The sequence below is a fragment of the Ambystoma mexicanum genome, chromosome 1p (genome assembly GCF_040938575.1).
Source record: "Ambystoma mexicanum isolate Mex_15411 chromosome 1p, UKY_AmexF1_1, whole genome shotgun sequence".
NCBI classification, from domain to species: Eukaryota; Metazoa; Chordata; class Amphibia; order Caudata; family Ambystomatidae; genus Ambystoma; species Ambystoma mexicanum.
In genome coordinates this window covers 45,557,523-45,845,880 of record NC_090921.1, presented here as the reverse complement: position 1 = coordinate 45,845,880, position 288,358 = coordinate 45,557,523, and the positions used below count along the sequence as shown (strand labels likewise).

The following is a 288,358-nucleotide window of genomic DNA, read 5'->3' as shown; positions in this document are numbered from 1 at the left end:
GCAGTAATGGCAGGTCCAAATGTCATCTTAATAATACATGCTAGCAGTAATGGCGGGTCCAACTGTCATCATAATAATACATGCTAGCAGTAACGGTAGGTACACATGTCATCATAATAATACATGCTGGCAGTAATGGCAGGTCCAAATGTCATCTTAATAATACATGCTGGCAGTAATGGCCGGTCCAAATGTCATCCTAATAATACATGCTGGCAGTAATGGCAGGTCCAAATGCCATCATAATAATACATGCTGGCAGTAATGGCAGGTCCAAATGTCATCATAATAATACATGCTGGCAGTAATGGCAGGTCCAAATGCCATCATAATAATACATGCTGGCAGTAATGGCAGGTCCAGATGTCATCATAATGATACATGCTGGCAGTAATGGCAGGTCCAGATGTCATCCTAATAATACATGCTGGCAGTAATGGCAGGTCCAGATGTCATCATAATGATACATGCTGGCAGTAATGGCAGGTCCAGATGTCATCATAATAATACATGCTAGCAGTAATGGCAGGTCCAAATGTCACCATAATAAAACATGCAGGCAGTAATGGCAGGTCCAAATGCCATCTTAATAATACATGCTGGCAGTAATGGCAGGTCCAGATGTCATCATAATGATACATGCTGGCAGTAATGGCAGGTCCAGATGTCATCATAATAATACATGCTAGCAGTAATGGCAGGTCTAAATGTCTTCATAATAATACATGCTGGCAGTAATGGCAGGTCAAAATGTCATCCTAATAATACATGCTGGCAGTAATGGCAGGTCCAAACGCCATCATAATAATACATGCTGGCAGTAATGGCAGGTCCAAATGCCATCATAATAATACCTGCTGGCAGTAATGGCAGGTCCAAATGCCATCATAATAATACATGCTGGCAGTAATGGCAGGTCCAAATGCCATCATAATAATACATGCTGGCAGTAATGGCAGGTCCAAATGCCATCATAATAATACATGCTGGCAGTAATGGCAGGTCCAGATGTCATCATAATAATACATGCTGGCAGTAATGGCAGGTCCAGATGTCATCTTAATAATACATGCTGGCAGTAATGGCAGGTCCAGATGTCATCATAATAATACATGCTGGCAGTAATGGCAGGTCCAGATGTCATCTTAATAATACATGCTGGCAGTAATGGCAGGTCCAGATGTCATCTTAATAATACATGCTGGCAGTAATGACAGGTCCAAATGTCATCATAATAATACATGCTGGCAGTAATGGCAGGTCCAGATGTCATCATAATAATACATGCTGGCAGTAATGGCAGGTCCAGATGTCATCATAATAATACATGCTGGCAGTAATGGCAGGTCCAGATGTCATCATAATAATACATGCTGGCAGTAATGGCAGGTCCAGATGTCATCTTAATAATACATGCTGGCAGTAATGACAGGTCCAAATGTCATCATAATAATACATGCAGGCAGTAATGGCAGGTCTAAATGTCTTCATAATGATACATGCTGGCAGTAATGGCAGGTCCAAATGTCATCATAATAATACATGCTGGCAGTAATGGTCGGTCCAAATGCCATCATAATAATACATGCTGGCAGTAATGGCAGGTCCAAATGTCATCATAATAATACATGCTGGCAGTAATGGCAGGTCCAGATGTCATCATAATGATACATGCTGGCAGTAATGGCAGGTCCAGATGTCATCATAATAATACATGCTAGCAGTAATGGCAGGTCTAAATGTCTTCATAATAATACATGCTGGCAGTAATGGCAGGTCAAAATGTCATCCTAATAATACATGCTGGCAGTAATGGCAGGTCCAGATGTCATCATAATAATACATGCTGGCAGTAATGGCAGGTCAAAATGTCATCATAATACATGCTGGCAGTAATGGCAGGTCCAACTGTCATCATAATAATACATGCTGGCAGTAATGGCAGGTCCAAATGTCATCATAATAAGACATGCTGGCACTAATGGCAGGTCCAAATGTCACCATAATAAAACATGCTGGCAGTAATGGCAGGTCCAAATGCCATCTTAATAATACATGCTGGCAGTAATGGCAGGTCCAGATGTCATCATAATGATACATGCTGGCAGTAATGGCAGGTCCAGATGTCATCATAATAATACATGCTGGCAGTAATGGCAGGTCTAAATGTCTTCATAATAATACATGCTGGCAGTAATGGCAGGTCAAAATGTCATCCTAATAATACATGCTGGCAGTAATGGCAGGTCCAGATGTCATCATAATAATACATGCTGGCAGTAATGGCAGGTCCAAATGTCATCATAATAATACATGCTGGCAGTAATGGCAGGTCCAAATGCCATCATAATAATACTTGCTGGCAGTAATGGCAGGTCCAAACGCCATCATAATAATACATGCTGGCAGTAATGGCAGGTCCAAATGCCATCATAATAATACATGCTGGCAGTAATGGCAGGTCCAAATGTCATCATAATAATACATGCTGGCAGTAATGGCAGGTCCAGATGTCATCATAATAATACATGTAGCAGTAATGGCAGGTCTAAATGTCTTCATAATAATACATGCTGGCAGTAATGGCAGGTCCAAATGTCATCATAATAATACATGCTGGCAGTAATGGCAGGTCCAAATGTCATCATAATATTACATGCAGGCAGTAATGGCAGGTCCAAATGTCATCTTAATAATACATGCTGGCAGTAATGGCAGGTCCAAATGTCATCATAATAATACATGCTGGCAGTAATGGCAGGTCCAAATGTCATCATAATAATACATGCTGGCAGTAATGGCCGGTCCTAATGTCATAATAATAATACATGCTGGCACTAATGGCAGGTCAAAATGTCACCATAATAATACATGCTGGCAGTAATGGCAGGTTCAGATGTCATCATAATAATACATGCTGGCAGTAATGGCAGGTCCAAATGTCGCCATAATAATACATGCTGGCAGGAATGGCAGGTCCAAATGTCATCATAATAATACATGCTGGCAGTAATGGCAGGTCCAAATGTCATCTTAATAATACATGCTGGCAGGAATGGCAGGTCCAAATGTCATCATAATAATACATGCTGGCAGTAATGGCAGGTCCAAATGTCATCTTAATAATACATGCTGGCAGTAATGGCAGGTCCAAATGTCATCTTAATAATACATGCTGGCACTAATGGAAGGTCCTAATGTCACCATAATAATACATGCTGGCAGTAATGGAAGGTCAAGATGTCATCATAATAATACATGCTGGCAGTAATGGCAGATCCAAATGTCATCTTAATAATACATGCTAGCAGTAATGGCAGGTCTAAATGTCTTCATAATAATATATGCTGGCAGTAATGGCAGGTCCAACTGTCATCATAATAATACATGCTGGCAGTAATGGCAGGTTCAGATGTCATCATAATAATACACGCTGGCAGTAATGGCAGGTCCACATGTCATCATAATAATACATGCTGGCAGTAATGGCAGGTCCAAATGTCATCATAATAATACATGCTGGCAGTAATGGCAGGTCCACATGTCATCATAATAATACATGCTGGCAGTAATGGCAGGTCCAAATGTCACCATAATAATACATGCTGGCAGTAATGGCAGGTCTAAATGTCATCATAATAACACATGCTGGCAGTAATGGCAGGTCCAAATGTCATCTTAATAATACATGCTGGCACTAATGGAAGGTCCTAATGTCACCATAATAATACATGCTGGCAGTAATGGAAGGTCAAGATGTCATCATAATAATACATGCTGGCAGTAATGGCAGATCCAAATGTCATCTTAATAATACATGCTGGCAGTAATGGCAGGTCCAACTGTCATCATAATAATACATGCTGGCAGTAATGGCAGGTTCAGATGTCATCATAATAATACACGCTGGCAGTAATGGCAGGTCCACATGTCATCATAATAATATATGCTGGCAGTAATGGCAGGTCAAAATGTCATCCTAATAATACATGCTGGCAGTAATGGCAGGTCAAAATGTCATCATAATAATACATGCTGGCAGTAATGGCAGGTCCAGATGTCATCATAATAATACATGCTGGCAGTAATGGCAGGTCCAAATGCCATCATAATAATACATGCTGGCAGTAATGGCAGGTCCAAATGTCATCACAATAATACATGCTGGCAGTAATGACAGGTACACATGTCATCATAATAATACATGCTGGCAGTAATGGCAGGTTCAGATGTCATCATAATAATACACGCTGGCAGTAATGGCAGGTCCACATGTCATCATAATAATATATGCTGGCAGTAATGGCAGGTCAAAATGTCATCATAATAATACACGCTGGCAGTAATGGCAGGTCCACATGTCATCATAATAATATATGCTGGCAGTAATGGCAGGTCAAAATGTCATCATAATAATACACGCTGGCAGTAATGGCAGGTCCACATGTCATCATAATAATATATGCTGGCAGTAATGGCAGGTCAAAATGTCATCCTAATAATACATGCTGGCAGTAATGGCAGGTCCAAACGCCATCATAATAATACATGCTGGCAGTAATGGCAGGTCCAAATGCCATCATAATAATACATGCTGGCAGTAATGGCAGGTCCAAATGTCATCACAATAATACATGCTGGCAGTAATGACAGGTACACATGTCATCATAATAATACATGCTGGCAGTAATGACAGGTACACATGCCATCATAATAATACATGCTGGTAGTAATGACATGTCCTAATGTCATCTTAATAAGACATGCTGGCAGTAATGGCAGGTCCAAATGCCATCATAATAATACATGCTGGCAGTAATGGCAGGTCCAGATGTCATCTTAATAATACATGCTGGCACTAATGGAAGGTCCAGATGTCATCATAATAATACATGCTGGCTGTAATGACAGGCCAAATGTCATCATAATAATGCATGCTGGCAGTAATGGCAGGTCCAAATGTCATCTTAATAATACATGCAGGCAGTAATGGCAGGTGCAAATGCCATCATAATAATACATGCTGGCAGTAATGGCAGGTCCAAATGCCATCATAATAATACATGCTGGCAGTAATGGCAGGTCCAAATGTAATCATAATAATACATGCTGGCAGTAATGGCAGGTCCAAATGCCATCATAATAAGACATGCTGGCAGTAATGGCAGGTCCAAATGTCACCATAATAATACATGCTGGCAGTAATGGCAGGTCCAAATGTCACCATAATAATACATGCTGGCAGTAATGGCAGGTCTAAATGTCTTCATAATAATACATGCAGGCAGTAATGGCAGGTCCACATGTCATCATAATATTACATGCTGGCAGTAATGGGAGGTCAAAATGTCATCATAATAATACATGCAGGCAGTAATGGCAGGTCCAAATGCTTCACACCTATGCTGGGGTCTTAAAGGTACACATGTTGTCTATTGTATCAGGTGCAATAAAACCTCTGAACTTGTTTTGGGAATTAAGTGGAAGTCTGGAAGTAAACCCCACATGTTACAGAATGACAAGCCATGTACAGAGCATGACAAGGAAGGCTAACCTATGTGTGTCTGTCCTCTTCTAGGTGTCACGGGCAGACCACAGCTTTTAGGTAAGTGTCAATTTTATTCACTCTGAATGCTCACTTTAAATGCTTCCCTCTGTATAAACACGCGGGTAATTTGCTCGTCTCTTGGTGTGGGCAGATCTCACAGGTCAATGTACACATCCTGACTGGCCTCTTATTCTTCTTAGACATCTGTGTCGCCTGCACTCTGGGGATCAGAACCAGGTTCTCTCCCCAGTTCTGGGTCACAAGGAAAGACCACAGCCAGCAGGACTGCTTAGTTTACTTGTGAAATGAAAAATAATTGAGAAAACGTCACTGCATTACCAAACCCCTGGAGAGACCTGTGCCCCCAAAGCATGACCACGTGTGACTGACCTCACCTGACACCATCAATCATATCTATATACACCACTCCCAAGAGAGAAAGAGTGAGTGAGGGAGTGACAGAGCAAGCAGGTGTTAACTGATGACAAAATGCACCATTCCTCTTCACATTTGGCAAGACACATGATACTGAGCTCAATCCTCTTGCCTAAATAATACAATGAGGATATTTGCATTGTATATGTGTGTGGGTGTAAGTGATGAGTGTGGTGTGTGTGAGTAAGTGTGTGTGTGATGTAGCAGTTCTTTAGACTGTGTATTTAGGTGATAGGTCCCTACTTTGCGGGTGTATGTATGCCAGCTTTGTCGTTGGTTCCTGAGTGTGTGTGATGCCTGTACTGTATGTGTGGGGGCAACATTTCTACTAGCTGTGTGTGGGGGGTGGGGAGGTGGCAAATGTGTGCGTGTGTGTGATGCCTTCACTGTGCTGTGTATGTGGGGCAGAATTTCTACTGGTGGTGTGTGGGGGGGTCTACCTGCTGTGCGTGTGTGTGTGATGCCTTCACTTGGCTGTATGTGTGGGGGCAGAATTTCTACTAGCGCTGTGTGGGTGGAGTGCCAAGTGTGTGTGTGTGTGTTTCTGATGCCTTCACTGTGCTGTGTGTGTGGTAGCAGAATGCATACTGGCAGTGTGTGGGGGTGCCTGCTGTGCGTGTTTGTGTGTGTCTGATGCCTTCACTGTGCTGTATGTTTGGGGTCAGAATTTCTACTGGTGGTGTGTGGGGGGGTACCTGCTGTGTGTGTGTGGCTGTGTGTGATGCCTTCACTGGGCTGTATTTGTGGGCGAAGAATTTCTACTAGCGCTGTGGGGGGAGTGCCAAGTCTGTGTGTGTGTGCATTTTAATTTGTCAGATCTATGGTTGGTGTCTATGTGGGTTTGTCCTTTGGAGGAGGGTTTGACTGTAGTCTATGGGTGATGAGTGCCGGGAGAGAGGTGCCTACTTTGTGAGTGTGTGTGTGCACCTATATGTGTGAGCTGCATGAGTGGTGCCTATGTTTGTGGATAGCTGCAGCCAAGTATTACCCTAAAGCAAGAGTGGCACACAGACATGCTGTGATGATGGGGGCGCGGGGGCAGTGGTCAGGGAGTGTGCACGCATAGAGCCCTACCCATCCATCTTGCGAGAGCCCTAAAGCAGATGAGGGGGTGCATGTGCATGCATACCTGCACCCACCTGTGCATGTTACCTGTCACCAGGTAAGTGCCTCGGATTTAAAGCTGGGGGGTGGGGTGGGGGGTGCGGCCTGTACTTGGGTTCTGCGCCTCTGTAGAACTTCAGAAAAAAATGACTCCCCCGCTAGAGCCCACCCCCTGCTATCCTTTATCAATCCTGATTGACCTATGCTCTTCTGAAATAAATATAAATGTAACTTATTTTCCCCTCCTCCCTGTGAACTTTGTAAAGCGCTCTGAGGAGTTCTTTATATGGCCAGCACTAAATAAAGTTTCACATACAGAAAATATACATCGCCAAGATGTTGGGTCTGAACCGTAAGAACGCAGACCTCCAATATTCATTAGGAAACTTGCAGGGATGCGTCGGAATAGCCGCCAGCTTCTTGCCTACCTTGGATAATAACCTTGCATCTCCTCAATGGTGGCTAACCAATCTGCTTGGAGCTCTAGCAATATCCCCCTAGTTTGATTGCTATCGCATCCCCTCTATGGTGGCCATCCAATCGGCTCGGAGCTCCATCAATGTCCCCCTAGTCTGATTGCTATTGCATCCCCTCTATGGTGAGCATTCAATCAACTCGGAGCTCCATCAATATTACCCTAGTCTGATTGCTATCGCACCCCCTCTATGGTGGACATCCAATCAAATCAGAGCTCCATCAATATCACCCTAGTCTGATTGCTATTGCATCCCCTCTACGGTGGCCATCCAATCAGCTCGGACCTCCAGCATTATCCCCCTAGTGTGATTGCTATTGCATCCCCTCTATGGCGGCCATCCAATCAGCTTGGAGATCCATCAATAACCCCCTAGTCTGATTGCTATTGCATCCCCTCTATGGTGGCCATCCAATCAGCTCGGAGCTCCAGCAATATCACTCTAGTCTGCTTGCTATTGCATACCCTCTACGGTGGCCATCCAATCAGCTCGGAGCTCCATCAGTATCACCCTAGTCTGATTGCTATTGCATTTCATCTATGGTGGCCATCCAATCAGCTTGGAGCTCCAGCAATATCACCCTAGTCTGATTGCTATTGCATCTCATCTATGGTGGCCATCCAATCAGCTCGGACCTCCAGCAATATCACCCTAGTATGATTGTTATTGGCTAAGATTCCATCAGCAAAGGATCTCAATTCCATTAGCACATGTGATCAGGTGGGCTGTATAAAGGTGGCTGATTACTCCAGTAGACCGTGGACGTTTACTGAAGCACTAGTCTACACATGACATATCACCCCAATGAGCTGACTGGAGGGGTAAAGAGGAGGGTAGGCATGTGCGGGCCAGGGCATCTAGGGTTAGGGTGCATCACTGGCAAGAGGGGTACAGCATCACCACGTATATTTCCTCAAAAGAACTGATGTACATAAGGGTGGAGGGCAGCATCAAAAGGTGTAACGGACACATCCCTCCTATCTAAGACACGCACACAGCACAGGTGTATCATGCTAAGATAATGCATGCCTCAGGTGTGGATCCCAGAGATGCCAGGGACTTGTGCTCACTTGTGGGGAGTGGGGGGTCCAGCACCCCTTGTGATGTGAATGCAGCCACAATGCAGCTAGTTATTGACCTGCATCAGCCATCATCAGGGATGGATGGTTCCATTGGGACACAGCAGTTTGCAGCCTGCATTTGCTACAGAGAAGTAAAAGGTGGGAGGTGCAGCAGCTGTTCTACATACCAGTGGGCGTATGCCTCTGCCAGCCACCCTCAGATTAATTACACTGCCCCATGCCTACAGTATGTTCCCCCACTGCCCAGCCACACAACAGATGCTGCAATAATGACAATTCCTGCTACTATCAGCTGAGTTCCCATTCACTGCACTGCCTCAGTAGCTGTTCCCCGTCTCAGCCGCTCAATCCACCCACAGATGCAGCACTTATGATCCTGTCTGCTAATGCCGCCAAGCTTTAATTCAAACTGCCCCTGATCTACATCATCTATTCCCTCTCTCAGCAGCTCAATCCACCCACAGATGCAGCACTTAGGATCATGTCCCCTAATGCCAGCAAAGCTTCTATTTATTACGCTGAGCTTTCATTCATTACACTGCCTCAGGTGTACAATTAATTTCCTTCTCTCAGCAGCACAATCAACTAATCCACAATCCTCAGAGTCTTCAGGGCGCCAGGCCCCCACATTCAAGTCTGCCCCTGCACTTCGGTGCTCTGGACCCACCTTGTTCAGCACTTTTTTTTTTTTTGCGGACCCCTTTCCCCCACTTGGCTGGCTGGGCCTGAACCCTTGTAGCCCTTCCAGCCCCTTACCTCGCACATTAACTCGTGGAGCTTCCCTCTCCTGCACTCTTTGCTTTCCCCTGGGTCTGTCCTCTTGGCCTCCCCTGGCACTCGCTTTTTCTAAAGGTTCCTTCCGCCCTGACCGGCAATTCCACCCTCTCCCCTGCACTTTCCTTACTGCACTTGCACGTTCCGAATGTCAAAAGGCCAAGTAGGATTGTTTTGTTTTTGTCCTCCCTGTTCCCCCATCCTCTTGCCTTGTTGAGCCTCGAAGCCCACTGTGTATAGGCGCATTATAAATACCCAATACATATTAATAAAATAATGTAGAGATGTCTCTAAGTATGGTCAGGTCTGGGGCTCCATAATGAGCCACACATGTGATAGTTGCCATGTGTTTGTGTCCTTCTTTGTCTGTTGCCCTCTCCAATGTGTTCTTTATCACAAAAAATGAAAGCATTGCAACCCTTTCTGAAAGTCATTGACAGATCCAAGTTGAAGTCTATGGTTGGAGTCATTACATTGCAAATGCAGCCGTAATTGCAAATTGTTTTATAATATGTTACTATTGTTTACAATCTGCTGTGTGTTGCACCAATAAAAAATGAAGCTTTAAAAAATAATGAGTTTCAAAAGTTTAAGTTTGAAAATCTGAATGAGCTGCTGGTAGAGCGATGCCCAAACCACACAGAGAAAGACTAACCCGTGTCTCTTCTCTTCTAATTGCAGCTCCCCTCCCTGGTAAGTTGCCAGTTTCATTAACCCTTTCAAGGTTGTGATGAGAACATTAGCTTCATGTCTCTGCATTTGTCATAGACCTTCGGACAGAATGCCACCGTGCTTATTCCTGGGCATGTGCCCCCTGTAACCGCACCGTGTGGAGCTCTTGATGCTGGTAGACATGGACCAGTTGCCAACCTTCCTTATTCTTCCAACTGATGTGGCAGCGTGTAGGAGTGGCTCTGCGAAATGGCACTATAAGAGGTGAAATAGTGAAGGCCCACCTCTTGCTTCGCTGCAAATGTGTGCCGCCCCACTCAGCCGCCGTCACTGCCGCCACCCCCACCTCTGGTTTATCCTTTCTCCAGTCGGCTGCTGCCCTCTCCCTGGCAGATCCATCTTGCTGCTTGGGGCCCGCTGTCGGCTGGAGGGCAGGTCATCCGCCTGTGTCTGAGGGGTAGGGGCAGTGCCAGTGCTCTTGCTGCCTCGCCCCTTGTGGGTGCTTCTCAGGAATGCTAAGGCCCTCCCAATCACGGCGCATGTAAAATGCAGCTGTCGGGCCTTGCAGGCCAGCAAGGAAATCACTGCCGTGGGCCATGTATTGGGGCGGGGGTAAGAGGGAGGAGTGGCAAGGCTGACCCACAGAGTGCCTTTGTTTGCCGTGCTTGTGCAGTGAAATATGATATTTGCAACACGGCGAGGCTGGAGGGGTTGGGCTGTGGTCAGTCCTTTCTACTTTTCCTGCCTCTGGCGATCGGCGGGGGATGCAGTGTGGTCGCCTTCTCCCTCTGTACTTTGTTCAGCTCTGGTTAGAGGGCAACAGGGCAAAGTGCCGCTGCCTGAGGGGTTTAGCGAGGTCAATACCCTCGGCTGTCATTCCCTCTAGCAGCAAAGGCAGCTGCAAGGTTCTGTCATGTGCTTTCCTTCTGCGCCCTGCTGAAGCCGGATGGGCTGGGGCGATGTCAGCTCCTTGGCGGACCCCGCTTCTGGTGATTGCGGCTGCTTGCTCGGTGCCTGCCCCCTTGCTTGACCTGCCTTTCTCGTATTGTTGGACGTCCGTCGTCATTAGCCACACTGTCCTCGGCTGTTCACATCATCTTGCTTACTGCTTCACCGGCGCGCAGTCTTGCAGCTCCGGTCTCTGCCAGGACAGGGGGCACAGATGGCTGGGGGCTGCCTTGCCCGCCTTAGTTACAGGCCAAAAACTGGCCTGAGCGCAAGGTAGCCCCCTTTCATGCATCAAAGGCCCTTGTCTCCGCGTCCCTTCGGTTGCATGGGGGGGGGCATTTAATGTGAGGTGTCAGGGGCAGAGGCTGCCTGTTGTCCCCTGCACCTGACACCCCCTTGCTGCTTTGGGCACCCAGGAGTCTGGGTCCCTTTTGTGCTGGGACCAGGGGCGTAGGATACCCATGAAATCTGGGGGGACAGGGGACACCTTAGAGACTTCGCTTTTTTAATTTATTTATTGTGTTTAATTCAAAGAACTCGACTTTTCACACAGTTAAAATAGCAGTACGTATTAAATTACAAATATCATCACTGTATAAAACAAGGGAAAAGAAGAAAAGAAAACAAAATAAAATTAAGAAAAAGAAAAGCAGTTCAGGGTATAAAATTCTTCAATTTGGCGACTCACTTCAGAAGGCTCAGATCACGAAAAAATGTTACCACTTCCCAGGTCGAAAGGCTTTCCAGGTCAAAACAAAATGCCACAAGCACAGCTCGCTAACGATATGAACTCAAGGGCAGAACCGCTAGATACAGTAATACACAAGAGAGAGAGTGATAATGCTCCGAGCCCCGCGGGAGGGCCTTTCATTATAAGTATTCTTAGCAGGGAGTGGGGCATAAGGACGGCCTCCCACATTCACCTGCGCAACAGGAACTTCCTCCTGTGAGAAAACTAAGCCCAACTCCCTTGTCTCCACCAACTAGCCATTCTCTTATTAAAAAGAATACGTGCATTCATGATACCATCAAAGGATAACTGTAAAGTTTTAATTGCACGCTGCACGCACCAAAGAAATAGATGTAAAAGTACTAATCATTTGGCCTGAAGTGAGATTGGAGCCCGGCCTTCCGCCACCATTCCCTTGTGCGGCCCTTAAGACCATTCCCTTGGGTGTACTACCATAAGACCAGCCCCCAACACAAATGTTAAACTTGGTACCCTTGCCTTGCATACCCAACACCACACAAGCAGCGCTGTGTGCAGCCACCCCCAGGGTGCAGACTCACTTTAAATGGTCTGCGGGTGTATATTTATAAGTATATTGATGGAACTAGTACTAGGGAACCGTTCGTGTGCACATTGGCTAGAGGAGTTTGTTAGTTCCAGAACCTAGATGCCCTTAAAAGGCCAAGCGTGTCATTTAACACAGGAGCGGCCACTGGCAGTCTTCTTCCCCCTCCAGGTGCTGTTTCTCAGGCTGGGTTCTGTACTAACAGGAGCTTATTACAGAAACGAACACAGGTCATGGTCACCTGGGGTTCGGCATGAAAGCTGTGGCAGGCTGACAGCACCCCTGTCAGACACACAATGTATTATTACCCAAGCTTTAAAAATGTGATGTTAAGCAAACTTTAAGCAGGTTTTTGTCACGACCGGGACCTTGCTCCTCCAAACGCCTTGATTGTTGAGAGCTGCCATTTAAGATGTAAAGTTAGGTATTCCCCAAAATCTGAGAATATATGTCTCAAACTTCAAGGTTCGGTGGGTAAACCGTCAGGACCAAGTTGGGCCAGAGTGAGGGGGCGGGTGCCAAGAGCATATAAACCTGACCATTAATGACTCTTAGGGCTGAGAGAGGACTGCCCTCAATCGCACTCAGATTCAGCCTCAAGCAAATAAACACTCGGCGTGGCCCAGATGGCGGACCTTACACATTAGAGCTGGTCCCTGCCAGGAGAGCGAGGTCTGGAGAGTTCCCAACGAGCATGTGCCCACATCTGGAAGGATGGGACGGGAGGGCTCAGGAGGGGTCAGTCACACCCTCCATGAGCAGCGGGCAGAGTCAGCCGCATGCCAGGTTTACCTGGGAGAGAGTCAGGCTCTAAAGGTGGGTAGGTTTTACCTGAATCCTACTCCAACAGCACTCCGGACACTGCACGCAACGAAGCACGAAAGAACATCTGCCTCGTTAGCAGAAAATAACAGAAAAACTGCCGCCAGAGCCCCGCATTCACAAGACACAAAATGCCACAGTCCAGATAGCCTTCCCCTGCTGCGTTTACCGTAAACTCGTAAACAGTTTACGAGTTACCTGATTACAGAAACCAGAATTGCACTTCACTTTATGTCAATCACTTACCTTAGATACGTAGCTGGACGTGGTAGCTGAGGAGGTCGACTCGAGTCGCTGTCGGAGTCTCACTCTGTCGCTCTCCCTCGATCAGCACGAGCACGCGTTGCTTCTTTGCTTCTCCTTCGTCTGGAAAAATGAAGGCTGATGCTCAGGCTGCGCAGCAGTGCACTGCGCAGGGGCACGTACAGTTTGTTCCTCGGTCTTGGCATATTCCAAATGAACAGGCGCGGGGCACGCATGAGTGAGCAGCAGAAGTACTTAGTTATAACTTGTACTTTTGCTTTTGCACACGCTCTTGTATCAAGTGGATGATCGGTACGATCCGGACTCTCTGTGCCTGAAGATCGTCTTTTTGTTCTCCCTTGTCCCCACCCCATGCACTGGTATTATCTGCAGAATCACAGTCAGGCCTATTTGCAGTATCTCAAACTGTTAAATGTATTTTATGCACTTACTCTGCCTGTGCAGACTATTAGCGTCTCTGAATTTCAAGGGCTTGGAGCGACTGTTGTTTTTTCCCCATGTTCCTACCCTCCTTGAGCGCTTTGAAACACTTGCATGTGTATAGGCGCTTTATAAATAAACAATACCATACCATACCATACCATACCAAGTAAAACGGGGATTTGTGTGCCATTCTGCCTGCAAATCACCATTCATCAAACAGTGATTTGCAGGCAGAATGGCACGCATATCCCCATTTTACATGCAAATAATTCCATGAATCAGGGAGTTCATTGTGTTAAATAGCACAGTAACAGTGATTTTAATTACAATCTGCTGGTGCAATGTTTAAAACTGGGGTAATTTGTTGGTGTCATAGGATTGATGAACGCCATTCATCGACCACCCACCACTTGCCCCAAAGTAGTGATCAGACCACGGGCATGGGAGGTCGACAAGTCTTTTATGAGCACATTGGTTTCCGCTAGCCAGTCGAGAGTATGTCCAAGTTGATGTGAGGGATAACGGTTGTGTTGGGTGATGCCCAGGGTATCCAAGGGGGACTCCAGGTCTGACCCTCTGTGGTCGTCCTGGTGCCCAAGCCAATAGTTGAAGTCACCAAAAACAATGAAGCTAGAAAGAAGTTTCAGGCAAGCAACCAAATGGTTGGATAAGGCAGTGGAAAAATTGGCAGGGTCTGAAGTGGGCCTGTATATTAGTAAGAGATTGATGCCAATCTTGACCTGCAAAGATTCGATAACTTCCATGATATTGACTGTTTTCCCCCAAATAGTGATATGGGATTTGAATATAAGTCCACTCCACCCCCTCTTCCGGTGGTCCTATCTGCTCTCAACATAGAGTTTCCCTCAGGGACCTCCAGGTTGAGAGACGGGCCCGCGGCACTATGTGACCAAGTTTCCGTGAGGGCACAGATATCAATGTCATCCTCCTCTATATAAGCTGCTACGTCCACAGCATGTTTTATCAGGAAGCGGGTATTTGGTAAGAAGTAAGATAAGTGGTATTGGGCTAAAATGATAAGTGAATTGCCAACTGTTACTTTCTTGTCGTCCTGACCCATAGGGTCCTTAGAAGTCTCCTGCAGGACAAGCACAACATTAATCTGTGGAGATTGTAGGGAGAGAAGACCAGAGCCCATACTATGTGTGATAGAAGGAGTGGTATGAAGGGCATTGGGTGATGACTGAAGTGGGCATTCACCTCCTTCAGAATGCGCGTCTGGTATGCCAGTGGCAGTACTCTCATGAATGTTTTGCATAATGAGAGTCGATGGTGGAAGTGCACCATCAGTGGATAAGGGTACAGGGCTCTTACTGTCATTTCTCAGGGACTGCAATCCACAAGAGCGCTCGCGTGCCATTGAGTTAGATCTTGCAACTTCAATTGCCATGAGAGCCTCAGGCACGCCCATACTGGGTATATGCGGTGACGGTAACAGAGAGGAAGCAAGCCCTTAGTCCAGCCTAGTCCATCATCCTAGCCAGGTCCTCTCTTGGATCAGTCCTCAGCAGACTTGACAGCTTTTATATTGGGTCAAAGGAAAACAGCAGTAAGCCTTCTTGTTCCAACTGGGCTTCAAGGATAAGCAGCTTCAAGTTTCAACTTCAGCTTCTGAACAAATTGATATGTGAGAGGTCCCCAGATATACACATCTGTACCTTACTCACACTGCTGAGCCAAGCTCAGTCAGCCAGTCAGTCAAAAATGCATTCATGCAGGCAGGCAGCCAATCAGGCTCACTTTGCATTCAGGCCATTCACTTTCACCCAGACACCCATAAAAAGCTATGTGGATTCGCGCAGGCACCCAGTCTTTCAGCACACAACACTGCATTCATGTCAGTTTCGGACAGGGCTGTTTCATTCTGTGTGCCACACACACAGATACCAGACACCCATAACATGGAGTGCATATTGGTCACACCCTCCATTCACACAGTCCCACCCCAAAGTTGTACCCACAACATACAGTCACTGGGAAGGCTCCTGCCACTCTGACCTGGACTTCCTCACAATACCAAATATGGTTCTTCCACCCAACAAGAGACAGAGTCAGGGCTAACAGGACTTTGGGAAAACAAGGTAACAGGTAATAGAAACCAAGATGCCACAGGGGGCCATCTTGCTTCTATCAGTAATTCACTGATTCCAAAAGCAGGGGCTGGGTATCCCAAAATGGAGGATACTCAGTACATCCTGAAAAATTCAGCAGTTATGTGAGCCACATCCAGGTGCCCGCAAACATACACTATGGGCACAGGGCTGTACCCCCACCCATGGGTGCCATAAGGGTATCCCAAGGGTCTCTGTTTACCACAAAAAAAGAGGAAGAGCTGCACTAACTGCCAGGAGTCCCTCATGGACTCCTGTTCAGAAAACAACACAGAACAAACATTATAAGGGAGTACAGGAGAAGGACATTAGGCCCTGTCCCTCCAATGCATTTCCAGCATCACAACTACATCCAACACCTGTGAGCTCTTCAGAATATTTGCAACCTTCTTTACCTCTGGTATCAAGCTCTCCTCAAATCTCCTAGGCACTATATTGGGCCATCCCTCCAAGAATTCTATAGGAACACCTACAGATCTCTTCTCTACTGCTGACCAATACACCTTGAACTGTCTGGCTCTGTTTGGATAACAAAATACGAATCAGTCGTAGACACCAAGACTAACTTCACACCCTTATTTGCGCTCAATAAATACAGTAATAATAATAATAATAATAATAATAATAATAATAATAATAATAATAATAACTTATCGTCACCATGCAATGACATCCTGCCATTCAATGACATCCCAGTTGCCATGCCATCCTAGCTAGCAAATCCTGTCACGCGCAAACAACCTGACCCTCTCTAGATGATTAAGGCATTGCAGCTGAGATGGCTAAAAATGCCAAACCTTTGAAGTTGAGTGAATTCCAAGCCACTGGCCAGGGGTTATCCATGTGGCAGAGGTAACCCATGTGGCTGGACTGCCTGGCAGCAACACTTCTCTGTGTGTGAGCCAGTCTCAGTTGCATCCTGCCCATGTGCCTGGTGCTATTTTGCTGCTGGTGGCTTTGATTGACAGCTTGACGGAGAAGGTACATTCTCATCGTCCACAGGTCCTTCCACTGTGCTGCCAGACGTCTCTGCAGGACCACAGATATTCTGGAACACTGGAACAGAGTAGTATTTCCCAAGGATTCAAGTCCAGCTGTTGTGCTGCATGTCTTGCCAGACTTGTGAGGACCACATTCAGATAGTCCTGAACCTCTTCACAGGTGATGTCCTATTGTATTTTCTGCCCTGCTGTCATCATATCATGGATCCGTTGGATTAGGGAGTCTCGTGTAAGCTTGCTGGGTGTCCCAATAAGGTGGAACTCATCAATGTTTGTATTTGCATCGGTGAACTATGCCACAGAGGTAAGCACTGTAGCTCGTTCGAGACATCATAAAGGGTCATCTAATTGATTCCCCCAATCTGCAAGGGCTGTATTGACCCCATCCCAGGTTCGACCTGCTACTTCCCTTTCTATCTTCCTCTGTGTAACTCCTCTTTCCTCTATTGAGGACAAATGGCGGCCCCCCTCACTGTATTTGGGAAACTGAGTAGTGACCTTAAAGGCAGGCAAAGGAATGATGAATATCAACATAGGTAAAGTGGTGTTCAGAATAAGATATCAAAATCCAGATCTATCCAGCTTGCTTACTGTATAATACCAGGGAGACAGACTAAAAAAATATCTTATTAAGGACCACGTTCCATTGTGTGAGTCTTCATTAAACTGACATATTGCAAGCGTGGCATTGGGACACGCCCTGGTCACTTCAGTGCTGTGCCTAGGATTCAAAGTGCTCAGTAAAAAGCAGTACAGCTCCATTATCATAGTACTTCCCTAACACTACACTCTCATCTTCTTTACTGCCTCCCTGGTACTTCAGTGCTGTGCCTAGGATTCAAAGTGCTCAGTAAAAAGCAATACAGCTCCATTATCATAGTCCTTCCCTAACACTACACTCTCACCTTCTTTACTGCCGCCCTGGTCACTTCAGTGCTGTGCCTAGGATTCAAAGTGCTCAGTAAAAAGCAATACCGCTCCATTATCATAGTCCTTCCCTAACACTACACTCTCAGCTTCTTTACTGCCATCCTGGTCACTTCAGTGCTGTGCCTAGGATTCAAAGTGCTCAGTAAGAAGCAGTACAGCTCCATTATCATAGTCCTTCCCTAACACTACACTCTCATTTTCTTTACTGCCGCCCTGGTACTTCAGTGCTGTGCCTAGGATTCAAAGTGCTCAGTAAAAAGCAGTACAGCTCCATTATCATAGTCCTTCCCTAACACTACACTCTCATCTTCTTTACTGCCGCCCTGGTCACTTCAGTGCTGTGCCTAGGATTCAAAGTGCTCAGTAAGAAGCAATACAGCTCCATTATCATAGTCCTTCCCTAACACTACACTCTCATCTTCTTTACTGCCACCCTGGTCACTTCAGTGCTGTGCCTAGGATTCAAAGTGCTCAGTAAAAAGCAATACAGCTCCATTATCATAGTCCTTCCCTAACAATACACTCTCATCTTCTTTACTGCCTCCCTGGTACTTCAGTGCTGTGCCTAGGATTCAAAGTGCTCAGTAAAAAGCAATACAGCTCCATTATCATAGTCCTTCCCTAACACTACACTCTCATTTTCTTTACTGCCGCCCTGGTACTTCAGTGCTGTGCCTAGGATTCAAAGTGCTCAGTAAAAAGCAGTACAGCTCCATTATCATAGTCCTTCCCTAACACTACACTCTCATCTTCTTTACTGCCGCCCTGGTCACTTCAGTGCTGTGCCTGGGATTCAAAGTGCTCAGTAAAAAGCAATACAGCTCCATTATCATAGTCCTTCCCTGACACTACACTCTCATCCTCTTTACTGCCGCCCTGGTCACTTCAGTGCTGTGCCTAGGATTCAAAGTGCTTAGCAAAAAGCAATACAGCTCCATTACCATAGTCCTTCCCTAACACTACACTCTCATCTTCTTTACTGCCACCCTGGTCACTTCAGTGCTGTGCCTAGGATTCAAAGTGCTCAGTAAAAAGCAATACAGCTCCATTATCATAGTCCTTCCCTAACACTACACTCTCATCTTCTTTACTGCCACCCTGGTCACTTCAGTGCTGTGCCTAGGATTCAAAGTGCTCAGTAAAAAGCAATAAATCTCCATTATCATAGTCCTTCCCTAACACTACACTCTCATCTTCTTTACTGCCGTCTTCTCGCACAATCAGTAAGTGGTAACTGAGAGGCCGGGGCACTACATTAGTAGTCCTTTCTCTCAACACCACCTTTGTGTTGGTTAGGAAACGGTACCAATAGATTAGCACCATGGCTGCCTCCAAACTCGTGTCCGGGTTTCTTGAATGGGGACTTACCGGGTCATTCCAACCTTGGAGGACCCGGTAAGTCTGAATTCAAAATACCCATCCCCATTGCCAATTAGAGCCCCCATAGGCGGCCGTTATTAGCTCCCTGGTCTCTTAGGGTCTCCCGCTAAGCACAGCTGGTAAAACCAGTCGTCCTTAGCGGGACCCGCTAAGGGACCTCGTAATCCGACGGTAAGGGTTTAAGGGCACCGGCACCATTACCGTCGACGTTAAACCCTTACTTCCGCACTCGTAATGACCCCCATTGTCTTCAGGACTTCTTTTCATCTCAGTATAGACTGCAGCACAGAATGACAATAGTGAGTTTAATCAGCGATATGGGATGGTTCAGGGTAAACGTCAGTAGCTCGGTAAGGTTTTTTAGCACAGGTTTCCTCCCTGGGTTGTTGCTCAATTTGGAGGGACGTGAGTCAACAATGAAAGCCCAGATGAAGTCGACACCTGAAAATGACATTTGGATGGGCCTTGCATGGATAGGGAACAACTGCTTGAAGGGACTTGGCAGGTTTCAGAGGCGTCCCAACCTTATTTCTATACCACATTCCCATGCCCCGTTCATATCACATGTGCCCCAGTGGACTTCAAGCATCTTTTTATACCAGGGCCAGGCCTGGACAGCTGAGGGAGTCACTACACTGGTAAGATTATAACTCTGTCTCAGGTCAGTGGAAGTACACGTTATATCACACATCAGAATAGAGGCTAGAACAATGAAAGAGCAAAGAGCTGGCATTTTACCAATTTCCTCTCACAGACAGTGCATCCTGCTTATACCAGGGACATTCTCTGGGTTGCAGAGAGTGGCTGGGCACAAGCGGTTCTTTACGCAAAGCCGCCTTGACCTGGTTGTGAATAAAACTGACCGAAGTGATTAGGGACTTCACATACCCGAGTAATATGTCATCATTTAAGTGCAAATCCTTGTCAACAGCTTTTACAGGTTGGTACAAAGGAAAGTGCATAGGCTGGCCACCCCACACCTCCAATTGGTGGAGACCAGTTTTTTGTTTGGGGTACTTTGCATGCTAAACAACACAAGTGGAAGGAATAATTCTTAATAAATCATTACGTTTCGCTCCCACATTTGCGGATTGCGGTGTTGTTGCAATGCAAGTTGTGCTACAGGTTTCAAGTGGACAGAAGGGATTTCAGTACACTTGTTACAATGCAGGAAACCTGATCACTGTTCATGCTAACAGGCACTTCAAATCTGGGCACAATGTGCCTCACACGTATTTTCACAACTGTTACAGCATCGACCATCTGGCATGGGCGAGCACCCACCAACCCAGAGAAAATGTCTTGAATAACTTCTAGGTACTGACAATGATTGCAGTGATGGAGTTGGAGAAAATCAATTTGAAGCCCCATAAGCGGTTCATATAAGGGGCAGGATGTGTTCCCAGGGGGGCTGGAACAGCTCATATAAGGGGCAGGATGTGCTCCCATGGTGGCTGGAACGGGCCATATAAGGGGCAGGATGGGCTCCTAGGACGGCTTGAACGGGCCATATAAGGGGCAGGATGGGCTCCTAGGACGGCTTGAACGGGCCATATAAGGGGCAGGATGTGTTCCCAGGGGGGCTGCAACAGCCCGTATAAGGGGCAGGATGTGCTCCCATGGTGGCTGCAACGGGCCATATAAGGGGCAGGATGGGCTCCTAGGACGGCTTGAACGGGCCATATAAGGGGCAGGATGGGCTCCCAGGGTGGCTGCAACAGCCCATATAAGGGGCAGGATGTGCTCCCATGGTGGCTGGAACGGGCCATATAAGGGGCAGGATGGGCTCCTAGGACGGCTTGAACGGGCCATATAAGGGGCAGGATGGGCTCCCAGGGTGGCTTGAACAGCCCATATAAGGGGCAGGATGTGCTCCCAGGGTGGCTGGAACGGCCCATATAAGGGGCAGAATGGGCTCTCAGGGTGGATGGAACGGGCCATATAAGGGGCAGGATGTGCTCACAGGGTGGCTGGAACGGCCCATATAAGGGGCAGGATGTGCTCCCCGGGTGGCAGGAGCAGCCCATATAAGGGCAGGATGGGCTCCCAGGGGAGCTGGAACGGGCCATATAAGGGGCAGGATGTGCTCCCAGGGGGGCTGGAACGGCCCATATAAGGGGCAGGATGGGCTCCCTGGGGGGCTGGAACGGGCCATATAAGTGGCAGGTATGCTTCCAGGGGGGCTGGAACGGCCCATATAAGGGGCAGGATGGGCTCCCTGGGGGGCTGGAATGGCATTTCACACATTGTTTTGGAGGCAGATGGGGTAACGTTTACAGTATTCATGGTTCATTTTAGAACCATGACTTGTTCAGTGACATCACCATCCCTTTTCTACCCACGTGAGCCTGGCCATGGATGGGGCAATTTCTTGGATAATGGCAAAATCCTCTTGGGTCTGGAATGGGGATAGGTCAGGATTGGTCCTCACAGAGACACACCGAGTCGGACACTGCAGCCAGCTTAGCGGTTTAATCTATACATCATCGCTGCAGCTGATGTCATCATCCAGGGCTGATGGGTGGCACATTTGGTAATTACTGTCCTTTCTGGAATTGCCTATTTTTAATAGTGGATCCTGTCCATGTCAGAACCCTCTCTGCTTCCAGAGATTATCAAAGTTGCGCGCTATCCTAAATGCATAGCAAGAGTCAGTGTATTTTTTTAAAAAAAGCTTTTATTGCACATTTAGTTTAATGCAAAACTTTTAGTAAATCATCAAATTTAAACAAAAGCCACCATAGAGGAAGTCCATCATCACAGCCTGCCTACGGCCAGGTCGAAGTTGGTTATTTTAGTTCATCTTGACCATCAGAACACAAAAAGTCCATTATAGATTTCACTTCAGCGATTGTGAGGCTGATTTTCTCGCATCTCAATAGTATTGCCCACCAGTCTTTCGCTGTCATTGATGGCGCAGCCTCCACGAAGGTGTTTTTTCGGTCAGTGCGGGCCAGCGCGCGAATAGGTGTTGTAGGCTTTCCAAAGTTCCCTCACCATTGCAGAACCTACACACTGCAGTCTTTTTGCTTGACCCCCTTCGCAACAAAATGATCTCCATAGTGCAGACAAGGTTAAATCTGATCCTCAGGGATTATGATCTGGGTAAGCGTCCGGGAATTTCTTTATGTCTGCTGGCGTCTGACCAAAAGCTCTGATCTTCTTAGCTGCCGAAACAGTTTGCATTTATTGGCTGCCTCGCAGGTCGCTATCCAATCTATTTCCCGGAGTTTTTTTTTTAACCCTGGACTGGTTTACCAGGATGTCATCAGGTGCCAAATCAAAGTATTTCAATAGGGATTTGCAATGTCGGTCCCATGATGTCCCGGTTACATTTGACTCACTGTCTACCTCATATTTGATCATACCAAGGGTTGGAGCTGGACAGAGTTTAGAGTATTTACCCAGGAAGCACAGCGTCAGGGTATATATTGACAGATTGCTGAGCAGCTGGACTGCACGCTCTTGCCAACAATATCAACTATGCACTATGCGTGGAGGTTTCCTAGGGAAGCCTTTCACTCTCTTATCCCTTCCCAGGCACACCTACCATATACTCTGCAATCAATATACCATTCTGGTCTCGGTAACAAGCTCCATCAGCGATGCAAGTCAGGTCTGCTTCTGGTAAGGGTGCACCAGGCAGGTGCCACTGAATGGTGTACAGCAACCTCTAGGAGAGAGCCCAGCACAATCTGTGTGCACTGTTCCGTTGCTACTGCAGCGGCTGCAACAGATCTCAGGCAAGGTGTGATTCCAGCAGCAACAGGGACCAGTTCTTTCCTGTCATAGATTATTGGTTTAGGATGCATGGCATGGTGCTCGGTCAGGAAAGCTCATGCCAAGATGTTTCTTTCATGACAGTATAGGGTAAACCTTTTCTTGCAGTGCATTGGTCATTCTATTCTTTATCTTAGCAAAGGCTTCTTCAGCCTCTGGAGTCCAGTTTAGGGGCTCTATAGTGTTCACTCAGGCTTAATGCTGCAAGGGCTTGATGGTTCCAGAGTAACCTAACATCCATTGCCGGCAGTACTAGACCACACTGTGACGATTCTTCCAATGGCATCACTTCTCAACAATGGTGCCTGGAAACAATTGTGTTTAGCCGCCTTACAAATGTCCAATCAATAAAATAGAAACCTCTCCTGTAAGGCTAGGAGGGTGCGGTCGTTACCCAATATTCCCAATAGTGGGGGCGTTAGAACATGGCAGAGCTTCTCGGGGATGGGGACGTACATTCTGGGCCACAACACCCCTCCCTTCCTATCGCACCACACAAACCTCCGCACAGTACTAATAACAACACATCCACTAAGATGTTGTATTGCGACTCTTTGACACTTGATAGCATTGGGATGAGGAGTAGCCGAGGAGGCAGGAAGATCGTGTCATTTCAACCACAAAAGACTCTGCCATACATTCAAAGGGATATTTACCTTTAAAAACAGAGGACTAACCTGGGAGTCAAGCTGGTCCCGCCAGCCCTGGAGTAGCATCCAGGGAGGAAGAGGTAAAACATGGGGTCGGGCCATGTGGCAGGACCATTTGAAGCTAGACCTAGGTGAGGTAGTGGCATGACCTTATCAGGGAGCTGGACCAGGCGACCTATACCTAGCACCAACACTTCAAGGAGTCAGAGTCTTTGGAGAAGTCATGAAGCCAGCAAAGCCACTGGAGGCCTTGGAAAGTAGGATGAAGACCTGGACCCCTGGGAGAGTCAACACTGTACAAGAAGGTCCCAGAAGGTAACAAGTAGCACAGACGGATCAGCAGGGGTGGGGCAAGTAGTGAGAGGTTCGCAGCTTCTCAGCGCGGGTTTGCAGTGGGAGTCATACGACCACTGACCAAAGGTCCATTTACGAGTGGATCCATGGAAGATGTCTCCATCGCAGTGACAGTCATAAGACCCAAAGTCCAGTGAAGTGTACATCGGGGGAAGATTTCCTCGTCACAGTGGCAGTCAAAAGACCACTAACCCAAAACCCAGTGAAGAGTGTATCAGAGGAAGAGTTCCTCGTCACAGTGGCAGTCATAAGAATACTGACTCACAAGCCAGAGACGAATGCATCCAAGGAAGAATTCTTCATTGCAGTGTCAGTCATAAGACCACTGACCTGAAGCTAAGTGGAGTGTTTGTCGATGGAGCTATTCCTCAACACAGTGGCCATCATAAACCCAATGGCTTGAACCAAGTTGAGTGTTGTGTTACCAAGAAATGTGCTCAGTGAGCTGGTAATCAAAAGGAAACGGTCTTGGGTTAGGATGAAAATGTCAAACCCCTTTACTGTGAACCCAAAAATGGAGGGGTTCTTTTTCTTTTATGTTTGCTCTTTTTCACACAAATATAGATGGTAAGTGCGGTAGGGGTATTAATTTGGAATTTGGGGTGGGGATTCTACAGGGGGTCTCCTCTGCATTTATTTGTGTGAAAAAAGTGCAAAAGACCCACATGAATACCAGGATTTCCGGGATTAGAATTAAGGGATTCAGTATTTTCACATAAATCCCACAGTCTTGATATCCGAGGTAAAGCGTCTGCACAGAGAATCTGAACGGAAAATACCTTTAAGAGAACTGTGTCAGGAACTTTGGCTGAAAAATACCCTCCAGTCGGACCAGGAGAAGGGTGGTATTCTCCTGGCCCCAACCTTGGCAAAGAAGTGGCGAGCCAAGACTAAACCAGGAGAAGGGAGGTATTCTCTTGGCCCCATCCTTGGCAAGGAAGTAGCACCCCGAGACTAAACCAGTAGAAGGGAGGCATTTTCCTGGCCCCAACCCTGGCAAGGAAGTAGCACCCTGAGACTAAACCAGGAGAAGGGAGGTATTCTCCTGGCCCCAACCTTGGCAAAGAACTGGTGAGCCGAGACTAAACAAGGAGAAGGGAGGTATTCTCCTGGCCCCAACCCTGACAAAGAAGTGGCGAGCCGAGAACAAACCAGGAGAAGAGAGGCATTCTCCTGGGCCCAACCTTGAAAAGAAGTAGCGAGCCGAGACTAAACAAGGAGAAGGGAGGCATTCTCCTGGCCCCAACCTTGGCAAAGAAGTGGCAACCCAAGACTAAACCAGGAGAAGGGAGGTGTTCTCCTGGCCCCAACCTTTGCAAAGAAGTGGCAACCCAAGACTAAACCAGGAGAAGGGAGGTTTTCTCCTGGCCCAAGCTTTGCAAAGAAGTGGCGAGTCAAGACTAAACAAGGAGAAGGGAGGTATTCTCCTGGCCCAAAACCTTGGCAAAGAAGTGGTGAGCCGAGACTAAACCAGGAGAAGGGAGACATTCTCCTGGCCCAAACCCCAAAAAAACCAAAGACAATTTGCCTGTAGTGAACTCACACTCGACAGGAAGTCTGCTTGACTGCACAGACCAGTTATCATCTTACGCGGCAGAGGCGGAAATTCTAGAATACAATTTGCAGCACTGCCGGGACTTTTTGCATTCAGAGTGTGAAGTCGCAACCCCCGACGTACACGTGAGTAAGACTGTGAAGGAACTACATGCTGATGAAAACATGATTGCACCCAGACTGCATCCGCAAGCAGTGCCGACCAGTGCACCCCTGAGGCCCAATATTGACTCTGAAACTGAAAAACCATGTTAAAAGGTCAGCAACAGCGTAAAATGAGCCTAAACCTGAATGTGGAATCAGACTCTGCATATAACAATGCAGAGTCCCAGTGAAGTGCAAGGCACTTAACCCATGAGCTGAAGGGAGCATGTCCTAAAGGTCATCTATTCACGTCACCCAAAGGGGAGTGCCAGGATGAACACAGCACATGGAGTTGAGTCTGTAAAAGAGGTGCCAAATGAATCCAGATTATCTGCTTCTCCAATTCTGAATCCTGGAGATATAAACCAAACGATGAACTCCTCTGCTTCCTCAGATGAGTCGGCCCTCAGACCCACCCCGACAGCCAAACATACCGGCTGACGAGATTACCCTTGCAGCTATGAACACTGGGTATATAGTTTAACAAACATATACGAGCATATTGAGTCCAAAATTGAGCGAAATTCCACAACACTCATAAACATAAATGCACATTTTGAACAAGTATTTTGAGAACTTAATCAGATCAATCTGAGAATGCAAGAAATGAAAAGCGAAATGATTACTTGGAAATGAAGATGGTTTGGATCAGGAGGCGAATATTGTGAATGATGGTTGTATATTGCCGACTCCTGAAGAAGACGCAGATCAAGAACAGGGAGACACCATCTCTCCCATTAATCCTCCAGTATGTGAGGTAGAGATTCTTGCAGAGGAGAATATGCCCCCACCACCAAACATGAATAAATGGCGCCACCAGCTCCAAAAGAAAATTAACTGGTTTATGAATTATTTCAACCTCAAAAGGTCTCTAATAAAAAAAATTAAAGTAAACAGACCAAAATAAACTAAGATCCAGAGCATTCCCAATACACTAATTGAACTTACGGGAAACGAACATACATAAAAGCACTTACCACCTCTACAAATACAAAGAAAACTAAGGCAGGCAAACAAAAAAAAACAAAAAAAAGAACTGGACTGCATGATAGAAATAGAGCAGGAACCAGAGCTAAGACAAAATATTGACAAAAAACAAGACAGAGCCCTTCCTCTGGAACCTGAACCAGAGATGGATATGAGTGGATTAATGAATTGGACTAAAGCATTCCATAATGTCAGAAACATCAGTGGCAGAGGTGGAAATGCGCAAACCAGTATTTGTGCAGTGGCTTGAATTAATAAACCCTAATAATGGTACATATGAGAAAAACATTTGTACCACAGTTTTGTTGCAGTTTTGTTGCAGAAGGTTGCAGTTTTGTAATAAAGAGAAAGGGAGAGCCCAAATTGATAGCCAACATACATAATGCACCACGTAAACCCAAGAAACTAACAACAAAAACAAAAGCGGGAAGCTCAAAAACGATTGATGATCAACTGGGAGAGGGTAAAGAAACACATGAAGTGGACCTACATACAGATAAGAACCTACGCATAATAATGACTGACAGGACGCAAAGAGATCTACACTCAGAGCAGCATTTCACACCATTCCAACAGTCCAAGCGGTTCCATCCAGAGACATTGATTCGGTAACGATAACCAGGAATAGACGAATGGACACAGCTACGATAAAGGTCCCTTCATAAAAGTGAGGCAATGACTCTGGGCGGAAATACAAAGTATTTATGAAAAAGGGTTGGACATACAAATGAAAAGAGCCCAGAAAGAGAAATATCGCCCGGATAGACAGGATTAACCCTTTCCCCAAAGAGAAGAGCGACAGCCCTCAGGTGCCCCACACAGACCCCTGATGATTAATTGCCAATGCCCCATAGGAAACATGAAACGAGATGTGCATTTTGAGAATACTGCACCCACGACCCCGGTTGGAGAGACCACTAAATGGGCGTGGCTAACAGAGGCAATGATAGAAACCAATCACGAGATGCACGAATAGCTCCCAAGCAATGAACAACCAAGCACCTGGACAACTGCCACCTGGAACACGAGAGGGCACATGCATTAAGGCAATTGGAAAGCGCGAACATGTTAAGTAGCTATGACCCAATACTCTGGGAGACGTGGATGACTTCTCCTCCGGTATGGGCGAATCACCACGTCTGATGTGTTCCTGCTTTAAAAGCTGCTAAAGGCAGACACATGACGGGCCTAATAGATGCTCTGAAAATGGCAGCACCAGGGAAACTAACACAGTGGGAAAATCCTGCTCCGGGTTTACAGTTGTTAAAATGTGAAATCGGCAATCTCAGCCACCCTATGGCCCCTGCTGTGGCAATTACAAACGCATATTGGAATCCCACTCACATCTCAGAGGACGATTTCTTGAATCTTGGTATCGGTACGCTAGAAAAAATAGACGCTGATCATTCTATAAATATGATTTTGATTGCAGGAGATCTAAACACGCACTGTGTTTCGAGAGGAAAGAAAGATAGATCAGAACGAGCACACACATGGCTAAGGCTGAGAGTGACAGGAATATGACCATGCTTAATATCTAAAAGATATCTAGATATAATAACCAATTTTGCCATGGTTCCCACAGATTTGAGCGACCATAATATCTTACCTGCGAAACTAGTAAGAGCCCTGTTAGAAGCATGTATAATCATTACATTCATCTGAATCAAGGCCTTAATCGAATCAAATGGACAGACAGTAAGCTAGATAGATTATTGGCAAAATGGACACAGCCTAAAGAGAGAGACTATAGTAATGCGCTGTGCCAATTTCAAACAGCAAAAAATTATAATAATATTCGGGTAAGAGAACAAATAATTAAACCCTATGACCCTGTCATCGAAGCTAAAAAAATGGAAACGAGAAGGGCAATTCGAAAAGTTATAGCTAAAGACAGAGAAGAATTGAATAAAGAGAGTGCAAACATACAGACGAGATATAAGAATTTTATAAACAACATACATTTCAGAAAATACAAAATGAAAACGAATGCACGTTACAAACTATTCCTACCAAATCAAGTGCTCAGATCTTAAAGATGGTGCAGGAACAGATACAACTTCTCACGCCATAAACGGTATTGGTGAAGAAGGCTGGGTCGAACACTTCACTACCCTCTTCTACAATAAATTGCAGAAAACTGAAACATGTTAAAAAAAACACTCCAACAGAATGCAAACTGATGATGGACCTAATTGATATTTAAATTGCTATACAGAAATTGAGTACATCCAGGGCCCCAGGGCCTGATGGCATCTCCAACGCCAGCAGGTGGCAAGTGCAAGGGTAAGTGCAGTCATCAGGAGTCAAGTGCTGGTAATGGGACTGTAGGGATACAGAAAACAGTCCCCAAGTGCAAGTGTTGCAAGGAAGGCAGTGCAGGTGTGCGACTGGTGGGGAGGGGACCGGAGCCTGCGATCAGAGGGTGGGCAGGTAACCAGTGCAGTTTCAGTTTCAGCCAGGAAGTCAGCAGGGGAGAGGAGGAGAAAAGGCAAAAGCAAAGAGAAAGGGTTTGAGGTGCTTCCGGAACCGGAGAAGGTTCTCCTCAAGTTTCAGGGAGGCAGGGAGGCTGTTCCAGAGGGAGACCCCAGCTGAAGACAGAAATCTACCACCAACTCGTTGCTTGGAGAAGCGACTGACCCTGAGGAAGTTGGAGGAGGATGAGCGAAGAGCTCGAGAAGGAAGATATTTAGGAAGAGAGAGTTGGAGGTATTGAGGCCCCAGGGCCTAAGAAGGCCTTGTGGACAATGAAAAGGGTCTTTATCTTGATCCTTGCCGCCACTGGGAGAAAAAGTAGAGATTTCAGTGCAGGAGAGAAATGATCCAGGGGCTTGAGGACAAGGACAAGTCTTGCAGTCCTGTTCTGGATGAGTTGCAGAAGACAGAGTGTTGAGGAGGGTAGATTTAGAAAGAGGCTGTTACAATAGTCGAGCCTAGACAGAACCATAGCTTTAGAGACAGTGAGCTTCTGTGGGAAGGAGAGGAAGGGAAGAATACCTCTGATGAGGTGCAGTTGGTAGTTTGACTTCATAGAGACTTCAGAGATGGAGGAGAGAAGGAGATTCTGGAGTCCAAGATAACCCTGAGGTTCTTAGCCTCACAGGTGGGAGCAGGAGGAGGGCCAACGGAGGCTGACTTGAGAGTGAAGGGAAAGAGGGGTGCCGATGTGCCAATGAGGAGGATCTCCATCTTGCTGGCATTCAACAGAGATCATTGGCTGTGCACCAGTCTTGGATTGCAGACAGACAAACCTACAGGAGGAGGGAGTCATCCTCCTAGTTATTTATTTTCTGTTCTTTTATAGTTGTGTCAGGGCGAGAGCAGGAGCTTGGGCAAAGGATGGTCAGATTATTTTTGGATATTCTGAGGACGTGCAATGGAGTATTATTTCTTCTGTAGGGTTATACCATAGAAGTAGGAATAGGTAGGTCTTTTTCACTTTATTTAATAAAACATTGGTGAACATAGCACTACTGTCTCCGTCTCCTACTTCTGATGCCTTGTCACAACACCCAAATAAAGCACTTATTTGTATTATAGTCTGAGGTTTGGGAATCTTGTGCACTGGCTCTTCTCTGGAGGGAGCCAGTAGTCTGAGACCCAGGTATTGTTGTGTAGTAATTAAGGGACAGTCCACCTAAATAGCTGCAATTTAGTCTTAGATGCCTTGTGTCCTTTCCCAGCAAGAGAGGTCATTACGACCTGTTTGTCCTCCATGGAAGCCTTGTATGATGATGATGCGATTAACACATTGTCCACATACTGGACCAAATCCGAGCCTCCATGTAGCCCTGGGGTAAATGAGTCCAGGTGAAATGCATTGCTCTGTGTGAAAATGCAAACAAGTATTGGGGACAGAGGAAAATGCTGAGCATGAATCCACTGCTGTGAATTGTGTTGCATGCAGTGGAATGCATGAACATATCATTGACGGGATCAGCACTGCAGGAAATGCAGGGATGGCCCCCACATTGACTGCTCTCAGCTTGTGTATGAAATGATAGGCGGTCTCCCCTGGCTTTTCAACCAGCAATATCGGGTGTTACATAGGCTAGTAGTGGTGACAATTATCTCTTGGCTTAGGAGTGCTTCCATACCAGAAGCAATTCCCTGCTCCGCTACTGGCTTCAGGTGGCACTGAGGAATATGGGGCAGCGTCTTAAATGGAAAGACGGGCTCAGCTCTGTGGCTGTATCCTAGCTCATTATCCTGAGTTGACCTTAAAATGGCAGGTATGGGGTTAATGAAGTCTGTTAAGTCATCTGCCCATTTTCCCTCACATGGCTCTTCTTCATCTGGGTCTATTTGGAGTGCTGCTAGGATTGCTTCAACATTAACGTGAGGGGCACTTAAGAATACCCCCTTCCTGGGTACAATAAAAGGCTCACCTGAGCCTGCATCAGAAATCTCTGTCTAACAGGTAAACTGGTGCTTAGAGGCTAAACTAAAACACGTGAGTATCAGTGATAGGTCCTAGTGTAATTGTGAGAGGTTCTGTAACTGGATGTATGAATGGAGTGTTAGAGATGCCTACTACTTTTACAGTTTCGGTGGATACTGGTGCATTCCAGACACTATCCATGTGCAGCACTGATTTACCTGCACCAGTGTCTACTAGGGAGGATAGCAATGTTCACTATAAACTGCACTGTAGATATGGGCCGTCTTGATCAGTCGGGAGTAGCGGGTCCATTGGAACGTCATCATCCTAACTTAGCCAGAATGGATCTTGGTCACCCTGGGGAATGGGAGGCGGTCCAGGGGCAAATGATGGGGCATTTAGAGTCAGGAAGGTAATTGGGGCTCCTTGGTTTTTATTAAGGAAATGGGCAACCTTGTTGGTATGTGTACCTGGAGCATTACCTTGCCCCTGATTGCCCTGGACATATGGTCCCTGGGGCTTGTAGTGGCTCTTGCTCTTCCAATGTCTCATCTGCTTCCCGTAATTACAAAGTAATGGGTTTGTCTGTGGTCATTGCAGGCCTGAAGATCCCTATGATCCCTGTTGACTACATTGCCCTTTGCACCCACCTGACCCCATTGCATCTGCTGATTCTGCTGATTCTGCTTATTCCATTGTATAGCTGGATCTTGCTGCCCTGAGTAGCCCCCCTCTGGCCCTCCCCGTACCCTCTATCCTGGGAAGGACCTTCTCTTCCTCTGTTTTCTCAGTTTCTTCCCCTCCCATTTGGACAGCATTCTGTGCATTTTGAATCTCTCCCTGCATCTGTCCATGTAAATCTTGCCTCTGGAGGGTTATTCATGTACCCTCAAAGCTCTCCTTCTTTGGTTATTGTGAGGATTGCCAGGGATTCACAACCACCAGTATCGCCACTAAGTGTTTAATATGCCACTCTATGAACACATTCTTTAGCTGCGTTTGCACCTTGGGCAGCAGCCAGTACACAATAGACTCTTGTGCGGTTTCATTGAGCTGAAATACATTCGAACGAAGATTAGTTTATATCTATCAGTTACCTATCTTTACCCAATCATTCTTTTGGTGGCAGATCCCAGGGATAGCAGTAAATATTAGATCTCTAGCCTGAGCAAAGGCATCCCCTTTGTGTGGTTTGGCATCCATTCATGAAGACCCCTCAACCAATTGCTGTCTCACTGTGGATGGCATGACCACCCTCATGAGCTGATTCATATCTGCCCTCAAGGGATTTTTGCACTGAATGGGAGTGCGTAGCTCTTCTATTAATCACTTTGGTTCCACCTAACAGTTGGAATTCTTTAGCCAGGCGACAATCTTACATGTACGAAAACAAGATGGGACGCTTATTGCCCTACGCCACGCACCGCTTCGTCGGCATTTGCTTGAGGGGTGCTTGGAAGACCTGAGCGTGTCTTCCATACACTGTGATTCCCTTTGTAGTGAACAGGGTGTAAGAGTGGGTGTCAGGCAGCAGAACTCCCCTTGGGCTCATAAGTTGCTCACGCCAGGCAGAGACAGAACAGTGGGCACATCAGATTGGGTTGGTATCGCTACAACATTTTCATGATACATGTTTCCTCAACATATGCCAGCATTACCAATGTAATTCACTTTTCTGTAGCTGCCACCATAATATGTTCCTGCCTTCCCATTGGAAATTACTTTCATGAAGCTGTGGCCATATTCGCTGCCACTATGTCATTATAAATCAATTTCATGAAGCTAGGCTACATGTATTTGCTCAAGCAGCCTCATGAAAACGCTGAAAACATCACAACAATAAACCAAACCACATTTCCCAAAAAGCCCAGGAATATGTAGTTCCAGTGAAAACCTAGAAAAACGTGTCTATTTTAACACCTTCAATCGGGTGACCTCATTCTTCGCAGCCAAGCATTCAGGTCCACCAGAAAGAGTCCCATCTCCATTTTGTAGCGGAGTGGTGGCCCCAGAGGTCTTCCCGCAGAGGTCTTTACCAGGACCCCTATGCGAAAAACCATCAATAAACTATCAGGCAGGCCCAAGCACAATATTCTTCTTACAAAAGATAGAACATAACTGTACATTCAAGAAGTCACGAGAATCACCTCTATTTGCCATTCTCATGAACATAAATAGCTAACTGCAAGCATTTGAAAAAACTGCGTTGCTTAGCGTGAGCAACCCTTGGCTACTTCTCATGGCTCACTGTCACCGAGCACACCAAATTGGAGTGGGATAGTGCTTGCCTCCATGTTTTAAATAGACTCAAGACTTTCCAGCACATTATCTGGGAAAATCGTCATTACATGTCAAAACCGGAAGTGAGCATCTTGCTTGTTCAAAGCTTACTTACCTCCATTAATGCTGGTCGATCAATTAGTTTCAGAAAGTCTCTGAACATAGACTACCAGACCAGTCACAGGCTTCCATGATATCCTCACGCCTTGCACCCACTTGGAAGGCCTTGAACGCCATCGCTCCTCGAGCAGAGTGTGCTCTGAAGTGTGATATGTCGATTCCCTCTTGTACCAAAACCTAGAAGACCCACCTAGCCAGGTTCAGGAAAGACACTGGGTTATGTAGCTTTGTTACCTCGATGAGCAACTGCCCCCTTAAATCTCTTCTAGACTCTGCAGTAACCTCCTTACACGTCTTTAGACATCACACCACCCACAGCTTAGGACACTCTGGGAAGCTATGATTTGAGACTGACCTTGAACAGCACTTTGTCTTTCTAGAAATCAGAAGTCGACCCTGTAAGGAGACTATGACTCCCAGGCTAGCTCTAGAGATTGTGCGTCTGACACCCTTCAACAGGTTATCAAACAAAGGGGAGGAAGGATTGCTGAGGGTCAATGTGTTCCTCTTGAAAGCAAGACAATGCAGTGCAACACAGGTTCGAAACTCGATCCCGTGCTTAGAAACCACTTGCTGTTATTAAACAAATTATGAAAGAACAATAATAATTATAATTATAATAAAGAAGGGTAGTCACCTTCACCAATATCGGTATTGAAAAGAGGTTCTTATTATTTGGCCACTTCAAGAAGAGATTCACAGCACGATTCATGTCCCATTAGGACGAATACTTCAGTCCCAGTGGAATCATCATCCAAAATCCTCTCAATAGTTTGCAAACTAAGGGGTGTTCCTATATAGGCACTCCATCCACTTGTACGTGCCCCGATAAAATAGCTGAGTGTTAAAATTGACCTTCCTGTGCGCTCTTCCTTCCTCTAATAGCTTTACTAGAAACCTGTGCACGGTTAAATATAGAGGCTGAAACCAGATATCCTACCTGTTCCAGACACCAGCTACTCTGGTCTTCCAGTGTCGCTCTGTAATGTCTAAGAGTGAACGAGGGCAGCTGTCCCTGATAAAGCTCTGTGCTTTCCTTAAAGACCTGGGATTACCCATCGTGCTCTGACCACTTCCAGGCCGTGAATGTCAGTGGTCCACTCCCGACCAATGGATGTTGGAGATGTAGGTGATTCCTCAGAAGAAGAGGACACCGAGGTAGTCGTACTGGAAAGTAGTTGGTCCAGTAGAGTTGGATGCAGACTTGAAATGTCCAGAAAGTGCCCACTAGAACTAGGACTGCTCGATCTCCCGTTCTCTCGATCTCCCGTCACCTTCACTAGGGTCCTTGCCATCATCATGAAGAGAAGGGGGGCATAGTCCGTCCCTGCTCCCAACGCTGAAGAAAGTCATCCAAAGCAAGGGCTGATGGATCCAGCATCCAACTGAAGAACTGTGGTAACTGCTTGTTGATCCTGTTAGGTCTATTTCAAGTGTGGGCCCCACTTGTCATTCAACTTCTGAAAAACCTCATTGTTCAGTTTCCAACTGCTGCTTTCCACCAGATATAAAGAACATTTTCCCTCTACATTGGACAGTCCAGGAATGCATCCTACCATAACTGCAATCTACCTCTGCAGACAGCAGTGTCAGAAATCTTTTACAAGATCGGCTAATAGCTTGGACCACGTCCCTCCTAGGTTGTTGATGTATCAGACTGCCAACACTTTATCCACCCGTAGGAGAGTACAACAGTTTACTTTGTCCTTGGCTAGCGAGCGAATGGTGAATTACCCCACCAAGTGCAATAAGCAGTTAATATACATGTGAAGTTCTCCTGGCGTCCACTGGCCGCCCATACACAAGTTTCTGCACTGGGATCCCAAGCCTGACCTATTGGCATCTGATTCAATAATAAAGTCCAGGATTGCCCCAATAATGGCCCAGACATTTCAGGCTTCCATGTGGGCAAGCCACCACTGCAACTCTACTTGAGCTTTCTCTGAGAGTGTGACCTTTTGCAAGTAGGACACTCCCTTGCTGTGATGCCTGTTCTTCAACATCTGTAGGTCCCTGTACTTAAGGGGCCCATGGAATACTGCATGAAAGGGCACAGATAGCAGGCCTATAAATCTCGCTAGCTCTCTGAGTCTGAGTGTTAAACGTTCCTTGCGTAAGAGAGCCGGATCTCCCTTCTTATCGGTCTCACCTTCTCTGCTGTGAGCTTGAGCACGCCCCTGATAGAATGTATCTGGAAACCGAACAAGTCTATCAAATGAACGGGTTTCACCTCTGATGCTTCCCAGATCTCTAAACACCCCAGATCCAGCAGGAGGCCAACCACTTCCATCTTTTCCCTGTGCTCCCAGCACTGCTTTGTTCTGGGACATGAAGATCATGTCATCCAAGTAGACTTGATTTCATCCTTTGGAGGTCCTGAGCAGACCATTTCCTCCTCTTCTCGCCACCCTTGTGGTGAGCCATACCCTTGCTGTGGCGGGTCAGGGAACTCTTTTTTGGTTACTTCACTGGGGTTCTCTGATTTGTACCCTTTCCACGTCCTGCTCGCCTTTCTCTTCTTCTGTCCCATCCCCTTTTTCTACTAATTCCAGGCAGCAGGGTCCTGCGCAGGCGGCATCCTCTCGCTTTCTCAGAAAGTCCTCTATCAAACGTGAGAAGGCATCCTTCATCTGATTAGCAGATCCGCTGCTGGCATCCTGGGGGGTCGGTGAGGGCCTTGCCTTCCTGTGGGCGGGCACACACATCCCATTATCATCGCTCCTCTTTCTCACCTGCCCGGCTGGACAGTTGTCCCTGCAATGGGCCTCAATATCATCCAGTCGTTGCTGGATTGGGAGCAGCATCTCGGCCACCCCCATCTTTATGGTGTTTTCCAGTAAGTTACCCAAGACTCTTTATAAACTCTCCACCAGGCTGATTTCCTTGTGCCTCTGCTCCTCTTTCATATTCATTCTGCTAACGCTCCCTCACTCACACTGAAAATGTGCAGGAAGCTAATCCGCGTGTTCCCGGGCATCAGTGCAACAAACGGCAGTCATCTGGGTCCTGGTTTTCATGCCCCTGAAGTCAGCTTCCCATGCAGGTGTTCCCTCTGATGCGGTACCCTCCAGCTTCCAGGCAGGAAGATGTGACGGGGGATTGGGTCACCATAGCACCAGCTAGCGGTGCAAATTCACCAGAGCAAAAGCCTGCTTTCTAGCCGCTTTGCTCTGATGGCCCAGCTCCGCTTGCCGCTGTTGCTGCGGCAAATCCAGAGTCCGGATGCACTCTCGTCCGACCATGTATGGAGGTCTGGCGGGGGGGGAGGCGATGAGCACTGCCCGACCATGCCACTTAACCAGAGAGCGGTGTCTCCATGTCTCTGGGTTGCGCAGCCCTGGGAAAGCTACCAGAAAAAAGCTGAGAGTTAAGGACCACACCAGCATCTGCACACCTCGTCGCCAGCGGTATCTGACAACGCCTCGTGCTAAGTTTGCGCTCATATAAAAAATAGAAATGGAAGATAACTGCTTGAGCAGCGAAGAAAGAGGGCAAAGAAGGTGACCATTCAACGTAAGGACTGGAAAGGAGACCTGTGCTTGGTATTGAAAGTCACGTGTATTACTGAGATTTCACTGGCACTACATGTGCCTGGGTTGTTTGGGAAGTTAATTTAGGGTGATTATTATGTTGTTTTCAGCATTTCCATACGGCTGCGTGAGCATATAGACAGGAAGAGAAGCATATTGCTCGCCTCCGGCCTTGACATAGAGTCAATACATTTCAGTGAATCTCACAATCTCTGGCAAGCCAATCATTCTGGCTTCTGACCCCAGTGAAGGAAGCGCAAAATCAATAACTTTCTGCAAATCACATGAGGTGGTGCTTGATTTCTTGGAATTGGCCCATTTCCTTGCAGGCCAGTTTGTTCAGGGCTAATTTGTTTTTAATTTTATTTTATATCACATTTCACTGCAAATGTAGCTTGTAGTTGGGTTTAGGTATTTAGAAAGCTGTAGAGTATGTTGGGGTTTGCAGGGGTCTCCCTCTGAATTTCTGGCAGACAGACACGAAGACGTTTATGGATGTCGAGTGTTTGTGCAACTGTAATTCCAGGTTTCATCTATAAGCATTCTCGGGGTGACAGCAGGTGAGATTCCGGGGGCACCGGGGTTGGGTATATTAGAATAGTGGTGGCACATTGCCTGTTGCAAGAGAATATAGTGAGGGGGTTCCCAGTGAGGGGGGTTCTGCAGGATGTGGGAGAATTGTCAGTGCCCTGAGCCTCGAGCGTGAATGAGATCCTCCGGTGGAAGCTAATCTCTGAGAGTAGATGGAACCTCACCTTTAATTGTATTTATAATAATGTATTTCATGTGATACAGTTTATAAATAAACTTTACATATAACTTTATACACATCATAATCCTAATCGTAATTCATTTAGCTAAATATAGTACAAATACAAATAATGAAAACTAGATCCTAAAATATAAAATATTTAAAACAAAGAATAAAAAAAAAAAGAAAAAGCCAGGCTTCATATTAGTACTTTAACAAAGTCCTCGTATCACATGAGTGCCATCCAGGAACAACTTTAATTGCCACGGTCATTGTTCATAACCATTCAGTAATTGAATTTAAATTTCAAACGCAGTATAATCTTTTGATGCAGCATAATGTACAATTAACCGCAGTCACGACAGAATCACAACCTCAACCAGATCCTGCGCAGAGCCAAATAGAGTAGTATTCGATCTTCTTATATCGATATTCCCAAGAGCTTCTCTATCACCAGACAGACATTATATATTGACATCAGGATCCTAATATTTTTGAATTAACACGACGAAAACAAAAAATAAACTTGCTTATAAATTCAAAATCATGCAAATATCTGCCATAGTGAATCTGGTAGATTTTTGTCATGATGGGACATTCAGTCAACAAATGCTTAGCTGTCTCTGTAATTTCTCAATTTTTGCATATTCGACAATAACATTCCAATGGGGACAACTGACTTTTGGATCCTATGAATGCTAAAACACGGAGATGGTCAATTCTAATGAAATAAGTGTATTTAACTGAAGATAGTGTTTGAAATCCACCGGACACGGGTTAGTGAGCCATACTGCTATTGCCAGGGGGGCACTGAGCACTAAAAAATAAATATGGAAAGTCTGAAGGACTGGAAACAGGTGCCTGAATCTTACACTAGACTTCTCGAGCTACATGCAAAAGGGGAAAATGTTCCTTAAGGCACTCTGCACTTCTCTGGCCTCTCACTTCATTTCTAAATCTCAGGACATCTTGCCCTCACACTCCTCTACTCCGCACACTTCTCCCGTACCCACTCTCAGGCCTCCTTTGCCCCCCCTCTCCTCTGCGCTCCTTTTCCCCTCTTTTTCTCCCATAACACATGATAAGGCTTCTAGACAAGTCCACTCTATGAAGGTTTCATCCAAAATGGTGCTCCCATGCGCCTCCAGAACTATCAAGGACAACATTGTCTCCCTTGCTCCAGCCTTGGCTGATTTCTGCAATCACTCCTTTGCCACTGGATACTTCCCCTCACTCCTCAAGCCCTCCCTTGTGCACCCTCCCTTCAAAAAGCCTTCTGCCGACTCTTCCTTTCCGGCAAACTACTGCCCTCAATCACCCCCTTCCTGGGCAAGCTCTTGGAGAAGCTGGCCAACTCCCAGCATATCCACCACACTGAATCTCTTGGTTGTCTACATAATCACCAGTCTAGCTTCAGAGCTGCGAGAGGCATGGAAACCGCTCTCCTGAACACCTGCGAAGACTTAATCTCTAATCGTGATTACAGCTGTCCTTCCGTTCTCATCCTTCTTGACCTTTCCTCTGCCTTTGATACAGTAAATCATGAAAACCTGATTCATCGGCTCTTTGATAACTTTGGCATCATGGTCCTGGCTCTGGACTGGTTGACCTTCCTCATGGAACAACATTCTTCCTCTTGGACCGACCTTCCCAGGTTCAACTGGGCCTTTTTTCTTTCATCATCTCACTCTCCACTCGCGGATTCTCAGGGTTCTATCCTCTTGTCTTGGCTGTTCAACATCTTCCTGGCTCCTCTGGCCCACTTGATCTCCACCTTCTCTTCCAACTTCCAGTGTTAAACGGATGACACGCAGCTCTCCTTCAAGCTTCCCTCTGCCTCCTCCTCTTCCTCTCTCATTCCTGACTGCCTCTCAGCTATTCAGGCATTGTGCTCTGCTAACAATCTCTGCCTTATTTCCAGTAAGACAGAGATCCATTTCATTGGGACCCCCTGCTACCTCCTTCCCTCGCACACTCTGGCTACCCTCCTTGGGCCCCCTCCCCATACCCTTCTGAGAAGAAATAACCTTGGTGTCATCTTCGACTCCTCTCTTTCCTTCTTTGCCCACATAATGGACCTCGCCAAGAAGGCCCACTTTCGTTTGCAGCTCCTTCAGAGGCATTCTCCCTTTCCTCACCTTCACCCAGAAACTCAATGTCTCCAGAGTGATGGTCCACTCCAGGCTGGACTACTGCAACAGCCTCTTCCTTCATCTGCCTAACTCCTCCCTTCGCCTTCAACGAATCCAAAATTGGACTGCAAGACTTATCCTTGGCCTGAAGTCCAATGACCGCATCTCTCCAGCGCTAAAATCTCCCCACTGGCTCCTGGTTGCTGCAAGGATCACGTTCAAGAACCTCTGCATCATACATTAGTCATTCTCTGGCCGGGGACCCCTCTACATCCAACTCTTTCTCCCTAAATACATCCCTGCTAGATCCCTTCAGTCGTCTAGCTCTAACTCACTGCAGATCAGACGCTCAGAGAGTGGTGTGTAGATCTCACTCCTCTGCAAGTGCCTCCCTCTGGAATGGCCTCCCTGCAGAGATTAAGAAAGTGCAAGTAATGAGGAATCTTAAACAACTCACCCCTGAAGCAATGAAGCAGTGGTTATTATCATTGGCTGAGAAGACGTCTAAGCTTACCATGGTGGATGACATTTCATGTACCTATAAGCAAACCTTAACTGAGGCAACTAATATGTTAGCGCCCCTCAAAACCAAGCAGATAGTGGAGAGAAGGGGACGTTCTTGGTACTCCATGGGGTTGCAAAAACCTAAGGCTAGTAAAACAAAGTGCTTCTACGCCTAGAAATCCTCTCAGGATGCTCTGGAAGAGGAGGACTATAAAAAAGGCTTCAAAACAGTGTAAAGAAGCTGTCATAGCTGCAAAACAGTTCTTTGATGGTAGAATTGCTAGAGCGCAATTCACACTAAGGAACACTTCAATATGTTGAAAGAGTGAGAGTACTCTGGCTCTAGTAAGCCTGATATCATTAATAAAGACGCCGCCTTGTGGACCTCCATCCATTCCATAAAAATCAATCATAGGACACATAGGAAATCTGCTATACTTTCCATAAATGACTTTCATCTGCAAAGGGAGAGAATTTTCTTTCTGATTCAAAGCAAGCCTCCACATGTTGCCCGACGTGGAGACACATAGATCATATCCCAAATATCTTGCATGTTCAGCCAAGAGTTGGAGTTTAGCCAGAAGAACAAAAACGGCGTTCTATCAAATATGAGAATATCATCTGCAAATGTGAGCCAGTGCAGCTGAAGAGTGCCCAGTTTCACTGGAACGCTAACCATGCAGCCATAAGCCATCCAAGTCGCATAGATAGAGGCTGAATAAGGTGGAGGCAAGATTGCAGCCTTGCTTAACTCCCACAAACGTTGGAATAGACTTAGTGGTCACACCCTATTCATTCATTCTAACTCGGTAACTAGTATTTGTATGCAACTTGGATACTAAATGGATTAGCTGAGATGGAAATCCAAATCCGACCAGTTTGTTCCATAGCGTGTTACGGATTACGCAGTCGAAGGCTGCCAACATGTCTAGAGACGCCATGCATACAGCACAGTGTTAAGTTGTTTGGTCCTCGCAAGTATGTGAGCTACAATTGTGACATTCAAGGCTGTTCCCATATATTTCCGGAACCCAACCTGAAACGCAATAAGATGTTATGGTGTTTTATATATATATATATATCCATTTCTCTTAGAATCAGAATGGAAAAAAAAACCTTTCCTGACCCATTTAAGAGGGTACTGGGCTGAAAGTTCCCTGGATCGGCCGGGTTGCCCTTTTTAAAGATCGGAATGATGATTGCTACAAGCCATGATTCTGGCAACTGGTTACTTTTAAATATGTTATCAAATTAGATTTTCAGGAGGGATGCCCACAATTGGGGGTCATGTCTGATTACACGTGTCGGGATGCCGTCTGGCCCTGGAGCTTTGGAGTATTTTAATCTGTATAATTGGCCATTACACATCAGCCTCTGTCCACATACAGGGACCCCATTTTATTTCATGATACTTTTGGAACTCAACATGACTCTGGCATGACGGTATTTTGAATTTTCAGCAATATAAGCGGTTCACGTTTCCGCAGAGATGGAAGATGCTAGTTGGTCAGAGGAAGAAGTATTTCTTATGGTTGCCCATACCAATCTCTGATTATTAAGGCAGGCATGGGAGATCATTTTGTGATTATCTGTTATGTGATTGAGTTGTTTAATAGATTTAATCTTATTGATATAGAAGTGATAAAACCTTTTTTTATTTTGTGCATTGCTATCACGCGATAAGTTGAGCAACTTTAATTCTCTCAATTGCCTGTTTCTTTGATGTTTGAGTAACCGCACTGTTAAATGCGTGGGTGTGACGTTTGGGATTCTTGGAGTATTTTCTGGTCAATTTGGCAAGTAAACGAGTGATGGTACATGTGTTATGCTCTTCAATTTGTGCATTGTTTAGACTGTAAATCCGCCCATTGCTGCCCCATATAGTGTCTTATTTGATCATACCAGTGAGTTTATGACATAACTGAGGGTTCTACTGAAAGGAGAGCAATGGGCGATCTACCTCTATAAAGGAGGCATTAGAGACAGTTTCATGAATTTGACTCACTGCGTTAATGCACATAGAAATGATTAAATGGTCACCATAGGCTGGCAAGATAGCAGATACCGGGTCAGACAGATTAAACAAGTTTGCAGACACTGCAAAGTAATCTATGTACGATGTTAAAGTTCCCCCATGCCATGTAAATTTATGGTTGCCTAAATCGATGCTTGCAAAATTGATATCCTATTGGGAAAAGAAAGAAATCCATCTGTTGCCTCTTCTACTGGCAAGGGAAGAGGCACCCCTAGAAGTCCTGGAGCCTAGGTCACCTATCCTAGAATTACAGAGTCTCCCCAAATATAAGTCTGTATTCTGAGTTATGAAGAATAGCGTCTTCAAGAAACATATCTAGGGTCGCCAACATATGATCTAGACAATGTCCAGCAAGATTACAGTAGATACATATTATTAAGTAAGACACCGACTTGTCACCCGGAATCATCAAGTCAACAGCCAATATGCCCTCAGTGGCTTTTATCACCCTGGAAGAAGCCCTCATATAATTATCAACAAGAACTGCAAGTCCTCCAGAAGGCCTCCCAGAGCTGCCGGCATTAGCTTGCATGCAATAAGAGGAATATACATTTATATGTAATGGCTGTAACATCATTGTTCCTTGTAAGGGAATGTGGGAAAAGTGGAAGAATTCATCCAAGAAAATAAACGCTGGTACCCACAGGAGTTCCAAGAAGCAATTCCCACTGCCTGCTGCCACGGTTCTGATTTATTGCTTTAGTTAGAAGAGAGACTTTTCACTAAGGGTTCCAACCGTGGCCAATCCTTTATCACAGATGATAGGGATGCAGGTTGTGACTAGACAGTTTCATTGGGAAGGTTGGAGGAGGTATGAGATGTGGAAACCCCTCTGCCCACCTCTTCCACTTTGTCGTGCCTCTCTAGAAATGTGTGGGCATCTTCCTTTGAAGTAAATAAATATGGAGTAAGCCCTATTCGGATAAGATCAGAGCGATGATCCCAAACCTCGTTGCCAATGATAGCTGAGTGGAATTCGCATATCAGGTGGTTATTGTTGGTTGTTGGTTGTTATGTGTAGCAGACCCTCAAGGCTGCTCGGTAGTTGGTGCAATCCCTGCTCCTTTGACAGTGAGCAACATGTTGCTATCAGTTGTGTTGGAAGTAGCAGTGGATGAGTGTCCTCCTGTTTGTGGTGTTATATGTGAGTGGGTAGTCGAGCCTCCTAAGGGAGCTGAGGGATCATTAAGTGTTTTTTTGTTTGATAACTGGATAAACATCGGATAATTGAGTTTGCTTGGTGGCAACACCACCTGACGGCAAAATAGGAAATGAATGGATCTCCTCACAGCGTTTAAGAGTAGCCATGCTCGCTCTTACAGGGCTGGGAGTATGAGAATCATGTTTAATGTTTTTTGTATTTTTTGCGTCTTTGTGCAGCTCTGGTGTATTGGTAAATGACAAAGACCTCGGTGCTTGCAATTGAAGTGCTTGCTACTTTCTTCCTTAAGCTGGTTTAAATCCAGCATACCATCTTCATGTGATAGAGTACATACATTTTTAATGTTGGAATTGTGACCTTTGATTTTTGGCATGGTTAGATTGTGTTTCTTTTTTGGGCAACACATCTTGCTGGAGTTCTCGATTCACCCTTCGCTTATGGCGAGATACAATGCTCGGAAGTATTGCCTTCTGCAAGCTCGCCGGACCCCTCCCCTCATTAGTAACAGAGGGGCATGCACTCCTTTTGCTTCGTGCCCACTTATGCCAGTCAAGCGGAAGGACTCTCATGATCCGTGATGGCAGAGGCTGACTCTGTGTCTTTGTTCTGCGCCAATGCACAGCAGTTGGCACAAGACAAACTATGGGGCAACTGTAGGTTTGTAATCTCGGTTTCCATATTTGCATTTTGTTCTGTGTTGGACTTAACACTAGGCCATGGGTCCTGAACTAACGGGTCATTCCAGCCTGTTTTCAGGATTGGCCCTTGGCTGACAGCCTGAGGTACGAAATGAGTGTTTATGCAGTAATTAACATGGAAACATGTGACATGGATGTGTTAGGACGGCCCGGTGAGTTAGACATTGGGCACATACCAATAGCCTTCCTCTCTCCTTTGAAAAGGCTCTTATTCAGAGAGCCATGTATATCACAAGGCCCTGGCAGGGCGGCAGAATGCGCCTCTTGTGCTGCCGCCATTGGGATTGCGTATTTGCGCATCGTGTCATTGCGCAGTTCCTCTTCAGTATTAGTGTGACCGGATGCCACCGCCACCGCTTGATCCTGCGGTGCTGACACTCCGGTGCAGCGTTCTGCAGAGGGCGCTTTGGCCATGTCCTCTATTGCCAGTTGGATGGGCGGCACGGTGATGTCTGTTTTATGTCCAGGCGTACAGGCACGACCCCTTCTAAGGCCAAGGACCAGAATGGTCATTTACTGGCTTGCACATCACAGTGGTCGCTTACTGAACCAATATGAATGATTCCTGTGTGATGAAGAGTGAGTGGCACGGGTGCATTGTTGGCAATAGTGGGCGAGAGTTATCCTCACTGCACAGGCAGGAGAACAGAGGCCTATGCCTTCCTAGCTCCAACTGTGATGCAGAGCGCTACTGTTGTCAAGTGCAGGTGTGGAGTGAAACAGTTTAAGGCACACTCCTGGCCCACACACAGAGCAGATCATAAGATTTGCCTGATGACAGATCGGACCTCAAACCGTTAGCAAATCATCTCCATACTTGGGCAGAGTCACTACGTAACTTCCCGTTTACAATTCCTTCCCAACTGTTAGCAAATTACACAGGACGACAATGGCATCGTGCAGCGCCGTCTTCTATAGTTTCACGTGTAAATCAGTGCAGGCGTTTCAGCAGCTTGCAGCTATGCTATAAGCATGAAGTGTTTTAGTGAGGGGGGAGCCATGCAGGGAGTGACAGGTGACATTAATGACAGTGACATAATGAGGAGGCCGACCAAAAGGTAAGGTGGAAAAACTTTGGCCACAGCTTTATTGTACATGAGCTATGGTGCGAAAGAAAATCAACCAACCGTAATAAAACCTAATGAAAAAACATTACACAAATATTTTGGGGATCAGGTGAGCAGGGACCCTACTCCCACGCAGGACCCACTCGAGGCTGATCACTGCCGCCCTTCATATAAAAGCTTGTGACGTTCTGTGGACCCAGCGTGTGAGCTGTGTCCCGTTTATCTTCTTTGCCTTTAAAACTGATCTTAATGCTGCGTACTTCTTACACAAGGTGTTTCCCTTACTTCGCCAATGGCATTCCTCCTCTCCAAAGTGTCTTGCCATAACGCAGTTTTCTTCGCTATAGCGTGGACTCCTTATTTGTCTTTCTCCTATCCATGAGACCTGGAGAGGCATTTGCTTTTCCCCCACTGCTGGGCGCCTTATTCCATGTTTTGGTGGATACGTGGACCTTCCTTTAGCTCTTCTGACCCACTTGTGATGTGGCCCCTTGAGAGGCACTATTCATTTTATCCTCAGAGGTGGGTTCTGGAGGTTTGGCTTGCCTTGAACAGGCTTTCAGTTTTGGGGTGTTTTGAGGCATATGTAGACATTCCATTAGCTCTTCTGACCCTCTTGTGATATGACCCTTTGAGGGGCGCTATTAATTTCATCCTCAAAGGTGGGTTCTGGAACTTTGGCTGCCTTGAACAGGCTTTCAGTTTTGGGGACTGTCCTTTCCTTGCACCCCTTGTGGGAGGCGTTTTGCCTTTTCCCACTGTATGTAGGCATTTCTATTGCTCTCTGATCCATTTGGATATGGCCCCTTGTGAGGCGCTATTAATGGTTATCCTCAGAGGTGGTTATCGAGCTTCCGTTTGCATCAAAATTGATTTGAGATTTTGGGCTTGCCCTTCCCATGCACCCTGGAGAGGCATTTTTCCTTTCTCCACAGTCGTGCGCCTTTATTCCTCGTCTGAGGCATGTGTGGGCATTTCTTATGCTCCAGGATCCACTTGGGATTTGGCCCCATGTGAGGCGTTATTGGTTCTTATCCTCAGTGGTGGTTTCTTGAGATCCACCTTTCATCAACTTACTTCTCTGTATTTTCCCAAGTGCATTTTTGTATAATCCAGTGCTTCAAGGTGCTTTCATATTGGGTTAAAGACCTTGGAGCAGGAGAAAGAGCAGCTTTGGAATAGTTGTGTTTTAACGGAGAGAAGCCTGTTTTGCCTTTACCTGGGAAGGGGTGTCTCAGCCTCTGCAAGGTCCTAGCCTTTACAGGGCACCAGCGTCTACGATACGTCTGTGTGGCCATACTAGAGACTGTAGGGACTGGAGGGTCACCTACTGTTTTTCATCTGCTCTCCCGCTGCTTATATCCCTGTATTAATGGCACACGAGTTTCAAGTTATTCTCCAGGCAGAAAATTACTGCATATTCATTTAACTAACCATCCAACACAATGGTTCAAGCTAAAAGCACCCCCATAAATTGAACCCCATGTTCCCTCGCATCATTGATAACATTTCTAGGCATCCCATGGTCCCCGTTACTCCAGGAGCAATCCAGCGATGCTCAGTGGGTATAAGCCCATGGTGAAACCTACATGGAATAAGCCCAGTAGTGAGAGGTCCCTGGATAATGCATCTGCCCAGTGCAGAGGTCATGTAGAGCTATCCACTGCCTACAACCCACAGGTAGTAAATCTAACCAGACTTAACTCTCAACTACACATCCACGCTGAGCAGGCAGAGCACAGCCACAGCCACCATCACCCTAAATAGTCAGCCTGCCAATGTGGGGTACCTCCCAGTAGGTCTTAGTGAACTCGCTCCAGACACCTGACTAAAAACCTCAGGGGCATCTTCGACTCCACACTCTCCTTCTCTCATCACACCTCTGATGTCTCTAAGAAGTCACACTATCAGCTGCACCTCCTCAGAGGTATTCTTTCTTTCCTCTCCTACCCCCAGAAGCTCACCGTCTCTAGAGCTGCGGTTATCTCTATGCTGGACTACTTCAACAGCCTCTTTCTAAATCTGCCTGCTTCTACTCTCTGCCCTCTACAACTCATCCAGAACAGGACTGTGAGACTTGTCCTTGTCCTCAAGCCCAGGGACCGTATCTCTCCAGGACTCAAATCTCTGCACTGGCTTCCAGTGGCTGCGAAGATTAAGTTAAAAACCCTATGCATTGTCCACAAAGCCTTCTGGGGCCTCAATACCTTCAACTCTCTCTTCGTAATATCTTCCTTCTCGAGCTCTTTGTTCATCCGCCGCCAACTCCTTCAGGGTCAGTCACTTCTCCAAACAACAAGTTGGTTGTAGATCTCTTTCTTCGGCAGGAGCCTCCCTCCCTCCCTGAAACTTGAGGAGAACCATATCCGGTTCTGGAAGCACCTCAAGACCTTCCTCTTTGCTTCTGCTTTCTCTCCTCCTCTCCCCTGCTGAACTCCTGACGAAACTGCACTGGTCACCTGGCTACCCTCTGATCTCGGGCCCAGGTACCCTCCCCCACCAGTTGCACACCTGCACTGCCTCCCAGGCAGCACCTGCACTTGGGTGCTGTTTCTGTATCCCTACAGTCCCCTACCAGCGCTAGTCACTTGATGACTGCACTTACCCCTGCACTTGCCACAAAATGGCTGCACTTTTTACCTATTGTTTTTATTTAGTTTATTTATATTTTTTACTGTCGATCCTATGTATTGTACTGTCCCCTACCCTCTTCCCCCCGCACTTTACACTTTCCCCCTCCCCTGCACTTACGTGATCTCTCTGGTACCTTTATGAATGCCATACCATATATCACGTGCACCAGATGGTCATCTACAAAACATCAGACTCACCCCATTTACTTGACGTTTGACATTAACCTACTGAGCATCACTGACACTTGCTTCTGGGATCTTGGAAAGAGAGACTGCATATATATGCCCTAATCTTAGATCCATCCAAAAGGCCCCACCTGCATAGGTAACGTCCCTCCCACTAGATGCAAAGAGAGGCTTTGGATTCACGTTACGCTGCAATCATGATTCAAATTAAGTTAAATCGATCATAGAGTCATTTGTTAATTATAAGGCGCTTAATATCCAGAGGTTTCTAAGCACGACCCAGGGATCGCACCTGTGTTGCTCTGCATGGTCTTTCTTCCAAGGTGAGCGTGTTGCCCCTGAGCTATCCTCCCGAGATTACACAGGTTGGGTTGTGCCAGGTATTGTGAAAGGATTTGGGTGTAGAGCTTGCTGTTTGATTTTGAGTTTCTGCAGGACACATCAGAGTTCTTGTGGTACCGAAGTTTCAGCTTTCATCTATAAACACCCCAAGGTAGAATAGCGTGTGAGAACCGTGGGGCCCAGGGCTGTGGGAATGAGTGTGGGGAAGCCTTTTATAGTCCATTATAGGACTAAGTGAGGTGGATCCCCAGTGAGTGGGGATTCTGAGGGATGGGGGACAATGCTCAGGGTCCCTAATGTCTGACCTCAGAGGGCAGCCCTGGAGGAAAGCGTGCAAGCACATCTATAAGGGAAGAGGGGACCTTAACCTGAGGGATGTGGGCTCCTGCGGCATTCCCAGACTGCTATATTTTTGGAATGGCCATAAGTTGAAAAGAAATCTAGGTGACCGACTCTTGGCTTTGCTATCCACAGAGAATGGAGAGTAATCACAATGAAAGAGTGGGATCAGTCCTGGGCCTCCATTCATGATCTGCACATTTAATAATTGAGGTTAGACATGTTGGCACCTGTGTTCCGTTGCCCGCTTTGATGGGTTCTCTTTCATTTCAATCATCAATGAGAGTCATTGCCAGGCGTCTGCTTTAGAAATTGAATGCTGAAGGCTATGGTTTTTGGAGGCATTGTAGCCAATACTGCCTTGATAAGACAATATTTTACTATGTTACCTCTGTGTACAATCAGTCATGTGTTAAGCAAATACAAGTTTACAGTTCAAAATATATATGAGCTGATGGTATTAAAGTCCACTTAATGGAAGCCGAGTAAAGCTGTGTTGAAATCATACGGACAAAGACTCACACTTTTCTGTTCTCGTGCATTTCCAGTTAGTGGTGACAAGTATCCCTTTTGATTACTCAAGAGGTTTCCTTGATTTCCTCTTGGACTGGGATCCAGTTAAAGGTTTACGTTCTGATGAGGACATTATCTTCATGTCTCTGGATTTTGTAAAGCACATTTTTGCAAAGCCGCGTGCTTCTAGGCGCTTTCGTATGAGGGTTAAAGTCTGTACACCTGGAGTAATTACAGCCTCGCAGTTGGTGTGTTAACACAGACTTGGGAAGGTGTGTCTCAGACTCCCACAGATTTCTAACCTTTACAGCACAATGGCCGGGATGGATAGTAATTGAAAGTGCTGTATGACTATTTTAGGGGCTGCTAGGCACTACAGGGATCATCTACTCGTTTTCTTCTGCTATTCTGCCTCTTACACCCGTGAAATTCTGGTTATGCTCTTGATAGATGATTGCTTCTTGTAATAAGCAGAGGAGAGCAGGACACAGTGCTCCTAACTGTTCCTTAAGGTACAGTTAGATATGTAGACAAGTTATTTTAGTAAAAGTTTCCCATAACGCATGCAATCAATCATACATTGTTTGCCAGTAATACGGTGCAGTAGATTTGGCGCAACCATTTGAATCATATTAGATGGTGTGCTTATATAAACAGGCGGTATCATTTAGTTCACCTTTAGCTATATCAGCATAGAATATTTGCCACAGGTACGGTACAGTATTTTGGCGCAATCTTATGGATAAGAAATAGTTTGCTGCGATGCAGAATGAGTTAGTTTAGTACATTATGATAGTCTAGTCGATCTAAGTCCGTAATGGGGAAGAGTAGTATATAACCGAAAATAGAGCGTGGGTCGATGCAATATTAAATCGATAGAATCGGGCGCAGTGTCGAGCATAATGGGAGCTGCAGAAGGCTGGAAGGATAAGGAAGTGGCGGCAGGCCAGGCAAGAATATATGGGGTATTAATGAAACCTTTAGGATTACCTAGTGGTTGACAATCTCGCGCTTGCTTACATAGAGGAGAGTACATTAGGTCAGTGGCTAAGGGTACGGTGGTCATGTTTCCGTTCGGTAAAAAGCGGTATTTAATAATGCTATCTAAAGGTTTTAACAAGAGGCATGAAGGCTTTGGATAAAGGCAAACATAAAAGACGGCGGGATTCTCGTGAGTGACACACAGTTCTGCTTCTTCAAGCTGAGTTATGCAGCGCTTTGCTCACGGTATACATTACAGTAAAAAAGAGCGAATGTATTTAAAGGCCTTACCGCACCGTGGTAGGGAGAGCCAAGGATCAGTTTGGTGTAAAGTTCAGCATACCATGTGTCCACAGTGTAATAGAGGCAGAGTCGCCAGAGTTTGGGCATTGGTGTTCTGCAGGGGGAGGATGGCCGGGGTTATGGCGTTGGAGTCTGGCTGTCCCTAGACAGGCCCAGGACAGGGGCCTTGTTTGAGGTGCCTTAGGGGAGGGTGCTGGCTTCCGCCTGCCGGTCCACCTTGTGGGAAGAAATAGATGCTGGCACTTGATTGGGTCACACATAAACACATTAATCACTCTCGCTTCCTTCTTGCCACACCTCAACTGCCATCACATTGTCCTCAGCAAGGGTGCCCACCCGCTGACGGGAGTAGAAGCAGTGATTTATTCCACTTATAAGACCCCCAAATGGCTTACCCTTAACACCTTTTGTTGCCGTAGTTTGTTAGATGTAATATCCCTCCACTTGCAGGAAACTAGTAAGCCAGGTTTCCTGTTACATGAATAGGGCAGCCATAGAGCCTTTCTTACATAGTAAGTGGCTAAAACTTTCAGTATTCCAAATAGCAATATCAATTGGTCAGTGATCCCTGTCGCTTAAACGCTCGGGGGTCACCTCCACAGTATGCCCGCCCCATATAATAGCTTCAAACTCAGGGTTCATGTCCCAACTACCCCTAATGGTTGGTTGCACCTCTGTAGGTGGAACCTTCCACAAAACCCCCTCATTATTTGTGGAACCGAACCTGTGGGCCAATGCCAGTGTTTGGCCAGCATGGGAATTGGGTGACCTCTTCTGGTGACAAACTGTGAGTTTCAGACCCAGTGTAAGTAATACATTTGCATAAGCACATAATAGCAATACTGCAGAGGTGTTAGAAAATTCAATCAACAACCAGTTTGTCGTGCTCCCCCACTTCGGGAGCTCTATTTTCAACATATCTTCAGAAGTAATAGCAGTCAGCCAAGGCACAGCCACCCAGAGTCTCAACAAAGCAGATCTGTTGACAAATGGGCTTGTGTCAGAGGTATTAATCTCGTCAAGCCTTGCCGAGGCACCCAGTCTAAGTTGAGTCACTGTTCTGCTGCCTGGTAGTGCGCTAGAACCACCCGGCTCATGTTCATTCTTAATGCTTCCAGTATTATTAGTCAAAGGGCCAACCAATGCCACCCAATTAGAGGCCGATAGTGGAGTTGCAGTCCCGGGACCAACAGACCCCAGTGATTTCATTCGAGTATCCATATTTCAATACCCTCCCCTCTTCTCTTTGCATGGCGTGGGCCAAGACACGGCAACAATGGTATTAATCATAAGCTGCCTAGTTGCAATTTCGCCATGGACACCCCGCTTTTGCACCTGGACTGAGGTGGATATCAGGGACTCGACAGAGAAGACAGAATTGGGTTTAGCGGCTCCAGGTCGGGCTCACTTATCAAGCGGAACATGTAATGCCACTGTGTGCCTTGAGCCATCACCCTGCATTCTCCCATTATATCAAACTGCTGGCTCAGCTCCTCCCGTAAATTTCTCAACCCGATTGTGAAATCATAGCAAGAGCTATTATAGGGTCAGAAATGGACCACTGTAGCAGCCTATTGTTTGGTATTTCGAAATCGGAATGTGCTAGATTACAAACCTTGCATAATACTGTGGTCAGAGTTGTCATGGGCCTCAAGAGAAGAGACCATGTGCCCGAGGCAAGACGCAGTCTACACTGGCTGCCAATAGAATCAAGAATGGAATTTTGACTTCTACTGATCACGCCTAAGTGACTTACGGGCCAAAGCCTGTCATACTATAGTGAAGCTTTGATCAACAAATTCAGCACCAAGTGTCTGAGATCCAACAATACGAACCAGCTCAAAATCCCAGCCTGTCAATTGACTGTAGCTATGAATGGCGATTTTTCATTGGCCGCCCGAGAGCCTGATATGCAATTCCACCGTATCTGAGGGAAATAAGGTCTACTGCTATGTTTAAAAAAAATGAAAAACATTCCTGTTTAGATAGTTCTCGTGTTTGACCTCGGGATGCTTCACTCCTAACCGCTCCATATATGTCCCATGTATTTCTTGCTGTCTATACTGTGTATGTTTGTCGGCACCCATAAGCCTCAGGGTCTGTTGGTGCGCCTTATAAATATATTAAAGTAAAGTCTCAAACTTGAGCTGAATCTCCTTAAGTTCTGGAACCTTCTCAAGGCCTTCCTTTTCTCTTTGTCCTTCCCTCTCCCCCTCCCCTGCTAATGTCCCAGTCTGCTTCTTGACTGGCTGCCCGGTTCCTGAGAGTCTTCAGGGCCCCAGGCCTGACCCATCCCAGTCTGCCCCTGCACTTGGGCACTCCGGACAGCCCTCGTTCAGCACTGGCCGCCCCGGGGTCCTTTCCCTGCACTGGGCTGGCTGGGCCTGCACCCTTGTAGCCCTTCCAGCCCCCTATCTCGCACATACCTCGTGGTCCTTCCCTCTCCTGCACGCTATGCTTTCCCCTGGCTCTATCCACTTGGCCTCCCCTGGCACTCGCTTTTTCTCACGGGTCCTTCCGCCCTGACAGGCACTTTGCTCCTCTCCCCTGCACTTCGCTTACTGCACTTGCATGTTCCGAATCTCACAAGGCCAAGTAGCATCATTTGTTTTTTGTCTTCCCTGTTCCCCCAACCTATTGTCTTATTGAACCTCGAAGCACATTGTGTATAGGCGCATTATAAATACCCAATACATACAAATACAATAATGCAGATATGTGTCTTAGTATGATCAGGTCTGGGGCTCCATTAATGAGCCACTCATGTGATAATTGGAATGTGTGTGTGCCCTTCTTTGTCTGTTGCCCTCGCCAATGTGTTGTTTATCACAAAAAGGAATGCATTGCAACCTTTTCTGAAAGCCATTGCTGGATTAAAGTTGAAGTCTATGGTTGGAATCATTACATTGTACATGCAGCTGTAATTGCACAGTGTTTTATAATATGTCACTATTGTGTACAATCTGCTGTGTGTTACACCAATAAAAAATGAAGCTTCAAAAAATAAATGAGTTTCAAAAGTTTAAGTTTGAAAATCTGAATGAGCTGCTGGTAGAGCGGTGCCCAAACCACACAGAGAAAGACTAACCTGTGCCTCTCCTCTTCTAATTGCAGATGTCCCCGCTGGTAAGTTGCCAGTTTCATTAACCCTTTCAAGGTTGTGAAGAGAACATTAGCTTCATGTCTCTGCATTTTCTCAAGCGCATTTCTGCAAAATCCAGTGCTTCGAGGTGCTTTCATATTGGGGTTAAAGACCTTATACCAGGAGAAAGGGCAGCTTTGGAATAAGTGTGTTTAATGAGGGAAGCCTGTGTCACCTTTACCTGGGGAGGGGATTCTCAGCCTCTGTAGGGTATTCGCCTTTACAGGGCATCAGCGTCAATGATACGTCTGTGTGGCCCTACTAGAGACTGTTAGGGACACGAGTGGCATCTACTGTTTTTCATCTGCTCTCCTGCCCCTTGTATCCCTGTGTTAATGGCACACGTTAGTTTCTAGTTATGCTCTAAGCAGACATTACTGCTTATTCATTTAAATAACCATCCAACACAATGCTTCAAGCTAAAAGCACCCCCATGTATTGATCTCCATGTTCACTCACCTGCTTGATAACATGCCTAGGTGTCCCATGGTCCCCGTTACTCCAGGAGCGGTCCAGCGATGCTCAGTGGGTATAAGCCCATGGTGTGATCTACATGGAATAAGCCTAGTAGTGAGGTACCTGGATAATGCATCTGCCCAGTGTAGAGGTAATGTAGAGCTAGACACTGCCTACAACCCACAGGTAGTAAATCTAACCAGACTTACCTCTCAACTATACATCCTCTCTGAGCAGGCAGAGCACAGCCACAGCCACCATCACCCTAAATAGTCAGCCTGCCAATGTGAGAGTTCCTTCCAGTAGGTCTTAGTGAACTCGCTCCAGACACCTGGCTAAACACCTCAGGGTCATCTTTGACTCCACACTCTCCTTCTCTCATTATACCTCTGATGTCTCAAAGAAGTCACACTATCAGCTGCACCTCCTCAGAGGTATTCTTCCTTTCCTCTCCTACCCTCAGAAGCTCACCGTCTCTAGAGCTGTGGTTCTCTCTAGGCTGGACTACTGCAAAAGCCTCTTTCTAAATCTGTCTTCCTCTACTCTCCACCCTCTGCAACTCACCCAGAACAGGACTGTGAGACTTTTCCTTGGCTTCAAGCCCAGGGATCGTATCTCTCCAGGACTCAAATATCTGCACTGGCTCCCACTGGCGGCGAGGATTAAGTTCAAAACCCTCTGCATTTTCCACAAAGCCTTCTGGAGCCTTGCTCCTCAATACATTCAACTCTCTATTCCAAAATAACTTCCTTCTCGAGCTCTTCGTTCATCCGCCTCCAACTCCTTCATGGTCAGTCGCTTCTCTAAGCAAGAAGTTGGGGGCAGATCTCTTTCTTCGGCTGTGGCCTCCCTCTGGAACAGCCTTCCTGCCTCCCTGAAACTTGAGGAGAACCATCTCCTGTTCCGGAAGCACCTCAAGACCTTCCTCTTTGCTTCTGCTTTCTCTCCTCCTCTCCCCTGCTGAACTCCTGACTCAAACTGCACTGGTCACCTGGCTACCCTCTGATCTCTGGCCCAAGTCCCCTCCCCCGCCAGTTGCACGCCTGCACTGCCTCCCAGGCAGCACCTGCACTTGGGTGCTGTTTCTGTATCCCTACAGTCCCCTACCAGCTCTAGTCACTTGATGTCTGCACTTACCCCTGCACTTGCCACAAGATGGCTGCACTTTTTACCTATTGTTTTTATATGTTTTATTTATATTTTTTACTGTCGACCCTATGTATTGTACTGCCCCCTCACCCCTTCCCCCCGCACTTTTCCCTTTCCACCTGCCCTGCACTTGCGTGATCTCTCTGTCACCTGGCCTAGTAAGATCACTGTCTTTGTTCTTCCTTCTGCCCCCTCACCCCTTCCCCCGCACTTTTCCCTTTCCCCCTCCCCTGCACTTGCGCGATCTCACTGTCACCTGGCCTAGTAAGATCACTGTCTTTGTTCTTCCTTCTGTTCCCCCTCCATTGCCTCATCGCGCCTTGAAACACATGTGTATAGGCGCATTATAAATGCCTTATCATATCATATCACCTGCACCAGAAGGTCATCTACAAAGCATCAGACTCACCCCCATTTACTTGACGTTTGACATTAACCTACTGAGCATCACTGACACTTGCTTCTGGGATCTTGGAAAGAGAGACTGCATGTATGTGCCCTAATCTTCGATCCAGCCAAAAGGCCCCACCTGCATAGGTAACATCCCTCCCACTAGATGCAGAGAGAGGCTTTGGGTTCACGTTACGCTGCAATCATGATTCATATTAAGATAAATCGATCATAGAGTAATTGGTTAATTATAAGGCGCTTAACACCCAGAGCCTTCTAAGCATGAATGAGGGATCAAACCTGTGTTGCTCTGCATGGTCTTGCAGCCAAGGCAAGTGCGCTGCCCCTGAGCTATCTTCCCGAGATTACACAGGTTGGTTTGTGCCAGGTAATGAGAAAGGATTTGGGTTCCATAGCTTGCTGTTTGATTTTGTGCTTCTGCAGGACACATCGAAGTTTAAGGATGTGGTGTCCTTGTTGTACTGAAGTTTCAGCTTTCATCTATAAACACCCCCAGGCAGAACAGTGTGTGAGAACCGTGGGGCCGAGGGCTGTGGGAATGAGTGCGGGGAGGCCTTTTATAGTCCATTATAGGACACAGTGAGGTGGGTCCCCAGTGAGTAGGGATTCTGAGAGATGGGGGACAATGCTCAGGGTCCCTAAAGTCTGACCTCAGAGGAAAGCCCTGGGGGAAAGCGTGCAAGCACATCTCTAAGGGAACAGAAGACCTTAATCTGTGGGATGTGGGATCCAGCAACGTTGCCAGACTACTATAGTTTTGGAATGGCCATAAGCTGAAAAGAGAACTAGGGGACTGACTCTTGACTTTACTCTCCACAGGGAATGGTAGTAATCACAATGTAAGAGTGGGATCAGTCCTGGGCCTCCATTCATGATCAGCACATTTAATAATTGAGGTTACACATGTTTGCACCTGTGTCCCGGTGCCCTCTTTGATGGGTTCTTCTTCATTTCAATCATCAATGAGAGTCATTGCCAGTAATTTAGAAATGGAATGTTGAAGGCTATGGTTTTTAGACATTGTAGCCAATACTGCCGCGAACCCGAGGGTGTCACGGTGTAGTTACAGACATCTTGGTTATAGAGACAGTAATATTCACGGTACATTTAAAAAATAAATTACAATATTTACATCAAACTACAAGTGAGATGGCCAATGATATCTCACACACCATATACTCTGCAGACAATATACCATTCCGGTCTCGGTAACAAGCCCCATCAGCGATGTAAGTGAGGTCTGCTTCAGGTAAGGGTGTAGCAGGTAGGAATAACTGAATAGGGTACAGCAACCTGTAGGAGAGAGCCCAGCACAGTGTGCTTGCACTGTTCCCAGCACAGCGTGCTTGCACTGTTCCATTGCTACTCCAGCTGCTGCAACTGATCTCAGGCCAGGTGTGATTCCAACACAGCTCCCTGCAGGGGAGAACCCAGCACAGTGTGCTTGCACTGTTCCATTGCTACTACAGCGGCTGCAACTGATCTCAGGCAAGGTGTGATGCCAGCACAGCTACCTGTAGGGGAGTGCCCAGCACAGCGTGCTTGCACTGTTCCATTGCTACTGCAGCGACTGCAACTGATCGCAGCCAAGGTGTGATTCCAGCACAGCTAACTGTAGGGGCGAGTCCAGCACAGTGTGCTTGCACTGTTCCATTGCTACTGCAGCGGCTGCAACTGATCACAGCCAAGGTGTGATTCCAGCACAGCTACCTGTAGGGGAGAGCCCAGCACAGTGTTCTTGCATTGTTCCATTGCTACTACAGCGGCTGCAACTGATCTCAGGCAAGGTGTGATGCCAGCACAGCTACCTGTAGGGGAGAGCCCAGCACAGTGTTCTTGCATTGTTCCATTGCTACTACAGCGGCTGCAACTAACTGCAGGCGAAGTATGATTCCAGCACAGCTACCTGTGGGGGGGAGCCCAGCACAGCGTGCTTGCACTGTTCCATTGCTACTACAGCTGCTGCAACTGATCTCAGGCAAGGTGGGATTCCAGCAGCAACATGGACCGGTTCTTTCCTGTCATAGGTTATTGGGTTAGGATGCACGCCATGGTTCTCGGTCAGGAAAGCTCATGCAAAGATGTTTCTTTCATGACAGTATAGGGTAAACCTTTTCATGCAGTGCATTGGTCATTCTATTCTTTATCTTAGCAAAGGCTTCTTCAGCCACTAGAGTCCACTTTAGGGGCTCTATAGTGTTCACTCAGGTTTAATGCTGCAAGGGCCCGATGGATCCAGAGTATCCTACCATTCATTGCCACCAGTACTAGACCACACTGTGACGATTCTTCCAATGTGATCACTTCTCCCCAGTGGTGTCTGAAAACAATTGTGTTTAGGCGCCTTACAAATGTCCAATAAATAAAATATAGAACCTCTCCTGTAAGGCGAGGAGCGTGCGGCCGCGCATAGCCAATATTCCCAACGGGGGGGGGGGGTTAAACATGGCAGGAGCTTCTTGGGTATAGGGACGTACATTCTGAGCCACAACACCCCTCCTTTCCTATCTCACCACACAAACCTACACACAGTACTAATAACAACACATCCACTAAGATGTTGTATTGCGACTCTTTGACACGTGATAGCACAGGGATGAGGAGTAGTCGAGGAGGCAGGAAGATCGCCTCATTGAAACCACAAAAGACTCTGCCATACATTCAAAGGGATCTTTTCCTATAAAAACAGAGGACTAGCCTTGGAGTCAAGCTGGTCCCGCCAGCCCCGGAGTAGCATCCAGGGAGGAAGCTGTAAAACATGGGAAGCTGGTAGCAGAGCAGAGCAGAGGGCAGATGACATGGGCAGAAGGCCGGGAGCATTTCCGTCGGGTCCTGTGGCGGGTCCATTTGAAGCTGGACGTAGGCGAGGCAGTGGCATTACCTTCTCGAGGAGGTGAACCGCGCTGCCTATACCTAGCGCCAACACTGCAAGGAGTCCGAGTCCGTGGAGATGTCATGGAGCCAGCAAAGCCACTGGAAGCCTTGGAAAGTAGGATAAAGACCTGGACCCCTGGAAGAGTCAACACCGTACAAGAAGGTCCCAGAAGATAACAAAAGCACAGGCGTATAAGCAGGGGTGGGGGAAGTAGTGAGAGGTTTGCAGCTTCTCGGCCACGGGTTGCAGTTACAGTCATACGACCACTGACCAAAGATCTATTAAAGAGTCCATCCACGGAAGATTTCCCCATCGCAGTGGCAGTCATAAGACCACTGACCTCAAGCTAGTTGAGTGTTTGTCGAGGGAGCTATTCCTCAGCCCAGTGGCAATCATAAGCCCAATGGCTTGAACCAAGTTGAATCTTGTGTTACCAAGAAATGTGCTGAGTGAGCTGGCAGCCAAAAGGAAACGGTCTTGGGATAGGACGAAAATGTCGAACCCCTTCACTATGAACCCAAAAATGGAGGGGTTCTTTTTCTTTTATGTTTGCTCTTTTTCACACAAAAAGTAGGGTAGGGGTATTAATTTGGAATTTGGCATAGGGGGCTACAGGGAGTCTCCTCTGCATTTATTTGTATGAAAAAAAGTGCATAAAACCCACAAGAAGGTCAGGATTTTCGGGATTCAAATTAAAGGATTCAGTATTTTCACATGAATCCCACAGTCTTGACACCCGAGGTAAAGAGTCTGTACAGAGAATCTGAACGCAGAATACCTTTAAGAGAACTGTGTCAGGAACTTTGGCTCAAAAATACCATCCGGTCGGACCAGGAGAAGGGAGGTATGTCCCTGGCCCCAACCTTGGCAAAGAAGTGGCGAGCCGAGACTAAACCAGGAGAAGGGAGGTATGTCCCTGGCCCCAACCTTGGCAAAGAAGTGGCGAGCCGAGAATAAACCAGGAGAAGAGAGGCATTCTCCTGGCCCCAACCTTGGCAAAGAAGTGGTGAGCCGAGACTAAACAAGGAGAAGGGAGGTATTCTCCTGGCCCCAACCTTGGCAAAGAAGTGGCGAGCCGAGACTGAACCAGGAGAAGAGAGGTATTCTCCTGGCCCCAACCTTGGCAAAGAAGTGGCGAGCTGAGACTAAACCAGGAGAATGGAGGTATTCTCCTGGCCCCAACCTTGGTAAAGAAGTGGCGAGCCGAGACTAAACCAGGAGAAGGGAGGTATGTCCCTGGCCATAACCTTGGCAAAGAAGTGGTGAGCCGAGACTAAACAAGAAGAAGGGAGCCTTTTCCCTGGCCCCAACCTTGCCAAAGAAGTGGTGAGCCGAGACTGAACCAGGAGAAGGGAGGTGTTCTCCTGGCCCCAACCTTGGTAAAGAAGTGGCAAGCTGAGACTAAACCAGGAGAAGAGAGGTATTCTCCTGGCCCCAACCTTGGCAAAGAAGTGGTGAGCCGAGACTAAACCAGGAGAAGGGAGGTATTCTCCTGGCCCCAACATTGGTAAAGAAGTGGCGAGCCGAGACTAAACCAGGAGAAGGGAGGTATTCTCCTGGCCCCAACCTTGGTAAAGAAGTGGTGAGCCGTGACTAAACAAGGAGAAGGGAGGCATTTCCCTGGCCCCAACCTTGGCAAAGAAGTGGTGAGCCGAGACTGAACCAGGAGAAGAGAGGTATTCTCCTGGCCCCAACCTTGGTAAAGAAGTGGCGAGCCGAGACTAAACCAGGAGAAGGGAGGTATGTCCCTGGCCATAACCTTGGCAAAGAAGTGGTGAGCCGAGACTAAACAAGAAGAAGGGAGGCATTTCCCTGGCCCCAACCTTGGCAAAGAAGTGGCGAGCCGAGACTAAACAAGGAGAAGGGAGGTATTCTCCTGGCCCCAACCTTGACAAAGAAGTGGTGAGCCGAGAATAAACCAGGAGAAGAGAGGCATTCTCCTGGCCCCAACCTTGCCAAAGAAGTGGTGGGCCGAGACTAAACAAGGAGAAGGGAGGTATTCTCCTGGCCCCAACCTTGGCAAAGAAGTGGCGAGCCGAGACTAAACCAGGAGAAGGGAGGTATTCTCCTGACCCCAACCTTGGCAAAGAAGTTGCGAGCCGAGACTAAACCAGGAAAAGGGAGGTGTTCTCCTGGCTGCAACCTTGGCAAAGAATTGGCGACCCTAGACTAAACCAGGATAAGGGAGGTAGTCCTCTTGGTACCAGAAAGGATGAGGACTGAAAGGTGTCTTCGTGAGTGCTTATTGCGAGTGCTGTTTGGCTGCAATCTATCTTCTTTGGATCAATTCTTCAACTTTGACTACAACTGCCATTACGCTGCAAGATTGGCCACTCCCACTTTTCCTAGAAGCCCATAAAATCACAGCCGATCAGCCCTCGCAATCCCTGCATCTCGTGATTTACACCCAGTGGGCTGAATAAGGGAGGCACGCATTCTTTTATAAATGTTTCTAATTTTTCTCTGTGTGAAGTTTTTGACCCACATGTACACGCTCAAAACTATGGATGAATCGGTTCTTCTGAACAATGGAAACCCACATTCACCTCAGGTGGGGAAAGAGGGTGTGGTTTCCATGCTGCCAAAAACGGCTACAAAAACAAAGATCCGATATCAGACCACTCTGGTATCATGGCCGTAAAAATCTTTTTGCAACCGCAAAAAACCCAAAGCCATTTTGCCTGCAGTGAACTCACACTCGACAGGAAGTCTGCTTGACTGCACAGACCAGTCATCATCTCATGTGGCAGAGACGGAAATTCTAGAATACAATTTGCAGCGCTGCCGGGACTCTTTGCATTCAGATTGTGCAGTCGCAACCCCCCCGACGGACACATGAGTAAGACTGTGAAGGAAATACATGCTGATGAAAACATGATTGCACGCAGACTGCATCCGCAAGCAGTGCCCACCAGTGCACCCCTGAGGCCCAATACTGACTCTGAAACTGAAAAACTGTGCGGAAAAGGTCAGCGACAGCGTCAAATTAGCTGCAAGCCTAAGCTAATGGAAGCATGTCCTAAAGGTCATCTATTCAGGTCACCCAAAGGGGAGTGCAAGGATGAACACAGCACATGGAGTAGAGTCTGTAAAAGAGGTGCCAAATGAATCCAGATTATCTGCTTCTCCAATTCTGAATCCTGGAGATATAAACCAAACGATGAACTCCTCTGCTTCCTCAGATGAGTCGGCCCTCAGACCCACCCCGACAGCCAAACATACCGGCTGACGAGATTACCCTTGCAGCTATGAACACTGGGTATATAGTTTAACAAACATATACAAGCATATTGAGTCCAAAATATGTCTTATCCACCTGAATCTGCCCCCACCACTGAACCGGACGAAATGGCGCCACCAGCTCCAAAAGAAAATGAACTGGTTTATGAATTATTTCAACCTCAAAAGGTCTCTAATAAAAAAAATTAAAGTAAACAGACCAACATAAACTAAGAACCAGAGCATTCCCAATACACTAATTGAACTTCCGGGAACCGAAAATTCATAAAAGCACTTTCCACCTCTACAAATACAAAGAAAACTAAGGCAGGCAAACAAAAAAAAACAAAAAAAAGAACTGGACTGCATGATAGAAACAGAGCAGGAACTAGAGACCTTCCTCTGGAACCTGAACCAGAGATGGATATGAGTGGATTAATGAATTTGACTATGCATTCCATAATGTCAGAAACATCAGTGCCGTAGGTGGAAATGCGCAAACCAGTATTTGTGCAGTGGCTTGAATTAGTAAACCCTAATAATGGTACATATGAGAAAAACATTTGTACCACAGTTTTGTTGCAGTTTTGTTGCAGAAGGTTGCAGTTTTGTAATAAAGAGAAAGAGAGAGCCCAAATTGATAGCCAACATAATACACCACGTAAACCCAAGAAACTAACAACAAAAACAAAAGCGGGTAGCTCAAAAACGATTGATGATCAACTGAGAGAGAGTAAACAAACACATGAAGGGGACCTACATACAGATAAGAACCTACTCATAATAATGACTGACAGGACGCAAAGAGATCTACACTCAGAGCAGCATTTCACACCATTCCAACACTCCAAGCGATTCCATCCAGAGACATTGATTCGGTAACGATAACCAGGAATAGACGAATGGACACAGCTACGATAAAGGTCCCTTCGCTAATAGTGAGGCAATGACTCTGGGCGGAAATACAAAGTATTTGTGACAAAGGGTTGGACATACAAATGAAAAGAGCACAGAAAGAGAAATATCGCCCAGGATAGACACTTTCCCCAAAGAGAAGAGCGACAGCCCTCAGGTGCCCCACACAGACCCCTGATGATTAATTGCCAATGCCCCATAGGAAACATGAAACGAGATGTGCATTTTGAGAATACTGCACCAACGACCCCGGTTAGAGAGACCACTAAATGGGCGTGGCTAACAGAGGCAATGATAGAAACCAATCACGAGATGCACGAATAGCTTCCAATGCACAACCAAGCACCTGGACAACTGCCACCTGGAACACGAGAGGGCACATGCATTAAGGCAATTGGAAAGCGCAAACATGTTAATTAGCTATGACCCAATACTCTTAGAGGAGGCGTGGATGACTTCTCCTCCGGTATGGGCGAATCACCAAGTCTGATGTGTCCCTGCTTTAAAAGCTGCTAAAGGCAGACACATGACGGGACTAATAGATGCTCTGAAAATGACGGCACCAGGGAAACTAACACAGTGGGAAAATCCTGCTCCGGGTTTACAGTTGTTAAAATGTGAAATCGGCAATCTCAGCCACCCTATGGCCCCTGCTGTGGCAATTACAAACGCATATTGGAATCCCACTCACATCTCAGAGGACGATTTCTTGAATCTTGGTATTGGTACGCTAGAAAAAATAGACGCTGATCATTCTATAAATATGATTTTGATTGCAGGAGATCTAAACACGCACTGTGTTTCGAGAGGAAAGAAAGATAGGTCAGAACGAGCAGACACATGGCTAAGGCTGAGAGTGACAGGAATATGACCATGCTTAATGTCTAAAAGATATCTAGATATAATAACCAATTTTGCCATGGTTCCCACTGATTTGAGCGACCATAATATCTTACCTGCGAAACTAGTAAGAGCCCTATTAGAAGCACGTATAATCATTACATTCATCTGAATCAAGGCCTTAATCGAATCAAATGGACAGACAGTAGCTAGATAGATTATTGGCAAAATGGACACAGCCTAAAGAGAGAGAATATAGTAATGCGCTGTGCCAATTTCAAATAGGAAAAAATTATAATAATATTCGGATAAGAGAACAAATAATTAAACCCTATGACCCTGTCATCGAAGCTAAAAAAAATGGAAACGAGAAGGGCAATTCGAAAAGTTATAGCGAAAGACAGAGAAGAATTGAATAAAGAGAGTGCAAAAATACAGACGAGATATAAGAATTTTATAAACAACATACATTTCAGAAAATACAAAATGAAAACGAATGCATGTCACAAACTATTCCTACCAAATCAAGTGCTCAGATCTTAAAGATGGTGCAGGAACAGATACAACTTCTCACGCCATAAACGGTATTGGTGAAGAAGGCTGAGTCTAACACTTCACTACCCTCTTCTACAATAAATTGCAGAAAACTGAAACATGTTAAAAAAACACTCCAACAGAATGCAAACTGACGATGGACCTAATTGATATTTAAATTGCTATACAGAAATTGAGTACATCCAGGGCCCCAGGGCCTGATGGCATCTCCAACGCCAGCAGGTGGCAAGTGCAAGGGTAAGTGCAGTCATCAGGAGTCAAGTGCTGGTAATGGGACTGTAGGGATACAGAAAACAGTCCCCAAGTGCAGGTGTTGCAAGGAAGGCAGTGCAGGTGTGCGACTGGCGGGGAGGGGACCGGGGCCTGAGATCAGACAATGGGCAGGTAACCAGTGCAGTTTCAGTTTCAGCCAGGAAGTCAGCAGGGGAGAGGAGGAGAAAAGGCAAAAGCAAAGAGAAAGGGTTTGAGGTGCTTCCGGAACCGGAGAAGGTTCTCCTCAAGTTTCAGGGAGGCAGGGAGGGTGTTCCAGAGGGAGACACCAGCTGAAGACAGAAATCTACCACCAACTCGCTACTTGGAGAAGCGACTGACCCTGAGGAAGTTGGAGGCGGATGAGCGAAGAGCTCAAGAAGGAAGATATTTAGGAAGAGAGAGTTGGAGGTATTGAGGCCCCAAGCCCAAGAAGGCCTTGTGGACAATGAAAAGGGTCTTTATCTTGATCATTGCCGCCACTGGGAGAAAAAGTAGAGATTTCAGTGCAGGAGAGAAATGATCCAAGGGCTTGAGGCCAAGGACAAGTCTTGCAGTCCTGTTCTGGATGAGTTGCAGAGGACAGAGTGTGGAGGAGGGTAGATTTAGAAAGAGGCTGTTACAGTAGTCGAGCCTAGACAGAACCATAGCTTTAGAGACAGTGAGCTTCTGTGGGAAGGAGAGGAAGGGAAGAATACCTCTGATGAGGTGCAGTTGGTAGTTTGACTTCATAGAGACTTCAGAGATGGAGGAGAGAAGGAGATTCTGGAGTCCAAGATAACCTTGAGGTTCTTAGCCTCACAGGTGGGAGCAGGAGGAGGGCCAAGGGAGGCCGACTTGAGAGTGAAGGGAAAGAGGGGTGCCGAAGTGCCAATGAGGAGGATCTCCATCTTGCTGGCATTCAACAGAGATCATTGGCTGTGCACCAGTCTTGGATTGTAGACAGACAAACCTATAGGAGGAGGGAGTCATCCTCCTAGTTATTTCTTTTCTGTTCTTTTATAGTTGTGTCAGAGCGAGAGCAGGAGCTTGGGCAAAGGATGGTCAGATTATTTTTGGAAATTCTGAGGACGTGCAATGGAGTATTATTTCTTCTGTAGGGTTATACCATAGAAGTAGGAATAGGTAGGCCTTTTTCACTTTATTTAATAAAACATTGGTGAACATAGCACTACTGTCTCCGTCTCCTACTTCTGATGCCTTGTCACAACACTAATTAATTTGTGTTATAGTCTGAGGTTTGGGAATCTTGTGCACTGGCTCTTCTCTGGAGGGAGCCAGTAGTCTGAGACCCAGGTATTGTTGTGTAGTAATTAAGGGACAGTCCACCTAAATAGCTGCAATTTAGTCTTAGATGTTGTGTCCTTTCTCAGCAAGAGAGGTCATTATGACCTGTTTGTCCTCCATGGAAGCCTTGTATGATGCTGAGGCGATTAACACATTGTCCACATAGTGGAACAAATCTGAGCCTCCATGTACCCCTGGGTAAATGAGTACAGGTGAAATGCTTTGCTCTGTGTGAAAATGCAAACAAGTATTGGGGACAGAGGAAAATGCTGAACATGAATCCACTGCTGTGAATTGTGTTGCATGCAGTGGAATGCATGAACATATCATTGACAGGATCAGCACTGCAGGAAATGCAGGGATGGCCACCACATTGACTGCTCTCAGCTTGTGTATGAAATGATAGGCGGTCTCCCCTGGCTTTTCAACCAGCAATATCGGGGTGTTACATGGGCTAGTAGTGGGGACAATTATCCCTTGGCTTAGGAGTGCTTCCATACCAGAAGCAATTCCCTGCTCCGGTACTGGATTCAGGTGGCACTGAGGAATCTGGGGCAGCTTCTTAAAGGGAATGACTTTTGTCCTGACGGCTTGCGCTCTGTGGCTGTATCCTAGCTCCTTATCCTGGGTTGACCATAAAATGGCAGGTATGGGGTTAATCAAGTCCGTTAACTCATCTGCCCATTTTCCCCTCACATGGCTCTTCTTCATCTGGGTCTATTTGGAGTGCTGCTAGGAATGCTTCAACATTAACGCGAGGGGCACTTAAGAGACCCCTGTCCTGGGTACAATAAATGGCTCACCTGAGCTTGCATCAGAAATCTCTCCCTCGCAGGTAAACAGGTGCTTAGAGGCTAAACTAAAACACGTGAGTATCAGTGATGGGTCCTAGTGTAAGTGTGAGAGGTTCTGTAACTGGATGTATGACTAGAGTGTTAGAGTTGCCTGCTATGTTTACAGTTTCGGTGGATATTGGTACTTTCCCGACACTATCCTTGTGCAGCACTGATTTACCTGCCCCCTTGTCTACCAGGGAAGATAGCAATGTTCCGTATAAAATGCACTGTAGATATGGGATGTCTTGATCAGTCGGGAGTAGCGGGTCCATTGGAATGTCATCATCCTGAGATAGTCAGAATGGATCTTGGTCACCCTGGGGAATGGGAGGCAGTCCAGGGGCAAATGACGGGGCATTTAGTGTCAGGAAGGTAATTGGGGCTCCTTGGTTTTTATTAAGGAAATGGGCAAACTTGTTGGTACGTGTACCTGGAGCATTACTTCGCCCCTGATTGCCCTGGAAATATCGTCCCTGGGGCTTGTAGTGGCTCTTGCTCTTCCAATGTCTCATCTGCTTCCCGTAATTACAAAGTAATGGGTTTGTCTGTGGTCATTGCAGGCCTGAAGATCCCTATGATCCCTATTGACTACATTGCCCTTTGCACCCACCTGACCCCATTGCATCTGCTGATTCTGCTGATTCTGCTTATTCCATTGTATAGCTGGATCTTGCTGCCCTGAGTAGCCCTCCTCTGGCCCTCCCCGTACCCTCTATCCTGGGAAGGACCTTCTCTTCCTCTGTTTTCTCGGTTTCTTCCCCTCCCATTTGGACAGCATTCTGTGCATTTTGAATCTCTCCCTGCATCTGTCCATGTAAATCTTGCCTCTGGAGGGTTATTCATGTACCCTCAAAGCTCTCCTTCTTTGGTTATTGTGAGGATTGCCAGGGATTCACAACCACCAGTATCGCCACTAAGTGTTTAATATGCCACTCTATGAACACATTCTTTAGCTGCGTTTGCACCTTGGGCAGCAGCCAGTACACAATAGACTCTTGTGCGGTTTCATTGAGCTGAAATACATTTGAACGAAGATTAGTTTATATCTATCAGTTACCTATCTTTACCCAATCATTCTTTTGGTGGCAGATCCCAGGGATAGCAGTAAATATTAGATCTCTAGCCTGAGCAAAGGCATCCCCTTTGTGTGGTTTGGCATCCATTCATGAAGACCCCTCAACCAATCGTTGGCTCACTGTGGGCGGCATGACCACCCTCATGAGCTGATTCATATCTGCCCTCAATGGATTTTTGCACTGAATGGGAGTGCGTAGCTCTTCTATTAATCACTTTGGTTCCACCTAACAGTTGGAATTCTTTAGCCAGGCGACAATCTTACATGTACGAAAACAAGATGGGACGCTTATTGCCCTATGCCACGCACCGCTCCCTGTCGGCATTTGCTTGAGGGGTGCTTGGAAGACCTGAGCGTGTCTTCCATACACTGCGATTCCCTTTGTAGTGAACAGGGTGTAAGAGTGGGTGTCAGGCAGCAGAACCTCCCCTTGGGCTCATAAGTTGCTCACGCCAGGCAGAGACAGAACAGTGGGCACATCAGATTGGGTTGGTATCACTACAACATTTTCATGATACATGTTTCCTCAACATATGCCAGCATTACCAATGTAATTCACTTTTCTGTAGCTGCCACCATAATATGTTCCTGCCTTCCCATTGGAAATTACTTTCATGAAGCTGTGGCCATATTCGCTGCCATTATGTCATTATAAATCAATTTCATGAAGCTAGGCTGCATGTATTTGGTCAAGCAGCCTCATGAAAACGCTGAAAACATCACAGCAATAAACCAAACCACATTTCCCAAAAAGCCCAGGAATATGTAGTTCCAGTGAAAACCTAGAAAAACGTGTCTATTTTAACACCTTCAATCGGGTGACCTCATTCTTCGCAGCCAAGCATTCAGGTCCACCAGAAAGAGTCCCATCTCCATTTTATAGCGGAGTGGTGGCCCAGAGGTCTTCCCGCAGAGGTCTTTACCTGGACCCCTATGCGAAAAACCATCAATAAACTATCAGGCAGGCCCAAGCACAATATTATTCTTACAAAAGATATAACATAACTGTACATTCAAGAAATCACGAGAATCACCTCTATTTGCCATTCTCATGAACATAAATAGCTAACTGCAAGCATTTGAAAAAACTGTGTTGCTTAGCGTGAGCAACCCTTGGCTACTTCTCATGGCTCACTGTCACTGAGCACACCAAATTGGAGTGGGATAGTGCTTGCCTCCATGTTTTAAATAGACTCAAGACTTTCCTGCACATTATCTGGGAAAATCGTCATTACATGTCAAAACCGGAAGTGAGCATCTTGCTTGTTCAAAGCTTAGTTACCACCATTAATGCTGGTCGATCAATTAGTTTCAGAAAGTCTCTGAACATAGACTACCAGACCAGTCACAGGCTTCCATGATATCCTCACGCCTTGCACCCAGTTTGAAGGCCTTTTACGCCATCGCTCCTCGAGCAGAGTGTGCTCTGAAGTATGATATGTCAATTCATGCTTGCACCAAAACCTAGCGGACCCTCCTAGCCAGGTTCGGGAAAGACACTGGGTTATGTAGCTTTGTTACCTCGATGAGAAATTGCCCCCCTAGATCTCTTCTAAACTCTGTAGTAACCTCCTTACACGTCTTTAGACATCACACCACCCACAGCTTAGGACACTCTGGGAAGCTGGGATTTGAGACTGACCTTGAACAGCACTTTGTCTTTCTAGAAATCAGAAAGTCGACCCTGTAAGGAGAATATGTCTCCCAGGCTAGCTCTAGAGATTGTGCGTCTGACACCCTTCAACAGGTTATCAAATAAAGGGGAGGAAGGATTGCTGAGGGTCAATGCGTTCCTCTTGAAAGCAAGACAATGCAGTGCAACACAGGTTCGAAACTCGATCCCGTGCTTAGAAACCACTTGCTGTTATTAAACAAATTATGAAAGAACAATAATAATTATAATTATAATAAAGAAGGGTAGTCACCTTCCCCAATATCGGTATTGAAAAGAGGTTCTTATTATTTGGCCACTTCAAGAAGAGATTCACAGCACGATTCATGTCCCATTAGGACGAATACTTCAGTCCCAGTGGAATCATCATCCAAAATCCTCTCAATAGTTTGCAAACTAAGGGCTGTTCCTATATAGGCGATCCATCCACTTGTACCTGCCCCGATAAAATAGCTGAGTGATAAAATTGACCTTCCTGTGCGCTCTTCCTTCCTCTAATAGCTTTACTAGAAACCTGTGCACGGTTAAATATAGAGGCTGAAACCAGATATCCTACCTGTTCCAGACACCAGCTACTCTGGTCTTCCAGTGTCGCTCTGTAATGTCTAAGAGTGAACGAGGGCAGCTGTCCCTGATAAAGCTCTGTGCTTTCCTGAAAGACCTGGGATTACCCATCGTGCTCTGACCACTTCCAGGCCGTGAATGTCAGTGGTCCACTCCCGACCAATGGATGTTGGAGATGTAGGTGATTCCTCAGAAGAAGAGGACACCGAGGTAGTCGTACTGGAAAGTAGTTGGTCCAGTAGAGTTGGATGCAGACTTGAAATGTCCAGAAAGTGCCCACTAGAACTAGGACTGCTCGATCTCCCGTTCTCTCGATCTCCCGTCACCTTCACTAGGGTCCTTGCCATCATCATGAAGAGAAGGGGGGCATAGTCCGTCCCTGCTCCCAACGCTGAAGAAAGTCATCCAAAGCAAGGGCTGATGGATCCAGCATCCAACTGAAGAACTGTGGTAACTGCTTGTTGATCCTGTTAGGTCTATTTCAAGTGTGGGCCCCACTTGTCATTCAACTTCTGAAAAACCTCATTGTTCAGTTTCCAACTGCTGCTTTCCACCAGATATAAAGAACATTTTCCCTCTACATTGGACAGTCCAGGAATGCATCCTACCATAACTGCAATCTACCTCTGCAGACAGCAGTGTCAGAAATCTTTTACAAGATCGGCTAATAGCTTGGACCACGTCCCTCCTAGGTGGTTGATGTATCAGACTGCCAACACTTTATCCACCCGTAGGAGAGTACAACAGTTTACTTTGTCCTTGGCTAGCGAGCGAATGGTGAATTACCCCACCAAGTGCAATAAGCAGTTAATATACATGTGAAGTTCTCCTGGCGTCCACTGGCTGCCCATGGACAAGCTTCCACACTGGCTCTCAACCCTGACCTATTGGCATCTGATTTAATAATAAAGTCCAGGATTGCCCCAATAATGGCCCAGACATTTCAGGCTTCCATGTGGGCAAGCGACCACTGCAATTCTACTTGAGCTTTCTCTGAGAGTGTGACCTTTTGCAAGTAGGACACTCCCTTGCTGTGATGCCTGTTCTTCAACATCTGTAGGTCCCTGTACTTAAGGGGCCCATGGAACACTGCATGAAAGGGCACAGATAGCAGGCCTATAAATCTCGCTAGCTCTCTGAGTCTGAGTGTTAAACGTTCCTTGCGTAAGAGAGCCGGATCTTCCTTCTTATCGGTCTCACCTTCTCTGCTGTGAGCTTGAGCACGCCCCTGATAGAATGTATCTGGAAACCAAACAAGTCTATCAAATGAACGGGTTTCACCTCTGATGCTTCCCAGATCTCTAAATAACCTAGATCCAGCAGGAGGCCCACCACTTCCATCTTTTTCCTGTGCTCCCAACACTGCTTTGTTCTGGGACATGAAGATCATGTCGTCCAAGTAGGCTTGAATTCATCCTTTGGAGCTACTGAGGTACTGAGCGGACCATTTCCTCCTCATCTCGCCACCCTTGCGTTGAGCTACACCTCTGCTGTGGCGGGTTAGGGAACTCTTTTTTGGTTACTTCACTGGGGTTCTCTGATTTGTACCCTTTCCACTTCCTGCTCGCCTTTCTCTTCTTCTGTCCCATCCCCTTTTTCTACTACTTTCAGGCAGCAGGATCCTGCGCAGGCTGTGCAGAAAGTCCTCTATAAAACGTGACAAGGCATCCTACATCTGATTAGCTGATCCCCTGCTAACGCCCTGGGGTCGGTGAGGGCCTTGTCTTCCTGTGGGCGGGCACACACATCCCATTATCATCTCTCCTCTTCTCACCTGCCCGGCTGGACAGTTGTCCCTGCAATGGGCCTCAATATCATCCAGTCGTTGCTGGATTGAGAGCAGCATCTCGGCCACCCCCATCTTTATGGTGTTTTCCAGTAAGTTACCCAAGACTCTTTATAAACTCTCCACCAGGCTTATTTCCTTGTGCCTCTGCTCCTCTTTCATATTCATTCTGCTAACGCTCCCTCACTCACACTGAAAATGTGCAGGAAGCTAATCCGCGTGTTCCCAGGCATCAGTGCAACAAACGGCAGTCATCTGGGTCCTGGTTTTCATGCCCCTGAAGTCAGCTTCCCATGCGGGTGTTCCCTCTGATGCGGTATCCTCCAGCTTCCAGGCAGGAAGATGTGACGGGGGATTGGGTCACCATAGCACCACATAGTGGTGCAAATTCACCAGAGCAAAAGCCTGCTTTCTAGCCGCTTTGCTCTGATGGCCCAGCTCCGCTTGCCGCTGTTGCTGCGGCAAATCCAGAGTCCGGATGCACTCTCGTCCGACCATGTATGGAGGTCTGGCGGGGGGGGGGGCGATGAGCACTGCCCGACCATGCCACTTAACCAGAGAGCGGTGTCTCCATGTCTCTGGGTTGCGCAGCCCTGGGAAAGCTACCAGAAAAAAGCTGAGAGTTAAGGACCACCCCAGCATCTGCACACCTCGTCGCCAGCGGTCCCTGACAACGCCTCGTGCTAAGTTTGCGCTCATATAAAAAATAGAAATGGAAGATAACTGCTTGAGCAGCGAAGAAAGAGGGCAAAGAAGGTGACCATTCGATGTAAGGACTGGAAAGGAGACCTGTGCTTGGTATTGAAAGTCACGTGTATTACTGAGATTTCACTGGCACTACATGTGCCTGGGTTGTTTGGGAAGTTAATTTAGGGTGATTATCATGTTGTTTTCAGCATTTTCACACGGCTGCTTGACCAAATAGATAAGGAAGAGAAGCATATTGCTCGCCTCCGGTCTTGACATAGAGTCCATGCATTTCAGTGAATCTCACAATCTCTGGCAAGCCAATCATTCTGGCTTCTGACCCCAGTGAAGGAAGCCCAAAATCAATAACTTTCTGCAAATCACATGAGGTGGTGCCTGATTTCTTGCAATTGGCCCATTTCCTTGCAGGCCAGTTTGTTCAAGGCTAATTTGTTTTTAATTTTATTTTATATCACATTTCACTGCAAATGTAGCTTGTAGTTGGGTTTAGGTATTTGAAAGCTGTAGAGTATGTTGGGGTTTGCAGGGGTCTCCCTCTGAATTTCTGGCAGACAGACACGAAGACGTTTATGGATGTCGAGTGTTTGTGCAACTGTAAATCCGGGTTTCATCTATAAGCATTCTCGGGGGTGACAGTAGGTGAGATTCCGGGGGCACCGGGGTTGGGTATATTAGAATAGTGGTGGCACATTGCATGTTGCAAGAGAATATAGTGAGGGGGTTCCCAGTGAGGGGGGTGCTGCAGGATGTGGGAGAATTGTCAATGCCCCGAGCATCGAGTATGAATGAGATCCTCTGGTGGAAGATAATCTCTGAGAGTAGATGGAACCTCACCTTTAATTGTATTTATAATAATGTATTTCATGTGATACAGTTTATAAATAAACTTTACATATAATTTTATACACATCATAATCCTAATCGTAATTCATTTAGCTAAATATAGTACAAATACAAATAATGAAAACTGGATCCTAAAATATAAAATATTTAAAACAAAGAAAAAAAAAGAAGAAAAAGCCAGGCTTCATATTAGTACATTAACAAAGTCCTCGCATCACATGAGTGCCATCCAGGAACAACTTTAATTGCCACGGTCATTGTTCATAACCATTGAGTAATTGAATTTAAATTTTAAACACAGTATAATCTTTCGATGCAGCATAATGTACAATTAACCGCAGTCACGACAGAATCACAACCTCAACCAGATCCTGCGCAGAGCCAAATAGAGTAGTATTCGATCTTCTTATATCGATATTCCCAAGAGCTTTTCTATCACCAGCCAGACATTATATATTGACATCAGGATCCTAATATTTTTGAATTAACACGACGAAAACAAAAAATAATCTTGCTTATAAATTCAAAATCATGCAAATATCTGCCATAGTGAATCTGGTAGATTTTTGTCATGATGGGACATTCAGTCAACAAATGCTTAGCTGTCTCTTTAATTTCTCAATTTTTGCATATTCGACAATAACATTCCAATGGGGACAACTGACTTTTGGATCCTATGACTGCTAAAACACGGAGATGGTCAATTCTAATGAAATAAGTGTATTTAACTGAAGATAGTCTTTGAAATCCACTGGACACGGGTTAGTGAGCCATACTGCTATTGCCAGGGGTGCACTGAGCACTAAAAAATAAATATGGAAAGTCTGAAGGACTGGAAACAGGTGCCTGAATCTTACACTAGACTTCTCGAGCTACATGCAAAAGGGGAAAATGTTCCTTAAGGCACTCTGCACTTTCTGGCCTCTCACTTCATTTCTAAATCTCAGGACATCTTGCCCTCACACTCCTCTACTCCTCACACTTCTCCCGTACCCACTCTCAGGCCTACTTTGCCCCCCGCTCTCCTCTACTCTCCTTTTCCTCTCTTTTTCTCCCATAACACCTGATAAGGCTTCTAGACAAGTCCACTCTATGAAGTTTTCATCCAAAATGGTGCTCCCATACGCCTCCAGAACTATCAAGGACAAAATTGTCTCCCTTGCTCCAGCCTTGGCTGATTTCTGCAATAACTCCTTTGCCACTGGATACTTCCCCTCACTCCTCAAGCCCTCCCTTGTGCACCCTCCCTTCAAAAAGCCTTCTGACGACCCTTCCTTTCTGGCAAACTACCGCCCTCAATCACCCCCTTCCTGGGCAAACTCTTGGAGAAGCTGGCCAACACCCAGCATATCCACCACACTGAATCTGTTGGTTGTCTACATGATCACCAGTCTAGCTTCAGAGCTGCGAGAGGCATGGAAACCGCTCTCCTGAACACCTGTGAAGACTTAATCTCTAATCGTGATTACAGCTGTCCTTCCGTTCTCATCCTTCTTGACCTTTCCTCTGCCTTTGATACAGTAAATCATGAAAACCTGATTCATCGGCTCTTTGGTAACTTTGGCATCATGGACCTGGCTCTGGACTGGTTGACCTTCCTCATGGAACAACATTCTTCCTCTTGGACCGACCTTCCCAGGTTCAACTGGCCCTTTTCCCCTCCATCATCTGCCTCTCCACCTGCGAATTCTCAGGATTCTATCCTCTTGCCTTGGCTATTCAACATCTTCCTGGCTCCTCTAGCCCACTTGATCTCCACCTTCTCTCCCAACTTCCAGTGTTAAACGGATGACATGCAGCTCTCCTTCAAGCTTCCCTCCTCTGCCTCATCCTCTTCCTCTCTCATTCCTGACTGCCTGTCTGCTATTCAGTCATGGTGCTCTGCTAACAATCTCTGCCTTATTTCCAGTAAGACAGAGATCCTTCTCATTGGGACCCCTTGCTACCTCCTTCCCTCGCACACTCTGGCCACCCTCCATGGGCCGCCTCCCCTCACCCTTCTGTGAGGAAGAAAGCTCAGTGTCATGTTCGACTCCTCTCTTTCCTTCTCTTCCCACATCACAGACCTCGCCAAGAAGGCCAATTTTCTGTTGGACCTCCTCAGAGGCATTCTCCCTTTCCTCACCTTCGCCCAGAAACTCAATGTCTCCAGAGTGATGGTCCACTCCAGGCTGGACTACTGTAACAGCATCTTCCTTCATCTGCCTAACTCCTCCCTTCGCCTTCAACGAATCCAAAATTGGACTGCAAGACCTATCCTTGGCCTGAAGTCCAATGACCGCATCTCTCCAGTGCTAAAATCTCCCCTCTGGCTCCTGGTTGCTGCAAGGATCAAGTTCAAGAACCTCTGCATCATACATAAGGCATTCTCTGGCCTGGGACCCCTCTACATCCAACTCGTTCTCCCTAAATACATCCCTGCTAGATCCCTTCAGTCGCCTAGCTCTAACTCACTGCAGATTAGACGCTCAGAGAGTGGGGTGTAGATCTCTCTCCTCTGCAAGTGCCTCCCTCTGGAATGGCCTCCCTGCCGAGATTAAGAAAGTAACAGTTACTCTGAGGAATCTTAACCAACTCACCCCTGAAGCAATGAAGCTGTGGTTATTATTATTGGCTGAGAAGACGTCTAAGCTTGTCATGGTGGATGACATTGCATGCACCTATCAGCAAACCCTAACGGAGGCCACTAATATGTCAGCTCCCCCTCATAACCAAGCAGATAATGGAGAGAAGGGGACATTGTTGGTACTCCATGGAGCTGCAAAAATTTAAGGCTAGTAAAACGAAGTGCTTCTACACCTGAAATCCTGTCAGGATGCCCAGGAAGAGGAGAACTATAAAAAGGCTGCAGAAAAGTTTAAAGAAGCTGTCATAGCTGCAAATAAAGTTCTTTGGTGGTAGAATTGCTGAAGCGCAATTCAAAACTAAGGAACTCTTGAAAATGTTGAAAGAGTTAGAGTATTCTGGCTCTAGTAAGCCTGATATCATTAATAAAGACCACAACTGGTGCACTTCCATCCAGAATGCTATGCTAGGGAGGCTCAGGCAAATTAAAGACAAGAAACAAATGCATCCATTGGAGATCCTCCAGGGGCAGCTATCTGCATGGCCAAGATGATAAAAGAACAATTCAATGTCAGGTCTATCACAGAAAATGACCTGGCTCTGCTCATGGATTAACTTACACCCGCCAGGTGCAGGGGGATTTAGGTCTAGCTATGGTAATAAAAGCATACACCCCCATGTTCATAAATTCACTTTGCAAGTTTGTAAATGCATCATTTAAAGACAACTCCGTGCTAACCATTCTCAAAAGAGAATGGTTGGCACATTCTCTTTAAAAGAAACCAGTCCTGTGCCACACAATGCCGCGTAATTATCGGCTCATAACCAGTACATTATTTTGATTTGGATCATATACACAAGTTGTGACCCTTTTGAATGATCAGGGCATCTTCAATAAATGGAAGTCCAGCTTCAGACAAGGCTATGGGACAGAGATGGCCATGACTGATCTCAAGTCTAGGCTTCTACGGATTATGGAAAGGGGGCAGGATGCAATGATCATGTTTCTGGACTTGTCCGCTGCCTTTGACCTGGTGGACCATCAGCTGATGGTTGCCAGGTTAAGAGATGTGGCATTTTTTTCAGAGAACACTGCCCTATGGATAGGCTCTTTTCTGAGTAATTGTTGGTGCAGTGTATGCAGTAGGATGCCGAAGCACAACCCACTTTATTGGCATATGGCGAGACCCAGGGTGCTGGCTTATCGCCAGCCCTATACAACAACTTCACAGTACCCTTTATCCATTTATTGGAAGAACATGGGGTCGGCTTTATGAATTATGCAGATGACACTCAACGTGTCATCCCACTATCTGGTGTTCATCAAGATGATGAAAAAACGACCAATAACATCTACGACCTCATTCAAGACTGGATGATAAACAATGGTCTAGCCTTGAACAAGGAACAAACAGAATTAATGGTGAGTGGCAAAAAATGACGATTTTTCATTGGCTGCCGAGAGCCTGATTTGCAATTCCACCGGACCTCAGGGAAATATGCTCTACTGCAGTCTTTCGAAAAAAGTTAAGGACATTCCTGTTTAGATAGTTATTTGGTTTGACCTAGGGATGATTCAATCCTAACCGGTCCCTATATGTCCCATGTATTTGTTGCTGTCTATACTTTGTATGTTTCTCGGCACCCGTATGGCTCAGGGTCGGTGGTGCATCTACGATTGGAGTCATTACATTGTACATGCAGCTGTAATTGCAGAGTGTTTTATAATATGTTACTCGTGTGTAATATATGTAGTGTGTTACACCAATAAAAAATGAAGCTTCAAAAAATAAATGAGTTTTAAAGGTTTAAGTTTCTAAATTGGAATGAGCTGCTGGTAGAGCGGTGCCCAAACCATACAGAGAAAGACTAACCCGTGTCTCTCCTCTTCTAATTGCAGCTCCCTTAGGCAATACCGGTGTTAAGTGCCAGTTTCATTAACCCTTTCAAGGTTGTGATGAGAACATTAGCTTCATGTCTCTGCATTTTCTCAATCGCATGTCCGTAATATCCAGTGCTTCAAGGTGCTTTCATATTGGGGTTAAAGACCTTTGACCAGGAGGAAGGGCAGCTTTGGAATAAGTGTGTTTAATGCAGGGAAGCCTGTGTCACCTTTACCTGGGAAGGGGTGTCTCAGCCTCTGCAGGGTCCTAGGCTTTACAGGGCCCCAGCGGCTATGATACGTCTCTGTGGCCCTACTAGAGACTGTGAGGGTCTGGGGGGGCATCTACTTTCTATTTTATTTTTCATTGTGTATTTGTTTGTAAACCAACTTTTACAACATCAAACTTCATCCATTATTACAAGAAAATAGAATCGCCAACATTTTGTTAAAATACACACAATACATGAAAGGCCTTCGGCAGCCGCACAAAGTTCACAGATATAGGATTACACATCAAATACATGTTGTAAACATGTAAACATGTCAGAGTTGCCTGGTCAAACAGCTTACGTGCAAAAAATAATTAGAGTGTAAATCACTTACAAGCTATACTTTTTTTAAATATAAAATGTTTTAGGCGGGTCAACCACGATTTAAAACAACAACGGTGCAACTTCACAGAGTAATGAACTGTCATGGTGTCTTCAAGATGATTTAATTCAATACATTAGCATAAATAACTCCTTTTATCCAAGGTTCTGAGATAGGTCCCCAGTGTGATGTCAGCCTGTATATAAGGATGACACTTGCATAATGCCTAATGCTGTGTTTGCAGCCTAGCTGTGACTACAATCTTGTGAAAGACAGAATCAATGAAGTGTTGGCTCCCCACATGCACCTGTTCCATAGCCATTCCCTCGGGAATACAGTGTTTCCAATATTGCGTGCGCCAACAGCTACAACTCTTATTGTTTCAAAATAAGGGAAAAATATAACTCATGTTTAAGGCTTTCTGTCTGCGTGGAACATACACAGAATCACATGAACCATTCATACGACCTTCCCCAGTCGAGGGCCAATTCTTTGTTCTTTCGTTGGTCGAGAATTGATTGAGTTTAAATCTGAAATAAGTATTGCGGGCCTTCTCGCAGGGAGAGCGAGTGCGATAGGCCATGACTAGGCAATATTCTTTGTAACTCGAGTATGTGCTGATGCGATCTATAGTGCAACACCAATTGTGTTAATACCATTTTTCTTTTACATAGTCACGCCTCATGATCAAATCCTGAGTGTTAGCATCAATCAGGTTCAATAAATTCTTCATTTTATTGCCAAATTTCCAGATGGAAGCTGGCGGAGCTGCTTTGAGCGTAGCATGCAAGTCTTTGTACAGAGAGTTTGGGGGCAGAGCCAAGAGTCTCCAGCTATATCTGGCAGAGAGAGTCACGAGACCCAGTTCATGACACAAAGTAGAGTTGGGGAGGGAGGGCGCAAGTATTAACGTCTTCTTCCAAATACAGCCCTGGATCTGGTCACGAGCATCGTCCTGTTAATGAGACACACGTCCAGTCCATATAGGAGGATGGCCTCTACCTTTAAAACATAAAAATCCATCATAGGACTAATAGGAAATCTGCTATATTTTCTATAAATGACTTTCATGTGCGAAGGGAGAGAATTTGCTTTCTGATTCAAAGGGAGCCTCCACATGTTGCCCGACGTGGAGTCACATAGACCATATCCCAAATATCTTGCATGTTCAGCCAAGAGTTGGAGTATAACATCACACCGGATGGGTAACCCCTATACCATGGAACTGGGGAACAACAAAGTAACACAAAAAGATCCCAAAGGGAAAAAGGGAGTTCACATGGAGGAGTACTGTAATAATTTAAGTACTCAATTATGGAGATAGAGGCGAGGAAAAGAAGGGGAGCCCAGTCATAAATATTCACATTTTCGTTTTTAATTTATCACAATTATAGAATTGCATAATATATAAACATCAAATCAACAATAAAATAGATGAATTAATTTTAATATAAAATACTCGTCAAATCTAATGCCTCAAACCATTCAATAGCAGTGTAATTGCCACAATTCGTAACCTCGTATTACTCAAGGTAAAGCATCACTATCTCATTTTGAATTTCATTCAAATAGTGGAAATGCTGTGGAGAGAGCGAATAGTTAACAATTGGATAAAGTGCTAAATGCAACCAAGTACTAAGTGCCAAATTGTTAACAATGAAATAAAGAAAACAAGTGCTAGATGCAAAAAAGTGCTAAGTGCCCAGTAGTTCTCACAGGTAAAACTTTGTACAATTCATCAGGGCTTTGATTGTAGATCTGGAGGTCTGTGAAAGACGTTGACCCTAAGTTATTCCAGAAATGGTGCCGAAAAATATATTTGTTTCGATCCGCCACCCAAGCAGGACTGGTGATGCAAGTAATTTTACATCTTGGAATGTGGAATATTTTACCCTCCAATCATAGCCGCAATGGACTCTATAGTGGATGAGGATGGGGAATATTCCAATTCTTCGAGTCTTAAACGGTATGGGGTCAAGTCGGAAGGAGCCAGCAAGTGCAAACCCGTAGGTGAAAAGACCCCAATACAAGCCTTCTCTCTCGTCTCTAAGCGCAGCCACCTGAAGTGTTGGAGTATAGCCAGAAGACCAAAAACGGTGTTCTATCAAATATGAGAATATGAGAATATGCAGCTGAAGATTGCCCAGTTTCACTGGAACGCTAACCATGCAGCCATAAGCCATCCAAGTCGCATAGATAGAGGCTGAATAAGGTGGAGGCAAGATTGCAGCCTTGCTTAACTCCCACAAACGTTGGAATAGACTTAGTGGTCACACCGTATTCATTCATTCTAACTCGGTAACTAGTATTTGTATGCAACTTGGATACTAAATGGATTAGCTGAGATGGAATTCCACATCCAACCAGTTTGTTCCATAGCGTGTTATGGATTACGCAGTTGAAGGCTGCCAACATGTCTAGAGACGCCATGCATGCGGTACAGTGTTACGATGTTTGATCCTCGCAAGTATGTGAGTTACTATTGTGGCATTCAAGGCTGTTTCCAAATATTTCCGGAACCCAACCTGAAACGCAATAAGATGTTATGGTGTTTTATTTATATATATATCCATTTCTCTTAGACTCAGAATGGGAAAAACCTTTGCTGACACATCTAAGAGGGTAATGGCTGAAAGTTCCCTGGATCGGCCGGGTTTCCCTTTTTAAAGATCGGAATGATGATTGCTACAAGCTATGATTCTGGCAACTGGTTACTTTTAAATATGTTATTGAATTTGATTTTCAGGATGGATGCCGACAATTGGGGGTCATGTTTGATTACACGTGCCGGGATGCCGTCTGGCCCTGGAGGTTTGGAGTGATTTAATCTGTAAATTGCCCATTCTCCATCAGCCTCTGTCCACATACAGGGACCCCATTTTATTTCATGATACCTTTGGAACTCCACATGACTCTGGCATGACAGCATTTTGAATTTTTCAGCAATATAAGCGGTTCATATTTCCGCATAGATCGGAGATGCCAGTGGTCAGAGGAAGAAGTATTTCTCATGGTTGCCCGCACCAATCTCTGATTATTAAGGCAGGCATGGGAGAGAATGTTGTGATTATCTGTTATGAGTTGTTTGATAGATTTCATCTTATTGATCTAGAAGTGATGACACTTTTTTTATTTTGTGCATAGATATCACTCGATAGGTTGAGCAACTTTAATTCTCTCATTTGCCTGTTTCTTTGAGGTTTGAGTAACCCCACTTCTATGTTAAATGCGTGGGTGTGACGTTTGGGATTCATGGAGTATTTTCTGGTCAATTTGGCAAGTAAACATAACTGAACGGGAACCAATGGGCGATCTACCTCTATAAAGGAGGCATTAGAGACAGTTTCATGAACTTGACTCACTGCGTTAAAGCACATAGAAATGATGAACTGCTCACCATAGGCTGGCAAGATGGCAGATACCGGGTCACACAGATTAAACAAGTTTGCAGACACTGCAAAGTAATCTATGTACGATGTTAAAGTCACCCGATGCCATGTAAATGTATGGTTGCCTAAATCGATGCTTGCAAAACTGATATCCCATTGGGAAAAATTGGGAAAAGAAAGAAATCCATCTGTTGCCTCTTCTACCGGCGAGGGAAGAGGCACCCCTAGAAGTCCTGGAGCCTAGGTCACCTATCCTAGAATTACAGAGTCTCCCCCAAATATAAGTCTGTATTCTGAGTTATGAAGAATAGCGTCTTCAAGAAACATATCTAGGGTTGCCAACATATGATCTAGACAATGTCCAGCAAGATTACAGTAGATACATATTATTAAGTAAGACACCGACTTGTCACCCGGAATCATCGAGTCAATAGCCAATATGCCCTCAGTGGCTTTTATCACCCTGGAAGAAGCCCTCATATAATTATCAACAAGAACTGCAAGTCCTCCAGAAGGCCTCCCAGAGCTGCCGGCATTAGCTTGCATGCAATAAGAGGAATATCCATTTATATGTAATGGCTATAACATCATTGTTCCTTGTAAAGGCATGTGGGAAAAGTGGAAGAATTCATCCAAGAAAATAAACGATAGTACCCGCAGGGGTTCCAAGAAGCAATTCCCACTGCCTGCTGCCACGGTTCTGATTTATTGCTTTAGTTAGAAGAGAGACTTTTCACTAAGGGTTCCAACCGTGACCAATACTTTATCACAGATGACAGGGATGCAGGTTGTGACTAGACAGTTTCATTGGGAAGGTTGGATGAGGTATGAGATGTGGAAACACATCCCAGCCTCCCCTGGCACTCGTTTTTTTCTCACTGGGCCTTCCACCCTGACAAGCACTTCCCCGCTCCACCCTGCACTTCGCTTACTGCACTTGCATGTTCTGAATCTCACAGGGCCACCTAGGATCGTTTTATCTTTGACCTCCCTGTTCCCCCACCCCATTATAAATACCCAATACATACAAATAAAATAATGTAGATATGTGTCTAAGTATGATGAGGTCTTGGGCTCCATTAATGAGCAGCATATGTGATAGTTGGCATGTGTTTGTGTCCTTCTTTGTCTGTTGCCCTCTCCAATGTGTTCTTTAACACAAAAAAGGAAAGCATTGCAACCCTTTCTGAAAGTCATTGCCGGAGAAATGTTGAAGTCTATGGTTGGAGTCATTATATTGCTCAGTGTTTTATAATATGTTACAATTGTGTAAAATCCGTAGTGTGTTACACCAATAAAAAATGAAGCTTCAAAAAATAAATGAGTTTCAAAAGTTTAAGTTTCAAAATCTGAATGAGCTGCTGGTAGAGCGGTGCCCAAAACACTATACAGAGAAAGACTAACCCGTGTCTCTCCTCTTCTAATTGCAGCTCCCCTCCCTGGTAAGTTGCCAGTTTCATTAACCCTTTCAAGGTTGTGATGAGAACATTAGCTTCATGTCTCTGCATTTTGTCAAGCACATGTTTAGGAAGGAAAGCTTTGGAATAGGTGTGTTTTAATGGAGGGAAGCCCTTGTCACCTTTACCTGGGAAGGGGTGTCTCAGCCTCTGCAGGGTCCTAGCCTTTACAAGGCCCCAGCGTCTATGATACATCTGTATGACCCTACTAGAGACTGTTAGGGATGGGGGCGGGGGATCTACTGTTTTTCATCTGCTATCCTGCCTCTTATATCCCTGTGTTAATGGCACATGAGAGTTTCCAGTTACGCTCTAGGCAGTTAACACAATGGTTCAAGCAAAACCTAGCACACACGGTTCCATGTGACATTTTCGCCGCAAAAATATCGCGATACAAAAATATCGCCATATTTATGTGGTGAAAATGACACATGGACCCTGCAGGGGACACCCCCGCAACCCCGCATCATTTTTCTATGTGCGGGGGACACCCCCGCAACCCCCCACCTAATATTTTTGCCACCAAAAATATCGCCTATGGCCGTTCCCGATGACCATATGTTCGGCGATATTTTTGCTGGTGAAAATATGACCTGATACTGCACACACACCTAGCCAGGTTCGGGAAAGACACTGGCCTATGCAACTTTTTTACTTTGATGAGCAATTGACCCCCTAGATCTCTTCTAGACTCTGCAGTAGCCTCCTTACAAGTCTTTAGACATCTCAACAACCACAGCTTAGGACACCCTGGGAAGCTGGGATGTGAGCTTGACCTTGAACAGCACTTTGTCCTCCTAGAAATTAGAAAGTCGACCCTTTAAGGGGAATATTGCTTCCCGGCTAGCTCTAGAGATTGTAAGCCTAACACCCTTCGACAGGATTTCAAACAAAGGCGAGGAAGGATTGCTCAGGGGCAACGCGTTCCTCTTGAAAGTAAGACAATGCAGTGCAAAACAGGTTTGATTCCCGATCCCGTGCTTAGAAACCACTCAATGTTATTAAGCACATTATGAAAGAACAATAATAATTATAGTTATAATAAAGAAGGGTAGTCACCTACCTCAATAGCGGTATTAGGCAGAATCATATGCAATACCCTTTGGGAACACCACACACAATTAAGGCTACAAGTGTGAATACAAATTCACCTTTGGTACAAGCCTGTACTACACAGTAAAGTGGTAGCGATGGCTGAGCAGCCAGACTTATCTCAAGAGCAAGTGAGCAGTATCAGAAGTTACACAAAGGACAGCAATTACTATGGTTCAAACAAACACTGAATCAAGGTTTCTGAGTAAAATATTATACATTTATTTATACATCAATTGTAAAACAGATCACTAAAGCAAAGCAGCAGAAAATCACACTCTTAATACACTACACACCACCCAATAGATTCTGGACAAGTTAAACTCAAAATGAAGTGTGAGCAAAATGGCACTCCAGTAATTCAAAAGGGAGGGAAAGACACGGTTATTCACAATGAATCAGCACCAACAAGTAAGTAAGCAGGGCAATCTAGAAAAGGCAACTACGGTGAGGAAAGCAAATCAAGGGGCCTGAACCAAAGTCAATGGACCAGAGTCTTTGTAGAGGATCACACAGTTCAGTTTGTGGTTAAGTCTTTGCAAGAGTTTGAAACGAAGTTGGTCTAAAGAAAAGTTACTTTAAAGAGTAGAGAAGGACAAGCCCTCGGATTGGCAAAAGATTTCAAACACTTTCACCGCGGTCGGACGGAACATAAAACTGGGTTAGCACAGTACCTTTAGAGCAAAAGAATGCAGAGGCAGACGTTCCTGGCAGATCCTGCAGGCTCACGGTTCCTGAAGCGACTGTCGGACTGACAAGAAGGAGGAAGACTGGAGGGACCTGAACTGCCCAGGGAAGAAACCAGCAGCAGAGCAAAGCGACGAATAAAAGGTGCGCTCCTTAAAACCCAAGCAGGGTCCGGTCCTCCTGGCTATCCGGTTTACTGTAGCTTTGTACAGCAAATTCGACCAGAGGAGGGAGGCCTGGCTTGCAGTTTGGCGAACTGGTTGGTCCCACCAGCTCAAGGGAAGACTATTCCTTGCAGATCTTCCCTGTCATCGAAGTTTGGAGATTCGAACCCGCAGGAGGGCTTCACTGGGAGGTTCAGTCGTGGTAGAGGTCCTCTTCTGTCAGCTTCTCTTCAGTTCTCTTGATCCAGTGGCGACTCTGCCTTCCAAGTCCCAGAGACCTGCTTTTATATGCAGTTTTCCCCCATTCACACAGCCTGGCTGTCAATCACACAGCAGGGTGACTGTCCTGGTGGGACAGGCACCACAGGAAATCAAAAAGAGTGCGACATGGAGTCTCAAACCCCTCCCTCACACCCTGTCCCCCTCAGACATTCAGGCGCCTTATGAGGGCTTCTGAGAAGAAGCCCGCCAAAGGACGGCAAACAAAGGAACCAAACCTGCATTGGCGCTCAGAGTAAAACACAAGAAAGACCTTTACAAAAAGAAATGTCAAATAAACCCAGCCGGAACCAAAATAAAATAAAAGGGGTTCAGCGGGTTTAAAGTTCGAAGCTACAAACTTAGCCTAAAACAGTACCAGGGCTATTTTCATAGTCTGCGGTAAGGAAGAAATTATAGATACCACTGCCACCAACCAAATCTTAATGAAAGGGAAACAAAATAATGTTCCATGAGAGACAGACAAAAAGGGGTATCTATTAAACCTTTCCAGTACTCTGTTGTACTGGGTCTGTGAATTTAAAAAGACTGAATAATGTCAATGGGAACTTTACATGTTCTGAGAGACAGTAGTCAGTCCCAGAAAATGGAGTCTGAGTTGGGAAGTCTGAAAAAGACAACCCTGTGTCACTGCACTAAAGGTGCTGTGTAACACACAGTAAAAAGATGATGCCTATGGAGTAGGTGAGGCTCCACAGCCCAGGAACACATACAAATGTACAACACATAGCCAAAAACACATGGGTATTCAAAAGAGGTTCTCATTATTTGGCCACTTCAAGAAGAGATTCACAACCAGATTCATGTCCCATTAGGGCGAATACTTCAGTCCCAGTGGAATCATCATTCAAAATCCTCTCAATAGTTTGCAAACTAAGGGGTGTTCCTATATAGGCGCTCCATCCACTTGTACCTGCCCCGATAAAATAGCTGAGTGATAAAATTGACCTTCCTGTGCGCTCTTCCTTCCTCTAATAGCTTTACTAGAAACCTGTGCACGGTTAAATATAGAGGCTGAAACCAGATATCCTACCTGTTCCAGACACCAGCTACTCTGGTCTTCCAGTGTCGCTCTGTAATGTCTAAGAGTGAACGAGGGCAGCTGTCCCTGATAAAGCTCTGTGCTTTCCTGAAAGACCTGGGATTACCCATCGTGCTCTGACCACTTCCAGGCCGTGAATGTCAGTGGTCCACTCCCGACCAATGGATGTTGGAGATGTAGGTGATTCCTCAGAAGAAGAGGACACTGAGGTAGTCGTACTGGAAAGTAGTTGGTCCAGTAGAGTTGGATGCAGACTTGAAATGTCCAGAAAGTGCCCACTAGAACTAGGACTGCTCGATCTCCCGTTCTCTCGATCTCCCGTCACCTTCACTAGGGTCCTTGCCATCATCATGAAGAGAAGGGGCGCATAGTTCCTGCCCCGCTACCAACTCTGAAGAAAGTCATCCAAAGCAAGGGCCGATGGATCCGGCCTCCATCTGAAGAACTGTGGTGACTGATTATTGATCCTGTTGGTCTATTTCAAGTGTGGGCCCCACTTGTCATTCAACTTCTGAAAAATCTCATTGTTCAGTTTCCAACTGCTGCTTTCCACCAGATATAGAATATATGTGCTCTACATTGGACAGTCCCGGATTGTACCCTACCATTACTGCAATCTTCCTCTGCAGACAGTTGTGTCAGAAATCCTTTGCAAGATCTCCTAATAGCTTGGACTACGTCCCTCCTAGGTAGTTGATGTATCGGACTGTAAACACATTGTCCACCCGTAGGAGAATCCAACAGTTTACTTTGTCCTTGGCTAGCGAGCGAATGGTGAATTACACCACCAAGTGCAATAAACAGTTAATATACATGTGAAGTTCTTCTGGTGTCCACTGGCCGCCCATGGACAAGCTTCCACACTGGACTCCAAGTCCTGACCTATTGGCATCGGATTCAATAATAACGTCCAGGATTACCCCAAGAATGGCCGAGACATTTCAGGCTTCCATGTGGGCAAGCGACCACTGCAACTCTACTTGAGCTTTCTCTAAGAGGGTGATCAATGCAAGTATGACACTCCATTGCTGAGATGCCTGTTCTTCAACCCCTGTAGAGCCCTGTAGTGAAGGGGTCCATGGAATATCACCTGAAAGGGCAAAGATAGCAGGCCCTTAACTCTTGCTAGTTCTCTGAGTGTAAAACCTTCCTCATGTAAGAGAGCCCGGATCTCTTCTTATCGCTCTCACCTTCTCTGCTGTGAGCTTGTGCACGGGCCTGATAGAATCTATCTGTAAACCAAGCAAGTCTATGAAATGAACAGGTTTCATCTCTGATGTTTTCCAGATCTCTAAACACCCCAGATCCAGCAGGAGGCCCACTGCCATCTCTACCTGTGCTCTCAGCACTTCTTTGTGCTTTGTTGACATGAAGATCATAGACTTGATTGCATCCTTTGGAGGTACTGAGCGGACCATTTCCACCTCTTCTAGCCACAGGGTCCTGCGCAGGCAGAATCCTCTCGCTTTCTCAGATAGGCCTCTTTAAAATGTGAGAAGGCATCCTTCATCTGCTTAGCTGATTCCCTGCTGTCGCCCTGGGGGATGGTGAAGGCCTTGCCTTCCTGTGGGTGGGCACACACCCCCCATTATCATCGCTCCTCTTTCTCACATGCCAGTCTGGACTGTTTGCCCTGCAATGGGCCTCAATATCATCGAGTCGTTGCTGGATTGGGAGCAGCATCTTGGCCACTGCCATCTTTATGGTGGTTTCCAATAAGTCACCCTAGCCTCTTTTAAAGCTCACCATCAGGCTTATTTCCTGGTGCATCTGCTCCCTGTCTGGCAGATCCTGCTCGGCTCTCCTTGCCTCCAGATGGGAACCTTCTATTATGTTTCTTTTTTTGTATTCAGTACCATTTTGTAATCGTTCTGCTAACGCTCCCTCTTTCCCATTGAAAATGTGCAGGACTCTAATCTGCGTGTTCCCAGACATCACTGCGTCAAACCGTAGCCATGTGGGACCTGGTTTTCATGCCCCGATGTCTGCTTCCCATGCAGTTGCACCCTCTGATGCGATACCCTGCAGCTTCCGGGTAAGAAGATGTGGGTGAGGGGGGATTGGGTCGCCATAGCGCCAGGGAGCAGTGCAAATTCACCTGAGCAAAAGCCTGCTTTCTAGTGGTTTGATCTGATGGTGCAGCCCTGCTTGAAGCTGTTGCCGCAGCAAATCCAGAGTCCGGATGCACTCTCGCCCGACCCCATATGGAGGTCTGGGGGGATGAGCACCGCCCGACCATGCCACTTAACCAGAGAGCGGTGTCTCCATGACTCCGCGTTGCGCAGCCCTGCCTGAGCTAAGAGATAGGGACCACACCAGCATCTGCACACCTCGTCGCCAGCGGTCCCTGACAACGCCTCGGGCTAATTCTGCACTCATATAAAAAATAGAAATGGAAGATAACTGCTTGAGCAGCGAAGAAAGAGGGCAAAGAAGGTGACCACTCGATATAAGGACCGGAAAGGAGACCTGTGCTTGGTATTGAAAGTCACGTGTATTACTGAGATTTCACTGGCACTACATGTGCCTGGGTTGTTTGGGAAGTTAATTTAGGGTGATTATCATGTTGTTTTCAGCATTTTCATACGGCTGCGTGAGCATATAGATAGGAAGAGAAGCATATTGCTCGCCTCCGGCCTTGACATAGAGTCCATACATTTCAGTGAATCTCACAATCTCTGGCAAGCCAATCATTCTGGCTTCTGACCCCAGTGAAGGAAGCGCAAAATCAATAACTTTCTGCAAATCACATGAGGTGGTGCCTGATTTCTTGCAATTGGCCCATTTCCTTGCAGGCCAGTTTGTTCAAGGCTAATTTGTTTTTAATTTTATTTTATATCACATTTCACTGCAAATGTAGCTTGTAGTTGGGTTTAGGTATTTGAAAGCTGTAGAGTATGTTGGGGTTTGCAGGGGTCTCCCTCTGAATTTATGGCAGACACATACATAGACGTTTATGGATGTGGAGTGTTTGTGCAACTGTAATTCTAGGTTTCATTTATAAGCATTCTCGGGGGTGACAGCAGGTGAGATTCGGGGGGCACTGGGGTGGAGTATATTAGTATAGCAGTGGCCATTGCCTGTTGCAAGAGAATATAGTGAGGGGGGTTCCCAGTGAGGGGGGGGGGTGCTGCAGGATGTGGGAGAATTGTCAGTGCCTGAGCATCAAGCGTGAATGAGATCCTCCGATGGAAGCTAATCGCTGAGAGTAGATGGGACCTCACCTTTAAGTGTATTTCACTACAGACAGTGTTTGGAATCCACTGGACATTGGTTAGTGAGCCAGACTGCTATTGCCAGGGGTGCACTGAGCACTGAAAACCAAATATGGAAGTCTGAAGGACTGGAGGCAAGGGCTTCAATCTTACACTGGACTTCTCGAGCTACATGCAAAAGGGGACAGTGTTTCTAATGGCACTATGCATTTCTTTGGCATCTCATTCAATAAACTCAGGACAACTTGACCTCACTCTCCTCTACTCCTCACGATTCTCCCTCACCCATTCGCAGGCCTCCTTTGTCCACCTCTTACCTTCCCTCCTTTTACCCTCTTTTTCTCCCGTAACACCTGATAAGGCTTCTAGACAAGTCCGCTCTATGAAGTTCTCATCCAAACAGGTGCAGCCCTGTTCCTCTAGAACTATCAAGAACAACATTGTCTCCCTTGCTCTTGCCTTGGCTGATTTCTGAAATCAATCCTTGGCCACTGGATCCTTCCCCATCACTCCTCAAGCCCTCCCTTGTGCATCCTCTCCTCAAAAAGTCTTCTGCCGATCCTTCCTGTATGGCAAACTACCACCCTATCTCCATCACCCCGTTCCTGGGCAAACTCTTATAGAAGCTGGCCAACTCCCAGCTTATCCACCACACTGAATCTGTTGACTGTCTACAAGACCACCAGTCTGGCTTCAGAGCTCCCAGAGGCATGGAAACTGCTCTCCTGAACACCCGTGAAGACTTGCTCTCTAATGTCGATTCCAGCTCTCCTTCTGTTCTCATCCTTCTTGACAGTTCCACTGCCTTTGATACGGTCAATCATGAAAACCTGATTAGTCGTCTCTGTGATATCCTTGCCATCATGGACCTGGCTATGGTCTGGTTGACCTCCTTCCTCTCAGACCGACCTCCCCAGGTTCAACTGGGCCCTTTTCTCTGCACCATATCACTCTCCACCTGCAGATGCACCTCCTCAGAGGTAATCTCCCTTTCCTCACCTTCCCCCAGAAACTCAATGTCTCCAGAGCTCTTGTCCTGATCGCCTTAAATTCCGGAACCTTCTCAAGACCTTCCTTTTTTATTCTTCCTTCCCTCCCCCCCTCCCCGGCTAATGTCCCTGTCTGCTTGCTGACTGGCTGCCTGGTTCCTCAGAGTCTTCAGGGCACCAGGCTCCCCACATTCCAGTCTGCCCATGCACTTGGGTGGTCTGGAGCACCCCCTTGTTTAGCACTTGCCTTTCTGGGCCACTCCCCGCACACTTGGATGGCTCGGCCTGCACCCTTTTAGCACTTCCAGCCACTTACATCACACTTCTCGTGGACCTCCCACCCAGTCCTTTTTCACATATAGGGTTTACTAAGTATTTACTTCTGTCCCCCTTGCCTTTGCTAGCATATCCCATATGTTCCTATGATCAGCACTACTAAGAGCAGCAAACATGTCTTTCCAACTGGCATTAAGGACAGAGCACTTCCACCTCCTAAGCCATCCATAATACTGTTGCCTAATTGCATTTACACGCCTGGCCAGCGGCTGGACTGGCAAGCCAGAGCTCCGTACCAGGTGTATTTTTTTTCCGAATGGCTCTCATTGCGCCTCCAATTGCAAAATCAAATGTGTGTGAGGGTTTACCACAAATGATAACCTGGGTTTTATTGCCAACTCCAGCGATTGAAATAGAGAGTCTGCTAGTCCACTTCTCTATTTCGCCGCTTTGCATATGTCCCGGAGCAATAAGATCATTGTCCCTTAGCTGAGACAGCCAAGAGCCCATTTCTTGTAGGTTCTTTGCTGTCCAATGAATGTGATTACCCGCATGGTTAGTCTGGACGTCAATGCACCTACTTCTCATTAATCTAGCATGTTGGAGGTTATTAGACAGTGATACAATATTCTGGTCACTATGCTCTATAGGGGTGACCCTTCATTCTTTTGTCACCAGTAGATAAGCATGTTTGTGTGTAGCTCCCCGGTATATCTCTGTCAGATCTGCCATTTAACAAGAACAGATCCCACTGTCGCCCGAATGCGACCCATTCTCTACCCTTGCGATTACCAGTACCATGAATCATTGTACACTTTTTAAAACTTTAGAATAAGCTGCACAGGTATTTTCACCGGTACACTTTGCCTTCAAATCTCCACCCGCTATGATGATATATTCAGCATGTTCCCTTCACCAGTTAACTGGAGCTCCTCAAGAGCTATTTGGACATCATAGGGGGTATATACACATTAATCATCAATTTGACTCATGTCTACCTCATATTTGATAATACTGAGGATCAGAGCTGGACAGGGTTTAGAGTATGTATCCAGGAAGCACAGGGTCAGTGTATATATTGACAGATTGCTGAGCAGCTGGACTGCACCCTCTTGTCTAGGATATCAACTCTGCAACATGGGTGGAGGTTTCCTAGGGAAGCCTTTCACTCTCTACCCCTTCCCAGGCACACATACCATATACTCTGCAGTCAATATACCATTCTGGTCTCTGTATCAAGCCCCATCAATGATGTGAGTCAGGTCTGCTTCTGGTAAGGGTGCATCAGGCAGGTGCCACTGAATGGGGTACATCAACCTCTAGGAGAGAGCCCAGCACAATCTGTGTGCACTGTTCCATTGCTTCTACAGCAGCAGCAACTGATCTCAGGCAAGGTGTGATTCCAGCAGCAACAGGGACCAGTTATTTCCTGTCATAGGTTATTGGTTTAGGATGCATGCCATGGTTCTCAGGCAGGAAAGTTCATGCAAAGATGTTTCTTTCATGATAGTATAGGGTAAACCTTTTATGCAGTGCATTGGTCATTCTATTCTTTATCGTAGCAAAGGCTTCTTCAGCCTCTGGAGTCCACTTTAGGGGCTCTATAGTGTTCACTCAGGTTTAATGCTGCAAGGGCTTGATGGTTCCAGAGTAACCTAACATCCATTGTCGGCAGTACTAGACCACACTGTGACGATTCTTCCAATGGCATCACTTCTCCCCAATGGCCCCTGGAAACCTTTGTGTTTAGGCGCCATAAAAATGTCCAATAAACACATGTCCAATAAATAAAATATAGAACCTCGCCTGTAAGGCTAAGGGGGTGGAGCCGCTACCCAATATTCCCAATAGGGGTGTGGGTGTGGGGGGTAAAACATGGGAGGAGCTTCTAGGAGAGGAGTCCCCCCTTGGGGATAGGGACGCACATTCTGGGCCACAACACCCCTTTCCTATCTCACCACACAACCCTACACACAGTACTAACAACAGCAATTCACTCAGATGTTGTATTGTGACTCTTTGACACTTGACAGCACTGGGATGAGGAGGCGCCGAGGACCCAGGAAGATCACCTCATTGAAACCACAAAAGACTCTGCCATACATTCAAAGGGATCTTTTCCTATAAAAACAGAGAACTGACCTGGGAGTCACGCAGGTCCAGCCAGCCCCAGAGTAGCATCCAGGGAGGAAGCTGTAAAATGTGGGAAGCTGGTAGCAGAGCAGACCAGAGGGTAGATGACATGGGCAGAAGGCCTGGAGCATTTGCGTTGGGTCCTGTGGCAGGACCATTCCGAGCTGGACGTAGGCGAGGCAGTGTCATGACCTCCTAGAGGAGATCGACAGTGCGGCCTGCACCTAGACCCAAAACTGCAAGGAGTCTGAGTCCGCCTAGACATTGTGGAGCCAGCGAAGCCATTGGAGGCCTTGGAAAGTAGGTTGAATACCTGGACCCCTGGAAGAGTCAACACCGTACAAGAAGGTCCCAGAAGGTAACAGGTAGCAAGGGCAGATCAGCAGGGGTGGGGAAGTAGTGAGAGGGTCCCAGCTTCGTACCAGGGGTTGCAGTGGCAGTCATAGGACCACTGACCCAATGTCCAGTAAAGAGTGCATCCGGGGAAGATTTCCACCTCACAGTGGAAGTCATAAGACCATTGACCTAAAGTCCATTAAAGAGTGCATCTGGGCAAGATTTCCTACTCATAGTGGCAGTCATATGACCATTGACCTAAAGTCCAGTGAAGTGTTCATCCGGGGAAGATTTCCTCGTACAGTGGCAGTCAAAAGACCACTAACCCAAAACCCAGTGAAGAGAGTATCAGTGGAAGAGATCCTCGTCACAGTGGCAGAGTTCCTCACCGCAGCAGCAGGCATAATTCCACTTAATCACAAGCCAGAGAAGAGTGCATCAGAGGAAGAGTAGTGTTTGTCGAGGGAGCTATTCCTCAACCCACTGGCCATCCAAAGCCCAATGGCTTGAACCAAGTTGACTGTTGTGTTACCAAGAAATGTGCTCAGTGAGCTGGCAGCCAAAAGGAAACAGTCTTGGGATAGGACGAAAATGTCAAACCCCTTTACTGCGAACCCAAAAATGGAGAGGTTTTATTTCTTTTATGTTTGCTCTTTTTCACACAAATATATATGGTAAGTGGGGTAGGGTATTAAATTGGAATGAAGGGTGAGGGGGGAGGGCAACGGGGGGTCTTCCCTGCATTTATTTGAAAGGAAAGTCAGGATTTCCAGGATTCGAATAAAAGAATTCAGTATTTTCACATAAATCCTCCAGTCTTGACACCTGAGGTAAAGAGTCTGTACAGAGAATCTGAACGAAGAATACCTTTAAGATAACTTTGTCAGGAACTTTCTTGGCTTAAAAATACCATCCAGTCAGACCAGGAGAAGGGAGGTATTCCCCTGGCCCCAACCTTGGCAAAGAAGTGGCGAGCTGAGACTAAACCAGGAGAAGGAAGGTATTCTCCTGGCCCCAACCTTGGCAAAGAAGTGGTGAGCAGGGACTATACCAGGAGAAGGGAGGTATTCTCCTGGCCCCAACCTTGGAAAAGAAGTGGCGAGCCAAGACTAAACCAGGAGAAGGGAGGTGTTCTTCTTGGTACCAGAGTAGTCTGAGAACTGAAAGAACTTTAAAGTAATTTTAATTTAATTACTAGGAGGAGGGAGTAATCCTCCTAGTTATTTATTTTCTGTTCTTTTATAGTTGTGACAGGGTGAGAGCAGGACCTTGGACAGAGGACGGTGAGATTATTTTTGGATATTCTGAGGACAGGCACCAGAGTATTATTTCTTTTGTAGGGTTTTACCATAGAGGTAGGGATAGGTAGGGCTGTTTCACTTTATTTAATAAAACATTAGTGAACATATCACTATTGTCTCCATCTCCTACTTCTGATGCCTTGTCACAACACCCAAATAAAGCACTTATTTGTATTATAGTCTGAGGTTTGGGAATCTTGTGCACTGGCTCTTCTCTGGAGGGAGCCAGTAGTCTGTGACTCAGGTACTGTGGCATAGTAATTAAGGGACTGTCCATCTAAATAGCTGAAATTTAGTCTTCAATGCCTTGTGTCCTTTCTCAGCAAGAGAGGTCATTAGGACCTGTTTGTCCTCCATGGAAGCCTTAACACATTGTCCACATACTGGACCAACTCTGAGACTCCATGCACCCCTGGGATAAATGAGTCCAGGTGAAATGCATTGCTCTGTGTGAAAATGCAATCAAGTATTGGGGAGAGAGGAAAATGCTGAACATGAATCCACTGCTGTGAATTGTGTGGCATCCAGTGGAAAGCATGAACATATCATTATCAGGATCAGCACTGCAGGAAATGCAGGGATGGCCACCACATGGACTGCTCTCAGATCGTGCATGAAATGATAGGCGGTCTCCCCTGGCTCTTCAACCAGCAATATCGGGGTGTTACATAGGCTAGTAGTGGGGACAATTATGCCTTGGCTTAGGAGTGCTTCCATACCAGAAGCAATTCCCTGCTCCGCTACTGGCTTCAGGTGGCACTAAGGAATATGGGGCAGCTTCTTAAAGGGAATGACTTTTGTCCTGACAGGTTCCGCTCTGTGGCTGTATCCCAGCTCATTATCCTGGGTTGACCATAAAATGGCAGGTGTGGGGTTAATCAAGTCTGTTAACTCATCTGCCCATTTTCCCCTCACATGGCTCTTCTTCATCTGGGTCTATTTGGAGTGCTGCTAGGAATGCTTCAACATTAACGTGAGGGGCACTCAAGAAGACCCCGATCCTGGGTACAATAAATGGTTCACCTGAGCCTGCACCAGAAATCTCTGCCTAACAGGTGAACTGGTACTTAGAGGCTAAACTAAAACACATGATGTCAGTGATGGGTCCTAGTGTAATTGTGAGAGGTTCTCTAACTGGATGTATGAATGGAGTGTTAGAGATGCCTACTACTTGTACAGTTTCGGTGGATACTGGTGCATTCCAGACACTATCCATGTGCAGCACTGATTTACCTGTCCCAGTGTCCACTAGGGAAGACAGCAATGTTCCCTATACACTGCACTGTAGATATGGGCCGTCTTGATCAGTCAGGAGTAGCAGGTCCAGTGGAATGTCATCCTGAGATAGTCAGAATGGATCCTGGTCACCCTGGAGAATGGGAGGCGGTCCGGGGGCAAATGGCGGGGCATTTAGAGTCAGGAAGGTAATTGGGGCTCCTTGGTTTTTATTAAGGAAATGGGCAACCTTGTTGGTACGTGTACCTGGAGCATTACGTTGCCCCTAATTGCCCTGGAAATATGGTCCCTGAGCTTGTAGTGGCTCTTGTTCGTCCAATGTCTCATCTGCTTCCCGTAATTACAAAGTAATGGGTTTGTCTGTGGTCTTTGCAGGCCTGAAGATCCCTATGATCCCTGTTGACTACATTGCCCTTTGCACCCACCTGACCCCATTGCATCTGCTGATTCTGCTGATTCTGCTGATTCCATTGTGTAGCTGGATCTTGCTGTCCTGAGTAGCCCCCCTCTGGTTCTCCCCGTATCATCTATTCATGGGAAGGACCTCCTCTTCCTCTATTTCATGGTTTCTATCCCTCCCATTTGGACAGCATTCTGTGCATTTTGAATCTGTCCCTGCACCTGTCCCTATAAACCTTGCATCTGGAGGGTCATTCATTTACCCTCAAAGCTCTCCTTATTAGGTTATTGTGAGGGTAAACAAGGATTAACAACCAGCAATATCTCCACTAAGCATTTAATATGCCACCCCATGAACACGTTCTTTAGCTGTGCGTGTACCTCAGGCAGCAGCCAGTACACTATAGCAGCTAACAAAAGGTCACATGGTAAAACATGGCAGTGCCCTTGCTCAAAGCAGGTTATTGTTGACCTAATAGAAGGGTCATTCCTATATTCCAGATGCATGGGGATGACATTAAACTGAGCGCCTCTCACCCAACTGTAGTGCGACTACCTGCCTGCAGTGTGACTGACACTGAGCCATGCCTCCATACACCTTGCAACAGCATTCATACCAGCCACACTGCAGTTGACACCACGCCACATCTCCATACACCATGCATCAGCATCCAGGATACCTGCTGTGCGACTGCAACTGAGCCATGCTTCCATACACCTTGCAACAGCATTCATACCACCCGCAGTGCAGTTGACACCAAGCCACATCTCCATACACCATGCATCAGCATCCAGGATACCTGCTGTGCGACTGACACTGAACCACACCTCATTACACCATGTAACAGCTTTCAGCCTACTGGCAGTGCAACTGACACTAAGCCACACCTCCACGCACCCTGCAACTGCTAAGCCATAAAGACCGCATATGGAAACTAAGGCACAATAACCATATACACTAGTGACACGACAGACACGAGGTTCAATTTCCAAACAAGTCTGGTTTATTTCAAAGTATCTCAGTCGGCCGACTGGGTCTCAACGTCTCGCAACATGTGTTCCCAGACCTCGTGAGACGCAAGAGAGCGAGCAATGCTCAAGCAGCAATATATATACATAACATACAATCAATTCGATCCGCCTATAAAAGTATCATTCAGGCTAGGCTTCGGTAGTTGACAGTCATGACAATTATGACACGTTATCAGAAGTCTTCATTCAGTCTAAACATGGTTATTCTAGCAATGGTAGCAGAGCCATCTTTCTGTTATGGGGAACATAGAGCTCTTAGCTCGGCAAAGATATCATGTTTGTAGCAGAGAAACATTCCTTAGCACGTTATCTGTGTGTTTCGGTTCATGGGCTAAGGGTCAGACAGTTCTGAAGCTGAAGCTGAAAATACCACTCTCCGTGAAGAAGCACCTCTAGAAGAATATAATTTATGCTTTAACTTCCTTTTACTACAGCGTTTGCAAGACAGGGCGGCACCTGGACTACTGATTAGATGCAGCTTCTGCTCAACTTCAAGGACTTAGTGAGAGAGAAATACAATGTATGACGTTCCTGTCTGTGTTAGTATTTCAGCATTCAGGCCATGGCCTCGCACTGTGTGGGAGTTCGAAGCATAGATTACATTTTGCAAAGGCGTTTTGACAGAAAAGGAAAAAGCAAATGCCCGACATTTCACAAAATGGACGCCCTCTGGTTACATTGACGATTCTGCGATTGCAATGTTTTTCACATGATGCGATTGGTTTCTGGCCAACATACTTTACATACTATACAAACTATAGGGTCGTTTCTGGTCTAACAGCAACAGCATTCAGCCTACCTGCAGTAAGACTGACACTGAGCCACTCCTACATACACCATGCATCAGTATTCAGTCTACCTGATGAGTGACTGACACAGAGCCACATCTCCATACACCATGCATCAGCATCCAGCCTACCTGCTGTGCAATTGACTCTTAACCAGGTCTCCATACACCATGCATCAGCATTCAGGCTTCCTGCTCTGAGACTGACACTGAGCCAGGCTTCCATACACTGAGCCTCAGCATTCAGCCTACCTGCAGTGCAGTTGACACCAAACCACATCTCAATACACCATGCATCAGCATCCAGGATAACTTCTGTGCGACTGACACCGAACCACGCCTCCATACACCATGCATCAGCATCCAGGATACCTGCTATGCAACTGACACTAAGCCACACCTCCATGCACCCTACAACAACATTCAGTCAACCTGCAGTAAGACTGACACTGAACCACGCCTCCATGCACCATGCAACAGCATTAAGCCTACCTGCAGTGCGACTGACACTGAGCCAGGTCTCCAAACATCATGCAACACCATTCAGCCTACCTGCAGTTCAACTGACACGGAACCAGGCTTCCATACACCATGCATCAGCATTCAGCGTACCTGCAGTGCGACTGACACTGAACCACACCTCCACACACCATGCTTCAGCATTCTGCCTACCTGCAGTGCAGTTGACACCAAGCCATACCTTTATAAACAATGCAACAGCATTTATCCTACCTGCAGTGTGACTGACACTGAACTAGGACTCTATACTACACACATCAGTATTCAGCCTACCTGCAGTGCTACTGATACTGAGTCAGGCCTACACACTCTATACATCAGCAGCCGAAATACCTGCAGTGGAATGACACTGAACAAGGCCTCCATATCACTAACATCTGCATTCAGCCTACCTGCAGTGCGACAGACACTGAGCTGTTAGGCAGAATCATATGCAGTCCCCTTTGGGAACACCACAAACAATTAAGACTACAAGTGTAAGTACAATTTCACCTTTTGTACAAGCCAGTACTACACAGTAAAGTAGTAGTGATGGCTGAGCAGCCAGACTTATCTCAAGTGTAAAGTGAGCAGTACAAGACGTTGCACAAAGGACAGCAATTACTATGGTTCAAACAAACACTGATTCAAGGTTTCTGGGTAAAAGAATATACATTTATTTACACCATCAGTTATAAAACAGTTCACTATTATAAAGCAGCAGAAAATCACAATTTTATTACACCACAACAAACACCCAATCAATTCTGGATAAGTTAAGCTCAAAATGAAGTGTGAGCAAAATGGCACTCCGGTATTTTTAAAGGGAGAAAAGACAAGGTTATCCAAAATCAATAACACCAACGAGTTATAAGCAGAGTAATCCAGAAAAGGCTACTACAACTAGGATTCAAGTCAATAGATCTGGGCCAATGTTAATGGTTCAGCGTCTTTGCAGAGGATCACACAGTACAAAGTAGTTCGCGGTTAAGTCTTTGCCAAGAGTTCAAAACGAAGTTGGTCGGAGGAAAAGTTATTCAAAAGAATAGAGAAAGACAAGCCTTTCAGAGAGGCAAAAGATTTCAAACACTTTCACCGCGGTCGGACGGAACGAACGACCAAATTTGCACAGTACCTTAAAAGAAGAAGAATGCTGTAGCTGAGGCAGTTGTTCCTGGCAGGTCCTGCAGGCTCACGGTTCCTGAAGTGACTGTTGCGGTGATAAGGAGGAGGAGGACGGCTGGAGGGTCCTGTACTGCCCAGGGAAGAAGCCAGCAGCGAAGCAAAATGTTGAATAAAAGGTGCGCTCCTTAAAACCCAGACTGGTGCTCTTCCCACTGGCTATCCGATCCACTGCAGCGATGCACAGTAAATTCGAGCAGGATGAGGACCAGTGTCTGGCATTTGGCAAGCTGGTTGTTACCACCAGGCTCAAGGGAAGAAGATTCCTTTCAGATCTTCTCTGTCGTCGAAGTTTCAGGCGATTCAGACCTGCAGCAGGGCTTCACCGCGTGTCCAGTAGTTGCAGCAGTCGTCTTCCTTCAGCTTCTCGTTGGCTCTCTTTATCCAGTGGCAACTCTGTTTTTCACTCCCAGAGACTGGCTTTTTGTGCACCAAATCCCTCTTTCTCACAGCCTGGCTGTCAATCACACAGCAGGGTGGCTTTCCTGGCAGGACAGCCACCTAGCCAATCAAACTATAGTGCGACTTGGGTCTCCAAGTAGACACTGTTAGGGGGCATCAAACCCCTCACTCACATCCTGTCCACCCAGACACTCAGGCGCCTGAGGAGGGCTTCTGTGCAGAAGGACAGCGAACCAAGGAACCAAACGTGGCTTAGCGCGCAGACAAAAACACAAGAAATATCTTTACAAAATGAAATGGCGAATAAACCCGGCCGGAACCAAATAAAAGGGGTCCAGCGGGTTAGAGTTTGAGGCTACCACCATGGCCTCTAACGTTACCGAGGCTATTTTCATATCTCGCGGTAGAATAAAAATGGTAGATACCACTGCCACCAGCCAAATGTTAGAGAAAGGTGAACATAAACATTTTGCATGAGAATTAGACAAAAAGAGATGACTTAACCCTTCCAGTACTCTATTGGTTGTACTGGGTCTATACATTTAAAAAGACTAGTAAAGTCAATGGCAACTTTGCATGTTCTGGGAGACAGTAGTCAGTCCCAGAAAGTGTAGTTTAAAGAGGGAAGTCTGGATGACAACGATGTGTCACTGCACTAAAGGTGCAGGGTGACACACAGTAAAAAGAGGGGTGGGTGAGACTAGACAAAAACAAATTGAACATGCTGCCAAAGTTTTAAGGTGCTATTAGTATCAATGAGTGATTTGACACCAGGGACAACGTTCAGGATGTTTGAATCGACAACAATATTACTTGCACTTGGTGGGATATCTGTGCAAGTTTGACAAGATTTATGTGGACTCGGAACACAGATTTACCAGGGCTATGTGACAGGCAAATCTCCGGAGGTAATGATTTACATGTTTCCCTGGTGATCATAAAACCCTCTATTCTATTCAGTTTAGCAAGAATTACTGACATCGTAAATTTAATATCTCTGATTTCTAAATGTGTCACCTCGTGAACTTTGTCAAGGAGGTTTAATATGCAAGTAATGACGGGGAGTGATTGCATGTCAGGAGCACCAGGATCAATTGCAAAGTTGGTGGGCAAACTTGGAGCCTCATTACGTTTCCCAGGCATCTCAAATTGTGCGTAAGTTTTCCAATGAGCGAGTATTCGGACCATCATTGCTATAAATAGGTACGCGTGAGGAATAAGCTGACAAACTAGGATCACGATTCTCATGTTTGTTCATTTTCAGTGTTGAGGGAGGTTTAACATAGGGATTCTGTTTGGAGAACAAACCAACTTCTTCCATGTCCCTAGAGTGCAATAGTGTAGAAGTCCAAAACCTAGGGAAAGCCTGAGTTGTTTCCCAAGTTCAGCCATTGCTGCCAGTGCAATCAGAGGCAGGCCTACCGCATCAAGGGACAAAGATCTTCTCATGCAGGGACCCACATTGCTATTATGACTCTGTATAACTGATCTGTCCAGATAGTATAGTTCCTGTAAGGAGTAGAGGTTTGCGTCCTGATTTGAATTCAATGACTGATGTACTATGATGGACAAGCAAAGGAGTTGGACTTTTGGGTCATTCTAAAGGTTGAATTGAGGTAGTTTCCAAGTTAAGCTCTTCACTAGGACATTCGTCTTTAGGGACGGGTGCGTTCATATCAGAGGGATGTGAGATAGTTATTGGTGGATTCGTGGTACCCTCCATGTTTACAGTACGGTGGTTACGGGCTCGGTGAAGCATCTACCATTTTTGAAGTTCTTTAACCATGCTGAGAACAGCTTAGTATAGGAAGGTGTCCAGTCAACTGGTCGACAACAAACTGGTCGACTGCAATTTGGTCGACACCATTTGGTCGAATGCCAAATGGTCGAATTTTTTTTTTTTATATATATATATATATATGTGTGTTTTGTGGGTTTTCGTGTGGGGAAAAAAAATTAAAAAGAAAAAAAGGGGGTTGGGGGGGGGAACCCCCCAAAAAAAAAAAAAAATGGGTAAAAAAAAACAAAAAAAAAATTCGACCATTTGGCATTCGACCAAATGGTGTCGACCAAATTGTCTGTCGACCAAATGTTTTCGACCATTTGACTGGTAACCGTATAGGAACAGATACAAGATGGAGGATTCAGAAGATAGAAAATTGTACCCAAAACAAGACCAGCGTGTTAGGTGGAGATAACTGTACTAAAAACAGGGTACTTAAAGGGACAGAACGCTTAAGCGAAGGTTGCTAGAAACCTCAAGTAAGTCACACATCGATGATAAAAATATTAGCGAGAACACAGAAACATCAACATTAAGTTTACTTGGTATAAGTACGCGTGTAAGTTACCATGACTCTAGGAGCAGCGCGACGTACACACCTTCCTCCGTTGAGATAGTGCGCAATTGGAACAAAGAACAGGAATTGTTTTCTAAATGCGTCTCAAACCTTAGTGAGGGCTTAAGCTTCACATTCACAAAAGGATGAAAATAAATGTGAGCTTCAAGTTCCTAGTTGCGCTAGTGCATAAAGGAAAGGGTGGACAAAGACCAAAGTTGCGTAGTACCCTGTCAAGGAGTCCCAGGCAGCAATAGAAATAAGACACTACTTTCTACAGATTGACATGTTCTAAGGTCATGTGATCCACACTGGGAGAGAACTAGCGCTAACAGAAAAGCACACACAGTGGCTTCTAATGCTTGCTGTGAGTGAGACTAAAGGAACGGTTGGGTTAGTAGGCGGTCTAAGGATTGCCACAAACTTAAATACGGAAACATGTAGAATGAATTACCCCAATACAGCGAAGGTTTTGAGACTGCCTATAGTGGCAGTAAGTGGCAGTATTCTTTACCCTTTCATGCCTCTCAAGCCTGTCAGGATTAACAGCCACTTACGAAGGCACTTCCGCTGGGTGCGCGCTAGTGCGCGCGCTCGTGTCTGTAAGAAGGGAGGTGCTAGCAGGGGGGCGTGGCCTCTAATGAAAATATAAGAAAGAGCATTTAGATATGCTATATGCTATAATAATATACTAACTCAGCTTATGAAGTAAATAACTAATGCTATAACATTAGTGAACAGTTAGTATAGTCCATAGGTTTCAACACACCATTGAAGATAAATTAGGCACGTGGATTACACAGCAGAAAATCCTGGTCTTGCAGGGTGTCCAGGCTTATCAGCCACTTACGAAGGCACTTTCGCTGGCCACTGCAGGTAGCATTTAGCCTATCTGCAGTGCGACTGACACTGAGCCTTGGCTCCATACACCATGCATCAGCATTCAGCCTACCTGCAGTGCAACTGAAACTGAGCCTTGGCTCCATACACCATGCATCAGCATTCAGCCTACCTGCAGTACGACTGACACTGAGACACGCCTCCATACACCATGCATCAGCATTCAGCCTACCTGCAGTGCGACTGACACTGAGCCTTGGCTCCATACACCATGCATCAGCATTCAGCCTACCTGCAGTGCAACTGAACCTGAGCCTTGGCTCCATACACCATGCATCAGCATTCAGCCTACCTGCAGTACGACTGACACTGAGACACGCCTCCATACACCATGCATCAGCATTCAGCCTACCTGCAGTGCGACTGACACTGAGCCTTGGCTCCATACACCATGCATCAGCATTCAGCCTACCTGCAGTGCGACTGACACTGAGACACGCCTCCATACACCATGCATCAGCATTCAGCCTACCTGCAGTACGACTGACACTGAGACACACCTCCATACACCATGCATCAGCATTCAGCCTACCTGCAGTGCGACTGACACTGAGCCTTGGCTCCATACACCATGCATCAGCATTCAGCCTACCTGCAGTGCGACTGACACTGAGACACGCATCCATACACCATGCATCAGCATTCAGCCTACCTGCAGCGCGACTGGCACAAGGCCAGTCCTCCATACACCATGCATCAGCACTCAGCCTACCTGCAGCGCGACTGGCACGAGGCCAGTCCTCCATACACCATGCATCAGCATTCAGCCTACCTGCAGTACGACTGACACTGAGCCGGTCTCCTCTCTCTTAACACATGAGCCGCCGGCCTAAATGCAGTGCTTTTTTCCACACCATATGTTCCAAATACAGCCACAATGTATAATATTATACACTCACACACATAATTTACTATTCATATTAGAACATGGCATAAGTCATACAAAGATTTGCAAAATGTGCTGTTTATAACATGTGGGCATTAATTCAAGGCTCTTATTCAGCCAATCAGCGTCTTCCATTTCATGAATCACACAGCTATTCCAAAGGGGGAATATGTACATTTACCTATCACTATCATTCAGGGATATTGTGAACATACACAAGCAAGAGTTTGTGAATGTAATCCAAGTGACTTGTGCGCCTTAAGTCTAGAACTTACAAACACACCCAGCTACAGTCCAAGGGTCTATGTTGGAGGTATTCTTGCATTTATAGTACGCCTCAGTTAAAGTGGAGGACTCCAAACCTGAAAAACAAACCTAAAATGTGTGTGATGAACAGTACTGGACAATATGAATATGATAAAGCATAATGAGGCCGAGGGACAGGAAAACCAACTCCACTGAACTTGCTCATGCAAAAAGAACAGGACATTCAGTCCTAAGTCATGACCCTGGAAAATCCTCACCAGACATGATAATATTGTACCTCTGTTTATAGCCTGCAGTGTGTTAACCCAATTCAAGTTTCAGTTTAATGTTAAATGTAATGAGCTGTCGGTATGAAAGTAAACTTAGATGAAGATGAGGAGCACTGCGGACACATGATACAGAGGAAGCCTCACCTGTTTCTATTGCCTTTTAATTGCAGCTGATTCCGCCCAGGCTCCTGGTAAGAGCTGGCTCTTGCACACCACTAGAGATCACCTATACACAGGGAGCTGGATCTTGCACTCTACTAGAGTTCACCAACACCCAGGGAGCTGGAGCCTGCACTCCACTAGAGTTCACCTCTACGCAGGTAGCTGGATCTTGCACTCCACTAGAGTTCATCTATCCCCAGGAAACTGAATCTTGCACACCACTAGAGTTACCCTACACCCAGGGAGTTGGATCCTGGACTCCACTAGAGTTCACTTATACACAAGTTCATCTGTACCCAGAGAGCTGGATCTTGCACTCCACTAGAGTTCATCTCTACCCAGGGAGCTGTATATTGCACACCACTAGAGTTCACCTGTACCCAGAGAGCTGGATCTTGCACTCCACTAGAGTTCACCTACACGCAGTGAGCTGAATCTTGCACTCCACTAGAGTTCACCTGTATCCAGAGAGCTGGATCCTGCATTCCCCTAGAGTTCACCTATTTGTTTTAATTATTTTTTTTAGTTTATTTCAAACTTTTAAAAATCTTACATATGTATATATTTTTTTATTGATTTGGCTGAAACTTTCAACCTTTTCAACATAGAAATACTAAATTATTTACTATAAAAACTTTGTTTCATTCATAAACATCACATTTCCACATTATAAAAATCATCATTAAAATAACAAAATATAATTCAAAAAGTTTTAAAAAATGCACAAAAGAAAATGAGGTAAAAAGAAAATCAGATATTGCATTCATTTTCTTCATAACAAAAACAAACAATCTCTTCTTAATCAATCAATTATTATAATGCTTTGGGCTGCACATATGTCGCCTGCACCTTCTGTTTCTAGATGCAATTCAAACAGAAAATGTACAGTCGCATAACCAATTGATTTTGAGTGTATATGGAAAACATATCTCCATAATTCCTTGGCATCCATAGATATCAATGAATCAAATAAATCTTATAATATTAGTTTTCCATATGTTAAATCGAAAACGCAGGCGCCCCCGAGCGAAGCTGAGGATTGGGGGGTTTCATAAGATATGGTTCTAGTGATCCATAACTTTTTACAGCAAATGCTTTGTATTTACCACAATGGTTGAATGGTACATTTACAAAATCTTCCATTTATAATGCGTGCCTGGGATATAAGGGTATTTACTTTCATTTGCAAGCTTGTTTCGTAAGGTAAATCCTTTGTATCATTATTAATATTTACACCAAGATAGATGTAGCTTCTGTGGCTTCTGTACCTCTGATCTTTTTTTTATCTATCAACCAGGTCTTGGAGGTTTTACAATCTTTCCTTTTACCAAATTGGATAATTTGAGCCTTTTTCACGTTAATTGTAATTTGATTATCACATGCATACTTTCCCAAAGATTGTAGCATGTTTTGCAAGTCCATTGGTGATTATGAAATCAGAAGGCGATCATCCACATAAAGCAGCCATCTTATGACTTGGTTGCCTAATTTAGGTGCTTCAGTTTTGCAATTAAAAAATCCCATTCCAATATCCGATATGAAAAAATTAAAGAGGGCTGAAGCAAGTATACACCCTTGCTTTAGCCCTCTTGATGACAGAATTGAGTTGCATAATAAGCCATCTCCATCGAGTCTTATCTGGATAGAGGTTCCATTGTGAAATTCAATCAGCCACTTCAAAATATGCTACAAAAGCTCCTCAAGGGAAGGCTGGGACAGCAGCGTTCCTGGCTAACACCCAGTGTAAGACATCCCCAAGGTAGAAACCTGGAGGGTATTCTGCGAGGTGTATTACCTGAACAAGGAGCCCAGATCCAACACTCTGCTGGGCCACGTCATCCCTAAAAAGCATTTATAGCACGCCTCAGTCCCAAAAATGCTAATATTTACTACAACTGGTATCAACAATCTCCCACACACCCCAACCCAAGTGAGAGGGGCGGAGGTTAAAGTGGGGTACTCCAAACCTGAAAAACAAAACTAAAATGTGTGAGATGGAAAGTACTGGACAATATGAATATGGTAAAGCATGTTTAAATACTAATTGCGCTTCTCTGCGACTTCCGGTCACTGGTTGAGTAACAGAGAAGGAGAAACACCTGACTGTTATGGCCGGGATGGAGGTGATCTGGGCTTCATTACAAGTTGGGTGCCAAGAGAACAGGCCGACCTTGCTATTGTCATGCATGCCCCAACCCCTGCCTAATGTTCCCAAATGTTTTCAGGGCCGGATGTAACCATGACCAGTCCTGGACATTGCCAAAGAGATTAGAGATCAGAGAAACCACCTCCCCCTGATCCCTTAAGGCCCGCTCTAAAGGTGCCCTAGAAGCCTCTTGAGCAATTAGATCAATTATTTTATGTGCCAGGAAAGTCTTGGCCTCCATGTTGTCCTTCAAACCCACTGCATCGTACCCCAAAAACTCCACATTTTCCCCCTTTCCCCACACCAAATTGGCACAGGTAGAGGCCGCAGCTTAAACAATCTTTGATATGGAGACAGCAGATCCCCACACGTTTTGTTAAATACAAACACGTTCTGTGCACTTGAGGAAGTGGCGGGGGGGACTGGTGTGAGAGGGGTGCAAATGGTTCTTTTAACAGACTGCAGGATTCCTTGTTTACCGATAGGTGCAGGTGATAGCTAGCACCTATAGGAGCCGTAGCTTTTTTAGTAGGGCCAGGATGTTGCAGAGCAGAAGCATGGAATCTCCCCACCTTTCTGGAGACCCATCTGGGGGTGCTGACAGACATCCACTCAAACATTCCACATCCGTCAATTCCATCAAGGTCCTCTCCCCAGGAGCTGTTCCTATAATAGATTGGTGTAAATCTCTGGTTACCTCCTCGACCCCATTAATTGATGGAATATTAATTGAGGATAGAACAACTTCCCCCTTTCGGCAGACGCTGCCCTGACCAAAGCCCCTCCTCAAAGTCGGCATAGTCAGAAAGTGCAGCTAATAACCCAGAAAGAAACAGGCAGCACAATTCACTATATAGTGCAGTGCCAATTATCCCCAAATAACTGATAATAAAGGCCGGAACAGTTCAAAGGCTAAAAGCCCGCAGTCATTGCCCAGCTCTCCAAAGAAGATTCTGCAGTCCACAGAGAGAAAAAAGGAAAAAAAACTCCTATATAGCAGGAAAGTAAGAGTGAAAGCCTTCACTTATTCCAAGTGCGATGGCCTCTACCAAGTCAAGACACAAGGCCGGTGTTTCTTCTTATGGACCAATTCAGAGCGGCTCAAAGGCCCACAGCCCACAGTTGCTGCCCGCTTTAGACACAGCTAAATGATTGCCAGTCAAGACGGCACACAGCCGTTAACTGCTAGGTGAAAATAGTAGCAATCCCCAGTGCGGGTGAAAGGCCCTGGGCCCACAGTCCCCGCCGGGTATAGTGAGTATTCAGTATATTGACTGCAAAGCAGTCTATGATCCAGAACAACATAACTTGTGACCTAAGAGTCCCAGACCACCAGCAATTATGCAATAGCACAATGCATTGGCAGGCCACCAGCCTGCACAGCACAAGCACACACACTCAATGGCGGGCCGCAAGCCCGCAAAACACAAGCACAAGCACACACACTCAATGGCAGGCCGCAAGCCCGCACAACGCAAGCACAAGCACACACACTCAATGGCAGGCCAGCAGCCCCCACAACGCAAGCACAAACACACACACTCAATGGCAGGCTGCCAGCCCGCACAACGCAAGCACAACCACACACACTCAATGACAGGCCGCCAGCCCGCACAATGCAAGCACAAACATACACACTTAATGGCAGGCTGCCAGCCCGCACAATGCAAGCACAAGCACACACACTCAATGGCAGGCCGCCAGCCCACACAACGCAAGAACAAGCACACACACTCAATGGCAGGCCGCCAGCCCGCACAATGCAAGCACAAGCACACACTCTAAATGGCAGGCCGCCTGCCCGCACAACGCAATCACAAGCACACACACTCAATGGCAGGCCGCCAGCCCACACACCACAAGCACACACACTCAATGGCAGGCCGCCAGCCCGCACAATGCAAGCACAAGAATACACACTCAATGGCAGGTCGCCAGCCCGCACAACGCAAGCACAAACACACACACTCAATGGAAGGCCGCAAGCACGCACAACGCAAGCACACACACTCAATGGCAGGCCGCCAGCCTGCACAACGCAAGGACAAGCACACACACTCAATGGCAGGCCACCAGCCCGCACAATGCAAGCTCCAGCGCATACACTCAATGGCAGGCCGCCAGCCCGCACAACGCAAGTACAAGCACACACACTCAATGGCAGGCCGCCAGCCCGCACAATGCAAGCACAAGCACACACACTCAATGGCAGGCCGCCAGCCCGCACAATGCAAGCACAAGCACACACACTCAATGGCAGGCCGTCAGCCCGCACAATGCAAGCACAAGCACCCACACTCAATGGCAGGCCGCAAGCCCGCACAACGCAAGCACAAGCACACACACTCAATGGCAGGCCGCCAGCCCACACAACGCAAGCACAAGCACACACACTCAATGGCAGGCCGCCAGCCCGCACAATGCAAGCACAAGCACACACACTCAATGGCAGGCCGCCAGCCCGCACAACGCAAGCACAAACACACACACTCAATGGCAGGCCGCCAGCCCGCACAACGCAAGCACAAACACACACACTCAATGGCAGGCCGCAAGCCCGCACAATGCAAGGACAAGCACACACACTCAATGGCAGGCCACCAGCCCGCACAATGCAAGCTCCAGTGCATAAACTCAATAGCAGGCCGCCAGCCCGCACAACGCAAGTACAAGCACACACACTCAATGGCAGGCCGCCAGCCCGCAGAACGCAAGCACAAGCACACACACTCAATGGCAGGCAGCCAGCCCGCACAATGCAAGCACAAGCACACACACTCAATGGCAGGCCGCCAGCCCACACAACGCAAGCACAAGCACACACACTCAATGGCAGGCCGCCAGCCCACACAACGCAAGCACAAGCACACACACTCAATGGCAGGCCGCCAGCCCGCACAATGCAAGCACAAACACACAAATCAATGGCAGGCCGCCAGCCCGCACAACGCAAGCACAAGCACACACACTCAATGGCAGGCCGCCAGCCCGCACAACGCAAGCACAAGCACACACACTCAATGGCAGGCCGCCAGCCCACACAACGCAAGCACAAGCACACACACTCAATGGCAGGCCGCCAGCCCACACAACGCAAGCACAAGCACACACACTCAATGGCAGGCCACCAGCCTGCACGGAACTGTTAGAGTCAATGGGTAAAAGTGATTTTAGTCAGGCAGAGAACGTGACAAAACGGGTCAAAGTAGTCTCACTGGCCTCATGGAATCAAGAAAACCCAACTGGGCACTCAATTGGTGTCCAAATCTGCAGGGCCAAGTTGTAAATCCAAGAGTTTGCAGTGTGGGTAAAAGGTCCAATCGGACTGAAGTCTATTGCCCAATCTCAATCGGAATACAGAATGCAGAAGCACAACTTCTGATACAGATCATGTCTCATCCAATGCAGAACCTAGGAGCCGAGATCTTGTTTTACTTGAACTGAGAGTCCACACCTTACTCCAGTCATGGACTGTCACAGACTGTACACTCTGCTTCCTCACTCCACGTCCCGCTCCGCGGTATGATGTCGGTAATGAAGAAAATTCAGGCCCCTCCTCCTATCACACGGAGTAGCAAAAAGACTTGCCACAGTGCCAATACAGCAGAAACAAAGGGTTCCCCAGCTTCCTCACTCACCACTAGAGTTTACCTATACCCAGGGAGCTGTATCATGCACTCCACTAGAGTTTACCTATTCCCAGGGAGCTGGATCATGCACTCCACTAGAGTTCATCTCTACCCAGGGAGCTGGATATTGCACTCCACTAGAGTTCACCTTTACCCAGGGAGCTGGATATTGCACTCCACTAGAGTTCCCCTATACCAAGGGAGATGGACCATGCACTCCACTAGAGTTTACCTATTCCCAGGGAGCTTAGTCTTGCACTCCACTAGAGTTCACCTACACTCAGGGAGCTGGACCTATACCCAGGCAGCTGGATCTTGCACTCCACTAGAGTTCACCTATACCCAGGGAGCTGGATCATGTACTCCACTTGAGTTCACCTATACCCAGAGAGCTGGATCATGCACTCCACTAGAGTTTACCTATTCTCAGGGAGCTTAGTCTTGCACTCCACTAGAGTTCACCTACACTCAGGGAGCTGGACCTATACCCAGGCAGCTGGATCTTGCACTCCACTAGAGTTCACCTACACCCAGGGAGCTGGATCATGCACTCCACTAGAGTTCACCTATACCCAGGGAGCTGGATCCTGCACTCCACTAGAGTTCACCTATAGCCAGGGAGCTGGACCCTGCACTCCACTAGAGTTCACCTATACCCAGGGAGCTGGATCATGTACGCCACTAGAGTTCACCTATACCCAGGGAGCTGGATCATGTACTCCACTAGAGTTCACCTATTCCCAGGGAGCTTGATATTGCACTCCACTAGAGTTTACCTATACCCAGAGAGCTGGATCATGCACTCCACTAGAGTTCACCTATACCCAGGGAGCTGGATCTTGCTCTCCACTAGAGTTCACCTATTCCCAAGGAGCTTGATATTGCACTCCACTAGAGTTTACCTTTACCCAGGGAGCTGGATCATACACTCCACTAGAGTTTACCTATACCCAGGGAGCTGAATCTTGCACTCCACTAGAGTTTACCTATACCCAGGGAGCTGGATCATGCACTCCACTAGAGTCCACCTACACCCAGGGTGCTGGATCTTGCACTCCACTGGATTTCAGGTACACCCATGTAGCTGAATCTTGCACTCTACTGGAGTTCACCTATAGATCTTGCACTCCACTAGAGTTCAACTATACCCAGGGAGCTGGATCTTGCACTCTACTGAGTTCACCTATTCCCAGGGAGCTGGATCTTGTACTCCACGGGAGATCAACTGTGGATCTTGCACTCCACTAGAGTTCTTCCCTATGGAGCACAATAATACGGAAAGCTGATAGCAATATTTCTGGTCCCACTAATACCCAGGAAACACTCTGAACACACTCTCATAGAGCAGACATATACATGTTCTAGAGAACGGTGTTGAAAGTAGATTCCAATGATTGCCTCAGCAGAACAGTAGATGCTCGATATATTCGTGTCCAGCAATCAAGTGGCCTTGTGTATTCAGCAGTGTGCTGAGGGGTCACCTGGGCTGGTAGTAGGGAAGAGCCACATGGATAGAATCAGCAGAGTAGAGACTGGATTTTACCAACTCATCCACCTGCTGGGCTGCAGATGACATCTACGTTTGGGGCAGGTCACAAAGTGCCGGGGTGCTGATGACAACATCCACCTTTGTGCACACGGCAACATCCATCTTTGATGCCCGGTATGTACTGTAGGGGCGGAGAAGACAACAGGCACCTTTTGGGCACTTTACGCAGTGCTGGGGTGCAGATGACAACATCCACCAGTGGGGCGGGTTACACAGTGCTGGGGTGCAGGTGATAGGGGTTTGAAGGAGAATCTGAATTGATATTGGGAATTCAGGTCAAGATATCCATTCTCACTCCATGACCACTCCATGCTCACTCCATGCTCACTTCATGGTCACTCCATGCACACTCGATGCTCACTCCATGCTCACTCCATGCTCAATCCATGGTCACTCCATGCTCACTACATGCTCACTCCGTGGCCACTACGTGCTTACTCCATGGCCACTCCATGCTCACTTCATGCCCACTCCATGCTCACCCCATGCTCATTCCATGGCCATTCATGCTTACTCCATGGCCACTCCTTGCTCACTCCATGGCCACACCATGCTCACTCCATGCTCACTCCATGCTTACTCCATGGCCACTCCATGCTCGCTCCATGGCCACTCCATGGTCACTCCATGCTCACTCCATGCTCACTCCATGCTTACTCATCTCCATGCTCACTCCATGCCCACTTCATGGTCACTCCATGGCCACTCCATGGCCACTCCATACCCACTCCATGCTCACTCCATTGCCACTCATGCTCACTCCATGTCTACTTCATGCTCCCTCCATCCTCACTCCATGCTCACTCCATGTTCACTCCATGCCCACTCCATGTTCACTCCAGGGTCACTCCATGCTCACTCCATGGCCACTCCATTCTCACTCCATGCTCACTCCATGCTCACTCCATGACCACTGCATGCCCACTCCATGGTCACTCCATAGCCACTCCATGGCCATTCCATGCCCACCCTACGCTCACTCCAAGGCTACTCATGCTCACTCCATGGCCACTTCATGCTCCCTCCATGCTCACTCCATGCTTACGCCATGCTTACTCCATGGCCACTCCATGCTCGCTCCATGGCCACTCCATGGTTACGCCTTGCCCACTCCATGGTCACTCCATGGCCACTCCATGGCCACTCCATGGCCACTCCATGCTCACTCCATGCTCACTCCATGGCCACTCCATGCTCACTCCATGGCCACTCCTTGCTCACTCCATGGCCACACCATACTCACTCCATGCTCACTCCATGCTTACTCCATGGCCGCTCCATGCTCACTCCATGCCCACTCCATGGTCACTCCACAGCCACTCAATGGCCACTCCATGCCCACCCCACGCTCACTCCAAGGCCACTCATGCTCACTCCATGGCCACTTCATGCTCCCTCCATGCTCACTCCTTGCTTACGCCATGCTTACTCCATGGCCATTCCATGCTCACTCCATGCCCACTCCATGGTCACTCCATGGCCACTCCATGGCCACTCCATGCTCACCCCATGCTCACTCCATGCTCACTCCATGGCCACTCATGCTCACTCCATGGCCACTTCATGCTCAGTCCATGGCCTCTCCATTTAACGGTGTATATTGATTTAAATATCTGAATTCATATGACATGAGATGAAACATCTATAGACTTATTAAAAGGTACATTTCCACTCCATCAAATATCAAAGGGAAGAAGGAAAGGAGAGAATGGAAGGAATAGCTTCCAGATACAGAGCTGAGCTCATTAAGAGAGAGAGAAAGGAGAGAATGGAAGGAATAGCTTCCAGATACAGAGCTCAGCTCATTAAGAGAGAGAGAAAGGAGAGAATGGAAGGAATAGATTCCAGATACAGAGCTGAGCTCATTAAGAGAGAGAGAAAGGAAAGAATGGAAGGAATAGCTTTCAGATACAGAGCTCAGCTCATTAAGAGAGAGAGAAAGGAGAGAATGGAAGGAATAGCTTCCAGATACAGAGCTCAGCTCATTAAGAGAGAGAGAAAGGAGAGAATGGAAGGAATAGCTTCCAGATACAGAGCTCAGCTCATTAAGAGAGAGAGAAAGGAGAGAATGGAAGGAATAGCTTCCCGATACAGAGCTCAGCTCATTAGGAGAGAGAGAAAGGAGAGAATGGAACAAAAAGCTTTGAGATACAGAGCTCAGCTCATTAGGAGAGAGAGAAAGGAGAGAATGGAAGGAATAGCTTCCAGATACAGAGCCCAGCTCATTAGGAGAGAGAGAAAGTAGAGAATGGAAGGAATAGCTTCCAGATACAGAGCTCAGCTCATTAGGAGAGAGAGAAAGGAGAGAATGGAAGGAAAAGCTTTGAGATACAGAGCTGAGCTCATTAAGAAAGAAATGCACATTGAGTCAAGACAGTGAATAATAAATGTTCAGGCGCAGCCTAAATGCCTGGCTTCTCGAAGCTGGGAATTCTAGTATATTCCCACTAAAGGAAAGTGCCAGCACTCCAGAAACAGCTGTGCCTGAAAGCAGCTGCACGTTGCCCTCTGAGTGATGCAGCAGAATAGAAGGGATGACGTCAGCTTTTACAGAGAACCCTTCAGAGGGGGAGATGTCCCTGTGAACCCTTGTGCCCCCTCATGGCGCCCAGCACGCAGCTCCTTAAGCCCAGCATACACCTGCGTTCTTCATGAGTGACTAATGATGGGGGCTGCAGTAAAGTATCTGCTGTAAGGGTGAATATGCAGAGGGGACTATGATTGTCAATGCATAAAAAGTCATGTGATAGGAATGATAACCCTGTTGTGTGTGTTACATGGGCTGCCTGTAGTGAAATCCACGCATGACTGGGAGAGACATGTATGAGCGCACTCAGGAACTTACCACTTTGCTTTTTTCTTCTCTTGTAGCTGTTGCTGATGTTAAAATTCGTAAGTGCCCAATTTAATTACTCAGACTTTATTTTAACTTAGATGTGCTGTGGTCTTGGGGTGGGTAACTCTCAAAGGTTGAATATACTAATGAGGAGGTTAGCTTGACTTATTTGGAAATGCTATAGCACACCTCTACAAGATTCGTTGCCTCCAGGTGCGGCAAGCATTTAATAAAGAATTTACAGCAGGCAGGAGACGAGCTCCAGAATAGGTGTGTTTTAGGAAAAGTTGCACCAAACTAAGACAAGAAGCTTCAGAGAATGTACAAAGGCAAATGGTTTGACATGCATAGCACCAAAGTAGTGTTGCGCCCCTGAACTATACCCAGGGAGCTGGATCTTACACTCTCCCAGAGTTCACTGATACTCAGGGAGCTGGATCTTGCACTCCACTAGAGATCACCTATACCCAAGGAGATGGATGTTGCACTCCCCTGGAGTTCACCTATTCCCAGGGAACTGGATCCTGTACTCCACGGGAGTTCACCTACACCCGGTGAGCTGGATCCTGTACTGCCCTAGATTTCACCTATTCCCAGGGAGCTGGATTTTTCACTGCACTAGAGTTCACCTGTACCCAGGGAGCTGATCTTGCACTCCACTAGAGTTCACCTATACACATGAGCTGGATCTTGCACTCCACTAGAGTTCACCTATACCCAGGGAGCTGAATCTTGCACTCCATTATAGTTCACCTATACCCAGGGAGCTGGATCTTGCACTCCACTAGAGTTCACCTATACCCAGGGAGCTGATCTTGCACTCCACTAGAGTTCACCTATACACAGGGAGCTGGATCTTGCACTCCACTAGAGTTCACCTATACACAGGGAGCTGAATATTGCACTCCACTAGAGATAACCTCAACCCAGGGAGCTGGATCTTGCACTCCACTAGAGATCACCTATACCCAAGGAGATGGATGCTGCACTCCCCTAGAGTTCACCTATTCCCAGGGAGCTGGGTCCTGTACCCCACTAGAGTTCACCTATACCCAGGGAGCTGGATGTTGCACCCCACTACAGATCACCTACTCCCAAGGAGGTGGATCATGTACTCCGCTAGAGTTCACCTATTCCCAGGGAACTGGATCCTGTACTCTACTAGAGTTCACCTACAGCCAGGCAGCTGGATTTTGCACTCCACTAGAGATCGCGTACGTATAACCAAGGAGATGGATGTTGCACTCCACTAGAGTTCACCAACACAAGGGTAGCTGGATCCTGTACCCCACTAGAGTTCACCTATTCCCAGGGAGCTGTATTTTTCACTGCACTAGAGTTCACCTGTAACCAGGGATGTGGATCTTGCACTCCACTAGAGTTCACCTATACCCAGGGAGCTGAATCATGCGCTCCACTAGAGTTCACCTATACCCAGGGAGCTGGATGTTGCACCCCACTACAGATCACCTACACCCAAGGAGGTGGATCATGTACTCCCCTAGAGTTCACCTATTCCCAGGGAACTGGATCCTGTACTCCACTGGAGTTCACCTACACCCAGGGAGCTGGATTTTGCACTCCACTAGAGATCACGTACGTATACCCAAGGAGCTGGATGTTGCACTCCACTAGAGTTCACCGACACAAGGGTAGCTGGATCCCGTACTCCACTAGAGTTCACCTACACCCAGGGAGCTGGATGTTGCACTCCACTAGAGTTCACCTATGCCCAGCTAGCTGGATCTTCTACTCCACTAGAGTTCACCTATACCCAGGGAGCCGGATCTTCTACTCCACTAGAGTTCACCTATACCCAGCTAGCTGGATCTTCTACTCCACTAGAGTTCACCTATACCCAGGGAGCTGGATCTTCTACTCCACTAGAGTTCACCTATGCCCAGCTAGCTGGATCTTCTACTCCACTAGAGTTCACCTATGCCCAGCTAGCTGGATCTTCTACTCCACTAGAGTTTACCTATACCCAGGGAGCTGGATCATGCACTCCACTATAGTTCACCTACACCCGGGGAGCTGGATCTTCTACTCCACTAGAGTTCACCTATACCCAGGGAGCTGGATCCTGTACTCCACTATAGTTCACCTACACCCGGGGAGCTGGATCTTCTACTCCACTAGGGTTCACCTATACCCAGGGAGCTGGATCCTGTACTCCACTAGAGTTCACCTATACCCAGGGAGCTGGATCCTGTACTCCACTAGAGTTCAGCTATACCCAGGGAGCTGGATCCTGCACTCCACTAGAGTTCACCTATTCCCAGGGAGCTGGATCTTGCACTCCACTAGAGTTCACCTATTCCCAGGAATGTGGATCTTGTACTCCACTAGAGTTCACTTATACCCAGGGATGTGGATCTTGCACTCCACTAGAGTTCACCTATACCCAGGGAGCTGTATCTTGCACTCCACTAGAGTTCACCTATTCCAAGGGATGTTGATTCTGCTCTTCACCAGAGTTCACCTATACCGAGAGATCTGGATCTTGCACTCCAATAGAGTTCACCTATGCCCAAGGATTTGGCTCTTACACTCCAGTAGAGTTCACCTACACCCGGGGAGATGGATCATGCACTCCATTAGAGTTCACCTATACTGAGGGAGCTGGATCTTGCACTCCACTAGAGTTCACCTATGGATCTTGCACTCCACTAGAGTTCTACCCCATGGAACACCTTAATATGGAAGGCTGAAAGCAATATTTCTGTTCCCTCTAATACCCAGCAAGCTCTCTGAACACGCTCTCATAGAGCAGACATTTACATATTCTAGAGAACGATGTTGAAAGTACAAACCAATGATTGCCTCAGCAGAACAGTAGATGCTTGATATTTTCTTGTCCAGCAATAAAGTGGCCTTGTGTATTCAGCAATGTACTAAGGGGTCACCTTGGCTCGTAGTAGGGAAGAGCCACATGGATAGAATCAGCAGAGTAGAGAATGGATTTTACTAAATCATCCACCTTTGAGGAAAGTTACACAGTGCTAGGGTGCTGATGACAACATCCACCTTTGTGCACATGGCAACATCCACCTTTGGGGCAAGTTATGCGGTGCTGGAGTGCAGATGACAAAATCCAACTTTGGAGAAATATATATATTGCTGGGGTACAGATGATAACATCCAACTTTGTTGCAAGGTATGCACTGCTGGGGTGAAGATGACAGCATCCACCTTTGGGGCAAGTTATGCACTGCTGGGGAGCAGAAGACAGCATGCACCATTGGGGCACTTTTCACAGTGATGGGCTGCAGATGACAACACACGCCTTTGGGGCAGGTTACACAGTGCTGGGGTGCATATGACTACCTCCACCTTTGGGTCAAATTACACAGTGCGGGCTGCAGATGACAACATCCACCATTGGGGCAGGTTACACAGTACCAGGGTGCAGAAGCCAACATTCAACTTTGGGGCAGGTTACAAGGTGCTGGGGTGCAGAATACAACATGCACCGTTGGGGCAGGTTACAGAGTGCTGGGGTGCAGATAACATCCACCTTTGGGGCAGGTTACACTGTACTGGGGTGCAGATAACATCCACCTTTGAGGAAAGTTACACAGTGCTGTGGTGCAGATGACAACATCCACCTTTGGAGCAGGTTATGCGCTTCTGGGGTACAGATGACAGCATCCACCCATGGGGCAAGTTATGCACTGCTGGGGTGAAGATCACAACGTCCACCTTTGGGGTAGATTACACAGTGCTGGAGTGCAGATGAAAACATCCACCTTTTGGGGCAGGTTACACAGTGCCGAGGTGCAGAAGACAACATGCACCTTTGGGGCAGGTTACACCGTGCTGGGGTGAAGATAAAATCCACCTTTGGGGCAAATTACACAGTGCTGAGGAGCAGGTAACAACATCCACCTTTTGGGCAGGTGTACAGAGTGCTGAGGTGCAGATAACAACATCCACCTTTGGGGCAGGTTACACAGTGCTGTGGTGTACATGACAACATCCAACTTTGGGGCAGGTTACACAGTGCTGGGGTGCAAATGACAATGTCCACCTTTGGGGGCAGGCTGCAAGGTGCTGGGGTGCAGAAGACAACATGCACCTTTGGGGCAGGTTACACAGTGCTGGGGTGCAGATAACATCCAACTTTGTGGCAGGTTACAGATTGCTTGGGTGCAGATGAAAACATCCACCTTTGGGTCAGGTTACAAAGTGCCAGGCTGCAGATGACAACAGCCACCATTGGGGCAGGTTACACAGTGCTGGGGTGCAGATGACAACATTCACCTTTGGTTCAGGTTACAAGGTTCTGGCATGCAGAATACAACATGCACCGTTGGAGCAGGTTGCAGAGTGCTGGGGTGCAGATATCATCCACCTTTAGGGCAGGTTACACAGTACTTGGGCGCAGATAACATCCCCCTTTGAGGAAAGTTACATGGTGCTGTGGTGAAGATGACAATATCCCCCTTTGTACAGATGAAAAAATCCACCTTTGTGGGGCAAGTTATGCGCTTCTGGGGTGCAGATGACAACATCCACCTTTTGGGCCAGGTTAGACAGTGCTGTGGTGTAGATGACAACATCCAACTTTGGGGCAGGTTACACAGTGCTGGGGTGCAAATGACAATGTCCACCTTTGGGGTAGGTTCACAGTGCCAGGGTGCAGATGACAACATCCACCTTTGGGGGCAGGCTACAAGGTGCTGGGGTGCAGAAGACAACATGCACCTTTGGGGCAGGTTACACAGTGCTGGGGTGCAGATAACATCCAATTTTGGGGCAGGTTACAGATTGCTTGGGTGCAGATGACAACAGCCACCATTGGGGCAGGTTACACAGTGCTGGGGTGCAGATGACAACATTCACCTTTGGGTCAGGTTACAAGGTTCTGGCGTGCAGAATACAACATGCACCGTTGGAGCAGGTTGCAGAGTGCTGGGGTGCAGATATCATCCACCTTTCGGGCAGGTTACACAGTACTGGGGTGCAAATAACATCCCCCTTTGAGGAAAGTTACACGATGCTGTGGTGAAGATGACAACATCCCCCTTTGTGCAGATGACAAAATCCACCTTTAGGGGGCAAGTTATGCGCTTCTAGGGTGCAGATGACAACATCCACCTTTTGGGCCAGGTTACACAGTGCTGAGGTGCAGAAGACAACATCCACCTTTGGGGCAGGTTACAAGGTGCTGGGGTGAAGATAACATCCACCTTTGGTGCAGATTACAGATTGCTGGGCTGCAGATAACAACATCCACCTTTGGTGTAGGTTAACAGTGCTGGGATGCAGAAGACAACATGCACTTTTGGGGCAGGTTACAGAGTGCTGGGGTACAGATTACAACATGCACCTTTGGGGCAGGTTACACAGTATCGGGTGCAGAGGACAACATGCACTTTCTGGGCAGGTTACAAGGTGCTGGGGTGCAGAAGACAACATCCAATCCACCGTTGGGGCAGGTTACACAGTGCCAGGGTGCAGAAGACAACATGCACCTTTGGGCAGGTTACACAGTGTCAGGGGCAGAAGACAACATGCACATTTGGGGCAGGTTACAAGGTGCTGGGGTGACAAGACAGCAACCACCTATGGGGCAGGTTACACAGTGCCAGGGTGCAGAAGACAACATGCACCATTGGGGCAGGTTACACAGTGTCAGGGTGCAGAAGACAACATGCACATTTTGGGGGCAGGTTACAGAGTGCTGGAGTGCAGATAACAACATGCACCTTTGGGACAGGTTACACAGTGCCAGATGCAGAAGACAACATCCACCTTTGGGGCAGGTTACACAGTGCCAGGGTGCAGAAGACAACATGCACCTTGGGACAGGTTATACAGTGCTGGGGTGCAGATAACATAAACCTTTGTTGCATGTTACAGATTGCTGGGGTTCAGATAACATCAAACTTTGGAGCAGGTTACAGAGTGCTGAGGTGCAGAAAACAACATGCACTTTTGGGGCAGGTTACACAGTACCGGGTGCAGAGGACAACATGCACTTTCTGGGCAGGTTACAAGGTGCTGGGGTGCAGAAGACAACATCCAATCCACCTTTGGGGCAGGTTACACAGTGCCAGGGTGCAGAAGACAACATGCACCTTTGGGCAGGTTACACAGTGTTGGGGGCAGAAGACAACATGCACATTTGGGGCAGGTTACAAGGTGCTGGGGTGACAAGACAGCAACCACCTTTGGGGCAGGTTACACAGTGCCAGGGTGCAGAAGACAACATGCACCATTGGGGCAGGTTACACAGTGTCAGGGTGCAGAAGACAACATGCACATTTTGGGGCAGGTTACAGAGTGCTGGAGTGCAGATAACAACATGCACCTTTGGGACAGGTTACACAGTGCCAGATGCAGAAGACAACATCCACCTTTGGGGCAGGTTACACAGTGCCAGGGTGCAGAAGACAACATGCACCTTGGGACAGGTTATACAGTGCTGGGGTGCAGATAACATAAACCTTTGTTGCATGTTACAGATTGCTGGGGTTCAGATAACATCAAACTTTGGAGCAGGTTACAGAGTGCTGAGGTGCAGAAGACAACATGCACTTTTGGGGCAGGTTACACAGTGCCAGGGTGCAGAAGACTGTGACTAGGGGGTTGTCCTTCCCTCTATAGTTCGAAAAAGTTGCATCAATGATTTAAGTGCAAACTGCTTTTTAAACCCTTTAAGGTACCCATATAGTTGGGGCAGCCATTGTTTGAAAAAACAACCTTATTGGTGAAAAACACATATTTCTTACTCATATGTAAACATTTTCAGCATAGTTTTAATGCTAAATATATTTTCTAGTGAAAATGTTTAAAGTGATTACAGCAAAACATAAACCATTTGTAATTTCAACATGCAGTTTGTTATTCAATAAAACGTGCCAATGCATCAAACCACGAAGGTAGAAATGCAGTTAGGGGAGACATTAGGCATAGGTCTCAGGTGCCCGCTGGAGTCTGACCTCATATATGGTCAAAGGTTATAGGGTGCAGAAGACAACATGCACCATTGGGGCAGGTTACACAGTATCAAGGTGCCTAGGACAACATGCACATTTGGGGCAGATTACAGAGTCCTGAGTGCAGATAATAACATGCACCTTTGGGGCAGGTTACACAGTGCCAGGTGCAGAAGACAACATGCACTTTTGGGGCAGGTTAAAAGGTGCTGGGGTGCAGAAGACAACATCCACCTTTGGGGCAGGTTACACAGTGCCAGGGTGCAGATAACATAAACCTTTGGGGTAGGTTACAGATTGCTGGGGTGCAGATAACATCCACCTTTGGGGCAGGTTACAGGGTGCTGAGGTGCAGATAACAACATCCACCTTTTGGGTTAGGTTACACAGTGCTGTGTGCAGAAGACAACCTGGAACTTTGGGGCAGGTTACAAGGTGCTGGAGTGCAGAAGACAACATCCACCTTCGGGGCAGGTTACACAGTGCCAGGGTGCAGAAGACAACATGCACCTTGGGGCAGGTTACACAGTGCAGGGGTGAAGATAACATCCACCTTTGGGGCAAGTTAAACAGTGCTGAGGAGCAGGTAACAACATTCACCTTTAAGGCAGGTTTACGGAGTGCTGGGGTGCAGATAACAACATCCACCTTTGGGGCAGGTTAGACAGTGCTGTGGTGTAGATGACAACATCCACCTTTTGGGGCAGGTTACACGGTCCTGGGTGCAGAAGAGAACATTCACCTTTGGGGCAGGTTACACAGTGCTGGGGTGCAGATAACATCCAACTTTGGGGCAGGTTACAGATTGCTTGGGTGCAGATGACAACATCCACCTTTGGGTTAGGTTACAAGGTTCTGGCGTGCAGAATACAACACACACCGTTGGAGAAGGTTGCAGAGTGCTGGGGTGCAGATATCATCCACCCTTGGGGCAGGTTACACAGTACTGGGGTGCAGATAACGTCCCCCTTTGAGGAAAGTTACACAGTGCTGTGGTGAAGATGACAACATCCCCTTTGTGCAGATGACAAAATCCACCTTTGGGGCAAGTTATGCGCTTCGGGGGTGCAGATGACAATATCCACCTTTTGGGGCAGGTTACACAATGCTGAGGTGCAGAAGACAACATCCACCTTTGGGGCAGGTTACAAGGTGCTGGGGTGGAGATAACATCCACCTTTGGGGCGGATTACAGATTGCTGGGCTGCAGATAACAACATCCACATTTGGGGTAGGTTAACAGTGCTGGAATGCAGATGACCACATGCAACTTTGGGGCAGGTTACAGAGTGCTGGGGTATAGATTACATCATGCACCTTTGGGGCGGTTACACAGTGCCGGGTGCAGAAGACAACATGCACTTTTGGGGCAGGTTACAAGGTGCTGGGGTGCAGAAGACAACATCCAATCCACCTCTGGGGCAGGTAACACAGTGCCAGGGTGCAGAAGACAACATGCACCTTTGGGGCAGGTTACAGAGTGCTGGGGTGCAGATAACAACATGCACCTTTGGGGCAGCTTACACAGTGTCGGGGGCAGAAGACAACATGCACATTTGGGGCAGCTTACGAGGTGCTGGGGTGAGAAGACAACATCCACCTTTGAGGCAGGTTACACAGTGCCAAGGTGCAGAAGACAACATGCACCATTGGGGCAGGTTACACAGTGTCAGGGTGCAGAAGACAACATGCACCTTTGGGGCAGGTTACACAGTGTCGGGGGCAGAAGACAACATGCACTTTTGGGGCAGGTTACGAGGTGCTGGGGTGAGAAGACAACATCCACCTTTGGGGCAGGTTACGCAGTGCCAAGGTGCAGAAGACAACATGCACCATTGGGGCAGGTTACACAGTGTCAGGGTGCAGAAGACGACATGCACATTTGGGGCAGATTACAGAGTCCTGAGTGCAGATAATAACATGCACCTTTGGGGCAGGTAACACAGTCCCAGGTGCAGAAGACAACAAGCACTTTTGGGGCAGGTTACAAGGTGCTGGGCTGCAGAAGACAACATCCACTTTTGGGGCACGTTACACAGTGCCAGGGTGCAGAAGACAACATGCACCTTGGGGTACGTTATACAGTGCTGGGGTGCAGATAACATAGACCTTTGGTGCAGGTTACAGATTGCTGGGGTGCAGATAACATCCACCTTTGGGGCAGGTTACAGAGTTCTGAGGTGCAGATACCAACATGCACCTTTGGGGCAGTTAACACAGTTCCGGGTACAGAAAACAACATGCACTTTATGAGCAGGTTACAAGATGCTGGGGTGCAGAAGACAACATCCTCCTTTGGGGCAGGTTAAACAGTGCCAGGGTGCAGAAGACAACATGCACCATTGGGGCAGGTTACACAGTGTTAGGGTGCAGAAGACAACATGCACATTTGGGGCAGATTACAGAGTCCTGGAGTGCAGATAATAACATGCACCTTTGGGGCAGGTTACACAGTGCCAGGTGCAGAAGACAACATGCACTTTTGGGGAAAGTTAAAATGTGCTGGGCTGCAGAAGACAACATCCACATTTGGGCAGGTTACACAGTGCCAGGGCGCAGAAGACAACATGCACCTTGTGGCAGGTTTTACAGTGCTGGGGTGCAGATAACATAGACCTTTGGTGCAGGTTACAGATTGCTGGGGTGCAGATAACATCCACCTTTGGGGCAGGTTACAGAGTGCTGAGGTGCAGATAACAACATGCACCTTTGGGGCAGGTTACACAGTGCCGGGTGCAGAAGACAACATGCACTTTTGGGGCAGGTTACAAGATGCTGGCGTGCAGAAGACAACATGCACCATTGGGGCAGGTCACACAGTGCCAGGTGCAGAAGACAACATGCACTTTTGGGGCAGGTTAAAAGGTGCTGGGGTGCTAAGACAACATGCACCTTGGGACAGGTTACACAGTGCTGGGTTGCAGATGACATAGACCTTCGGGGCAGGTTACAGATTTCTGGGGTGCAGATAACATCCACCTTTGGGTTAGGGTACACAGTGCCAGGGTGCAGAAGACAACATCCACCTTCGGGGCAGGTTACACAGTACCAGGGTGCAGAAGAATACATTGCCGCAAAAGTGCTGGAGTGCAGATAACATCCACTTTTTGGGCAGATTACACTGTGGTGGGGTGCAGATGGTAGGGGTTCGACGGAGACCCTGAATTAATATTGGGAATTCAGATCAAGATATCCTGCTCTCTGAATGGGGGAAATTACTATGTCTGCCTGAATCGGAAGAATAAGAAGCCACTGACTTGATATTACTAGCCTTCAGTAGAGATGTATTATGGCTTCAAAAGAGTGTGTTTCCTGATTCCCATATTCCATTGCGACTGGAAGATTGGTAAGCAAGGCTAGAGGTCAGCAGGTCAGCAATATGAACATATCTTCTGGTCGCCTCTCACACAGTGCAGCAATCCCTGGCCTAGACCTTTTGCTGAGCAATAAGATGTCTATGAATTTGTAAGAACCTTTATCTAGAGAGGAATGTGGGTCTTCTGATCGCTTTTCTGGACTCCTTATCAGGAGTAAACCTCCTCTGGTGTTCTAGTTGTCTATTGAGTGCTTCATCTCTTTAAGCTCAGAGGTAAAGCATTTGCTGGTCTTTGTGTTGTTTTATTACTTCTAGTGTGTAAGAGGGCAATGGTGCTAAATGCATCTGGAGCTCAGCTGCAGCAGCATTCATAGGCGTCAGCCGGGGCACGGCGAAAGGAAAGGTCATCAGTCTTCTTGGGGTTTTAGAAACCGTGTCCTACCCCTATTTACACAAGTCACAGGTGCAGGCCCCCATGGGAGCCCCATCTGAAGTAAGCAGCCTTAGGGAGAAGTTTACCAAAGGGTCTTCCAAGCAGGTAAGCAGAAATATATCAGTGACAGCCACTATGCCAGGTCTAAGGTATGGCCTGCTAGATGTGTGTGACCTTCAACCTTTTGGGAGGGGCCTAGGAGATCCTGATTTCTCAGCAGATGTCTAGTGGGGGACTGGTCAGTTTCTCACCCCAGATGTGTGTCTCAGAAGGCCACTGGAGGGCCTGACGAGAGAAACGACAATGCCGGATAAACCACCTGCAAAGAGGTGGTATGAAGCAAACATACTTCTCTAGCAAGAGACAAGTAATGCTATAGTGAAGGCTGAGCGTGACGTGGCTCTCCCCACTCTGCGCAGAGGACCTATCATGGGAAATGACTGTGAAACCTCCTCCAGGAGACTTAGGGTGATCAGAAGATAACATTGTGCACCCTACTCGGGGGGTGGGGGGGCGTAAAACCAAGTCATGTCCGGAAATGGGGGCCCACCAACTTCCAGTGATTCATCAATGGCAGACATGGAGCTCAAAAATAGCAATGCAGCTAAAGAGCCCACCTCCCACCCTCTTGTCTTCCCTTCACACGTTTGGGTGCAGAAAGACTTACCGCGGGTGCACTGGGGGCACCCTGAGTGCACACGGATACTCATGAGTGAGTGCAACAAAAGTATTGCTCCCAAATGCCCATCGTCAAGAGTCGGCATACTCTGGATGTCCTCCAAATAGTGTGGCAACCCTTTCCCTCCATGCAGTTTCAATAAAATTATACAACTAAATATATATACAAGAGTCTGGGAGCCCCCTTACCGAGAGCGGACAGGGCCAAATAACCTGTTCTATGGGTAGGTTACCACTCGCAAACGTCTACAGCCACCTTTTAGCTCACTGTACCTTTCAAAGAGGACAAATAGCCATTTGCATATCAGTCTGGTCGCACCCACCTGGACAGTCCAGCATCGAAATGGTAGGCAATTCTCCTCTGAACAAGAGTAGGAACATGAACCCCAGACACGCGTGTTGGCCTAATCAGGCCTCATCAGTGCGGTGATGCTGTGCCTCTCTAAGCACAATGAGCAAGGGGTCCACGTCTGGATTACCCCGGGTAACTTAGGGTGAAACCCCAAGTCCCCAAACATTTCCACAAAGGTCTGGAAGCCCTTCTACCGAGAGCGAACATGGCCAAATAACGTGTTTTATGGGTAGGTTCCCCTCTGGAGGGTCTACAAGCACGTTTTAGCTAAATATAATCAGGTAAATAACGGCAAACATCTTGCCATGCACATTGTAAATGAGTGGGCAGTAACAGCAAGCCTCTGAAGCAGAGCATCATTCCACTGTCTACCACTGCGCATCCACAAACACCCCATCAGTGCGCACGAAGAAAGACTCCTATACAGCCCCAATGCACCAATACCTAAGAAAGACTTACTCCGGTCGAGGCACCCATACAGCCCCAATGCACCAATACACAAAGTACTACTCACTCCTGCAGAGGCACCACAAACAGAACCAATGCACCAATACACAAAGAAACACTCCGTAGAGGCACCACAAACAGACCCAATGCACCAATGTATGAAGGAAGACTCACTCCCATAGAGGCACCTCATACAGCCCCAATGCACCAATACACGAAGGAAGACTCACTCCCATAGAGGAACCTCATACAGCCCCAAAGCACCAATACACGAAGGAAGACTCACTCCTGTAGAGGCACCACAAACAGCCTCAATGCACCAATACATGAAGGAAGACTCACTCCCGTAGAGGCACCTCATACAGCCCCAATGCACCAATACACAAAGGAAGACTCACTCCCACAGAGGCACCCTATACAGCACCAATGCACCAATACACAATGAAAGACTCACTCGAGCAGAGGCTCTACAAACGAGCCCCAATGCACCAATACACAAAGGAAGACACACTCCCGCAGATGCATCACAAACAACCCCAACGCACCAATACACGAAGAAGATTTCACTGTCGCAGAGGCACCCTATACAGCTCCAGTGCACCAATACACAAAGAAAGACTCACTTCCTTAGAAGCAACCCTTACAGCCCCAATGCACCAATACACGAAGGAAGACTCACTCCCACAGAGGCACTGCAAACAGCCCCAATGCACCAATACACGAAGAAAGACTCACACCCGTAGAGGCACCCTATACAGACCCAATGCACCAACGCACAAAGGAAGACTCACTCCCGCAGAGGCACAGCAAACAGCCCCAATGCACCCAGCTCTGCCTCCTTTCAGGATGCCTTAGTCCTTTTCTCAGTCTCTAACCCCCAATGGCAGTTCCTCCTCCGCTATCCGGGGTCTGCACCCAGCTCTGCCTCCTTTCAGGATGCCTTAGTTCTTTCTCAGTCTCTAACCCCCAATGGCAGTTCCTCCTCCGCTACCCGGGGTCTGCACCCAGCTCCGCCTCGTTTCAGGATGCCTTAGTCCTTTCTCAATCTCTAAGCCCCAATGGCGGTGCACTCTCTGCCAGCAGACCCAGGTGACCAAGATTTGGGCAATGGGGGCTTAGACAACGCCAGGAGGAGATTCCATCCTGAGTAAAATGGTTTCATTACAGGATCCTGGGACTCTTGCACTCAGGAGATATTGCCTGTTTCCTTCAAAACACTAGCATCAAATACTGAAAGGGCTCCCCATGGCTTGGAAGCTAAAGGCTGGCTTACTTATTACATCGACAGGATGGAGGCTTTCATGAACGCATTTAAGCTGCTTTAGGCTGCGACAATAAAGGGGGCCATCATCAGATGGATAGTGGACCGTCTAATAAAGGGGTTCTTCTTATAACATTCTAAAGAGCATGCAGGGGCTTGACATTGCTGTAAGCTGTCATGAAACAGATACCAGGGTGTGTACATATGTGATTGAGGCTATCCCAGTTGCCATACCATACTAGCAAAACCTGTCACCCACAAACAACCTGACCCCTTGAAACCATTGCCTATTAAACCATTGCAGGTCGGATGGCTAAAAGGGCCAAGCCCTCCAAGATGAGCCCATTCCTAGCTACCGGTCAGGGGTTATCCCCGTGGCAGAGGTAACCCATGTGGCTGGACTGCCTGGCAGCCACACTTCTCTGTGTGTGAGCCAGTCTCAGTTGCATACTGCCCATATGCCTGGTGTGATTTCACTGGTGGTGACCCTGATGCCTTTGATTGACAGCGTGTCGGTGAAGGTACATCCTCATCGTCCACAGGTCCTTCCACTGTGCTGCCAGACGCCTCTGCAGGACCACAGATATTGTGGAACACAGCAGTCATTTCCAAGGATTCAAGTCCAGCTGTTGTGCTGCATGTCTTGCCAGACTTGTGAGGACCACATTCAGATAGTCCTGAACCTCTTCACAGGTGATGTCCTATTGCATGTTCTGCCCTACTGTCATCATCCCATGGATCCGTTGGATGAGGGCGTCTTGTGTATGTTTGCTGGGTGCCCCAATCAGGTGGAATTCATCAATGTTTGTATTTGCATTGGTGACTATACCACAGAGGTGAGCCCTGTAGCTCATTCCAGACATCATAAACGGTCACCCAAATGTTTCCCCAAACTGCAAGGGCTGTATTGACCCCATCCCAGATTCGACCTGCTACCTCTCTTTCTATCTTCCTCTGTGTAACTCCTCTTTCCTCTATTGAGGACAAATGGCGGCCCCCCTCACTGTATTTGGGAAACTGAGTAGTGACCTGAAATGCAGGCAAAGGATTGATGAATATCAACATAGGTAAAGTGGTGAACAGAAAAGCATATGGCAATCCAGATATATCCATCTTGCTTACTGTCACATAACAGAGAGAGTGACTACAAAAGATATTGTATTAAGTTACTTGTAACATGTGTAGGCACCCATTTTGCCCACTGGATGAGGGAAGCAACATACAAGACACCATGTCCTGCTATAATCCCATTAATAAAAGCAAAACCATCCTAGGCCTGACCAGGTCTTGATGCTAGAATCGAGTGCCTAGAAGCTAGGTAATGTGCTAAGTGCTTGAAACAAAATGCATTATAGTGCTTTGAAAAGCAGGAAATACTGAAAGCGCTAGACGCTGCAAGTTAACCTGAATACGTTTGCTTTTACCCTGCAAAGAAACTCTCAGTGAGGTATGTGCGTTTAGGGTGCATTCTCATGTATACTGTATTGAGTGAACCACCAACCAGAAAAAAGACATTTTCTTTGTATTTCTCTTAAAAGGGATTGGTACAGCAGCCCCCAAGGGATGCAATGTACAGAAAGTCCTTGCCCTTAGCAAAGAGAAGATTAAAGTTGTTCTATGATAGCAAAATGAGGGCACCAATCGCCAGGAGCATCTTACTGGGCACAGATAAAGGGGGGCCTTAGACACGGAAGGCATGTTTAAGATGCAGACCCATCTTATGCCGTTTAGCATTGCAGTGAGCAACATCATTCTAGTGTAAAGCGTGAGGCTGATGGAGGCACGTCAATTGAATCATTGCTACACCTCACACCTTAGGGGTAGGTTGTCTCTGCTTCATAGATCTGTATTAGGAACACTGCACCCAGAGAGACTCTCCATCAAGCGACATGTGAGTCTATTGATTAGGGACTTTCCCAATAGAGGGTATATATGTGCCATGCAAGCCTTAGAAGAAAGGCTGGCAGGCCGACTCATCAGATGGGGCGTAGCAGAGGGTGCTGTCCATCAAGCGACATGTGAGTATATTGATTAGGGACTGTCCCAATAGAGGGTATATATGTGCCATGCAAGCCTTAGAAGAAAGGCTGGCAGGCTGACTCAGCATATGGGGCGTAGCAGAGGGTGCTGTCCATCAAGCGACATGTGAGTATATTGATTAGGGACTTTCCCAATAGAGGGTATACATGTGCCAGGCAAGCCTTAGAAGAAAGACTGGCAGGCTGACTCAGCAGATGGGGCGTAGCAGAGGGTGCTGTCCATCAAGCAACATGTGAGTATATTGATTAGGGACTTTCCCAATAGAGGCTATATACATCAAAGAACTGGAGGAAAGACCTGAGGAGCTCGAGCCTTGGGTCCTCAGGTGTAGAAGTGCAGAGGTGTAGTGGCAGCGAGGCTGATGCATCAAAGCACTGGAGGAAAGACCTGAGGAGCTCGAGCCTTGGGTCCTCAGGTGTAGAAGTGCAGAGGTGTAGTGGCAGCGAGGCTGATGCATCAAAGCACTGGAGGAAAGACCTGAGGAGCTCGAGCCTTGGGTCCTCAGGTGTAGAAGTGCAGAGGTGTAGTGGCAGCGAGGCTGATGCATCAAAGCACTGGAGGAAAGACCTGAGGAGCTCGAGCCTTGGGTCCTCAGGTGTAGAAGTGCAGAGGTGTAGTGGCAGCGAGGCTGATGCATCAAAGCACTGGAGGAAAGACCTGAGGAGCTCGAGCCTTGGGTCCTCAGGTGTAGAAGTGCAGAGGTGTAGTGGCAGCGAGGCTGATGCATCAAAGCACTGGAGGAAAGACCTGAGGAGCTCGAGTCATGGGTGCTCAGGTGTAAAAGTGCAGAGGTGCAGTGGCAGCGAGGCTGATGCATGAAAGCACTGGAGGAAAGACCTGAGGAGCTCGAGCCTTGGGCCCTCAGGTGTAGAAGTAAGCCTTGGGGCCGGCCTCATGTGTAGAAGTGCAGAGGTGTAGTGGCAGCAAGGCTGATGCATCAAAGCACTGGAGGAAAGGACTGAGGAGCTCGAGCCTTGGGCCCCCAGGTGTAGAAGTGCAGAGGTGTAGTGGCAGCGAGGCTGATGCATCAAAGCACTGGAGGAAAGACCTGAGGAGCTCGAGCCTTGGGCCCTCAGGTGTAGAAGTGCAGAGGTGTAGTGGCAGTGAGGCAGATGCATCAAAGCACTGGAGGAAAGACCTGAGGAGCTTGGGCCTTAGTTCCTCAGGTGTAGATGTGCAGAGGTGTAGTGGCAGCGAGGCTGATGCATCAAAGCACTGGAGGAAAGACCTGAGGAGCTCGAGCCTTGGGTCCTCAGGTGTAGAAGTGCAGAGGTGTAGTGGCAGCGAGGCTGATGCATCAAAGCACTGGAGGAAAGGACTGAGGAGCTCGAGCCTTGGGCCCCCAGGTGTAGAAGTGCAGAGGTGTAGTGGCAGCGAGGCTGATGCATGAAAGCACTGGAGGAAAGACCTGAGGAGCTCGAGCCTTGGGCCCTCAGGTGTAGAAGTGCAGAGGTGTAGTGGCAGTGAGGCAGATGCATCAAAGCACTGGAGGAAAGACCTGAGGAGCTTGGGCCTTAGTTCCTCAGGTGTAGATGTGCAGAGGTGTAGTGGCAGCGAGGCTGATGCATCAAAGCACTGGAGGAAAGACCTGAGGAGCTCGAGCCTTGGGTCCTCAGGTGTAGAAGTGCAGAGGTGTAGTGGCAGCGAGGCTGATGCATGAAAGCACTGGAGGAAAGACCTGAGGAGCTCGAGCCTTGGGCCCTCAGGTGTAGAAGTGCAGAGGTGTAGTGGCAGCGAGGCTGATGCATGAAAGCACTGGAGGAAAGACCTGAGGAGCTCGAGCCTTGGGTCCTCAGGTGTAGAAGTGCAGAGGTGTAGTGGCAGCGAGGCTGATGCATCAAAGCACTGGAGGAAAGACCTGAGGAGCTCGAGCCTTGGGTCCTCAGGTGTAGAAGTGCAGAGGTGTAGTGGCAGCGAGGCTGATGCATGAAAGGAGCTCGAGCCTTGGGTCCTCAGGTGTAGAAGTGCAGAGGTGTAGTGGCAGCGAGGCTGATGCATGAAAGCACTGGAGGAAAGACCTGAGGAGCTCGAGCCTTGGGACCTCAGGTGTAGAAGTGCAGAGGTGCAGTGGCAGCGAGGCTGATGCATGAAAGGAGCTCGAGCCTTGGGTCCTCAGGTGTAGAAGTGCAGAGGTGTAGTGGCAGCGAGGCTGATGCATGAAAGCACTGGAGGAAAGACCTGAGGAGCTCGAGCCTTGGGACCTCAGGTGTAGAAGTGCAGAGGTGCAGTGGCAGCGAGGCAGATGCATCAAAGCACTGGAGGAAAGACCTGAGGAGCTCGAGCCTTGGGTCCTCGGGTGTAGAAGTGCAGAGGTGTAGTGGCAGCGAGGCTGATGCATCAAAGCACAGGAGGAAAGACCTGAGGAGCTCCAGCCTTGGGCCCTCGGGTGTAGAAGTGCAGAGGTGTAGTGGCAGTGAGGCTGATGCATCAAAGGACTGGAGGAAAGACCTGAGGAGCTCGAGCCTTGGGTCCTCAGGTGTAGAAGTGCAGCGGTGTAGTGGCAGTGAGGCTGATGCATTAAAACACTGGAGGAAAGACCTGAGGAGCTCGAGCCTTGGGTCCTCAGGTGTAGAAGTGCAGAGGTGTAGTGGCAGCGAGGCTGATGCATCAAAGCACTGGAGGAAAGACCTGAGGAGCTCGAGCCTTGGGTCCTCAGGTGTAGAAGTGCAGAGGTGTAGTGGCAGCGGGGCTGATGCATCAAAGCACTGGAGGAAAGACCTGAGGAGCTCGAGCCTTGGGCCCCCAGGTGTAGAAGTGCAGAGGTGTAGTGGCAGCGAGGCTGATGCATCAAAGCACTGGAGGAAAGACCTGAGGAGCTCAAACCTAGGGTCCTCAGGTGTAGAAGTGCAGAGGTGTAGTGGCAGCGAGGCTGATGCATGAAAGGAGCTCGAGCCTTGGTTCCTCAGGTGTAGAAGTGCAGAGGTGTAGTGGCAGCGAGGCTGATGCATGAAAGCACTGGAGGAAAGACCTGAGGAGCTCGAGCCTTGGGTCCTCAGGTGTAGAAGTGCAGAGGTGCAATGGCAGCGAGGCAGATGCATCAAAGCACTGGAGGAAAGACCTGAGGAGCTCGAGCCTTGGGTCCTCAGGTGTAGAAGTGCAGCGGTGTAGTGGCAGCGAAGCTGATGCATTAAAGCACTGGAGGAAAGACCTGAGGAGCTCGAGCCTTGGGTCCTCAGGTGTAGAAGTGCAGAGGTGTAGTGGCAGCGAACCTGATGCATTAAAACACTGGAGGAAAGACCTGAGGAGCTCGAGCCTTGGGTCCTCAGGTTTGGAAGTGCAGAGGTGTAGTGGCAGCGAGGCTGATGCATGAAAGCACTGGAGGAAAGACCTGATGAGCTGGAGCCTTGGGTCCTCAGGTGTAGAAGTGCAGAGGTGTAGTGGCAGCGAGGCTGATGAATCAAAGCACTGGAGGAAAGACCTGAGGAGCTCAAGCCTAGGGGTCTCAGGTGTAGAAGTGCAGAGATGTAGTGGCAGCGAGGCTGATGCATGAAAGCACTGGAGGAAAGACCTGAGGAGCTCGAGCCTTGGGTCCTCAGGTGTAGAAGTGCAGAGGTGTAGTGGCAGCCGGGCTGATGCATCAAAGCACTGGAGGAAAGACCTGAGGAGCTCGAGCCTTGGGTCCTCAGGTGTAGAAGTGCAGAGGTGTAGTGGCAGCGAGGCTGATGCATCATAGCACTGGAAGAAAGACCTGAGTAGCTGGAGCCTTGGGTCCTCAGGTGTAGAAGTGCAGAGGTGTAGTGGCAGCGAGGCTGATGCATGAAAGCACTGGAGGAAAGACCTGAGGAGCTCGAGCCTTGGGTCCTCAGGTGTAGAAGTGCAGAGGTGTAGTGGCAGCGAGGCTGATGCGTCAAGCACTGGAGGAAAGACCTGAGGAGCTCGAGCCTTGGGTCCTCAGGTGTAGAAGTGCAGAGGTGTAGTGGCAGCGAGGCTGATGCATGAAAGCACTGGAGGAAAGACCTGAGGAGCTCGAGCCTTGGGTCCTCAGGTGTAGAAGTGCAGAGGTGCAGTGGCAGCGAGGCTGATGCATCAAAGCACTGGAGGAAAGACCCGAGGAGCTCGAGCCTTGGATCCTCAGGTGTAGAAGTACAGAGGTGTAGTGGCAGTGAGGCAGATGCATCAAAGCACTGGAGGAAAGACCTGAGGAGCTCGAGCCTTTGGTCCTCAGGTGCAGAAGTGCAGAGGTGTAGTGGCAGCGAGGCTGAAGTATCAAAGCACTGGAGGAAAGACCTGATGAGCTGGAGCCTTGGGGCCTCAGGTGCAGAAGTGCAGAGGTGTAGTGGCAGCGAGGCTGATGCATCAAAGCACTGGAGGAAAGACCCGGGGAGCTCAAGCCTTGGGGCCGGCCTCATGTGTAGAAGTGCAGAGGTGTAGTGGCAGCGAGGCTGATGCATGAAAGCACTGGAGGAAAGACCTGAGGAGCTCGAGCCTTGGGTCCTCAGGTGTAGAAGTGCAGAGGTGTAGTGGCAGCCGGGCTGATGCATCAAAGCACTGGAGGAAAGACCTGAGGAGCTCGAGCCTTGGGTCCTCAGGTGTAGAAGTGCAGAGGTGTAGTGGCAGCGAGGCTGATGCATGAAAGCACTGGAGGAAAGACCTGAGGAGCTCGAGCCTTGGGTCCTCAGGTGTAGAAGTGCAGAGGTGCAGTGGCAGCGAGGCTGATGCATCAAAGCACTGGAGGAAAGACCTGAGGAGCTCGAGCCTTGGGTCCTCAGGTGTAGAAGTGCAGAGGTGTAGTGGCAGCGAGGCTGATGCATCAAAGCACTGGAGGAAAGACCCGAGGAGCTTGAGCCTTGGATCCTCAGGTGTAGAAGTGCAGAGGTGTAGTGGCAGTGAGGCAGATGCATCAAAGCACTGGAGGAAAGACCTGAGGAGCTCGAGCCTTGGGTCCTCAGGTGCAGAAGTGCAGAGGTGTAGTGGCAGCGAGGCTGAAGTATCAAAGCACTGGAGGAAAGACCTGATGAGCTGGAGCCTTGGGGCCTCAGGTGCAGAAGTGCAGAGGTGTAGTGGCAGCGAGGCTGATGCATCAAAGCACTGGAGGAAAGACCCGGGGAGCTCAAGCCTTGGGGCCGGCCTCATGTGTAGAAGTGCAGAGGTGTAGTGGCAGCGAGGCTGAAGTATCAAAGCACTGGAGGAAAGACCTGATGAGCTGGAGCCTTGGGGCCTCAGGTGCAGAAGTGCAGAGGTGTAGTGGCAGCGAGGCTGATGCATCAAAGCACTGGAGGAAAGACCTGAGGAGCTCGAGCCTTGGGGCCTCAGGTGTAGAAGTGCAGAGGTGTAGTGGCAGCGAGGCTGATGCATCAAAGCACTGGAGGCAAGACCCAAGGAGCTTGAGCCTTGGATCCTCAGGTGTAGAAGTGCAGAGGTGTAGTGGCAGTGAGGCTGATGCATCAAAGCACTGGAGGAAAGACCTGAGGAGCTCGAGCCTTGGTTCCTCAGGTGCAGAAGTGCAGAGGTGCAGTGGCAGTGAGGCTGATGCATCAAAGCACTGGAGGAAAGACCCAAGGAGCTTGAGCCTTGGGGCCTCAGGTGTAGAAGTGCAGAGGTGTAGTGGCAGCAAGGCTGATGCATGAAAGCACTGGAGGAAAGACCCGAGGAGCTCGAGCCTTGGGTCCTCAGGTGTAGAAGTGCAGAGGTGCAGTGGCAGCGAGGCTGATGCATCAAAGCACTGGAGGAAAGACCTGAGGAGCTCGAGCCTTGGGTCCTCAGGTGTAGAAGTGCAGAGGTGTAGTGGCAGCGAGGCTGATGCATCAAAGCACTGGAGGAAAGACCCGAGGAGCTCGAGCCTTGGATCCTCAGGTGTAGAAGTGCAGAGGTGTAGTGGCAGTGAGGCAGATGCATCAAAGCACTGGAGGAAAGACCTGAGGAGCTCGAGCCTTGGGTCCTCAGGTGCAGAAGTGCAGAGGTGTAGTGGCAGCGAGGCTGAAGTATCAAAGCACTGGAGGAAAGACCTGATGAGCTGGAGCCTTGGGGCCTCAGGTGCAGAAGTGCAGAGGTGTAGTGGCAGCAAGGCTGATGCATCAAAGCCCTGGAGGAAAGACCCGGGGAGCTCAAGCCTTGGGGCCGGCCTCATGTGTAGAAGTGCAGAGGTGTAGTGGCAGCGAGGCTGAAGTATCAAAGCACTGGAGGAAAGACCTGATGAGCTGGAGCCTTGGGGCCTCAGGTGCAGAAGTGCAGAGGTGTAGTGGCAGCGAGGCTGATGCATCAAAGCACTGGAGGAAAGACCTGAGGAGCACGAGCCTTGGGGCCTCAGGTGTAGAAGTGCAGAGGTGTAGTGGCAGCGAGGCTGATGCATCAAAGCACTGGAGGCAAGACCCAAGGAGCTTGAGCCTTGGATCCTCAGGTGTAGAAGTGCAGAGGTGTAGTGGCAGTGAGGCTGATGCATCAAAGCACTGGAGGAAAGACCTGAGGAGCTCGAGTCTTGGGTCCTCAGGTGTAGAAGTACAGAGGTGTAGTGGCAGCGAGGCTGATGCATCAAAGCACTGGAGGAAAGACCTGAGGAGCTTGAGCCTTGGGGCCTCAGGTGTAGAAGTGCAGAGGTGTAGTGGCAGCAAGGCTGATGCATGAAAGCACTGGAGGAAAGACCTGAGGAGCTCGAGCCTTGGTTCCTCAGGTGCAGAAGTGCAGAGGTGCAGTGGCAGTGAGGCTGATGCATCAAAGCACTGGAGGAAAGACCCAAGGAGCTTGAGCCTTGGGGCCTCAGGTGTAGAAGTGCAGAGGTGTAGTGGCAGCAAGGCTGATGCATGAAAGCACTGGAGGAAAGACCTGAGGAGCTCGAGCCTTGGGTCCTCAGGTGTAGAAGTGCAGATGTGCAGTGGCAGTGAGGCTGATGCATCAAAGCACTGGAGGAAAGACCTGAGGAGCACGAGCCTTGGGTCCTCGTGTGTATAAGTGCAGAGGTGTAGTGGCAGCGAGGCTGATGCATCAAAGCACTGGAGGAAAGACCTGAGGAGCTCGAGCCTTGGGTCCTCAGGTGTAGAAGTGCAGTGGTGCAGTGGCAGTGAGGCTGATGAATGAAAGCACTGGAGGAAAGACATGAGGAGCTCGAGCCTTGGTTCCTCAGGTGTAGAAGTGCAGAGGTGTAGTGGCAGCGAGGCTGATGCATCAAAGCACAGGAGGAAAGACCTGAGGAGCTCGAGTAGTGGGTCCTCAGGTGTAGAAGTGCAGTGGTGCAGTGGCAGTGAGGCTGATGCATCAAAGCACTGGAGGAAAGACCTGAGGAGCACGAGCCTTGGGTCCTCGTGTGTAGAAGTGCAGAGGTGTAGTGGCAGCGAGGCTGATGCATCAAAGCACTGGAAGAAAGACCTGAGGAGCTTGAGTCATGGGTCCTCAGGTGTAGAAGTGCAGAGGTGCAGTGGCAGCGAGGCTGATGCATCAAAGCACTGGAGGAAAGACCCAAGGAGCTTGAGCCTTGGGGCCTCAGGTGTAGAAGTGCAGAGGTGTAGTGGCAGCAAGGCTGATGCATGAAAGCACTGGAGGAAAGACCTGAGGAGCTCGAGCCTTGGGTCCTCAGGTGTAGAAGTGCAGAGGTGTAGTGGCAGCGAGGCTGATGCATCAAAGCACTGGAGGAAAGACCTATATATAAATCACTTTCATGGAGCTGGGGCTGCAATCCCTGCCACTATGGTTACTATAAATCACTTTCATGGAGCTGGGGCTGCAATCTAAACCAGAATTCTGAATAGATGCTTTTCTTCCTTATGTATTTGATGAAGCAGCCTTATGAAAATACTGAAAACATCACAAGAATAAACCAAACCACATTTCCCGAAAAAGCCCAGGAATATGTAGTCCCAGTGAAAACTCAGAAAAAACGTGTATTTTTTTTTTTAACACCTTCAATCAAGTGGCCCCCTTCTTGGTAGTCAAGCATTCATGTCCATTAGAAAGAGTCCCATCTCCATCTCCCGGCGTTGTCGCCCCGGAGGTCTTCACTCAGAGGGTTTTACCTGTGATAACCATTAATATACTATCAGGAAGGGCCACGCACAATATTCTTCACACAAAAGATACAACATAACTGCACATTCTAGAAATCATGAGAATCAGTTCTATTTGCCATTTTCATGAACTTAAACAGCTAACTGCAAGCATTAGAAAAAAACTGGGTTGCTTAAGGTGAGCCACCCTTTGCTACTTTTCGTGGCTCACTGTCACTGAGCACACCAAAAAAGGGGTGGGATAGTGCTTGCCTCCATGTTTTAAATAGACTCAAGACTTTCCTGCAAGTTATCTGGGAGAATCATCATCACATGTCAAAACCGGAAGTGAGCATCTTGCTTGTTCAAAGCTTACTTACCTCCATTAATGCTGGTCGATCAATTAGTTTCAGAAAGTCTCTGAACATAGACTACCAGACCAGTCACAGGCTTCCATGATATCCTCAAGCCTTGCACCCAGTTTGAAGGCCTTTTACGCCATCGCTCCTCGAGCAGAGTGTGCTCTGAAGTGTGATATGTCGATTCCCTCTTGTACCAAAACCTAGAAGACCCACCTAGCCAGGTTCGGGAAAGACACTGGGTTATGTAGCTTTGTTACTTCGATGAGCAACTGCCCCCTTAGATCTCTTCTAAACTCTGTAGTAACCTCCTTACAAGTCTTTAGACATCACAACACCCACAGCTTAAGACGCTTTGGGAAGCTGGGATATGAGACTGATCTTGAACGCCACTTTATCCTCCTAGAAATGAAAATGTCGACCCTGTAGGGGGACTATGACTTACCGGCTAGCTCTACAGATTGTACGTCTGACACCCATCGACAGGATATCAAACAGAGAAGGGTAGTCACTTTCCTCAATAGCTGCAGTCAAAAGAGGGTCTCATTATTTGGCCACTTCAAGAAGAGATTCACAGCCAGATTCATGTCCCATTAGGACGAATACTTCAGTCCCAGTGGAATCATCATCTGAAATCCTCTCAATAGTTTGCAAACTAAGGGGTGTTCCTATATAGGCGCTCCATCCACTTGTACGTGCCCCGATGAAATAGCAGAGTGTTTTCACATTGACCTTCCTGTACTCTCTTCCCTCCTCTAATAGCTCCACTAGAAACCAGCGCACAGTTGCATATAGAGGCTGAAACCAGATATCCCACCGGTTCCAGACACCAGCTACTCTAGTCTTCCGGTGTCGCTCTGTAATCTCTAAAAGTGGAGGGGCGCAGCTGTGCTTGATAAAGCTCTGCACCTTCCCTGAAGACCTGGGATAGCCCATTGTGCCCTGACATCTTCCAGGCCACTAACAAAGTCATCCAAAGCTAGGTCCGATGGCTCCAGCCTCCAACTGAATAGCTGTGGTAACTGATTGTTGAACCTTAGTGTAAAGAGTTCTATTTAAAGTAGACCCCACTTGTCATTCAACTTCTGAAACACCTAATTGTTCTGTTTTCAAGTGCTGCTTTCCACCAGATCTATAGAATATATGCCCTCTGCATTGGACAGTTCTGGAATGCACCCTACCGTTACTGCAATCTGCCTCTGCAGACAGTAGTGTCAGAAATATTTTGCAAGAACAGCTAATAGTTTGGACCACGTCCCCTCTAGGTGGTTGATGTATCAGACTGCTGACACATTGTCCACTCGTGGTAGGATACAACAGTATACTTTGTCCTTGGCTAGCAAGCGAATGGCGAATGACCCCACCAAGAGCAATAAGCAGTTGAAAGGCATGTTTATATAAAGTACAGGATTACCCCAAGAATGGCCATGCCATTTCAGGCTTCCATGTGGGCAAGCCACCACTGCAACTCTATTTCAGCTTTCTCTGAGCGGGCAACCTTTTGCCAGTATGACACTCCCTTTCTGAGATGGGGCCCATGGAATACCGCCTGACGGGGCGATGATTGCAGGCCTATAACTCTCCCTATCTCTCTGAGTGTAAATCTTTCCTCCCGTTAGAGAGCCTGATCTCCCTTCTGATCGCTCTCACCTTCTCTGCTGCGAGCTTGAGCACAGCCCTGATAGAATCTATCTGGAGACCGAGCAAATCTATCAACTGAACGGGTTTCACCTCTGATGTTTCCCAGATCTCTAAACACCCCAGATCCAGCAGGAGGCCACTGCCATTTCTCCCTGTGCTCCTATCACTTCTTTAATATATGACATGAAGATCATGTCTTCCAAGTAGACTTGATTGCATCCTTTGGTGGTACTGATTGGAGCATTTCCACCTCTTCTAGTCACAGGGTACTGCGCAGGTGGAGTCCTCTTGTTTTCTCAGAAAGGCCTCTTTAAAACGTGGGAAGGAATCCTTTATCTGATTAGAAGATTCCCTGCTGTCGCCCTGGGGGTCGGTGAGGGCCTTGCCTTCCTGTGGGCGGGCGTACACCCCCCATTATCATTGCTCCTCTTTCTCACCTGTTTGCCCTGCAATCAGCCTCAATTTCATCCAATCGTTGCTGGATTGGGAGCAGCATCGTGGCCACCCCCATCTTTATGGTGGTTTCCTTCTATTATGTTTCTTTTTTTTCCCTTTCATATTTGTTCTGCTAACACTCCTTCTTTCACGCTGAAAATGTGCAGGAAGCTAATCCGCGTGTTCCCAGACATCACTGCATCAGTCCCTAGTCATCTGGGACCTCGGTTTTCACACCCCTGATGTCTGTTTCCCAGGTGGGTGCTCCCTCTGATGAGGTACGCTGCAGCTTCCATGTAGGAAGAGGTGGGGGGGAGGGGAAAGGGTCGCCACAGCACTAGTTAGCGGTACACATTCACCAGAGCAAAAGCTTGCTTTCTAGCGGTTTTCTTTTGACGGCCCAGCTCCGCATGACGCTGTTGCTGCAGCAAATCCAGAGTACGGATGCACTCTACTCCAACCCTGTATGGATGTCTGGGGGGGCAATGAGCACCGCCCGACCATGCCACTTAACCAGAGAGCGGTGCCTCCATGTCTCTGTGTTGCGCAGCCCTGCCTGAGCTACCAGAAAAAAGCTGGGAGTTAAGGACCACCCCAGCGTCTGCACTCCTCGTCGCCAGCGGTCCCTGACAACGCCTCGTGCTAAGTTTGAGCTCATATAAAAAATAGAAATGGAAGATAACTGCTTTAGCAGCGAAAAAAGAGGCAAAGAAGGTGCCCACTCGATTTAAGGACTGGAAAGGAGACCTGTGCTTGGTAATGAAAGTCTCATGTATTACTGAGTGTTCACTGGCACTGCATGTGACTGGGTTGTTTGGTACATTTATTTCAATTTATTATTGTGATGTTTTCAGCATTTCCATACAGATGCTTGAGCAAATAGGTAAGGAAGAGAAGCATTTTGCTCGCCTCCTGTCTTGACATAGAATCAATACATTTCAGTAAATCTCACAATCTCTGGCAAGCCAATAATTCTGTCTTCTGACCCCAGTGAAGAAGGCGCAAAATCATTTACTGCTGCTAATAGAATGAGGTTGTGCCGCTAGAACACAGGATTTCTTGGAATTGGCCCATTTCCTCGCAGGCCAGTTTGTTTCTAGGCCCATTTGTACTTTAATTTTGTTTAAAACATTTCACTGCATATGTACATGCGAGTTTGGTTTATGTATTTAGAAAGCTGGAAAGTATATGGGGGATTTGCTGAGGGTCTCCCCCCCCCCCCGAAATGTTTGCGGTTACTGATAAGGTTGGGTGGAGAGATAGGCTAAGAGAGAAGACAGCGTCCCATGGTTGTATTATTGAAAACCCCAAATCCAAAGCATATTTCAAGTGTTCTGTCAAATGCAACCGACTAAGTGAATCATTTCACAGACAGCTTTGATACTACTACTAATAAGATGGTACATTTACATTTAAAATTCCAAGCAAGGAACCAGGGGGTACAAAACCAGAAGGCAGAATCAACCTCCAGCTTCTGACAACCATAGAACTGTTATTGAGACGTCCAGTCTCACACAAGTCCTTTGAGGCTTCATAAGTACATGTCAAGTTGACTAAAATATCAGACTTCCTGCACTATCTCTAGAGTTGCGGCCCACTAGACATATGCACTCCTATGAGCTGAGTGGGCAGAGATCTTAGTACACACAGATCCTTGGTGCTGCGAGATATGACCCCATGACTTGACTGCCCTGATGGAGAATCCCCCTTACCCTGAGATCTGTCCCGGGATGACCATCCACACCCCCATATGCACTCCTATGAGCTGAGTGGGCAGAGATCTTAGTACACACAGATCCTTGGTGCTGCGAGATATGACCCCATGACTTGACTGCCCTGATGGAGAATCCCCCTTACCCTGAGATCTGTCCCGGGGATGACAATCCACACCCCCATATGCACTCCTATGAGCTGAGTGGGCAGAGATCTTAGTACACACAGATCCTTGGTGCTGCGAGATATGAACCCATGACTTGACTGCCCTGATGGAGAATCCCCCTTACCCTGAGATCTGTCCCGGGGATGACCATCCACACCCCCATATGCACTCCTATGAGCTGAGTGGGCAGAGATCTTAGTACACACAGATCCTTGGTGCTGCGAGATATGAACCCATGACTTGACTGCCCTGATGGAGAATCCCCCTTACCCTGAGATCTGTCCCGGGGATGACCATCCACACCCCCATATGCACTCCTATGAGCTGAGTGGGTAGAGATCTTAGTACACACAGATCCTTGGTGCTGCGAGATATGAACCCATGACTTGACTGCCCTGATGGAGAATCCCCCTTACCCTGAGATCTGTCCCGGGGATGACCATCCACACCCCCATGTGCACTCCTATTATCTGAGTGGGCAGAGATCTTAGTACACACAGATCCTTGGTGCTGCGAGATATGACCCCATGACTTGACTGCCCTGATGGAGAATCCCCCTTACCCTGAGATCTGTCCCGGGGATGACCATCCACACCCCCATATACACTCCTATTAGCTGAGTGGGCAGAGATCTTAGTACACACAGATCCTTGGTGCTGCGAGAGATGAACCCATGACTTGACTGCCCTGATGGAGAATCCCCCTCACCCTGAGATCTGTCCCGGGATGACCATCCACACCCCCATATACACTCCTATTATCTGAGTGGGCAGAGATCTTATTACACACAGATCCTTGGTGCTGCGAGATATGACCCCATGACTTGACTGCCCTGATGGAGAATCCCCCTTACCCTGAGATCTGTCCCGGGGATGACCATCCACACCCCCATATGCACTCCTATGAGCTGAGTGGGCAGAGATCTTAGTACACACAGATCCTTGGTGCTGCGAGATATGAACCCATGACTTGACTGCCCTGATGGAGAATCCCCCTTACCCTGAGATCTGTCCCGGGGATGACCATCCACACCCCCATGTGCACTCCTATTATCTGAGTGGGCAGAGATCTTAGTACACACAGATCCTTGGTGCTGCGAGATATGACCCCATGACTTGACTGCCCTGATGGAGAATCCCCCTTACCCTGAGATCTGTCCCGGGGATGACCATCCACACCCCCATATACACTCCTATTAGCTGAGTGGGCAGAGATCTTAGTACACACAGATCCTTGGTGCTGCGAGAGATGAACCCATGACTTGACTGCCCTGATGGAGAATCCCCCTCACCCTGAGATCTGTCCCGGGATGACCATCCACACCCCCATATACACTCCTATGAGCTGAGTGGGCAGAGATCTTAGTACACACAGATCCTTGGTGCTGCGAGATATGAACCCATGACTTGACTGCCCTGATGGAGAATTCCCCTTACCCTGAGATCTGTCCCGGGGATGACCATCCACACCCCCATGTGCACTCCTATTATCTGAGTGGGCAGAGATCTTAGTACACACAGATCCTTGGTGCTGCGAGATATGACCCCATGACTTGACTGCCCTGATGGAGAATCCCCCTTACCCTGAGATCTGTCCCGGGGATGACCATCCACACCCCCATATACACTCCTATTAGCTGAGTGGGCAGAGATCTTAGTCCACACAGATCATTGGTGCTGCGAGATATGAACCCATGACTTGACTGCCCTGATGGAGAATCCCCCTTACCCTGAGATCTGTCCCGGGGATGACCATCCACACCCCCATATACACTCCTATTAGCTGAGTGGGCAGAGCTCTTAGTACACACAGATCATTGGTGCTGCGAGATATGAACCCATGACTTGACTGCCCTGATGGAGAATCCCCCTTACCCTGAGATCTGTCCCGGGATGACCATCCACACCCCCATATACACTCCTATTAGCTGAGTGGGCAGAGATCTTAGTACATACAGATCCTTGGTGCTGTGAGATATGAACCCATGACTTGACTGCCCTGATGGAGAATCCCCCTTACCCTGAGATCTGTCCCGGGGATGACCATCCACACCCCCATGTACACTCCTATTGGCTGAGTGGGCAGAGATCTTAGTACACACAGATCCTCGGTGCTGCGAGATATGAACCCATGACTTGACTGCCCTGATGGGGAATCCTGCTTACCCTGAGATCTGTCCCGGGGATGACCATCCACACGCCCATATACACTCCTATGAGCTGAGTGGGCAGAGCTCTTAGTACATACAGATCCTTGGTGCTGCGAGATATGAACCCATGACTTGACTGCCCTGATGGAGAATCCCCCTTACCCTGAGATCTGTCCCGGGGATGACCATCCACACCCCCATGTACACTCCTATTAGCTGAGTGGGCAGAGATCTTAGTACACACAGATCCTTGGTGCTGCGAGATATGAACCCATGACTTGACTGCCCTGATGGGGAATCCCCCTTACCCTGAGATCTGTCCCGGGGATGACCATCCACACCCCCATGTACACTCCTATTGGCTGAGTGGGCAGAGATCTTAGTACACACAGATCCTTGGTGCTGCGAGATATGAACCCATGACTTGACTGCCCTGATGGGGAATCCCCCTTACCCTGAGATCTGTCCCGGGGATGACCATCCACACCCCCATGTACACTCCTATTAGCTGAGTGGGCAGAGATCTTAGTACACACAGATCCTTGGTGCTGCGAGATATGAACCCATGACTTGACTGCCCTGATGGGGAATCCCCCTTACCCTGAGATCTGTCCCGGGGATGACCATCCACACCCCCATATACACTCCTATTAGCTGAGTGGGCAGAGATCTTAGTACACACAGATCCTTGGTGCTGCGAGAGATGAACCCATGACTTGACTGCCCTGATGGAGAATCCCCCTTACCCTGAGATCTGTCCCGGGGATGACCATCCACACCCCCATATACACTCCTATTAGCTGAGTGGGCAGAGATCTTAGTACACACAGATCATTGGTGCTGCGAGATATGAACCCATGACTTGACTGCCCTGATGGAGAATCCCCCTTACCCTGAGATCTGTCCCGGGATGACCATCCACACCCCCATATACACTCCTATGAGCTGAGTGGGCAGAGATCTTAGTACATACAGATCGTTGGTGCTGCGAGATATGAACCCATGACTTGACTGCCCTGATGGGGAATCCCCCTTACCCTGAGATCTGTCCCGGGGATGACCATCCACACCCCCATGTACACTCCTATTGGCTGAGTGGGCAGAGATCTTAGTACACACAGATCCTCCGTGCTGCGAGATATGAACCCATGACTTGACTGCCCTGATGGGGAATCCTGCTTACCCTGAGATCTGTCCCGGGGATGACCATCCACACCCCCATATACACTCCTATGAGCTGAGTGGGCAGAGCTCTTAGTACATACAGATCCTTGGTGCTGCGAGATATGAACCCATGACTTGACTGCCCTGATGGAGAATCCCCCTTACCCTGAGATCTGTCCCGGGGATGACCATCCACACCCCCATGTACACTCCTATTAGCTGAGTGGGCAGAGATCTTAGTACACACAGATCCTTGGTGCTGCGAGATATGAACCCATGACTTGACTGCCCTGATGGAGAATCCCCCTTACCCTGAGATCTGTCCCGGGGATGACCATCCACACCCCCATATACACTCCTATTAGCTGAGTGGGCAGAGATCTTAGTACATACAGATCCTTGGTGCTGCGAGATATGAACCCATGACTTGACTGCCCTGATGGGGAATCCCCCTTACCCTGAGATCTGTCCCGGGGATGACCATCCACACCCCCATATACACTCCTATTAGCTGAGTGGGCAGAGATCTTAGTACACACAGATCCTTGGTGCTGCGAGAGATGAACCCATGACTTGACTGCCCTGATGGAGAATCCCCCCTAACCTGAGATCTGTCCCGGGGATGACCATCCACACCCCCATGTACACTCCTATTAGCTGAGTGGGCAGAGATCTTAGTACATACAGATCCTTGGTGCTGCGAGATATGAACCCATGACTTGACTGCCCCGATGGAGAATCCCCCTTACCCTGAGATCTGTCCCGGGGATGACCATCCACACGCCCATGTACACTCCTATTAGCTGAGTGGGCAGAGATCTTAGTACATACAGATCCTTGGTGCTGCGAGATATGAACCCATGACTTGACTGCCCTGATGGAGAATCCCCCTTACCCTGAGATCTGTCCCGGGGATGACCATCCACACGCCCATATACACTCCTATTGGCTGAGTGGGCATAGATCTTAGTACATACAGATCCTTGGTGCTGCGAGATATGAACCCATGACTTGACTGCCCTGATGGGGAATCCCTCTTACCCTGAGATCTGTCCCGGCGATGACCATCCACACCCCCATATACACTCCTATTGGCTGAGTGGGCAGAGATCTTAGTACACACAGATCCTTGGTGCTGCGAGATATGAACCCATGACTTGACTGCCCTGATGGGGAATCCCCCTTACCCTGAGATCTGTCCCGGGGATGACCATCCACACCCCCATATACACTCCTATTAGCTGAGTGGGCAGAGATCTTAGTACATACAGATCCTTGGTGCTGCGAGATATGAACCCATGACTTGACTGCCCTGATGGAGAATACCCCTTACCCTGAGATCTGTCCCGGGAATGACCATCCACACCCCCATATACACTCCTATTGGCTGAGTGGGCAGAGATCTTAGTACACACAGATCCTTGGTGCTGCGAGATATGAACCCATGACTTGACTGCCCTGATGGGGAATCCCCCTTACCCTGAGATCTGTCCCGGGGATGACCATCCACACCCCCATATACACTCCTATTAGCTGAGTGGGCAGAGATCTTAGTACATACAGATCCTTGGTGCTGCGAGATATGAACCCATGACTTGACTGCCCTGATGGAGAATACCCCTTACCCTGAGATCTGTCCCGGGAATGACCATCCACACCCCCATATACACTCCTATTGGCTGAGTGGGCAGAGATCTTAGTACACACAGATCCTTGGTGCTGCGAGATATGAACCCATGACTTGACTGCCCTGATGGAGAATCCCCCTTACCCTGAGATCTGTCCCGGGGATGACCATCCACACCCCCATATACACTCCTATTGGCTGAGTGGGCAGAGCTCTTAGTACATACAGATCCTTGGTGCTGCGAGATATGAACCCATGACTTGACTGCCCTGATGGAGAATCCCCCTTACCCTGAGATCTGTCCCGGGGATGACCATCCACACCCCCATGTACACTCCTATTAGCTGAGTGGGCAGAGATCTTAGTACACACAGATCCTTGGTGCTGCGAGATATGAACCCATGACTTGACTGCCCTGATGGAGAATCCCCCTTACCCTGAGATCTGTCCCGGGGATGACCATCCACACCCCCATATACACTCCTATTAGCTGAGTGGGAAGAGATCTTAGTACATACAGATCCTTGGTGCTGCGAGATATGAACCCATGACTTGACTGCCCTGATGGGGAATCCCCCTTACCCTGAGATCTGTCCCGGGGATGACCATCCACACCCCCATATACACTCCTATTAGCTGAGTGGGCAGAGATCTTAGTACACACAGATCCTTGGTGCTGCGAGAGATGAACCCATGACTTGACTGCCCTGATGGAGAATCCCCCCTAACCTGAGATCTGTCCCGGGGATGACCATCCACACCCCCATGTACACTCCTATTAGCTGAGTGGGCAGAGATCTTAGTACATACAGATCCTTGGTGCTGCGAGATATGAACCCATGACTTGACTGCCCCGATGGAGAATCCCCCTTACCCTGAGATCTGTCCCGGGGATGACCATCCACACGCCCATGTACACTCCTATTAGCTGAGTGGGCAGAGATCTTAGTACATACAGATCCTTGGTGCTGCGAGATATGAACCCATGACTTGACTGCCCTGATGGAGAATCCCCCTTACCCTGAGATCTGTCCCGGGGATGACCATCCACACGCCCATATACACTCCTATTGGCTGAGTGGGCATAGATCTTAGTACATACAGATCCTTGGTGCTGCGAGATATGAACCCATGACTTGACTACCCTGATGGGGAATCCCTCTTACCCTGAGATCTGTCCCGGCGATGACCATCCACACCCCCATATACACTCCTATTGGCTGAGTGGGCAGAGATCTTAGTACACACAGATCCTTGGTGCTGCGAGATATGAACCCATGACTTGACTGCCCTGATGGGGAATCCCCCTTACCCTGAGATCTGTCCCGGGGATGACCATCCACACCCCCATATACACTCCTATTAGCTGAGTGGGCAGAGATCTTAGTACATACAGATCCTTGGTGCTGCGAGATATGAACCCATGACTTGACTGCCCTGATGGAGAATACCCCTTACCCTGAGATCTGTCCCGGGAATGACCATCCACACCCCCATATACACTCCTATTGGCTGAGTGGGCAGAGATCTTAGTACACACAGATCCTTGGTGCTGCGAGATATGAACCCATGACTTGACTGCCCTGATGGAGAATCCCCCTTACCCTGAGATCTGTCCCGGGGATGACCATCCACACCCCCATATACACTCCTATTGGCTGAGTGGGCAGAGATCTTAGTACATACAGATCCTTGGTGCTGCGAGATATGAACCCATGACTTGACTGCCCTGATGGAGAATCCCCCTTACCCTGAGAACTGTCCCGGGGATGACCATCCACACGCCCATGTACACTCCTATTAGCTGAGTGGGCAGAGATCTTAGTACATACAGATCCTTGGTGCTGCGAGATATGAACCCATGACTTGACTGCCCTGATGGAGAATCCCCCTTACCCTGAGATCTGTCCTGGGGATGAACATCCACACCCCCATGTACACTCCTATTAGCTGAGTGGGCAGAGATCTTAGTACACACAGATCCTTGGTGCTGCGAGATATGAACCCATGACTTGACTGCCCTGATGGAGAATCCCCCTTACCCTGAGATCTGTCCCGGGGATGACCATCCACACCCCCATATACACTCCTATTAGCTGAGTGGGCAGAGATCTTAGTACATACAGATCCTTGGTGCTGCGAGATATGAACCCATGACTTGACTGCCCTGATGGGGAATCCCCCTTACCCTGAGATCTGTCCCGGGATGACCATCCACACCCCCATATACACTCCTATTAGCTGAGTGGGCTGAGATCTTAGTACATACAGATCCTTGGTGCTGCGAGAGATGAACCCATGACTTGACTGCCCTGATGGGGAATCCCCCTTACCCTGAAATCTGTCCCGGGGGTGACCACCCACACCCCCATATACACTCCTATTAGCTGAGTGGGCTGAGATCTTAGTACATACAGATCCTTGGTGCTGCGAGATATGAACCCATGACTTGACTGCCCTGATGGGGAATCCCCCTTACCCTGAGATCTGTCCCGGGGATGACCATCTACACCCCCATGTACACTCCTATTGGCTGAGTGGGCAGAGATCTTAGTACATACAGATCCTTGGTGCTGTGAGATATGAACCCATGACTTGACTGCCCTGATGGAGAATCCCCCTTACCCTGAGATCCGTCCCGGGGATGACCATCCACACCCCCATATACACTCCTATTAGCTGAGTGGGCAGAGATCTTAGTACACACAGATCCTTGGTGCTGCGAGATATGACCCCATGACTTGACTGCCCTGATGGGGAATCCCCCTTACCCTGAGATCTGTCCTGGAGATGACCATCCACACCCCCATGTACACTCCTATTGGCTGAGTGGGCAGAGATCTTAGTACACACAGATCCTTGGTGCTGCGAGATATGAACCCATGACTTGACTGCCCTGATGGGGAATCCCCCTTACCCTGAGATCTGTCCTGGAGATGACCATCCACACCCCCATGTACACTCCTATTGGCTGAGTGGGCAGAGATCTTAGTACACACAGATCCTTGGTGCTGCGAGATATGAACCCATGACTTGACTGCCCTGATGGGGAATCCCCCTTACCCTGAGATCTGTCCTGGAGATGACCATCCACACCCCCATGTACACTCCTATTGGCTGAGTGGGCAGAGATCTTAGTACATACAGATCCTTGGTGCTGCGAGATATGAACCCATGACTTGACTGCCCCGATGGAGAATACCCCTTACCCTGAGATCTGTCCCGGGGATGACCATCCACACCCCCATATACACTCCTATTAGCTGAGTGGGCAGAGATCTTAGTACACACAGATCCTTGGTGCTGCGAGATATGAACCCATGACTTGACTGCCCTGATGGAGAATACCCCTTACCCTGAGATCTGTCCCGGGGATGACCATCCACCCCCCCATATACACTCCTATTAGCTGAGTGGACAGAGATCTTAGTACATACAGATCCTTGGTGCTGCGAGAGATGACCCCATGACTTGACTGCCCTGATGGAGAATACCCCTTACCCTGAGATCTGTCCCGGGGATGACCATCCACACCCCCATGTACACTCCTATTGGCTGAGTGGGCTGAGATCTTGGTGCACACAGATCCTTGGTGCTGCGAGATATGAACCCATGACTTTACTGCCCTGATGGAGAATCCCCCTTACCCTGAGATCTGTCCCGGGGATGACCATCCACACCCCCATATACACTCCTATGAGCTGAGTGGGCAGAGATCTTAGTACATACAGATCCTTGGTGCTGCAAGATATGAACCCATGACTTGACTGCCCTGATGGAGAATCCCCCCTAACCTGAGATCTGTCCCGGGGATGACCATCCACACCCCCATGTACACTCCTATTAGCTGAGTGGGCAGAGATCTTAGTACACACAGATCCTTGGTGCTGCGAGATATGAACCCATGACTTGACTGCCCTGATGGAGAAACTATTACAATGCGTCCAATATGAGACAGAACATTTATGCAGTTCACTAACGTGGGCAGCGGGCGGACTCCGTATCAGCAACAAGGCAGATAGTGAAGGCTTCCCGGGAAACCCTGCTCCCTCCCAGCCGTTAGTTTCAGCTGCGGAGGAACCACAGTCCCCAGGGAAAACCCTCCGGGGAAGAAAAACCCTGTGTTGTTGTGACGGGATACTGTAGACCTTCGGGATGAATCAGCCAGCTTTCCTTCAAAGGATCCGGTGCGGACGAAGCTGGTTCTGGACGAAAGAAAGGAGAGGTGAGTTTTCTCCACTTTCGATAGTCTGCTGTTGATTCGAAAAGCTATGATTAACTTACTCCGGGTATGGAGTTGAGAGATTTGAGAAGTATGTGTAAAGTCTTCGAGAAGGGGGTGAGTCCTATGAGGAAAGAGAGAGAGTTTCCGGAAACCAGAAGCGGATGTTAGTATTTGAGCTAAGATTGGGGAAGAGGATTGAAGGGAACTATAAACCCTCAAGAACTCACTCTTTAGGCTGGAATCGGACCTTATAGGAGAGGTGGTGAGCGGACGGATGACGGAAAATGGCCTAATGGAGGAAGGGGCAGAGAGAACAGGAAGTTAGATTCAGAAGACTAAAGATAGGAGGACGGGACATGAAACAGATTCCCTAGGAACGAACTTACGAAGCGCCGATCTGGAGAGTAGCGACGCATTTGCTGAACTTCCTGGTCGGATTATATGGAGTCACATGATCGTCGCGGCGTGAAGGTAAACAACGTGCAACCTCTGCAGCGTGAGCTTCACAAACAGATTCAGAGGCGTCCGCCATCTTGGGTGAGTAAGAATGCATTGTGTTGTACACACGATGCTGTCGCCAGAGTGACCATCGGTGCAAAGGTGTAACAGTATGCCCCCTCCTACGAGGCGCATAACCCGGCTTCCCAGGGTGCCGCCTGAAAAACCGTCGAACCAACGAGGGAGCATGTACCCCCGATGCCAATTCCCAAGTCCGTTCGGCAGGAGAATAGCCCTTCCAGTCCACGAGAAATTGCAACCGGCCTCTGTGATATCTGGAATCGCAAATCTCTGCCACTTCATACTCCGGTCCCGTATCTGTCATTATCGGAGGAGGACGAACTGCAGGGGTGCGTTGAAATCTATCCTTCACGGATAATTTAATCTGGGAGACGTGAAAGACCGGATGAAGACGGGCCCAAGAAGGAGGCAACGCCAGTCGGACTGCCACCGGACCGACAAATGCTTTTATTTTAAATGGTCCAAAATATTTGGGCGACAGCTTGGACGGCACCAAATGTCTCGGGAGGAACCGGGCTGATAACCAGACCGCATCCCCGACTCGAAGGGATGGCAGATCTTGTCGACGGCGATTAGCTGCCCTCTTGGCTCGATCTTGGGCAGCTAGCAGAGCTATTCGAGCGAGCTGTTGACCCTTCTGAATACCATCGACTAGACTGTCTATTCCAGGACATCTGGAGGAGGACTTTGAGATGGACGGTTCAAAGGATGGATGATAACCATAAGAACAGTAAAAAGGACTGGTCTTTAGTGCCGAATGACTGGCATTATTGTAAGCATATTCAGCCAAGGGTAGGAGATCTCCCCAATCATCTTGTGCCGCAGAAACAAAACAACGCAAATATGTTTCTAATGTTTGATTTAGGCGCTCAGTCTGCCCGTTTGTTTGTGGATGATATCCTGAGCTAAGGGCTCTATTGATTCCCAATGTTTGACAGATACCCTTCCAAAATTGCGAGATATATTGGGGACCCCGATCAGACACAATAGTGTTAGGAAGACCGTGTCTAGAGAAAATTTCTGATATAAAGATCTTTGACATCAGAGCAGCCCCGGGGAGTTTTTGCAGAGGAATGAAATGGGCCATCTTCGTGAAATAGTCAATAGTCACCATAATGGTGGTGTAACCAGAGGACAACGGAAGATCGACAATAAAGTCAGTGGAAATGACTTGCCAGGGCTTGTCCGGAATCGGCATACAGGTGAGTAAACCAAAAGGTGGATACCTGGGAGTCTTAGACTGTAGACAAACCGTGCATGCTGATACATAATCTTGGATATCCTTGGTTATCCCTGGCCACCAAAAATGACGAGTAATCAGCTCAAGGGTGTTTTGATATCCTCGATGCCCGGCTGCCTTGGAGTCATGACACATGAACAGGACTTCTTTCTGAAGTGTTGGGGTCGGAATGAATACTTGATCATTAAAAAAGTAGTATCCTTTCTCATGAGTCAGCGAATGAGTCTCTTGTAAGTTCCTGCAGATCGGATCTAGACGTGCCGTTTCCTGTCTGACAATATGTAGAAAATCAGTCACTGTTGCCAGAAATTTAGCCTTAGGAAAGAAAGGCTCTGAATGGAACTTTTTGATTGGAGGATCCTTTCTTGAAAGTGCATCTGCTCGGAGATTTTGATCTCCTGGAAGGAAAGTAAATTCTATCCGAAACGGTAGAAAAAAATGAGCCCAGCGAGCTTGTCGACTGTTTGTGGTATGGGCTTGTTGTAATACTTTGAGGTTGTGATGGTCGGTTCGAACCTCGACCGGGTAGGCCGAGCCCAGCAACAGATGTCTCCACTCCTCAAATGCTCGCTTGATTGCCAGCAATTCTTTCTCGAGGACTGAATAATTTATTTCCGAGGAGGAGAAGGTTTTGGAGAGATAAGCAACTGGTCCTTCTTCTCCTGACTCGTCCTTTTGCAAAAGAATTGCCCCTAGAGCATGGTGAGACGCATCAGTCTCGACAATGAATGGTCGAGACTGGTCTGGGGTGAGCAAAATGGAAGCAGACGTGAAAAGATTCTTCAGTTCAGAAAAAGCTTTCTGCGCAGGGTCATCCCAAACGAAAGTCTTCCCCTTCTTCAGAAGACTGGTAATGGGAAGCACGGTCTTGGAGAATCCTGGGATGAATTTTCTATAAAAATTAGCGAATCCCAAAAATCGTTGGATCTCTTTGACGTTTGAAGGGGAAGGCCAATCTAAAATAGCCGAGATCTTCCGAGGGTCCATCGAAATCCCCTGGGCAGACAGCACGAACCCAAGATACGTCACCTGGTTCCTGTGGAACTCACATTTTGCCAGTTTGCAATACAGCTGGTTGGCCTTAAGTCGGTCTAATACCAAATTGACATGTCCGATGTGTTCCTCTATATTCTGTGAAAAGACTAGAATATCATCCAAATAGACGATTACATAGTGAAGGAGTACATCGGCGAATAGATGGTCCATAAAGCGCTGAAAAACAGCGGGAGCATTAGCCAACCCAAACGGCATCACCCTATATTCGTAGTGACCGAATGGGGTCCGAAAGGCAGTCTTCCACTCGTCGCCAGGGGCGATGCGAATCAAGTGATATGCCCCTCGTAAATCCAACTTGGTATAGAGAGAAGCCCCTTGAACGGCTTCCAGAATGTCTGGGATAAGCGGCATTGGATACTTATCCGGGATGGTAACCTTATTGAGCCCTCGATAGTCTATGCATGGCCGTAGTTCCTCTGTATCTCTCTTGGGAATAAAGAATAAAGAAGCACCGGCTGGCGATTTGGACTCAGTTATAAGACCATTTTGAAGATTAGTCTGAAGGTAGTCTTTGAGAGCCTTTTTTTCCGGCTGGGATAAGATGTACATTCGGCCGAAAGGTATCGGTCGATCAGGGAACAAATCTAAATGACAGTCATCCCGACGGTGAGGAGGTAATGTAGGGAATTCTGGCTGAGAAAATATGGACTGGAATTGTTGATGACACCTCGGGATCTGACTGACCATCCCAATCGAGGAGCCTTCGGTTGGTACTACCATCATGGAAGGTGCTTGAATGCCAACAGATGATTGAGCAAGACAATGGGAAACACAATATTCGGAACCTAAGAACAAAGTTCCTGCCTTCCAGTTTATAAAAGGATTATGGGTTCGCAGCCACGGTAAGCCCAAAATAATGGGAAAATGAGCAGTTTTTATCAGGTCAAAAACTAACGTCTCCTTGTGGGCTGAAATCAGGCATGTAAGAGGAGTAGTCTGTTCTCGAATAGGTCCAGAACTAAGGGGACAACCATCCACCCCCTGAATGGGAGTTATACACGTCTTGGCGGATCTAATGATTCCATGCTTCGCAGCCCATTGGTCATCTATAAAGTTGCCAGCTGCTCCACAATCGATCAATGCCGGAACCCCACGTAGCTCTAAGTCTGGTAATTTCAAGATCAGGGGAAGTACTAACATAGTGTGTTCCGTAATCTCCTCTTTAAGAGAAGTACCAAGTCTCTTTGGGGAACTCCTTTCAGGACCTCCTGCCGTGGTTCCCCTTACGACAGGGTCTTGGCGTTTCCCCGCATCGGATTCCTTATCCGACGAGGAGGAACGACGGGACAATCCCTCAGCATGTGAGATGAAGCCCCACAGTACATACATAGGCCCTGACTCATCCGTCTTTCTCTTTCGCCCTCTGACAAAGGGCCTCTGGCCACTCCTATTTGCATGGGTTCGTCGGGATCTGAGATCGAGAAACCGGGGAAGGAGAACTGGAGAAGAGTTTAGTGGGTTTCCCTCTTTTCTTCTCATGGAAGCGTTCATGGAGACGGTAATCAATCTGCATCGTGAGCGCAATCATCTCGGCTAAATTGGCGGGTCGAGGAACCTTTGAGACCTCATCTTTCAGTTCCTCGGAAAGACCTCTGCGAAATAGCGTGAGGAGACCGTCATCCGGCCACCCTGTTTCAGCTGATAGCTGTTTAAATTGAGTCACGTAACTCATAAGATCCTTATTTCCCTGCTTTAAATCTAGTAGTTTCTCCTGAGTAGAGACTGAAATTTCCTGCCTACTAAACATAGACCGCAAACTGTTAGTAAAGGCTGTGTATGAGTCTAGAATGGCATTTCCTGAGGTGACTAGGGGAGTCGCCCAGGCCAATGCAGGGCCTGTCAAATGGGATATCAGATAACCTACTTTGTCCTTATCAGATGGGAAAAAACGTGCTTTAAAGGTAAACTGAACCAGGCAACTGTCCAGGAACTCCTTGAGTTTGTGCGGGTCTCCGTCATACTTATCGGTATGTAAGGCATAAGGAGGAGTTTCTGAAAACGCTCGAGCGACCTGTTGTCTTAACTGAGCATTGTCTTGTTTCAGAGATTGCATCTCCAGAGACATAGACTGCATGGCAGCCATTAATTGTTGCATTTGTTGCTCCATCGGAGTCCACCGTCTGCACAAGAGCCTATAATAGAATATTTTCTTTTTGTGGGCGTCGCTAACTATTACAATGCGTCCAATATGAGACAGAACAATTATGCAGTTCACTAACCTGGGCAGCGGGCGGACTCCGTATCAGCAACAAGGCAGATAGTGAAGGCTTCCCGGGAAACCCTGCTCCCTCCCAGCCGTTAGTTTCAGCTGCGGAGGAACCACAGTCCCCAGGGAAAACCCTCCGGGGAAGAAAAACCCTGTGTTGTTGTGACGGGATACTGTAGACCTTCGGGATGAATCAGCCAGCTTTCCTTCAAAGGATCCGGTGCGGACGAAGCTGGTCCTGGACGAAAGAAAGGAGAGGTGAGTTTTCTCCACTTTCGATAGTCTGCTGTTGATTCGAAAAGCTATGATTAACTTACTCCGGGTATGGAGTTGAGAGATTTGAGAAGTCTGTGTAAAGTCTTCGAGAAGGGGGTGAGTCCTATGAGGAAAGAGAGAGAGTTTCCGGAAACCAGAAGCGGATGTTAGTATTTGAGCTAAGATTGGGGAAGAGGATTGAAGGGAACTATAAACCCTCAAGAACTCACTCTTTAGGCTGGAATCGGACCTTATAGGAGAGGTGGTGAGCGGACGGATGACGGAAAATGGCCTAATGGAGGAAGGGGCAGAGAGAACAGGAAGTTAGATTCAGAAGACTAAAGATAGGAGGACGGGACATGAAACAGATTCCCTAGGAACGAACTTACGAAGCGCCGATCTGGAGAGTAGCGACGCATTTGCTGAACTTCCTGGTCGGATTATATGGAGTCACATGATCGTCGCGGCGTGAAGGTAAACAACGTGCAACCTCTGCAGCGTGAGCTTCACAAACAGATTCAGAGGCGTCCGCCATCTTGGGTGAGTAAGAATGCATTGTGTTGTACACACGATGCTGTCGCCAGAGTGACCATCGGTGCAAAGGTGTAACAGAATCCCCCTTACCCTGAGATCTGTCCCGGGGATGACCATCCACACCCCCATATACACTCCTATTGGCTGAGTGGGCAGAGATCTTAGTACCCACAGATCCTTGGTGCTGCGAGATATGAACCCATGACTTGACTGCCCTGATGGAGAATCCCCCTTACCCTGAGATCTGTCCCGGGGATGACCATCCACACCCCCATATACACTCCTATTGGCTGAGTGGGCAGAGATCTTAGTACATACAGATCCTTGGTGCTGCGAGAGATGAACCCATGACTTGACTGCCCTGATGGGGAATCCCCCTTACCCTGAAATCTGTCCCGGGGGTGACCACCCACACCCCCATATACACTCCTATTAGCTGAGTGGGCTGAGATCTTAGTACATACAGATCCTTGGTGCTGCGAGATATGAACCCATGACTTGACTGCCCTGATGGGGAATCCCCCTTACCCTGAGATCTGTCCCGGGGATGACCATCTACACCCCCATGTACACTCCTATTGGCTGAGTGGGCAGAGATCTTAGTACATACAGATCCTTGGTGCTGTGAGATATGAACCCATGACTTGACTGCCCTGATGGAGAATCCCCCTTACCCTGAGATCCGTCCCGGGGATGACCATCCACACCCCCATATACACTCCTATTAGCTGAGTGGGCAGAGATCTTAGTACACACAGATCCTTGGTGCTGCGAGATATGACCCCATGACTTGACTGCCCTGATGGGGAATCCCCCTTACCCTGAGATCTGTCCTGGAGATGACCATCCACACCCCCATGTACACTCCTATTGGCTGAGTGGGCAGAGATCTTAGTACACACAGATCCTTGGTGCTGCGAGATATGAACCCATGACTTGACTGCCCTGATGGAGAATCCCCCTTACCCTGAGATCTGTCCCGGGGATGACCATCCACACCCCCATATACACTCCTATTAGCTGAGTGGGCAGAGATCTTAGTACATACAGATCCTTGGTGCTGCGAGATATGAACCCATGACTTGACTGCCCTGATGGGGAATCCCCCTTACCCTGAGATCTGTCCCGGGGATGACCATCCACACCCCCATATACACTCCTATTAGCTGAGTGGGCAGAGATCTTAGTACACACAGATCCTTGGTGCTGCGAGAGATGAACCCATGACTTGACTGCCCTGATGGAGAATCCCCCCTAACCTGAGATCTGTCCCGGGGATGACCATCCACACCCCCATGTACACTCCTATTAGCTGAGTGGGCAGAGATCTTAGTACATACAGATCCTTGGTGCTGCGAGATATGAACCCATGACTTGACTGCCCCGATGGAGAATCCCCCTTACCCTGAGATCTGTCCCGGGGATGACCATCCACACGCCCATGTACACTCCTATTAGCTGAGTGGGCAGAGATCTTAGTACATACAGATCCTTGGTGCTGCGAGATATGAACCCATGACTTGACTGCCCTGATGGAGAATCCCCCTTACCCTGAGATCTGTCCCGGGGATGACCATCCACACGCCCATATACACTCCTATTGGCTGAGTGGGCATAGATCTTAGTACATACAGATCCTTGGTGCTGCGAGATATGAACCCATGACTTGACTGCCCTGATGGGGAATCCCTCTTACCCTGAGATCTGTCCCGGCGATGACCATCCACACCCCCATATACACTCCTATTGGCTGAGTGGGCAGAGATCTTAGTACACACAGATCCTTGGTGCTGCGAGATATGAACCCATGACTTGACTGCCCTGATGGGGAATCCCCCTTACCCTGAGATCTGTCCCGGGGATGACCATCCACACCCCCATATACACTCCTATTAGCTGAGTGGGCAGAGATCTTAGTACATACAGATCCTTGGTGCTGCGAGATATGAACCCATGACTTGACTGCCCTGATGGAGAATACCCCTTACCCTGAGATCTGTCCCGGGAATGACCATCCACACCCCCATATACACTCCTATTGGCTGAGTGGGCAGAGATCTTAGTACACACAGATCCTTGGTGCTGCGAGATATGAACCCATGACTTGACTGCCCTGATGGAGAATCCCCCTTACCCTGAGATCTGTCCCGGGGATGACCATCCACACCCCCATATACACTCCTATTGGCTGAGTGGGCAGAGATCTTAGTACATACAGATCCTTGGTGCTGCGAGATATGAACCCATGACTTGACTGCCCTGATGGAGAATCCCCCTTACCCTGAGAACTGTCCCGGGGATGACCATCCACACGCCCATGTACACTCCTATTAGCTGAGTGGGCAGAGATCTTAGTACATACAGATCCTTGGTGCTGCGAGATATGAACCCATGACTTGACTGCCCTGATGGAGAATCCCCCTTACCCTGAGATCTGTCCTGGGGATGAACATCCACACCCCCATGTACACTCCTATTAGCTGAGTGGGCAGAGATCTTAGTACACACAGATCCTTGGTGCTGCGAGATATGAACCCATGACTTGACTGCCCTGATGGAGAATCCCCCTTACCCTGAGATCTGTCCCGGGGATGACCATCCACACCCCCATATACACTCCTATTAGCTGAGTGGGCAGAGATCTTAGTACATACAGATCCTTGGTGCTGCGAGATATGAACCCATGACTTGACTGCCCTGATGGGGAATCCCCCTTACCCTGAGATCTGTCCCGGGATGACCATCCACACCCCCATATACACTCCTATTAGCTGAGTGGGCTGAGATCTTAGTACATACAGATCCTTGGTGCTGCGAGAGATGAACCCATGACTTGACTGCCCTGATGGGGAATCCCCCTTACCCTGAAATCTGTCCCGGGGGTGACCACCCACACCCCCATATACACTCCTATTAGCTGAGTGGGCTGAGATCTTAGTACATACAGATCCTTGGTGCTGCGAGATATGAACCCATGACTTGACTGCCCTGATGGGGAATCCCCCTTACCCTGAGATCTGTCCCGGGGATGACCATCTACACCCCCATGTACACTCCTATTGGCTGAGTGGGCAGAGATCTTAGTACATACAGATCCTTGGTGCTGTGAGATATGAACCCATGACTTGACTGCCCTGATGGAGAATCCCCCTTACCCTGAGATCCGTCCCGGGGATGACCATCCACACCCCCATATACACTCCTATTAGCTGAGTGGGCAGAGATCTTAGTACACACAGATCCTTGGTGCTGCGAGATATGACCCCATGACTTGACTGCCCTGATGGGGAATCCCCCTTACCCTGAGATCTGTCCTGGAGATGACCATCCACACCCCCATGTACACTCCTATTGGCTGAGTGGGCAGAGATCTTAGTACACACAGATCCTTGGTGCTGCGAGATATGAACCCATGACTTGACTGCCCTGATGGGGAATCCCCCTTACCCTGAGATCTGTCCTGGAGATGACCATCCACACCCCCATGTACACTCCTATTGGCTGAGTGGGCAGAGATCTTAGTACACACAGATCCTTGGTGCTGCGAGATATGAACCCATGACTTGACTGCCCTGATGGGGAATCCCCCTTACCCTGAGATCTGTCCTGGAGATGACCATCCACACCCCCATGTACACTCCTATTGGCTGAGTGGGCAGAGATCTTAGTACATACAGATCCTTGGTGCTGCGAGATATGAACCCATGACTTGACTGCCCCGATGGAGAATACCCCTTACCCTGAGATCTGTCCCGGGGATGACCATCCACACCCCCATATACACTCCTATTAGCTGAGTGGGCAGAGATCTTAGTACACACAGATCCTTGGTGCTGCGAGATATGAACCCATGACTTGACTGCCCTGATGGAGAATACCCCTTACCCTGAGATCTGTCCCGGGGATGACCATCCACCCCCCCATATACACTCCTATTAGCTGAGTGGACAGAGATCTTAGTACATACAGATCCTTGGTGCTGCGAGAGATGACCCCATGACTTGACTGCCCTGATGGAGAATACCCCTTACCCTGAGATCTGTCCCGGGGATGACCATCCACACCCCCATGTACACTCCTATTGGCTGAGTGGGCTGAGATCTTGGTGCACACAGATCCTTGGTGCTGCGAGATATGAACCCATGACTTTACTGCCCTGATGGAGAATCCCCCTTACCCTGAGATCTGTCCCGGGGATGACCATCCACACCCCCATATACACTCCTATGAGCTGAGTGGGCAGAGATCTTAGTACATACAGATCCTTGGTGCTGCAAGATATGAACCCATGACTTGACTGCCCTGATGGAGAATCCCCCCTAACCTGAGATCTGTCCCGGGGATGACCATCCACACCCCCATGTACACTCCTATTAGCTGAGTGGGCAGAGATCTTAGTACACACAGATCCTTGGTGCTGCGAGATATGAACCCATGACTTGACTGCCCTGATGGAGAAACTATTACAATGCGTCCAATATGAGACAGAACATTTATGCAGTTCACTAACGTGGGCAGCGGGCGGACTCCGTATCAGCAACAAGGCAGATAGTGAAGGCTTCCCGGGAAACCCTGCTCCCTCCCAGCCGTTAGTTTCAGCTGCGGAGGAACCACAGTCCCCAGGGAAAACCCTCCGGGGAAGAAAAACCCTGTGTTGTTGTGACGGGATACTGTAGACCTTCGGGATGAATCAGCCAGCTTTCCTTCAAAGGATCCGGTGCGGACGAAGCTGGTCCTGGACGAAAGAAAGGAGAGGTGAGTTTTCTCCACTTTCGATAGTCTGCTGTTGATTCGAAAAGCTATGATTAACTTACTCCGGGTATGGAGTTGAGAGATTTGAGAAGTATGTGTAAAGTCTTCGAGAAGGGGGTGAGTCCTATGAGGAAAGAGAGAGAGTTTCCGGAAACCAGAAGCGGATGTTAGTATTTGAGCTAAGATTGGGGAAGAGGATTGAAGGGAACTATAAACCCTCAAGAACTCACTCTTTAGGCTGGAATCGGACCTTATAGGAGAGGTGGTGAGCGGACGGATGACGGAAAATGGCCTAATGGAGGAAGGGGCAGAGAGAACAGGAAGTTAGATTCAGAAGACTAAAGATAGGAGGACGGGACATGAAACAGATTCCCTAGGAACGAACTTACGAAGCGCCGATCTGGAGAGTAGCGACGCATTTGCTGAACTTCCTGGTCGGATTATATGGAGTCACATGATCGTCGCGGCGTGAAGGTAAACAACGTGCAACCTCTGCAGCGTGAGCTTCACAAACAGATTCAGAGGCGTCCGCCATCTTGGGTGAGTAAGAATGCATTGTGTTGTACACACGATGCTGTCGCCAGAGTGACCATCGGTGCAAAGGTGTAACAGTATGCCCCCTCCTACGAGGCGCATAACCCGGCTTCCCAGGGTGCCGCCTGAAAAACCGTCGAACCAACGAGGGAGCATGTACCCCCGATGCCAATTCCCAAGTCCGTTCGGCAGGAGAATAGCCCTTCCAGTCCACGAGAAATTGCAACCGGCCTCTGTGATATCTGGAATCGCAAATCTCTGCCACTTCATACTCCGGTCCCGTATCTGTCATTATCGGAGGAGGACGAACTGCAGGGGTGCGTTGAAATCTATCCTTCACGGATAATTTAATCTGGGAGACGTGAAAGACCGGATGAAGACGGGCCCAAGAAGGAGGCAACGCCAGTCGGACTGCCACCGGACCGACAAATGCTTTTATTTTAAATGGTCCAAAATATTTGGGCGACAGCTTGGACGGCACCAAATGTCTCGGGAGGAACCGGGCTGATAACCAGACCGCATCCCCGACTCGAAGGGATGGCAGATCTTGTCGACGGCGATTAGCTGCCCTCTTGGCTCGATCTTGGGCAGCTAGCAGAGCTATTCGAGCGAGCTGTTGACCCTTCTGAATACCATCGACTAGACTGTCTATTCCAGGACATCTGGAGGAGGACTTTGAGATGGACGGTTCAAAGGATGGATGATAACCATAAGAACAGTAAAAAGGACTGGTCTTTAGTGCCGAATGACTGGCATTATTGTAAGCATATTCAGCCAAGGGTAGGAGATCTCCCCAATCATCTTGTGCCGCAGAAACAAAACAACGCAAATATGTTTCTAATGTTTGATTTAGGCGCTCAGTCTGCCCGTTTGTTTGTGGATGATATCCTGAGCTAAGGGCTCTATTGATTCCCAATGTTTGACAGATACCCTTCCAAAATTGCGAGATATATTGGGGACCCCGATCAGACACAATAGTGTTAGGAAGACCGTGTCTAGAGAAAATTTCTGATATAAAGATCTTTGACATCAGAGCAGCCCCGGGGAGTTTTTGCAGAGGAATGAAATGGGCCATCTTCGTGAAATAGTCAATAGTCACCATAATGGTGGTGTAACCAGAGGACAACGGAAGATCGACAATAAAGTCAGTGGAAATGACTTGCCAGGGCTTGTCCGGAATCGGCATACAGGTGAGTAAACCAAAAGGTGGATACCTGGGAGTCTTAGACTGTAGACAAACCGTGCATGCTGATACATAATCTTGGATATCCTTGGTTATCCCTGGCCACCAAAAATGACGAGTAATCAGCTCAAGGGTGTTTTGATATCCTCGATGCCCGGCTGCCTTGGAGTCATGACACATGAACAGGACTTCTTTCTGAAGTGTTGGGGTCGGAATGAATACTTGATCATTAAAAAAGTAGTATCCTTTCTCATGAGTCAGCGAATGAGTCTCTTGTAAGTTCCTGCAGATCGGATCTAGACGTGCCGTTTCCTGTCTGACAATATGTAGAAAATCAGTCACTGTTGCCAGAAATTTAGCCTTAGGAAAGAAAGGCTCTGAATGGAACTTTTTGATTGGAGGATCCTTTCTTGAAAGTGCATCTGCTCGGAGATTTTGATCTCCTGGAAGGAAAGTAAATTCTATCCGAAACGGTAGAAAAAAATGAGCCCAGCGAGCTTGTCGACTGTTTGTGGTATGGGCTTGTTGTAATACTTTGAGGTTGTGATGGTCGGTTCGAACCTCGACCGGGTAGGCCGAGCCCAGCAACAGATGTCTCCACTCCTCAAATGCTCGCTTGATTGCCAGCAATTCTTTCTCGAGGACTGAATAATTTATTTCCGAGGAGGAGAAGGTTTTGGAGAGATAAGCAACTGGTCCTTCTTCTCCTGACTCGTCCTTTTGCAAAAGAATTGCCCCTAGAGCATGGTGAGACGCATCAGTCTCGACAATGAATGGTCGAGACTGGTCTGGGGTGAGCAAAATGGAAGCAGACGTGAAAAGATTCTTCAGTTCAGAAAAAGCTTTCTGCGCAGGGTCATCCCAAACGAAAGTCTTCCCCTTCTTCAGAAGACTGGTAATGGGAAGCACGGTCTTGGAGAATCCTGGGATGAATTTTCTATAAAAATTAGCGAATCCCAAAAATCGTTGGATCTCTTTGACGTTTGAAGGGGAAGGCCAATCTAAAATAGCCGAGATCTTCCGAGGGTCCATCGAAATCCCCTGGGCAGACAGCACGAACCCAAGATACGTCACCTGGTTCCTGTGGAACTCACATTTTGCCAGTTTGCAATACAGCTGGTTGGCCTTAAGTCGGTCTAATACCAAATTGACATGTCCGATGTGTTCCTCTATATTCTGTGAAAAGACTAGAATATCATCCAAATAGACGATTACATAGTGAAGGAGTACATCGGCGAATAGATGGTCCATAAAGCGCTGAAAAACAGCGGGAGCATTAGCCAACCCAAACGGCATCACCCTATATTCGTAGTGACCGAATGGGGTCCGAAAGGCAGTCTTCCACTCGTCGCCAGGGGCGATGCGAATCAAGTGATATGCCCCTCGTAAATCCAACTTGGTATAGAGAGAAGCCCCTTGAACGGCTTCCAGAATGTCTGGGATAAGCGGCATTGGATACTTATCCGGGATGGTAACCTTATTGAGCCCTCGATAGTCTATGCATGGCCGTAGTTCCTCTGTATCTCTCTTGGGAATAAAGAATAAAGAAGCACCGGCTGGCGATTTGGACTCAGTTATAAGACCATTTTGAAGATTAGTCTGAAGGTAGTCTTTGAGAGCCTTTTTTTCCGGCTGGGATAAGATGTACATTCGGCCGAAAGGTATCGGTCGATCAGGGAACAAATCTAAATGACAGTCATCCCGACGGTGAGGAGGTAATGTAGGGAATTCTGGCTGAGAAAATATGGACTGGAATTGTTGATGACACCTCGGGATCTGACTGACCATCCCAATCGAGGAGCCTTCGGTTGGTACTACCATCATGGAAGGTGCTTGAATGCCAACAGATGATTGAGCAAGACAATGGGAAACACAATATTCGGAACCTAAGAACAAAGTTCCTGCCTTCCAGTTTATAAAAGGATTATGGGTTCGCAGCCACGGTAAGCCCAAAATAATGGGAAAATGAGCAGTTTTTATCAGGTCAAAAACTAACGTCTCCTTGTGGGCTGAAATCAGGCATGTAAGAGGAGTAGTCTGTTCTCGAATAGGTCCAGAACTAAGGGGACAACCATCCACCCCCTGAATGGGAGTTATACACGTCTTGGCGGATCTAATGATTCCATGCTTCGCAGCCCATTGGTCATCTATAAAGTTGCCAGCTGCTCCACAATCGATCAATGCCGGAACCCCACGTAGCTCTAAGTCTGGTAATTTCAAGATCAGGGGAAGTACTAACATAGTGTGTTCCGTAATCTCCTCTTTAAGAGAAGTACCAAGTCTCTTTGGGGAACTCCTTTCAGGACCTCCTGCCGTGGTTCCCCTTACGACAGGGTCTTGGCGTTTCCCCGCATCGGATTCCTTATCCGACGAGGAGGAACGACGGGACAATCCCTCAGCATGTGAGATGAAGCCCCACAGTACATACATAGGCCCTGACTCATCCGTCTTTCTCTTTCGCCCTCTGACAAAGGGCCTCTGGCCACTCCTATTTGCATGGGTTCGTCGGGATTCTGAGATCGAGAAACCGGGGAAGGAGAACTGGAGAAGAGTTTAGTGGGTTTCCCTCTTTTCTTCTCATGGAAGCGTTCATGGAGACGGTAATCAATCTGCATCGTGAGCGCAATCATCTCGGCTAAATTGGCGGGTCGAGGAACCTTTGAGACCTCATCTTTCAGTTCCTCGGAAAGACCTCTGCGAAATAGCGTGAGGAGACCGTCATCCGGCCACCCTGTTTCAGCTGATAGCTGTTTAAATTGAGTCACGTAACTCATAAGATCCTTATTTCCCTGCTTTAAATCTAGTAGTTTCTCCTGAGTAGAGACTGAAATTTCCTGCCTACTAAACATAGACCGCAAACTGTTAGTAAAGGCTGTGTATGAGTCTAGAATGGCATTTCCTGAGGTGACTAGGGGAGTCGCCCAGGCCAATGCAGGGCCTGTCAAATGGGATATCAGATAACCTACTTTGTCCTTATCAGATGGGAAAAAACGTGCTTTAAAGGTAAACTGAACCAGGCAACTGTCCAGGAACTCCTTGAGTTTGTGCGGGTCTCCGTCATACTTATCGGTATGTAAGGCATAAGGAGGAGTTTCTGAAAACGCTCGAGCGACCTGTTGTCTTAACTGAGCATTGTCTTGTTTCAGAGATTGCATCTCCAGAGACATAGACTGCATGGCAGCCATTAATTGTTGCATTTGTTGCTCCATCGGAGTCCACCGTCTGCACAAGAGCCTATAATAGAATATTTTCTTTTTGTGGGCGTCGCTAACTATTACAATGCGTCCAATATGAGACAGAACAATTATGCAGTTCACTAACCTGGGCAGCGGGCGGACTCCGTATCAGCAACAAGGCAGATAGTGAAGGCTTCCCGGGAAACCCTGCTCCCTCCCAGCCGTTAGTTTCAGCTGCGGAGGAACCACAGTCCCCAGGGAAAACCCTCCGGGGAAGAAAAACCCTGTGTTGTTGTGACGGGATACTGTAGACCTTCGGGATGAATCAGCCAGCTTTCCTTCAAAGGATCCGGTGCGGACGAAGCTGGTCCTGGACGAAAGAAAGGAGAGGTGAGTTTTCTCCACTTTCGATAGTCTGCTGTTGATTCGAAAAGCTATGATTAACTTACTCCGGGTATGGAGTTGAGAGATTTGAGAAGTATGTGTAAAGTCTTCGAGAAGGGGGTGAGTCCTATGAGGAAAGAGAGAGAGTTTCCGGAAACCAGAAGCGGATGTTAGTATTTGAGCTAAGATTGGGGAAGAGGATTGAAGGGAACTATAAACCCTCAAGAACTCACTCTTTAGGCTGGAATCGGACCTTATAGGAGAGGTGGTGAGCGGACGGATGACGGAAAATGGCCTAATGGAGGAAGGGGCAGAGAGAACAGGAAGTTAGATTCAGAAGACTAAAGATAGGAGGACGGGACATGAAACAGATTCCCTAGGAACGAACTTACGAAGCGCCGATCTGGAGAGTAGCGACGCATTTGCTGAACTTCCTGGTCGGATTATATGGAGTCACATGATCGTCGCGGCGTGAAGGTAAACAACGTGCAACCTCTGCAGCGTGAGCTTCACAAACAGATTCAGAGGCGTCCGCCATCTTGGGTGAGTAAGAATGCATTGTGTTGTACACACGATGCTGTCGCCAGAGTGACCATCGGTGCAAAGGTGTAACAGAATCCCCCTTACCCTGAGATCTGTCCCGGGGATGACCATCCACACCCCCATATACACTCCTATTGGCTGAGTGGGCAGAGATCTTAGTACCCACAGATCCTTGGTGCTGCGAGATATGAACCCATGACTTGACTGCCCTGATGGAGAATCCCCCTTACCCTGAGATCTGTCCCGGGGATGACCATCCACACCCCCATATACACTCCTATTAGCTGAGTGGGCTGAGATCTTAGTACATACAGATCCTTGGTGCTGCGAGATATGACCCCATGACTTGACTGCCCTAATGGGGAATACCCCTTACCCTGAGATCTGTCCCGGGATGACCATCCACACCCCCATGTACACTCCTATTAGCTGAGTGGACTGAGATCTTGGTACATACAGATCCTTGGTGCTGCGAGATATGAACCCATGACTTGACTGCCCTGATGGAGAATCCCCCTTACCCTGAGATCTGTCCCGGGGATGACCATCCACACCCCCATATACACTCCTATTAGCTGAGTGGGCTGAGATCTTGGTACATACAGATCCTTGGTGCTGCGAGATATGAACCCATGACTTGACTGCCCTGATGGAGAATCCCCCTTACCCTGAGATCTGTCCCGGGGATGACCATCCACACCCCCATGTACACTCCTATTAGCTGAGTGGGCAGAGATCTTATTACATACAGATCCTTGGTGCTGCGAGATATGAACCCATGACTTGACTGCCCTGATGGAGAATCCCCCTTACCCTGAGATCTGTCCCGGGGATGACCATCCACACCCCCATGTACACTCCTATTGGCTGAGTGGGCAGAGCTCTTAGTACATACAGATCCTTGGTGCTGCGAGATATGAACCCATGACTTGACTGCCCTGATGGAGAATCCTGCTTACCCTGAGATCTGTCCCGGGGATGACCATCCACACCCCTATATACACTCCTATTTGCTGAGTGGGCAGAGCTCTTAGTACACACAGATCCTTGGTGCTGCGAGATATGAACCCATGACTTGACTTCCCTGATGGGGAATCCCCCTTAACCTGAGATCTATCCTGGGGATGACCACTAGAAGGCATGTCCCGCTGTGGCATATGATATGATATGAAATGATATGATATGGCTTTTATAACGCGCCTATACACAAGTGTTTCAAGTCGCGACGAGGCAAGGGACGGGAAACAGTGGGAAACAGACAATGATCCTACTAGGCCAGGTGTCATTCAGATCGTGCAAGTGCATGGGTAGGGAGAAAGGGAAAAGTGCCTGGGGGAAGGGAGAGGGGAAAAGTGCAGTACATGGGATAGAAGAATAATAGATAAATAAAAGCGGCCTGATGGAGGCAAATGCAAAGTAAGAGCAGGCATAAGTGCTGGTAGGGGGACTGTAGGGATACAGAAAACAGTCCCCAGGTGCGGGGTTGCCAGGGAGGCAGGGCAGATTGTGCAAACGGCGGGGCCTGGCCCGAGATCAGAAAGGTTGGCCAGGTAACCAGTGCAGTTTCAGCCAGGAATTTCAGCAGGGGAGAGAGGGAGAGAAAGCAGAAGCAAAGAGGAAGCTTTTGAGGTGTTTCCGGAACGGGAGATGGTTCTCCTCAAGTTTCAGGGAGGCAGGAACGTTGTTCCAGAGGGAGGCCCCTGCCGAAGAGAGAGATCGACCACCAACTCATTGCTTGAAGAAACGTCTGACCCTGAGGGAGTTTGAGGCGGATGAGCGAAGAGCCTGAGGAGGAAGGTATTTGGGAAGAGAGAGTTGAAGTTATTGCAGCCCCAGGCCCCAGAAGGCCTTGTGGACAATGCAGAGGAGCCAGTGCAGAGATTTCAGTCCTGGAGAAATACTATCCCTGGGTTTGAGACTAAGAAAGGGAAAAGTCTCGCAGTCCTGATTTGGGTAAGTTGCAGATGGCGGAGAGCAGAGGCAGGCAGATTTAGATAGAGGCTGTTACAATAGTCCAGCCTAGAGAGAACCAGGGCTCTGGAGATGGTGAGCTTCTGGGGGAAGGAGAGGAAAGGTAGAATACCTCTGAGGAGATGCAGCTGGCAGTGTGACTTCTTAGAGATGTCCGAGATGTGAGGAAAGAAGGAGAGTGTGAGTCGAAGATGACACCAAGGTTTTTAGCCTTGCAGGTGGGAGCATGTGGAGGGCCAAGAGAGGCCTGTCGGATATTTTGTGTCAGTTTGGGGTCTGGCAGTATTTTCTTACTGCCAAAAGAAGAATGGTAGTTTAGAAATACTTATCCTCACGTTTTTGATTAGGTTTGTCCTCACATCATCCTATAGACCATACCTTATTATATTATATTGGCTAATCCAGTAATATGTACTGGTGGCGGTATTTGGTGGTGGTAAATTGCTTAGTGGTGAGCATGATTTTCCTTCCCTATATTATAGCCCCATCATGCACAAAACTTTCCTTACTATTGCAATACTCTTAGTGAACTATAGAGGGCCTTGGACCTACATTCTGAGACACCACACTTTTACATAGAGTGCCTGTGGCCTGTATCACTGATTTATTTACACCAGTGAACTATGCATCCATGGGCCTTATTACTGGTTCATAGACCCCCAGTAATCTATATATTGTATCAGATTTCCCCCAGACAACATGCACTGGGGAACACACGCATACATCTATTTATCACTGCTAAGTCTTATTTTAGGACAGCTTATTCTTTCTGTTATTTTATCTATATGGGAAAAATGACAAATATACTACCTAAAAAAAATCTTCCCCGTGTCACAAATGCTATTCCAAATGCACCAAAAAAAAGAAAATACGCTCTACACGTTCTGATTTTATATTGTTTGTATTATAAACAATTGCATTTCAAAATAAACATCTTACCATGTACATCACATTGTTATCTGTAATAAAAACAAGAAAAGAAACAATACAGAGACAGAGCAAAATTCACTTTGCAACATTATCATATGACAAGTTAAAATACAGGGGATTTATTTTGGCTACTCTACCTAAATGACATTTTTAGATTGCTATTGCTCATTCGCACGAAAGCACACAGCGACCTCCTCACTTCAACTTTGGCTGCTTACCAAATATTTGTAGTTCTCTCCCCAAGACGACCTCCTTTCATAAGAGCAGGACCAGTCAGCAGGGGTTGCCTCTGTAATCTCGGTGTCAGAAGGACAAGCCCAGTCAGCTTGGTTGGCCGCTGTTATCTCAGATGTTTAAAGTGTGCAGAGAAAACATAGAGTTCTCAAGCCAGCGCTGAGACTAGGCACGTCTGCCTGAGAGTCCAGTCATTATCTGAACTGCCAGTCCCTCTGTCCTTGTTCCCCAGCAAAGTACTGCACTGTCCCATTCTGCCTCCGTAGCACAACTGCAGATACACTGCTCCAATCAAATTGAAGTCAGCATCACCTTTCCTTTAACACAATAGACCAGTTACACAATGAGCAACTGTAACTAATATTATTTCCTGTAATGCAGGTTCTCTGCTTACTGCGAACACAGAACAATGATGGAGAAAAATTCAGTGCACATTTGAAAAACGAATTTCAGAATATGTATTTTCACCCCATTTGCACATAGAGATTACATTATAATGTTAATAAGTTAGCCCTAGTAATTAGTAATTGTTAATTAAGCCAGTTAGTTAGATGATAATGTAGTCTCCTATGTATGAGGTATTTCAAAGAAGAGAGAAAAAAAAAATCTGGTGCACTTTAAACCTGCAGCTTCACATTGCTTTTTGCTGCATTATAAATTCTGTCTCCGGCCACAAACTCACATGTTATGCTAGCAACATAGACTGGTTATATGTGTATGCCACATTATTGCTGGCAACAAAATGCTATCACATTCAGTGAGGCGCTACACACTCCAAGGCACTATAAAGCGCTATATACTACTACAGGCCGGAGAACCAGGGCTCTGGAGACAGTGAGCTTGTGGGGGAAGGAGAGGAGCGACTAGTGATGCAGCCAGTGAAAGGTCACATGGAAAAGCATGGCTGTGGTTTCCTCAGAGCAGGTTATTTAATATGGACCTCAAGCTACTGGCTGACCTAATAGAGGGTTCACCCCTATGTTCCGGATGTATGGGGATGACTTTGCACAGAGCGCCTCTTACCTATTTTTAGTGAGACTAACACTGAGCCACACCTCCATACACCATGCATCAGTATTCAGGCTTCCTGCTGTGCGACTGACACTGAGCCAAAACTTCATACACCAAGCATCAGCATTCAGTATACCTGCAGTGTGACTGACACTGAGCCACTCCTGCATACACCATGCATTAACATTCAGCCTACCTGCAGTGTGACTGACACTGAGCCACTCCTACATACACCATGCATCAGTTTTCAGTACACCTGATAAGTGACAGACACAGACCCAAATCTCCAGTTATTTATTTTTATGTATTTATTGGTCACTAGTTAGGTGCATATACAATTAGCAAAACTGTTTCAAAGCGCCCACAGGCCAACAGGATGGGGACAGGGGAAGGTAGACACTGAATTACAGCAATGATAAATAATGAAATTAAAAGTACAAACAAATAATGAGAATAAGGGAAGGGGAGATGAACCTACTACGCCCTGTGAGTGTTCAGAATGTGCAAGTGCGGAGGGGTGAGTTGCTCATGGAGAAGTGCTCAGGGTAAGTGCTGAGACAAGACGAGCGTAAGTGCAACCACCCATGGGTAGGGTAAGACCAAGTAAGTGCAGCAGAAAGACAGCGGCTGGGATGAGAGATGTGGGGGGTCAAGGCCCCGAGGAGACATACAGGCCCTGTACATCAGTCACGTTGCTGTAGGATTAGCAGGGAAGAGGGAGGAGAAGGAAGAAGCAAAAAGAAAGGTCTTGAGGCTTTTTCAGAACTTAAGGAGGTCCTGCTCAAGACACAGACGGAGAGGGAGGCTGTTCCACGGGAGGAAGCCAGCCAAGGAAAGTAATCGCCCACCAGCTCTGTTTAGCAAAGCACTTCACACGCAGGGAGTTGGTGCCAGAGGAATGCAGGAGTCTAGAAGGGGAGTATTTGGTCAGGAAGCGTTGAAGATAGAGTGGACCCCGGCCCCAGATAGCCTAGTGGATAATACAGAGGGATTTGAATTTCTTTTTTGTTCTTTTTTATTTTATTTTTTGCTGTGCACTTAGTTTATTACAAACTTTAGACACATTGGGCCTCATCATGAGTTGGCCGGTAGCCCCGGTGCTATTACTGCCGGGGCTATTAGCGCTACCGCCAAACCCCCTGGCGCTATTAGCGCCGGATCACGGGTTTGGCAGAACGGTTGGTTCCCATTCCCCATTGGGCCCATTCTGGAATTCCTCATTTCCCATTGGGTCCAATGGGGAATTTTTGCACTATTAGCACCGGCGGATTTCCCGCCGGCGGTAATAGGGCCGAAAATCAGCAAATTTGAGGCAGATTTATCCCCAGCTTAGAGCTGGGGGAAAATACGCCAAGCCCATGATCTGGCGGACCCTTAAATGCGGCGGTAATAGCACTACCGCTGCTTTTAAGGGTTACCGCCAGACTCGTGATGAGGCCCATTGTAAAATAAAAGGAAGCATAATAAGAAAAGGCAAAATTAAATACAATATGCACTCACAAACAGTATAAAAAAGTATCTTTTATGCTCGGAGGGAAGTTGTTTATGAAACAAAATATTAGACTTAAGTCTGCAGTGAACAAGAAATACAAAATCGGTCCCATGGCACAGCCTTTCTTACGGCTGTTATTAGTTTGCATGTACTTAGAGCAAACTGTTATTGAGGTGTTGGTATACAGCTGCTGTATGTAAAATAACAAGTCACTATCTACGCCTCTAGCTAAGAGTTTATTCCAAAGCAAAGCTCTTGGTACACGATTGAAAGCCTTGCTGAAGTCTATGCACCAGCAATATGGCTGCGTTCTATTAGACTTCTTAGCTTCAGCTGCTAAGAATAGCAACATTCCTCTGTTTGTGATGGTGTTATAGCTTTTCCCGAATCCTGCTTGGAAAGGGCTGAGTATATCTTTGTGGTCGAGCCATCTAATGAGCTTACGTAAGAGAACAGTGGCAAATATTTTTTGGCTCGTGTCCATCATGGCGAGTAGTCTATAATTCGGAGGATTAAGTTTATCCTCCGTCTTAAAAACCAGAGCCAGATTCGATTTCTGCCAACTAGGAGGAATGACTCCAGTTTCTTCAATGTGCCCATATGGTGGGGTGGGCCATAAGTACGACATTTGGTATGCCGTCAGGTCCAGGGGCACGAGAGCCTTTTCCATTTTTCATACTGTGTGCCATGACCTGTGTTTTATTTCAGGATCATGATACAGTTTAGCAATCTATACTGCCCATGTGTTTTCAGAGATAGTGTTAAGTTCACTCGGGCTAGTGCCCTTCTTGTGTTCATTAATGAGAGCCCAGAATCTGTTGCTGTCATGCAATTTAAGCCATTTGAACGACAAGAGCCAGTTTGCGTTGGTTATCGAAGATTTGTGATGTTTCTGCCAATTCCTGTATTTTGTAGCCACATTTTTTAAGCAACTCAATGAATCCTCACAACTCTACTATTGTGACATTGGGACTCATTATGAGGCTGGCGCTGACGGAATGAAGGGGGCCTCATTCCGTCAGGGCCGATTACGAGCTTCCCTTTGCGGGACACGGATCGGACGCCTGGTAAAACCAGGCATCCTTTCCGGTTCCCGCGAGGTGAAGAGGGAGGTAACAACGGGAGACTCGTAATGTGCCCGTTGTTACCTCCATCCCCATTGAGCCCTATGGGGGCTCAAATGGGAATGGGGAATGGTTCCTGCAAGGAGGACTTACCGGGTCCTCCTATATCGGAATGACCCAGTAAGTCCCCATTGCAGGAACCCGGTAATGGAGCCCGGAACGGAGGCAAACTCGTAATGAGGGCCAATGTATGGATAAACAATTATATTACCAATATCACTGGTGATCTTTCCTCCGACGTTCACCTTTTTGTGCAGGATTGACATAGATTTGGACCATGTTGTTCAGGTCCCAGTTTGCGTTGGTCAGTGCTAATGCCATCCCATTCCTATCATGACATAAGGCCTCATTAAAGACCTTCCTTCTTTCAGCTGTCCAACTAATACAATTGCTCCTTATGTTCGGACCCACATGGGCAGCCATGTGATTTTGTACATGCGTGGAAGCTGTGTGATGGTGGCATGTAGGCACAGCATGATCACTCACATGGTTGCATATGGTCCTCACCTCACTAAACATAGCTTTGCATTCTGTGTCCACTGTAATGTAATCAATGCGAAACTTAATTTGACCGTTCGACCAAGTCTAAGTCCTCCCGGCACCAGGACTGTTATGGAAAACCAGGCTACTCAACTCCGATACCGATCCAAAAAGGTGATCCATCACTCGAGCTATTTAGCTCACAGAGGGACCATGAAGACCCCTTGCATGTAAGTCTCCAGCTATAACCACTGGAACACTGTTAGTTAGGATAAACCATCTCAATGTAATGTCTTCCATAAATGTAGTAATAGCTTTAGTATGAGATCCTCTTGGGGGAGGGGGGGTCACCACATTCCCAATCAGCATTAGTCTAACAGTACCCTCGTGTAGAGTCAATACTGCAGGTAGCACACGATGCTTCTTCCCTGGGGAAGGATTGCAAGGAGTGTAGCAATATTGTACCTACTGCGAGTGCCCCCCTACCATCTGATAATCGTCTATATAAAATGGGGGAGTGCAGCAGGTTTCCTGCAAAATAAAAACGTCACTAGAAACTATGAGTGCCACCCCCTCAGGGTGTAAAAGGAAAGAGCTGTGGCCCCTTGTGTTCCCAGAGAGCCATTGTCCGTGTTTCGCGCGTACACTGCGTCAGATGCTTTGTTGGTAATCCCCATTGGTAACTGACATTCTTTCTCGCTGTCATTTTCCATCTCTGAGTCGTTTCTGATTTGAAAAGCTCGTAGTGTATCTCTCTGTGCAGGGTAGCAGTCCTTATCAGAGTATGAGTTCATTCCAGTTAGCAAGTGAGGAACACGCAGAACCACCTTCTACGGCAAAGAATGAGGGAGAGGCCAAATGGTGTGAAAGTCTCAGCGTGCAACTTAAGTAGTGGACCACGAGCAATGAGGAACATCCAATGAGTGCCCAATTCAAGGAATACCGACCCTGGGTAGCTGGATGCATTTGATATCTGAGGAGCTAATGAGGCAGAGTTGAGGAATTTCCTGTAGTTGAGTCCTGTTTAGGAAGGGGCTACCAGCAGTTGGATTGTTTGCCTCATTTATAGCCCAAGTCCCCAAATCTTGACAGTGCCTTTCTTCATGAGTGGCTATACGCTGTTGGCTAATATTTTCACTTCTTGTAGGAAGCCCAGTGCGGGTCAATACTGCCTCGTTGCGCTTCACGACATCGCCTGCGTACAGCTCGTGACTATTGCATAGTTCTCTGTTTTTACTTTCTTTAGTTCCTATGTTCATTGGCCCGCTGAGCTCTACGCGACGCTCCGTCCCGTCGGCTAGAGCGCTTGGGACTCTTCTCTTCCCAGACTGGGCAATCACTTCTTTCTCCATCAGTATTGCATTTTTAGAGCCTGTATGATTTTGCTAAATATTTGCTTTGGGAGCGGATGCAAATTTTACACGTTTGGTAGATTTAACCTTTGGGGTGGTCGAAATGGTCTCAGCTGCGATGACAGACTTAGGCGACACAAAAATGTCCTCCTAAACCCAATTGGGCATTGATGTCCTAGCATGTCCGGAGTGAATGAATGGACGAGGTGGCGAGTTAGGAGAGACTACAAGGTCTCTAATCATAGTAGGCTGTCTCTTTGGGGCTTTACGTGGCTTATCTTGTGGCAAGTTTTTTCATGGGCTGCATTAACTCTCTTACCGCGTCAAATCTGGCTATAGTCTGGACATGTAACATAGTAACATGTCATGCAGACTGGTTGTAAGTACTCACTTTAATTACTCCTGCTGTTTAATTGATTTTGATTTGCTCTTGGACAGGAATCCAGTTCAAGTTTCTGATGTGGACATTATATTCAAGTCTATTGATTTTCACTAGCACACCTCTGCAAAGTCCAATGCTTCTAGGAGCTTTCACCAGGTGTAAAGAATCCTTACACCAGGAGCAAGTACGGCCTTGTAATAGGAGTGCTTTAACACAGAAAAGCAGATGAGATTTTATTTGAGAAGGTATGTCTCATGCTCCCAAGGATTCCCAGCCTTTACTCCAGAGATTGATGAAGGGACAAGGGAAAAAGTCCTTATGGCTCGATAAGGGCCTGCTATGCACCATTGGGCGTCTACTTTCTTCATCTGCTTCTGTGCCTCTTATATCCCTGTGTTAATGGCACACCTTGAGTTTCTGGTTATGCTCTCGGCAGCCGATTACTGCTTCTTCATTTAAATACCAACACAATATCTGTCCTCACATTGGACTACCTGCTACCTACCTTCGTCCACCAGGGTCCCCCTTAATCCAGAGGTGATCCATGAAGGGCTCAGTGGAAATAAGGCCCAAGTTTCCCGGTGTAGTGGCAGCGAAGCTGAAGTATGAAAGCACTGGAGGAAAGCCCTAAGGAGCACGAGCCTTGGGTCCTCAGGTGTAGAAGTGCAGTGGTGTAGTGGCAGTGGGGCTGAGGGCACAGTGCTCAATACCATATGTGCATTGTGCAATATGACCAGTGTAATGCCCACTGTATGATGCACACGTCATTATTCCATGTGATCTTTCGGGCACATGGTATTACCTATTGTGTCCACACTTTGCCTAGTCTTGCCGCTGGCCGCGCAATGACCACTGGGTTGCCCATGGGGGAGGTGGGTAGCAATCAAGGTTACCTACCTCTACGTGCAGTGCTCCAGTCTGAGGTGGGACGGGAGAGGGCTGGGGTTTGGAATTAAGCCTGCCCTACTAGGAAGGGAACCATAACAGAGACACTACCTAATGATGGAAGATTGGTTTTCCTGTGGGGGAAATGTTTCTTGCGTGGGGAGTCCATGCCCCCATCCTACAGACATTGCCCTCCGCTCTTCTGTTGCATTCGTAGAGAGAGGGGGGGCTGAGGTATCGAAGCAGGCATATGTGTACAGGTGGAATCCGAGCCTGTAGGTAGGGGTAGACTCCAAGTCCAAGGCGCTCTCTACATTGAGTCATGTGTGGTGTTAGCATGATGGCCAAAGCACTTAATGGTCATGGTCTCATTCCCAGGGACTTGTTGCAGGAGCTGCAACTGTGCCACGTGGCACCTCGTGGAGGTAAACCTCCCCATCAGGTGGTCGAGGGTCCTGCATACATGTCTCCAGGCATGTGGGACTCGACACATGCACATGTTAGAAGTGTTCTTATTCTTGTACCTGGAGGGCATCAGGAAGCAGCGGTGCCAATTACCCCATGCTGCTTGCAGGTGACACTCCATGCTCACTATATGGTCACTCCATGCTCACTCCATGCTCCACTACATGCTCACTCCATGGCCACTCCATGGTCACTCCATTCTCATTCTATGCTCACTCCATGGCCACTCCATGGCTACTCCATGGTCACTCCATGGCCACTCCATGCTCACTCCTGGCTCACTCCATACTCAATCCATGGTCACTCCATGCTCCACTGCATGCTCACTCCATGCTCACTCCATGATCACACCATGCTCACACCATGCTCACTCCATGCTCAATCCATGGTCACTCCATGCTCCACTGCATGCTCACTCCATGGCCACTCCATTCTCACTCCATGCTCACTCCATGCTCACTCCATGACCACTGCATGCTCACTACATGGCCACTCCATGCTCACTCCATGGCCACTCCATTCTCACTCCATGACCACTCCATGCTCACTCCATGCTCACTTCATGGTCACTCCATGCACACTCCATGCTCACTCCATGCTCACTCCATGCTCAATCCATGGTCACTCCATGCTCACTACATGCTCACTCCGTGGCCACTACCTGCTCACTCCATGGCCACTCCATGCTCACTTCATGCCCACTCCATGCTCACTCCATGCCCACTCCAATGCCACTCCATGCTCTCTCCATGCCCACTCCATGCCCACTCCATGGTCACTCCATGGTCACTCTATGCTCACTCCATGCTCACTCTATGCCCACTCCATGCTCACTCCATGCTCACTCCATGCCCACTCCATGGTCATTCCATGGCCACGCTATGCTCACTCCGTGCTCACTCCAAAGCCACTGATGCTCACTCCATGGCCACTCCATGGTCACTCCCTGCTCACTCCATGCTCACTCCATGCCTACTCCATGGTCACTCCGTGGCCACTCTATGCTCACTCCATGCTCACTGAAAAGCCACTCATGCTCACTCCATGGCCACTCCATGGTCGCTCCCTGCTCACTCCATGGTCACTCCATGCACACTCCATGGTCACTCCATGGCCACTCCATGGCCACTCCATGCTCACTTCATGGCCACTCCATGCTCACTCAATGACCACTCCATGCTCACTCTATGCTCACTTCATGGTCACTCCATGCACATTCCATGCTCACTCCATGCTCACTCCATGCTCAATCCATGGTCACTCCATGCTCACTACATGCTCACTCCGTGGCCACTACCTGCTTAATCCATGGCCACTCCATGCTCACTTCATGCCCACTCCATGCTCGCTCCATGCCCACTCCAATGCCACTTCATGCTCTCTCCATGCCCACTCCATGCCCACTCCATGGTCACTCCATGGTCACTCTATGCTCACTCCATGCTCACTCCATGATCACTCTATGCCCACTCCATGCTCACTCCATGCTCACTCCATGCCCACTCTATGGTCATTCCATGGCCACGCTATGCTCACTCCGTGCTCACTCCAAAGCCACTCATGCTCACTCCATGGCCACTCCATGGTCACTCCCTGCTCACTCCATGCCTACTCCATGGTCATTCCATGGCCACTCTATGCTCACTCCATGCTCACTGAAAAGCCACTCATGCTCACTCCATGGCCACTCCATGGTCACTCCCTGCTCACTCCATGGTCACTCCATGCACACTCCATGGTCACTCCATGGCCACTCCATGGCCACTCCATGCTCACTTCATGGCCACTCCATGCTCACTCCATGCTCACTACATGGCCACTCCATGCTCACTCCATGGCCACTCCATTCTCACTCCATGACCACTCCATGCTCACTCCATGCTCACTTCATGGTCACTCCATGCACACTCCATGCTCACTCCATGCTCACTCCATGCTCAATCCATGGTCACTCCATGCTCACTACATGCTCACTCCGTGGCCACTACGTGCTTACTCCATGGCCACTCCATGCTCACTTCATGCCCACTCCATGCTCACTCCATGCCCACTCCAATGCCACTCCATGCTCTCTCCATGCCGACTCCATGCCCACTCCATGGTCACACCATGGTCACTCTATGCTCACTCCATGCCCACTCCATGGTCATTCCATGGCCACGCTATCCTCACTCCGTGCTCACTCCAAAGCCACTCATGCTCACTCCATGGCCACTCCATGGTCACTCCCTGCTCACTCCATGCTCACTCCATGCCTACTCCATGGTCACTCCATGGCCACTCTATGCTCACTCCATGCTCACTGCAAAGCCACTCATGCTCACTCCATGGCCACTCCATGCTCACTCCCTGCTCACTCCATGGTCACTCCATGCACACTCCATGGTCACTCCATGGCCACTCCATGGCCACTCCATGCTCACTTCATGGCCATCCCATGCTCACTCCATAGTCACTCCATGGCCACTCCATGCTCACTCCATGCTCACTTCATGGCCACTCCATGCTCACTCCATGGTAGCATTTCTCTGTTGCTTTAGTTTAATGATGTGTTAATGATTTAAATAGCAGAATTCATATAACATGAGATTATACATCTATCGACTTATTAAAAGGTACATTTTCACTCGACCAAATATCAATGGGAAGAAAGAAAGGGGAGAATGGAAAGAATAGCTTCGAGATACAGAGCTGAGCTCATTAAGAAAGAAACAGTACATTGTGTCTACATTTTCTAAAGCAAGAACGTGAATAATACATTTTCAGGCACAGCCTAAATGCCTGGCTTCCCGAAGCTGGGAATTCTAGGAGATTCCCACTAAAGGAAAGTGTCAGGACTCCAGAAACAGCTGTGCCTGAAAGCAGCTGCACGTTGCCCTCTGAGTGATGCAGCAGAATAGAAGGGATGACGTCAGCTTTTACAGAGAACCCTTCAGAGGGGGAGATGTCCCTGTGAACCCTTGTGCCCCCTCATGGCGCCCAGCACGCAGCTCCTTAAGCCCAGCATACACCTGCGTTCTTCATGAGTGACTAATGATGGGGGCTGCAGTAAAGTATCTGCTGTAAGGGTGAATATGCAGAGGGGACTATGATTGTCAATGCATAAAAAGTCATGTGATAGGAATGATAACCCTGTTGTGTGTGTTACATGGGCTGCCTGTAGTGAAATCCACGCATGACTGGGAGAGACATGTATGAGCGCACTCAGGAACTTACCACTTTGCTTTTTTCTTCTCTTGTAGCTGTTGCTGATGTTAAAATTCGTAAGTGCCCAATTTAATTAATCAGACTTTATTTTAACTTAGATGTGCTGTGGTCTTGGGGTGGGTAACTCTCAAAGGTTGAATATACTAATGAGGAGGGTAGCTTGACTTATTTGGAAATGCTATAGCAAACCTCTACAAGATTCGTTGCCTCCAGGTGCGGCAAGCATTTAATAAAGAATTTACAGCAGGCAGGAGACGAGCCCCAGAATAGGTGTGTTTTAGGAAAAGTTGCACCAAACTAAGACAAGAAGCTTCAGAGAATGTACAAAGGCAAATGGTTTGACATGCATAGCACCAAAGTAGTGTTGCGCCCCTGAACTATACCCAGGGAGCTGGATCTTACACTCTCCCAGAGTTCACTGATACTCAGGGAGCTGGATCTTGCACTCCACTAGAGATCACCTATACCCAAGGAGATGGATGTTGCACTCCCCTGGAGTTCACCTATTCCCAGGGAACTGGATCCTGTACTCCACGGGAGTTCACCTACACCCGGTGAGCTGGATCCTGTACTGCCCTAGATTTCACCTATTCCCAGGGAGCTGGATTTTTCACTGCACTAGAGTTCACCTGTACCCAGGGAGCTGATCTTGCACTCCACTAGAGTTCACCTATACACATGAGCTGGATCTTGCACTCCACTAGAGTTCACCTATACCCAGGGAGCTGAATCTTGCACTCCATTAGAGTTCACCTATACCCAGGGAGCTGGATCTTGCACTCCACTAGAGTTCACCTATACCCAGGGAGCTGATCTTGCACTCCACTAGAGTTCACCTATACACAGGGAGCTGGATCTTGCACTCCACTAGAGTTCACCTATACCCAGGGAGCTGAATATTGCACTCCACTAGAGATAACCTCAACCCAGGGAGCTGGATCTTGCACTCCACTAGAGATCACCTATACCCAAGGAGATGGATGCTGCACTCCCCTAGAGTTCACCTATTCCCAGGGAGCTGGGTCCTGTACCCCACTAGAGTTCACCTATACCCAGGGAGCTGGATGTTGCACCCCACTACAGATCACCTACTCCCAAGGAGGTGGATCATGTACTCCCCTAGAGTTCACCTATTCCCAGGGAACTGGATCCTGTACTCCACTAGAGTTCACCTACAGCCAGGCAGCTGGATATTGCACTCCACTAGAGATCGCGTACGTATACCCAAGGAGCTGGATGTTGCACTCCACTAGAGTTCACCAACACAAGGGTAGCTGGATCCTGTACCCCATTAGAGTTCACCTATTCCCAGGGAGCTGTATTTTTCACTGCACTAGAGTTCACCTGTAACCAGGGATGTGGATCTTGCACTCCACTAGAGTTCACCTATACCCAGGGAGCTGAATCATGCGCTCCACTAGAGTTCACCTATACCCAGGGAGCTGGATGTTGCACCCCACTACAGATCACCTACACCCAAGGAGGTGGATCATGTACTCCCCTAGAGTTCACCTATTCCCAGGGAACTGGATCCTGTACTCCACTGGAGTTCACCTACACCCAGGGAGCTGGATTTTGCACTCCACTAGAGATCACGTACGTATACCCAAGGAGCTGGATGTTGCACTCCACTAGAGTTCACCGACACAAGGGTAGCTGGATCCCGTACTCCACTAGAGTTCACCTACACCCAGGGAGCTGGATGTTGCACTCCACTAGAGTTCACCTATGCCCAGCTAGCTGGATCTTCTACTCCACTAGAGTTCACCTATACCCAGGGAGCCGGATCTTCTACTCCACTAGAGTTCACCTATGCCCAGCTAGCTGGATCTTCTACTCCACTAGAGTTCACCTATACCCAGGGAGCTGGATCTTCTACTCCACTAGAGTTCACCTATGCCCAGCTAGCTGGATCTTCTACTCCACTAGAGTTCACCTATGCCCAGCTAGCTGGATCTTCTACTCCACTAGAGTTTACCTATACCCAGGGAGCTGGATCATGCACTCCACTATAGTTCACCTACACCCGGGGAGCTGGATCTTCTACTCCACTAGAGTTCACCTATACCCAGGGAGCTGGATCCTGTACTCCACTATAGTTCACCTACACCCGGGGAGCTGGATCTTCTACTCCACTAGGGTTCACCTATACCCAGGGAGCTGGATCCTGTACTCCACTAGAGTTCACCTATACCCAGGGAGCTGGATCCTGTACTCCACTAGAGTTCAGCTATACCCAGGGAGCTGGATCCTGCACTCCACTAGCGTTCACTAATCCCAGTGAGCTGGATCTTGCACTCCACTAGAGTTCACCTATTCCCAGGAATGTGGATCTTGTACTCCACTAGAGTTCACTTATACCCAGGGATGTGGATCTTGCACTCCACTAGAGTTCACCTATACCCAGGGAGCTGGATCTTCTACTCCACTAGGGTTCACCTATACCCAGGGAGCTGGATCCTGTACTCCACTAGAGTTCACCTATACCCAGGGAGCTGGATCCTGTACTCCACTAGAGTTCAGCTATACCCAGGGAGCTGGATCCTGCACTCCACTAGAGTTCACCTATTCCCAGGGAGCTGGATCTTGCACTCCACTAGAGTTCACCTATTCCCAGGAATGTGGATCTTGTACTCCACTAGAGTTCACTTATACCCAGGGATGTGGATCTTGGACTCCACTAGAGTTCACCTATACCCAGGGAGCTGTATCTTGCACTCCACTAGAGTTCACCGATTCCAAGGGATGTTGATTCTGCTCTTCACCAGAGTTCACCTATACCGAGAGATCTGGATCTTGCACTCCAATAGAGTTCACCTATGCCCAAGGATTTGGATCTTACACTCCAGTAGAGTTCACCTACACCCGGGGAGATGGATCATGCACTCCATTAGAGTTCACCTATACTGAGGGAGCTGGATCTTGCACTCCACTAGAGTTCACCTATGGATCTTGCACTCCACTAGAGTTCTACCCAATGGAACACCTTAATATGGAAGGCTGAAAGCAATATTTCTGTTCCCTCTAATACCCAGCAAGCTCTCTGAACACGCTCTCATAGAGCAGACATTTACATATTCTAGAGAACGATGTTGAAAGTACAAACCAATGATTGCCTCAGCAGAACAGTAGATGCTTGATATTTTCTTGTCCAGCAATAAAGTGGCCTTGTGTATTCAGCAATGTACTAAGGGGTCACCTTGGCTCGTAGTAGGGAAGAGCCACATGGATAGAATCAGCAGAGTAGAGAATGGATTTTACTAAATCATCCACCTTTGAGGAAAGTTACACAGTGCTAGGGTGCAGATGACAACATCCACGTTTGGTGCAAGTCATACAGTGCCGGGGTGCTGATGACAACATCCACCTTTGTGCACATGGCAACATCCACCTTTGGGGCAAGTTATGCGGTGCTGGAGTGCAGATGACAAAATCCAACTTTGGAGAAATATACATATTGCTGGGGTACAGATGATAACATCCAACTTTGTTGCAAGGTATGCACTGCTGGGGTGAAGATGACAGCATCCACCTTTGGGGCAAGTTATGCACTGCTGGGGAGCAGAAGACAGCATGCACCATTGGGGCACTTTTCACAGTGATGGGCTGCAGATGACAACACACACCTTTGGGGCAGGTTACACAGTGCTGGGGTGCATATGACTACCTCCACCTTTGGGTCAAGTTACACAGTGCGGGCTGCAGATGACAACATCCACCATTGGGGCAGGTTACACAGTACCAGGGTGCAGAAGCCAACATTCAACTTTGGGGCAGGTTACAAGGTGCTGTGGTGCAGAATACAACATGAACCGTTGGGGCAGGTTACAGAGTGCTGGGGTGCAGATAACATCCACCTTTGGGGCAGGTTACACAGTACTGGGGTGCAGATAACATCCACCTTTGAGGAAAGTTACACAGTGCTGTGGTGCAGATGACAACATCCACCTTTGGAGCAGGTTATGCGCTTCTGGGGTACAGATGACAACATCCACCCATGGGGCAAGTTATGCACTGCTGGGGTGAAGATCACAACGTCCACCTTTGGGGTAGATTACACAGTGCTGGAGTGCAGATGAAAACATCCACCTTTTGGGACAGGTTACACAGTGCCGAGGTGCAGAAGACAACATGCACCTTTGGGGCAGGTTACACAGTGCTGGGGTGAAGATAACATCCACCTTTGGGGCAAGTTACACAGTGCTGAGGAGCAGGTAACAACATCCACCTTTTGGGCAGGTTTACAGAGTGCTGAGGTGCAGATAACAACATCCACCTTTGGGGCAGGTTACACAGTGCTGTGGTGTACATGACAACATCCAACTTTGGGGCAGGTTACACAGTGCTGGGGTGCAAATGACAATGTCCACCTTTGGGGGCAGGCTGCAAGGTGCTGGGGTGCAGAAGACAACATGCACCTTTGGGGCAGGTTACACAGTGCTGGGGTGCAGATAACATCCAACTTTGTGGCAGGTTACAGATTGCTTGGGTGCAGATGACAACATCCACCTTTGGGTCAGGTTACAAAGTGCCAGGCTGCAGATGACAACAGCCACCATTGGGGCAGGTTACACAGTGCTGGGGTGCAGATGACAACATTCACCTTTGGGTCAGGTTACAAGGTTCTGGCATGCAGAATACAACATGCACCATTGGAGCAGGTTGCAGAGTGCTGGGGTGCAGATATCATCCACCTTTACGGCAGGTTACACAGTACTTGGGTGCAGATAACATCCCCCTTTGAGGAAAGTTACATGGTGCTGTGGTGAAGATGACAATATCCCCCTTTGTACAGATGACAAAATCCACCTTTGTGGGGCAAGTTATGCGCTTCTGGGGTGCAGATGACAACATCCACCTTTTGGGCCAGGTTAGACAGTGCTGTGGTGTAGATGACAACATCCAACTTTGGGGCAGGTTACACAGTGCTGGGGTGCAAATGACAATGTCCACCTTTGGGGTAGGTTCACAGTGCCAGGGTGCAGATGACAACATCCACCTTTGGGGGCAGGCTACAAGGTGCTGGGGTGCAGAAGACAACATGCACCTTTGGGGCAGGTTACACAGTGCTGGGGTGCAGATAACATCCAATTTTGGGGCAGGTTACAGATTGCTTGGGTGCAGATGACAACAGCCACCATTGGGGCAGGTTACACAGTGCTGGGGTGCAGATGACAACATTCACCTTTGGGTCAGGTTACAAGGTTCTGGCGTGCAGAATACAACATGCACCGTTGGAGCAGGTTGCAGAGTGCTGGGGTGCAGATATCATCCACCTTTCGGGAAGGTTACACAGTACTGGGGTGCAAATAACATCCCCCTTTGAGGAAAGTTACACGATGCTGTGGTGAAGATGACAACATCCCCCTTTGTGCAGATGACAAAATCCACCTTTAGGGGGCAAGTTATGCGCTTCTAGGGTGCAGATGACAACATCCACCTTTTGGGCCAGGTTACACAGTGCTGAGGTGCAGAAGACAACATCCACCTTTGGGGCAGGTTACAAGGTGCTGGGTTGAAGATAACATCCACCTTTGGTGCAGATTACAGATTGCTGGGCTGCAGATAACAACATCCACCTTTGGGGTAGGTTAACAGTGCTGGGTGCAGAAGACAACATGCACTTTTGGGGCAGGTTACAGAGTGCTGGGGTACAGATTACAACATGCACCTTTGGGGCAGGTTACACAGTACCGGGTGCAGAGGACAACATGCACTTTCTGGGCAGGTTACAAGGTGCTGGGGTGCAGAAGACAACATCCAATCCACCTTTGGGGCAGGTTACACAGTGCCAGGGTGCAGAAGACAACATGCACCTTTGGGCAGGTTACACAGTGTCGGGGGCAGAAGACAACATGCACATTTGGGGCAGGTTACAAGGTGCTGGGGTGACAAGACAGCAACCACCTTTGGGGCAGGTTACACAGTGCCAGGGTGCAGAAGACAACATGCACCATTGGGGCAGGTTACACAGTGTCAGGGTGCAGAAGACAACATGCACATTTTGGGGCAGGTTACAGAGTGCTGGAGTGCAGATAACAACATGCACCTTTGGGACAGGTTACACAGTGCCAGATGCAGAAGACAACATCCACCTTTGGGGCAGGTTACACAGTGCCAGGGTGCAGAAGACAACATGCACCTTGGGACAGGTTATACAGTGCTGGGGTGCAGATAACATAAACCTTTGTTGCATGTTACAGATTGCTGGGGTTCAGATAACATCAAACTTTGGAGCAGGTTACAGAGTGCTGAGGTGCAGAAGACAACATGCACTTTTGGGGCAGGTTACACAGTACCGGGTGCAGAGGACAACATGCACTTTCTGGGCAGGTTACAAGGTGCTGGGGTGCAGAAGACAACATCCAATCCACCTTTGGGGCAGGTTACACAGTGCCAGGGTGCAGAAGACAACATGCACCTTTGGGCAGGTTACACAGTGTCGGGGCAGAAGACAACATGCACATTTGGGGCAGGTTACAAGGTGCTGGGGTGACAAGACAGCAACCACCTTTGGGGCAGGTTACATAGTGCCAGGGTGCAGAAGACAACATGCACCATTGGGGCAGGTTACACAGTGTCAGGGTGCAGAAGACAACATGCACATTTTGGGGCAGGTTACAGAGTGCTGGAGTGCAGATAACAACATGCACCTTTGGGACAGGTTACACAGTGCCAGATGCAGAAGACAACATCCACCTTTGGGGCAGGTTACACAGTGCCAGGGTGCAGAAGACAACATGCACCTTGGGACAGGTTATACAGTGCTGGGGTGCAGATAATATAAACCTTTGTTGCATGTTACAGATTGCTGGGGTTCAGATAACATCAAACTTTGGAGCAGGTTACAGAGTGCTGAGGTGCAGAAGACAACATGCACTTTTGGGGCAGGTTACACAGTACCGGGTGCAGAGGACAACATGCACTTTCTGGGCAGGTTACAAGGTGCTGGGGTGCAGAAGACAACATCCAATCCACCTTTGGGGCAGGTTACACAGAGCCAGGGTGCAGAAGACAACATGCACCTTTGGGCAGGTTACACAGTGTCGGGGGCAGAAGACAACATGCACATTTGGGGCAGGTTACAAGGTGCTGGGGTGACAAGACAGCAACCACCTTTGGGGCAGGTTACACAGTGCCAGATGCAGAAGACAACATCCACCTTTGGGGCAGGTTACACAGTGCCAGGGTGCAGAAGACAACATGCACCTTGAGACAGGTTATACAGTGCTGGAGTGCAGATAACATAAACCTTTGTTGCATGTTACAGATTGCTGGGGTTCAGATAACATCAAACTTTGGAGCAGGTTACAGAGTGCTGAGGTGCAGAAGACAACATGCACCTTTGGGTCAGGTTACAAGGTTCTGGCATGCAGAATACAACATGCACCATTGGAGCAGGTTGCAGAGTGCTGGGGTGCAGATATCATCCACCTTTACGGCAGGTTACACAGTACTTGGGTGCAGATAACATCCCCCTTTGAGGAAAGTTACATGGTGCTGTGGTGAAGATGACAATATCCCCCTTTGTACAGATGACAAAATCCACCTTTGTGGGGCAAGTTATGCGCTTCTGGGGTGCAGATGACAACATCCACCTTTTGGGCCAGGTTAGACAGTGCTGTGGTGTAGATGACAACATCCAACTTTGGGGCAGGTTACACAGTGCTGGGGTGCAAATGACAATGTCCACCTTTGGGGTAGGTTCACAGTGCCAGGGTGCAGATGACAACATCCACCTTTGGGGGCAGGCTACAAGGTGCTGAGGTGCAGAAGACAACATGCACCTTTGGGGCAGGTTACACAGTGCTGGGGTGCAGATAACATCCAATTTTGGGGCAGGTTACAGATTGCTTGGGTGCAGATGACAACAGCCACCATTGGGGCAGGTTACACAGTGCTGGGGTGCAGATGACAACATTCACCTTTGGGTCAGGTTACAAGGTTCTGGCGTGCAGAATACAACATGCACCGTTGGAGCAGGTTGCAGAGTGCTGGGGTGCAGATATCATCCACCTTTCGGGCAGGTTACACAGTACTGGGGTGCAAATAACATCCCCCTTTGAGGAAAGTTACACGATGCTGTGGTGAAGATGACAACATCCCCCTTTGTGCAGATGACAAAATCCACCTTTAGGGGGCAAGTTATGCGCTTCTAGGGTGCAGATGACAACATCCACCTTTTGGGCCAGGTTACACAGTGCTGAGGTGCAGAAGACAACATCCACCTTTGGGGCAGGTTACAAGGTGCTGGGGTGAAGATAACATCCACCTTTGGTGCAGATTACAGATTGCTGGGCTGCAGATAACAACATCCACCTTTGGGGTAGGTTAACAGTGCTGGGATGCAGAAGACAACATGCACTTTTGGGGCAGGTTACAGAGTGCTGGGGTACAGATTACAACATGCACCTTTGGGGCAGGTTACACAGTACCGGGTGCAGAGGACAACATGCACTTTCTGGGCAGGTTACAAGGTGCTGGGGTGCAGAAGACAACATCCAATCCACCTTTGGGGCAGGTTACACAGTGCCAGGGTGCAGAAGACAACATGCACCTTTGGGCAGGTTACACAGTGTCAGGGGCAGAAGACAACATGCACATTTGGGGCAGGTTACAAGGTGCTGGGGTGACAAGACAGCAACCACCTTTGGGGCAGGTTACACAGTGCCAGGGTGCAGAAGACAACATGCACCATTGGGGCAGGTTACACAGTGTCAGGGTGCAGAAGACAACATGCACATTTTGGGGCAGGTTACAGAGTGCTGGAGTGCAGATAACAACATGCACCTTTGGGACAGGTTACACAGTGCCAGATGCAGAAGACAACATCCACCTTTGGGGCAGGTTACACAGTGCCAGGGTGCAGAAGACAACATGCACCTTGGGACAGGTTATACAGTGCTGGGGTGCAGATAACATAAACCTTTGTTGCATGTTACAGATTGCTGGGGTTCAGATAACATCAAACTTTGGAGCAGGTTACAGAGTGCTGAGGTGCAGAAGACAACATGCACTTTTGGGGCAGGTTACACAGTACTGGGTGCAGAGGACAACATGCACTTTCTGGGCAGGTTACAAGGTGCTGGGGTGCAGAAGACAACATCCAATCCACCTTTGGGGCAGGTTACACAGTGCCAGGGTGCAGAAGACAACATGCACCTTGGGACAGGTTATACAGTGCTGGGGTGCAGATAACATAAACCTTTGTTGCATGTTACAGATTGCTGGGGTTCAGATAACATCAAACTTTGGAGCAGGTTACAGAGTGCTGAGGTGCAGAAGACAACATGCACTTTTGGGGCAGGTTACACAGTACCGGGTGCAGAGGACAACATGCACTTTCTGGGCAGGTTACAAGGTGCTGGGGTGCAGAAGACAACATCCAATCCACCTTTGGGGCAGGTTACACAGTGCCAGGGTGCAGAAGACAACATGCACCTTGGGACAGGTTATACAGTGCTGGGGTGCAGATAACATAAACCTTTGTTGCATGTTACAGATTGCTGGGGTTCAGATAACATCAAACTTTGGAGCAGGTTACAGAGTGCTGAGGTGCAGAAGACAACATGCACTTTTGGGGCAGGTTACACAGTACCGGGTGCAGAGGACAACATGCACTTTCTGGGCAGGTTACAAGGTGCTGGGGTGCAGAAGACAACATCCAATCCACCTTTGGGGCAGGTTACACAGTGCCAGGGTGCAGAAGACAACATGCACCTTTGGGCAGGTTACACAGTGTCGGGGCAGAAGACAACATGCACATTTGGGGCAGGTTACAAGGTGCTGGGGTGACAAGACAGCAACCACCTTTGGGGCAGGTTACATAGTGCCAGGGTGCAGAAGACAACATGCACCATTGGGGCAGGTTACACAGTGTCAGGGTGCAGAAGACAACATGCACATTTTGGGGCAGGTTACAGAGTGCTGGAGTGCAGATAACAACATGCACCTTTGGGACAGGTTACACAGTGCCAGATGCAGAAGACAACATCCACCTTTGGGGCAGGTTACACAGTGCCAGGGTGCAGAAGACAACATGCACCTTGGGACAGGTTATACAGTGCTGGGGTGCAGATAACATAAACCTTTGTTGCATGTTACAGATTGCTGGGGTTCAGATAACATCAAACTTTGGAGCAGGTTACAGAGTGCTGAGGTGCAGAAGACAACATGCACTTTTGGGGCAGGTTACACAGTACCGGGTGCAGAGGACAACATGCACTTTCTGGGCAGGTTACAAGGTGCTGGGGTGCAGAAGACAACATCCAATCCACCTTTGGGGCAGGTTACACAGTGCCAGGGTGCAGAAGACAACATGCACCTTTGGGCAGGTTACACAGTGGCGGGGGCAGAAGACAACATGCACATTTGGGGCAGGTTACAAGGTGCTGGGGTGACAAGACAGCAACCACCTTTGGGGCAGGTTACACAGTGCCAGATGCAGAAGACAACATCCACCTTTGGGGCAGGTTACACAGTGCCAGGGTGCAGAAGACAACATGCACCTTGAGACAAGTTATACAGTGCTGGAGTGCAGATAACATAAACCTTTGTTGCATGTTACAGATTGCTGGGGTTCAGATAACATCAAACTTTGGAGCAGGTTACAGAGTGCTGAGGTGCAGAAGACAACATGCACCTTTGGGTCAGGTTACAAGGTTCTGGCATGCAGAATACAACATGCACCGTTGGAGCAGGTTGCAGAGTGCTGGGGTGCAGATATCATCCACCTTTACGGCAGGTTACACAGTACTTGGGTGCAGATAACATCCCCCTTTGAGGAAAGTTACATGGTGCTGTGGTGAAGTTGACAATATCCCCCTTTGTACAGATGACAAAATCCACCTTTGTGGGGCAAGTTATGCGCTTCTGGGGTGCAGATGACAACATCCACCTTTTGGGCCAGGTTAGACAGTGCTGTGGTGTAGATGACAACATCCAACTTTGGGGCAGGTTACACAGTGCTGGGGTGCAAATGGCAATGTCCACCTTTGGGGTAGGTTCACAGTGCCAGGGTGCAGATGACAACATCCACCTTTGGGGGCAGGCTACAAGGTGCTGGGGTGCAGAAGACAACATGCACCTTTGGGGCAGGTTACACAGTGCTGGGGTGCAGATAACATCCAATTTTGGGGCAGGTTACAGATTGCTTGGGTGCAGATGGCAACAGCCACCATTGGGGCAGGTTACACAGTGCTGGGGTGCAGATGACAACATTCACCTTTGGGTCAGGTTACAAGGTTCTGGCGTGCAGAATACAACATGCACCGTTGGAGCAGGTTGCAGAGTGCTGGGGTGCAGATATCATCCACCTTTCGGGCAGGTTACACAGTACTGGGGTGCAAATAACATCCCCCTTTGAGGAAAGTTACACGATGCTGTGGTGAAGATGACAACATCCCCCTTTGTGCACATGACAAAATCCACCTTTAGGGGGCAAGTTATGCGCTTCTAGGGTGCAGATGACAACATCCACCTTTTGGGCCAGGTTACACAGTGCTGAGGTGCAGCAGACAACATCCACCTTTGGGGCAGGTTACAAGGTGCTGGGGTGAAGATAACATCCACCTTTGGTGCAGATTACAGATTGCTGGCTGCAGATAACAACATCCACCTTTGGGGTAGGTTAACAGTGCTGGGATGCAGAAGACAACATGCACTTTTGGGGCAGGTTACAGAGTGCTGGGGTACAGATTACAACATGCACCTTTGGGGCAGGTTACACAGTACCGGGTGCAGAGGACAACATGCACTTTCTGGGCAGGTTACAAGGTGCTGGGGTGCAGAAGACAACATCCAATCCACCTTTGGGGCAGGTTACACAGTGCCAGGGTGCAGAAGACAACATGCACCTTTGGGCAGGTTACACAGTGTCAGGGGCAGAAGACAACATGCACATTTGGGGCAGGTTACAAGGTGCTGGGGTGACAAGACAGCAACCACCTTTGGGGCAGGTTACACAGTGCCAGGGTGCAGAAGACAACATGCACCATTGGGGCAGGTTACACAGTGTCAGGGTGCAGAAGACAACATGCACATTTTGGGGCAGGTTACAGAGTGCTGGAGTGCAGATAACAACATGCACCTTTGGGACAGGTTACACAGTGCCAGATGCAGAAGACAACATCCACCTTTGGGGCAGGTTACACAGTGCCAGGGTGCAGAAGACAACATGCACCTTGGGACAGGTTATACAGTGCTGGGGTGCAGATAACATAAACCTTTGTTGCATGTTACAGATTGCTGGGGTTCAGATAACATCAAACTTTGGAGCAGGTTACAGAGTGCTGAGGTGCAGAAGACAACATGCACTTTTGGGGCAGGTTACACAGTACCGGGTGCAGAGGACAACATGCACTTTCTGGGCAGGTTACAAGGTGCTGGGGTGCAGAAGACAACATCCAATCCACCTTTGGGGCAGGTTACACAGTGCCAGGGTGCAGAAGACAACATGCACCTTTGGGCAGGTTACACAGTGTCGGGGGCAGAAGACAACATTCACATTTGGGGCAGGTTACAAGGTGCTGGGGTGACAAGACAGCAACCACCTTTGGGGCAGGTTACACAGTGCCAGGGTGCAGAAGACAACATGCACCATTGGGGCAGGTTACACAGTGTCAGGGTGCAGAAGACAACATGCACATTTTGGGGCAGGTTACAGAGTGCTGGAGTGCAGATAGCAACATGCACCTTTGGGACAGGTTACACAGTGCCAGATGCAGAAGACAACATCCACCTTTGGGGCAGGTTACACAGTGCCAGGGTGCAGAAGACAACATGCACCTTGGGACAGGTTATACAGTGCTGGGGTGCAGATAACATAAACCTTTGTTGCATGTTACAGATTGCTGGGGTTCAGATAACATCAAACTTTGGAGCAGGTTACAGAGTGCTGAGGTGCAGAAGACAACATGCACTTTGGGGCAGGTTACACAGTACCGGGTGCAGAGGACAACATGCACTTTCTGGGCAGGTTACAAGGTGCTGGGGTGCAGAAGACAACATCCAATCCACCTTTGGGGCAGGTTACACAGTGCCAGGGTGCAGAAGACAACATGCACCTTTGGGCAGGTTACACAGTGTCGGGGGCAGAAGACAACATGCACATTTGGGGCAGGTTACAAGGTGCTGGGGTGACAAGACAGCAACCACCTTTGGGGCAGGTTACACAGTGCCAGGGTGCAGAAGACAACATGCACCATTGGGGCAGGTTACACAGTGTCAGGGTGCAGAAGACAACATGCACATTTTGGGGAAGGTTACAGAGTGCTGGAGTGCAGATAACAACATGCACCTCTGGGACAGGTTACACAGTGCCAGATGCAGAAGACAACATCCACCTTTGGGGCAGGTTACACAGTGCCAGGGTGCAGAAGACAACATGCACCTTGGGACAGGTTATACAGTGCTGGGGTGCAGATAACATAAACCTTTGTTGCATGTTACAGATTGCTGGGGTTCAGATAACATCAAACTTTGGAGCAGGTTACAGAGTGCTGAGGTGCAGAAGACAACATGCACTTTTGGGGCAGGTTACACAGTGCCAGGGTGCAGAAGACTGTGACTAGGGGGTTGTCCTTCCCTCTATAGTTCGAAAACGTTGCATCAATGATTTAAGTGCAAACTGCTTTTTAAACCCTTTAAGGTACCCATATAGTTGGGGCAGCCATTGTTTGAAAAAACAACCTTATTGGTGAAAAACACATATTTCTTACTCATATGTAAAATTTTTCAGCATAGTTTTAATGCTAAATATATTTTCTAGTGAAAATGTTTAAAGTGATTACAGCAAAACATAAACCATTTGTAATTTCAACATGCAGTTTGTTATTCAATAAAACGTGCCAATGCATCAAACCACGAAGGTTGAAATCCAGTTAGGGGAGACATTAGGCATAGGTCTCAGGTGCCCGCTGGAGTCTGACCTCATATATGGTCAAAGGTTATAGGGTGCAGAAGACAACATGCACCATTGGGGCAGGTTACACAGTATCAGGGTGCCTAGGACAACATGCACATTTGGGGCAGATTACAGAGTCCTGAGTGCAGATAATAACATGCACCTTTGGGGCAGGTTACACAGTGCCAGGTGCAGAAGACAACATGCACTTTTGGGGCAGGTTAAAAGGTGCTGGGGTGCAGAAGACAACATCCACCTTTGGGGCAGGTTACACAGTGCCAGGGTGCAGATAACATAAACCTTTGGGGTAGGTTACAGATTGCTGGGGTGCAGATAACATCCACCTTTGGGGCAGGTTACAGGGTGCTGAGGTGCAGATAACAACATCCACCTTTTGGGTTAGGTTACACAGTGCTGTGTGCAGAAGACAACATGGAACTTTGGGGCAGGTTACAAGGTGCTGGACTGCAGAAGACAACATCCACCTTCGGGGCAGATTACACAGTGCCAGGGTGCAGAAGACAACATGCACCTTGGGGCAGGTTACACAGTGCAGGGGTGAAGATAACATCCACCTTTGGGGCAAGTTACACAGTGCTGAGGAGCAGGTAACAACATTCACCTTTAAGGCATGTTTACGGAGTGCTGGGGTGCAGATAACAACATCCACCTTTGGGGCAGGTTAGACAGTGCTGTGGTGTAGATGACAACATCCACCTTTTGGGGCAGGTTACAAGGTCCTGGGTGCAGAAGAGAACATTCACCTTTGGGGCAGGTTACACAGTGCTGGGGTGCAGATAACATCCAACTTTGGGGCAGGTTACAGATTGCTTGGGTGCAGATGACAACATCCACCTTTGGGTTAGGTTACAAGGTTCTGGCGTGCAGAATACAACACACACCGTTGGAGAAGGTTGCAGAGTGCTGGGGTGCAGATATCATCCACCCTTGGGGCAGGTTACACAGTACTGGGGTGCAGATAACGTCCCCCTTTGAGGAAAGTTACACAGTGCTGTGGTGAAGATGACAACATCCCCTTTGTGCAGATGACAAAATCCACCTTTGGGCAAGTTATGCGCTTTCGGGGGTGCAGATGACAATATCCACCTTTTGGGGCAGGTTACACAATGCTGGGCTGCAGATAACAACATCCAAATTTGGGGTAGGCTAACAGTGCTGGAATGCAGATGACCACATGCAACTTTGGGGCAGGTTACAGAGTGCTGGGGTATAGATTACACCATGCACCTTTGGGGCAGGTTACACAGTGCCGGGTGCAGAAGACAACATGCACTTTTGGGGCAGGTTACAAGGTGCTGGGGTGCAGAAAACAACATCCAATCCACCTCTGGGGCAGGTAACACAGTGCCAGGGTGCAGAAGACAACATGCACCTTTGGGGCAGGTTACAGAGTGCTGGGGTGCAGATAACAACATGCACCTTTGGGGCAGGTTACACAGTGTCGGGGGCAGAAGACAACATGCACCTTTGGGGCAGCTTACGAGGTGCTGGGGTGAGAAGACAACATCCACCTTTGGGGCAGGTTACACAGTGCCAAGGTGCAGAAGACAACATGCACCATTGGGGCAGGTTACACAGTGTCAGGGTGCAGAAGACAACATGCACCTTTGGGGCAGGTTACACAGTGTCGGGGGCAGAAGACAACATGCACTTTTGGGGCAGGTTACGAGGTGCTGGGGTGAGAAGACAACATCCACCTTTGGGGCAGGTTACGCAGTGCCAAGGTGCAGAAGACAACATGCACCATTGGGGCAGGTTACACAGTGTCAGGGTGCAGAAGACGACATGCACATTTGGGGCAGATTACAGAGTCCTGAGTGCAGATAATAACATGCACCTTTGGGGCAGGTAACACATTCTCAGGTGCAGAAGACAACAAGCACTTTTGGGGCAGGTTACAAGGTGCTGGGCTGCAGAAGACAACATCCACCTTTGGGGCACGTTACACAGTGCCAGGGTGCAGAAGACAACATGCACCTTGGGGTACGTTATACAGTGCTGGGGTGCAGATAACATAGACCTTTGGTGCAGGTTACAGATTGCTGGGGTGCAGATAACATCCACCTTTGGGGCAGGTTACAGAGTGCTGAGGTGCAGATACCAACATGCACCTTTGGGGCAGTTAACACAGTGCCGGGTACAGAAAACAACATGCACTTTATGAGCAGGTTACAAGATGCTGGGGTGCAGAAGACAACATCCTCCTTTGGGGCAGGTTACACAGTGCCAGGGTGCAGAAGACAACATGCACCATTGGGGCAGGTTACACAGTGTTAGGGTGCAGAAGACAACATGCACATTTGGGGCAGATTACAGAGTCCTGGAGTGCAGATAATAACATGCACCTTTGGGGCAGGTTACACAGTGCCAGGTGCAGAAGACAACATGCACTTTTGGGGAAAGTTAAAATATGCTGGGCTGCAGAAGACAACATCCACATTTGGGCAGGTTACACAGTGCCAGGGTGCAGAAGACAACATGCACCTTGTGGCAGGTTGTACAGTGCTGGGGTGCAGATAACATAGACCTTTGGTGCAGGTTACAGATTGCTGGGGTGCAGATAACATCCACCTTTGGGGCAGGTTACAGAGTGCTGAGGTGCAGATAACAACATGCACCTTTGGGGCAGGTTACACAGTGCCGGGTGCAGAAGACAACATGCACTTTTGGGGCAGGTTACAAGATGCTGGCGTGCAGAAGACAACATGCACCATTGGGGCAGGTTACACAGTGCCAGGTGCAGAAGACAACATGCACTTTTGGGGCAGGTTAAAAGGTGCTGGGGTGCTAAGACAACATGCACCTTGGGGCAGGTTACACAGTGCTGGGGTGCAGATAACATAGACCTTTGGGGCAGGTTACAGATTTCTGGGGTGCAGATAACATCCACCTTTGGGTTAGGGTACACAGTGCCAGGGTGCAGAAGATAACATCCACCTTCGGGACAGGTTACACAGTACCAGGGTGCAGAAGAATACATTGCCGCAAAAGTGCTGGAGTGCAGATAACATCCACTTTTTGGGCAGATTACACTGTGGTGGGGTGCAGATGGTAGGGGTTCGACGGAGACCCTGAATTAATATTGGGAATTCAGGTCAAGATATCCTGCTCTCTGAATGGGGGAAATTACTATGTCTGCCTGAATCGGAAGAATAAGAAGCCACTGACTTGATATTACTAGCCTTCAGTATAGATGTATTATGGCTTCAAAAGAGTGTGTTTCCTGATTCCCATATTCCATTGCGACTGGAAGATTGGGAAGCAACGCTAGAGGACAGCAGGTCAGCAATATGAACATATCTTCTGGTCGCCTCTCACACAGTGCAGCAATCCCTGGCCTAGACCTTTTGCTGAGCAATAAGATGTCTATGAATTTGTAAGAACCTTTATCTAGAGAGGAATGTGGGTCTTCTGATCGCTTTTCTGGACTCCTTATCAGGAGGAAACCTCCTCTGGTGTTCTAGTTGTCTATTGAGTGCTTCATCTCTTTAAGCTCAGAGGTAAAGCATTTGCTGGTCTTTGTGTTGTTTTATTACTTCTAGTGTGTAAGAGGGCAATGGTGCTAAATGCATCTGGAGCTCAGCTGCAGCAGCATTCATAGGCGTCAGCCGGGGCACGGCGAAAGGAAAGGTCATCAGTCTTCTTGGGGTTTTAGAAACCGTGTCCTACCCCTATTTACACAAGTCACAGGTGCAGGCCCCCATGGGAGCCCCATCTGAAGTAAGCAGCCTTAGGGAGAAGTTTACCAAAGGGTCTTCCAAGCAGGTAAGCAGAAATATATCAGTGACAGCCACTATGCCAGGTCTAAGGTATGGCCTGCTAGATGTGTGTGACCTTCAACCTTTTGGGAGGGGCCTAGGAGATCCTGATTTCTCAGCAGATGTCTAGTGGGGGACTGGTCAGTTTCTCACCCCAGATGTGTGTCTCAGAAGGCCACTGGAGGGCCTGACGAGAGAAACGACAATGCCGGATAAACCACCTGCAAAGAGGTGATATGAAGCAAACATACTTCTCTAGCAAGAGACAAGTAATGCTATAGTGAAGGCTGAGCGTGACGTGGCTCTCCCCACTCTGCGCAGAGGACCTATCATGGGAAATGACTGTGAAACCTCCTCCAGGAGACTTAGGGTGATCAGAAGATAACATTGTGCACCCTACTCGGGGGGTGGGGGGGGCGTAAAACCAAGTCATGTCCGGAAATGGGGGCCCACCAACTTCCAGTGATTCATCAATGGCAGACATGGAGCTCAAAAATAGCAATGCAGCTAAAGAGCCCACCTCCCACCCTCTTGTCTTCCCTTCACACGTTTGGGTGCAGAAAGACTTACCGCGGGTGCACTGGGGGCACCCTGAGTGCACACGGATACTCATGAGTGAGTGCAACAAAAGTATTGCTCCCAAATGCCCATCGTCAAGAGTCGGCATACTCTGGATGTCCTCCAAATAGTGTGGCAACCCTTTCCCTCCATGCAGTTTCAATAAAATTATACAACTAAATATATATACAAGAGTTTGGGAGCCCCCTTACCGAGAGCGGACAGGGCCAAATAACCTGTTCTATGGGTAGGTTACCACTCGCAAACGTCTACAGCCACCTTTTAGCTCACTGTACCTTTCAAAGAGGACAAATAGCCATTTGCATATCAGTCTGGTCGCACCCACCTGGACAGTCCAGCATCGAAATGGTAGGCAATTCTCCTCTGAACAAGAGTAGGAACATGAACCCCAGACACGCGTGTTGGCCTAATCAGGCCTCATCAGTGCGGTGATGCTGTGCCTCTCTAAGCACAATGAGCAAGGGGTCCACGTCTGGATTACCCCGGGTAACTTAGGGTGACACCCCAAGTCCCCAAACATTTCCACAAAGGTCTGGAAGCCCTTCTACCGAGAGCGAACATGGCCAAATAACGTGTTTTATGGGTAGGTTCCCCTCTGGAGGGTCTACAAGCACGTTTTAGCTAAATATAATCAGGTAAATAACGGCAGACATCTTGCCATGCACATTGTAAATGAGTGGGCAGTAACAGCAAGCCTCTGAAGCAGAGCATCATTCCACTGTCTACCACTGCGCATCCACAAACACCCCATCAGTGCGCACGAAGAAAGACTCCTATACAGCCCCAATGCACCAATACCTAAGAAAGACTTACTCCGGTCGAGGCACCCATACAGCCCCAATGCACCAATACACAAAGTACTACTCACTCCTGCAGAGGCACCACAAACAGAACCAATGCACCAATACACGAAGAAAGACTCACTCCCACAGGGGCACCGCAAACAGCCCCAATGCACCAATACACAAAGAAACACTCCCGTAGAGGCACTGCAAACAGCCCCAAAGCACCAATACACGAAGAAAGACTCACTCCTGTAGAGGTACCCCATACATCCCCAATGCACCAATACACGAAGGAAGACGCACTCCGGCAGAGGCACTACAAAACAGCCCCAATGCACCAATACACAAAGTACTACTCACTCCTGTAGAGGCACCCCATACAGCCCCAATGCACCAATACACAAAGAAAGATTCACTCCTGTAGAGGTACCCCATACATTCCCAATGCACCAATACACGAAGGAAGACGCACTCCGGCAGAGGCACTGCAAACAGCCCCAATGCACCAATACACAAAGAAATAATCACTTCCGCAGAAGCACCCAATACAGCCCCAATGCACCAATACACGGAGTAAGACTCACTCCCGTAGAGGCACCCTATACAGCCCCAGTGCAAGAATACATGAGGAAAGAATCACTCCCACAGTGGGACCCCACAAGCCCCAGTGTACCAATACACAAAGGAAGACTGACTCACTCCTGCAGAGGCACCCTAAGAACCCTAACGCACCAGTACATGAAGAAAGACTCACTCCCGCAGAGGCACCACAAGAACATCAATGCACCAGTACATGAAGAATGACTCACTCCTGCAGAGGCAGCCCAAGAACCCCAAAGCACCAATACACAAAGAAAGACTCACTCCTGCAGAGGCATCCCAAGAACCCCAATGCACCAATACACAAGTTAAGTCTCACAAACACTGAGGGACCCCAAGAACCCCAGTGTACCAACACATGAAGGAAGACTCACTCCTGCAGATGCACCCCAGAAACACCAGTGCACCAGTATATGAAGAAAGACTCACTCCTGCAGAGGCACCCCAAGAACCCCAATTCACCAGTACATGAAGACTCACTCCCACAGAGGCATCCCAAGAACCCCAATGCACCCATCCACAAAGAAAGACTCACTCCAAGAAAGGGACCCCAAGAACCCCAGTGTACCAATACACGAAGGAAGTCTCACTCCTGCAGAGGCACCCCAAGAACCCCAATGGACCAGTAGATGAAGTAAAACTCACTCTTGCAGAGGCACCCCAAGAACCCTAATGAACAAGTACATGGAGAAAGATTCACTCCCACAGTGGCACCCCAAGAACCCCAACGCACCAGTACATGAAGAAAGACTCACTCCCACAAAGGAACCCCAAGAACCCCAGTGCACCAATACACAAAGGAAGATTAACTCCTGCAGAGGCACCCCAAGAACCCCAATGCACCAATACACGAAGGAAGACTCACTACTGCAGATGCACCCCCAGAACCCCAAAGGACCAGTACATGAAGAAAGATTCACTCCCACAGAGGCACCCAAAGAACCCCAGTACACCAATACACGACGGAAGACTCACTCCTGCAGAGGCACCCCCAAGAACACCAGTGCACCAATACACGAAGGAAGACTCACTCCTGCAGAGGCATCCCAAGAACCCCAAAGCACCAATACGAAAGAAGACTCACTACTGCAGAGGCACTGCAAACAGCCCCAATGCACCAATACACAAAGAAAGACTCACTCCCACAAAGGGACCCCAAGAACCCCAGTGTACTAATACATGAAGGAAGACTCACTCCTGCAGAGGCATCCCAAGAACCCCAATGCACCAATACACGAAAGAAGACTCACTACTGCAGGACATCTGCAAACAGCCCCAATGCACCAGTACATAAAGGAAGACTCACTCCCACAAAGGAACCTCAAGAACCCAGTGCACCAATACACAAAGAAAGACTCACTCCAACAAAGGGACCCCAAGAACTCCAGTGCACCAATACACGTGGAAAGACTCAATCCCTCAGAGTGAACCCAAGAACCCCAGTGCACCAATAGACAAAGAAGGACTCACTCGCACACAGGCACCCCAAGAATCCCAATGCACCACCTTACTGGCTCTCGCGCAATGAGGCAATCTGCTCCCACAGTGTAGTTTTACTCAAAATATAAATGAATAAACTCAGTCCTTGCCTGGATATTGTTGAATGCTGTGTAGGTGTTCTTAAACAGCGATTTCAATAAAGCATTATTTCTTTAGATTTGGTTCATGCTCTTCTCATGCATTACATTACATGAGGGAATATATAGTCTGCATAAGAAAAAGTGTTTAATTTTTGGAGTGACATTAATGAATACTGTTAAAATGCAGTTCAGGGCTGTAGGTTGTACAGAATATTGTTTTGTCAGTACACTACTGTTTATCTTCATGGGTGCACCTGGCAGCATCTAAAGCAGTGGCAAGTTACACACGGTTGCACACAGCTGGGGTGCACGTGACAGCACCCAGCAATAGGAAGTTCTATAGAATGCATGGGTGCACATGGCAGCATCCAGAAGTAGTGGCAACTTAGACAGTGCTGCACACAGCTGAAGTGCATGTGACAGCACCCGGCAGTATAATGGCCTACACAATGCATGGGTGCACATTGCAGCATCCAGAAGTGGTGGAAGGTTACACACTACTACACACAGATGGGTGCACATGACAGCATCCAGAAGCGGTGGCAAGTTACACACTGCTACACACAGCTGAAGTGCATGTGACAGCATCTGGCAGTAGGAAGGTCTATAGAATGCATGGGTGCACATGGCAACATCCAGAAGCAGTGGCAACTTAGACAGTGCTGCACACAGCTGCAGTGCATGTGACAGCTCCCGGCAGTAGAATGGCCTACACAATGCATGGGTGCACATTGCAACATCCAGAAGTGGTGGAAGGTTACACACTACTACACACAGATGGGTGCACATGACAGCATCTGGCAGTAGGAAGGTCTACACAATGCATGGGTGCCCATGGCAGCATCCAGGAGTGGTGGCAAGTTACACACAGCTACACACTGCTGGGGTGCACGTGACAGCATCTGGCAGTAGGAAGGTCTACACAATCCATAGGTGCACATGGCGGCATCCAGAAGCGGTGGTAAGTTACACACAGCTACACACTGCTGGGGTGCACGTGACAGCATCTGGCAGTAGGAAGGCCTACACAATGCATAGGTGCACATGGCAGCATCCAGAAGCGGTGGCAAGTTACACACTGCTACACACAGCTGGGGTGTACGTGACAGCATCTGTCAGTAGGAAGGTCTACACAATGCATGAATGCACATGGCAGCATCCAGGAGTGGTGGCAAGTTACACACTGCTACACACAGCTGGGGTGAACGTGACAGCATTCAGCAATAGGAAGGTCTACACAATGCAGGGGTGCACTTGGCAGCATTAATAAGCATTGGCAAGTTACACACAGCTACACACTGGTGGGGTACATCTGAGAGCACCCAGCAATAGGAATGCCTACACAATGCATGGGTGCACATGGCAGCATCTTGAATGGGTGGCAAGTTTCACACTGCTACACACAAATAGGGTGCACGTGACAGCATCCGGCAGCAGGAAGATTTACACAATGCATGGGTGCACATGGCAGCATCCAGAAGTGGTGGCAAGTTACACACTGCTGGGGTGCATGTGGGAACATCCAGCAATAGGAAGGCCTACAAAATGCATAGGTGCACATGGCAGCATCCTGAAGGGTGACAAGTTACACACAACTCCACACAGCTGGAGTGCATGTGGGAGCACCCAGCAATAGGAAGGCCTACACAATGCATAGGTGCACATGGCAGCATCCTGAAGCGGTGGCAAGTTACAGACTGCTACACACAGATGGGTGCACATGACAGCATCTGGCAGTAGGACAGTAGGAAGGTCTACACAATGCATGGGTGCACATGGCAGCATCCTGAAGCGGTGGCAAGTTACAGACTGCTACACACAGATGGGTGCACATGACAGCATCTGGCAGTAGGAAGGTCTACACAATGCATGGGTGCACATGGCAGCATGAAGAAGCAGTGGCAAGTTACACACTGCTACACACACCTGGGGTGCACATTACAGCATCTGACAGTAGGAAGATCTACACAATGCATAGGTGCACCTGGCAACATCCAGAATCAGTGGCAAGTTACACACAGCTACACACAGCTGGGGTGTACATGACAGCATCTGGCAGTAGGAAGGTCTACACAATGCATGGGTGCCCATGGCAGCATCCAGGAGTGGTGGCAAGTTACACACTGCTGGGGTGCATGTGGGAGCATCCAGCAATAGGAAGGCCTACACAATGCATAGGTGCACATGGCAGCATCCTGAAGCGGTGGCAAGTTACAGACTGCTACACACAGATGGGTGCACATGACAGCATCTGGCAGTAGGAAGGTCTACACAATGCATGAATGCACATGGCAGCATCCAGGAGTGGTGGCAAGTTACACACTGCTGGGGTGCATGTGGGAGCACCCAGCAATAGGAAGGCCTACACAATGCATAGGTGCACATGGCAGCATCCTGAAGGGTGACAAGTTACAGACTGCTACACACAGATGGGTGCACATGACAGCACCCAGCAATAGGAAGGTCTACACAATGCATAGGTGCACATGGCAGCATCCTGAAGGGTGACAAGTTACAGACTGCTACACACAGATGGGTGCACATGACAGCATCTGGCAGTAGGAAGGTCTACACAATGCATGGGTGCACATGGCAGCATCCAGAAGTGGTGGCAAGTTACACACTGCTGGGGTGCATGTGGGAGCACCCAGCAATAGGAAGGCCTTCACAATGCATAGGTGCACATGGCAGCATCCTGAAGCGGTGGCAAGTTACAGACTGCTACACACAGATGGGTGCACATGACAGCATCTGGCAGTAGGAAGGTCTACACAATGCATGGGCGCACGTGTCAGCGCCTAGAAGCGGTTGCAAGTTAAACACAGCTGTGTGATATATCAGGATATAAGATAATACAATTCAGTTTATGGACATAGCTAAATGTATCCCAAGGAGCATTCCTTTAAAAGGGTAGCTTTTTCAGTAGCCCCTTGTCCATGAAAGCAGCCCAGGTGGCAATACCTGCAGACCCCATCAGGCGGAAGAGCAAACTACCAGAGAACACTCCTGATTTCAGTTAGTACTCATGCTGTGTACTAAAAGAACACACGAAAGCACAAATATAAAATGACACTTAAAGATATGAGTGTAATGCAGTGGGAAATGTTTCATAAATAAATGAAAGGACACTTCTAACCGGTGGACTGGATAACCTGCTAGTAGTGAGTGCACTTAGAGAGAAGCAGAGAGAAAAAACTCATCACCCTGTATTTCTGCTCCCCTGTAGTTACCAACAAAAGCGCAGTCAGTGCTGGTAAGTGAACATTCTAATTCCTAAGAATGATGTCTTGTAGGTGCTGTGATCTCAGGCTGCAAACCCCCTCGGGGTTCGAGGTTCCCATGACAGCATTATCTTCATGTGTGTGGGTTGTCATATGGCCAGTTGTGTTCTACAGTCTTGGGGCGTAGGTGGGAAGGCCAGTATGGATGATATGGGCACAGCCAGTACAGTCATTAAACCAACACCCCCAGCACCACTGCAAAGCTTTTGGATTCTGGATTCTGTGTTTGTCTCTGTGTATATATTATAGAAAGGGAGTCCAGATCCTGAGGCAGGAATTATGTTGCTGCAATATTCTATAGAGAAGGAATGTTCTGGAATGTGGCTCTCCGGGCATCAGTACATGGCTCCTATGGATGGTGCTAGATGTTAGGCAGAAACCTGTGCAGTTCCCTTGGGGAACACTGCAAAAGATTTAAGACTACAGGTAGAGCAGTAAACCCCTTTGGTAGCAGTCTGTACCACCCAGATTTACCTGGTAGCTGTGGCTGAGCAGTCAGACTTCTCTCAAGAAGAGTTAGGCAGTATGTAAAGTATACACAATATGTACCAAAACACAATAGCACAAGCAAACACTGACCAGAGCTTGGTTTCAAAAGTATATAGTTATTTATTTAAAATACACATAAGTTAAAAACACTCTAGCAAAAATATAGTAAAAGCACTTCAATACAATTATACTGAAAGTAAATTCAATCCTTTCTCCTATCTAGACAACTCTAGGTTAACACCACTTAATTAAAACAGAGGTGAGTGCTTAACGTTAGATGACACTCTAGTAGTTTCCAAGAAAGGGAGAGAAAAAGCAGAAATAGGTTAGACACACCACTCTAAGGTCCAGAACACTTGCAATAGGCTTAAAGAAGAATAAAGTCACAGGTGAGCAAAAGTCACTAGGCAGGGCCCACTCTTAGAGTAGCCAGAGCGAAAATGTGCCCAAGATCACACTGTTAGTTAGAGATTCAAAGTCTTGCAAAGAGTCGGAAAGAGTTTAGAGTGGCTCAGAAAGTTTAGCCAAAGTGTCCCAGGCACTCCCAGGTTCGAAAGCCGGGGACTAAATCTACCCCGTACAGTCGGTAGCAAGGGAAGCCAGGCGGAACACAGTACCTTAAGCGGAAAGAATCCTCCAGCGGGGGCAGTTGTTCCAGGCAGCGACAGCAAGGCTCGACGTCGGTCAGGGGAGAAGAATCTCTCGCTGAAGAGCAGAAGAGAAAGGTCGTAGCACTGCCCGGGAAGAAACCAGCCGCGGAGTCCTCCGGTTAAAGGGTTGGTACCGACTTTCGCGGTATGGGGGTAAAGTGTGGTATTCCGGATGCCGGGGTGCTTGGCACAGGCAAGGCGGCCACGATATACCTCTAAAGGACGGAAAGAAGGCGAAAACTGGTTGTCCCCACCAGTCAAGGGAAGGAGCCACTCCGTTAAGAGTTCTCCTCGGTCGTCGGAAAAAAAAGTGGTGAGACGGTTCAGCAGGGCTCCACCGGGTGGTGTCGTCGAAGCAGGTCGGCTCAGCTCTTCCCTCGTCGGATTCTTGGTCCTGTGGCGACTTCTGAAGTCCCAGTCCCCAAAGCCCTGCTTTTATGCAGCAAACCCCCATTCACCCAGCCTAGCTGTCACTCAAACATGCTAAGTGGTGAGCCGGGCGGCTCACCACTTGGGCCAATCAGGACGGAGTGCGACTTGAGTTACCAAGGTAACTCAGTCCAGGGTGCCTAAATCCCCCTCCACCCCTCCTAAGTACCCCAGACAGAGTGGCACCACTTTGGAGGGCTTCTGTGGAGAAGCCCGCCAAAAGTGGAACAAAGGGCTCCACTTTGGGTCAGAGTTACAGAGGCGAACACCAACGCCATTTTAGAATCAAGTTTTGGCAAAAAGTCCCAACCGGAGTTATAAAAATAAATATATAAACCGGCGGTATGTTTAAGGCTACCGTAAATAAATAATTAAATGTGTTAGCCTAAAACAATGGGAAATCCCATAGGGAAATATTCGCGGTCGAATATAAAAAGTAGTTTCCACTGCCACCAGCCAAAACTCGATCAGGGGGGACGGAGACGTGCCCCCTCGACTAACAGACCCTGGGGCAATCGAATTGCCCCAGCCAGTACGTCCACAATATGATGGTTTGTACTGGTTCTGTTCAGGATTCAAGACTAGCAAAGTCTTTGGTGACTTTACATGCCCTGGGAGACAGTAGTCAGTCCCAGGGTATGGAGTCTATGTTGGGGAGTCCCTAGGACACCCCGGGGTCACGGCACAGAGGGTGCTGTGTGACCCACATCACAAAAATACATGAGGCCCTATGGAGTAAAAGACCCCATAGCCCATTCAACACAAGGTTTAACCAAGAAAACACACTTCAACATGTCCAAGAGTGAGGGTAAAAGAGTCTCACTCTTGGCAGGAGAAAAAAATTAAACCCCAGAAATCCAGCAAAGCTGCTGGGGGACTCACTAGGTAGGGAAATTCAGCCTAGACAGAGAATTCTCCCTAACACTCGCCCCCCCCAGACTAAGGGACGGGAGGATTTAATCCACTCCTGGATGAACCTCATACCTCTAGTCGATGATATACATCCTAGAGAGTCCATCAGCATTTTGATGGTGACACCCTGACCTGTGCTCAATGGTGAAATCAAACCCTTGCAGGCAGATTGACCATCTCAATAGTTTTGGATTTTCCACTTTCATTTGCATTAACCATCTCAAGGGTTGGTGGTCAGTCTGAATAACAAAAGTAGAACCATACAAGTATGGCCTAAACTTCTTCAGTGCCCACACAATAGCAAAGCATTCTCTTTCGATAGTTGCCCACCTTGTCTCAGGATCCTTCAGTTTCCTACTGATGAAGCAAATGGGGTGCTCCCTACCCTTCTCATCCAGTTGGCTTAGAACTGCACCTATACCTACATTGGAAGCATCAGTTTGTACAATGAAAGGCTGGTGGTAGTCAGGAGCTCTCAATACTGGAGCCTGGCAAAGAGCTCTCTTCAGTTTTTCAAAGGCCTGATTGCACTCCTCATTCCATTTTACCTTCTTAGGGAATTTGGGAGAGGAGATTACATTCAGTGGAGAAGCTATGGTCCCATAGTTCTCAATGAAATTCCTGTAATACCCAGTGAGGCCTAGAAAAGCTCTCACTTGGGTTTGAGTAGTTGGTGTTGTCCAATTTTGCACAGCTTCAATCTTGCTGGGCAAAGGCCTTATTTCTCCACCTCCTACCTCATGTCCAAGGTAGACCACTTTACTTTGACCAATCTGGCACTTACTGGCTTTGATTGTCAATTGGGCCTGTTTCAGAGCCTGCAACACATGTCCTAGGTGGTTCACATGTTCTTCCCAGGAGTGGCTGAAGACTGCAATGTCATCCAAGTATGCCATGCAGAAATCTTCCATCCCAGCCAGAACTTGGTTCACCATCCTTTGGAATGTGGCAGGTGCATTTTTCAGTCCAAAAGGCATGACCTTAAACTGGTACAAGCCAACTGGGGTTGAAAATGCAGTTTTCTCCTTGGCATGGTCTGTCAGGGCTATTTGCCAATAGCCTGACGTCAGGTCAAATGTGCTGAGGTACTTGGCTGCACCAAGTTTATCCACCAACTCATCTGTCCTGGGCAAAGGGTGGGCATCAGTCTTGGTGACTGCATTTAGAGCTCTATAGTCCACACAGAATCTCAAGTCTTTGGATCCTGCCTTTGGTACTAACACAACTGGGCTAGACCATGGACTAGTAGAGGGTTCTATTACCCCGAGATCAAGCATCTTCTTGACCTCTCCTTTGATGTGGGCTCTGATATGTTCTGACATTCTGTATCCTCTGCTTTTGACTGGCAGACAGTCACCAGTGAGTATCTCATGCTGGCCCCAAGGGGTCAAGCCTGGTGACAGGGAGAACAGGGAGGCAAACTGATTTAACATAGATTTGCACTCCTCTTGTTGCTCAGGTGTCAGGTCTGAAGAGAGATTGACTCCTTCAACTTTTTCATCTAAAGGTACACCTCTGAGGAGATCAGGGAGAGATTCACTCTCTTCCTCCTCTGCAGCTGAAGCTAGAAGCAAGGCTCCTACATCAGGTCTGGAGATGTATGCTTTTAGTCGGTTGGTGTGGAAGACTCTAGGAGCTTCCCTGGGTCTGCCCAGATCCACCAGATAGTTGACCTCTCCAAGTTTTCCCACAACCTTGAAGGGTCCCATCCATTTGTCTTGCAAGGCCCTCTGCCTTGTTGGGAGCATAACTAGAACTAGCTGGTCTTGAGTAAACTCAACCATGTTAGCCTTCTGGTCGTGCCAATGTTTGACCAGGGCTTGACCAGCTTTCAAGTTGTCACTTGCTTCTGCCATCATGTGTGACATTCTCCTCCGGAGACCTATCACATAGTCAGTCACTCTGACTGGCTTGAGGGGAGGAGCACCTTCCAACCCCTCCTTAATCAGGGCCAATGGACCTCTGACTGGATGGCCATAGAGAAGCTCAAAGGGAGAATAACCTACTCCCTCCTGAGGGACTTCTCTATAAGCAAAGAGAAGGCATGGCAGTAGAAGGTCCCACTTTTTCTTAAGGGGTTCTTCCAAAGCACCTATCATGCTCTTCATGGTTCTGTTAAACCTTTCAACCAACCCGTTTGTCTGAGGGTGGTAGGCGGTTGAGAACTTGTAGGTAACTCCACAGGTTTTCCACATGGCCTTCATGTAGTGGGACATAAAGTTTGACCCCCTGTCAGAGATTACCTCCTTAGGAAACCCAACCCTGGTAAAAATACCAAGGAGGGCCTTAGCCACAGCCGGGGCTGTAACAGTCCTCATAGGAATGGCCTCAGGGTATCTAGTAGCATGGTCTACTACAACAAGGATAAACCTGTTGCCTGAGGAGGTTGGAGGATCAAGGGGACCAACAATGTCAATCCCTACCCTCTCAAATGGGACTCCCACAACTGGGAGAGGCACTAAAGGTGCCACATTCTTGGAACCAACCTTACCAGAAGTCTGGCAGGTATGGCAGCTCTTACAATATCTATCTACTTCAGCCCCCATCTTTGGCCAATAAAAGTAGAGTGAGAGCCTTTCCTTGGTCTTCTTGAAACTCAAGTGGCCAGCCAAAGGTATCTCGTGGGCTAGTTGTAAGAACTGTTGTCTGTTTTCTTGTGGGACTACAAGGCGTTTGTAGTCTCCAGGTTCAGACTCAGTGGGTTCACTGTAGAAGAGGCCATCTTCCCAGTGCAACCTATACTTCCCAGGCTCTTGCCCATCAGCTTGAGAAGCTGCCTGGTGGCGGAGACCCTCCAGAGTTGGACATTCTCTTTGCCCCTTACGAAAAGCTGCCCTGCTAGGCCCACCTTCTGCCAGTAAAGACTGCAGCTCAGGATGGTCCTCAGGGTCCAAATCTCCAATAAGGTTGGGGCCTCCTTCTAGCTCTTCCTCAGAGTCTAGCTCAACCACACAGGGTTGTACCTCTCTCTCAGCCTCAGCTGGAGGGGGAGTTACAGGTGTAACTTTGGACAACCTAGGGGAAGTCCTTGTTGGAAGCACTGGAGTGCTTGCTGCTGGCTTTTTCCTAGGAGTCTTGGGTTGCCCCTTTGCTCCTGATCTGGTAGTTACTGCAGTAAGTTGCTCCAGTGGTAGAGGAGTGATTTCTGTCATCATCTCCTGAGATAACCCTCTCAGGGTTTTCTCCCTTGCAGGTTTTGTGAGTTCCTGAAACCTTTTGCTAGGAGGTCTGGGGGTATGAGATACAACTCCAAGAGCTTTGAGGTCATTACCCAACAGAACCCTACCTGGCACTTCACATTGTACACTGACAGGTATCTTTACAGCCATATCATTACATTGGATGAGAACTGGTAACTGGGGACACATCTGCACAGGCCCACCAGCTAACTTGGTGAGGCATTTGGGTGCCTTAGCAACATCCTCTGCCTTGAAAAATGATTCATCCACCACAGTTATGCTGGCTCCAGTGTCCCTAATGGCAGGAGTCTCCTGACCATTCACCTGGACACTGTCCTTATAATACTCTTTAGTATTATCTGGGATAGAGTTATAGACATCTAAATTCTGTTGCTCCCACAACCCCAGAGAGACTAAAGAAACACTAGCTGAGACTCCAGTGGGTTCATCAGCTAGTAATAGAAAGTTTCCACTTGCCATAGGTACTTCCTCTTCTGGAGCGAAGGCTAAGGAGGCAAGCTGGACCCCTGAAGGTTTACCCTTACATCTGGGATCTCCTTTCACATGGTCAGTAGCCTTACAAACAAAGCATGAGCCAAAGGCTCGCTGGAATGGAGGCTTGTTCTGACCTCCTTCTGGTCTGGGACCAGAAGGTACACTAGCCTGATTTGGTTTCCCTTGTGGCTTACCCTTATAGTTTTGTTTGGGGCCCTCTTTGGAATTTGTAGTATTAGAATTCTCTTTGGAGTCCTTCTTAGACTGTTTTTCCCCATCCTTCTTCTGAGTTACCCCAGAATCCTTGTGAGTGGCCCTGTTGGCCACCCACAAGTCAGCAGCCTTAGCTAGCTTCCGGGAATCCAATTCCCTGGAATCAGCCAAGTGTTGTCTGAGCTCAGGAGAGCAGGCATCATAAATAGTCTCCAACATAAACAAATTCTTCATACCTTCATAAGTGTTCACCTTGTAACCCTTAATCCATCCCTCTAAGTTTTTCAAACATTCATTCACCCAGGTAGCCCAAGGGGTACCATCATGCTTTTTGAGGCTCCTAAACCTCTTAAGATACTGGGAAGGGGTCTTCCCAAACCTAGCTATCAAAGCTAGTTTCACACATTCATAGTCCTTCCTATCCTCCTCCCCCATCTCCATTACCACATCAGTTGCAACAGGGGGAAGCCTAGAGAACAACCAGGTGAGTAAGTCATTTCCTGTGATGTTCTGGAGCCCATGATTATATTCAAACAGAGACAACCAATCCAACACATCCAACTTAGGCTCATACATACCAACCAATTCTTTAGGCATCCGGGGTCTTTTAGGACTGGAACTTCTAGAGGAGCCAGAGAGAGAAACATTCTCAACAGATAATTTCTTCATTTCTAAGTCATACTTGAGCTCCATTTCCCTTAGCCTTAGTTCTTTGTCAGTTTGAGCATTAAGTTTCTTATACTCCAATTCTAGCTTCATTTTCTCCAGTTCAAAGTACTGAGGACTAAATGTGGGACCTGGTAAAGGTCCAGTAGGCACAGCAGGTAGAGCAGGCAGAGGCCTAGGGGGGACAGTTACAACAGCCTCACCCTCCTCTTCTGACTCTTCCTCAGAAACATCAACATTTTGTTCCATGTTAACTTCAACACTGTCATCTACAGTTGCTGGAGTGGTAGGTTCCTCTGAACCATCACCCAGACTTTGGTTAGCTAACAATCTTTCAATCAGCTCCATTTTCTTGCCCTTAGTCAGGAGATCCTTATGTTTACAGAGCACTCTTAAACAATCAGCAGTTTTGGCTGCAAGGGACTCTTGACTATAGCTTTCTATAACTGACATGTTAGAGGTTTTACTTTTTCAGTGCTAAGCTTTGTGGTTAGTTGCACTAAGGTATCTTAAAGCACAATAAAATGTATACTCAATACAAATCCCACCGCTGTACACCAGTGTTAGGCAGAAACCTGTGCAGTTCCCTTGGGGAACACTGCAAAAGATTTAAGACTACAGGTAGAGCAGTAAACCCCTTTGGTAGCAGTCTGTACCACCCAGATTTACCTGGTAGCTGTGGCTGAGCAGTCAGACTTCTCTCAAGAAGAGTTAGGCAGTATGCAAAGTATACACAATATGTACCAAAACACAATAGCACAAGCAAACACTGACCAGAGCTTGGTTTCAAAAGTATATAGTTATTTATTTAAAATACACATAAGTTAAAAACACTCTAGCAAAAATATAGTAAAAGCACTTCAATACAATTATACTGAAAGTAAATTCAATCCTTTCTCCTATCTAGACAACTCTAGGTTAACACCACTTAATTAAAACAGAGGTGAGTGCTTAACGTTAGATGACACTCTAGTAGTTTCCAAGAAAGGGAGAGAAAAAGCAGAAATAGGTTAGACACACCACTCTAAGGTCCAGAACACTTGCAATAGGCTTAAAGAAGAATAAAGTCACAGGTGAGCAAAAGTCACTAGGCAGGGCCCACTCTTAGAGTAGCCAGAGCGAAAATGTGCCCAAGATCACACTGTTAGTTAGAGATTCAAAGTCTTGCAAAGAGTCGGAAAGAGTTTAGAGTGGCTCAGAAAGTTTAGCCAAAGTGTCCCAGGCACTCCCAGGTTCGAAAGCCGGGGACTAAATCTACCCCGTACAGTCGGTAGCAAGGGAAGCCAGGCGGAACACAGTACCTTAAGCGGAAAGAATCCTCCAGCGGGGGCAGTTGTTCCAGGCAGCGACAGCAAGGCTCGACGTCGGTCAGGGGAGAAGAATCTCTCGCTGAAGAGCAGAAGAGAAAGGTCGTAGCACTGCCCGGGAAGAAACCAGCCGCGGAGTCCTCCGGTTAAAGGGTTGGTACCGACTTTCGCGGTATGGGGGTAAAGTGTGGTATTCCGGATGCCGGGGTGCTTGGCACAGGCAAGGCGGCCACGATATACCTCTAAAGGACGGAAAGAAGGCGAAAACTGGTTGTCCCCACCAGTCAAGGGAAGGAGCCACTCCGTTAAGAGTTCTCCTCGGTCGTCGGAAAAAAAAGTGGTGAGACGGTTCAGCAGGGCTCCACCGGGTGGTGTCGTCGAAGCAGGTCGGCTCAGCTCTTCCCTCGTCGGATTCTTGGTCCTGTGGCGACTTCTGAAGTCCCAGTCCCCAAAGCCCTGCTTTTATGCAGCAAACCCCCATTCACCCAGCCTAGCTGTCACTCAAACATGCTAAGTGGTGAGCCGGGCGGCTCACCACTTGGGCCAATCAGGACGGAGTGCGACTTGAGTTACCAAGGTAACTCAGTCCAGGGTGCCTAAATCCCCCTCCACCCCTCCTAAGTACCCCAGACAGAGTGGCACCACTTTGGAGGGCTTCTGTGGAGAAGCCCGCCAAAAGTGGAACAAAGGGCTCCACTTTGGGTCAGAGTTACAGAGGCGAACACCAACGCCATTTTAGAATCAAGTTTTGGCAAAAAGTCCCAACCGGAGTTATAAAAATAAATATATAAACCGGCGGTATGTTTAAGGCTACCGTAAATAAATAATTAAATGTGTTAGCCTAAAACAATGGGAAATCCCATAGGGAAATATTCGCGGTCGAATATAAAAAGTAGTTTCCACTGCCACCAGCCAAAACTCGATCAGGGGGGACGGAGACGTGCCCCCTCGACTAACAGACCCTGGGGCAATCGAATTGCCCCAGCCAGTACGTCCACAATATGATGGTTTGTACTGGTTCTGTTCAGGATTCAAGACTAGCAAAGTCTTTGGTGACTTTACATGCCCTGGGAGACAGTAGTCAGTCCCAGGGTATGGAGTCTATGTTGGGGAGTCCCTAGGACACCCCGGGGTCACGGCACAGAGGGTGCTGTGTGACCCACATCACAAAAATACATGAGGCCCTATGGAGTAAAAGACCCCATAGCCCATTCAACACAAGGTTTAACCAAGAAAACACACTTCAACATGTCCAAGAGTGAGGGTAAAAGAGTCTCACTCTTGGCAGGAGAAAAAAATTAAACCCCAGAAATCCAGCAAAGCTGCTGGGGGACTCACTAGGTAGGGAAATTCAGCCTAGACAGAGAATTCTCCCTAACACTAGAATACACCCAGTACCTCCTGGAACCTCTCCAGACTCCTGAGTGTATGGTTTCTGCACACAGGCGTGTCTATGCCAACATGTCTGCCGTGCTCCCCTTAGGCTCTTGCTAACTCTTTTGGGTTTCATTAGAAGATTCCTGGCAGGCCCCTTATTTACTCATGTATACCTCAATGGAACAATCCTCACGCCTCATGGGCACGGGGTCTCAGCCCCCCGGCGTCTCTGGTCCCCCTTAATGTTCACAGCCACACTGAGGTCTTTAAGACCAAGGGCCTTTGGCCTTCAAGGACAGTGAAGAATAAACCCATGGTTGCACTTGCATTGACTTGTTTGAGGTGGGAAGAGAAATCTCAGCATTTATTTATGGGACTGATAGAGGGTGCAATTACCCAGTGCTGGGATGGATTAGTCACTGCGCGGGGGGTTGGGGGGAGGGAGCGGGGGACATGTATGGGGGAAGAGAGGACGTCCATGATTCCAAAGCTCATCTAAAGAGAAGATGCTACAAGGGGGAGAGGGCAGAGAGATTCACAGTAGCGTCTAGAGCTGGGGCGTCAGCATGGAGCACAACGGGCCCCCACATCCCCACAAGAGAAGAGTTGGAGAGTGGAGTATAATGGAGGAGGTATATTCATCTTCCATGCATTCAGCTGCACAGCCCCAAAGAGGAGTGACCCAGTTTCCAAGCGCTTTGCTGTAGTAGTGACCAGGGGACCTCTGGTAAAAGGGACCACAGGAACCAAAAATCGATCCAAAAGGAGCGATGCCAGGCAAGAAGTAACGCAAGTTTATTGGATGCAAACAGCTGGGAATCATGGCTCAGACAGACCCATGGAACCGAACTGAATGAAATGCGATGTCGACGCCGCCCACTGCGGCTTGACATGTTGTACACAATTTGCTAAATTAGAATGCAACATTTTAATTACATTTTTAGGACAGAAGCTACAGAAGCTGAGTGGTGGAACTACACTAGCGGGACTCTATACTTTTTGGACCAAAATCACATTAACACCCCTCGTGAGGTCATGAACCTTCCCAGACCGTGATTGTGCTGATCTGTCACAAACACTTGTTTTGCTATTGGTTGGTATGGCTCATTATACAAATGGAGTTGCTGCATACTGATTGAACCCAATATTTTGAGATGGCAAAGGGCGAGATATTCACACCAAGTCTGAGCAATGATGTGCCCTGCAGACTTTACAATGTTGCTCCCTAGGGACACCAAAACATCCTCCCGCTGATTGCCTCCCTGTCCCGCGCCCCATAACACTTACACCATTGCTCTGGCCCCCCCCGCTCCCTTCTTACGCCTTGCTACCAACTATAGTCTGAGGAAGTTATACCACCCCGTGGCTTGACCTGAATTAACTGTATTTCATTTCTATGTGTCTGCCAACTCGCCTTGTGCACCCAGGTGCCTAGCTCGGCCTCGAAAATATCCCTTACAGCGACTTCAAAGGGACTGCGTTCTCCTAGAAAATGTCAGTCTTGCAACATTTCTGCGCACGGTTTCTGCTGAGTATTCACTGCGGCCACCACAGCCGGCAGCCCTTATTTACAAGCCATGTGTGGAAATGCTCTACTAATGTGGGCCTACAATAAAATGGCTTCTCTAGTGTTCACATATTGTTCAAAGCCCCCGATTACATTACCCCGTGGCCACGCTATGCCCACTACCCCAGTGCTACACCAGATCACCCACCCTTCAGTAGGCTCCCCTATGGGACACACTCATATTATATTCCAAGACAAACGTCTTTCAAGTCCCCAGCGACTGGTGGATAGCCGTTACCTCACCATGAAAAGGCTGCCTACGCCTGTCCTGTTAGCCTCATCTTGAGTGAGCTGAGTGGACTGCTTGCACTCTGGCAGGTGTGAGGTATATCCCAGCCGGGGTAGTACCCACATACTTCCTGAATCCCTGTGCTTGCCACCAGTAAAGGCAGCCGTCGTAGGACTGAGACGTGGCACAACGTGCCCGGATGCAAACAGCAAGACCCCCTCAAACAGGGTGGCCAGAGAATGTTGGTCTATCCAAGAATTGTCTCAACACCTACCAGATTGCAAAGAGATTTCTGCAGCACGTACTCAAACCACTGCACTGAGCTACCTTTCAGATGCCTGGTAGAGAGGGAGAAAGAACACATTGTCGTCAATGTTTTCATTGACTGGCTTATTCTTTATAGATCTCCTCCCTTCTCATGACAGCTCACAAGGACTTTTTCGGGAGGCTGGGTGGCCCTTGTAGTAGTGCCTCCACTAGAGGATCAGATCAGGTCAGGGTCAGGGTTGAACCAGAGAGATGTTATCCTTTCTGGAACTTCAGGAAGTCAGTTTAAGGTGGAAAAGCAACAGGAGAGTATTCCAGAGGTACCCCTAAACCCCATCGCCTTTTCTACATATTCTAGGGAGTTCTGACTGTGGGAAACTGAAAGGAAAAGGATGGAGGCAGGCACAGGACCAGAGCCTTGTTTACAATGCATAGCCATGTGCATGTGGCCACCCCGCTAGGCGACCCCTTAGCCTCACTGCACCAGTGTTTTGCCCTACACCGGAGCCTTCAGAAGGAGGGCCCTTTTTTCTTGTACCTTGTCCCTTGTTTCCCTTTTTGAATGTTGGTTTTGTTTGCCTTCTGGCTACTCAGCGTAGCGTCAGAGCATCCCCCCACTTATGCCAGGTCAAGGCACACGTTCCCCCTGCGTGAGTGGACGGTGGCAGACCTAGGGTTGTCTTTACATTTCATTTCAATGGGCTGGTTGGCTAAGCGTTCACTCCTTCAGGGGACAGATATCTCATCAGATCGAAGGCCTTACTGCACTTGCCCTGGATGAAGGACTGTTTCTGAGACCTTTTTAAAGTTAAAGAGGTAATGGACCAGTCTGCACAGCTGCTCATCCCACCCCAGACCTCTTCTAGATGTCAGGGTTTGATTGGCTACTAATGTCCACAACTCTCCCTGTGCCTGGGGTTCCTGCAGTTCCTCCTCACCTACCCAGGGTCTGGACCCAGCTCTGCCTCCTTTCAGATGCCTTAGTCCTTTCTCAGTCTCTAACCCCCAATAGCAGTTCCTCCTCCCTACCCGGGGTCTGCAGCCAGCTCTGCCTCATTTCAGGATGCCTTAGTCCTTTCTTCGTCTCTAACCCCCAATGGCAGTTCCTCCTCCACTACCCGGGGTTTGCACCCAGCTCTGTCTGCTTTCAGGATGCCTTAGTTCTTTCTCAGTCTCTAACCCCCAATGGCAGTTCCTCCTCCCCTACCCGGGGTCTGCACCCAGCTCCGCCTCGTTTCAGGATGCCTTAGTCCTTTCTCAGTCTCTAACCCCCAATGGCGGTGCACTCTCTGTCAGCAGACTTAGATGACCAGGATGTGGGCAATGGAGGCTTAGACAATGCCAGGAGGAGATTCCATCCTGAGTAAGATGGTTTCATTACAGGATCCTGGGACTCTTGCACTCAGGAGATATTGCCTGTTTCCTTCAAAACACTAGCATCAAATACTGCAAGGGCTCCCCATGGCTTGGAAGCTAAAGGCTGGCTTACTTATTACATCGACAGGATGGAGGCTTTCATGAACGCATTTAAGCTGCTTTAGGCTGCGGTTGTAAAGGGGGCCATCATCAGATGGATAGTGGACCGTCTCATAAAGGGGTTCGTCTTATAACATTCTAAAGAGCATGCAGGGGCTTGACATTGCTGTAAGCTGTCATGAAACAGATACCAGGGTGTGTACATATGTGATTGAGGCTATCCCAGTTGCCATACCATACTAGCAAAACCTGTCACCCACAAACAACCTGACCCCTTGAAACCATTGGCTATTAAGCCATTGCAGGTGGGATGGCTAAAAGGGCCAAGCCCTCCAAGATGAGCCCATTCCTAGCTACCGGTCAGGGGTTATCCCCGTGGCAGAGGTAACCCATGTGGCTGGACTGCCTGGCAGCCACACTTCTCTGTGTGTGAGCCAGTCTCAGTTGCATCCTGCCCATGGGCCTGGTGCTGTTTTGCTGGTGGTGGCCCTGATGCCTTTGACTGATGGCTTGACTGAGAAGGCACATCCTCATCGTCCACAGGTCCTTCCACTGTGCTGCCAGCAGTCTCTGCAGGGCCACAGATATTCTGGACACAGTAGATATTCCAAGGATTCAAGTCCAGCTGTTGTGCTGCATGTCTTGCCAGGCTTGTGAGGTTCACATTCAGATAGTCCTGAACCTCTTCACAGGTGATGTCCTATTGCATTTTCTGCCCTGCTGTCATCATACAATGGATCCGTTGGATGAGGGCGTCTTGTGTATGTTTGCTGGATGTTCCAATCAGCTGGAATTCATCAATGTTTGTATTTGCATTGGTGACTATACCACAGAGGTAAGCCCTGTAGCTCATTCGAGACATCATAAAGGGTCATCTAATGTTTTACCGCAGACGGCAAGGGCTGCATTGACCCCATCCCAGGTTCGACCTGCTACCTCTCTTTCTATCTTCCTCTGTGTAACTCCTCTTTCCTCTATTGAGGACGAATGGTGGCCCCCTCACTGCATTTGGGAAACTGAGTAGTGACCTGAAATGCAGGCAAAGGAATGCTGAATATCAACATAGGTAAAGTGGTGAGCAGAAAAGCATATTGCATTCCAGATATATCCATCTTGCTTACTGTCACATAACAGAGAGAGTGACTACAAAAGATATTGTATTAAGTTACTTGTAACATGTGTAGGCACCCATTTTGCCCACTGGATGAGGGAAGCAACATACAAGACACCATGTCCTGCTATAATCCCCCTAATAAAAGCAAAACCATCCTAGGCCTGACCAGGTCTTGATGCTAGAATCGAGTGCCTAGAAGCTAGGTAATGTGCTAAGTGCTTGAAACAAAATGCATTATAGTGCTTTGAAAAGCAGGAAATACTGAAAGCGCTAGACGCTGCAAGTTAACCTGAATACGTTTGCTTTTACCCTGCAAAGAAACTCTCAGTGAGGTATGTGCGTTTAGGGTGCATTCTCATTTATGAATGCAGTTCTGCATAGAAATGTATACTGTATTGAGTGAACCACCAACCAGAAAAAAGACATTTTCTTTGTATTTCTCTTAAAAGGGATTGGTACAGCAGCCCCCAAGGGATGCAATGTACAGAAAGTCCTTGCCCTTAGCAAAGAGAAGATTAAAGTTGTTCTATGATAGCAAAATGAGGGCACCAATCGCCAGGAGCATCTTACTGGGCACAGATAAAGGGGGGCCTTAGACACGGAAGGCATGTTTAAGATGCAGACCCATCTTATGCCGTTTAGCATTGCAGTGAGCAACATCATTCTAGTGTAAAGCGTGAGGCTGATGGAGGCACGTCAATTGAATCATTGCTACACCTCACACCTTAGGGGTAGGTTGTCTCTGCTTCATAGATCTGTATTAGGAACACTGCACCCAGAGAGACTCTCCATCAAGCGACATGTGAGTATATTGATTAGGGACTTTCCCAATAGAGGGTATATATGTGCCATGCAAGCCTTAGAAGAAAGGCTGGCAGGCCGACTCATCAGATGGGGCGTAGCAGAGGGTGCTGTCCATCAAGCGACATGTGAGTATATTGATTAGGGACTTTCCCAATAGAGGGTATACATGTGCCAGGCAAGCTTTAGAAGAAAGGCTGGCAGGCTGACTCATCAGATGGGGCGTAGCAGAGGATGCTGTCCATCAAGCAACATGTGAGTATATTGATTAGGGACTTTACCAGTAGATGGTATATATGTGCCAGGCAAGCCTTAGAAGAGGCTGGCAGGCTGACTCATCAGATGGGGCGTAACAGAGGATGCTATCCATCAAGCGACATGTGAGTATATTGATTAGGGACTGTCCCAATAGAGGGTATATATGTGCCATGCAAGCCTTAGAAGAAAGGCTGGCAGGCTGACTAATCAGATGGGGCGTAGCAGAGGGTGCTGTCCATCAAGCGACATGTGAGTATATTGATTAGGGACTGTCCCAATAGAGGCTATATATGTGCCATGCAAGCCTTAGAAGAAAGACTGGCATGCTGCCTAATTAGATGGGGCGTAGCAGAGGGTACTGTCCATCAAGCGACATGTGAGTATATTGATTAGGGACTGTCCCAATAGAGGCTATGCATGTGCCATGCAAGCTTTAGAAGAAAGGCTGGCAGGCTGACTAATCAGATGGGGCGTAGCAGAGGGTGCTGTCCATCAAGCGACATGTGAGTATATTGATTAGGGACTATCCCAATAGAGGGTATAAATGTGCCATGCAAGCCTTAAAAGAAAGGCTGGCAGGCTGACTCATCAGATGGGGCGTAGCAGAGGAGGCTGTCCATCAAGCGGCATGTGAGTATATTGATTAGGGACTGTCCCAATAGAGGGTGTATATGTGCCATGCAAGCCTTAGAAGAAAGGCTGAATGCTGACTCATCAGATGGGGCGTAGCAGAGAATGCTGTCCATCGAGTGACATGTGAGTATATTGATTAGGGACTGTCGCAATAGAGGCTATATATGTGCCATGCAAGCCTTAGAAGAAAGGCTGGCAGGCCGACTCATCAGATGGGCCGTAGCAGAGGATGCTTTCCATCAAGCAACATGTGAGTATATTGATTAGGGACTTTCCCAATAGAGGGTATATATGTGCCATGCAAGCCTTAGCAGAAAGGCTGGCAGGCCGACTCATCAGATGGGCCATAGCAGAGGGTGCTGTCCATCAAGCGACATGTGAGTATATTGATTAGGGACTGTCCCAATAGAGGGTATTTATGTGCCAGGCAAGCTTTAGAAGAAAGGCTGACAGGCTGACTAATCAGATGGGACATAGCAGAGGAGGCTGTCCATCGAGCGACATGTGAGTATATTGATTAGGGACTGTCCCAATAGAGGCTATATATGTGCCATGCAAGCCTTAGAAGAAAGGCTGGCAGGCCGACTCATCAGATGGGGCGTAGCAGAGGGTGCTGTCCATCAAGCGACATGTGAGTATATTGATTAGGGACTGTCCCAATAGAGGGTATGTATGTGCCAGGCAAGCCTTAGAAGAAAGGCTGGCAGGCCGACTAATCAGATGGGACATAGCAGAGGAGGCTGTCCATCGAGCGACATGTGAGTATATTGATTAGGGACTGTTCCAATAGAGGGTATGTATGTGCCAGGCAAGCCTTAGAAGAAAGGCTGGCAGGCTGACTAATCAGATGGGGCGTAGCAGAGGGTGCTGTCCATCAAGCGACATGTGAGTATATTGATTAGGGACTTTCCCAATAGAGGGTATAAATGTGCCATGCAAGCCTCAGAAGAAAGGCTGGCAGGCTGACTGAGCAGATGGGGCGTAGCAGAGGGTGCTGTCCATCAAGCGACATGTGAGTACATTGATTAGGGACTGTCCCAATAGAGGGTATATATGTGCCAGGCAAGCCTTAGAAGAGGCTGACAGGCTGACTCATCAGATGGGGCGTAGCAGAGGGTGCTGTCCATCAAGCGACATGTGAGTATATTGATTAGGGACTTTCCCAATAGAGGGTATATATGTGCCATGCAAGCCTTAGAAGAAAGGCTGGCAGGCTGACTCATCAGATGGAGCGTAGCAGAGGGTGCTGTCCATCAAGCGACATGTGAGTATATTGATAAGGGACTTTCACAATAGAGGGTATGTATGTGCCAGGCAAGCCTTAGAAATGCTGGCAGGCTGACTCAGCAGATGGGGCATCATTCAATACGTTCTATTGCTGGGGAATAGCTCGACTTGAATTAGTGCTCTTGCATTTATGCTTTTGGATTATTGTGTGTAATAGATAGCATTACTTACCACTGTTCATCATTGCATTTTGTTTTTTGCAAAGTAAGAATGATTCATGTGCTGTTATTGTATTGCAGTGTTGCATTTCACTCTTGCATGGAAGGGGTATGGTGCATGCTTGTGTCTAGTCTAAGTATACAGGCCTAGCATGTGCAGGGGCTCTGGTGACTGAAATTGGTATTAATTTGTTTTGGTGCCTTTTCGCTTTCTAAAGTGAAGCTGAGCTTTGCCCATGGGGGGGGGCATCATGAACAGGGCAACTGTGGGGTGTTTGTGATTTGGGGAGTGGTTTCTTGCAGCTCCGGCTCATGAATATGTGTTACGTGATGTGGACCCTGCAATGTGCAAGTGAAGTGCTGATGTATGCTTATGCCACTCTGATGTGATTGCTGTTTGCTCTGCTCTGGCACTTTACAACTTGCACATAAGGTTACACTTTATATAATAACAAAGTCCCATGGTTGGATCAATGTGCTTATGCAAAAGGGTTGCAGGAGGTGGCCCACATTGAGTTCTGTGAGACTAAACAAACTAACCCACTTTCTCAATCATAACTATCATTGTAGCAGGCACAGAAAAGGTGTTGTACTCAGACAAAGGTGGAGACGTCTACTGTTTCTAAGCAGCAGCCCTGTGCCACCGTGTCATATTAGAAGGGTGTTAGGCCTTTCCTGCGGGGTAGGGTACAGGTGGGGGGTCTCTCCCCTTGAAGGCCAGCATTTCCTTGTGACACTTGCTCTATTGTCTAAGTCTTCATTCTCCTGGAATATTGAATGCGTGGTATTGGAACACACCCATGTCAGTTCACTGCTATTTCTAGGATTCAAAGTGGTCAGTAAAAAGCAATACCGCTCCATAGAGTTATTATAGCCTTTGCCTGAGACTGCCCTCTGATCTTCTTTACTGCTTTCTTCTGTCGCGTTGGCTAGGAAATGGCACCAATAGATTGTCTTCAGGACTTTTCTTCTTCTGAGTATAGACAGCAGCACAGAATGACAATAGTGAACATAATCAGAGATATGGGATGGTTCAGGGTAAACGTCAGTAGCAGGGGTAGGTTTCCTCTCAGAGGTTTCATCCCTGGCGTAGGGGTCACTTGGGAGGGACGTGACTCAACAGTCAGGTCCCAGATGTAGTTGTCACCTGACAATCAATGTCTAAGGGCATTGCATGGATAAAGGAACAACTCCTTGAGGTCACATGACAGGTGTCGGACGAGTCCCAACCGCATTTCTGCACCAGACTCCCATGCCCCGTTCATGTCACATGTGCCCCCGTGTCAGTGGACAACAAACCTCTTTTTATACCAGGGCCAGGGCTGGACATCTGAGGGGGTCACTATGTAAACACCAGGTCACTGATTACCTTTTTCCTCTCAGATGTGCGCATACATTGTAAATGCTGTACGTTTTCAATCACTCCCCTGTTAAAATATTACAAGATTAAAGTGGTCCCTACTTTGCCATATGGCATCGAGACCCTGCAGCCATGGTCGGTGGAAATCATGCCAAAATTAGAAAGTCTAATATGGCGCTACAGTGGCTATACGATCTCAGCTTGGGCTCAAGGTGCTTCAAGTAAGGGCTCACTGGAAGCACTTGCAGATAGGTCTCAAGCTGCTTCAAGTAAGGGCCCACTGGAAGCACTTGCAGATAGGTCTCAAGGCGCTTCAAGTAAGGGCCCACTGGAAGTACTTACAGATAGGGCTCAAGCCGCTTCAAGTAAGGGTTCACTGGAAGCACTTGCAGATAGGTCTCAAGGTGCTTCAAGTAAGGGCTCACTAGAAGAACTTACAGTTAAGGCTCACGTCGGTTAAAGTAAGGTCCCACTTCAAGCACTTACAGTTAGGGCTCACGGCGCTTCAAGTAAGGGCCCACTGGAAGTACTTACAGTTGTATCATCGTATGCTAGTCCCAACTACTGGCTCTTTATATGAGGAACTCCAACAAATTATTAGGTTATGGGAAGAATTGACTCTTTTTACCTTCTGTGAATTTTGTGACAATTTGTTATCCGAGCTACAGTTAAGTCAAAGTGATCGAAGAGACTTTGAGGGAAGCCCTGGAGGGAAGCGTGCAAGCGAATCTCTAAGAGAAGCAGGAACCTTAACTTGAGGGATATTTAACCGAAGAAAGTCTCAGGGTGCAGAGGCGTTCCGGAAAAATCTCCAGAGTTCCCTATAGGCCAGTTGCCCCTGCCCTGGGAGCAGAGGCCTACCAGGAAATCTCCAGAGTTCCCTATATGCCAGTATGCCCCTACTCAGGCTCCTGAGGCATATCAGGAACTACCCCAGCCTAGGGAGCAGAGGCCAACTGGGAAATCTCCAGAGTTCCCTATAGGCCAGTTGCCCCTGCCCTGGGAGCAGAGGCCTACCAGGAAATCTCCAGAGTTCCCTATATGCCAGTATGCCCCTACTCAGGCTCCTGAGGCATATCAGGAACTACCCCAGCCTAGGGAGCAGAGGCCAACTGGGAAATCTCCAGAGTTCCCTATAGGCCAGTTGCCCCTGCCCTGGGAGCAGAGGCCTACCAGGAAATCTCCAGAGTTCCCTATATGCCAGTATGCCCCTACTCAGGCTCCTGAGACATATCAGGAACTACCCCAGCCTAGGGAGCAGAGGCCAACTGGGAAATCTCCAGAGTTCCCTATAGGCCAGTTGCCCCTGCCCTGGGAGCAGAGGCCTACCAGGAAATCTCCAGAGTTCCCTATATGCCAGTATGCCCCTACTCAGGCTCCTGAGGCATATCAGGAACTACCCCAGCCTAGGGAGCAGAGGCCAACTGGGAAATCTCCAGAGTTCCCTATAGGCCAGTTGCCCCTGCCCTGGGAGCAGAGGCCTACCAGGAAATCTCCAGAGTTCCCTATATGCCAGTATGCCCCTACTCAGGCTCCTGAGGCATATCAGGAACTACCCCAGCCTAGGGAGCAGAGGCCAACTGGGAAATCTCCAGAGTTCCCTATAGGCCAGTTGCCCCTGCCCTGGGAGCAGAGGCCTACCAGGAAATCTCCAGAGTTCCCTATATGCCAGTATGCCCCTACTCAGGCTCCTGAGGCATATCAGGAACTACCCCAGCCTAGGGAGCAGAGGCCAACTGGGAAATCTCCAGAGTTCCCTATAGGCCAGTTGCCCCTGCCCTGGGAGCAGAGGCCTACCAGGAAATCTCCAGAGTTCCCTATATGCCAGAATGCCCCTACTCAGGCTCCTGAGGCATATCAGGAACTACCCCAGCCTAGGGAGCAGAGGCCAACTGGGAAATCTCCAGAGTTCCCTATAGGCCAGTTGCCCCTGCCCTGGGAGCAGAGGCCTACCAGGAAATCTCCAGAGTTCCCTATATGCCAGTATGCCCCTACTCAGGCTCCTGAGGCATATCAGGAACTACCCCAGCCTAGGGAGCAGAGGCCAACTGGGAAATCTCCAGAGTTCCCTATAGGCCAGTCCACCCCTGCTCTCAACCTGACCTTTGCAGTTGCTAATGCTTTTGGTCATGCTAATCCTTTGTAGATTATCCCTTTTAAGGGCATCATATGGAGTATTCCCATTGGGGTTGAGGGCCTGGAAAGCCTGTTGGGACTTGCCCGTAGCGCGTACTGCTACGTAGTGAGCCCACCAGTCTATGCCAGCTACTATCTATAAATTGACAAAAAGGGCTGACAGGACTTCTCCATTCCCCATTATTGGTGCACCATTTCTGGAGATGAGGTGTGCCCTGGTCTCTCTGCAAGAGCCCTGCCCAGAGGCAAAGAGGAGTAAATGGCTGCTGGTGTTGGCAATTCATAGTACGTTATTTATCCACCAAGGACCTCATTAAGCCTTTCCAGGCTGCTAAGCTGGGCTCTGGCTCTACTGCGTTCCGTGGACTGTTCGACATACAAAGTCTTCCCACTCCCGCCACTGAAACTGGGGTCTCACTGGAAGGCGGGTAAACTGGGGCTTGCTCAGAGTCCACCCCCACTGGATGGTGGGTGAACTGGGGCTTGCTCAGAGTCCACCCCACTAGCAGGCGGGTGAACTAGGGCTTGCTCAGAGTCCACTCCACTGGAAGGCGGTTGACCTGGGGCTTGCTCAGAGTCCACTCCACTGGAAGGCGGATGAACTGGGGCTTGCTCAGAGTACACCCCCACTGGAAGATGGGTGACCTGGGGCTTGCTCAGAGTCCACCCCACTGGAAGGCAGGTCAACTGGGGCTTGCTCAGAGTCCACCCCACTGGTGAACTGGGGCTTGCTCAGAGTCCACCCCACTGGAAGGCGGGTGAACTGGGGCTTGCTCAGAGTCTACCCCACCGGAAGACAGGGAACTGGGGCTTGTCCAGAGTCCACCCCACTGGAAGGCGGGCGAACTGGGGCTTGCTCAGATTCCATCCCACTGGAAGGCGGGTGAACTGGGGCTTGCTCAGAGTCCACCCCACTGGAAGGCGGGTGAACTGGGGCTTGCTCAGAGTCCACCCCACTGGAAGGAGGGTGAACTGGGGCTTGCTCAGAGTCCACCCCACTGGAAGGCGGGTCAACTGGGGCTTGCTCAGAGTCCACCCCACTGGTGAACTGGGGCTTGCTCAGAGTCCACCCCACTGGAAGGCGGGTGAACTGGGGCTTGCTCAGAGTCTACCCCACCGGAAGACAGGGAACTGGGGCTTGTCCAGAGTCCACCCCACTGGAAGGCGGGCGAACTGGGGCTTGCTCAGATTCCATCCCACTGGAAGGCGGGTGAACTGGGGCTTGCTCAGAGTCCACCCCACTGGAAGGCGGGTGAACTGGGGCTTGCTCAGAGTCCACGCCACTTGAAGGCAGGTGAACTGGGGCTTGCTCAGAGTCCACAACACTGGAAGGTGGGTCAACTGGGGCTTGCTCATAGTCCACCCCACGGGTAAATGTCACGATCACGGGTCAGGGTTCCGGTGGCCTGGTCTCTTGCCCTGGTCTTAGTGCCCCAAAACACTGTCTTAGTGCCCCAAAATACCATCTGAGGCTCTGTGGGTGGTCTCGGGTCAGGTTGCAGGCAGGGGCAAGGTGGATTAAGGCATGGCGGGTTTTGTCGGCATACCAGAAACATTTGAGTACATTGTTTAAATGGGGTCATTTCAGTGGCTGGCATTTACTGATATGCACGGATTAATACTGAAAACTGAAACACCTTCTGGGATTAAGTAATCGCACAAATCGTATGTATGCAATTCCTGTGCTCCCTTTAGATAGGCATAGATGGGCACTACTTTTCTGTAGCAGGCCAGTCTCCTGGACATGGCTGCTGACTACTATAAAAGCCACTGCCAGACCACGATCCCTGCAGCAGCGTGGCGCTGCGGGCACTGTTCTCTGGAAAAGAGAAAAGAAAGGCATTCTATTCTGCTCGCGCGCGGCCTCTGATTCCCGTCAGCTGGTACCTGCAGTCTGTCTTGGCCGCGACGCCCTCCGGCCCTTCGTCTTCTGGCTCTTCTCGCATCGCCGCCCACCCGCTGCTTCCTCCCGCGACCCGTGAGCGGCTTCAGCACAGCAGTAACAGCAGTCAGCTCTGCCCCTGAAGAGACAAGAAGGTTAGGTAAAGTCACACCCTCAGCGCCAAGAAGACACAATAAGCGCCTGCTTGTGAGATGACTGTAATTATAGGCGCTGTACCAGCACGGGTATATTTGGACACGCAGTGACATTTAAATGAAGTCCAGACTGCAGCATTGGGGATTGGACTCCATAGACTCCCAAATAATAGTGCATCATCAAACTCTGAAACAAGACTCTGGTCTCACCGCTCCTGCGAGAACTTGTACAAACCACCCGGGAATCTGGTTTACAGAACTTACCACCGCAGCAGGTCTGGGCGGAACCCAGCAGCCAGTGAAGTAACTGGTCAAGCCCCACAAGCGCCCCTGTTGAGAGATAACAGGACGGTGAGCTTCCTGACACATTTAAACAGGTGAGAGAGAACTGAGAGAACTCCAGAGGTTGGGCCTAGGGTGGTACCGGGTGGTGGTTAGTGCCTGAACACAGTAGTAGCTGACATTGTGCTCATTCTTTTCTAGATGCACGCTTCCCTATCCAGCACCCCAGTGCATATCAGAGTCGTAGCAGAGGTTTTCAGGTGCCCCCACGGAGCAAAGGTGAGCGTTACACGACGCAAAGCCTCTTACTGAACCTCTGCCTGGGCATCATGGAAACCTCAGACACAGACCAATACGCGCAATTGTTGGGGGAGCTCCGAGCCGAGGTACACACAGCCCGCCAGGAATCTAACGCCCTACGGAGGGAAATGATAGTTAACAAGGACAGAACCGAAGGAGTTGGCCAGACAGCTCCTCGCTAGTCAAGCCAGTCAAGCCCCGTTACCACGGAGTCAGCCCCAGGGCCAATCCCAGGCCCCCGTACAGGCCGTCCTTCCTGGTTCCCTTCCTCTAGCCCCACCGGAACGGTTCTTAGGGGATCCCAAGAAGTTTGCCACCTTTATAAATCAATGCCGCCTACACTTCTTGTGCAAGCCAGGGGTCTTCCCAAATGATCAGTCAAAGGTGGCTTTTGTTTTATTTTATTTGGGAGGAACCACAGCCGACTGGTCCGTTCCCTTAGTAAATCGAGATGATCCGATTTTATGAGACTTTTCTGGGTTCCAGAGGGAACTGGAGAAGCTGTTTGCATGTCATACGAGGGGACACGCACTGGACAATGAGCTTCTGACTCTCCGGCAAGGCAGTCAAGACCTGCTCACGTATATAGCCACGTTTAACCGATTGGTTGCTGAAACCAATTGGCCAGAGGAAAAAAGGACCACCTTGTTCTATCAGGGTCTGAAGGGGAAGTTAAAAGACGTACTGGCTCAAGTGGTAAACCCGCCTGACGGGTGTGCCGAGTACATAGACCTTGCAGTACAACTGGACCATAGACTACAGGATAGACGAGCAGATAGAGCACGAGCTGAAGGGAGAACAACCTACCTACGACCAAAGGAGAGTCCATCCCGTCCACCTGAGAACCAGCCTGAGCCCATGCAGCTTGGAGGAATTAGAGGGCCTCTCACCAAAACAGAGAGAGAAAGAAGAAGGCAACAGCAACTCTGTTTGTACTGTGGCAAGCCAGGCCATTTTTTATGGGAATGTCCAGTAAAACCACCCCGGAAAGTGGTAGGAGCCTTCAACAGAGAAGAAGCAAGCCCTGACTCGGAAAACTCCAGCGCTCAACAAGCGTAGGGGTCCACTCGCCGAGCATTGAGAAGGAATCACAGACCTCCCATTTCGCCATGCCAGTAGTGTTAATAAATCCACAGCAGCCGTCCAAAATCCACGCCTTAGAGGCCTTCGTTGACAGCAGAGCAGTAGGAAATTACATAGACCACAATCTGGTGACGCGGATTGGCCTACCTGTATGTCCAAAGGTCGCAACGGAGAGGATTACTACCGTCGATGGTTCACCACTGACTTCCGGGCTAGTAACCCATACCACAGACGTGCTAACACTCCTTTGCCAGAATGGCCACAGAGAAGGCATCACCTTCGATCTAATAAGCGCTCCACAGTTTCAACTGATCCTGGGAATTCCTTGGTTGGAGGCTCACAATCCACTCATCAATTGGCGTACCAGGGAACTGTCCTTCTCCAGCGAGTGTGCGCAAGCCTGCTACTCGGACCAAACCCATCCTCCTGTAAAAACAGTCCATGCAGTTCCGAGATGGGGAACACCATTGGGATTAATGGGAGTATTGCCCCCTGCCTATTCAGACTATCAGGATGTGTTTCAAAAAAGAAATGGCAGAAACCTTACCACCGCACAGAGTATATGACTGCCAGATCGACCTTATACCAGATGCCCAAGTACCTTGCAGTCGGGTCTATGCGTTAACAGAACAAGAGAACCAGCACCTGAAAAAATACCTCGATCAGTTTCTGGCAAACGGATTCATCCGACCATCCAAGTCCCCAGCGGCGTCACCTCTCTTCTTCGTCCCTAAGAAGGAGGGGGACCTTAGGGCTTGCATCGATTATAGGTCATTGAACCAGGTAACAGTCAAAAACAGGTATCCTTTGCCTCTGATCCCTGAGTTATTGGACCAAATAAAGAAAGCCCAAATATACACCAAGCTGGACCTCAGGGTGGCTTATCACCTGGTACGAGTAAAGAGTGGCGACGAATGGAAAATGGCTTTCAGGATGAAGTACGGACTTTATGAGTATCAGGTGATGCCCTTCAGGCTTTGCAACGTTCCAGCAGCGTTCCAGAGTTTCATGAACGATGTGCTGAGAGACCTGTTGGATACCTGCGCAATTGTCTACATTGATGATATACTGGTCTACTCTACCAATGAACAAGAACATATCGGGCATGTACGAGCAGTCCTGGAAAGGCTACACAAACACTGGTTATACACCAAACTGGAGAAGTGCTCCTTCCATGTCAGCGAAGTTGAGTTTTTGGGATTTGTTCTTTCTCCTCGTGGCATCCGGATGGACAGGTGCAAGGTCGATGCGATCCTCAACTGGCCTTCACCGACCTCAGTAAAGGGGGTACACAGCTTCCTAGGTTTTGCAAATTTTTATCGTCGCTTCATTCCCGATTTCTCCTTGATTGTGCATCCCATCACAGCCCTGTTACGGAAGAACCAGCGCTTTGTTTGGACCAGTGAAGCTGAAAAGGCCTTCCAGGACCTCAAGCAATTGTTTACGTCAGCACTGATTCTGCAACATCCCTGGCCCGATCTTCCTTACATAGTAGCAACGGATGCTTCTAATGTTGCCATGGGAGCTGTTCTCTCACAAAGGAACCCTGAAACCGGGCATTTGCATCCTGTGGCCTTCTGGTCTAAGAAATTATCTCCAGCCGAAAGGAACTATGCCATCACAGACAAGGAGCTTTTGGCAATTAAGGCAGCGTTCAAGGAATGGCGACACTACCTCCTGGGGGCCAGACACACAGTTACAGTGATCACAGACCATCGTAACTTGCAATACCTTCATTCAGACAAGGCCCAGTCATCACGTCAATTACGGTTGGCCATGTTTTTCGCCTAATATGATTATGTAATTACCTTCAGACCTGGGTGCCGGAATGACAAGGCAGATGCACTGTCTCGCCTGGGTGAAGGAGACAATGCATACATCGCTCCAGAACCAGTTCCCATTATACCCACCGATAAGATCCTGGGTGTGGTTATCACATCTCCATCAAACTAATTGAGGAATCGTATAAGAGACCAGTTAGGCCCTGACGATTTACAGGAATGGGTCTCGGCCAGTGCCCGTCATTCAGTGGTGGATGGCTTGCCGTTCTATATGGGTCGTCTTTACTTGCCACAGAAGGCCCAACATGAACTAATTATCGCCAATTACAATGATTCTACTCTGGAAGGGCATCCAGGGTTAACCAAGACAATGGCAAAGATCAAACAGGGTTATTGGTGGCCAACTTGGTGGAAGGACATCATCTAGTACGTAACGACTTGTGGAATCTGCGCTCAAAATAAAAGCACTAAGCAGAAACCCACAGGACTTCTACGCCCTTTAACAATACCTCCAAGTCCCTGGCATAAACTGAGTTTGGATTTTATCACTGACTTACCTCCTTGTGGTAGGTATAATACCATTCTTGTGGTCGTCGATATGTTCTCAAAAATGGCGCAATTCATCGCCCTGAAAGGACTGCCTACGGCAAACACCTTGGCAAATGTTTTTCTGGAATAGATTGTGAAACTACATGGGCTGCCATCGGTACTGGTATCAGACCGTGGAAGTCAATTTATTTCTAAGTTTTGGAAAGAATATTGTTCCGCGCTACAGATAGATGTACGATTATCCACTAGTCACCACCCCCAAACAGATGGCCAAACCGAGCGGACCAAACAGACGCTTGAACAGTACTTAAGATGTCTGCTCCACCAATCAGAAGGCACATGGAAAGATCTGTTGTGGGTTGCGGAGTACGCATACAACAACTCACATCACACATCAACTGGACAAATCCCGTTTTACATCCTCTCTGGCCAACACCCACGAACTTCCGACTTTGATGTTTCAAAGGAATTAGGAGTGCCCGCGGTCAAGGCCCTACATACCAGAATCCATACAGCATTTAAGGACACATGCAAGCATATCCTCCTTGCAAAGGAAAGGCAGAAAAGATTTGCGGACCAGCATCATCAGGAGGCCCCTACGTACCAAGTTGGAGATCCTGTACGGCTGGCTTCAAAGCATATATCCACGAGAGGACCAAGAGCATTTCGTCCTCGATACCTGGGCCCTTATACCATAAAGTCTATTATCATTCCTGTCGCCATGGAACTGAATTTGCCCACGAACATGCACAGCCATCATGTATTTCACATCTCCCTCCTGAAACCCGTAAAATCGGGAACTCGCATGACTACGCCTCCAGCTTCAACACTCATCCAACGGAGAACCCGAATATGAAGTGAAACGGATTCTGGACTCTAAACTACTGCGTTCCAAGCTGTATTATTTGGTGGATTGGGTGGGATACGGACCACAGGATAGATCCTGGGAACCCAGTGATCAGGTACACGCACCAAGGTTAGTTAGGAAATTCCATAGCAACCACCGGACTAAGCCTGGCCCACTGGCACTGGGGCCAGCCTTAAAGGGGGGCTTGGGGGGGAGTGCTGTCACGATCACGGATTTGGGTTCCAGTGTCCTGGTCTCTTGCCCTGGTCTTAGTGCCCCAAAACACTGTCTTAGTGCCCCAAAATACCATCTGAGGCTCTGTGGGTGGTCTCGGGTCAGGTTGCAGGCAGGGGCAAGGTGGATTAAGGCATGGCGGGTTTTGTCGGCATACCAGAAACATTTGAGTGCATTGTTTAAATGGGGTCATTTCAGTGGCTGGCATTTACTGATATGCACGGATTAATACTGAAAACTGAAACACCTTCTGGGATTAAGTAATCGCACAAATCGTATGTATGCAATTCCTGTTCTCCCTTTAGATAGGCATAGATGGGCACTACTTTTCTGTAGCAGGCCAGTCTCCTGGACATGGCTGCTGACTACTATAAAAGCCACTGCCAGACCACGATCCCTGCAGCAGCGTGGCGCTGCGGGCACTGTTCTCTGGAAAAGAGAAAAGAAAGGCATTCTATTCTGCTCGCTCGCGGCCTCTGATTCCCGTCAGCTGGTACCTGCAGTCTGTCTTGGCCGCGACGCCCTCCGGCCCTTCGTCTTCTGGCTCTTCTCGCATCGCCGCCCACCCGCTGCTTCCTCCCGCGACCCGTGAGCGGCTTCAGCACAGCAGTAACAGCAGTCAGCTCTGCCCCTGAAGAGACAAGAAGGTTAGGTAAAGTCACACCCTCAGCGCCAAGAAGACACAATAAGCGCCTGCTTGTGCGATGACTGTAATTATAGGCGCTGTACCAGCACGGGTATATTTGGACACGCAGTGACATTTAAATGAAGTCCAGACTGCAGCATTGGGGATTGGACTCCATAGACTCCCAAATAATAGTGCATCATCAAACTCTGAAACAAGACTCTGGTCTCACCGCTCCTGCGAGAAGTTGTATAAACCACCCGGGAACCGGTTTACAGAACTTACCACCGCAGCAGGTCTGGGCGGAACCCAGCAGCCAGTGAAGTAACTGGTCAAGCCCCACAAGCGCCCCTGTTGAGAGATAACAGGACGGTGAGCTTCCTGACACATTTAAACAGGTGAGAGAGAACTGAGAGAACTCCAGAGGTTGGGCCTAGGGTGGTACCGGGTGGTGGTTAGTGCCTGAACACAGTAGTAGCTGACATTGTGCTCATTCTTTTCTAGATGCACGCTTCCCTATCCAGCACCCCAGTGCATACCAGAATCGTAGCGGAGGTTTCCGGGTGCCCCTGCGGAGCAAAGGTGAGCACTACAGTAAACTGGGGTTTGCTCAGAGTCTACCCCACTGGAACGCAGATGAACTGGGGCTTGCTCAGAGTCCACCCCACAAGTGAACTGGGGCTTGCTCAGAGTCCACCCCACTGGAAGGTGGGTGAACTGGGGCTTGCTCATAGTCCACCCCACAGGTAAACTGGGGCTTGCTCAGAGTCCACCCCACTGGAAGGCAGGTGAACTGGGGCTTGCTCAGAGTCCACCCCACGGGTGGACTGGTGCTTGCTCAGAGTCCACCCCACTGGAAGGCGGGTGACCTGAGTCTTGCTCAGAGTCCACCCCACTGGAAGTCGGGTGAATTGGGGCTTGCTCAGAGTCCACCCCCACTGGAAGGCAGGTGAACTAGGGCTTGCTCAGAGTCCACCCCACTGGTAAACTGGGGCTTGCTCAGAGTACACCCCACTGGAAGGCAGGTGAACTGGGGCATGCTCAGAGTCCACCCCACTGGATAAACTGGAGCTTGCTCAGAGTCCACCCCACGGGTGGACTGGGGCTTGCTCAGAGTCCACCCCACTGGAAGACGGGGAACTGGGGCTTGCTCAGAGTCCACCCCAATGGATAAACTTTGGTTTGCTCAGAGTCCACCCCACTGGAAGACGGGGAACTGGGGCTTGCTCAGAGTCCACCCTACTGGATAAACTGGAGCTTGCTCAGAGTCCACCCCACTGGAAGACGGGGAACTGGGGCTTGCTCAGAGTCCACCCCACTGGATAAACTGGAGCTTGCTCAGAGTCCACCCCACTGGAAGACGGGGAACTGGAGCTTGCTCAGAGTCCACCCCCACTGGAAGACGGGGAACTGGAGCTTGCTCAGAGTCCACCCCACTGGAAGACGGGGAACTGGGGCTTGCTCAGAGTCCACCCCACTGGATAAACTTTGGTTTGCTCATAGTCCACCCCACTGGAAGACGGGGAACTGGGGCTTGCTCAGAGTCCACCCCACTGGATAAACTGGAGCTTGCTCAGAGTACACCCCACTGGAAGGCAGGTGAACTGGGGCATGCTCAGAGTCCACCCCACTGGATAAACTGGAGCTTGCTCAGAGTCCACCCCACGGGTGGACTGGGGCTTGCTCAGAGTCCACCCCACTGGAAGACGGGGAACTGGGGCTTGCTCAGAGTCCACCCCAATGGATAAACTTTGGTTTGCTCAGAGTCCACCCCACTGGAAGACGGGGAACTGGGGCTTGCTCAGAGTCCACCCTACTGGATAAACTGGAGCTTGCTCAGAGTCCACCCCACTGGAAGACGGGGAACTGGGGCTTGCTCAGAGTCCACCCCACTGGATAAACTGGAGCTTGCTCAGAGTCCACCCCACTGGAAGACGGGGAACTGGAGCTTGCTCAGAGTCCACCCCCACTGGAAGACGGGGAACTGGAGCTTGCTCAGAGTCCACCCCACTGGAAGACGGGGAACTGGGGCTTGCTCAGAGTCCACCCCACTGGATAAACTTTGGTTTGCTCATAGTCCACCCCACTGGAAGACGGGGAACTGGGGCTTGCTCAGAGTCCACCCCACTGGATAAACTGGAGCTTGCTCAGAGTCCACCCCACTGGAAGACGGGGAACTGGGGCTTGCTCAGAGTCCACCCCACTGGATAAACTGGAGCTTGCTCAGAGTCCACCCCACTGGAAGACGGTGAACTGGGGCTTGCTCAGAGTACACCCCACTGAAAGACGGGGAACTGGGGCTTGCTCAGAGTACACCCCACTGGAAGACGGGGAACTGGGGCTTGCTCAGAGTCCACCCCACTGGATAAACTGGAGCTTGATCAGAGTCCACCCCACTGGAAGACGGGGAACTGGAGCTTGCTCAGAGTCCACCCCACTGGATAAACTGGAGCTTGCTCAGAGTCCACCCCACTGGAAGACGGGGAACTGGGGCTTGTTCAGAGTCCACCCCACTGGAAGTCAGGGAACTGGGGCTTGCTCAGAGTCCACCCCACTGGAAGACGGAGAACTGGGGCTTGCTCAGAGTCCACCCCACTGGAAGACGGGGAACTGGGGCTTGCTCAGAGTACACCCCACTGGAAGACGGGGAACTGGTGCTTGCTCAGAGTCCACCCCACTGGAAGACGGGGAACTGGTGCTTGCTCAGAGTCCACCCCACTGGATAAACTGGAGCTTGCTCAGAGTCCACCCCACTGGAAGACGGGGAACTGGGGCTTGCTCAGAGTCCAACCCTCTGGAAGGTGGGTGACCTGGGACTTACTCAGAGTCCACCCCACTGGAAGGCGGGTGAACTGGGGCTTGCTCAGAGTTCATCGCATGGGTAAACTGGGGCTTGCTCAGAGTCCACCCCACTGGAAGGCAGGTGAACTGGGGCTTGCTCAGAGTACACCCCACTGGAAGGCAGGTGAACTGGAGCTTGCTCAGAGTCCACTCCATGGGTGAACTGGGGCTTGCTCAGAGTCCAACCCTCTGGAAGGTGGGTGACCTGGGGCTTACTCAGAGTCCACCCCACTGGAAGGCGGGTGAACTGGGGCTTGCTCAGAGTCCACCCCACTGGAAGGTGGGTGAACTGGGGCTTGCTCAGAGTTCATCCCATGGGTAAACTGGGGCTTGCTCAGAGTCCACCCCACTGGAAGGCAGGTGAACTGGGGCTTGCTCAGAGTCCACCCCACTGGAAGGCAGGTGAACTGGGGCTTGCTCAGAATCCACACCACTGGAAGGCAGGTGAACTGGGGCTTGCTCAGAGTTCATCCCATGGGTAAACTGGGGCTTGCTCAGAGTCCACCCCACTGGAAGGCAGGTGAACTGGGGCTTGCTCAGAGTCCACCCCACTGGAAGGCAGGTGAACTGGGGCTTGCTCAGAATCCACACCACTGGATGAACTGGGGCTTGCTCAGAGTCCACCCCACGGGTGAACTTGGGCTTGCTCAGAGTCCACCCCACTGGAAGGCGGGTGACCTGGCGCTTGCTCAGAGTCCACCCCACTGGAAGGCGGGTGAACTGGGGCTTGCTCAGAGTCCTCCCCCACTGGAAGGCGGGTGAACTGGGGCTTGCTCAGAGTCCACCCCACTGGAAGGTGGGTGAACTTGGGCTTGCTCAGAGTCCACCCCATGGATAAACTGGGGCTTGCTCAGAGTCCACCCCAATGGAAGGCGGGTGAACTCGGGCTTGCTCAGAGTCCACCCCACTGGAAGGCAGGTGAACTGGGGCTTGCTCAGAGTCCAGCCCAATTGGAAGTTGGGTGAACTGGGGCTTTCTCAGAGTCCACCCCACTGGAAGACGGGGAACTGGGGCTTGCTCAGAGTCCACCCCACTGGAAGACGGGGAACTGGGGCTTGCTCAGAGTACACCCCACTGGAAGACGGGGAACTGGTGCTTGCTCAGAGTCCACCCCACTGGATAAACTGGAGCTTGCTCAGAGTCCACCCCACTGGAAGACGGGGAACTGGGGCTTGCTCAGAGTCCACCCCACTGGAAGGCAGGTGAACTGGGGCTTGCTCAGAGTACACCCCACTGGAAGGCAGGTGAACTGGATCTTGCTCAGAGTCCACTCCATGGGTGAACCGGGGCTTGCTCAGAGTCCAACCCTCTGGAAGGTGGGTGACCTGGGGCTTACTCACAGTCCACCCCACTGGAAGGCGGGTGAACTGGGGCTTGCTCAGAGTCCACCCCACTGAAAGGTGGGTGAACTGGGGCTTGCTCAGAGTTCATCCCATGGGTAAACTGGGGCTTGCTCAGAGTCCACCCCACTGGAAGGCAGGTGAACTGGGGCTTGCTCAGAGTCCACCCCACTGGAAGGCAGGTGAACTGGGGCTTGCTCAGAATCCACACCACTGGATGAACTGGGGCTTGCTCAGTGTCCACCCCACGGGTGAACTTGGGCTTGCTCAGAGTCCACCACACTGGAAGGCGGGTGACCTGGCGCTTGCTCAGAGTCCACCCCACTGGAAGGCGGGTGAACTGGGGCTTGCTCAGAGTCCTCCCCCACTGGAAGGCGGGTGAACTGGGGCTTGCTCAGAGTCCACCCCACTGGAAGGTGGGTGAACTCGGGCTTGCTCAGAGTCCACCCCACGGATAAACTGGGGCTTGCTCAGAGTCCACCCCAATGGAAGGCGGGTGAACTCGGGCTTGCTCAGAGTCCACCCCACTGGAAGGCAGGTGAACTGGGGCTTGCTCAGAGTCCAGCCCAATTGGAAGTTGGGTGAACTGGGGCTTTCTCAGAGTCCACCCCACTGGAAGGTGGGTTAACTGGGGCTTGCTCTGAGTCCACACCACTGGAAGGCGAGTGACTGGTGCTTGCTCAGAGTCCACCCCCACTGGAAGGCGGGTGAACTGGGGCTTGCTCAGAGTCCACCTCACTGGAAGGTGGGTGAACTGGTGCTTGCTCAGAGTCCACCACACGGGTAAACTGGGGCTTGCTTAGAGTCCGCCCCACTGGAAGGCGGGTGACCTGGGGCTTGCTCAGAGTCCACCAGACTGGAAGGCGGGTGAACTGGGGCTTGCTCAGAGTCCAACCCAATGAAAGGTGGGTGAACTGGAGCTTGCTCAGAGTCCATCCCAATGGAAGGCGGGTGAACCGGGGCTTGCTCAGAGTCCACCCCACTGGAAGGAGGGTGCCCTGGGGTTCGCTCAGAGTTCACCCCACTGGAAGTTGGGTGAACTGGGGCTTGCTCAGAGTCCACCCCCACTGGAAGGCGGGTGAACTGGGGCTTGCTCAGAGTCCACCCTACTGGAAGGTGGGTGAATTGGGGCTTGCTCAGAGTCTACCCCACTGGAAGGTGGGTGAACTGGGGCTTGCGCTTGCTCAGAGTCCACCCCCACTGGAAGGTGGGTGAACTGGGGCTTGCTCAGTGTCCATCCCACTGGAAGGTGGGTGAACTGGGGCTTGCTCATAGTCCAGCCCATGGGTAAACTGGGGCTTGCTCAGAGTCCACCCCTCTGGAAGGCAGGTGAACTGGGGCTTGCTCAGAGTCCACCCCACTGGATGAACTGGGGATTGCTCAGAGTCCACCCCAATGGAAGGCGGGTGACCTGGGGCTTGCTCAGAGTCCACCCCACTGGAAGGTGGGTGAACTGGGGCTTGCTCAGAGTCCACCCCACTGGAAGGTGGGTGAACTTGGGCTTGCTCAGAGTCCACCCCATGGATAAACTGGGGCTTGCTCAGAGTCCACCCCAATGGAAGGCGGGTGAACTCGGGCTTGCTCAGAGTCCACCCCACTGGAAGGCAGGTGAACTGGGGCTTGCTCAGAGTCCAGCCCAATTGGAAGTTGGGTGAACTGGGGCTTTCTCAGAGTCCACCCCACTGGAAGACGGGGAACTGGGGCTTGCTCAGAGTCCACCCCACTGGAAGACGGGGAACTGGGGCTTGCTCAGAGTACACCCCACTGGAAGACGGGGAACTGGTGCTTGCTCAGAGTCCACCCCACTGGATAAACTGGAGCTTGCTCAGAGTCCACCCCACTGGAAGACGGGGAACTGGGGCTTGCTCAGAGTCCACCCCACTGGAAGGCAGGTGAACTGGGGCTTGCTCAGAGTACACCCCACTGGAAGGCAGGTGAACTGGATCTTGCTCAGAGTCCACTCCATGGGTGAACCGGGGCTTGCTCAGAGTCCAACCCTCTGGAAGGTGGGTGACCTGGGGCTTACTCACAGTCCACCCCACTGGAAGGCGGGTGAACTGGGGCTTGCTCAGAGTCCACCCCACTGAAAGGTGGGTGAACTGGGGCTTGCTCAGAGTTCATCCCATGGGTAAACTGGGGCTTGCTCAGAGTCCACCCCACTGGAAGGCAGGTGAACTGGGGCTTGCTCAGAGTCCACCCCACTGGAAGGCAGGTGAACTGGGGCTTGCTCAGAATCCACACCACTGGATGAACTGGGGCTTGCTCAGTGTCCACCCCACGGGTGAACTTGGGCTTGCTCAGAGTCCACCACACTGGAAGGCGGGTGACCTGGCGCTTGCTCAGAGTCCACCCCACTGGAAGGCGGGTGAACTGGGGCTTGCTCAGAGTCCTCCCCCACTGGAAGGCGGGTGAACTGGGGCTTGCTCAGAGTCCACCCCACTGGAAGGTGGGTGAACTCGGGCTTGCTCAGAGTCCACCCCACGGATAAACTGGGGCTTGCTCAGAGTCCACCCCAATGGAAGGCGGGTGAACTCGGGCTTGCTCAGAGTCCACCCCACTGGAAGGCAGGTGAACTGGGGCTTGCTCAGAGTCCAGCCCAATTGGAAGTTGGGTGAACTGGGGCTTTCTCAGAGTCCACCCCACTGGAAGGTGGGTTAACTGGGGCTTGCTCTGAGTCCACACCACTGGAAGGCGAGTGACTGGTGCTTGCTCAGAGTCCACCCCCACTGGAAGGCGGGTGAACTGGGGCTTGCTCAGAGTCCACCTCACTGGAAGGTGGGTGAACTGGTGCTTGCTCAGAGTCCACCACACGGGTAAACTGGGGCTTGCTTAGAGTCCGCCCCACTGGAAGGCGGGTGACCTGGGGCTTGCTCAGAGTCCACCAGACTGGAAGGCGGGTGAACTGGGGCTTGCTCAGAGTCCAACCCAATGAAAGGTGGGTGAACTGGAGCTTGCTCAGAGTCCATCCCAATGGAAGGCGGGTGAACCGGGGCTTGCTCAGAGTCCACCCCACTGGAAGGAGGGTGCCCTGGGGTTCGCTCAGAGTTCACCCCACTGGAAGTTGGGTGAACTGGGGCTTGCTCAGAGTCCACCCCCACTGGAAGGCGGGTGAACTGGGGCTTGCTCAGAGTCCACCCTACTGGAAGGTGGGTGAATTGGGGCTTGCTCAGAGTCTACCCCACTGGAAGGTGGGTGAACTGGGGCTTGCGCTTGCTCAGAGTCCACCCCCACTGGAAGGTGGGTGAACTGGGGCTTGCTCAGTGTCCATCCCACTGGAAGGTGGGTGAACTGGGGCTTGCTCATAGTCCAGCCCATGGGTAAACTGGGGCTTGCTCAGAGTCCACCCCTCTGGAAGGCAGGTGAACTGGGGCTTGCTCAGAGTCCACCCCACTGGATGAACTGGGGATTGCTCAGAGTCCACCCCAATGGAAGGCGGGTGACCTGGGGCTTGCTCAGAGTCCACCCCACTGGAAGGTGGGTGAACTGGGGCTTGCTCAGAGTCCAGCCCACTGGAAGGCGGGTGAACTGGGGCTTGGTGAGAGAGCATCGCCACTGGAAGGGGGGTGAACTGGGGCTTGGTGAGAGAGCATCGCCACTGGAAGGTGGGTGAACTGACGCTTGCTCATACTCCACCCCACTGGTAAACTAGGGCTTGCTCAGAGTCCACCCCGCTGGAAGGCAGGTGAACTCGGCTTGCTCAGAGTCCACCCCACTGGATGACTGGGGCTTGCTCAGAGTCCACCCCACTGGAAGGCGGGTGACCTGGTGCTTGCTCAGAGTCCACCCCACTGGTAAACTGGGGCTTGCTCAGAGTCCACCCCACTGGAAGGCAGGTGAACTGGGGCTTGCTCAAAGTACACCCTACTGGATGAACTGGGGCTCGCTCAGAGTCCACCCCACGGGTGAACTGGGGATTGCTCAGAGTCCACCCCACTGGAAGGTGTGTGACCTGGGGCTTGCTCAGAGTCCACCCCACTGGAAGGCGGGTGAACTGGGGCTTGCTCAGAGTCCTCCCCACTAGAAGGCGGGTGAACTGTTGCTTGCTCAGAGTCCATCCCCATTGGAAGGCGGGTGAACTGGGGCTTGCTCAAAGTCCACCGCACTGGAAGGTGGGTGAACTGGGGCTTGCTCAGATTCCACCCCACGGGTAAACTGGGGCTTGCTCAGAGCCCACCCCACTGGAAGGCAGGTGAACTGGGGCTTGCTCAGAGTCCACCCCACTGGATGAACTGGGGCTTGCTCAGAGTCTACCCCACTGGAAGACGGGGAACTGGGGCTTGCTCAGAGTCCACCCCACTGGAAGGCGTGTGAACTGGGGCTTGCTCAGAGTCCACCCCCACCGGAAGGCGGGTGAACTGGGGCTTGCTCAGAGTCCACCCCACTGGAAGGTGGGTGAACTGGGGCTTGCTCAGAGTCCACCCCCACCGGAAGGCGGGTGAACTGGGGCTTGCTCAGAGTCCACACCCACCGGAAGGCGGGTGAACAGGGGCTTGCTCAGAGTCCACCCGCTCCGGAATGCGGGTAACTGGGGCTTGCTCAGAGTCCACCCCAGTGGAAGGCGGGGAACTGGGACTTGCTCAGAGTCCACCCCATTGGAAGGCGAGTGAACTGGGGCTTGTTCAGAGTAGACCCCACTAGAAGGCGAGTGAACTGGGGCTTGTTCAGAGTAGACCCCACTGGAAGGTGGGTGAACTGGGACTTCCTCAGAGTCCACCCCACTGGAAGGCGAGTGAACTGGGGCTTGTTCAGAGTACATCCCACTGGAAGGCGGGTGACTTGGGGCTCGCTCAGAGTCCACCCCACTGAAAGGCGAGTGAACTGAGGCTTGTTCAGAGTAGATCCCACTGGAAGGCGGGTGACCTGGGGCTTGCTCAGAGACCACCCCACTGGAAGGCAGAAGGCAGGTGACCTGGGGTTTGCTCAGAGTCCGCCCCACTGGAAGGCGGGTGACCTGGGGCTTGCTCAGAGTCCACCCCACTGGAAGGCCGGTGACCCGGGGCTTGCTCAGAGTCGACCCCCACTGGAAGGCAGAAGGCGGGTGAACTGGGGCTTGCTCAGAGTCCACCCCGGCTGGCTTGTACTCAGGCCCCCTAATTTTTTCCACCAGGTTGGGGGTCCGATCCTCTGCCAGGGCTGCACTCTCCTCAGGGTGCTGTCTCAGGAAGTGTTTCCTCTGATGACTTCCAGAAGTTGTCAAACTCATCAGATGTAGTCTGTAAACTTAGACATTCTAACCCAACTTCGAGTTCCCAGACGTCTCTGTCAAGGAGTCTGGGGTCCGGGGTCCAGTAACTGGCGTGACCCCGGATTCCCTATTTTGGAATCGCTGTCCGTCTCTTCTTACGGGATGTGTAAACCTCTAATTTTCCCCCTGTGCTTGGCCTCTGTATTGGGCCTAAATCATCCCACGATGACGCGTTTGGGATTCTTTGCTCCAAGAATCTCATGACAACTAACAAAGTTTATCTTTTTATTAGAAAAAAATGTATTATTCTATGGATTGCGGTCCCCGTGAAGTGGTCTCTGCAGCTTACCTCTACCGCCAAGGGGCCCAATCTTCCATACCCCAGGCTTCCCCGCCAAGGGGCCCAACCTTCCATAACCCAGGCTTCCCCACCAAGGGGCCCAATCTTCCATAACCCAGGCTTCCCCACCAAGGGGCCCAATCTTCCATACCCCAGGCTTCCCCACCAAGGGGCCCAATAGTCCATACCCCATGCTTCCCCCCCATAGGGCCCAATCTTCCATAACCCACACTTCCCCGCCAAGGGGCCAATCTTCCATACCCCAGGCTTCCCCGCCAAGGGGCCAATCTTCCATACCCCAGGCTTCCCCGCCAAGGGGCCAATCTTCCATAGCCCCATGCTTCCCCACCAAGGGGACAATCTTTCATATCGCAGGGTTCCCCACCAACGAGCCCAATCTTCCATACCCCAGGCTTCCCAGCCAAGGGGCCCAATATTCCATACCCCAGGCTTCCCCACCAAGGGTCCCAATCTTCCATACCCCAGGCTTCCCCGCCAAGGGGCCCAATCTTACATAACCCAGGTTTCCCCATCAAGGGGCCCAATCTTCCATACCCCAGGCTTCCCCACCATGGGGCCCTATTTTCCATAACCCACGCTTCCCCCCAAGGGGCTCAATCTTCCATTTCCCAGGCTTCCCCACCAAGGGTCCCAATCTTCCATACCCCAGACTTCCCCACCATGGGGCCCAATCTTCCATACCCCAGGCTTTCCCGCCAAGGGGCCCCATCTTCCATAACACAGGCTTCCCAGCCAAGGGGCCCAATCTTCCATAGCCCAGGCTTCCCCGCCATGGGCCCAATCTTCCATACCCCAGGCTTCCCCACCATGGAGCCCAATCTTCCATACCCCAGGCTTTCACGCCAAGGGTCCCATTCTTCCATACCCCAGGCTTCCCCACCATGGGGCCCAATCTTCCATACCCCCGGCTTCCCCGCCAAGGGGCCCAATCTTCCATAACCCAGGTTTCCCCACCAAGGGGCCAAATCTTCCATACCCCAGGCTTCCACACCAAGGGGCCCAAACTTCCATACCCGAGGCATCCCCACCAAGGGGCCCAATCTTCCATACCCCAGGCTTCCCCGCCAAGGGGCCCTATCTTCCATACCCCAGGCTTCTCCGCCATGGGGCCCAATCTTCCATAGCCCAGACTTCCCTGCCAAGAGGCCAAATCTTCCATACCCCAGGCTTCCCTGCCATGGGTCCAATCTTCCATAGCCCCAGGCTTCCCTGCCAAGGGGCCAAATCTTCTGTAACCCAGGCTTCCCTGCCAAGGGGCCAAATGTTCCGTAACCCAGGTTTCCCCACCAAGGGGCCCAATCTTCCATACCCCAGGCTTCCACGCCAAGGGGCCCAAACTTCCATACCCGAGGGTTCCGCGCCAAGGGGCCCAATCTTCCATACCCCACGCTTCCCCACCAAATAGCCCAATCTTCCATAACCCCAGGCTTCCCCACCATGGGGCGCAATCTTCCACACCCCAGGCAACCCAGCCAATGGGCCCCAATCTTCCATACCGCAGGCTTCCCCCGCCAAGGGGCCCAATCTTACATACCCCAGGCTTCCCCCACCAAGGGGCCCAATCTTACATACCCCAGGCTTCCCCCACCAAGGGGCCCAATCTTCCATACCCCAGGCTTCCCCCGCCAAGGGGCCCAATCTTCCATACTCCAGGCTTCCCCGCCATGGGCCCAATCTTCCATACCCCAGGCTTCCCCGCCATGGGCCCAATCTTCCATACCCCAGGCTTCCCCCACCAAGGGGCCCAATCTTCCATACCCCAGGCTTCCCCCACCAAGGGGCCCAATCTTACATACCCCAGGTTTCCCCGCCATGGGGCACAATCTTCCATACCCCAGGCTTCCCCGCCATGGGGCCCAATCTTCCATACCCCAGACTTCCCCACCAAGGGGCCTAATCTTCCATACCCCAGGCTTCCCCCGCCAAGGGGCCAAAACTTCCATACCCCATGCTTCCCCACCAAGGGGCCCAATCTTCCATACCCCAAGCTTCCCCACCAAAGGGCCCAATCTTCCATAACCCCAGGCTTCCCCACCATGGGGCTCAATCTTCCACACCCCAGGCTTCCCCTGCCAAGGGGCCCAATAACCCATAGCCCAGACTACCCTGCCAAGGGGCCAAATCTTCCATACCCCAGGCATCTGTGTCAAGGGGCCCAATCTTCCATACCCCAGACTTCCCCGCTAAGGGGCCAAATCTTTCATACCCCAAGCTTCCCCGTCACGGGGCCAAATCCTCCATACCCCAGGATTCTGCGCCATAGGGCCCAATCTTCCATAACCCACCCTTCCCCAACAAGGGGCCCAATCTTCCATACCCCACGCTTCCCTGTTTCCCACAATGATTCTGAAATATTGGGAGACTATGGCTGGTTGGCCACAACTGTCTGTGTCTATCCCTTACCCTAAGGGAGAAGGGAGACTGTCTGTGTCTATCTTTTACCCTAAGGGAGAGGGGCGACTGTCTTTGTCTATCCCTTACCCTAAGGGAGAGGGGTGACTGTCTGGGTCTATCCCTTACCCTAAGGGAGAGGGGTGACTGTCTGTGTCTATCCTTTACCCTAAGGGAGAGGGGCAACTGTCTGTGTCTATCCTTTACCCTAAGGGAGAGGTAGACTTTCTGTGTCTATCCTTTACCCTAAGGGAGAGGGGCGACTGTCTCTGTCTATCCCTTACCCTAAGGGAGAGGGGTGACTGTCTGTGTCTATCCCTTACCCTAAGGGAGAGGGGTGACTGTCTGGGTCTATCCCTTACCTTAAGGGAGAAGGGTGACTGTCTGTGTCTATCCTTTACCCTAAGGGAGAGGGGCGACTGTCTGTGTCTATCCCTTACCCTAAGGGAGAGGGGTGACTGTCTGTGTCTATCCCTTACCCTAAGGGAGAGGGGCTAAAGGCTGTGTCTATCCCTTACCCTAAGGGCGAGGGGTGACTGTCTGTGTCTATCCCTTACCCTAAGGGAGAGGGGTGACTGTCTCTGTCTATCCCTTATCTTAAGGGAGAGGGGCTAAAGGCTGTGTCTATCCCTTACCCTAAGGGAGAGGGGCCAGTCTCTGTGTCTATCCTTTACCCTAAAGGAGAGGGGTCACTGTGTCTTTCCCTTACCCTAAGGGAGAGGGGCGACCTGTCTGGGTCTATCCCTTACCCTAAGGGAGAGGGGTGACTGTCTGTGTCAATCCTTTACCCTAAGGGAGAGGGGAGACTGTCTGTGTCTATCCCTTATCCTAAGGGAGAGGGGAGACTGTCTGTGTCTATCCCTTACCCTAAGGGAGAGGGGAGAGTGTCTGTGTCTATCCTTTACCCTAAGGGAGAGGGGTGAGTGTCTAGGGCTATCCCTTACCCTAAGGGAGAGGGGTGACTGTCTGTGTCTATCCCATACCCTAAGGGAGAGGGGCGACTGTCTGTGTCTATCCCATACCCTAAGGGAGAGGGGTGACTGTCCAGGGCTATCCCTTACCCTAATGGAGAGGGGAGACTGTCTGTGTCTATCCCTTATCCTAAGGGAGACGGGAGACTGTCTGTGTCTATCCTTTACCCTAAGGGAGAGGGGAGACTGTCACTGTCTCACTGTTTCCACTGATCCTACGGGTCTCTGCCACTGGTAGTATGGAGACCAGTAGGCTGATCCAGTCTCTTTCTAATGCTTGCTTAGCTCTTTCGTTCCTGTGAGGCTTCTCAGGGATTAGTTGTTCAGAAGTCCTAGTGTGTTCTGAGAAAGGAGGCCTGCTCAGGGCCAAGGCTGATATCTTTTGAGGCTGGGACAGTGATACAAAAGGCCCTGCACAGAGTCAAGTACACTGGGGAGGGATGGACTGGAGTCCCTCTCGACTACCCATATGCTACCCTTGGGTAGGAACAGCTCTGGCTGAACTGTGAGAGGCCGCCTGACCCAGGTCCACAGGGGTCTCCACGCCCCTGACATGGTCATACCGTGGCCTATCAGGAGTGCTGAATGGTGGCAGCAAATCAAGAAGCTAGCGGAGCGGGCTGGCTGTGCACTCCGAATTAGGGTGGGGAAGGGTGGTTTCCTATGGGGGTGGCAGCAAACCAGGAAGCGAGCGGAGCAGGCTGGCTGTGCACTCCGAATAAGGGTGGGGAAGGGTGGTTTCCTATGGGGGTGGCAGCAAAACAGGAAGCGAGTGGAGCGGGCTGGCTGTGCACTCTGAGTTAGGGTGGGGAAGGGTGGTTTCCTATGGGGGTGGCAGCAAAGCAGGAAGCGAGCGGAGCGGGCTGGCTGTGCACTCCGAGTTAGGGTGGGGAAGGGTGGTTTCCTATGGGGGTGGCAGCAAAGCAGGAAGCGAGCGGAGCGGGCTGGCGGTGCACTCCGAGTTATGGTGGGGAAGGGTGGTTTCCTATGGGGGTGGCAGCAAAGCAGGAAGCGAGCGGAGCGGGCTGGCGGTGCACTCCGAGTTAGGGTGGGGAAGGGTGGTTTCCTATGGGGGTGGCAGCAAAGCATGAAGCGAGCGGAGCGGGCTGGCGGTGCATTCAGAGTTATGGTGGGGAAGGGTGGTTTCCTATGGGGGTGGCAGCAAACCAGGAAGCGAGCGGAGCGGGCTGGCGGTGCACTCAGAGTTATGGTGGGGAAGGGTGGTTTCCTATGGGGGTGGCAGCAAAGCATGAAGCGAGCGGAGCGGGCTGGCGGTGCACTCAGAGTTATGGTGGGGAAGGGTGGTTTCCTATGGGGGTGGCAGCAAAGCATGAAGCGAGAGGAGCGGGCTGGCGGTGCACTCAGAGTTATGGTGGTGAAGGGTGGTTTCCTATGGGGGTGGCAGCAAAGCATGAAGCGAGCGGAGCGGGCTGGCTGTGCACTCAGAGTTATGGTGGGGAAGGGTGGTTTCCTATGGGGGTGGCAGCAAAGCAGGAAGCGAGCGGAGCGGGCTGGCTGTGCACTCCGAATTAGGGTGGGGAAGGGTGGTGTCCTATGGGGGTGGCAGTAAACCAGGAAGCGAGCGGAGCGGGCTGGCTCTGCACTCCGAATAAGGGTGGGGAAGGGTGGTTTCCTATGGGGGTGGCAGCAAAACAGGAAGCGAGCGGAGCGGGCTGGCTGTGCACTCCGAATAAGGGTGGGGAAGGGTGGTTTCCTATGGGGGTGGCAGCAAAACAGGAAGCGAGTGGAGCGGGCTGGCTGTGCACTCCGAGTTAGGGTGGGGAAGGGTGGTTTCCTATAGGGGTGGCAGCAAAGCAGGAAGCGAGCGGAGCGGGCTGGCTGTGCACTCCGAGTTAGGGTGGGGAAGGGTGGTTTCCTATGGGGGTGGCAGCAAAGCAGGAAGCGAGTGGAGCGGGCTGGCGGTGCACCCCACGTTAAGGTGGGGAAGGGTGGTTTCCTATGGGGGTGGCAGCAAAGCAGGAAGCGAGCGGAGCGGGCTGGCTGTGCACTCCGAGTTATGGTGGGGAAGGGTGGTTTCCTATGGGGGTGGCAGCAAAGTAGGAAGCGAGCGGAGCGGGCTGGCGGTGCACTCCGAGTTATGGTGGGGAAGGGTGGTTTCCTATGGGGGTGGCAGCAAAGCATGAAGCGAGAGGAGCGGGCTGGCGGTGCACTCCGAGTTATGGTGGGGAAGGGTGGTTTCCTATGGGGGTGGCAGCAAAGCATGAAGCGAGAGGAGCGGGCTGGCGGTGCACTCAGAGTTATGGTGGGGAAGGGTGGTTTCCTATGGGGGTGGCAGCAAAGCAGGAAGCGAGCGGAGCGGGCTGGCGGTGCACTCAGAGTTATGGTGGGGAAGGGTGGTTTCCTATGGGGGTGGCAGCAAAGCAGGAAGCGAGCGGAGCGGGCTGGCGGTGCACCCCACGTTAAGGTGGGGAAGGGTGGTTTCCTATGGGGGTGGGAAAAGGAACAGGGAGTGAGGGGTTCCGGGCCTACTGAGACACTGAGGGCTCTGTCAGTATGCCCCCTACAAGAGAAGGGTGATGGTGGGGGTGAGACGGGTGAAGGGCCAATGGGTGGGGACGAGGGGGGAGTCCTCCACACAAGAGGCAGGGTGGGGGAAGGGAGCAGGAGAGCAACATGAAATTCCACTGCTAAATGGTCCCACAGGGAATCCTCATGGAACTCTCTCTCTGTATTCCCAGTACTTGGGACTGTGGCGAGTTTGGAAGGTAAGGTTAGAGACAGGCAGCTCACACCAGCTTCCAGGGGCTCTTGGAGTGAGAGTAAAACGGAAGCAGTATTGAGAGAGACTCCCATAAAGCAGTCACCTATATGGATACAGACCTGCCGGAAGTGTTCCATGGCAATACCAGTCCAAATAACTCAGATTAGCCGATCCTTCAGGAAGGGGAGTGGCGAAGCACAGAATGCGGTGGCCCTTGTGTTAGCCTTGCTGATGGCTCCCCGACCAAGCACCTTTCACGCCAAAGACTTCGGGGACGCACAGGAACACCACGCACCCACAATGCACATGATGGCAGGCCCTCCTCCCATACTCCCTCGGCCCTACCCCATGCCCCCACCTCCCTACTCACCATCCCCACATACACACAGCCGCCTCTGAATGTATTTAGTTAATTCGACCAAAAGTGGTCCACCAAACCAAACACTTTCAAAATGAAAGTCTGTGTAATAACAGCACGCCATCTTTAAAAGAGCTTAGAAACAGGTCATGTGGGTAGCACCTGGCCCCCATGCCCAATTGGCTACAAGCTGCCACTCTGCATGAAACAGGCAGAGTAGAGAGGTATACCTGTTAGAGCCATCGGTATCATAAAGGCGAAACAGGCAGAGTAGAGAGATATACCTGCTAGATCCATCAGCATCATAAAGGTGAAACAGGCACAGTAGAGAGATATACCTGCTAGAGCCATCGGTATCATAAAGGCGAAACAGGCACAGTCGAGAGATATACCTGCTAGAGCCTTCGGTATCATAAAGGCGAAACAGGCACAGTAGAGAGATATACCTGCTAGAGCCATCAGCCGAAACAGGCACAGTAGAGAGATATACCTGCTAGAGCCATCGGTATCATAAAGGCGAAACAGGCACAGTAGAGAGATATACCTGCTAGAGCCATCGGTATCATAAAGGCGAAACAGGCACAGTAGAGAGATATACCTGCTAGAGCCATCAGCCGAAACAGGCACAGTAGAGAGATATACCTGCTAGCGCCAACGGTATCATAAAGGCGAAACAGGCACAGTAGACAGAAGCACCTGCTACAGCCATCAGTTTCATAAAGGCGAAACAGGCACAGTAGAGAGATATACCTGCTAGAGCCATCGGTATCATAAAGGCGAAACAGGCACAGTAGAGAGATATACCTGCTAGAGCCATCAGCCGAAACAGGCACAGTAGAGAGATATACCTGCTAGAGCCATCAGTATCATTAAGGCGAAACAGCCACAGTAGAGAGATATACCTGCTAGAGCCATCAGTATCATAAAGACAGAACAGCCACAGTAGAGAGATATACCTGCTAGAGCCATCAGTATCATAAAGACAGAACAGCCACAGTAGAGAGATATACCTGCTAGAGCCATCAGTATCATAAAGACAGAACAGGCACAGTAGAGAGATATACCTGCTAGAGCCATCAGTATCATTAAGGTGAAACAGGCAGAGTAGAGAGATATACCTGCTAGAGCCATCAGTATCATAAAGACAGAACAGCCACAGTAGAGAGATATACCTGCTAGAGCCATCAGTATCATAAAGACAGAACAGCCACAGTAGAGAGATATACCTGCTAGAGCCATCAGTATCATAAAGACAGAACAGGCACAGTAGAGAGATATACCTGCTAGAGCCATCAGTATCATTAAGGTGAAACAGGCACAGTAGAGAGATATACCTGCTAGAGCCATGGGTATCATAAAGACAAAACAGGCACAGTAGAGAGATATACCTGCTTTGCCTTTTGTGGTAACGAGGGGTGAGGGCAGGCTATAGTCTCAAGAGGGGTGTGAATTTGACAAACTAGCAACCCAACCAGCGCTGTCCAAAAGAAAGGAATGTCCAATCAATGTAATGCATATATATATATATACATACTTTCATTCAATATATCTTCTGCCTTGATAACTAATAGAGAACACTACAAACACCTTCCCTACAGAAAGAACATATAATATGCAAGTTTGTGGGGTTTCCCCCCCTGCAAACATTTTTAGAGTGATGTGTTCACATTGTGCATTTTCTAGCTTGATCTTTGAGAGAAATGATGTAAAATCTCCTGCCGGTTGCAAAGAGTCCTCGATGTGAATACATGAAAACACCTAGTAGATGCCATGTCACCAACAGTGCACAGGAGTAGTTTCCAACACTTTCATGGTGCCTGTGTCCACAACATATGCCAGCATTATTGCCATTCTAAGCCACTCTCCTGGGCGGTGGCCATGATATATGCCAACATTGCCATTCTAAGCCACTATCCTGGGCCATAGCCAGATTATATGCCCGCATTGTCATTCTAAGCCACTATCCTGGGCTGTGTCCAGGTTATATGCCAGCATTATTGCCATTCTAAGCCACTATCCTGGGCTGTGTCCAGGTTATATGCCAGCATTATTGCCATTCTAAGCCACTATCCTGGGCGGTGGCCAGATTATATGCCAGCATTGTCATTCTAAGCCACTATCCTGGGCCGTGGCCAGATTATATGCCAGCATTGTCATTCTAAGCCACTATCCTGGGCGGTGGCCATGATATATGCCAACATTGCCATTCTAAGCCACTATCCTGGGCCATAGCCAGATTATATGCCCGCATTGTCATTCTAAGCCACTATCCTGGGCTGTGTCCAGGTTATATGCCAGCATTATTGCCATTCTAAGCCACTATCCTGGGCTGTGTCCAGGTTATATGCCAGCATTATTGCCATTCTAAGCCACTATCCTGGGCGGTGGCCATGATATATGCCAACATTGCCATTCTAGGCCACTATCCTGGGCCGTGGCCAGATTATATGCCAGCATTGTCATTCTAAGCCACTATCCTGGGCGGTGGCCATGATATATGCCAACATTGCCATTCTAAGCCACTATCCTAGGCCGTGGCCAGATTATATGCCAGCATTGTCATTCTAAGCCACTATCCTGGGCTGTGGCCAGGTTATATGCCAGCATTGGCATTCTAAGCCACTATCCTGGGCTGTGGCCACGATATATGCCAGCTTTGCCCTGCATCTATGCCCACAAGATATGTATATCACTTTGATGTTGCGTTCAGAATCTATGCAAGTGCAGTGATAATAAATAATGCGACCCTGCATGGGCAGGATTCTCCATCCTAAGGTCATGAACCTGAAGAATCGTCATCCATAAAGGGCAGGGACTTCAGTCCTAACGTCAAATCCCCAACAATTCCTCACTCAAAACGGGCGGAACAGTGAGTTTTGAGATCCTGACCCTCTTATATTTCCACACAAGAGGGGAATTTAGACTAAACATCACAACCTCGGTGAGCGGATTCAGTTTGGTGTAAGCCAACAATGAAAATTCATAGTATACGTTTGAGCGGCGAGTTCCTTGCTTAGTTATGAGCTCTGGACAGACACGTAGACGTTTATGGATCTGGAGTGTTTGTGCAACTGTAATTCCAGGTTTCATCTATAAGCATTCTCAGGGGTACAGCAAGCGGGATTACTGGGGTGGAGTATATTGGTATAGCAGTGGCCCATTGCCTGTTGAAAGAGAATATAGTGATGGGGGTTCCCAGTGATGGGGGTGCTGCAGGATGTGGGGGAATTGTCAGTGCCCCGAGCATCGAGCGTGAATGAGATCCTCCGGAGGAAGATAATCGCTTAGAGTAGATGGGACCTCACCTCTAAGTGTATTTAACTGCAGACAGTGTTTGGAATGCACTGGGCACGGGTCAGTGACCCAGACTGCCTTTGCCAGGGGTGCACTGAGCACTAAAAAACTAATATGGTAAGTCTGGAGGACAGGAGCCTTGGATCCTCAGGTGTAGAAGTGCACAAAGCACTGGAGGAAAGACCTTAGGAGCTCGAGCCTTGGGTCCTCAGGTGTAGAAGTGCAGAGGTGCAGTGGCAGCGAGGCTGATGCATCAAAGCACTGGAGAAAAGACCTGAGGACCTCGAGCCTTGGACCCTCAGGTGTAGAAGTGCAGAGGTGTAGTGGCAGCGAGGCTGATGCATCAAAGCACTGGAGGAAAGACCTGAGGAGCTCGAGCCTTGGGTCCTCAGGTGTAGAAGTGCAGAGGTGCAGTGGCAGCGAGGCTGATGCATCAAAGCACTGGAGAAAAGACCTGAGGACCTCGAGCCTTGGACCCTCAGGTGTAGAAGTGCAGAGGTGCAGTGGCAGTGAGGCTGATGCATCAAAGCACTGGAGGAAAGACCTGAGGAGCTCGAGCCTTGGGTCCTCAGGTGTAGAAGTGCAGAGGTGCAGTGGCAGCGAGGCTGATGCATCAAAGCACTGGAGGAAAGACCTGAGGAGCTCGAGCCTTGGGGCCTCAGGTGTAGAAGTGCAGAGGTGCAGTGGCAGCGAGGCTGATGCATCAAAGCACTGGAGGAAAGACCTGAGGAGCTCGAGCCTTGGGGCCTCAGGTGTAGAAGTGCAGAGGTGCAGTGGCAGCGAGGCTGATGCATGAAAGCACTGGAGGAAAGACCTGAGGAGCTCGAGCCTTGGGTCCTCAGGTGTAGAAGTGCAGAGGTGCAGTGGCAGCGAGGCTGATGCATCAAAGCACTGGAGGAAAGACCTGAGGAGCTCGAGCCTTGGGTCCTCAGGTGTAGAAGTGCAGAGGTGCAGTGGCAGCGAGGCTGATGCATCAAAGCACTGGAGGAAAGACTTGAGGAGCTCGAGCCTTGGGGCCTCAGGTGTAGAAGTGCAGAGGTGTAGTGGCAGCGAGGCTGATGCATGAAAGCACTGGAGGAAAGACCTGAGGAGCTCGAGCCTTGGGTCCTCAGGTGTAGAAGTGCAGAGGGGTAGTGGCAGCGAGGCTGATGCATCAAAGCACTGGAGGAAAGACCTGAGGATGTCTGAGGCTTCTCACAGCAGTGGACACGCTTTACACGTGATCCAGGCATGACCATTCACACACCCACATCTTGGCATGACCATCAGCTCCTGACTAAAGCTTGGAACCTAGTTACCTCTAAAGATAAAGGGCAGAATCTGTCTAATAAATCCAGAATCCTAGAGGGGACCTTCAGAGATGTGACTGATCTAAGCTGCGATGATGATGATGTCAGACTTGCAGAATGCAGGGATCCTGGACTAACACTTCCCAAATTAGAAGCAGAATTAGGGAGAGCTCCCGCTGGCGTGGCCCCATATGGAGTGCAAAGAGTTAAACCATTGGTAAAGTAGGGTACCAAATGAGTCTACCTAGAGGTGACCCCAATTAGTGGGAAACCAGAGAATGGGGCACACACTGCGGAGTAATGGGGACCCACTTAAATGCAAGATGAAGACCAGGGTTGACCGCACGCTGGCAGACAGGAAGAAGCAAAGAATGCGTGTGAAGCTGCATCCTGCCAGCTGCCACTAAGATGGCTGAAGCGTCCCAAAGCCCCGGCACCCTAATACCCATTCTGCGCCCCCACAGGAACCATCCAATAAGCTGGCGATGCCGTCCAGGATAAAGGGGGCAAAAGCCAAGACAGGATGAAACTAAATACCAGATCCCCTTGCTGTCCATCTCCCACATATCAGTCTTTAATCCATTTCACTAATTTCACTAGGGTGACCCCTCTGGAGGTCATATCACTGACCAACATCCTAATAGTGATTCCACCACCGCCTGTTCCTAATCTCCAATTCATTGATAAATACTGGAGAAATCACAGGGGCACAGTCAGTACATTCCAGTGAATCTCACTCTCTCTGCAGAGCCACTCACTCTCTCTGCGGAGCTGCTCACTCTCTCTGGAGAGCCACTCACTCTCTCTGGGGAGCCGCTCACTCTCTCTGCAGAGCCGCTCACTCTCTCTGGGGAGCCACTCACTCTCTCTGCGGAGCTGCTCACTCTCTCTGGAGAGCCACTCACTCTCTCTGGGGAGCCATTCACTCTCTCTGCGGAGCCGCTCACTCTCTCTGGAGAGCCGCTCACTCTCTCTGGAGAGCCACTCACTCTCTCTGGGGAGCCGCTCACTCTCTCTGGGGAGCCACTCACTCTCTCTGCGGAGCCGCTCACTCTCTCTGGAGAGCCGCTCACTCTCTCTGGAGAGCCACTCACTCTCTCTGGGTAGCCACTCACTCTCTCGCTCACTCTCTCTGGAGAGCCCCTCACTCTCTCTGGGGAGCCACTCACTCTCTCTGGGGAGCCACTCACTCTCTCTGCGGAGCCGCTCACTCTCTCTGGGGAGCCACTCACTCTCTCTGGGGAGCCACTCACTCTCTCTGCGGAGCACCTCACTCTCTCTGGAGAGCTGCTCACTCTCTCTGCGGAGCCGCTCACTCTCTCTGGGGAGCCGCTCACTCTCTCTGTGGAGCCGCTTACTCTCTCTGGGGAGCCACTCACTATCTCTAGGGAGCCACTCACTCTCTCTGCGGGCCGCTCACTCTCTCTGGGGAGCCACTCACTCTCTCTGGGGAGCCCCTCACTCTCTCTGGGGAGCCACTCGCTCTCTCTGAGGAGCCGCTCACTCTCTCTGGGGAGCCACTCACTCTCTATGGGAAGCCACTCACTCTCTCCGCGGAGCCGCTCACTCTCTCTGGGGAGCCACTCACTCTCTTTGGGGAGCCACTCACTCTCTCTGGGGAGCCACTCACTCTCTCTGCGGAGCCGCTCACTCTCTCTGGGGAGCCGCTCACTCTCTCTGGGGAGCCACTCACTCTCTGTGGGGAGCCCTTAACTCTCTCTGGAGAGCCCCTCACTCTCTCTGAGAGCCGCTCACTCTCTCTAGGGAGCCGCTCACTCTCTCTAGGGAGCCGCTCACTCTCTGTGGGGAGCCACTCACTCTCTCTGCGGAGCCGCTCACTCTCTCTGGGGAGCCCCTCACTCTCTTTGGGGAGCCACTCACTCTCTCTGGGGAGCCACTCACTCTCTCTGCGGAGCCGCTCACTCTCTCTGGGGAGCCACTCACTCTCTGTGGGGAGCCCTTAACTCTCTCTGGAGAGCCACTCACTCTCTCTGCAGAGCCGCTCACTCTCTCTGGGGAGCCACTCACTCTCTGTGGGGAGCCCTTAACTCTCTCTGGAGAGCCCCTCACTCTCTCTGGGGAGCCACTCACTCTCTCTGGGGAGCCGCTCACTCTCTCTGAGGAGCCACTCACTCTCTCTGGGGAGCCACTCACTCTCTCTGCAGAGCCGCTCACTCTCTCTGGGGAGCCACTCACTCTCTCTGGGGAGCCACTCACTCTCTCTGGAGAGCCGCTCACTCTCTCTGCGGAGCCGCTCACTCTCTCTTGGGAGCCACTCGCTCTCTCTGGGGAGCCACTCACTCTCTCTGGGGAGCCCCTCACTCTCTCTGGAGAGCCCCTCACTCTCTCTGGGGACCCACTCACTCTCTCTGCGGAGCCGCTCAATCTCTCTGGCGAGCCACTCACTCTCTCTGGGGAGCCACTCACTCTCTCTGCGGAGCCGCTCACTCTCTCTGGAGAGCCCCTCACTCTCTCTGGGGAGCCACTCACTCTCTCTGGGGAGCCACTCACTCTCTCTGGGGAACCGCTCACTCTCTCTGGGGAGCCACACACTCTCTCTGGGGAGCCGCTCACTCTCTCTGGAGAGCCCCTCGCTCTCTCTGGGGAGCCACTCACTCTCTCTGGAGAGCCCCTCACTCTCTCTGGGGAGCCACTCACTCTCTCTTGGGAGCCACTCGCTCTCTCTGGGGAGCCACTCACTCTCTCTGGGGAGCCCCTCACTCTCTCTGGAGAGCCCCTCACTCTCTCTGGGGACCCACTCACTCTCTCTGCGGAGCCGCTCAATCTCTCTGGCGAGCCACTCACTCTCTCTGGGGAGCCACTCACTCTCTCTGCGGAGCCGCTCACTCTCTCTGGAGAGCCCCTCACTCTCTCTGGGGAGCCACTCACTCTCTCTGGGGAGCCACTCACTCTCTCTGGGGAACCGCTCACTCTCTCTGGGGAGCCACACACTCTCTCTGGGGAGCCGCTCACTCTCTCTGGAGAGCCCCTCGCTCTCTCTGGGGAGCCACTCACTCTCTCTGGAGAGCCCCTCACTCTCTCTGGGGAGCCACTCACTCTCTCTGCGGAGCCGCTCACTCTCTCTGGGGAGCCACTCACTCTCTCTGCCCTCTGACTACAGTGAAATGGGTGCAGAACTCATATTTGCCTTTTACTAAATGTGCAGCTCCTCCCGAACAGGAGGACAGCTTGGCAGCCATAACTGATGGGTATAAAATGCGGCCCTGCCTCTGGAACACAGGATGCATTGGCACAAACCAGTATAAACCATAATGCTGTCTGTCTGTGACTCCCTACCCGGTGTGTAGTGCGAGTAGTGACGCAGCCAGTGACACGTCACTTATAAGAACATGGCCCCGCCTTGCCTGAGAACTGCAGACATAGTCACACCGGATACCTATTACCAGGCCATGACTGCTTACGCCTGGTGGAGTGGTCTACTACAAGCAGGGGGTGAGCCCCATTGGGGGAGAGCGGAATTATACAGGGAGGAGATGGGGTGCTATTAACCAGCGCCCCAACTCCAAAGCATGTTTCCTTAGGAAGTGGTATGTCAAGGTAACTAACCCTTTGTGCCTTGCTGTCCAGTGTATGATTCTCGTTCTTTAAAACTCTGTCAGTGCTCAAGGGCCATTCTTTAGGAAGGGAATACTCTGTGTGCTCAGGGGCCGTGCTTTAGGAAGGGAATACTCTGTGTGCTCAGGAGCCATGCTCTAGGATGGGAATACTCTGTGTGCTCAGGGGCCATGCTTTTGGAAGGGAATACTCTAGTGAGCTCAGGGGCGGTGCTTTAGGAAGGGAATACTCTAGTGAGCTCAGGGACCGTGCTTTAGGAAGGAAATACTTTGTGTGCTCAGGGTCCGTGCTTTAGGAAGGGAATACTCTGTGTGGTCAGGGGCCGTGCTTTAGGAAGGGAATACTCTGTGTGCTCAGGGGCCATGCTTTAGGAAGGGAATACTCTAGTGAGCTCAGGGGCCGTGCTTTAGGAAGGGAATACTCTAGTGAGCTCAGGGACCGTGCTTTAGGAAGGGAATACTCTGTGTGCTCAGGGGCCGTGCTTTAGGAAGGGAATACTCTGTGTGCTCAGGGGCCGTGCTTTAGGCAGGGAATACTCTGTGCGCTCAGGGGCCATGCTTTAGGAAGGGAATACTCTAGTGAGCTCAGGGACCGTGCTTTAGGAAGGGAATACTCTGTGTGCTCAGGGGCCGTGCATTAGGAAGGGAATACTCTGTGTGCTCAGGGGCCATGCTTTAGGAAGGGAATACTCTGTGTGCTCAGGGGCCCTGCTATAGGATGGGAATACTCTGCCCATTTCTCAACAGATATTTAAAAAAAAGGACTCTTCTAGCGGCTCCGCATACCGAGCTTTGGGAATATTGCTTTTGCTCTGACAGTTCTCACCCCACTTGGCCTGATACAGCCTCAGTGCTGCTGGACAAACTTGGGAGCACCAGCAGTGTTCAGGTTGCGGCCCTGACATGTGCCTGTAGTTGCCTTCACAATCCATCACTCTGGTCAAAATGGGTGCTTGTCAGCCTATGGTTATTTCCCTGACATGCGAGCCCCCCAGGGCTCCATTATCTCTCTGTTGTAGTGTAATCTTGTCTTGCCACTGGCCTGGGTGATTGCTGTAGAATGTAGGTGCATGAATGCAGCTCAGGAGAATGTTGGGTGGATCTGTGAGTGAATGTTCTGTGAGTGTCAGTTGGGGGCCTTAGCTGGGTTGAATGGATTGCCGGTGGGTCTACTCCTGTATACGTAATGTTATCCCTTCCCATGTTCCTGTCAATGTCTACGCATGCTATAAATACAACAAGAGTAACTGGAGTAAGGTACAGATTGTACATATGTGAAATAAAGCCTACCTGGAACCAACCTAGACTACAGCTGGTCTGTGATTCAGTAGTGCACACTGAATGTCTAGTATAAGGCTTTACAACACTCTCAAGCCACTGGTTGACCTAATTACAAGGTTTCACTACTACCTTGGGGGTGACACGCTATCTTATTGAACATTGCACCCCGGGATTCTGATAAATGCCTGATCACGGTCTGCATGCAAAATTCCTTACCTGGACCATCTCCTCTTCCCTTTATGATGTCACAAAGAATTGGGATCATCCCGGCTTTTGAGCTTCTCAGGATAGATCACTGCAACTACCTCCCTGGGCCTCGGTGAACACCTCATGCACCAACAGCATCTACTAATAGCTAAGGCTGCAAGACTAGTCTAGAAATACTAGGGGCTCAATGGCCCCAACCTTGAGGACACTACGTACAGACAATCCACTATGAACTTATTGCACTTTACCAATGGTCCGGCCAACTTGAGATCCGGTATAAGCAGTTATCAACTCAGAAGACACTGAGAGTCTACCAATCGCAACCTTACCCACATCCTGAATGCCAGAAGGGCAGGTCACCGGTGCCGCACCTTTGCAGTAGTTAGGCCCCGAAGCTGGAGCAGCGCACCGATGGATAGTAGGGCAAACCTAAAGCACAGATGGTCCGAGAGACTGAGCCAGGAGAGGCTTCTGAAACAGGCTGAAGCGACTTCTCTGTAGCCTTCACTGCTATATATTCCAGCTCTGAGAGCTTCCTGTTCTTTCATGGAATTCATTATGAACATGATGGAATGCTGGAATGCTGGTGGTAGCGGTAGCTTCCTGTTACACGCTCTGAAGCGGTTTGTTACTGCAACTTTGGGGCATTCCATAACTTCAAGTAAAACAATATCAGAATGGTCATTGTATTTCTTGAGTTTGGTAGGTTTTTCTAGCCTCATCCACTCTGGAGTTTCCTCTTCATCAGCTTGAGGCCTTGCAGCTATAGCCGCTGAGTGCGAACATGAGCAGGGCAGATGTTGTGCATCCCTGTGTCGGCAGTGACTGCTACGGCAAGTGCGGCTTGACGCGCGTGGCAGCTGGGGAGGTGAGCATTCCCTCTGATCCTCTTCCTGGTGTCTGCGGGACCTACGGAGGAGATACTTCTGCTGAGCCTGAGGTGAGCACTTTGGAGGGTGGCAACCTGAGGCTCCAACGTCACTTGTACCATCGGCACTCAGCATTGCTGCTTTCGATGCTGGTGCTCGCTACTGCTTGTTGCCACTGGCGTTTGGCACTGATGCCCAGTGAGGTCTTTTCTGACCATCCTGGCTTTTTTTCTTTGTATTTTTCCTGAGGCTGATGCATCAAAGCACTGGAGGAAACATTTGAGGAGCTCGAGTCGTGGGTCCTCAGCTGGACTGGCTCTCAACATCTCCAAGTGGGGTCACATATTGGGCCACTAGAGGACCCCTGGTGTCTTCCGAGCGGCCACCTGGCAAGACAGTATTAGTGACTGCAGTGGTGCACAAGCGTGTGAAGACTGTGAAATCGGTGGATACACGGGGGACTGTGAACACATTCAATCCTGTGTCCTTACATTCGCCCTCTAATTTAATTACATTCCAGGTCCGATTAGAAAACCGGACTGCCGGCAGGTTCATACGCCTCTGAGCTGTGTAAACCATGAGGGGGGGCCTGGGGGTGATATCAGTGAAGAGAATAAGGGTCCAAATGTGCAAAGGAGCTGCCCTCATTAGAGGTGGAAAAAGACCCTTTGAAGGAGGCGATGGTCATAAGTGAAGCCAGGATGAGAACCTTGCGTAGTTATATAAATCATATCAAATAGAGGCCAACCCTCAATAACACATTCATGCTCTGGGGGGCCCTTCATTGCCTGAAATGGGGAGATCGCTAAAGGCCCCCAAATTGGAGATGGGCAGCAATGCCGGTATAGCTGCTTGTATGTCCTTGCCGCCACCTGCATCTGTGGCCGACGGAAGGCGCTGTCCCTCCTTCAATAACAGCAAGTTGCTCCAAATCCTCTTGTGGGCGTGGATTTGGATCGGTCCGGGGCATCTAGGACTAAGTCCTCTCTACAGCCAGTAGGAGCAGGCGCCCATGGGTGATCCAAAGCCCTCTGTACTAGTTCTCAAATCGGCCGTGGAATCCTGGATGGAGATATTCTGGGACATCCAGCTTTGCCACCAGTCGTGCCATCAGCAGGAGCAGGCGCCTACGGGTGATCTAAACCCCTCTGTGCTAGTTCTCAAATCATCTGTGTGGCGCTATATAAGACATAGATATTATCATTATTCATGATATAGGCTGAATATCGGCCCCAGCTGCTCTAGATATGAGGCCCGAGGAGTGAGTTCTGTGACTGATTATATTTCATATCCCATGGAAGAGAGGTCTGCAGATGGGAATTGTGTAACCCCTGCTAGGAGGGAGAGTGACTGCAATGCAAATATCTGACGGGTGACTTGAGATGGAAAGGTCCCAAGACGGGAAGTTCGGTCTTGATACAGCAAATAAAGTGAGGGGCAGGTGGGGGCCCGAAGGGGAGGAGCCCTGCTCTTTCTGGACTGAGCAGACTGAAACCAGTGGTGGGCTTAACAACCCTTAAAGTATATGTGGGTTTACCTTGGATTTTGGCATGTTTAATGGGGCAGGTATGTGCCACTTGTTTCATCCATTCACACCCTGAAACACTTGTGTATGGGAGCAATATGAATAAAATATCATATCATATAATTTCCCTACATAACCAAAGAGACGAGGGCTCAATGAATTATGAAATCACGGATACCCAGGGGTCTGGGATGGGGTCCTCAGAGTTGCCTATAGGCCAGTCCACCGCCGGGGATGGCCCCGTGGCCCTGGATGAGACCACAAGCCATAGAGACTCAGTTGGACTGCTGCAGGTCAAAGTGTTAGGCTGTAGGTCTGGCAGCATTGAAGCAGCCTATGCCTGGCCCTGGCACTCACACTCCCAGGCAGCTCACAGAGCGCAGGCCCCTGGGCAGAGGCCCACCGAGAAGCGTCCAGAGTTGCCTATAGGCCAGTCCGCCAATGCAGAGGGCCCAGTGGCCATGGAGGAGACCACAAGCCATAGACACTCAGTTGGACTGCCGCAGGTCATAGTGTTAGGCTGTAGGTCTGGCAGTCGGGTAATGACAGAATAGCTGATTTTCTCTCCTCGATCTTATCCCCATATAATTTCCCAAAGCTGTGCAAGCTCGACTTCAGTTCCAAGATAAATTATTTTAGATGTGAGGCAGGAATTCCAACCGCCTCTGAGATGGCTGAGGTCTTCGTTAAAGACATTTTACATCTCCACAGACTCCCCAAGAAGATAGTATCAGATCGGGGAAGCCAATACAAAGGATCTTTGTGAACGTCTGGGCATTGAAAGGGTATTGTGTTCTGGTTTTCACCCTCAGACAAACTGGCAAACCGAACGTCTTAATGGCACACTTGAACAATACCTCCATTGCTATACAAACCGTCTGCAAGACAACTGGGTGTCTTTATTGCCCACCGCAGAGTTTGCCCATTATAACTCCATACACTCTGCTCTGGGCATGAGTCCTTTTTTCTGTACTTACGGAATACACCCCCAGATAATTTTCTCATCCATCCCACTAAGTTCAAACATTCCATCCATAGAAGCAGCCCTAACACAAATTAAAGAAGCACACAGAACTGCTAAGCTAAGATTACAGGATGCCCGTGACCGTTATAAGAGTCAGGCGGACAAACACCGAAGGGACATACCGGAGTGGGAGATCGATTCTAAGGTGATGCTCTCCATGAAATATCTGCCTCTTTGGGTTCATCCTTCAAAGTTGTCCCGACATTGTATAGGTCCGTATGAGATCATCTCAAAGGTCAATCCAGTGGACTTCCGCCTGAGACGCCCCAACAGTCTACAGCGTATCCATCCTGTATTTCATGCTTCTCTTTTACTCACTTACCAACCTGATCTGTAGGCATGCTCCACTCCCCGCTCAAACATTCCTAACAACCCTTCCATAGATGAATATGAGTTTGCTCAGATTTGTGAATCCAGGTACCGCAGAGGAAGACTGGAGTATTTGGTACATTGGAAAGGGTACCCCTGTTCGGAGAATTCCTGAGAACCCAGCTTGTATGTTCATGCACCTCGGTTGGTGAGAAGATTTCACAAGAATCACCCGAACAAGCCAGGGAGGTTGGGTCTCCAGAGGGGGCATACTGTCATACACTCTGGGAGATGGCGTGTATGGGAACGTTGGAGACATCGCCTCCATTAACTTTCCCCTTCACGTTTCTTTACATCCGTTTTCAGCCGTCTAGTTGTTTGCAACATGGCCGCCGCCGGGTGCTTTTGTACCAGAAGTTTCCCGGTAGCATACGCGTTGCAACGTTCCAGGTCTCTGCTTCTGTTGCGTGCGCTTTTTCTGAATTTTCGCTTAGCAGTGATTCGCTCTATTCTACACAACCACCAGTCCGGCTTCAGAGCTACCAGAGGCACGGAAACTGCTCTCCTGAACACCTGTGAAGACTTGCTCTCTGATCTTGATTCCAGCTGTCCTTCCGTTCTCATCCTTCTTTCCTCTGCCTTTGATACAGTCAATCATGAAAACCTGATTAATCGGCTCCGTGATATCCTGGGCATCACGGACATGGCTCTGGAATGGTTGACCTCCTTCCTCTCTGACTGACCTTACCAGGTTCAACTAGGACCTTTTCTCTCCATCATCTCACTCTCCACCTGCAGATTCTCAGGGTTCTATCCTCTTGTCTTGGCTGTTCAACATCTTCCCGGCTCCTCTAGCCCACTTGATCTCCACCTTCTCTCCCAACTTCCAGTGTTACGCGGATGACACGCAGCTCTCCTTTAAGCTTCACTCCTCGGCTGCATCCTCTTCCTCTGTCATTCCTGACTGCCTGTCTGCTATTCAGGCATTGTGCTGTGCTTGCAATCTCTGCCTCATTTACAGTAAGACAATGATCCATCTCATTGGAACCTCTTGCTCCCTCTTTCCCTCCCATACTCTGGCCACCCTCCATGGGCCCCCTCCCCTCACTCTTCTGTGAGGAGAAAACCTTGGTGTCATCCTCAACTTCTGTCTTTCCTTCTCTCCCCACATCAAGGACCCCGCCAAGAAGGCCCACTTTCAGTTGCACCTCCTCAGAGGCATTCTACCTTTCCTCACCTTCCCCATGAGACTCAATGGGCCTCATTCCGAGGTGGGCAGTAAGGGATACCGGGCACCGATAAGGAGACCGGTGCCGGTAATCCCTTACCGCCCAATTCCGAGGTCCCTTACGGGTCCCGTTAGGGGACCAGGCCGCTAATTACGGGCCTGCTATTAGCGCCTTCCCCATTTCCTATGGGGGCTCAAATGGGAATGGGGAATGGCTTTTGGAATGGGGACTTGCCGGGTCTGCCAAGGGCAGAATGTCCCGGTAAGTCCCCACTCCACCAGATCTGTCCCGGACCCGATTTTGGAGGCTAATAGCGCCATGGCTATCTCCAAAGTCGTAATGAGACCCAATGTCTCCAGAGCTCTGGTCCTTTCCAGGCCGGAATACTGCAACTGCCTCTTCCTTCAGCTGCCTAACTCCTCCCTTCACCTTCAACTAATCCAGAATAGGACTGCAAGACTTATCCTTGGCCTGAAGCTCAATGACTGCATCTCTCCGGAGCTAAAATCTCCCCACTGGCTCCCGGTTGCTGCAAGGATCAAGTTCAAGAGCCTCTGCATCATACATAAGGCTTTCTCAGGCCTGGGACTACTCTACATTCAACTCTCTCACCCTAAATACCTCCGCGCTAGAGCCCAAGGTCGTCTAGCTCTAACTCACTGCAGATCAGATGCTTTTCCAAGCAGAGAGTGGGGGTCGATGTCTCTCCCCCGCAAGTGCCTCCCTGCCGAGATTAAGAAAGTGCAAGTAATGAGGAATCTTAACCAACTCACCCCTGGTGCGATGAAGCCGTGGTTATTGTCAGTGTCTGAGAAGACCTACAAGCTTACCATGGTGGATGACATTGCATGTAACATTCAGCAAACCTTAACGGAGGCCACTAATATGTTAGCCCCCCTCAAAACCAAGCAGATGGTGGAGAGAAGGGGACATTCTTGGGACTCCATGGAGCTGCAAAAACCTAAGGCGAGTCAAACGAAATGTTTCTATGCCTGGAAATCCTCTCAGGATGCTCAGGAAGAGGAGACCTATAACAAGGCTCAAACAGTGTAAAGAAGCTTTCATAGCTACAACAAAAAGTTCTGTGATGGTAGAATTGCTAAAGCGTACTTCGAAACTAAGGAACACTTCAAAATATTGAAAGAGTTAGAGTACTCTGGCTCTAGTAAGCCTGATATCATTAATAAAGACGCCGCCTATTGCACTTCCATCCAGAATGCTATGCTAGGGAGGCTCAGGCAAATTGAAGACAAGATTGTGAAGAGACAAGAAACAAATGCATCCACCGGAGATCCTCCAGGGGCAGCTATCTGCATGGCCACGATGATAAAAGAACAATTCAATGTCAGGTCTATCACAGAAAATGACCTGGCTCTCCTCATGGATAAACTTATACCCACAAGTTGCAGGGGGATTCATGTCCAGCTATGGTGATAAAAGCATGCACCCCCATGTTGATACGTTCACTTTGCAAGTTTGTAAATGCATCATTTAAAGAAAACTCTGTGCCAACCATTCTCAAGAATGCGTGGGTCACTCCTCTTTAAAAGAAGCCAGTCCTGTGCCACACAATGCCGCGTAATTATCGACCCATAAACAATACATTATTTTTACTTGGATTGTATATGCAAGTTGTGACCCATTTGAATGATCGGGGGATCCACAATAAATGGCAGTCTGGCTTCAGAGAAGGTTATGGGACAGAGAGGGCCATGATTGATCTCAAGTCTAGGCTTCTACGGATTATGGACAGGGGCAGGCGCAATGCTCATGTTTCTGGACTTGTCTGCAGCCTTGACCTGGTGGACCATCAGCTGATGGTGGCCAGGTTACGGGAATTGGCGGGTTTTCAGAGGACGCCGCCCTATGGATAGGCTCTTTTCTGAGTAATCTTTGGTGTAGTGTATGCAGTAAGGATTCGCAAGCACAACCCACTTTATTGGCATATGGCGAGACCCAGGGTGCTGGCTTATCGCCGGCCCTATACAACAACTTCACAGTACCCTTTATCCATTTATTGGAAGAACATGGGGTCGGCTTTACGAATTATGCAGATGATCAAGGAACAAACAGAGTTAATGGTGATTGGCACCAAAGGCAGAATCCATAATCTGGGAACCAAGTATGGTTGGTTTCAAGTGGAAGGTTGTGCTATCAAGACCAAAGATAAGGTAAAAACCTTAGGGGTCTATCTGGACCAACATCTCACCATGAAGGCACATGTGAGTGGCTTAGTCTCCTCCACCTCCTATTATATCAAACTGCTGGCTCAGCCGCGCCCATACATTTCTCACCCAAATTGTGAAGTCGTAGCAGGAGCTAGGGTCCGAAATTGACTACAGTAGCAAGTTGGTATTTCACAATCAGTATGTGCTAGAGGACAAACCTTGCAAAATACTGTGCTCAGAGTTGTCTTGGGCCTCATTAGAAGAGCAAAAACAAAGAGGTGATGGCTAGAAGGTTTAGAATGAATCTTAACCTCTGGCACTGCTCTGGGAAAACCTTCAAACCATCTTTCTTCGCCTGCCAAGCCATTACAAAAGGGGAAAGACCATATGCAAATTAGGCTTGACCCCACCCCAAAAGGGGCAGTCAAACCCAAACTGCTAGGTCACAGTAACTTCAGACAGCTCTCCCTTAGCTCTCGTTGTATTAGAAATACAGATATTAAAATTTCATATACAATTACAATTTCTCCTTCAGGCTTTCAGCGTAGTTTTAAACTTTACTAACTGCTGTAATGTTCCTCTGATTCTTAGCATGTGAGACCCTATTCAAAGGCTCCATGTTTGTATTAAATGAATAATAGTACTAAATACTGAGTGGCTTATTCAAAGATAGACACAAGGTGCTCTAACTGTGCACAGGAAACAGTTGGTTAAGGGTTCACATTTTTAAGGCTAACCTTAGTTGCCTAAGGCAGCTTATCATGTAGCAATTCTCATTAAAACAAGAAATGCTGAGCATTTTTAAAAGAACGAATTCTAAAATCTAAAAGTTCCCTTAATTAATAAAAACTGAAAAGCTGTCCTTGTTAATTAAAAAGTTACTTATCGGCTAGCAATCGCTTACTTATAATAATCCACAAACGGTACAGTACAAAAATGTACACTTTCATTGTCCGTATTGAGACAATAATTTTAGTATATTCATATATAATCCCAGAATGTATCATCCTTTATGAAATCGCAGCAATGCACCATGTGTCCTAGTATTGTCATATATAATCCCAGAATGTATCATCCTTTATGAAATCGTGGCAATGCACCATGTGTCCTAGTATATTCATATATAATAGCAGAATGTATCATCCTTTATGAAATTGCAGCAATGCACCATGTGTCCTAGTATATTCATATATAATCCCAGAATGTATGATCCTTTATGAAATCGCAGCAATGCACCATGTGTCCTAGTATTGTCATATATAATCCCAGAATGTATCATCCTTTATGAAATCGCAGCAATGCACCATGTGTCCTAGTATATTCATGTATAATCCCTGAATGTATCATCCTTTATGAAATCGCAGCAATGCACCACGTGTCCTAGAATATTCATATATAATCCCAGAATGTATCATCCTTTATGAAATCGCAGCAATGCACCATGTGTCCTAGTGTATTCATATATAATCCCAGAATGTATCATCCTTTATGAAATCGCAGCATTGCACCATGTGTCCTAGTATATTCATATATAATCCTTGAATGTATCATCCTTTATGAAATCGCAGCAATGCACCATGTGTCCTAGTATTGTCATATATAATCCCAGAATGTATCATCCTTTATGAAATCGTGGCAATGCACCATGTGTCCTAGTATATTCATATATAATCGCAGAATGTATCATCCTTTATGAAATTGCAGCAATGCACCATGTGTCCTAGTATATTCATATATAATCCCAGAATGTATGATCCTTTATGAAATCGCAGCAATGCACCATGTGTCCTAGTATTGTCATATATAATCCCAGAATGATTATTCCTTTATGAAATCGTAGCAATGCACCATGTGTCCTAGAATATTCATATATAATCCCAGAACGTATCATCCTTTATGAAATCACAGCAATGCACCATGTGTCCTAGTATATTCATATATATTCCCAGAATGTATCATCCTTTATGAAATCGCAGCAATGCACCATGAATCCTAGTATTTTCATATATAATCCCAGAATGTATCATCCTTTATGGAATCGCAGCAATGCACCATGTGTCCTAGTGTATTCATATATAATCCCAGAATGTATGATCCTTTATGAAATCGCAGCAATGCACCATGTGTCCTAGTATTGTCATATATAATCCCAGAATGTATCATCCTTTATGGAATCGCAGCAATGCACCATGTGTCCTAGTGTATTCATATATAATCCCAGAATGTATGATCCTTTATGAAATCGCAGCAATGCACCATGTGTCCTAGTATTGTCATATATAATCCCAGAATGTATCATCCTTTATGAAATCGTAGCAATGCACCATGTGTCCTAGAATATTCATATATATTCCCAGAATGTATCATCCTTTATGAAATCGCAGCAATGCACCATGTGTCCTAGTATATTCATGTATAATCCCTGAATGTATCATCCTTTATGAAATCGCAGCAATGCACCATGTGTCCTAGTATATTCATATATAATCTCAGAATGTATCATCCTTTATGAAATCGCAGCAATGCACCATGTGTCCTAGTATATTCATATATAATCCTTGAATGTATCATCCTTTATGAAATCGCAGCAATGCACCACGTGTCCTAGAATATTCATATATAATCCCAGAATGTATCATCCTTTATAAAATCGCAGCAATGCACCATGTGTTCTAGTATATTCATATATAATCCCAGATTGTATCATCCTTTATGAAATCGCAGCAATGCGCCATGTGTCCTAGTATATTCATATATTCAGTGCTCAAAGCCGAGCATTCAGTGAATAGATGTTTAGCCGTCTCTAGTGTCCCCGGTTTTTTACATAGGCGACAACATCTATCATTAATAGGAATCCCCAATTGTGCGCTCACAGACACAAATGTTGGTAATTCGTTTGTTCGCAATCTTAGTCAGAAGCTCTGAATTGATACATTCGGGCATTGGCTCAAGTATCTCTTTGGTTTCAAGTATTTATGCACCACTCTAGATACATGCTCATGGCTTCTGATCGTAGCCAAATGGGTATAATTGCTAACCCAGTCGCATTGTTTGACTCTCTGTTTAAAGATACGTTTCAGGCATTGATAGCTAGTCCCTATCGGGGCACCAGTCGATGTCCTTATATAGGCTGGTGGCCAAAGCGCCGAAACGGTCTATACCACACACAATAGGGGCATTTACACCTGTCCCCAGCAATGAAAGCAATTGACATTTTGATGCAAATACATTTTGATATGTAGTAAGCCTCTTCTAATGAACAACTCACTTTTAAGTGAATCCAGCCCCAGCTCTAGCTGCAGGTATTCCATAGTGGTAGATTTGCTCATGCGTAATATGTGTTTCCAAAAGGTTCCTTCAATAAGACACAACCATGGTATATCTCTCCTAGTCAACGCCTCTAGTCCATATAGCTCGATGGGACAGAAGCGGCAGTGTTTTTTAAAAAAATTACAAATTAACTGGGTCATGCGTAAGGCCTTAGTCTTCTTAGTGGCCACTATAAGCGCCTTGGCCCTGCTGCCACTCATGTCTAGGCCCAGGTACGGGAAAGATACCACGTAATAAACCTTACCAAGGGAGGTCTGAAAGTCAAGGCGTTTCACTTTTTTAGTGGAAACAGAAAAAATCTCATTAAAAAGCTGCATAGTCAATCAAGGACTCAAACATGGCTTTATCCCCCATGCAGGTATCCTTCATCATTACCAAGTCATCAGCGTACAACATGCAGGGGGCGATGCTACCAACAACCTTGGGGCAACAACCCCTATTTGCCGTGAGCCAAGTCGGGAGGTCAGCAATTATACAGCAGAGGTGCTAAGGTGCAGCCCTGCGTCACCCCCTTCACCCCAACAGGGATTAACATGGGTAGAACACCCATTTCATTCATGCGTACACGAGCCTTGGTATTAAAATGTAGCCCTCTTAACGCGTTAACAATCCAATTTGGACAGGCATAGTCAAGCTTATCCCACAACATTGTGCTATTGACCCCATCGAATGCCGCATTAACATCGACAAACATCACATATAATGTGCGCCCTCCAGTTTCCAGTGTGCCTCTTATCAGTGACTCCAGAATTCTTAGGTTATGTATAGTGCCACAGCCAGGTTGAAACCCTGTCTGTAGGGGTTGTAGTATATTGAACTCATCAGCCCATGTCTGGAGCTCCCTTAAGAGTAGGGTGGAAAAGATCTTTCCCGTAACATCTAGTAATGAAAGGAGCCTATAGTTTCCAGGCTCGAGCCGGTCCCCTTTCTTATACACTGGCAGGAGGATGCACTGTTGCCACGACACTGGGATATTTTGTGCCAGGTACACTTTATCAAATACGATCCTTAATATACAAGCCCATATAGCGGGATTCTGCTTCAATACTATATTGGCAAGTTCTTTAGGGCCAGGCGCCCTGGAGTTTTTAAGTTTATTAATAATCACATGAATATCAGCTTCATCAAATTTCAAAGGCCATCCCCCAGCAATATATACTGGACTGGGGGCCACTATAGTTTCACTGCCTAGCTTCTGAATATGGTCCACCCAGTCTTTTTCACGTATAGGGTTTACTAAGTGTTTACTTCTGTCCCCCTTACCTTTGGCTAGCATATCCCATATTTTCCTATGATCAGCACTACTAAGAGCAGCAAACATGTCTTGCCAACTGGCATTAAGGACAGAGCGCTTCCAGCCACTAAGTCATCCATAATACTGCTTCTTAATTGCGTTTACACGCCTGGCCAGCAGCTGGACTGCCAAGCCGGTGCTCCGTACCAGACGTATTTTTTTCTGAATTGCTCTCTTTGAGTCTCTAATTACAACATCAATAGTGTGTGAGGGTTAACCACACATGATACCTTGGGTTTTATTGCCAACTGCAGCGATTGCAATAGAGTGTCTGCTAATCCACTTCTCTATTTCATCGCTTTGCGAGTGTGCTAATCCACTTCTCTATTTCGTCACTTTGCGAGTGTGCTAATCCACTTCTCTATTTCGTCGCTTTGCGAGTCTGCTAATCCACTTCTCTATTTCGTCGCTTTGCGAGTCTGCTAATCCACTTCTCTATTTCGTCGCTTTGCAAGTCTGCTAATCCACTTCTCTATTTCATCGCTTTGCGAGTGTGCTAATCCACTTCTCTTACTAAATACAAACATAAGTAATTCACTATTTACAACAGATTCAAACTAAGGCACAGTTTCTTGTCTAAGAAGTAACTTGTCTAGCTTTGATTAAACAGCCATGTTTTTAGGAGTTTTTTGAAGCACTGATATGATTCTACATTTTTGATACTTAAAGGTAGGGTATTCCAGTGTTTGGGGGCCATGACTAAGAAGCTACTTCCGCCGGCTCTGGAGCTTTTAAAGCGGGGTACAGCTAGTAGCGAGTTTTTGTTTGATCTAAGCATTCTGTTGGATGTTTTTTTCATTATTGATCTGTTGATGTAGATGGGGGCTTTCTTGGCCAGACCTTTGTGTGTGATGCACAGAGATTTAAAAATGATTCTAGATTTGTATAGGTAGCCAGTTGTGTTCTCTTCTGATATTTGAAATGTAGTCTGATTTTCTTATTCCTAAAGCAGCTCGTAGGGCTTTATTTTGCATGAGTTGAAGTTTGTCTAGGTTGGCCTTGGATGTCCCTAGTAGGAGTATATTACAGTAGTCCAACTTACAGTAGTCCAACTTAGAAAGTATCAGAGCCCTGGCTACGGTGATACAGTTGGTAGGTGAGAGGAACAGGCGACTAAGGGCAATTAACTTAGATATATAAGAGGTAGATGAGTATAAGGCATTCACATGTTTCGTCATGGTGAGGTTGGCATCTAAGTTTACTCCTAAGGTTTTTACTTGTTTAGAGGTTGGAATATCAAGGAACCATCAATGTTGATGGCTGTGTTGTCTGCGTGTAGGGAATTCATTTTAGAGTGAGAGCCCACAATGAGAATTTCAGTTTTCTCATCGTTAAGACATAAGCTGTTTAGAGCCATCCAGTTTTGCATTATTCCGTATATTTTTTTTATTGTCATAGTGTCTTGGTCATAGTTTCCTGTGATTGGGATGAGGATCTGGGTATCAGCTGCAAAGTTAGTATAGATGACACCCAGAGCATCCAAGGCAGACAAAAGTAGCTTAGTGTATGCGTTATACACAGTGGGTGAGAGGCATGATCCTTTGGGAACCCCGATTGGGACTGGCATGGGATTGGCTGCCTCTTTACCAATGGACACTCTAGATGCGATATCAGCTAGACAGGATTTCACCCACAGAGGGGCATCTTTAGAGAAGCTGAAGTCATTGGCTAATGTTGCACAGAGTTTATTATGGTTCACCAGATCGAATGCTGCTGAGAGATCTAACAGTAGCAGAATGCATAGTTTGCCAGTGTCCCTAATGGTGTCCATCTGGATTTTCTAATCCAGGAGTGCCGTTTCAGTGCTACGATTAGGCCTGAAGCCAGACTGTCTAGCACCTAAGAGTTGGTTATGCTCTAGATGGTTTTGGATTTGGGTCTATGCAATTTTATCTATGATCTTGAGCAGGAATGGGACCTTAGTTACTGGTCGATAGTTTGTGGATATTGGGGGTCTCCCAGGCTGCTTTTATGCTGTCTGGTACTGTGTTAGTTTTGAAAGAAGCATTTACAAAGTTGGTAATAATGGGCGTGAGAGTAGGGGGGCATAGTTTGACTTGGTGTGCTGGAAAGTTGTCCCCTTTACAGTTAGAACCTTTGAGTTTAGAGATGGTGTCTAACACTAGGTCATGGGTAACTGGGGAAAATGGGAACAGGGTGTTCATGTGTTGGTTCATGCTGTTGAGAGTGGGTGCTGTCATGTTTTTTTCGGCTAGGATGTGTCTTTTAGTGATGATTTAAGACAGTTTGGATGGTGGTGCACCATTCATTGCTAGGTATGATTGGTCTGGTGACTGGAGTGGGATTTTCTAGTTCTCTGATGATAGAAGTCCTTAGAATTGGAGGCAGCATTATTAATGCACGTGTTGTGGGCATTGGCTTTATGTGTGATGATAGCTGCTTTATAGATTTTATTAGCTTCCCTAAAAGCATTCTCTGAGTCTCCCGGGTGGGATTTTTTGTGGATGTATTAAAGGGCTCTTTTTGTCCACCTGAGTGCCACTAGTTCTTCATTGAACCAAAAACTCTTGCGTTTGTTAGCACATTGAGTTTTGGTTGTTATGGGCGCTACTGAGTCGATAGTGTTAGTGAGACAGTTGATATAGACATCTGCGATGTTACTAGGGTTGTCCATAGTGGCATGGTAGGAGGAAAGGGCGTCATTAATTGGCAGTAACAGGTTCTCAGCTGTGAGTTTACGTGTGTTTCTCGTTTCAATCGATTCCATTTTCCTGTTCTGGGGGGCGCTGGACTCCTTGGTAAGAATAGTGAAGTTCATGCAGAAATTCTCTGTCCAGTCAAGGGGTTTGATAGATTCAATAGAAACGTGGGCATTAAGAGTAAGTAGCCAATCAAGTGTTCTTGCCTTAGTATGGGCGGGTCCCTTCACTAATTGCATGCAATTCTTGTCTAGTAGTGTAGTAATGAGGGCTTCCGCGTTATGAACCTGATTGTCATTGAAACCTAAATTGATATCACCTCAGATGATGCTTCTAGTGTTAGGTTTTATATAGGGTGCTAGTAAAAGCGGCATGTCTAGGTCTGGGTGGGAGTTGCTGTTGGGAGATCTATAGATAGTCAGAAGGTTCATAGTTGTTTTAGGGTTGGGTGCAAATTTGGCTAAGAGGAGTTCATAGCCTGCTAGTTGTTCTAGGGGGCAGGTTCTAATTTGCATGGTGGTCTTGGCTATTATGGCCACGCCACCTCCTTGTCCATTGGCTCTATCCAACCTGAATATGTTATAATCTGGCGGGATCTCAATGGCATGGGCTCCAAGTGAGCGGGCATTGATGAGAGCGCCTTTGATTTTGGCTGCTGCTTCGATAGGGGGTACTGTATTGATGGGGGGTGCCTGTATTCCTGGGGTACTTTGGCAAGGTTCTGTTGCAATTAAAGGTGGTGTCTTTTGGGATTTGCCATTATGTGCAAGGCTATGTTTTGGCTGCAATGAGTTAGTGAATGATATCTTATCCATTAGTTTGGATCTCTTAGTGCGAGATCTTAGGCACTGAAATCTGGTGATGCCGGTGATAGGATATCCTGAGTGATGGGTGTGTGTGTTATATGGGTTGTTTAGACTTGGTCTCCCTATTGTTGCTAAGCATAGTTGTGCTGAGATTGTTGCTATGTGCATGAAAGAGTGGGAAAGGAGGGGTAGAGGGAAGGAATGGGCCGGGGCAGGTGATGGGGTGGTGTCTAAAGCAGCCCATCCTAGCTAGGCCATTACCCAGATGGATACATGATGGCTAGTAACACTCTTACATGTCTGTATAATCTCATCTACTCACAATATGTAATAAGCAGAGGAGAGCAGGACACAGTGCTCTTAACTGTTCCTTAAGGTACAGTTAGATATGTAGACAAGTTCTTTTAGTAAAAGTTTCCCATAACGCATGCAATCAATCATACGTTGTTTGCCAGTAATACGGTGCAGTAGATTTGGCGCAACCATTTGAATCATATTAGATGGTGTGCTTATATAAACAGGCGGTATCATTTAGTTCACCTTTAGCTATATCAGCATAGAATATTTGCCACAGGTACGGTACAGTATTTTGCCGCAATCTTATGGATAAGAAATAGTTTGCTGCGATGCAGAATGAGTTAGTTTAGTACATTATGGTAGTCTAGTCTAACTAAGTCCGTAATGGGGAAGAGTATATAACCGAAAATAGAGCGTGGGTCGATGCAATATTAAATCGATAGAATCGGGCGCAGTGTCGAGCATAATGGGAGCTGCAGAAGGCTGGAAGGATAAGGAAGTGGCGGCAGGCCAGGCAAGAATATATGGGGTATTAATGAAACCTTTAGGGTTACCTAGTGGTTGACAATCTCGCGCTTGCTAACAGAGAGGAGAGTACATTAGGTCAGTGGCTAAGGGTACGGTGGTCATGTTTCCGTTCGGTAAAAAGCGGTATTTAATAATGCTATCTAAAGGTTTTAACAAGAGGCATGAAGGCTTTGGATAAAGGCAAACATAAAAGACGGGATTCTCGTGAGTGACATACAGTTCGGCTTCTTCAAGCTGAGTTATGCAGCGCTTTGCTCACGGTATACATTACAGTAAAAAAGAGTGAATGTATTTAAAGGCCTTACCGCACCGTGGTAGGGAGAGCCAAGGATCAGTTTGGTGTAAAGTTCAGCATACCACGTGTCCACAGTGTAATAGAGGCAGAGTCGCGAGAGTTTGGGCATTGGTGTTCTGCAGGGGGACGATGGCCAGGGTTATGGCGTTGGAGTCTGGCTGTCCCTAGACAGGCCCAGGACAGGGGCCTTGTTTGAGGTGCCTTAGGGGAGGGTGCTGGCTTCCGCCTGCCGGTCTACCTTGTGGGAAGAAATAGATGCTGGCACTTGATTGGGTCACACATAAACACATTAATCACTCTCGCTTCCTTCTTGCCACACCTCAACTGCCATCACATTGTCCTCAGCAAGGGTGCCCACCCGCTGACGGGAGTAGAAGCAGTGATTTATTCCACTTATAAGACCCCCAAATGGCTTACCCTTAACACCTTTTGTTGCCGTAGTTTGTTAGATGTAATATCCCTCCACTTGCAGGAAACTAGTAAGCCAGGTTTCCTGTTACATGAATAGGGCAGCCATAGAGCCTTTCTTACATAGTAAGTGGCTAAAACTTTCAGTTTTCCAAATAGCAATATTAATCGGTCAGTGATCCCTGTCGCTTAAACGCTCGGGGGTCACCTCCACAGTATGCCCGCCCCATGTAATAGCTTCAAACCCAGGGTTCAAGTCCCAACTACCCCTAATGGTTGGTTGCACCCTCATTATTTGTGGAACCGAACCTGTGGGCCAATACCAGTGTTTGGCCAGCTTGGGAATTGGGTGACCTCTTCTGGTGACAAACTGTGAGTTTCAAACCCAGTGTAAGTAATACATTTGCGTTAGCACATAATAGTAATACTGCAGAGGTGTTAGAAAATTCAATCAACAACCAGTTCGTCGTGCTCCCCCTCTTCGGGAGCTTTATTTTCAACATATCTTCAGAAGTAATAGCAGTCAGCCAAGGCACAGCCACCAAGAGTCTCAACAAAGCAGATCTGTTGACAAATGGGCTTGTGTGCGAGGTATTAATCTCGTCAAGCCTTGCCGAGGCACCCAGTCTAAGTCACTGTTCTGCTGCCTGGTGGTGCGCTAGAACCACCCGGCTCATGTCCATTCTTAATGCTTCCAGTATTATTAGTCAAAGGGCCAACCAATGCCACCCAATTAGAGGCCGATAGTGGAGTTGCTGCCCCGGGACCAACAGACCCCAGTGATTTCATTAGAGTATCCATACTTCAATACCCTCCCCTCTTCTCTTTGCATGGCGCGGGCCAAGACACAGCAACAATGGTATTAATCATAGGCTGCCTAGTTGCAATTTCACCATGGACACCCCGCTTTTGCACCTGGACTGGGGTGGATATCAGGGACTCGGCAGAGAAGACAGAATTGGGTTTAGCGGCTCCAGGTCGGGCTCACTTATCAAGCGGAACATGTAATGCTGCTGTGCGTCTTGAGCCATCACCCTGCATTCTCCCATTATATCAAACTGCTGCTCAGCTACACCTGTACATTTCTCAACCCGATTGTGAAGTCATAGCTAGAGCGATTATAGGGATCAAAAATGGACTACTGCAGCAGCCTATTGGTTGGTATTTCGAAATCAGAATGTGCTAGATTACAAACCTTGCATAATACTGTGGTCAGAGTTGTCATAGGCCTCAAGAGAAGAGACCATGTGTCTGAGGCAAGACACAGTCTACACCGGCTGCCAATAGAGGCAAGAATTGAATTTCAACTTCTACTGATCATGCCTAAGTGACTTACGGGCGAAAGCCTGTCATACTTGAGTGAAGCTTTGATCAACAAATTCAGCACCAAGTGTCTGAGATCCAACAATACGAACCAGCTCAAAGTCCCAGCCTGTCAATTGACTGTAGCTAAGAATTACGATTGTTCATTGGCCGCCCAAAAGCCTGATATGCAATTCCACCTGACCTGAGGGAAAAAAAGGTCTACTGCTGTGTTTAAAAAAAAAATTAAAACATTCCTGTTTAGATAGATCTTGTAGATCGTGTATTTGACCCAGGGATGATTCACTCCTAACCGCTCCATATAGCTCCATATAGGTCCCATGTATTCCCATGTATTTGTTGCTGTCTATACTTTGTATGTTTGTCGTCACCCGTATGGCTCAGGGTCACTTGGTGCACCTTATAAATATATTAAAGTAAAGTAAAGTCTCAAACTTGAGCTGAATCTCCTTAAGTTCTGGAAACTTCCGAAGACATTCCTTTTCTCTTCTTCCTTCCCTCTCCCCCTCCCCCTCCCCTGCTAATGTCCCAGTCTGCTTCTTGACTGGCTGCCTGGTTCCTGAGAGTCTTCAGGGCCCCAGGCCTGACCCATCCCAGTCTGCCCCTGCACTTGGGCACTCCGGACAGCCCTCATTCAGCATTGGCCCCTCTGGGGTCCTTTCCCTGCACTGGGCTGGCTGGGCCTGCACCCTTGTAGCCCTTCCAGCCCCTTATCTCGCACATAGCTTGTGGTCCTTCCCTCTCCTGCACGCTATGCTTTCCCCTGGCTCTATCCACTTGGCCTCCCGTGGCACTCGCTTTTTCTCATGGGTCCTTCCGCCCTGAATGGCACTTTGCTCCTCTCCCCTGCACTTCGCTTACTGCACTTGCATGTTCCGAATCTCACAAGGCCAAGTAGCATCATTTGTTTCTGTCTTCCCTGTTCCCCCACCCTCTTGTCTTATTGAGCCTCGAAGCACATTGTGTATAGGCGCATTATAAATACCCAATACATACAAATACAATAATGCAGATATGTGTCTTAGTATGATCAGGTCTGGGGCTCCATTAATGAGCCACTCATGTGATAATTGGAATGTGTGTGTGCCCTTCTTTGTCTGTTGCCCTCGCCAATGTGTTGTTTATCACAAAAAGGAATGCATTGCAACCTTTTCTGAAAGCCATTGCTGGATTAAAGTTGAAGTCTATGGTTGGAATCATTACATTGTACATGCAGCTGTAATTGCACAGTGTTTTATAATATGTCACTATTGTGTACAATCTGCTGTGTGTTACACCAATAAAAAATGAAGCTTCAAAAAATAAATGAGTTTCAAAAGTTTAAGTTTGAAAATCTGAATGAGCTGCTGGTAGAGCAGTGCCCAAACCACACAGAGAAAGACTAACCCGTGTCTCTCCTCTTCTAATTGCAGATGTCCCCGCTGGTAAGTTGCCAGTTTCATTAAACCTTTCAAGGTTGTGATGAGAACATTAGCATCATGTCTCTGCATTTTCTCAAGCGCATTTCTGCAAAATCCAGTGCTTCGAGGTGCTTTCATATTGGGGTTAAAGACCTTATACCAGGAGAACGAGCACCATTGCAATATGTGTGTTTTAACTGAGGGAAGCCTGTGTCACCTTTCCCTGGGAAGGGGTGTCTCAGCCTCTGCAGGGTCCTAGTCTTTACAGGGCACCAGCGTCTATGATACCTCTGTATGGCCCTACTAGAGACTGTTGGGCACCGGTGGGACATCTACTGTTTTTCATCTGCTATCCCGCCCCTTGCATCCCTGTGTTTCTAGTTATGCTCTAGGCAGACATTACTGCTTATTCATTAAAATAACCATCCAACACAATGCTTCAAGCTAAAAGCACCCCCATTTATTGATCCCCATGTTCACTCACCTGCTTGAAAACATGCCTAGGTGTCCCATGGTCCCTGTTACTCCAGGAGCGATCCAGCAATGCTCAGAGGGTATAAGCCCAAGGTGAGGCTTACATAGAATAAGAATAGTAGTGAGAGGTCCCTGGATAATGCATCTGTCCAGTGTAGAGGTAATGTAGAGCTGGACACTGCCTTCAACCCACAGGTAGTAAATCTAACCAGAATTAACTCTCAACTACACATCCACGCTGAGCAGGGTGAACACAGCATCCGTCACCCTAAATAGTCCGTCTGCCAATGTGAGGGTACCTTCCAGTAGGTCTTAGTGAACTCGCTCCAGACACCTGGCTAAACACCTCAGGGTCATCTTTGACTCCACACTCTCCTTCTCTCATTACATCTCTGATGTCTCTAAGAAGTCACACTATCAGCTGCACCTCCTCAGAGGTATTCATCCTTTCCTCTCCTACCATCAGAAGCTCACCGTCTCTAGAGCTGTGGTTCTCTCTAGGCTGGACTACTGCAACAGCCTCTTTCTAAATCTGTCTGCCTCTACTCTCCACCCTCTGAAACTCATCCAGAACAGGACTGTGAGACTTTTGATCGCATCTCTCCAGGACTCAAATATCTGGACTGGATCCCAGTGGCGGCGAGGATTAAGTTCAAAACCCTCTATATTTTCCACAAAGCCTTCTGGAGCCTTGGGCCTCAATACATTCGACTCTGTATTCCAAAATATCTTCCTTCTCGAGCTCTTCGTTCATCCACCTCCAACTCCTTCACGGTCAATCACTTCTCCAACAACAAGTTGGGGGCAGATCTCTTTCTTCGGCTGCGGCCTCCCTCTGGAACAGCCTCCCTCCCTGAAATTTGAGGAGAACCATCTCCTGTTCCGGAAGCAACTCAAGACCTTCCTCTTTGCTTCTGCTTTCTCTCCTCCTCTCCCCTGCTGAACTCCTGACTCAAACTGCACTGGTCACCTGGCTACCCTCTGATCTTGGGCCCAGGCCCCCTCCCCCGCTAGTTGCACACATGCACTGCCTCCCAGGCAGCACCTGCACTTGGGTGCTGTTTCTGTATCTCTACAGTCCCCTACCAGCTCTAGTCACTTGATGTCTGCACTTACCCCTGCACTTGCCACAAGATGGCTGCACTTTTTACCTATTGTTTTTATATGTTTTATTTATATTTTTTACTGTCGATCCTATGTATTGTACTGCCCCTTCCCCCTGCACTTTTCCCTTTCCCCCTCCCCTGCACTTGCGTGATCTCACTGTCACCTGGCCTAGTAAGATCATTGTCTTTGTTCTTCCTTCTGCCCCCTCACCCCTTCCCCCTGCACTTTTCCCTTTCCCCCTCCCCTGCACTTGCGTGATCTCTCTGTCACCTGGCCTAGTAAGATCATTGTCTTTGTTCTTCCTTCTGCCCCCTCACCCCTTCCCCCTGCACTTTTCCCTTTCCCCCTCCCCTGCACTTGCGTGATCTCTCTGTCACCTGGCCTAGTAAGATCATTGTCTTTGTTCTTCCTTCTGCCCCCTCACCCCTTCCCCCCTGCACTTTTCCCTTTCCCCCTCCCCTGCACTTGCGTGATCTCACTGTCACCTGGCCTAGTAAGATCATTGTCTTTGTTCTTCCTTCTGCCCCCCCCCTTCCCCCTGCACTTTTCCCTTTCCACCTCCCCTGCACTTGCGTGATCTCACTGTCACCTGGCCTAGTAAGATCATTGTCTTTGTTCTTCCTTCTGCCCCCTCACCCCTTCCCCCTGCACTTTTCCCTTTCCCCCTCCCCTGCACTTGCGTGATCTCACTGTCACCTGGCCTAGTAAGATCATTGTCTTTGTTCTTCCTTCTGCCCCCTCACCCCTTCCCCCTGCACTTTTCCCTTTCCCCCTCCCCTGCACTTGCGTGATCTCACTGTCACCTGGCCTAGTAAGATCATTGTCTTTGTTCTTCCTTCTGCCCCCTCACCCCTTCCCCCTGCACTTTTCCCTTTCCCCCTCCCCTGCACTTGCGTGATCTCACTGTCACCTGGCCTAGTAAGATCATTGTCTTTGTTCTTCCTTCTGCCCCCTCACCCCTTCCCCCTGCACTTTTCCCTTTCCACCTCCCCTGCACTTGCGTGATCTCACTGTCACCTGGCCTAGTAAGATCATTGTCTTTGTTCTTCCTTCTGCCCCCCCCCTTCCCCCCGCACTTTTCCCTTTCCCCCTCCCCTGCACTTGCGTGATCTCACTGTCACCTGGCCTAGTAAGATCATTGTCTTTGTTCTTCCTTCTGCCCCCTCACCCCTTCCCCCTGCACTTTTCCCTTTCCCCCTCCCCTGCACTTGCGTGATCTCACTGTCACCTGGCCTAGTAAGATCATTGTCTTTGTTCTTCCTTCTGCCCCCTCACCCCTTCCCCCTGCACTTTTCCCTTTCCCCCTCCCCTGCACTTGCGTGATCTCACTGTCACCTGGCCTAGTAAGATCATTGTCTTTGTTCTTCCTTCTGCCCCCTCACCCCTTCCCCCCGCACTTTTCCCTTTCCCCCTCCCCTGCACTTGCGTGATCTCACTGTCACCTGGCCTAGTAAGATCATTGTCTTTGTTCTTCCTTCTGCCCCCTCACCCCTTCCCCCTGCACTTTTCCCTTTCCCCCTCCCCTGCACTTGCGTGATCTCACTGTCACCTGGCCTAGTAAGATCACTGTCTTTGTTCTTCCTTCTGTTCCCCCTCACCCCTTCCCCCTGCACTTTTCCCTTTCCACCTCCCCTGCACTTGCGTGATCTCACTGTCACCTGGCCTAGTAAGATCATTGTCTTTGTTCTTCCTTCTGCCCCCTCACCCCTTCCCCTGCACTTTTCCCTTTCCCCCTCCCCTGCACTTGCGTGATCTCACTGTCACCTGGCCTAGTAAGATCATTGTCTTTGTTCTTCCTTCTGCCCCCTCACCCCTTCCCCCTGCACTTTTCCCTTTCCCCCTCCCCTGCACTTGCGTGATCTCACTGTCACCTGGCCTAGTAAGATCACTGTCTTTGTTCTTCCTTCTGTTCCCCCTCACCCCTTCCCCCTGCACTTTTCCCTTTCCCCCTCCCCTGCACTTGCGTGATCTCACTGTCACCTGGCCTAGTAAGATCATTGTCTTTGTTCTTCCTTCTGCCCCCTCACCCCTTCCCCTGCACTTTTCCCTTTCCCCCTCCCCTGCACTTGCGTGATCTCACTGTCACCTGGCCTAGTAAGATCATTGTCTTTGTTCTTCCTTCTGCCCCCTCACCCCTTCCCCCTGCACTTTTCCCTTTCCCCCTCCCCTGCACTTGCGTGATCTCACTGTCACCTGGCCTAGTAAGATCATTGTCTTTGTTCTTCCTTCTGCCCCCTCACCCCTTCCCCCTGCACTTTTCCCTTTCCCCCTCCCCTGCACTTGCGTGATCTCACTGTCACCTGGCCTAGTAAGGTCATTGTCTTTGTTCTTCCTTCTGCCCCCTCACCCCTTCCCCCTGCACTTTTCCCTTTCCCCCTCCCCTGCACTTGCGTGATCTCACTGTCACCTGGCCTAGTAAGATCATTGTCTTTGTTCTTCCTTCTGCCCCCTCACCCCTTCCCCCGCACTTTTCCCTTTCCCCCTCCCCTGCACTTGCGTGATCTCACTGTCACCTGGCCTAGTAAGATCATTGTCTTTGTTCTTCCTTCTGCCCCCTCACCCCTTCCCCCTGCACTTTTCCCTTTCCCCCTCCCCTGCACTTGCGTGATCTCACTGTCACCTGGCCTAGTAAGATCATTGTCTTTGTTCTTCCTTCTGCCCCCTCACCCCTTCCCCCTGCACTTTTCCCTTTCCCCCTCCCCTGCACTTGCGCGATCTCACTGTCACCAACCCTAGTAAGATCATTGTCTTTGTTCTTCCTTCTGTTCCCCCTCACCCCTTCCCCCTGCACTTTTCCCTTTCCCCCTCCCCTGCACTTGCGTGATCTCACTGTCACCTGGCCTAGTAAGATCATTGTCTTTGTTCTTCCTTCTGCCCCCTCACCCCTTCCCCCTGCACTTTTCCCTTTCCCCCTCCCCTGCACTTGCGTGATCTCACTGTCACCTGGCCTAGTAAGATCACTGTCTTTGTTCTTCCTTCTGCCCCCTCACCCCTTCCCCCTGCACTTTTCCCTTTCCCCCTCCCCTGCACTTGCGTGATCTCTCTGTCACCTGGCCTAGTAAGATCATTGTCTTTGTGCTTCCTTCTGCCCCCTCACCCCTTCCCCCTGCACTTTTCCCTTTCCCCCTCCCCTGCACTTGCGTGATCTCTCTGTCACCTGGCCTAGTAAGATCATTGTCTTTGTTCTTCCTTCTGCCCCCTCACCCCTTCCCCCTGCACTTTTCCCTTTCCCCCTCCCCTGCACTTGCGTGATCTCACTGTCACCTGGCCTAGTAAGATCATTGTCTTTGTTCTTCCTTCTGCCCCCTCACCCCTTCCCCCTGCACTTTTCCCTTTCCCCCTCCCCTGCACTTGCGTGATCTCACTGTCACCTGGCCTAGTAAGATCATTGTCTTTGTTCTTCCTTCTGCCCCCTCACCCCTTCCCCCTGCACTTTTCCCTTTCCACCTCCCCTGCACTTGCGTGATCTCACTGTCACCTGGCCTAGTAAGATCATTGTCTTTGTTCTTCCTTCTGCCCCCCCCCTTCCCCCTGCACTTTTCCCTTTCCACCTCCCCTGCACTTGCGTGATCTCACTGTCACCTGGCCTAGTAAGATCATTGTCTTTGTTCTTCCTTCTGTTCCCCCTCACCCCTTCCCCCTGCACTTTTCCCTTTCCCCCTCCCCTGCACTTGCGTGATCTCACTGTCACCTGGCCTAGTAAGATCATTGTCTTTGTTCTTCCTTCTGCCCCCTCACCCCTTCCCCCGCACTTTTCCCTTTCCACCTCCCCTGCACTTGCGTGATCTCTCTGTCACCTGGCCTAGTAAGATCACTGTCTTTGTTCTTCCTTCTGCCCCCTCACCCCTTCCCCCTGCACTTTTCCCTTTCCCCCTCCCCTGCACTTGCGTGATCTCACTGTCACCTGGCCTAGTAAGATCATTGTCTTTGTTCTTCCTTCGGCCCCCTCACCCCTTCCCCCTGCACTTTTCCCTTTCCCCCTCCCCTGCACTTGCGTGATCTCACTGTCACCTGGCCTAGTAAGATCATTGTCTTTGTTCTTCCTTCTGCCCCCTCACCCCTTCCCCCTGCACTTTTCCCTTTCCCCCTCCCCTGCACTTGCGTGATCTCACTGTCACCTGGCCTAGTAAGATCATTGTCTTTGTTCTTCCTTCTGCCCCCTCACCCCTTCCCCCTGCACTTTTCCCTTTCCCCCTCCCCTGCACTTGCGTGATCTCACTGTCACCAACCCTAGTAAGATCATTGTCTTTGTTCTTCCTTCTGCCCCCTCACCCCTTCCCCCTGCACTTTTCCCTTTCCCCCTCCCCTGCACTTGCGTGATCTCACTGTCACCTGGCCTAGTAAGATCATTGTCTTTGTTCTTCCTTCTGCCCCCTCACCCCTTCCCCCTGCACTTTTCCCTTTCCCCCTCCCCTGCACTTGCGTGATCTCACTGTCACCTGGCCTAGTAAGATCATTGTCTTTGTTCTTCCTTCTGCCCCCTCACCCCTTCCCCCTGCACTTTTCCCTTTCCCCCTCCCCTGCACTTGCGTGATCTCTCTGTCACCTGGCCTAGTAAGATCACTGTCTTTGTTCTTCCTTCTGCCCCCTCACCCCTTCCCCCGCACTTTTCCCTTTCCCCCCTCCCCTGCACTTGCGTGATCTCACTGTCACCTGGCCTAGTAAGATCATTGTCTTTGTTCTTCCTTCTGCCCCCTCACCCCTTCCCCCTGCACTTTTCCCTTTCCACCTCCCCTGCACTTGCGTGATCTCACTGTCACCTGGCCTAGTAAGATCATTGTCTTTGTTCTTCCTTCTGCCCCCTCACCCCTTCCCCCTGCACTTTTCCCTTTCCCCCTCCCCTGCACTTGCGTGATCTCACTGTCACCTGGCCTAGTAAGATCATTGTCTTTGTTCTTCCTTCTGCCCCCTCACCCCTTCCCCCTGCACTTTTCCCTTTCCCCCTCCCCTGCACTTGCGTGATCTCACTGTCACCTGGCCTAGTAAGATCACTGTCTTTGTTCTTCCTTCTGCCCCCTCACCCCTTCCCCCTGCACTTTTCCCTTTCCCCCTCCCCTGCACTTGCGTGATATCACTGTCACCTGGCCTAGTAAGATCATTGTCTTTGTTCTTCCTTCTGCCCCCTCACCCCTTCCCCCTGCACTTTTCCCTTTCCCCCTCCCCTGCACTTGCGTGATCTCTCTGTCACCTGGCCTAGTAAGATCATTGTCTTTGTTCTTCCTTCTGCCCCCTCACCCCTTCCCCCTGCACTTTTCCCTTTCCCCCTCCCCTGCACTTGCGTGATCTCACTGTCACCTGGCCTAGTAAGATCATTGTCTTTGTTCTTCCTTCTGCCCCCTCACCCCTTCCCCCTGCACTTTTCCCTTTCCCCCTCCCCTGCACTTGCGTGATCTCACTGTCACCTGGCCTAGTAAGATCATTGTCTTTGTTCTTCCTTCTGCCCCCTCGCCCCTTCCCCCTGCACTTTTCCCTTTCCCCCTCCCCTGCACTTGCGTGATCTCACTGTCACCTGGCCTAGTAAGATCATTGTCTTTGTTCTTCCTTCTGCCCCCTCACCCCTTCCCCCTGCACTTTTCCCTTTCCCCCTCCCCTGCACTTGCGTGATCTCACTGTCACCTGGCCTAGTAAGGTAATTGTCTTTGTTCTTCCTTCTGCCCCCCCCCTTCCCCCTGCACTTTTCCCTTTCCCCCTCCCCTGCACTTGCGTGATCTCTCTGTCACCTAGCCTAGTAAGATCATTGTCTTTGTTCTTCCTTCTGTTCCCCCTCACCCCTTCCCCCTGCACTTTTCCCTTTCCCCCTCCCCTGCACTTGCGTGATCTCACTGTCACCTGGCCTAGTAAGATCATTGTCTTTGTTCTTCCTTCTGCCCCCTCACCCCTTCCCCCTGCACTTTTCCCTTTCCCCCTCCCCTGCACTTGCGTGATCTCACTGTCACCAACCCTAGTAAGATCATTGTCTTTGTTCTTCCTTCTGTTCCCCCTCACCCCTTCCCCCTGCACTTTTCCCTTTCCCCCTCCCCTGCACTTGCGTGATCTCACTGTCACCTGGCCTAGTAAGATCATTGTCTTTGTTCTTCCTTCTGCCCCCTCACCCCTTCCCCCTGCACTTTTCCCTTTCCCCCTCCCCTGCACTTGCGTGATCTCTCTGTCACCTAGCCTAGTAAGATCATTGTCTTTGTTCTTCCTTCTGTTCCCCCTCACCCCTTCCCCCTGCACTTTTCCCTTTCCCCCTCCCCTGCACTTGCGTGATCTCACTG

General features: G+C 48.8%; 1 long non-coding RNA gene across 1 annotated transcript; it reads left to right on the top strand.

Moving 5' to 3' along the window:
* Nucleotides 1-83,153: 83,153 nt before the first annotated feature.
* Nucleotides 83,154-280,545, top strand: LOC138565955 (uncharacterized). The gene is made up of 5 exons (XR_011301736.1): nt 83,154-83,166; nt 115,250-115,270; nt 182,028-182,048; nt 206,445-206,471; nt 280,533-280,545. It is a non-coding gene; the product is annotated as an uncharacterized lncRNA (long non-coding RNA).
* The last annotated feature ends 7,813 nt before the right edge of the window (nt 280,546-288,358 follow it).